This window comes from Anastrepha obliqua, chromosome 1 (assembly GCF_027943255.1).
Source record: "Anastrepha obliqua isolate idAnaObli1 chromosome 1, idAnaObli1_1.0, whole genome shotgun sequence".
Classification (NCBI taxonomy): Eukaryota; Metazoa; Arthropoda; class Insecta; order Diptera; family Tephritidae; genus Anastrepha; species Anastrepha obliqua.
The window spans coordinates 101,595,160-101,878,847 of record NC_072892.1 but is presented as its reverse complement, the minus strand read 5'-3'; the positions used below and the strand labels follow the sequence as shown (position 1 = coordinate 101,878,847).

General features: G+C 36.6%; 9 protein-coding genes across 10 annotated transcripts; 5 read left to right on the top strand and 4 right to left on the bottom strand.

The window, feature by feature from the left end:
* Positions 1 to 97,701: 97,701 nt before the first annotated feature.
* On the bottom strand, positions 97,702 to 98,894 carry LOC129236283 (uncharacterized). The gene is made up of 2 exons (XM_054870580.1): positions 98,075 to 98,894; positions 97,702 to 98,015 (listed from the first exon to the last, which is right to left on the bottom strand). The coding sequence occupies exons 1-2, from the start codon at positions 98,679 to 98,681 to the stop codon at positions 97,702 to 97,704; spliced, it is 921 nt and encodes a 306-aa protein (XP_054726555.1). The 5' UTR covers positions 98,682 to 98,894.
* A 16,424-nt stretch (positions 98,895 to 115,318) lies between these two features.
* LOC129253392 (glutamyl aminopeptidase) lies at positions 115,319 to 148,854 on the top strand. The gene is made up of 11 exons (XM_054891750.1): positions 115,319 to 115,403; positions 142,800 to 143,721; positions 143,841 to 143,988; positions 144,087 to 144,525; positions 145,014 to 145,111; positions 145,171 to 145,460; positions 145,524 to 145,667; positions 147,231 to 147,316; positions 147,382 to 147,787; positions 147,863 to 148,141; positions 148,211 to 148,854. Exons 2-11 carry the CDS (start codon positions 142,901 to 142,903, stop codon positions 148,572 to 148,574), a joined length of 3,075 nt encoding a protein of 1,024 aa, XP_054747725.1. The 5' UTR covers positions 115,319 to 115,403; positions 142,800 to 142,900; the 3' UTR covers positions 148,575 to 148,854.
* Positions 148,855 to 152,822: 3,968 nt separating this feature from the next.
* On the top strand, positions 152,823 to 154,267 carry LOC129253395 (uncharacterized). The gene is made up of 2 exons (XM_054891753.1): positions 152,823 to 153,253; positions 153,367 to 154,267. Exons 1-2 carry the CDS (start codon positions 153,233 to 153,235, stop codon positions 153,823 to 153,825), a joined length of 480 nt encoding a protein of 159 aa, XP_054747728.1. The 5' UTR covers positions 152,823 to 153,232; the 3' UTR covers positions 153,826 to 154,267.
* Positions 154,266 to 155,926, bottom strand: LOC129253393 (E3 ubiquitin-protein ligase RING1). Of its 2 annotated transcripts, none has more exons than XM_054891751.1 (3): positions 154,776 to 155,926; positions 154,536 to 154,717; positions 154,266 to 154,474 (listed from the first exon to the last, which is right to left on the bottom strand). In XM_054891751.1, exons 1-3 carry the CDS (start codon positions 155,791 to 155,793, stop codon positions 154,430 to 154,432), a joined length of 1,245 nt encoding a protein of 414 aa, XP_054747726.1. In that variant the 5' UTR covers positions 155,794 to 155,926; the 3' UTR covers positions 154,266 to 154,429. The 2 variants fall into 2 exon arrangements, with proteins under 2 accessions (XP_054747726.1, XP_054747727.1); XM_054891752.1 differs by having other exon boundaries at positions 154,267 to 154,474; positions 154,545 to 154,717; positions 154,776 to 155,925.
* A 2,209-nt stretch (positions 155,927 to 158,135) lies between these two features.
* On the top strand, positions 158,136 to 231,119 carry LOC129253391 (aminopeptidase N). Its single transcript, XM_054891749.1, has 9 exons — positions 158,136 to 158,732; positions 219,127 to 220,073; positions 224,799 to 224,954; positions 225,559 to 225,852; positions 225,931 to 226,353; positions 226,433 to 227,111; positions 229,583 to 229,797; positions 229,867 to 230,175; positions 230,253 to 231,119. Exons 2-9 carry the CDS (start codon positions 219,319 to 219,321, stop codon positions 230,512 to 230,514), a joined length of 3,093 nt encoding a protein of 1,030 aa, XP_054747724.1. The 5' UTR covers positions 158,136 to 158,732; positions 219,127 to 219,318; the 3' UTR covers positions 230,515 to 231,119.
* Positions 231,120 to 243,081: 11,962 nt separating this feature from the next.
* LOC129253389 (eukaryotic translation initiation factor 2D) lies at positions 243,082 to 245,032 on the top strand. The gene has a single exon (XM_054891747.1). The coding sequence runs from the start codon at positions 243,121 to 243,123 to the stop codon at positions 244,882 to 244,884; it is 1,764 nt and encodes a 587-aa protein (XP_054747722.1). The 5' UTR covers positions 243,082 to 243,120; the 3' UTR covers positions 244,885 to 245,032.
* LOC129253390 (phosphoglycerate mutase 2-like) lies at positions 245,017 to 246,148 on the bottom strand. The gene is made up of 2 exons (XM_054891748.1): positions 245,436 to 246,148; positions 245,017 to 245,382 (listed from the first exon to the last, which is right to left on the bottom strand). Exons 1-2 carry the CDS (start codon positions 246,034 to 246,036, stop codon positions 245,216 to 245,218), a joined length of 768 nt encoding a protein of 255 aa, XP_054747723.1. The 5' UTR covers positions 246,037 to 246,148; the 3' UTR covers positions 245,017 to 245,215.
* A 1,601-nt stretch (positions 246,149 to 247,749) lies between these two features.
* On the bottom strand, positions 247,750 to 248,971 carry LOC129235431 (phosphoglycerate mutase 2-like). The gene is made up of 2 exons (XM_054869263.1): positions 248,086 to 248,971; positions 247,750 to 248,026 (listed from the first exon to the last, which is right to left on the bottom strand). Exons 1-2 carry the CDS (start codon positions 248,840 to 248,842, stop codon positions 247,860 to 247,862), a joined length of 924 nt encoding a protein of 307 aa, XP_054725238.1. The 5' UTR covers positions 248,843 to 248,971; the 3' UTR covers positions 247,750 to 247,859.
* Positions 248,972 to 250,457: 1,486 nt separating this feature from the next.
* Positions 250,458 to 251,580, top strand: LOC129253518 (uncharacterized). The gene is made up of 3 exons (XM_054891933.1): positions 250,458 to 250,680; positions 250,734 to 251,022; positions 251,086 to 251,580. The coding sequence occupies exons 1-3, from the start codon at positions 250,571 to 250,573 to the stop codon at positions 251,569 to 251,571; spliced, it is 885 nt and encodes a 294-aa protein (XP_054747908.1). The 5' UTR covers positions 250,458 to 250,570; the 3' UTR covers positions 251,572 to 251,580.
* Positions 251,581 to 283,688: the final 32,108 nt, after the last annotated feature.

The window sequence follows — 283,688 nt, the reverse complement described above, 5'->3', positions numbered from 1 at the left end:
TATAGTTATTTTATCAATTGTTGGTTATGAACTCGGCTTGACCTTGATTATGACTGTTGTGAAGAGTTTGAACGTGATTTCTTCATACAATGTTTTGACCTTGGAACAACACTTTAAATTTGTTGAACCAAAGAACTTTTCTAGTATATAGAGCTTCATTTTGAGGTTTGGCCGTAGGCACATGAATTGTTCATGGGTGCATTATGTATTATATTATGAGAGTAAGAGTTGCTGCATCAAAATGCACCATGTACAGAATGCAAAGAAGTCGCCAACATCAAACTATTAAGAGGCTCTCAGCGAATTTGAAAGAACCGGCAGATTTGCTGAAGTATTAAGAGATATTACAAGGGTTTGTTTACAAAGGAGGGCAAATACTGAGATTGCCTTGGTGACTTACGAAAAAATCAAGCAATCAATGCTCATATTACTTCTTTGCCGTCTGAACAACGACTGATTTGACGAGTTTAAGAATAAGTGGGAAATTACCGGACACAATTCTGCTGCGTTATGACGCAGTAACCAAAGTTAACTTTCACAATTTTGCTTTAGATGGTCAAATTTTGTAATCTACATATCGGTCTTGCAAAAAATATGGATAGTTACTCTTGTTCGAGGACTCAGCTGTCACACGTCTCATTTTACAATTTTACGTTCACGGCATTGCAACTTTTTGATCAAATGCGGCACTAAACGCTCACTATAGGCGCCAATTGGGCACACCAAGCGAAGCGAAGTCCTTCTCCATCTGATCTTTTCAACGCGTTAAGGTCTTCTTTTTCCTCTGCTACCACCAGCTGGTACCGCATCGAATACTTTCAGACCCGGAGTATTTGTATCCATTCGGACGACATGACCCAACCAACGTAGCTGCTGAATCTTTATTCGTTGCGCTATGTCTATGTCGTCGTAAAGCTCATACAGCTCATCGTTCCATCTCCTGCGATATTCGCCGTCACCAACGTGCCAAAGTCCAAAAATCTTCCCCAGAATCTTTCTCTCAACCACTCCAAGGGACGCCTCACTGGTTGTTGAGAGCCTTTTAGAGTGGTAATTTTGTTCGTCGAGAGAGGACTTTACTACTCATTTGCCTACTTAGTCCAAAGTAGCTTTTGTTGGCAAGAGAGATTCTATGTTGGATTTCCAGGCTGACATTATTATCGGTGTTAATGCTGGTTCCTATGTAAGCGTGCAATTACCCATAACAAATCGTGAAGGCTGAGATGAAGCTCCGTACGATCAGATTAACATCTTTCGGCGTAGTTTGCAGCAGTCTTCTTTTGCACGAGTCTCTTAAGCAGAGTACTGCCAGAAACCTCGCAGAATACTATCTCAGCTGATCTCCTATGAACTCCATAGTTTAAATCAACGCATATATTTGGCAACCCTACTCAGTATGACGCATAAGTTTAAAATGTACCAATGTGTGTTTGTCAATGCTCTTTGTCGTATAAACTTATAAATCATTTTTTGTGTATTACTGCATTTAGTGAATTACTGAAGCGCAACAATAACGACAAGCATTTCCATTTTCCAGAAAATACGTGCCGAGCCAACCAAGTTTTCAAGAGATACGAGTACGGGTTGAATACAGCTACACCAACGGAAACGGATACCGAAACGAGAAAAACAACAGCGGCAGTCGCATGTGAGATAACAACGAAATAGGATTCCGGCTAAACGAAATGGAATCAAAAAAATAACTGAAAAAAATCAAATAGAAGTAAATAAAATGATAAAGTTGTAAAAAGCGAAAAACGTGTGCTCAATTACAAAAAGAGGAGAAAATTTACGAAACTACTTAGCAGTCGACAACAACAAAAATAGAATGTAGCAGAGGCGGTGTAGTAAAGCTTCCTCTCGCTTCGCATACACGTACAACTTAGGGTGGTGGTCCCTCGCCCCTCAAATTCGTTCTTAGTCATGGCACTTTCCAGTTAACCAACTATCTCTTTCACACGCGCACACGATGCGTATCTCACTTCTCTTGCCAACTGTTCCGCTCTCGCTTACGTACGCCATACATTCATACGTACATGCATCCTAGCACTCGGGATTGGCGCTCGCGGACAATTTTGCTCTCCATTTGCACAAATTGTTTAAATTGAGGAAAATTTATATGCGCTTTGTACAGGCAATTTAATATCGTATCCAATTTGCGGTTTATGCGCATCGTCGGGCAATCTCGATAGCGCTTAACACCACCCTCTTTGTCCTCGGGTAATATTGCCCTGTTGGGGACAAAGACTGTGAAGCAAATAAAGTACCTACATATACACGGAGACTGGTAGCTATAATGTGATGGAGCGGATGTGGTGGCAAAAGTTTTACTGCATTGGCTCAGGGACGGGGAAATGCCAACTGCATGTGACGTCTACTCTGCTTAATGAACTACGACGATGTGCGATGGCAGTGAAGCTGAACGAGCTCCATTTGTAAGTTATAGAATGCAGTTTGCCTGCAACAACATAACATAAGCAATGCCATCATCAGTAAAGCGGTAGCATGGCACACTCCAATTACCCCTCTTTAGCTTGTTGAGTATTCTTCCTCTTTACTTTTAGCAATTTCCATTGCGCTGGTTGCTGCGATTTACTGCAAAGTTTTTGTTACATTTTTATTTTGTTTTGGAGGTGCCACCTCTTTTGTTTTGACATCTGAGTATACTCCTAACTGCTAAGTAATACATATTTATAAGTACACACCTAAATACATACAATTTTATCTATGTACAGGCACATTGCTATTGGGTGGCACTTTGAAATATTTCGCTCTCTGTGCCACCCTGTGGGTGATTTTAAGCACTCGCTGCTCGCACATATGCACATAGTGTCTGCTCCACTCTTTGCTCCTTCTTGTTGAATCTTCTCTCAACAGTTTGTTTGCTCCGCATAACTGTCTTCAACACTGCAGACATTTTTCTATAATTAACCACTAAATGGGTGCAATGGAACGTGCATGCAAGTGTGCGCGTACGATGAGGGAGTTGTTATTGTGAATGCGTCATGTAGGGACGACTTTGGGAGGCTTGGAGGTGGTTTGTCTGCTCAGCTCTCGTTTGGCAGCATTATTAATGGGTAGCTTGTTATGCCTTTTCACTTTAATTAGTTTTTAAGCGCATATTCCTTGTTCACAACACCATTTGTCGCACTTTATTTAATTGGTGTATTGATGAATGGACGGATGCCAACAATGGTGAGCACTGAGAAAAATTAGTGAGAGCGTTCAAATGAACAGTGAGGTAGTGAGTAAATTAAATGAGATGAAATATGAAAGTTCAGCATTTCAGGTGTTTAAAGGAGGATACTTATTATTCTACTGAAGTAGTACACATTCTGCAACACATGCATTTCTCAACCAGCTTATGAAATAATTAAATAAGCAAACGCGTCTTTACTCAGAAATCGAAGTTAGCTAAACCATACTGTTCCACTAAGAGCCATTACTCTACTACTATACTACTTCAATAGAGACGCCAGTGTTGATAATATAAGAGTCACATGCTTAGCATGACCTTATTTGCCTATGGAATTAGTCTTGTGAAATAAAAAATTGACGTTAGTCCATGAAGGAGGTACAATATATACAGTGAGAATTTTCAAAAAATCGATTTTTTTTTCTTAATGTACTTACATATATTTAAGAAAACACACAGAAAATTTAATATCGTTCCGGTGAACATTTTCGAAGTTACACGCAAAATCGAAAAGGCGTTTCAGAGTGCTTGAAAGTGCTTTTCAAACTTTAAAGGCGTTTTTCTCAAAATGCTGTTTTCAAAGTCGGTGACCAACATTACTTGAAAACGGCTAAACTGATTAGTCTCAAATTTTAACACGAGCTTCTTAAATATATTTTTTAGTAATTAATCGATGATTTTTTCTCACCGATAAATATTTTTTTTATAAACAATTTAAGGCCGTAATTTTTGTCAGAACCCGATTTTTTTTTTTTGAGAAACGGCCACTTTGTGGAAAAAATGTCTTTTGCTTATATCTTCGATTAGTTATTAGATTTAACATTACTTTAACGAAACCTGCTTGGCATTTTAATTTCAGAGGATCCAGCTCAGAGATATAGTGGTCACCGCCAAACGTCTTTTTGAAACTAGCTCGCGGAGATCAGCTGTATTTTGCTGTAAAAGATAACATAATATGTACACAAATCTTTGGATAAATAAATTTAAAAGTTTTCGCAGAAAAAATTCTGGAACATTCGTTTTTTTCGGCCTTCTAACGGTATATAACCCCTTAATCAGCTCTTCAGGTGGCAAACTAGTTGATTCTATGTAGAAGAAGCATACCCGGAGTATACAAAGAAAACAGTACTTTTTAGACCCGTTTCGATCCATTCAATGTACTACGTTCCATCGTCCATCACATTCAACATGTCTAGCGCGTAACGGTCTATACATTTTCCACAGAATATTTTTCCCGAATGCTCCCCCAGATCTCTAGTCAGATTCTGTCATCCTCCATGCTTTGCCATACAATAGAATGATTATTAAGAGCACTGCGACCTCTAATGTGGTCTATCGACCGCGAGCTTTTAATTAGAGGCTTCTATTGAATATGAACTCTATCACCAAGAGATTTAGAGTCATACCCTGTGGCTGGGCAAGGCTTCGTCTTGCAAAAGCAGCACATTCACAAAAGATGTGCACTGGTGTCTTATCGCCCAGCTCGCAAAAACGGCAAACGCTTGTAACTGTTAATCCTAGTTTCTTGGAATAATAACGAAGACCAAAATGTCTCGTATAGAATCGAGCGTGAGCTCGTAATTTCTCTTTAGGTTTAGGAGCCTACTTGATTAGTAATTGATGCTCTTCTAGAAAGAAGGATAAAATATGTATTTTGTCTGCATCTCCTGGACTTTCTAACTGGTATCGTATGAGTGTCGGGTCCTTCTTTATGTAGGCTTTAGTAAGACCGAAAAAAGGGTGTTAAATTTATTGTATGTTGCAGCCAAGTCAAGTAAAGTTTAGCCGTACATCACTAAATTACGCGCCAATTAATAGAGTCGAAACTCAAAGATTATTATAGAAAAAAATTTGTCTATTTACAGAGACTTTTTCAGGAATATAAATAATATTAAGTGGAATTGTTTATTCTACCAAGATAGAGTGTCAATGAAGACGATCAGCTCTCAGGCCAATTAATTCAGGCAACAACCGTCGGTATAAAAAATCTTAAAATATTTATTATGGAAGATGCATTCATAAAAAATAAACAGTTCGCAGCAATAGTTCGAATATCATCTGCGACTATATTTAACATCCTTCAACTCATGCTCGTCTGGTATCAGCGCAAGATGGGTGTCGAGACTGCAAATACAAAGTGCAGCTCAAAAGCAAAATCGCGTCTAATATTTACACGTCGTTTTGAATCTGGTAGCGAGAACAGGGATGCCCTTATAAAGTCTGGGTCGAATGCAGTGGCACAAAAAAATACAGCAGAACCTCCTGGAATTTCCAAATGTGGCAAACGGTTTTTATTACATTTTAAAAGTGATTTTATGATTTTATTATTAAAAATAAATAATTAATGAATATTAATTTCTGGCATAAATAAATTTTACAAATCGCTCGAGAAGAGGATTAGGCTTCAGGAAGAATATAGCGAAAAAAATGATTTCTTAAAGGAAAAAATTGTTTAGAACAGCTTACGGTGATTGCCGCTCCTCATAGGGGTACAAAGGGGGACACCCATTGTGATACCACTAGTTTGGACTCAAGTTGCCCCTCTAATTCCCAATGTGATGAAACCACTTGGCCTTTCGGATAAACGATAAAATACTGTGGATTGCGAGAGAGAAAGGCGAACGAAGTGAATAGGAAAAATAATTTCACATTTCATTTCACACTATTTTCGCCGCCTGCCGCGAATTTTTTCACCTCTCCTCGTATGTTGACAAAAGTTTAGCTATAATAATTACAATAATATAATTTTCATATTCCCGTTATATTTTTTAAGTGTACAATAGAGATATGTAGGTGGAGTGTATCTTTTTTTTGTATGGCGGAACGTATGTACGTGCGTGTGTGATAGTACTAAATGATGCGCATACGCACCGTATAACCACAAATTATTTAAATAGCTTGTCTCCTCATTATACATTATTTAAGTGTACGCAAAGGAGTAAACACAAATACAGCGCACGATGTACTTGTATGTGTATTAGGGTGGCTCTTATTTCTTTCTTTGCAAAGGTTTATATAATAATTTAATAATTAATATTCTTGTGTGCTAACGCAGCGCTAGCATCGGAGGCTTCCAGCTTATTTTAATTTATATTAACTTAGCCAATCACAGCTCCATTTGTGAGAAATAAATTTATTAAGATGTAATGTGCACGCTTAATTTTATAAATTTGTTGAGCATAATTTTTCCAATTCGCCATTTGTTCGTATTTGGATTTGGCATCCGTGCTCTTTTTGCACATAATACATGGCCTAAAAATCGCGGGCCTAACCAAAGGAACACGTTTTTTTGTCAAAATTGGATTTATTCATCAACATAGTTTCCATCACGATTAACGCAATCATACCAGCGCCGCTCTAACATTTCAACACCACTTTTGTAGAACGATTTACCTTTTGTCGCAAAATAAGCCTCAGTTTAAGCGATAACCTCTTTGTCCGAGAGAAATTTCTTACCAGCGAGCTTTTTTTAAACCTCCGAGCATCCAATAGTGGCTGGGAGCCGAAACTGGCGAATATGGTGGATGTGGGAGCAATTCGAAGTTCATTTCATAAAGTTTTACTATTGTTTTGCCATCACCAATAGTGGACAAATGCGACACCTTCGTTGAAAAGAGCCAACTGCTTGTATCTGTAAAACAGCTCATGACATAAACGTCAAAATTGTTCTAATGACCGTTCAATATGTTGTTTATAAGCCATCAAAAGCATTTGCGTCTCAGTTTTGTTGATTTTTTTTTGCTGTGATCGAATTCAAACGTAATAGTGTGATTGGCGTACCAATTTTTTTTCGGGCTCGCCGGAATCCGATTCCTTCTTCGGCGGCGGTACGTAGGAACGAACTTTTTAAGTGGGGGGGGGGGTGCTTTTTAAGTGGCGGGTCCCAAACCCAGCGCACAACCAGCTATGCTGGAATGTTTCGCCTTCTCACGTTAGCTCACTCCCAGAAGCTAACCAGAGGATACGTGGGCTAATCCCGGATGTTGTGAGCTGCTTGAACCATATGCAGAAGAATCGTCCTGGCCACTCCCGTGAATGACGATCAGTAACTTTCCCTACTTGCACATGGAACCATCCTCCACTCTTCAGTCCATGTGTTATACCTGAGAAAGTTGCTGCCTCAGTCTAATACTGAAAATCTACTTCCTCTATATCGCATAGAATTTAAGTGGTGCTACCTTAAATTGAATGATGCGCATTGCTCTCATTTGAGATGTTTACGAGGTCAAATCGGCCACTTTTGAATTGAAAATGGATTTAAGAGAAATGTTTTGTTTGTAGAAATACACACAGAGGCTTATGACTGGCTGCTGAAAGGCGACCGCTATTAGAAAAATAAAAGTTTGAGTATTTATTGTTTTGGTAAGAGGTTTTCTTTGAATTCATTTATAAGTAAATTTCTGCGCTATTTGGGATTCCAGGATTGTTTGCCCGCAATTTTGAGTCAATAGAGAAGAAAGAGTATTCTCTGGTGTCCTTCCTAGACAAAGAGAGCGCTTTCAGCAACATCTTACCGGAGGCCATAACAAGCGTGATCACTGATTTAGGTATCGCCGAGGGACTTGTGAAATTTATAGAACAGTTGTTACTAGGCAGGCTCGTAATTTCGACGTTTTGCCTCTCGACTGCGTATCGTCGTCATTCGTCAGGAGGGGTACCCCTCAAGGCGGTGTACTTTCTCCTCTGCTGTGGAATCTGTCAATGAATCGATTGTTAAAGAGGAGAGGAGGATACATAATCATGTTCACAGGAAACACAATCTTCTTACCTAGCCATTAACAGGAGGGTTCACGCAAGAATACTAGATGAATACCTCTTAATACAAGAGACTTTTGTAAATCAGTAGAGCTGCATGTAAATACATCTTTTACCACAACATTCCCAACGAGATTGGGACAATGTCCCGTTATGGACAATAGAAGTGGAATCAGTATCTATACTGATGGTTCCAAGATTACTACAAGAGGAATTTCATATCCACCAACCTAAGTACTGTACCTGTCGCAGATTTTAGAATTATTGAACTCATATGGCAGCCGCCATAATCGAATGAGTTTTTTCTGAGCAACCACTCGGAAAGTCTCAGGTTCGGAACTCACTATAAGGATGAAACAGCGAATGTTTTTTTTCTAAATATAAGTGGTCGCCCCTCAGCAGGCCCATCTAATCGCATAAAGTCATCCTCCGTTCGTAGGCGGCATGACCGAGCATTATTTTTTTTTAAGCGACTGTGCCTCAATATATATAAGTTGGTACAGAATTAATCATCCAAATTTTGTTATAAAAAAAGTTTCTACTAAATAAAAGAGTTATTTTTAGTCATGGACATCTTTATTTTGGCCTTTCTGAGCTTCTTGTATGTTTGTATACTGCAGATGTCTGTGTCAAATATGATTCCCGCGCGACGCAATTTGAAAAAATTATAAATCTTCCTATAAGGTGATTAATTTTGCGCCACCTTGTATATGTCACGAATTGAAATTAATGTATTTAAAAACTTTGCTTTCTTATTAATGAAAATAACGGTTAGAAGTAATTGCTAGTTTATTTCTTTGGCTCTTGAAAATGTTGGGCGACTTCGTCCTTCAAACTCTACAACCGGTCGCTCTTTGAAATTAATCCTGGTCCAACTAATTCACCGATGTTGCTTGTCCATCTCATCCACCGATATATATCAATCCTCTAATGTCTACCCATGCCCACCAATCCACCCATATTGCGGTTCATTTCATCCACGGATATCCACCCATTCCACCAATATTGCTGGTTCACCGATGTTGCTTGTCCACCCATAATGCGCCCATGTTGCTGGCCCATCTAATCCACCGATGTCCACCAATCCACCCATATTGCTGTTTCATCTCATCCACCGATATCCAGCAATTCCACCGATGTTGCTGGTCGACTGATATCCACCCATGTTGCATCGCCCAGGAGCTAAAGATCGACCATAAAACAATATTAAACCATTTGCGCATTTTATTTATGCGTATATGCAAAAATGGATTTCTTTTCCCCAAACTAATATTATTTATTTGAAAAATAATATATAAAAAACAATAAAAAAAAAATAATATAAAAATAGTAGTTTTCTTCAACTTACACTACCCACAGGCAAATTATTTACATGCTCAGTAATTACATATATTTGATATTTTTTCGCAACCTCCAGCAGACATTTCGACATTAGCAATTACGCATCACTCATAGCCGCCACTTTACTCACTTCACCCACTTCACGTCACGCGGCAGTGAAATTAATTATTCACGCAAATGAGCTTAAAATCTGTTCAACCATTTTCGTTCATTAAATCGCATTTTCTGCGGTCAACAACGTAATTTATTGCTAATTAAATTATTTTAATTTGTGTTCATTTTATTTTTTACTCTCCTCTTTCACTTGGTCACATTTTGAAATATGTACGAAGTCCTGCACAGTTGAGCATTCCATCACTGCTTTTTTCAAGACCAACATCATCAACTATGTATATATGTATGTATGTATGCATGTATGTATATGTTTTCTCTCATTTGCTATGCGTATTAATTATGCGAGCAAATGCATTTAAATATATGCAAATAAGTTAGACTGTGTATGTCATAGGCAAGAAGCCTGTGGGGGTTCGGGTGGTGGTCAGTCACTCGCAGTTTACTGCGCATTTTACGCTGCCGCGACGCGTTAATTTGTTTCCTAATTAAACTAATGAGCGACTAAAGTCAATGTGCAATTATTCGCAGTTGAATTCATTTGTCGCGCCAAACCTGCCTTGAGCTTCACACGCCTACATATACACACAAATATGCGATTATATTATATGTATTTACACAGGAATTTTAATAAGCTTTTTAAATTATGTACGCCTCTATGTATATACGAGTGTGTACGAAGTTTTGTATTTCAATATATGCAGGCGTATGTGTGGTTGTGTGCCCACAGACAATAAATCTCCCACGTAATTACTGAACACAAATCAAACTCGTAGAGAGATTAGAGTGATGGAAAGTCCTTTGCCGCTAACGAAAGGTAAATTGAATTAGATACTCCTAATATGTAAGTGCAGTACAGCAATTTATAATCTAGTAAAAAAGCGGTTAGGGCTAAGAACGAGCCTGCAATTCAATTGAAAAAAAAATTTATTAATGATTACATGAAAGACTTTTCTCCTAAAGGCAGTTACAAAAATTTTTCAATAAAAAATCAACAGTATGTTTCATAACAAGCCAGTTTAGGGTAGATGGATTTGTAGAATTTCATTATCAAGGAGGAAGTCATAAGGCTTCAACACTACAAGAAGATCGACGAATGCTTATAGAATTAAAGAAGCAACCAAATAAATCGACGTCAAGCATAGTTAAAACGCTTAACTTAAAAATAAGCATAAGACTGTGAAAGAAGAGCATACGCAAATAGACTAAGAAATTATAGGGCAGTTACAACTCCAGTTAGTTACCGAAAAAATCGAATAAAAGGTTCTGAATTTCTCATATCTAAAGGGTACTTCAGAATAAAGCTGGAAGATGAAGCTACTCATCTGGGTCCAATTACTGCAGATATTCCACAAGGAAGCGTCCAAGGCCGACAAACATTTTATACACATTGTTTACCGCTGAACTTCCACTCTCAAGCCAGACTGACACAGCTTCATATACCGACGCCATTGTCCTTATGTCGTCGGGTGTTGGCGGCGTGCTAACAACACAATTTATACAAGAAAATATCTGAAATATAGAGATATGGCAAATTTAAGTAAGTCCTACCAAATCTACACAAGTCACGTTCACGCTAAAAGAGGGAAACTTGTCCTGCAGCCACCTTATTCAACCGGGAATTTCCACAAGCTGATGCGTTAAATACCTGGGTATACACTTGGACACACGTCTCATGTGGCAAAAACACTTACTGGCTAAACGCAAACAAGTGGGCTATTAATCTAACATCGATATACTTGTTAATAGGCCCTGGATCAGTAGTGTCATTGGAGAGCAAGCTCCGTCTGTACAAAGTCATCATTAAGCCCATATGGCTAAGATGAATACGGACATTATTGAAATATTTCAAATAAAATCATTGAAGATAAAGATATGAAAAATGCTATAATAATAATATAATCTCAAAATACCTACGGTAAAAGGTGAAATAAAAAGATACAGCGAAAATTTTGCTAACAGGCTATTAATCCACAGAAACAATCTTCATCTTCTTAATTGGCGCGATAACCGCTAACGCCATTTTGGTCGAGTTTCACAAGCGCGTCAGTCGTCTCTTTCTCGTGCTAACCGGCACCAATTGGACACACCAAGTGAAGCCAAGTCCTTCTCCACCTAATCTTTCCAACGCAGAGGAGGCCTTCCTCTTCCTCTACTACCACCAGCTGGTACTGTATCAAATACTTTCACAGCCGGAGCGTTTGTATCCATTCGGACGACATGACCCAGCCAACGTAGCCGATGGATCTTTATTCGCTGCACTATGTCTATGGAACCCTGTCAGGAACCTCGTTTGGTGTAAAACGGCTCGGAGGGGTCCCTCCCAATTCTAATGGCGCTGCTGGTATTGAGCAACGTCATCTTGCATAGCCGTATTAGTTTCGCGGGGTTACCAAATTCAGACATCACGAATAGTCAACTCCTTTTCGTGCTGTCGAATGCAGCTTTAAAATCGACGAAAAGGTGGTGTGTGTCGATTCTGCTTTTATGGGTATTTTCCAAGACTTGGCGTATTGTGAATATCTGGCCGATTGTGGACTTTCCTGGTCTAAAGCCACACTCATAAGGCCCAATCAGTTGGTTGACGGTGGGCTTCAGCCTTTCACACAATACGCTCGCTAGAACCTTGTAGGCGATATTTAGAAGATTAATCGCACCATAATTGGTACAGATTGCAGGATCACCCTTCCGATGGATTGGGTAGAGCGCACTTTAATTCCTATCCTCAGGCCATATTTTGCTTAGAAGCTTATGCATGCACCTAACCAGCTTCTCGCCTCCTTGTTTGAATAGCTCAGTCGGCAGTCCGTCGGCGCCCGCGGCTTTGTTGTTCTTTGGCAGTTTTATCGCTGTTGTCACTTTGTCATGGTCAGGTACCGGAACGACAGTCCCGTCAGCAACGATTGGGGTATCGGGATCCTCACATTCTCTGCCAGAAGCACCGCTGTCACTATTTAACAGGTTCGAGAAGTGTTCCCTCCTAATTTAAGTATGCTCTGGAAGTCGGTCACCAGATCGTCGTTGTTGTTCTTACAGGAAAACGCTTTCTGGCAGAAATTTCGGGCGCCCCAACAATCTCCCGAGAGATATTATTCAGCACAGCACCTCTAACCCACGTCTCAGAAGAGGTAGACCTATATAAAGAACCTTATAAGCCATCGGGAAAGCAAAATATTATTTAAAAATACAAAACAAAAATATGTATAAATATATAAAAAATTAGGTTAGGTTAGGTAGTGCGTCTATTGCGTAGATTATCCGAGAGAAAGATTCTGATGAATCTTGGCGTTGGGAAGATCAGGTGGAGAAGTACTTGAATTCACTTGACGTGTTCAACTGGTGCCAGTCAGCACGAGAAAGAAACAACTGGCGAGCGTTTTTAAACTCGGCCGAAATCGCTCAAGCGGTCATCACGCTGCGCAAATGATGCCAGTAATGACGTGGTGAACGGAGGACGTTACCGTAACATGATAACACACTTTTTAGGGCCTGAATTAGATGAAATAGGTTTGGACAAGATGTGGCTTCAGCAAGATGGTAACGCTTGCCTCATCGGGCAATGGAAACAACGAAAACAGTGCGTACTAAATACCCGGGACGCATTATCTCAAACCATTACACTTCTTTCTTCAGAGCTACGGGAAATATTGTATAACTCAAATGTCGTCTATGCTAATAAGTCCAAAACGGTTCTTGAGTTGAAGAACGAAATCATACGCACCTTAAAAGCAGTCAAAAAGCCATGGACATTTTAGAAATATGCGGCCTGTGTTGCCAGAGGAGTCATGGTAGGCATCTTTTTGTATTTTAGCTTAACTACAGGGTCCGGCACTCAAAGTGTAACTATTTTAAAAAGCTATCACTTTAGTTTGGGAAATTACTTTTATTTAATTCAAAGTAAAAAATGTATAAAAATAATATAAAATTAAGAATCAATTTACTTTTGCTCGACATTATCACCTTTTGCCTAGATTATGGTCTTGAGATGGTCCAGAAACGAATTGCGAGCTGCCCGAATGTGACTTGCAGATGTTTTGGCCCACTCGCGGACATTGGTTTTTTCAGCGCCTCGAGATTGGTGAATCTTTTACTTCGGTCCTTACTCTCCAAAATGGCCCAAAGAGAATAATCCATCGGATTCGCAACAGGTGAAGTTGAGAGCCATTGTGTGGAAGTTATGAAGCTCAGAATGTTGATTTAAGCCATTCTTGGTTCACTCGCGCTATGTGAGACGGTGCCGAGTGCTGTTGAAACGTCCATGGCCTGCCACCGAAATATTTGTCTACCCGCGGCTTCAGAGCAACCTCCAGAATACTTTCCCGATAATATTTCGCATTTACCTTGACGCTAGGCTCGATGAAAACGATTGGAGAGCGCTCATCTGCGGTTATACGAGTAGTGGCCCAAACCATTACCAGTGACGGGTGATATCTCCTGGTGGCCCCTATCGTGTTGTTTTTCTCGCCAGAAAACACAATGTTCGGAAATTTACCGCTTTCGGCCAAGCGAATCAACTCCCTCACTCTCTCAAGTCTGACTTGTTGCTGTTTTGGTGTGAGATCATGCGCCTTTTGGATCTTGTAAGGCTTGACTTTGAGATCATTTTTAAGTATGCGGCGGATACTACGGTCAGATATTTTCAGTGCTTTCGCCATTTGATTGACACTTTGTCGGGGATTTCGCTCAAGTCGCTTTTTCATTTTTTGAACCATTTCACTTGACGTTTCAGTCTTTTGATGACCACCTCCATAATGTTTCGCGATGCTACCAGTATCAGTGCAACGAGTAAATGGCGCTATAAACAAAAGCTTTATTTACTTTAAGGTGATCGTGCTCAGGAACAATCGCTGGTTATAATTTTCCAGTCAAATATAATGCAATCACACTATTACGGTGGAAATCCATTTATTCTCGGCAAAGTCTTCCGCGCGCTTGTAAACAATATCCAGTGCATCAGCTGCGCGACCGGTCTGAAGTTGGTTACCCGTAGAATTTCAAGACTTTCATATTTTTTGCATTCGAATAATAGCTTAAACTGTAAACAATTCTAAATTTCTCAAAATTTTTAAGAACTTTATTTTTTGCCAATGTTGTGTGCTAACGATTCGACGGATATTGTGTATCATACGAGCCATAAACTAAAAAGTATGATGGAATATATATAAATCTAACATTTTGCTTGTATTACATTTGTAAAAGAAAAGCGATGAGCTTATTGGATCACCCTGTGTAACATATACTTACTTAAAATTCGCATGTAGTATTTAGGCCTAAACAAAATATGAACTCGGAAATAAATGAAGCCAAACCTAAAGCGTTTTCCCCAACTTCTTTGGACTAGGCCAGACACAATATTGGTCAAATATATAAAATCGGCGATTACGGTTTTGAAGTAATGAAGGAGTTTTAGTACATAACTCGGAGTAACCACTAGTCATGATAACAAAATTTCTGCTGAAATTGCTAAGAGACTCTTTATGGCGAACTGCTGCTTCTCTTGGCGCAATTACGTACCGCGTTTTATACAGCAGAACGAAGATTTCACTGTACCGGTTAATTATTATTCTCACTTTGAGCTAAGATAGTGAAACCTGGTCACTCAGAAATGCGGATAAACAAAAGCTGTTGATCTTTGAAAGGGGAGTTCTGCGAATATGTGATGAAGGCAAATGGTCAACAGACGGAGATGGGCAGGTCGCATATTACGATCTCATACCGATTGCCCACCCCAAGTAATACTCTTTGGAAAGTGTTACAGACAGAGACGAAGGGGCCGCCCGCCAATCAGATGGATTGACGGCATAGTGGAAGGCGCAGGTTTTCCCGAATTTCGAGCGTGGGCTTGTGCTCCAGCAGGCGAATACCCGACCAGGACTGTCCAGCCAACAATGATGATGAACCTTAGCAGGTTGGTACCTAAATGGCATTTAGAATATTTTTTTTTCTTTTCCCAGAAATACTGGGTGGTACGTCTAGTGGTTCTTTGGCGTATATAGTTATACAATCATATATATTTTTTTTTTGTAAATAGACCTATAAAATTAACCGGTAGAATTCAGAGTTTTGTAAACAGATGTCGCTTGCGTATTCTCAAAGTATGCGTTGAGTGATCGCAGCAACGATGAGTTATATAAAAAGTTCATCATGCAGTCAATGGCCACCTATAAAAATTACGAAAGGTGGATAGGCCACACACTGCGAAAATATGTAACGGAACTCTGTCGAAACGCTCTTGATTGGAAACCACAAGGAAGTGGCAAGGGAGCCGACCGACGACAAGATAGAGAAGATCGCTACAAAAAGAAGACGATGAATGCGGGAAATCGTGGAGCGTACTAAAATTGCTAGCCAAAAACATGTCGAGGTGATAATGTGTTACTGAGGCCCTATGTTGCAATGGGAGATAAGTGAAATGATGATGGCGGTGATAGTTTAATTCCATCCTGAAATACTTTTATGAAGCAGTTATGATAGAAGAAATGTACTCGGCGTCTTTCCATGCATGGCCTCGTGTATATATATATATCATATAGTTCCTAGATGAAACATAGGGCCTCGTTGGTTTCTGTAATCCGTTATTTTAAGATGCGTAGGCGATTGGACTTCTGCATCCGACCCTGGCTGGCTTGGCGTAGGGATTTCCACCTCGCTTGTGGAAAGGTTATTCCGCGCCGTGTGACCGCTTAAAAATATTTTTAAACTTTTACGAAACTCGATAAGTTAATATCGAAGACAAAGCTTTCAGCCTAACTATTGGAATGCTGAAATAATACATTTAGCTAAAAAATTCGACCTTCATCAAAAACAAAAGTCTTCGCTTTAAATTATACAAATTCGACTACATAACCACAAAACACTTATAAACACGTACCATTTTGATAGTACCCCAGAGAGTGTTGGCTCTGACCATTAACACGAAACTCAATTTTGAAAGCAAAGCCATTTTCCAGTAAACATTCACTTTTAATTAGAAAATCCGAACGTCACTTTCTCACTCAAACGTTTTCGCTTGCAAATGTGTCTTTAATTTTTAATCAAAGTCTATTTGCATTGGACTGGTTGTAGGTGTTTGTGAGCGGAAAGGATAGCTGCGAGTTGTTATGTAAAATCTATAAAATGGCTGGGTGTAGTAGCAGCCGCTGCTGTGGAGCAAACATTTAAAATGCGACGCTAATTCCACCTTCAATTTGGGGGCTAATTAAAAATTCTATCGCGTTTCAGTGCAAGGCGAGGGTATCGGAGGCGGTGACGGTTGGCTCAAATGATTCTCAGCTATCAGCCAACACCAACCATTGACACGTCACAACACGAGTTGCCGGCCACTTTACACGTAATTAGAAAATTTCACTGTTAACTACGCCCCGCCGTGCGACACCATCATTTCGGTTGCGCTTCATTTGCGCGAATAGACGAATGTGATTTGCGACGAAATGAAAACAAAAACGTGCTAATTGCAATTAATAATGCAGGACATTGAGTGGCGCCCGTTGCCTGGAGCCTACGTATTTTAAATGAACAATGAGTGGTGGGAATGAAGGCACAGTGGGAATACTAATTTCGCATACAGACTTTGAATGCATGGTTGTGAAATAAATATAAACTACTTTTTTCGCAGGCTTTTTTTTAATTTTTTTTTTTTTTTTGTCTTTGTACAGCTTCCTTTTGCAAAGTTCGAGATGTAATTTCACATTATCGCCTTAAAAGTATCGCTCAGATTAATTATTGTTTAGTTCACTTTTGCCATCAACAGCTCGATGACTCGATTACATGCCGCCTGTCCACGTAGCTGCCTCATAGCCAATTCGTTGCTGCTAGCAAAAGCAGAATAATCCGACGTCGGAAATAAACAGCTAGCTAAAGTGTTAATTGCCATAAATGGTTGTCATTGTAACCGTAAACGACAGCAGATATTTGCATCATTGCGCGCCGCACCGCACCGCACCGCATACTCCTACACACGCACACACTAACGTCCATTAAGTGCGAGCAAGCAAAGGAAATGTCCAGCGTCTGGCTAATGGGAATGGCTGACACAGTGGCAAGTGTGTTATGTGTGTGTGTGTAAGGGAGAAAGAGAGAGAGAGAGAGAAGAATCTAGTGAGAGAAAGAGCGAGCTGATATGTACAAAGGAGCGCGGAGCACAACTAAATCCCCAGCTCATCGGCAAGAAACAAAAACAAGCACTACAGAACAATAAAACAACAAAACTTAACACACCGCCAACAAACAAAACTCACATTCAGAACACACATACATCACATACATACTTGTGCAATTGAGCTACTGCTGAATTATGCATTTACATATCCCCCGTCTACTTGCCAACAATCAACAGCCGATAGCCAGCAGCCCCGCCAGCTACGCACTCAAACTCTCAACTCATGCACAATCGAGTATACTCATCATATGGCACTCCACACTCTCAGCAGTCATTTCCCCACTTTCCCAGCACAAATAGCATCCCACTTCATCGCTACAGCGTCTGCGCACTCTACGATAGTGCAGCATCTGGACTAACTCAATTCCCACTCAAATTTTGTACCACGGCACGCCTTAGCTGTGCAGCCAATCGTGACGCTTCACTTTCCTTTTTGCCGTTATTCACTCAAATTGCAATGTTCTCGCAAAGCGCAATACTTCAGCACTCACTTTTTGTTGATGTGCGGCGCATTTTCCAATATGGCCGCATCAACGGCATCCAGGACTCTCACAATGGATATCCCATTTATTTTTGTCGCAATTTTGTGGCCGCGCAGGTTGATCGCATCCTTTTTTCGTCGCTTTCTATTTTTAGTTTTATTTTTGTATTTCGTTATTTCGCTGATAGCACCCGCTGGCATTAAAACAACAACACATATTGAGTGTCGACTAGCGCATTTAGTTGTCACTAGTCGCAGCTACCGCTTCATTATCTAGTTATGCGACTTACTAAATGACTTAACGCCCGTCGCCAAGCAGCTGTTTGCCAGAGTGTACATTTAGGCAGAGCGGCGCTGATCCACTATTCCTTCACGTCCTTGTGTGCATTTTTTAGTTATTATACCAACGTCAATGGAAGTGGTACTCTCATAACCTAGCACCAGTCTGGAGCAAATCTCTTACCTAAGTGCCTAGGCGTGTGTGTGTGTGTCTCCCGCCCTCGCTTACTCATGTTTTTAAATGTCCTCTGGGGCACTTACTTCGTTACCAAAGCTCTTATTTCTCCCCACCTCCCACTGCTTGTGCGACAATGTTCCCTCTTTGATTCTTCTTTTCTTATTTCTTTCCGCACTCGACATTTTTTTTCTCAGTTTTTGTCATTTTGTGGTTATGTTGGCAGTCGTTTTCATAACTGCAAATTGCTTTGGATATTAAGCGCTCGGATGAGTAAAGGAGGACTCAGAGGAGAATGGAGAGTGTTTTGTAGTAACGCAGCTGCTGCTTTTGGCATTTAGTTTCTTTTTATGCAAAAGTCATTTCACCGGTCACATTGTAAATTGTTCGGATTATTTGAACCTATTTAGAAAGCAGAGTAGAAAGTGTAGAAAAACACTCCGGAAATTGGAGTTGAAAATGGAATTGGCTGAAACGTCTGCGAATTTAGTTTTATCATTTAGCATCGAATTATTAGAAACTTGCTAGAAGGCAAATAAAGCACATCAATTATTTTTATTTTTTGTTATGCGCAAATGGTTTAAAACTGTCGAATCTGGTCGATCTCTAGCTCCTCGGCGGGGCTACGACTGCTAACATGACGGCCAGCTACGATTATTTCTGTGATTTTATCGACATTCTCGACGACGTGCCTGCCTGTGTGAGGTGCATCTTTAACATCAAAAATGCCTTCACAGAATCGACGAAGCCGAAATAATTAATCACTAATCGAAACCAGGGCGGCCAAATCCCTGCCCCAGGGGGCCGCCTGGACAATGAGTCTCGACATCTTTGCTCTTCTCACCTCCGTTGCACTTCTAATAATCGAATTTTCGAAATTTGATATTAGTGAGTGTGTATGTAAGTCTGTATGTCTCCCTCGAACACTCATGTGCTGGGCGAGAAGATGCGGAACTTTGGTACAGTAATGGTCAAGAGGTGCCTGGCGGGGTGGTATAAAACGCTATGGGAGGCGTCCCTGAACAACAAAACCAACATGTGGTCGAGAAATACAAGAAATTTAGGCCGGGATATCAGTCGAAACGTCGTTAGGAGTAGTGGTTATAAGCCCCAGTAGTCGAAATGCTTCTATAAAACAATCGAAGTGGTCAGTCTCAAGAGGTACCGCAGTCGAACCAGACTAGGACCTAGAAAGCGTGAGCAGCTTGACGACCATAAATACAGCTGTAGTAGAGCAGATGCTGACTTCTCCAAAAGCTAATCTTTCAGATACTGCTACCGAAGACAGAAACAAATCAAAGAAGAAGCCGAGTAAGAAAGGACAGAAAGTCATTGCCCATTACAAGGCGGCAATTAAAATCAAAATGAGACTTGGAACCAAGATCTCCCTTACGCTTTCCGAGCGGGAGGATCTGAGATGGGCCAACGAAATAATAAAAGTAGGTAGAGAGCACTTCTCTGGGGAAGAGAGGTTCGTGACCACAAACCTATCAGAGAAAAAGAGGCTAAGCTCTGCTGAGGAAGAAAAACCGGCTGCTAAGTGTCCGCAAATTCTGCTGATCAGCCGAGCAGCTCGAAAAGGGTGACGAAAGTCAGTGAGGTTTCCAAACGACACCTGATCGAGGCGTTAATTGTCCGTAGTCGTCCAAATGGATGCATGACGACGAATCAGTGGACCTTAGCACAATAAACTCGCCCAAAACATTTGAATATGTTGACAGAAAAATTTTCAGAATCAGTTTAAAATTACTAATTTTTTTATTTTACAATTAAAATATCGGACTATAAAATACTGGGTTGTCCATATTCGACGGACCCATGTGTTTTTGTTTGAAATCAAAGAAGAGCACAATTTTTTTGATGTTGACGATAATAATCATTTTATTTGGTTCAAGTAGATTTGTTGACATCACTTTTTGAATATGATATCTTTCAAATGGCTGCCTTGAGCCTGTACGGCGTATTGTGCCCGTTTTGCAGCATTTTCCATAGTTTTAGCTAACATTTAGCTATTTCCTCACGGATGTGGTTCTTGAGCTCTTCTATGGTCTTTGGCTTATTAATATAAACCTTTGATTTTAAATATCCCCACAAGAAGAAACCAGGTGGCGTTAAATCGGGCGTACGCGGTGGCCAGTCAAAATCGCGATTTTTCGACATCATCCGACGAGGAAATAATTTCTTCAAAAAATCGATTGTGGTGCGAACTGTATGTGGTGAAACGCCGTCTTGTTGAAACCGCAACTGCCTCACACGCTTTCGACGAATAATTGGCATCACAAAAGGGGTTATCATATCGCGATAACGCTTCTGATTGACGGTAACAGTTTGACCATCTTCAATTTCGAAGAAAAACGGCCCAACAATCGTTTTCGCACTAACGCCGCACCAAACAGTGACTTTTTCGTCGTAAAAAGGTACGCACCTCTTGAATTTCGTGAGGATTTTCAGTGGCTTACTACGGCAATTTTGTTTGTTTACCGTCCCATTCAATAAGAAATGAGCCTCATCGGACATGATGATTTTGTTCTTCTTCTTTTGACTTCTTTTGTTGAATGTAAATTTCAACAATTTGGGAGCGCTCGCGTGGCGTGTACTGTTCCATGGTAAACATCTGCTGGGACTGACGCTTCCAACGCGGTATGTCATTAAGCGATCTGACGTCTCTGTCAAAAGATACAGGGTTGCCAGATGGGTCCGTCGAATATGGGAAACCCTGTATGTCCATCGGCTAGTGAGAGGAGTCAAATCTAAATTGCGTCATTTTGTTTACAACAAAGATATTTGTTATGAGTTTTTTGTTTAACGCAGCTCGCCTAATAAAGAAGAAAAAAAATTAAAATAAAAAAAAAAAAAACAATACAAATTTTATGTTATAATGGTTCTCACCCGACCAATATTTTTCGTGTGCATTGTTTTTTGTGTGACTATTACATAGTTGTAAGTCAAGCCTATAGCCACATCAGCTGTTACTCTCTATTACTTATTGACTTCAAAATAAATTTAAAATTACACAATAATAATAATAACAATAACACTGCGTGACAAAAACAAATGTGTGATAGACGTACAGGGTGTGCGTTGGCAGACTTAGGAATTAAAAGCTAAATGAAAAAAGACGAAAAAAGATAATTTCAATAACTATTAAAAAAAGGATTGAGGATTTTTTTAAATTAAATATTGACCATTACGTGGGCTACACTCTTGGAATCTGGCCTGCTTACTCCATGGCACAGGCTGGAGAACTAATGTCGTAATGTCATTAACCTCGTGAACGATATTCTCTTTTAGTGCTGAGATGGTCGCTGGGTTTGTTTTATATACTCTACTTGTAATCGTTAGGCTTATGTGCTAGCTCGATTTGAATTTGCAAAGGTGAAGGCTTAGATCCTTCCTCACTATTTGATGTACAATAGATTTTGCAAGTCGCAGTGCAGCCGCTCTCTTGCACACGGACTGATGCGGATTATCTTGTAGCGACGAGTTCAATATCTCCATTTATATGTCACCGAACTTCTTACCTGGAACCGTAACACCCATGAATAAATAAAATCTTCACTTGGGGCATCACGTAAAAGTCGAATACTGTAACGTGAATAAAATCTACGACGAGCAATTGCATACGAATCATTGCATGGTAAACAGATTTCAAAGGTGAGATCTTTAACAGACCTTTATTCGACAGAATCAGCTTGCGTCACTTGAAGTGTGCTCTAAAAAAACTGACTTTATGTTGCGACCGCCATAACGGAATAGGTTGGGGCGTGATTACCATTCGGAATTCACAGAGAGAACGTAGGTTCGAATCTCAGCGAAATACCAAAATTAAGAAAAAGTTTTTTCCAATAGCGGTCGCCCCTCGGCAGGCAATGGCAACCCTCCGAGTGTGTTTCTGCCATTAAAAAGCTCTTCATAAAAATATCTGCCATTCGGAGTTGGCTTGAAACTGTAGGTATCTCCATTTGTGGAAGAACATCAAGACGCACGCCGCAAATAGGAGGAGGAGCTCGGCCAAACACCCAAAAAGGGTGTACGCCACAAATATACGGAAAAAATCAACACAGTCTTCTTTCATGTTGCTTCGTTGTCGTCAGAACAACGACTGATTGGGGGAGTGTGTGAATATGTGTAAAATGATCGTGCAGAATTGTGCTACCGAATCCGAAGTGATTTGGGAGCCAAATTTCACCTCACAATTAGCAAATCTGGTACTCTATCATACTTGGAATTAGTGGCCTTAAAATACTCCTCGATTGAAAATGCACATTGTTCTCCTATCAGCTGTGAGTTCAAAACCAAATAGCCCGCACGAATAACGAAGCTAACCGCAGGGAGAAATTTTAAATTTTAGAACTAGTTCTAAAACCAGGCCCCCTGTACTTTTTTCAGTTTTGTAAGTGTCATGGGCTTAGTCAAGTATAAAATAACTGCATATTCCAAGTTTTTAACTTATAGAATTTTAATGTACCTCAGAGAAAGCCGAACAAGAGATAGGTTAGGTTTTGGTTAGCAGTCGGCTTAGAGTAGCCAAACTCACTTAGGCCATGTAGGTCCGTTGTGATAACATTGTGTAACACGGGATAGTTCCGCAAGAGAGTAAAAATGATATTCTCCCAACAACTTGGTTCTACTGCTAGCTAAGGCTGGACAGTTACAAAGGAAGTGTTCTACTGTTTCTTCCTCGTCTCTACAACTTCTGCAGCATTCATGCGAAAATATTCTTAGCCTAGAAGAGTGCCTATCTAACAGTCAATGACCGGTGGCACAAGCCACGACCTTCGAGATGTTCTCTTGTCAAGCAACTCTCCTGATCTTCTCCTATCTACAGGGTGGCTGATGAAAGCCGCTACCAAAAAAACATTGAATAACTTTTTTTCTTTTTAAGTTATCTGTTAAATTTTTGTTTTAATTTGCAGATTGATCTTTAAAATTTATTAAAGTGGATAACTGGGGCACGCAAACAAGAATTTGGATAGTTCGCCGCTATCACGCACTGGAGTCCGTAGTTTTGGTACAGAGAGAGTACAGGCGAATGTTTGGCGGCGATCCCCCGAGCAGATGGACCATAATGAGACTGGTGAATAATTTTGCTGAACAAGGAATAGTCGCAAGAAGGCCTTATCATCGAAACCCACCAGTTCGGACGGAGGAAACGATCGCTACTGTAGCTGCAGCTATACAAAGCAATCCAAGGGTTTCAACAAGAAGCTTATCTGCTCAACTTGGTGTCAGCCGACAGTCTTTGCAAACAATAATGCACAAAGATTTAGACTTATTTCCCTACAAAATTCAAATGGTTAACAAACTGAATGCAGCAGACTTGCCGATTCGCTTGGAATTTTGCCAGAAGATCCTGGAAATGGTGGAAGAAGACCAAAACATGTTAAACTGCCTTTTTATGTCTGATGAGGCCCATTTCGATTTAAACGGCAATGTGAACAAACAAAATTGTCGAATATGGAGTACTTCTAATCCACAGATACTCCACGAGACGGAATTGCATCCTCTTCGCGTGACAGTGTGGTGTGCGGTTTCTTCACGCTGTATTGTCGGGCCTTATTTTTTTGAAGAAAATGGTCACACCGTTACGGTTACTGGAGACCGTTATTTGAAAATGCTGAAAGAATTTTTCTATCCAGAACTACGCCGAAAGAGAATTCCTTTCAACTCTGTGTGGTTTCAACAAGATGGGGCAACGTCTCACATAGCCCAGACTGTTATGACAGAGTTGCGACGAAAATTTCCCAATAAACTGATTTCAAGAAACTCCGAATTTCGTTGGCCCCAGGTCGCCTGACCTTACTGCACCTGACTTTTTCTTGTGGGGTTTATGTAAACAAGAAGTTTATAAAACAAAGCCAACAAATTTGGATGAACTAAAACAATCCATTCGGGCAACAATTGCGGCTATTCCTGTCGCAACTCTCAAAGCAGCAATGAACAACTTTTTACTAAGATGCCGCACTTGTGTCAACGAGCATGGGGGGCATTTAAATTCAATTATTTTTAAAACTAGTTAAGCTACATTTAATAAAATTTAATGACCTTCAACTTGAAAAAAAAATAAATGAATTCCATACACTAAAAAAAAAGTTATTTATTTAGTTTAGGTTTGTATAGGTAAATATAAAAGTATATGAGAATAAACTATTTTCAATTCAATTCTTCAATTCTGCACGACAGGGGCAATTAAAAGTATTCCTACGGCAGCACTTGAAAGAATACTCACCGATTGATATTGCGGCAGAAGGTCTAGCAGCTAGATCTGCCGCAAGACTTAATACAACGGGTGAATTTACCGGTAAAATATTCGGACATAGCTCAATAAGTATGAGTTATCGGACCAATACGGACTATATGACTCGTAAATACAATTGGGTGAAGAGATTCCGAACAACAATAGAAGAAGAGCGGTGGAAAAGAGGTATGAAACCTAGCCCCAAAACGCTTAATATATTTACTGACGAATCGAAAATGATGGACGGAGTTGGTGCAGGGATTCATTGCGCAGAGCTGAACATCAGGCGGCCAATTAAGGTCCCTGACCATTGTAGTATTTTTCAAGCAAAAGTCTTTGCGGTAGGAAAGGCTGCAGAATAGCATTAGCAAAGACATCGAGCAACTCCAACATAAATGTATACGTTGATAGTCAAGCGGCAATAAAGGCAATAAACTCATATGAAATTTCATCAAAAATGTTCTTAGGACCAGGGTAGCCATAGAGAGACTACCCTCGAACAAGAAAACGACATACTGAGACCTTTAAATACGATGTACAATGACATCGCTGCGGACAAGAAAACACGGATAGGCAGGAGATGGAATAATCTAGCCACTTGTAAAACCGCGAAAATCATGTGTACACAGAATGCAGATAAATACGCCAGATTCGCGCTAGCCCTGGCTAGAAAGAAAAGCAGAACTATCGTAGGTATAACATACTAGCAGGCCACAATTTGTTAGCGGTACATGCATACAAGATGGGAATTACAAACAATGAAGTAGAAGAGAGGGAAACTCTAGAACACCTTCTATGTTCTTGCCTGAATTAGCTAGAACCCGCATGAAATGCTTAGGAGCTCTACAATATGAGAGGTTAGAATGTTTCTTGGGGTTAGAGCTTAAGAACTTACTTAGATTTATTGTTTTTCAAAATATTCTCCATGAAGATCTATACACTTTTGCATGCGTTTGAACCAATTGTCGAAGCACTTTTGCCACTCTGAATGAGGTACCTCCAAAACATGCATTCTGAATGCCGCAACCGCTTCTTCAGGTGTCGAAAAACGTTGACCTCTCAGTTTGTTTTTTACGTACGGGAATAAAAAGAAGTCATTCGGTGCCAAGTCAGGACTATACGGCGGATGACCCATTAATTCGATGTTTTGGGTGCTCAAAAATGCAGTTGTTTGAGCCGATGTGTGAAAGCTCGCATTGTCCTGGTGAAGAGTGATCCGTCTTCGACGATTGGTTTTCCTAATTTCTTGGAAGACAACTGGCAAACAAATGGTTGTGTACCACTCAGAATTTACTGTTCTGCGTTGTTCTAGTGGTACGGTTGCGACATGTCCAGTTTTTCCGAAAAAACAGGCGACCACTTGCTTGGAAGTGCTTCGTGCGCGAACAACTTTTGTTGGATTTGGCTCATCTTGAAACACCCATACAGTCGACTGCTGTTTACTTTCGGGCTCATACGCATAAATCCATGATTCATCACCTGTCACGATGTCATAGACGTGTTTCGAAGCCCCGCGATCGTATTTTTTGAGCATTTCCTTCGACCAGACGACACGAGCCTTTTTTTGAGCGATTGACAAATTGTGTGGGATCCAACGCGAACAAATTTTTTTGACAGTCAAATGTGTATGCAATATTGAATGTATGCTGGTCCCACTAATGCCTAAGATTGTCTCAATCTCACGATAGGTCACATGACGATCTTGCAATATCAGTTCGCGCACAGCATCAATGATTTTCGGAACAACAACTGATTTTGGACGACCTTCATGAAATTCGCCTTGGAGTGAACTACGACCATCGATAAACACTGGTCCTTGATGGAGCTTCATCGCCAAAAAATGAATTATGTTCATCCATGCAATGTTGCTGAGTTAATCCACGTCGAAAGTTGTAAAAAATAATCGCACGAAAATGTTCACGATTTAATTCCATTTTTGGACCGAGATGAATCTTTTAAGTTACTGTAAATAACACAAATAGCGCTGGTATTTCAAAACGTTCTGAGTACGTAAAAGCCAAAAAGTGTCAAACTTTGCGATACAGCTGCCAGTTGCCAGATTGCAACACCAGGGTTGCCAAATCCTGCCAAATAAAAGGCACCCCTCGTATATAGCGGCAGTCGCTCTTGTTTGGAAGCTATACAATATCGGAGCAGTCCTAATCCCTTAATTGCATCAATTCATCAGCACCTGCACCTTCTTCGCCAATGACACATAATTGACTTTTACTGGGTTAAATCACATATCGGTATTGAAGGAAACGAGCGCGCAGATGAGCAGGCAAAAGAAGCTGCAAATCAAGGGGTCGATTTAGTATACACTTCATTTTTCTAAGCAGGAGTATGCTGACGATACCACTGGCTCTATTACAAAGACTTTGTTTCCAATTCTTCAAGATACTGAATTGTACCGGCAACTCTTTGGGATATAATTCGAACTAACACAGCTCTTTACTGGCCATGGTTTCAATAAGGCATATTTAAAGCGATTCAAAATCATTGACGACGACTGGTGCCCGTGTGACTAACTCGCTGTGTAAAGTATGCAACATAGTATGCAACAGAGACACGATTCATTCTGTGCACAATAAGATATCCCAGTATGTAATATTAAACAAATTTCAAAGTATTCTAGTTTGATAACATCATTTAATGATTTTGTCAAAAAATTATTGATAATTAAAAAAACTTCAATACTTCAAACATTCGTACCTCATGTCTGAATCATAATAGTAATATAGTAGAATAACTATCTAACTGCTTGTATCCAATCGCAGGCATTTTATTTCAGTTGGCTTTGTTAAACTATAAAATATGTAATTAAAAAATATTTGTAATCTGTCTGAATGTCATACTGCATATATGTATGTATGAAAATACTTACACCAAAACACAAATGTAAACTAATTAGAATAATTAACTACACGAAACGCAGTAAGCACGTAGAGATAAAGGGGGGAAAAAACTATTTTTATGTTTAATTATCCCTTTATGCACAGCATATTTTACCTTCATTCAATTAAAACTAATAAAAAACTTAAATTTTTAACGAAATAACTTGCATTGCGTAAAAAATTTACCTACGCGTAAAGATTATTTTTTAAATAATATAAAAAAGCCAATAAACCACTACGTAATTACCAGTTTTAAGTCAATAACTACACTGGAAATCTTACACACTAGAGAAAGATGGTTACCACTTTTTTTGACTTCACACTTTCTATTAAAAAATATCCAAAGCAACTTATAAGAAATAGCTTTTCTTACTCTAATCCACTTTTAAACGTGAAACTGGTGAATAAATGGTTAATATGAGTAATAAGGCATTAATTCTGCTGACTGTATAAATGAATATTTTAATCCTTAAAAAGGCTAGGTTATCTCATTTACTCCGCAAGCCACTTACCGCGACACACTTACTTCTCGCTCAAACATTCAGAACGGGGAACACGCGACTTGAGAAAATATGTATGTGCAGACATATAATCCCCATTTTTCTTATTATAATCCTTTTGGCCTCGCATTTTTCATATTTAAAAAAATATTAAAGTAATTCAAATTCAAAACGTTGAAAGTGTTGAAAAATAAGTCTTAACTCACGAACAATTTAAACGTAAATTAAGCACACATAATAGTTTTAAATGCTTCAAATGAGCAATCTGCAATACAAATTCACTTATACCAAACATTTGCACACTTTTTAAGTTATCACACATCTACATATGTATGTATATATGTTTGTAAATACAATTACTTGAATCATTTTTCTGTGCCGTTATACTTTTGTATCTCAATGGCTCACTGCCAATAATTGGCAACAGATCAAAGAACATGGAATAATTCCCTTAATTTAATAGTTTGGAAATTTTAATTAATTTATTTTTAAGCTGTTTGTGGAGCAAACGCAAATTAGTTAAGCGGAACGATTGACGCACTTTCATACAACAACCCACCTATACACACACGCACACGCTTGCGCATAAAAGTATACTTGGCTTAAATACCTGACAAGCAGCAGTACTAATTGGCCGAGCAGCTCTCGCATGAGAGCGGAAGCGTAAGAAGAAATTTGCAAAATTTCGAGGCATTGAAATTCGGTGCGCCACCCACGGCGTAGCTTACACGTAGGAGCTGTAGTGGAGCATATCAAAACCGTATGTTTTCTCGTGAGCAGAGCTAGCAAGGCGAGATGAAGTCACACACACACACTCAATTACTTTGTATGTAAATGTCGACACATTAATCTCTTCGGGTCGTCAGCGGAGGCCACACAAATAAAGACAGCTGAGAAATATGCAGTAATGAAAAACCGACTTGAGTAACAACAAAAAACAACGAAAACAATGAAATTTCAATGGCAACAACTACAATGCAATTTCGGTGGCGATACAATTTTAGCGCTCCAATATTGTTGTTGTTTGTTTTGTAATTTTTATTCCGCGCGTAATTTAATTTCAAATTTATATCCCTACGAGTCGACTAGTTGTTTTTCTGTTGTTTCTGTTGGTTTTTTTTTTGTTGAATATACATATCTACTGGCGCATTTGGACGATTAATTCAGCAATCAAAGTCAACGCAAAATTGCAAAATGTGTTAAATATGTTTTAATGGCATTTGTTATTAAGAGGAATAACGCGAATCGGTATGAGATATAGTCATAAATGTTAATACATACTCGTGCATATGTATGTATGTGTGTAACTGCATACATTTTAAAGCAAAGTGCACACGGTACAAAGTGTTGCGTAGCATATAGGTTGCGGTTGAGTTGAGTGTCTTGCTGGATATGAAACAAAATTTAGGAAAATTTGCTGTACAGCTTCACTATATTTTATTTTTCATTATAAAAATTAGCGATATAAAAGCTTTAGTGACGATAGATGAAATTTTAATTTAATTTATTTAATCAATATCATACAACAAGCAAGCTTCGCACACCAAATATTAAAATATTGATTGTCAAAGTGGTAGTATCTATTCATGGTGAAAAAATTTTTAGAGGTGTACTACCTAGCAGACCATTACTTTTATTCAATTCTTCAATTCAAAGAAAAGAATGTGTAAAAATAATACAAAATTAAGAATCAATTTGCTCGATATGACCACCTTTCGACTTGACTATGGCCTTAGACGGCCCAGAAACGAATCACAAGCTCAATGTGACTTGCAGGTATTTTGGCCCACTCGCGGGCAATGGCTTTTATCAGCGATACTGGTGAATCTTTTAGTTCGGATTTTGCTCTCCAAAATGGCCCAAAGAAAACAATCCATCGGATTCGCGTCCGGTGAATTTCAGAGCCATTGTGTGAACGTTATGCAGTTCGGAACGTTATTTTTTAGCCATTCTTCGTTCCCTCGAGTTTTGTGAGACGGTGGTGAGTTCTGTTGAAACGCCCATGTACTCCCACCGAAATGTTTGTCTGCCCACGACTTCAAAGCATTATCTAGAATACTTTCCCGACAATATTTCGCATTTACCTTGACGCCAGGTTCGATGTAAACGATTGGAGATCTGCGGTTACAGCGGCCCGAACCATAGGGAGTTTTGAAAAATTTTCTCGTCAGAAAACACAATATTCGAAAATTTAGCACTTTCGTCCAGCGAATCAACTCCTTCGCGCTCTCCAGTCTGACTTGTTGCTGCTTTAGTGTGAGATCATGCGTCTTTTGGATCTTGTAGTGCTCGTACATCAGCTGCGCGAGCGGTCTGAAATTAATTAACTTTCGAGTGCCAAACCCTGTAGTAAACTTAATGTTCTCTACTACAACGTCCCTAGATAGCAGAATTTAGTTTCTGCCTTAAAAATATTTTGTATAAAATTTGATGATTTATTAAAAGTAAATTGCATAATGCTGCTTCACAAGCTCATTAACTGTAGTGAACCCAATTATTTTCCCGAACGAATTCAATTCACTAGATCGTCCCGATAACTTAACCTAGTACAAAATACAGTTGTCTTGTATCTGAACGTCAGTTCTTCGTTTTTGCTGTTCGTCTATGGAATGCTCTGCCACAAGAGATCAAAATCATTCGAAGTGCATTGCGCTTTAAAAATGAGCCCAAACTTTATTTTGCCCACTAGATTGCTAATATGCACGTACATATACATATTTTTCTACTACTTCCTTGTTCTTCTCCTCCTACATCTTATTTTTACAGCCTACTATTTCCCCTTGTCAAATCTTTTTCACTAAAACACCTCTATTTTTAATGTTATTTTTGGTATTTTAAAATTAAACTCAAACACTGTAAAACAACGTATGGTTGTGTGCTTGATTAATAAATAAATAAATATTCATAGAATCGGTATCCTTTTGTTTAGATCCTCTTTGATTTACACCAACATAGAATTAGCTGTACAGCATGTTGTATAGTGTGTATCCAGCGTAAGAGACGCTGCGAGTGGCCTTTTGATTCACATTTCTGTGTCTTATTTTGCTTTTGTTTTGTCAAGAAAATTAAAACAAATCTTAGCCAATTTATCTTCACTCAAGCGTGCACATTTTTTCGTTTTTAATTTGCAGTGAAACCATTGAAAATGTTTTTGAATCTTTTTATAATGAGACCTTTGGGCTTTACGACAGCATCGGATTATTTGTAAAATATTTTCGAAATGTCATATTTATTTTATCGTTAAAGTAAACTTTGTATGAGAAAAATTTGGGCTGTATGAAAATAAAAATTAGATGAAATTAATTAAATCAAAGAATATTAATTTACACCAACAAGCAAAACCACGAAATTCAGTCTAAAGCAGTGGTGGATCCGAAAAAAAATTCATTCTACCCTTTCGACAAAAAAATGTGTAGGATGCGAAGTAAATAGCGTTAGTAACAGGACCAAAGTGGCACTACTAACATGAGAAATATATGGAAATGTTATACTTCATAGCGTTAAATAAAAAAAATCCAAAAAATGGTGACATTCAAATATGTAGAAAAAAAGCGTTTACAATTTTTAACAAAGTAATAAAAATTCAAAAGTCTTCCCTACATTTGTATTATATTTATTCCTAAAGGTATCCATTTAACGAAATACAAGACTCTGCGAGTACAAAAATTCGTTTAATTTGATGATTAAATTGTGATATTTTTGGTACTTTTTTAATAATTAAAATAGGTGTCCACCTTGGGCGAATATTTTCAGGAATAACAAAAATTTGATAATTTTAGAAAGTAACTGATTCTCAAAATACATAAATTCAATTAAATTTGATAGTCCTTTTGGAATTTCTGCTTTAAAATATGTCAGATTTTTAATGAACTTTAATCTCCTTAGCCAGTATGTGAATCCTAATGAGCACAGGCGGAGCTATGATGTCACAACCAATTTGCGTACTAAAAGTGCTAATATAATATTTATCCACAAGTGCGCAAACAAAAGGGAATGCCAATTACATGTACTGCCCCCAAACTGCCGCAAATAGCTTAAATGATTAGATTCTTGTTTGACCACTGTAAAATAGACAAAATGAAACCTACCGACAAAGTAAAAGCGTTGGACGTCCTAACACAGTATATTTTGGTAGGTTATCCTCTTCTCTTCAAACCCGTTACGGACACGTCAGTTTCCTGTAACTACGCCTCAGTTGGGCCCCCTTTTCCGCTTTCGTTGTCCGGTTGTAACTCGAATTATACCGCGGATGATGCATTTACTGGCGCTTACAAAAATAACTGTATATTATTGTCATAAAAAGGATGCCTCTTCGCTTAAGACGCCTGCAATTGGAGGATTTCCTCTTACTATGCTCGCTAAGTTCTGTCTCGCATTCGCCGTTTCGTTAAATAAATAACTTCAGCAAAGTTGATTTTGCCTTCAATTCCCTGGTAACAGCTCAATTTCTCCCCTTTTTCAAATCTTTGGCGACTACTAAGTTTAGAAAATTTTAATTAACTTTAAGTTTAGAAAATCTTAAATTAATCTTTAATTAAAATAGTTACAAATTAATAGCCACTTGTCTGCAATTTTCTTAAACTACGAAATTCTAAGTTTATAATGGGCTCCAAATGCCTCCACTATTAAATTAATATCTTACCAGCACCACCACAAGCACTAATTTACCCCACGTAAAAGCATTCACCTGCATACCAAACCCCACCTCCTCACATTTCCCCAACAAAATCTTTATTAGGTACGTAATTTTAAGATTTTAAGTGCATACGTACCTATACCAAAATTTACTGCCACAGAAACCATTTCACGCTTCTCCAGCAGCTGAGCTATGCACACACACATTGAAATAAATTTATGGAAAATAGACTCTCAGATAGTAAAGTATATACCTACATGCAACAGCAACGAAAAGGCCGATAAAGATGAATACACTTTCGACTACTGATTGACGCCCGTAAAAGAAAACCAAGAAAAACAAACAAATAAAATGTCGCGGACATAAAATCAAAACCACAAACAACACTCAACCTGCAGGCGTCAATCCGAACTTCTCGAAGGCGGGAGAAGGCGAATTCACTCCATAAACAAATAAATAAACAGACTCGATTTTTTATGAACCATGAAATTAATTTATGATTATAAGAATTTGAATTTTTAAAATACCATTTATAGCTGAGAGAACAACAGCAGCAGGCAAAGGCTGGCAGCTAAGAGCGTGAGCAGAGACACCTATTGAAGAAGAATGGAAGTTCTCTGAGCTGTTGCAATTGTTGTCGTCAGCAGCTGTGCTTGAAGAAAGGGTGTTGATGTGGCCGAGATATGAGTTGATTGTTGTTAGCTGCAGCCTTTATTGGCTTTCTTCATTCATAGGACTTGGTTTATTCTTCCGATTTCTTGTTGTTTCTTATGCATCATTTTTGTTTTGTCACATTGTAAATTTTTTGTATTCATTTAAGTTCGCGGCCTCACATCATAAAACTGTTTGCACGAACAGCTCTGTTTAAGTTAATTTTTTTTTTTGTGCGTGGTGACGAGTCCGCCGAGTGCATTGCCTGCCATTGTTTGCCCCAGTGTGTTGATGACATTTATGGTATTGCTAAGCGTCCATAAAGTAGCCCCTGTGCTGTTAAATGCGTCGATAGGAAATGTGAAAACTTATTTTGTGAATTTTACTTTTAAAGAATTACTTTGATTCTAAAGTTTTGCCGCCTAATTGCGGAAGTTGTTGTCAGACTTTTGTTTTCCCCCTTCATGCAGGTGTTCTTTATATTGTGTGTGTATCCACATATTTTTTTTTTCAGTCATTAATTTTTATGTAACAAAACCTATTTGCTTAAAATTTGATTTAGCTTTTATGTTTAGGTTGTCTTAGAAAATGTCTACTGCAGCCCGTTGTGTCAATTCTTTCATAGTAAAATCAAGTGGTGCAGAAATGTACGGTATTTGAGGACAACTTGAAAGTCAAACTAATCAGCTTTCATTTGGAATGAAATTTCACGAATTTTTTACACAACATAAACTTATTACAAATCTATAAAATCATTCAAAAAAATTCTCCTTAGCTACCTTCTCGAACCGGGTCCGGAAACGATTGCATGCCCGAATCAAGTGCTCCTTATTCATATTGATCATAACGGTATAAAATGCAGTTTCACGCTCAACTACGCCGCATAAGTAGTAATCCAGGGGATTAAGGTCTGGAGAGTTAGGCGGCCATAAGTTCGGGGTTATGTGGTCATGAAAAATGTTCAGCCTTCCAAGCTTGTGTCGCTATCGCTTCGTGTGAAGAAACAGAGTCTTGGTGAAAAATCTATGGGCTGTCACCAGGTACGCTATCAATCCAGGGTTTTACTACTGTCTCGAGAACCTCAATATATGCAGCAGAATGCACTCGAAATCCTGGAGTTAAGAAGTGTGGTGGCGTGGCTTGTTCTTTGTTGCTCACAACACCAAACACCATAACTGTGGCTAGATACTTAGAGTGCATGTCAACAGGAAACTCTGTATGACTGGAACATAGTCATCTGTCATTTATGCAGTTGGCCTTTTGGGCTTGGTCATAATTTATTTTTATACTCGTACTTTTTGTGTAATTTTGTGTAATATTGATACTATTTTTGTGTACTGTAATAATTTACTGGCGATTTGAAGGTGTATATGTGAGGTCCCGATCGCAGTAGTTGGCATTCGTTTGAAGCGTAAATATTATTTTTTATATAACGTCAAAAATGTATACGTTCGCCCCGAGAAATGAGCATTTGCGAGAAGTAATGCTTCATTATTACCTTTTAACCCTTCGTTAGGCACGTGGATTTTTGTAACGTGGTTAGGCACGTGGTCTACAATCGTAGACCATTTTAATATTATGACTAATATTAATATTATGACTTCATTTGTGTTTCTTAATAATACTTCACAAGTATATTCTGTGATTTAATGTGAGGAATATAAACTAATATTTTTCCTAAAATATTTGTATATTTTCTGTAAATTCAATAAAAACATTTTAACATTTATTGCAATTCATAAAAGTTTTTTCTTATAACTAATGGACGAATTTACAAAAGAGCTCTTATTATTCGTAAAACTTAAAATAAAAATATGTAAAATTCACTTCTTTAAATAAAAAAATAAAAGTTCAGTACAAAACTTACATGTTGTGGTATCTGAAAACTTCTTATATTTCCTCACTGAGACATTCCGTGCAGCTTTCCCTCATATGATTTTTGCAAGCAAATCTGCCGCATTTAGTATACGACTTTCGGGATGATTTGTTCATATTGCGAGGGGTTGTGGTGCAATTCTTGGGATGCCAAGAAGGTTGTGGGCTCGCTGCCTCATTTCCCTGGGTAGTCGAGGATTCTTTGATCTAACTTCAATTTGTGGTCGAATGAGCTCCCAAGCGCATTTTTCAAGAAAATCACTCCGTTTTATATTATTTTGGGGATTATTTGCTTTATATACACAAAGAGCGTTTATACCATAGATATTTAGTAAATTTTAAAATATTACCATTGGCCAACGACATGTATTCCTTGCAACATTATATTTCTGACATAATTGGTCTACAAGATCTACACCAATTTTTGTGTGATTATAATCGGTTCACATAATTGATTTTTTTTCATAATTTGTTTGCTTATCTATTGCGTTATTATGGTGCATAGATGATATCAGGATCACTGACCGGTTTTTTTCGGGCAGTACGACACTAGTGTACAATTTTCTTGGAAACCAAAAATACTTGACTTTTCTTTACGATTCTTCCTGGGAAGGAATTCTTTGGGAACTTCGCGTTTATTTTTTCTCACAGTTCCCCATTATTTAAGCTTTTTCTTTAGCAAATTATTAACCAACGATAAGCTGCTGAACCAATTGTCACCAATAATATTGCGATTAGTTCCTGCGACTGGATCTACCAATCGAAGAGTTATCTCTTCCGCACTATTGCTAAGTTTGTATGGTCCGTCCGGCTGAGTTCCCACATAAGTTTCCAAATTAAAAGTGTAAGACGTTTTTGCATCCACCATCGCGAAAGTTTTAATGCCAAACTTGGCCGGCTTACTAGGAATGTATTGCTTCAACGCGCAACGTCCTCTAAATGCTAATAGTTGTTCATCCACAGTGAGAAACTCACTACCAATAAAATTAATTTGAAAGTTGACCAGGAATACTTCAAAAAGTTCTCTTATAGGCGCCAATTTATCAATTGCTCTTCTCTTCTGTCTTGTATTGATGTCATCAAATCGCAGGCATCTTATCAGAAATCGAAACCGTTTCTCGCTCATCGCTAGGTAGCACGATTCAACCCCGTTTCCTTGGGAATTGTCCCAAATTTTATAAAAATTTTTCTCGAGCTTCTAAGAACGCCAATCAAAAACAAAATGCCAATGAAAGCGCGAATTTCGGTGTAATCGGTTTCGCTTGCATCTTGATTAATTCTATCTTCTTCAAAGTTAACCCGTACTTTTTGAATATACAAATTTGTGGAAACGGTTATTATTCTTATAACCGAATCATTCACAAATAAATTTAGGCACTCAATTTCTGTTTCTAAATTGCGCGCACTACCCTTTGTACCCGGCAAAATTTTGATTATATTGTGCGAACGAATACAAACTTGCAAATTGAGTCTGGGTTTCTTCCACTTAGTGACATTGTCTTTTCCTAAATAGAAATTTTGGGGATGAGATGCACCAGAATCGTCTGAAAGAATTTCATCATCGCTTGATCCTTCTAGTTCCGATTCGGTCTCGTGGTCACTCTCTTCAGCAGCATTCACATTGATATCCGTATCTTCGTCAACCTCCGTCTCGTTTTCTTCATCCATAGCACTTTCTTCACTACTTGATAGTTCGGAGAGCCATCTTTCCCATACTTCAGGATTTTTGCTGCTTTCCAATCGTCTTTTTTTGGAATCAGACATAATATTATCTGAAACTAATTAAATTAGCACACTTTTGTAAAAAAAATATAAGCAAAACTTACCTGAACTTAATTCAAATATTTAATATATCAAGTATTATTGCCGCAAGAAAAAGTAACGTCGTTAGTCACGTGGTCTACATATGTAGACCAGCACTGTTCAGACCTTGATAAAATTTACAACTGCACGTCAAACCCGTACTGAATGCACTAATTGGATAGAGAGATTAATTATAAACAGCTATTAAAAAGCTTAGGTAATTTAAAAGACAAATTTAAGGAGTTGCACGACTTTGAAAAGAAGTGGTCTACGAATGTAGACCACGTGCCTAATGAAGGGTTAAAGAAAAGTGCAGATGAATCGTGTCGTATATAGATCAACATTTACGTTAATCACGCTCCATCAAATACGAGTACAACATGTAAAGAGTGGTTTCGACGCTTCAAAAGTGGCAATTTCGACGTGAGTGATAAAGATCGCGACGAAGGGGCACCGAAAAGATTCGAAGATACTCAACTACAAGAATTATTGGATGAAGACGCGTGTCGAGCCCTTGATGATATGTCTAAAGAGTTGGATGTTGACAGATCAACCATCGATAAACGTTTGCACACAATGGGAATGGTTCAGAAAGCAGGTAACTGGGTGCCACATCAATTAAAGGAGAGGGATATTGGAAGACGTTGGGTGACGTGTGAGATGCTTCTTTAACGGTAGAAAAGAATAGGTTTTCTGCATCGCATCGTCACTGGCGATGAAAGATTCATCTATTATGATACTCGTAACCCTAAGCGTCGAAAATGTTGGAGCGTGCCAGGGGAACCAGGTCCATCGACACCGCAATTAGGTTATGTTGTGCATCTGGTGGGATCAGAAGGGTGTCATGTATTACGAACCCCTTAAACCATCTGAAACCATCACTAGCGATCGTTACCGACTGCAGTAAATGCAATTGATTCCAGCTCTCAAAGAAAGCCGGCCGGAATGCGACGCTAGACATGACAAACTAATTTTGTTGCATGACAACGACATGCCACACGTTGCTAAATCCATCCAGAAATATTTAGAAGGACTGAATTGGGAAGTCTTGCACCATCCGCCCGCCATATTCCCCAGACGTTGCATCTTCGAATTACCATCTGCTCCGATCAATGCAGTCAGCCCTTATTAAAGAGCGATTCACTTCTTACGAGAGCTTCGCAAAGGGGCTCAATAAATGGATCAAGTCAAAAGAACTCGAATTTTTCGTCAGAGGAATCCGTATGCTGCCTGAGAGATGGAATAAAACTGTAGCTTCCAATAGCGCGTACTTCACATGATATCATGTATTATGTAATTATTTAAATACTTCGTAACTTTGGCTAAGAAAGGACGAAAAATTATTCCCATACCCAATACATAAAAAACCCAAAACATCTCCGGCGCTTCAGGGTGTTTAACTTTATTTTGAAGGCGCTTTAATCCGATATTTCGTTATTCTCACATTTGCTCCGCCATACACTGTCTTCTACGCATAATGTAGGATTTTTTCCGAACATCTTCATGAACAACTCGACGAATAAGACCTTCAGAAACATTAAGCTCGCTCGCAAGGGCCGTCATTGATTTTGAAGGGTTCTCCTCAATGATCCCGTCTTGTTGAATAAATTCTGCAGATCGGACAGTGTCAGAACTTTCCTCGTGCTTTTTGCCTATTGCAACAGATTTTGTTTCGTTGCATGATGCTTCCAAGCCACGGGAAACTTTATAACCATTAATGAATTTGAAACGTAATAGTGTGATTGCATTATATTTGGCTGCAAAATCACAGCCAGCGATTGTTCGTGAGCTCGAGCTCCTTAAAGTGAATAAAGTTTCGGTTTATCGCACCATTACTCGATACAATGATACTTCTAGCATCGCGAAACGTCATAGAGGTGGTCATCAAAAGACTGCAACGTCAAAAAGAGCGAAATCCCTGACGAAGTCCCAATGAAATGGCGAAGGAACTGAAAATATCTGACCATAGTTTCCACTACATACTGAAATGATCTCAAAGTCAAGCCTTACAAGATCCAAAGGACACATGATCTTATACCAAATCAGCGACAAATTAGACTTGAGAGAGCGAAGGAGTTGATTCGCTTGGCCGAAAGCGCTAAATTTCCGAACATTGTGTTTTTTGACGAGAGAATTTTTCAAGTTGAGCAATTCGTAAATTCCCAAAACGATAGGGTTTATTTGAACGACCGTTCATACGAGAATTTGATTCATCGATTGGCCACCAGGAGGCAGCACTCGCCACAAGTAATAGTTTGGACCGCTGTTACCGCAGATGGCCGCTCTCCAATCGTTTTCATCGAGCCTGGCGTCAAGGTAAATTCGAAATATTATCGAGAAAGTATTCTGGATTTTGCTTTGAGGCCGTGGGCACAAACATTTCGGTGGGAGACCATGGGCGTTTCAGCAGGAGTCGTAACCGTCTCTCAAAGCTCGAGTGAACAAAGAATGGCTAAAAAACAACGTTATTATTCGCTTTTAGCTACCAACCTCGAGACGCTGAAAAAAGCCATTGTCCGCGAGTGGGCGAAAATACCTACAAGTCACATTCGGACAGCTTGTGATTCGTTTCTAGACCGTCTCAAGGCCATAGTCAAGGCAAAATGAAGTCATATCGAGCAAAAGTAAATAGATTCTTAATTTTGGATTATTTTCACACATTTTTTACTTTGAATTGAATAAATGTAATATAATTTCCGAACTAAATTTATGGCTTGTTTAATTGGTTCAAAAGTTCGAACATTTCGAACAAATATTTGCGTAGTTGAGCGACGAACGAGTTTCAAGCGAGTGTCGAGCTACTCGCCCTGTTCGATACTGGTATATCTGGAGTTCTAATCGGAACGATCAAGTTAAGACAAAAGCCATTGGTTGTAAGCTATTTTGTTTTTTTTTTTTTTTGATAGCCATGGAATTGCCCACTTCGGACTCCTTCTGCCAGGTCCAACATAAAGCAGAAATAATTAAAAATCCATGAATGAAGAGATTCAACCATTGACCATATATTCACAATACGCTAAACCCGCGAAAAGAGACTAGATTCATTCCACTTCTTTGCCATTTTAAAAGCCACCTTCGATAGCACGGCAAGGAATTGCCTCTATGCGACGATGTTTGAATTTGTGCTACGACCAGCTCCGCCAGGATTGGTAAGGACTTCTTCGAGCCATTACTAAAAAACGAAGTTCCTGACAAGGCGACTATCACGCCACGCCATACGAGCTACAGAACTGAAGTAAGCGGGCAGAATCTTTTACAACATCATCGCTCTTAGCAAGGACGCAATTAGTTCCGCCTCTTGCAGTCTGGATAGGGAAGCGAGGCGAGTGAAGATGGAGATGAACGAAGGCGAAATGAAGTATCTTTAGTAATCACATAAAACATTTGCGTTTTAGCATGGCCGTCACTGGCCTCAACAAGGCAATTACAAATTTGGAAACTTGTTAACCAGCCTCAACATCAAAATTGAAATTCAGCGGAGAATCGCCTTTGCCAACAAGTGTAAATTTCGACTGAGTAGGTAATTGAATAATGAAACTTCCTCCTCTCAGCAGACTAAAACTTTTCCGTATAGGAACCTCATTAAGGTCTTGCTATTATATTGCGCAGAAGCATGGATAACATCTGATACAACAGCCCTTGGAGTGTTTGGGAGAAAAATTCTGCATAGGATTTATGGACCTTTGCACGATGGCCGATGAGCTTGTGCAGCGAATTAAGATCCAGCAGTTCCGCTTGCTAGGCTCTGAAACTATTCGATACGATGCCTGAGAGTGGTAGCGGCGAAACGAGAAGACCTCCGCAGCATGGAAAAAATCAGCTGGGGAAGGACTTAGCTGCACTCGGCATTTCGGCTTGAGCTCGGCCAACATTTCTGAGGTAGATACTGCGCGAATAAAGAACAAAAAAGTATTTTTTCTAGTTCATACTGTAAAACTTGTGTGGCACCATTTTCCAAATTTGTCAACCTAAAAATTCCATTTCCAATTTAAGCCTCAGAAATATCAGATAAAGTATACAACTGTAATGGAGCGCAGCTAATATTATAGAATGGTGAATTACCATTTGCTGCTACAACAAAACACAAAACTTGAATTGCAATCATCAAAATCAAAAAAATTGCAATCGCACAAAAAGCCGTATCTGAATTTTATTTATTAATGCATGGCATATTGCGCAATATTCCACTTTACTCACATACATACATAGAAGCATCAGTGCATACATACATATTGACATATACAGCAGGTGGCCAATGAATTACGACCGAAGACAAAATACTGTATGTAAGAAAATTGAGCAGGTTAAATATTTTTGGTTAGTTTCTTATAAAAATATTGGCTGCTTTAACTAAGACCGGATTAACTTAAGATTCAGCATCTACGCAAAATGAAAAAATACATTTTTCAAATTCTTAAATTATGCAAAATTTACAATAATAAAATTCCAAGATGTCAACTTGAATTGTTGATAGAATTCCGATTATGTAGTTTTATAGTTCAGTAAATTTTAGTACATTGGAGTGCAACTTTGAAGCCTCTAAGAGCTCGCTTTGATTTTTAATAGATTTTTTTGCGAACGGTCTTGGGGATTTCATTTCATGTTATTAATCAATATGGTGGCGACGGTAGAACCTCTGAACAGCTAGAACAGCTGGTATATTGCTTGTTGGATAATGACAAAAGAATCGATAAGATTTACCTTATCTTCCTTTGGAAACTTTGAGTCCCCTGACCTGACGGAATATATACAGCAATGATTAAGAAAGGAGGAGACAAGCCGATTGAGCCCCTCAAAAGGATCTTCACAGCCTGCCTTACATTTGGTCATATATCATCCCAATGGCGATGCATACGAGTAGTATATATTCCGAAACCAGGAAAATATGACTATTCCCTAGCAAAAAGTTTTAGACCAATCAGTTTGACATCGTCCGTGTTGAAAAGTCTAGAACGAGTGGTGGAGAAACATATTCGAGCGGGGGTATTGCCGAGAAGTTCACTTAGTGGAAATCAACACGATCTTGTTAGCAAGATTGAGACCGAGTTAGAAGCTGACGAGTACACAATGGGCGTGTTCGTGGACATTGAGGCTTTTACCTCAATGCCACTTTTGGCTCAATATGTTCATCTGCCTCACGACATGAAGTTAACCAAACCATTGTAAAGTGGATATATTCCATGCTCTCTGAGAGGCTGTTAACCTCTGGTGAGAACAGTGACGAATTAATCACTGTTAGGGCCAAGCAAGGATGACCCCAAGTGGGTTTTTTTCCCGCCTGTTGTGGTGCTTGGTCGTATACTCTCTACTAGCGGGGATGCAGGAACTCGGTTTTCATGTCCGAGCATATGTGGACAATGTCTGTGCGCTAACATCGGATAAATCCTTTAGGAGGCTTTGCACGAAAGTGCAGAGGATTCTGGACAAAATCGATGACTGGTGCATGAGCCAAGGTCTTTCCGTTAATCCGAACAAAACAACCATAGTCTTGTTTACGAGAAAACGGAAATTGGATGGACTCAGTCTTTCAACACTGAAAGATGTGACACTTGGTCTTTTAAACGAAGTTAAATATCTAGGAGTAATCTTATATAAGAAACTGACTTGGGAGACACATGTTTCACTGAAGGTGAATCGTGCATTGCAGATTATTCAGCAATGCCGTAGAGCCTTTGGTAAAACCTGGGGTCTGAAACCTGCTGTGGTCCTATGGATATGCACAGCACTTAATCAATCAATTCACTTACGTCTCTGTGGTCTGGTGGCGACGCAGTATAGGTAAGTCCACAGAAGTGTATGTTTATGCATTACGAGTGCCATGAGTATAACCTCTGGCGATACCCTAAATGATATGCTTAATTTGCTCCCCTTGGATCTTAAGATACAACAGGAAGCAATAAAATCAATGTGTAGACTCCATAAATATGCTTTCTGGCACGAAGGCGGAACTTCGGGACACAGAGAAATCTTTAAGTTGCTATCTGAGCAGTATCCACTGTTTTTGGCACCTAAAGACGACCTGACACCCATAGTTTCATTTGGAAGGAAATTTGATATCAGAGCAATACAGAATGCATTCAGGGAGATTTGACGGATATTTTCTTTACCGATGGGTCCAAGAATGAAGTAGGGTCTGGAGCCGAACGGTACTTAAACGATAGTAATAAGTATCACTATGCTAGGGGGGAAATGGTAGCCGAATGAATAATCGAGAGGAGATGGAGCGGGAAACAGATTGGAGTTTTCAGTGACAGCCAGGCTGCACTAAATGCCCTAGAGAAGGCGAAGCAAACCTCAAAGATTGTTCAAGAATGTAAGAAGAAGATACTAGTAAAAAATGCATTTTGTTGTTGTGTTTTCTGTTAGGTGAAACCATCTTGCCAGCTCGATGTCCATCATTCATTCCATCTTCTGGGAGGCCGTCCTTGTGGCCTTTTACCATTTGGTTTAGCTTTCATAACTACTATGGATATTCTGCCAGAGTGCATCCTCTCAACCTGTTTTCGCCATTCTTTTCTTCTTTTTCTGGTGAATTTGTTGATATCCCTGATTTCATATACCTCACGGATCTGGGCATTCGTTTTTCTACAGGGTCCGCCATCTTTTATGTCGGTATGAAAACAGTGAATAACTTTGAAAAAAAAACCAACTGATTTGTATAAGTGAGGTATTTTTATTTGGTTTGGTTATTTACAATTTATTAAAACTACCACCTTTATTAGCAATCCCAAACTGCGATCTTTTTTCTGCGTTTGTCATCACCTTGTCAAGAAAGCGAACCATGGTTGAAATTGTACTGAATTGACGTATCGAAAACATGTTGTTGAAGTCGATCGGTTGGTAAATGACAAAGTCATTCAGCGTTTACATACCGACATAAAAGATGGCGCACCCTGTACAGGGTCCGGCACTCGAAGTATTATATAACCAATTAAAACGGCCACAAATTTAATTTGGAAAATTACTTTTATTCATTTCAAAGTAAAAAATGTATGAAAATAATCCAAAATTAAGAATCAATTTACTTTAGCTCGATATGACTATGCCTTTTGCCTTGACTATGGCCTGGAGACCGTCCTGAAACGAATCGCAAGCTGTCCGAATGTGACTTGTAGGTATTTTGGCCCACTCGCGGACAATGGTTTTTTCAGCGCCTTCAGACTGGTGAATCTTTTAGTTCGGATTTTCCTCTTCAAAATGGCCCAAAGAGAATAATTCATCGGATTTGCGTCTGGTGAATTTCAAAGCCAATGTGCGTTGTTTTTTAGCCATTCTTGGCTCACTCGAGTTTTGAGAGACGGTGCTGAGGCCTGTTGAAACGTCCATGGTCTGCCGTCGAAATGTTTGTCTGCAACCTCCAGAATACTTTCCCGATAATATTTCGAATTTGCCTTGACGCCAGGCTCGATGAAAACGATTGGAGAGCGCCCATCTGCGGTTACAGCTGCCCAAACCATATGCGGTTACCTGTAGCAGGTGCTGCCTCCTTGTGGCCAATCGATGACTCAAATTCTCGTTTGAACGGTCGATGAAATAAATCCTATCGTTTTGGGAGTTTCTGAATTGATCAATTTGAAAAATTGTATCGTCGGAAAACAAAATCTTCGGAAATTAACTGCTTTCGGCCAAGCGAATCAACTTCTTCACTCTCTCAAGTCTGACTTGTTGGTGTTTTGGTGTGAGATCATGCGCCATTTGTATCTTGTAAGGCTTCACTTTGAGATCAGTGTTCAGTATGCGGCGGATGCTACGGTCAGATATTTTTAGTTCTTTCGCGATTTCATTGGCACTTCGTCGGAGATTTCGCTCAAGTCGCTTCCATTTCACGTGACGTTGCAGTCTTTTGATGACAACCTCCATGACGTTTCGCGATGCTACCAGTATCTGTGCAACGAGTAATGGTGTGATAAACAAAAACTTAATTTACTTTAAGGAGCTCGAGCTCAGCTCGAGCTCAGCTCAGCTCGCTGGTTGTGATTTTCCAGCCAAATGTAATGCAATCGCACTATTACGTTTGAAATCCATTACTGGCTTTCCTTTTTCGCGTTTAGTCTCGGTTTAGTTCTCGGCTTCCTCGCGCTGGTGAACAATACTCTGGACTGTCATTTAGCACTGGACAGACTGCTGATATTAGCTGCGCGAGCGATATGAAATTGGTTACACTTTGAGTGCCGGACCCTGTATATTTGCCATCCGCTTTTTAAAACTCGAACAGAAGTCGTTGAAGATTATCCTCGGTTTCTGATAAAATTACCACATCGTCAGCATAGCACATTGTTTTAATATTTTTGCTGTCCCATCTATATCGAGGAGCTGCTTCTCGTACTCTCTCTCTAAACAATTTTGCGCTTAGACTGTCACCTTCTTGAATAGGTATTGGATCTGCACTATTAATGTCTGGCTTAAGCTCTTTTTTTCGTCGATGTGCACACTTCTAGCATCTACACAAAATAAGATAGTTGTTTTTTTTTTTCAATCTAATGTTCGCGCACCGCACCACAAACGATAAATATAAGCCCTGCCGCTGGCTGAAAATCAAAATATTTTAATGCTCGCCAACATGCCCATTGACGGTCAACTCGCAGCGGAGCGCGAGCATGTTCGTGTGTAGCCTACTTTGGTAATCCACGTGGCTTACAACCATGTGGCGGTATTAGTGTGATGGAATGTCATTGGCTTAGGTCTGCCTCTTGGGCAGTAGCATACAGGCAATGAGCCTGCCATAAGCTATTAGCGATGAGCCTAGCCATAAAACTCAAATAAATACTTCAATCATATCACCCACGAAGGGGAGAACAATGAGGTGGCACCTATAGTGGTACCTTTTAAAGAAAATAAAATACCTTTTTGACATGATAACGTCTTATAATTCGATTTAGCCGGCTGCACGCACGAAAAAATGTGTCGTTATCTTGTTCATGCGTGGTTATCTTGCTCATGCGGTGTTATCTTGCTCATGCGTCGTTATCTTGCTCATACGGCGTTACCTTGTTTGAACTGCAAGCGAGAGCGCGGAACGAACGACAAAGAGGTACAATCGAACCTCGCGTGCGGCAACGTTCAACATCTGGCTCTCTCCTACTTGAGTGAGCGTATATTATATATGTAGGTATGTATATGCGTATATTTGTATTTGCATATCCTCCTTCCTGTGTGCATGGTAATGAACCATTTCTCTGTTAAGAATAGGACGATGATAGGAAAAGTAGGAAATGAAAGGGGGTGTTTCGAGTGTAATGTGTCTTGAAAAAGGCAAATCGATGATGTTGCCTCTTAGTGTTGTTGACTTGTTAACGTCTTATGCACAATCGAAATTGAACATATCTTTCATGAATTTGATATATGTTTCGTCATTTTTCACGTTTGTGTAAATGTAACTTGAGCTATTCCATTGCAATTCCATTTACCTCCTCCTCTATATCCATACAAAATATCTATCAAACAAATAAAATTAAAATTTTCTTTTGAAAAATGCAACCATTCCATCAGTATTTTCTTATGACGTTGTCACGTTAAACTATCGTCAGTAAACCGGCTTTACAGACAACCCCTTTTTTTTTTTTTGAATTGTTTAAAGAACTTTTTATGCGTGACAAATTGTGTTTACTGTAAGAGAATTTCTTTAAGACAGGCAGACAAGCACTTTTTGCTTTATTTGAGGTTATGTAACAAGATAAGGTGCTCCGTTTTCAAAAACGTTATGGTTTCTTCAGTATTATCTGTTATTTTTTTATGTTTTTTTTTTTTCTATGAATACACCTTTACTGCTTTAATTCGTTTTCAGTAAATTCAAAGACTTTTTAGAATTTGTAAAAAGGTTTTGCATGTTAAGGAAAGTTGAGAGAAGGACATCCAATATTCTTGCATAACCTCAAAAGGAGCAAAAACTTGGTTTGCATATTCAAAGCATTAAATTGCATAAGCATCAACAAATTTTCACAAATAGTACTGAGATCTTCTCAGCGTACGCTTTAAATGTAAGAGTTAAATACAATTTTTTTTTTCAACTTACAATTTGGGTAGCTTGAAGTTGAAAAAATAAGCAATGGCTATGAAAAACCACTAAATTTATTGCGAAAAGCAAAGACTTGGCAACACTATACAACTATATTAATGTGGCGTCACTCACTCTCTAGTGAGCGTAATCTTGTTGCTATTATTCTTACATATTAACCATAGTGAAAAGATTTGCGGAAGTGTGCCCTTTAGCAGACAGTCATTCGGCTCTGAGCGAGTTTGACAGAATCAGCTGATGGGCTGACGCTACTTGGGACCTGTTTTACAAAATGTAGTTTGTTTTAGTGATATATGTAAAGACTCAATGCAATCTCATTCAATGTTGTTTCTTTGCTACGAGTGTGTGAAAGCATGTGAAATGGTCGAGGAGAGTTGGGCTGCCGAATCTCGCAAGTGATGTGGCAACCAAAGTTTCCCTGACATTTTTTCCCCCCAATGGAAATAGCATACATGGTAATCTATCATCCGTCTAATAAAGTTACTTTCTCTCTCTCTCTCTCGCTAGGCTCTCTTGCACCTGTATTCGTTCTCTACTCCCTCTGAGCTAATCAACACTATGCTCGGAATACAAATGTGGTGCCCATCTCATACTGTTATTCCGCTCTCAATGAATTTGACAAAATTCTTATGTGTGTGCCGTCACACTGAAGTGATTTGACTGATTTCTTCTTATTCTTGCGTTGCTTTTCGCTTTTTCGCTTTTCATATTTCTGCACCAGTAAGACGTTACACAAAAATTATTCTTCTCTGATCGGCGCCATTTTGTATTATTTGTTCTTCAATATTTTTATAACAAATTCTAAAGGAAAAATGAAAGTTTTAACCTGCTCAATTTTGTTACATACAGTATTTTGTCTTCCGTCGTGATTCAGTGGCCACCTGCTATGCATATACATATGTACATATATATGTATGTGAACCAGGCAATGGCGCAAGCGAATGTACGACACATTCATCATCCAGAAAAAACTCCATAAGCGTTGACTATTTTTTTCCGGTTGGCATTCCTTACACTCGCAACTACATTTTATTTGATTCCACTGCAAAACAACAAGAATAATACCAGTAAAAACAAATTCAAATGGCCAAATCAAATCAAATGATGATGGATTGACATCACATCGGAAATGCACACATCAGCAGCTTCGCGTAAAATCCGAAATTACCATCGATGTTATTGTTGTCATTGCTTTGTTGTTTACATTCTTGTCTGCCGGGGTTTCGAATACTTCGATCGCGTTAAAATATTTTTCGTTTCACTTTTGTACTCTCTTCCCTGCTCCCTATTTTGTAACCGCTACCCCGAAGGTGAGGTCAAACGTAGCAAGAAAATGCTTTCCGAATTGTGATAAATTATTGCAAGAGCAGTTACAATTTGCAGATAAAGCACTTTTGGAAAGTAGCTTTTTACTTGCAAAAAGTGCCTTGCAAATTCCCGGAGTACTTTTTCATATTAAGTTTAATATGTGTGGGCGGACATTCATTATTCTTGGTAAGTTATCTATTTTCCTAAAGAGGAAAATTAGAGAATTAATTTATTCCAAAAAAATATCTCCCTGTACCACTGATACAATGTTTGAGTATATTTCTTACCACCGATTTAAAGGTCTTAGGATTTCGTATGCCGTTTTATCCTAAGAATTAAAGAAGAAATACATTAAGATATGATTTCTGGGACGATTGCCCGTACTTTGTTGGCGAAACATTGTTCTTTTGAAAAAAATTTAATTTTATTATTATACATAATGTAATTAAATAATATCTGGGTATTAACACCATGCAGATAAGGCGAAGTTAGGTAGCGGAGGCTATGAGTATCACTTTGCACAGAATTTGACGAAGCTCACTTGGGTTATTTGACCCAGTGATTGGAGGAGAGCTGCTGTCTCAGTAGCAAAACTCATAAAATGACTGCTTAACTTCGCAGCGGAATTTCTCATAAGTCGAATACGAGCTGCTGCTGCTTTAGATTACGCTCCTGAGAATTTTTCAATCGCAGTCGAAGCAAAAGCAAAAAGCGATCGCTAAAAGGCTGTGAAGTACTTCGGTAGTCGGCAGCTTCCACCATTTTTAGCATCACTTAAAATTTTTCAATATTTTTGACTGCTTTTGCTGCTGCAAACAGTAAAAACAATTAGAGCAGAAAGTGAAAATGTCGAATAGAATGGAAAAAATTACCACAAACCCGTCAACAGCAACTGCAGTTGCCGAAGAAAAAATGATACTGCTGCTTCAACTTCGGATAACGCCAAATGCTGCAGTCAGTCAAACGGCAAACTGTGAAAGCTACCGACTGCCGAAGTACTTCGCAGTCTTTCAAAAATCCCTTTTAGCTTTTGCCTCCGAACAAAAACTGACTGGACTAGTAGGTCCCCGACTGATAAATTATTAGAAGCATACGTTTAAGGAGCTGCAAAATTAGTGAAAAATATTGGACGTTTTTAAACGCTGATTTAACCAAACGATGATAGCTTACAAGGTTTGGTCATCCGAAGAAAAATTGTGAGAGTATTTTCGGCTGCCACGTCATTAGGGACTCGGCAGCAGAATTCTGCTCGCTCATTTCGCACGTATTCACCCACTAGTCCAATCAAACACTGCTCAGACGACAATGAAGCAACATGAGTGAGTACTGCGATGATTTTTTTGTATATCACTAACCGATCTCAACTTTGGTGTAAATAAACCGCTGTCAGATCCCTAGTTACGTCAACAATTCAGGTGCTTCTGTCAAAATCGGTGAGAGCTGGTTAACAGTCTGATGTTGGCCACACCTCTGCATTTCGTGCATCGAGGACTTAACCCACTATTGTCCACGGCGGAATTCCTCAGGGATGGTGCCTGTAATCAGGTAATCCGCTAAGCCATCTCGTTTAGAACTACCTAAGCTCAAGCAATACTTTATAAGTATATATGTAGTTTCTCCGTCCATATGTTATTCCCTCCCTTCGATAAAAATCAATCTAAATCGATACATACAAGAAGTTACTGTGATATATACCCTTTTTTTAGGTCGAACGACGAATAATTTTGTCCCTTTCTGTTAACTCTGTCTTCACTGGCGGCTTCAAAATGGAATCGGGAATCGGAGCAGGGGTTTTCCATAAGTCAGCCAATTTATCTATTTCCTTAAAATTGCCGAATACTCCTATTGTTTTTTAGTCAAAAGTCTTAGCGAGCCTGTAGGTATACACAAATGCTTAGGGAGCGAGGGAGATACTAACATTTTTTCTGATTCTGCGGTCAAGGTTCTGACCAGGCCATGGTGCAGATCCGAACTAGTCAACTCGTATAATGAAGAAATCTAATCTCATGGGTGTGCAGGTAACATCTCTCAGATCTGGGTTCCAGGAAATAGAAACATACTATACATAGAGGGAAATAAAATTGCTGATGAGCTTGCTGGGAAGTACTCCGGCATTGAATTGATCTCAAAAGTATCCTACCCAGATATCGGCACCCTCTTCACTGTTGCTAAAGAGGAATTGCCCAATTTATTTCTCAGAAAAACGAAGAAGAGATAGATGTGTTTACTGGTCAGTGGACGGTCGGCACACGCAGAAAAGTTAAGTTTACCATTTAATCGTCGTTGAAGAAGCTATGAGGACCTTTTAGTGAAAGAGACTGTTGAGCATTTTATCTCTCAACGTCCGGGTTTGACAGGTAGACGATTAAGGCCGCTGTGTGCTCCTTTCTTCGACACCCAGGGGCAGTACGCCAACCTAAATCCCATCAACCTTCTGTGTTACATCAGCAGCTCTGGCTGGCTGTAGATATCTGCCCATTGGAGGTTCCATAATGGTATCAAAACGACACTTTAGTGCTACCTGGGGAGTGCCAGAGTGGTACTTCAACCATCTCACCTAAATACCTAGTTCGTCTACACGCAGTATACCCTACGAAACCATCTCGTTCAGGCATCTCCTAAACTACAAACCTACCGTCGCTATAGCGCCACTTTTGTTGTTATGAATCAAGAATGAATCACTTCTTCTTGACAATTTAGAGTGAAACACGCTAAAGTGGTCAGTTAGACGACTTCTTTAAATTAGTGAAAAATCGTTGGAATGATTCGTAGTGCCTACCTTCTCGTTCAGCTTAAAACCGTCTTTAGAAATAACCATATACCTTGCGTCCAGGTCCATGAAGATGGATGGGCAGATTCCTCTCTCAGATTCTTATGGAAAATTTAGCTTTATGACTTTGGAATTGATTTGCTGAAAGGCTGAAAAGGTATTTTCCTAACTATTTACTTTTTGCACATTAACACAGAAAAGGCAAATTTTTTAACGGCAAACCGTTTTGAAAAAGCACTTTCCTTGCAATGTCTGTCCACACCTTAACGCACCGCCATATTTCGCACTCTTCACTCCATCAACCCACGATTATTCACGTGCATTGTCATTAATACTCTCCACGCGTATGTACAAACCTCCAGCTATACAGTCACTGTGATTCGCACACATTTATGCGCTGTGCAACTTTGCTGTTGTTTTTTTTTACATTTTTCAACAATTTGTTGTTGGCAAAACACTTATAAAAAATTCATTTCGCAATCTAAGCTCGTGTGAGCGCTTCTAAATATTTTATATGGCCACTGCTATTGCTTGCCTTTGACTCCCCAATCTAGCAAGCGATTGTGCAGCTTTTTGTTTGTATGTATGTATTTAACAGATTTTTGCCTTACATTTTTTCATAGCATTTTCCGCTTTTCATTTGAGCTTCAAATGCTGTTAGTTTTATGTGCGCAACATTGCAGCGAATGACTTGCGATATTTTTTTTTTTTTTTTTTGTTTCCTTTTTCATCAACGTATTTTCTTTTTCAACATTCTCATTTTTGTCGATTTTACTATTATTTACTTTGGATATTTTGTTGTTAGTGGTTTGTACTCTCTCGTCCTCTTCCGTTCAACGCCAATTTCAACTTCCTCTAACCCTTCCTCACCGATTTAAATGGTTGGCATTTGTGGTTGTGTGGCTGGATTTGTTGGTTGGTTGGTGGTTTAACTATGACTGGTATTGGCAAGTGTGGAGGCACTTAAAGGGATTTTCATGCTTTTAAGGCGCATGCATATGCATGGATGGTAGGTATGTAAATGTGTGCGAGAATATGTTGTACTCTACATAGCTTATGTTGGCATTTGGCTCGATCTGAATTTAAAGTGGGACGTGTGCATAAGTATGATATTTAAAGTGGTTAATGTTTACGTTGTTTACATTTTTCATTTCATTCAAAGTGAAGCTCGAATGGATTTTGATGAATTGTTCATTAAGAAACATTGGGGCGCGTATGTTATAATCGCTCCCAATATTGAGTAGTTAGTCGATTCACCTGGTCTGACAGTCTGAATTGCTTAGAAACGAATTTATGTGAATATTTTTTCTAACCCGTTGTCGTAGATTCTCTGGTAACGGAGAAGCAGGAACTAGGATTACATGTCCAAGCATATCCGGCGATGTTTGTGAGCTAACATCGGATAAATCCCTAAGAAGGCTTTGTATAAAAGTGCAGAGAATTCTGGAAGGAGAAATGATGACTGGTCTTGTTCAGGAGAAAGTCTTGAAAGTGTGACCCTCAGGCTTGCTGACGAAGTTAAATATCTAGGAGTAATCTTGAATAACACAGAGAAATCTTTAATTTGGTATCTGAGCAGTATCCACTGCTGGCACCTAAAGACGACCTGATATCCACAGTTTCATTTGGAAGGAAATTTGATGTCAGATTTCCATTGCGTGAGCAATGGAGCAATCCAGAGTGCATGCAGGGAGGTTTGACGGATATTTTCTTTACCGATGGGTCCTAGAATGAAGTAGGGTCTGGAGCCGGATGGTACTTAAACGATTGTAATAAGTATCACTATGCTATGGGGGAAATGGCAACTGTTTTCTAAACGGCTGTCCTGACAGTCAGGCTGCACTGAAGGCTCTGGAAAACGCGAAGCAAACCTCAAAGATTGTTCAAGAATGTAAGAAGAAGCTCAATTCTGTCGCAAGACAAAACAGGCTTGTACTTATATGGGTTCCAGGACACTCTGGTGTTCAAGGAAACGAAATTGCCGCTGAATTTTCCAACCGTGGATCAGCGGTTCCCCCACAAGGGCCAGGGTCAATAATCGGAATCAGTTCTGCAGAAATCACGAATTGGATCAGCGATTATGTAGGCAATCTACATCCGCAGAACGGTCTAGAACGTCCGAACAGAAAACTGCCAAACTTGAATAAGAAACTGACTTGGAAGACACAAGTTTCGCTGAAGATGGATCCCGCTTTAAAGATGTTTCAACAACGCGTAGAGCCTTTGGTAAAATCCAGGTTCTAAAATCTCCTGGCAACTGTTTTCCAAATGAAAATTTTTGCTAATCTGAAAGTAGCAGAATAGATAACTGAGAGGAGATGGAGCGAGAAATAGATTGGAGTGTTTAGTGACAGGCAGACTGAACTGAAAGCCCTGGACAACTTAAAACGAAAGCAAGAAGTAGCTTAATTCTGTTTCAAGGGAATAAACTTGTACTTATATGGGTTCCAGGACACTCCGGTGTTCAAGGAAATGAAATTGCCGATGAATTGGCCAAATATGGATCCGCGGTTACCCCACAGAGGCCTGAGACAATCAGGGGTAATGAATTGGTACAGCGATTATGTATGCAATTGACATAAAGAGCGGTGGTCCAGTCTAGAACGCTGCGGAACAGCAAAGTATTATGCGACAAGCCCGAACAGCACTGAGCATTTTCTCTGTGAGTGTCCTGCGTTGGCTAGAGCAAGGTTACGAATTTTGGGTTCCGATGTCATGAGAATGAGTACAATATTCGTTCTCTTAAACTGGAGGATATTTTCAGATTTTCCAAAGACTCTGGAAAATTCTCACAGGACTAGCTAACTCTGTCCCTGTCTCTATTCTATCCTATTTCTTCCTCTCTGTCACCTCTCCCTTTTCCTCCTTGACTATCAACTCGTTTACTTTGCAGAGTTTTAAATACGAGTACAATGGGCTTTTTAGCCTGCGTGTTTTAGGAGTTACCTTTCTCTCGGTGCTTCTTCAAATGTCTTTTTCAAATTTCAATCCGCTGAAATATTTCTATATGATCATACCTATACACACACAACGTAATAGAGGCTGATAGAAACTTCCATTAGCAGGGGTCAAGTTTTACAAATAATTAATTAATTCTGGCGCGCGCTATTAATACACAACATCATTTACGTATTTGTTAAAAAATCTCATATCTGAGCTCATGAAAATTGTGGATCTCTAAAATTATGTCACGAAAGTATACAGGAATCGCCTTCCTATATTAACCCTTCTACAGTGATTGAGTCTAAAAGATCAAATCTTCAAGAAACAAGTAGGAGGGCTAAATTTGGTCCGGACCGAACTTTATATACCCACGCACCTTTTAATAAAATTTGATTTGTGCTAACTTGTAGCATCAGATGGATGGACGGAAATGTATTTTTAACATATAATCGACATACAGGACGATGTGTGACGATCTCCAAATGCCGTTCTTCTGTGGTCGCTAATTTGTGCAAGAGTGTCATGACCCAAAAAAAATTGTTTTATAAAGTATACAGAAATTACCAGCCGCTGCCTCACCACTGCTAGATATTTAGTCGTGTGCTTCCTCCTATCTGTGGTGTGCGTCTTCTTGATCCTCAGGAAATGGATGGATGTCGCCTTCGCACGGCAGATAGTTTTTTATTTCGCACTTTTTTTTCATGGCAGAAAGCCAGTCGAAGATTTTCCTTTGCCTGCCGAGGGCCGACTCCTATTAGAAAAAATCTTTTCTATAATTTGATGTTTATTATTTGGGTTTCGAACCCGGGCCTTATCAAATGGTGGTTATGTACCAATTGTGCTACGATGGCCAGTTATAGTGAGAAAGACTTCCCATTTTTCTAACATTTAAGGAATTGGTATGAAGAAGCTTAATGTCGAAGTATTGAAGGACGATCGAATTTCGTCTTTAGTTTCGGCCAAGTTCGGCCAAAAAAGTTCAGTTCGGCTTGGGTGAAAATTGGTAGAAAATCGGTTCGGTTCCATATGAACTCAAAAAGGCCGATTTTGGCCGAGTTTCTTTCTCGTCCTAACCGGCGCCAGTTGGAAACTCTGGGAAAAGAGATGTATGGTCTTTTTTAAGGTATCATCAGTGTTGGCTATGTCATTGCTTTTTGTCAAATGCGTTTCTGGTAATGGCCTTCTGCCTATGGCATAACTACACTGAATAATATTCAATATCAGCCCAAAACAGGTTGATTTTTTAGCGAATTTGAAGAGAGCTGATTCCATATCGTTTTCTCCTTATTTAGTACTTGTCGTCTAATTTGTGCGTAAGACTCCTGGAAGGGTTATATGCTTGGGCTCACTTAATATTAGCAAAAAGAATCCCTCCAGATTAGTGCAGCTGAATAATTTCACAGTGAAAAAGCATATCTTCAATAGGTCAAAGCTTTCCGTTTTTTCGAAAATTTACCAACAATTAATGATTCAAGCGATGTAGCCCATTCTTCAATGCAGCCAAGTGCAAATAAACGGTAATTCTGAGTCTTTGTTCGTAGGCCGCCAAAAAACTTACTCTTACGAAATACTCACACATACAAGCATACATACATGCAAACATACATTTTCGGTTTCGATTGCATACATACGCGCACCCACTCAATTCCCAGAGGATTTCGCAACACACACAAAGTAAGTGCCATATGTGTGTATATACAAAAATACATATATTCATTACCTTGCAAAAAATGCGACTTGTCCGGGATCAGTCGCAAAGGAAGATGCGACTACTACCACTTTTAATCTCTTTATAGAGAACGAACTGTTCATTTTATTTGAGTTGCCCTATGAAGAGATTAATTGTACCCAAAGGGGTATGAAGTGAGCCTAGTCGGGATCGAAATTCGGAATTTCCTCAGTCATCTGTTGGCAAGGCAATAGTCAGTGGGTCACAGCATTGATATACCACACTTGAGGTGGGGAGTTCAAATTTACTCACAGGCAAAAGCAAAAGGTATTTATTATTTCTTTCGTTCTAAATGCTTTTTAAATTTTAATAATTTAGTTAATTTTTTTTTTGTCAATTCAAATATTATATTACTAGTAACGCCATCCGAAAAATTCACATGCTCGAGAACAGACTCGAACCAGAGCCTTCAGAATCTCAAGCTGTAGTCTTCCGATGTTGAAGTGATTCGAAATCGTCGAACTAATACCCAATTGCACCCAATGGAGACTAGTCGCGGAAGACTCTTTTTAACTATTAGTCGCAGGAGTTAGTTGCAGGGAAATGTGTGCATGTGAGCGTATGAGTGTGTGAGCCCAACGCACAATTATTCTCCTCCTAATTAATGCAATTCGTATAATCAACATTTACAATTTGTTACAAATTAATTATTCATTTGGTTGTTATTGTGATGCCGCCACCATCACAATCACAATCACAATCACAATCACCATCACTGAAAACGTTCTTTCGCTGCCATCATCAGCGTTATCGCCTTTGCTGCAATCGCCGCTACTTTTCCATTCGTGGCGCAACCACAAATTCATCTTAGTTCTTTCTTTCCTTCTATTTTAAGATGAATTCTCACCCAACAATTGCCATGCAGTAGCAACCACAACAGCAACAACAACAAAATACATCTGTACATGTGCGCGCATAAGTATGCTGACGATGTTGCCAGCAATATTGCTGTTGCGCCTCATCACAACCGTGAGGCGTGCTTGATGTGGCTGAGTGCCCTCGCGTCTGTGATGTTGTCATGTCATTAGGTCTTTGCTCGTGCACAATTTCTTCATAAAGGGCGAATAGTTATATGTTTGCTTGGGTGTGGGCATTTAAAAGTATGTTGCATGTTCATATGTACATGCAAGTATGTATGTATGTGGCATTCTGTGTTGGAGGGCGTGTGGCACTTTCGTTTTCGGCTCCTTTGCCGCTTGATGTAGTGAAGCGTGAACTAATTGAGATTTGTAGCGGTGATATTTGTTGAGCGATCAGATTTAAGCAGCAGCAAGTGGAGTTTAGTGGGAAAATGGGTGAGATATCTGGAATGACTGAAAAGAAAAACAAAGCAGAAAATAAGACTTTAACTTTTACAAGATCATACGTGTGTATATGAATGTGGGACTCATAGGAATAGTTCGTAAAAATAAAATTTTTTTATGGTTTCACAATTAATCGACTATCGAAGAGATGCCAGTCTGGCTGTAAGTTTCTTCCTAATGAAGCGGCGGCTGTCTTCTGCCTGCAATTCGATCTCCAAAAGTCTTTGAGGCTTCCTAATCTCTGTAGAATATTTCAAGCTGAGATCTATGCGGTAACCACAGCTGCAGAATTTGCGTTAGCAATTTCTCCCCTGGGAACTCGCACAAACATCTTCATCGATAGCCAAGCTGCTGTTAAAGCAATAATGGCTCTAATGACTAGCTCGGAATGCGTGCAACGCCGTAGACCCAAAATGGACGAGCTCTACGAGAATAGATAGGTCACAATTTACTGGATACAAGGACGCAAGCGAATAGAGGGAAAAGACAGACTTGACGAGCTTGCTAAGGCAGGCACCCACGTAGAATGAGTACGTCCAACATCCCCGGAGTGGTCTCTTGAGTTTTGGGAATAGCCAGAAGTCACACGGAGCCAAATCAGGCGAATACGGTGGTTGCTGAACGATATGCGTGGAATTTTCGGCGAAATGGTCACGAAGAACGAGAGCAGTGTGATACGGTCCATTATCGTGATGCAAAAACCAAGAGTTGTTGGGCTCATAATTCTGGTCTTTTTAGACGAATTGCTTCACGTAAACGACGCATAACGCTCAAATAATATTCCTTATTAACAGTTTGGCCAGGTGGAAGGAATTCATAGTGCACCACACCACGAAAATCGAAAGAAAAAATTAAATCATGACCTTTATTTTTCAATGACTTTGACGTGCTCTTTTCGGTCTGGCCTCGCCTTTAGTACGATATTCGCATGATTGGTCGGTTGTTTCGTAGGCCCAAATGGTCTTTCAAAATGGTTTCCACAGATCCTTCTGATATTCCGATCATATCAGTAAGGTCTTTAACAGTCAACAGACGATTTTTGAGCATTAACTCCTTCACTTTATTGACGTGTTGGTCATCTGTTGACGTCGATGGTCGTCCGGAGAGCTCCGAGTCATCAACACGTTCTCGACCCTCTTTGAAGTCTTTGTACCACTTATAAACATTTTTCTGCGACATGATCGAATCACCAAATGCCTTCTGCAACATGCTAAACGTTTCCGCAGCCGAAACTTCATTCCGCAAACAAAATTTGATGGCACTTCTCTGCTCAATCAAATCAGACATTGTAAAAATCGAAAAATGCACTCTTGGTCGTTTGGTAAACACAAGCGTAAATATATTACTGATAATAACATTCACATGAACATTGGCCCAGATGTTATTAACAGTGCTGCCAACTCATAAAAAAAATAACTAGAGCGAAATTTTAATCCCGCGAAGTTTGACAAATAAATTCACCTTACTTTTTGCCCACAGTAAAATATTGGTTGGAGAACTGACGGGACATTGTCTCACCCCATATCACGCAGCTAAAATGGGATTTATCCAGAACAACGCAGCTAAAGTGTAACTTATGCGAACAAGAAAGGAGCACATTAGAACACCTCCTTTACCACTGCCCTGCTCTAAGCAGAACCCGTTACAACTGTCTGGGATCGGTATACTTTTCATCTCTGCAGGATATTGCTGACAAAAATTACAACTGTTTATCGCCAGGTCTTGGCGTATTGCGAACTATGTTTAACAAGACTCCAACAACATTGGTAGCACTACGAACCCCTATGCTATGTGAGATCTAACCAACCTAAAAATATATCTAGACTACTCTCGCGTAGCTGTAAATACAGAATTTACAAAACAATAATAAGACCAGTTTTGACATATGGCTATGAGTCATGGGTAATGTCAATCAAGGGTAAACAAAATCTCCAAACTTTCCAAAGTGCTACGGATTTTCAAAGGGGTAGATGTCGTTAAGTTCGTCAAATCGCAATGACTCCAATGGTTGGGTCATGTTATGCGCATCAGTAGGGATCGTCCCCAAAAGTCCTTCTTAAATTACAATGCGCGGGCTACCAGATTTTGAGAAAAGCCTAGGGAATGCCGGTTCGACGACGTCATCGAAGATATCAAGAATATCACCCGCGCTTAATGCAAGCGGAATATTCCTCTCACTTACCTTTAAGGGAAGAGTGGGCAGGGTGCAGTATGTGGAGGTATATATTTGGCGCGTACACTTCTGTTAGGTGTTTGGCCGAGCTCCTCCTCCTATTTGTGGTGTGCGTCTTGGTGTTGTTTCACAAATGGAGGGACCTACAGTTTCAAGCCGATTCCGAACGGCAGATATTTTTATGAGGAGCTTTTTCATGGCAGAAATACACTCGGAGGTTTGCCATTGCCTGCCGAGGGGCGACCGCTATTAGAAAAATGTTTTTTTTTTATTAATTTTGCTTTCACCGAGATTCGAACCAACGACCTCTTAGTGAATTCCGAATGGTGATCACGCACCAACCCATTCGGCTACGGCGGCCGCCGTATGTGGAGGTAGAGTCTGGTAAACTTGTTCACGGATGGTTCGAAGTTAGATGGAAGGATTGGCGGAGGAATATTCTACTAGGAGCTTCCCATCGTACTCAAATTCAGGTTACGGGACCACTCCAGTGTATTCCAAGCAGAGGCAACGACAATCAAGGAAGCAGCTGATCGGCTGCTCACTTATGTAATAACACTGAAGTAAATATCTACTCCGACAGCCAAATGGCAAACAGGATCCTGTGCTCGATAATGGTACACGCGAATGCCTGACCTTGATTCGGTTCGATTCAACCGTCGTATAACGTCGCTATCTTTCTCTCAGTGAGTTTGACAAAATCAGCTGATTTGCTGACGTAATAACGAATGAATACTAATTATTTTATTGTTGTATTGTTTTTCCTTTTTATTTTTATTCAAGAGCGAATTTTTTTCTACAAAACAGAAAGGGTCATTTGGTCAACCAACTGACTATTTGGAGCCCTAGTAAGTATTGCGAAACTTTTGTACAGCATCATTGTGATCTTCCCACAAACCACATTCTTACTCTTCGTGCTTTTACTTGCGCAACACCCTGTTTTCAACGCATTCAATTTAATTTTTAATTAATTTATCACCAATTTCCAAAGCTGCCACTTGTGATACGCCCGCTCAGCATCGCAGAGGTCGCCTCCTTTTCACGCGCCTCATTGACGCGTTGTCAAATTGCTTTCACATCATCTCATCTGATTGTATTGTCTCATCAAAATCTTGACAATTTCCTACTTAAAAATAGACTCATAAATTTTCACAATTACCACAAAACCATCTAATTTATAGATATACACTTGTTTGTATATATTTATGTATATACAAACATTACTGTTGCTACTGCTGCTGTTGTGTAGTTGGCTGGCATTATGATGTTGTTGATGATGTTGATTTTCTTAGCATCTATTTTGACATTTTACAATAAAAGGGACTCGTAAGCTGAAAGGAAGTAGAATTTCAAATGAGACTTTAATGGTGTAATGAAATTTTATGAGTTGGCCCTTAAGCACCAAATAACATAAACATAAATTAATGGATGAGGCAAGTGGTGCTTGGCGATCGAGTTGATGTCTAAATGGCTCCATTCAATACACATAGGCAGTGATACAGGTGCGTTGAGTTTCGAATGTATACAATCCATAGAATTTACATACCATTTACTAGTATTAAATAGTTTCCAATTATGGTGTTTACTTTTACACAGTCCCAAACGAAAGATATTCCGGAAGCTAACTCAAAAATTGCAACGCACTCGGTAGTGTAATTGACACTTTGGCGAAGTTAGGAAAGGCCAAGTGTATCCACATACGAGAGTCATTTGAAAAATCAGAGAGACTTATACGTATCGAGATTATGTTTAGTTAGTAGCATCTCTTGGAAGAACACACACCTTCAGCCAGATCGGTGTATTTCTTTGTGTTTGGCATTCGCTTGAATCGAGGAAATCGAGAGGCTTTCCTCTTCTACCACGACAACGCAACAGCTCACGCCTCAGCAGCTGTGGTCGCAAAACTCGCTTCACATTCCCCCTATTCTCCAGACTTGGCTCCTTCGGATCTCTCAGGCCACTATTTGTTCGCGAATTTGAAGAAATGACTGCCGGGAAAAGGATTTCATTGAAACGAGGAAGTGATTGCAGAAACGAATGACTATTTTGCAGACTTGGGTAAATCGTTTTATTCGAAAAGGATCAGTAAACAACACAGCGTTGGACGAAGTACACTAGCCTAAAAAGAGATGATTTCAAAAAAATAAAAAAATACCAGTCTAACGGTTAGACGCGATAGAAGTGAAACCTTCCGTAAAACAAACTGAGAGAGAATAAGACGAAAGCAGCATTAGGAGCGGGATAATTATAGGTTGATTATAATATTGCTATAAAGTTCATATATTATTTTCTTCATTTTATTATTATTCATCCTCAATGTTTTCAATTTCAACAAATGATACGAGTGGCTTATGATAGCTAAAATATGATACAAATGCTTTGGTTTCGATGTTGTCAACGTGTCTTTGAAATACCGCGTCAATGGTTGCTTTTGATCGTGTTGTCGATTCAGTGCGATTGTTACACATTTTTAAATTGAATGTTGTATTGAGAACGTCAATTAAAGGAACCGCTGTGTCCAATGCAAAATTTTCGTTAAAATCGCCACTTAAAATCATTGGAACTTTATTGTAATCTTTTCTAAGTATCCGCGATACTTCTGGTGTATACTTTATTAAATTTTCGTGAATGAATTAAGTGATGCTATTTCTTTGATTTTTTTTCTGTCGATACTCACGACACTTTTCTGTATTATTTTTCGGCATAATTGCGGTAAATATTTAAAAATGAAAACTATTTTTCTAATAGCGCTCACCCCTCAGCAGGCAATGGCAAAACACCGAGTGTATTTCTGCCATGAAAAAAAGCTCCTCATAAACATATCATAAAATAAAATAAAATAACTGTATAAAAAAATTTTTTTTCTTGTGATTCGAACCAAGAATTTTGGATCGGAAGCTCACATTGCTAGCCGCTCGGCTATGGCGCCATGCTGTCGGCGCTGGCCTAAAAGTTATTTAGTTCGTCGCTAGGTTTATATGTAATATTCGTAGCCAAGAGTGTCGCTTTTTTCGTTTCACTTTTTCTCAAATCACTCCCAACGATTCTAAAGAAGTTTTCACTTCAAAAAAAAGTTTACCCCAAACAATTAAGTAGCTTTTATGGTACTTAAATGTGAATATTGGCTAATTTCAGGACTACATCTTATTCTACTTAATTACAGCGATAACCGATGCCCATTGGAAACATCAAGTGAAGCCAAGTCCTCAACCTGATCATTCCAACACAGTGGAGGCCTTCTTCTTTGTCTACTGCAACGAGCTGGTACTGAACCGAATACTTTTAGAGTCGGAGGATATTTAATCGCTGCACTGCTGTGTCTATGTCGTCGTAAAGCTTATACAGCTCCATGTTCCATCGGATGCGATACTCGCCGTCGCTAAAGTGCGAAAATCCCAAAATCTTTTCCAATACATGATTTTCACACGATAGTAAGTCACTCTGTCTGATGATTGTGTGGTACCCAATGGCTCAGAGAAGTCCTTCCCAACTCTGACTAAACTGCCGGTGTTTCTGAACGTCATTTTACACAGCCGCATTATTTTTGCAAACAACATCAAGACTAATGCCAAAAATAGGAGGAGGAGCTCGAACAAACATCCAAAGGGTGTAATCGCCTTGTCGTGCTGCCGAAAGCGGATTTGAAAGTTAACTTAATTCATGTCCATGATAACTGGGGTACACTACTTGCCCAAATATTTATTTGTATATTTGTTTATAATATATAAGAAATATAAGGATACGTGCAGACTATTGGATACTGCTAATAAGGATGTAGCAGTCAGTCTCTTTGTTAGCATCTTGGAAATTGGTCTATAGTAGGCAAAATCATTTTTGTTGTCACATTTAAAAGTAGGAGTTAATGTGTGCATCAATACATGATAATTCTTTAAAAGTGAAGAGGCAACTCCATCAACATCGTACACTTCATACAGTATCACTACTCCTTGCGCTGCCAAAAACTATTGAAAGGCGATTCAAGCTTGTATGTTTTGTAGCACCCAGACCTTAATTTGATAACCCAGTTATGCAAATAAAAATAGAGCAGCTTAGTTGATAAAGTTCTTCAAGGTAATTCCATATTTCATTTCAATTCGTTCACAGCACGATTTGTGGCTTGCATTCGACTATAACCGCCAACAGAGTCCGATTGCTCTTCCAAAACTCGCAGCACAGTCAGCGAATTGTCTACCAAAATGTACCCTATGACATCGATGTAGAGCGAGTTCGGAAGTATAGTCTCGGTGTACTAGCCTGGGTTTTTAATTAGCAGACAAATTTTTATACAATATATATATTTCAATATTTATTTTTAATTGACTTTGACAATTATTTCCTTCTTATAAACATCGCTATGATCACCAATTGGTAGACGATTTTGTGGCACACTCATAACGACAGCAAATAAATGAAGTGTCCTTCCTGTTCGTGCGACAATTGCACAACTGCAATTAGCAAATGAAAAACTTACAGTAAACATTGCCAAAATGTAATTAGAAAAAATTGACATTTTACACAAATTTGCACAAAAATGCAGCGGCACATTAAAAAGTCATATAAAAATTATTTCTGAGTAAAATTTAATTTGTCCGCCTACAGACGGAAATACACCTCACATACATACAGACGAGTAGATTCTAAATATATTTGCTATACTCGTATGTGCATATATGAACCCTGTAGGACAGGAAGAAGCTGGTTAGTTTTTTCGAACTACTTGCAATTGGGAAAATAGTTTTCTATTAAAAAATAAGGCAGGATATCTAAACATCGAAAAATAGTCCATTCATCAGTTTTAAAATATTTAATCTTTTAATGCGCAAGACGGCACGAAATTAATCATCAATTTTGTTTTTCGATAACATTTTTACCAAATGTAAAAAAATGATTTTAAGTGATGGTAATTATTTACCAAATAAAAACAAAAAATATATTGAGTGGTGGAAATCTTTATTTTGACTTTTACGCGCTCCATTGCTTGTCTGTTCACAAGTGCCAATAAAGTATGTCAGTTAATAATAATTATGAATAAAAGTTTAACTAAGCCCTGGCACTTAAAAATGGCAGCTTAATAAAATTTTGAATTTCCGATTTTCCAGCAACTGCTTCCTACTTCACATTCAAAATACATTTTTTTTGTACGGAAACTACTATATTCTGCAAACTGGTCTGTTTTTTTAGCTATCCAAAAAGGTAGAGGCTTTTTTATTTTAAGTTTGAGAACTTAAAATGATAATATAAAACAGAACTATTGTGGAAAAACACATGACTCTCGTACAAAATCCAAAGCACGAATTACCTGTTAGGATGCCCTCGACCAAACATTTCACGCATCACTGCAGCCCTTACAGGTCATTGGAAGGTAGGGAATCATACAGCCAGAATCAACCTCGCTTTCAATCCCATCTGGAAGAGCTGTCCAGCGGAAGGGATGAAGGAAAGTCTTTTCCACGGCTTTAAGTGAAACAACGTGCCGAGATTGATTCCGTCGTTTCAAAGACGGTGATTTCAATGTTGATGACCGTCCGCGTGAAGGAAGGCCAAAAGCCTTCGAAGACGCTGAATTGGAGGCATTGCTCAATGAGGATCCGTTTCAAACGCAAAAAGAGCTTGCTTCAGTATTAGGAGTTACCCGGCAATCAATTTCCAAGTGATTGCATGCTTTGGGAATGATTCAGAAACAAGGGACTTGGGTTCCTTATGATTTAAAACCAAGGGATGTTGAACGTCATTTTTTCGCCTGTGAACAACTACTGACGAAAAGGAAGGGTTTTCTTCATCGCTCGTGACGGGTGATGATAAATGGATTCATTAGTCAAAGAAAGTCATGTGGACTGCCCGGCCATGCTTCTACGTCTTCGCCTCGGCGGAATATTCACGCTGCGAAGGTTATGCTATGTATTTGGTGGGATCAAGTTGGTGCTATTTATTATGAACTGTTAAATTCAAGCGAAACCATCACTGGGAATCAGTATAGACTTCAATTGATGCGATTGAGCCGAGCCCTGCACGAGAAGCGGCCGCAATACGCGGAGAGGCATGAAAACGTGATTCTACAACATAACAACGCTCGGCCTCATCTTGCCAAATCCGTTTCAACCTACACGGAAACACTGAAATGGGAAATCCTACACCACCCCCCATATTCCCCAGATATTCCGTCGATCGATTATCACCTGTTCCGATCGAGGGCACATGGTCTAGCTGACCAGCAGTTCCATTCATTGAAGACATCAAAAAATGGCTTGATCCGTGGATAGCCCCAAAAGATGAACAGTTTTACCGCGACGGTATACGAGATCTACCAGAAAGATGGAAAAAAGTAGTAGCCAGCGATGGACAATACTTTCAATAATTCACTTGTAACCATTTTTTCAGAATAAAGTTGTATTTTCATCAAAAAAAACAGCGAGAACTTAGTTGCGCTCCTAATAATTCAGTTTTTTTTTATTTGAAGAATAGCTTTTAAAAGTAAAGCATGATTAACCCTTTCACGATAGAAAAATTAACACTTTCACGACCAGTAATGCAAATTCAAGGTGGCACAAATTTAATCTCTCTATCGGAAGAGACGTCCAAATGACCCAGCAATAAATTTTACGATTTTTTTGTTTTAGAAGATTGCGCAATGCTGCGCAGGTCCCATCTTTGAAAGAAATTCATAATAACTATCAAATTCGCCACTTACGTTACAGTCAATATTTTTAACTCAATGAGTTAAAAAACAAGAGTTATCCGCACAATACCCATTTTAGTGGCCACGCAAAATTACACTTTATAAAAAAAACCGAATCTGTTTTTTTTTTTTTTAATTAACAACGAAGCAGTGATGTCATATCCTAAATTTCAGCTTTAAATTTTTCCGAGATATACGAAAAAATCCATAGATAAGGGCAGCGTACCTATTTTTATGATCATATGAGCCCGGCAAACACTCTTTTCGCATTTTTACCGATGGCTCCAGGACCGAGCATGGCTCCGGCTCTGGGGTCTACGTGGAATCCAGCGGGGGGGTCTATGTGGAATCAAGCGGAGGTGTATGCAGTTCAAGAAGCGATGAACTTTGTTGTGGAAAAGCGATGAAGAGGCAGATCAATATGTGTCTGCAGCGACAGCCAAGCTGCACTTATGGCCTTAGACAGATCTCCAACCACATCAGGGGTAGTCAAGTCGGTAGACATAATAGCCTGATGCTAACATGGGTCCTGGGACTCGTGGGTATCGCGGGTAACGAGACCTCTGACTCCTTAGCTAAGATGGGCTCTAAGGCCAACTTCTTTGGCCCAGAGCCCGTTTTGCCACTCCCTTCTACGGCCACGGTTAGCAAATGGGTAACTACCACCCACGAGCGAGCTTTGCAGGCTGAGAGAGGCTGCAGATGGACTAAACTGATGTTACCTGTCATGTCCGATCGACTGTCGCAAGCCCTTCTGTCATTAAGCAGAGGGGAGTGCAGACGGCTGGTTGGACTGATGACGGGCCACTTTCTGTGGGCAAAGCACATGGAAAGGTTGGGCATCTCAGACAGTGTACTCTGCCCAGCTTGTGAAGAGGAGGATGAGACGGCGGACCACTTCCTGTGTGTCTGCCCCGCCTTCGCTCGAATCAGGTTTGAGGTCTTAGGCACTGATGTGATAAGAAGCGACCATCTTGGCTCCTTGGTACCACAAGATCTACTCAGATTTCTTCGGAGATCGGGTACATTTAAAGAAAATTAAAAGGGAATCCAAGTGTAGTGCAATGGACTTAATTAAAGTCTGAGTGCTGTACTTGCCAGTTGTCTCGACAAAAAAAAAAACAAGGTATATACTCCTTTAAAAAATGCTTTACAGTTATGCTCCTTGTGCCTTCTCTCCCAAAAATTTCAAGCAGAACGCTGTGAAAAATCGGTATTACTCGCAAAATGGATGAAAAATAATTTGAAAAAGAATGAGAAGAAACCGTAATATGTAATTGAATTTTGTATTTACGCTTCAGTCGGCCTGTTTTTAAAATTACCAATCCCCTTTGTTATGTTATTTTATTTTCCACGAAATGGTACACCATCGAGGGTATTTCTGGCATGAAAAATTTTCTGACAAAAAGAATCCGCCATTCAAGCGTGGCATGAAACTGAAGATTCTTTCATTTGAAGTGCCACAGCATAAATTGGAGGTCAAATGCCTACTAAAAAATATATGCGCCAATTATATGCATACATATGTACATATGTATGTACATTATTACCAATGTTAATGGCCTATCCGTTATTCTGGTAAAAGTTTTCCTGCTGCGATTACGCCTTTAAAGCACATTTTCAACAGGTCACTGCAATCTATATAAACTTTTCTAAGGCTTTTCTAAGGGTATCTCTTCTAATATTAATAGCTTAACTTGAGGCGTTCGGCTTGCACTCTCAATTTCTTAAGTGGTTAAATTACTATCTTAATAATAGACACTCTGTCGTTCGACTCGAAGATGTATCGTATTATTCTTTTGTTGCTTCATCTGGTGTCCCCCAATGTAGTGAATAGGTCCGTTACTATTTGTCCTCTTCATTAACGATATTTCTTTCTGTTTTTCCATGTATCATTTTCTGCTATACGCGGAAGTTCATCTACTCTCCAGCGTGGGTAATCGTTTGTTCCTTAATATTAGTAAATGTCGCTATGATTCGTATGCGAAGCCGCTAAAGACAATTAGTGAATTAAAATACCTGGGTATTTATTTTGACTCCAAGCTCAACGTCCCCATCCACATAAACTATATTATTTCCAAATAGTTCGCAATATTAGCCTTTATTCGTTGAAATAATTCTTCATTCTCTGATTCCTATACTCTCTGGGTCTTGTAGTGAACGAGGACAAAACGAAGTACCTCCTGTCATCACACAAACAGTCGGCGTACTCGCGTGTTGGCACACACTTCATTGTGGACAGTAACAGAGACTTCGTTTATCTAGGAATCAGCTTTCACACCAACAACAATGTCAGCTTTGAAATCCAACGGCGAGTTTCTCTTGCCAACAAGTGCTACTTTGGACTAAGTAGGCAGCTGAGTAGTAAAGTCCTCTCTCGACGAACAAAACTAACAATGTTCTACAAGGTTCTCACCATGCTCGTCCTAACGTATGGTGCAAAAGCTTGTACGACGACAATATCTGATGAAGCGTCGCTTGAAGTGTTCGAGAGAAAGATTCTGCGTAAGATTTTTGAAACTTTACACGCTAGCAACTGCGAGTGTCGTATCCGATGGAACAATGAGCTGTATGAGCATTGCGACGAAATCGACATATCACAGCGAATAAAGATCCAGCGGCCTCGTTGGTTGGGTCATGTCGTCCGAATGGATACAAACGCTCCGGCTCTGAAAGTATCCGATACGATACCAGCTGGTGGTCTCCTCTGCGTTGGAAAGATGAGGTGGAGAAAGACTTGGCATCACTTGGTGTTTCCAACTGCACGAGAAAGAAACGACTGGCGCGCGCTTTGTTAAACTCGCCAAAATCGCCTAAGCGGCTATCGCGCCAATTAAGAAGAAAAATACTCTCGTTCTTGGTTCGGTCCATGTTAGAATATACGGTATTCGTTTGGAGACCGTTTCATGCAGTCTATATTAATAGGTTAGAGTCTGTTCAGAGAGCTTTTGTGCGCTAAGCTTTGCGCTCGATGAAATTTGTTGATCCCATTCCGTCCCATCGCTCTCGTGGCATATTAATAAATCTCATGTCCTTTATCTATCTCATCGTCTGGAAGCATCCTGTTTGTTGATTTATAATAAATAAATATATTCATGTAAACTCTTCCATTATTGTTTTTATTTAAATTGAAAAGAATACGAAAATTACGTATGCAGTACTACTTGACCTCAACTTTATATTAACACCTTTTCCTACAGGATCTAACATAATATATATGTAATTTTTCATCATACATACACACAGACATATATGCAACGCACTTATACGCGATCGTAATTCAGTCAACACCTCGTAAAAATTACGCAAATATAAATCTTAATGAAGTCAAAAATTATGCATCTGTACATACGTGCAGCTCTATGCAGAACTGAGTGCATCACAAAAACAACAACGACCTCAAATAATTGTTTCAAATTGTGAAATGTTGCAGACAAGCATTGCAATCCGATTGCAATTGACAATTGCCCGCTTGCCACTATTGCCACATGTTTGCCATTGTTGAACACATGTGAGGCGAACACTTGGAGCTGCGTGCGTACTTCCAGAGACATGTATGTACGTACATATATATCTACATATATATGTGTGTATGTATGCATGGGTATATGTATGTAATCACATATAATTATGCATTTGCCGTAAACTTGAGGTAAATATTCGCGCTTGAATTTAATTGTAATTTGCTGGTAATGGCTGCGCGACAGCAGCAACATTGTGCTTTTAACTGTACATAGGCCTGCATGTGCATGTGTATGTTTGTAATGCCACATTTGCCGCATAATATTTTTACGACATTTCTTCTTAAAATTAATGATGACTTCGAATTTGTCACACTGCCACAACAAATAAACGACCGACAAGTAAATTGACGATACAAAAAGTTGTAGGCAGATGCTCCCTCCTAGAATTAGTGCTGCAGGCGTCATCGGGGCGAGTGAATTGTAGGCAATCGTATATGAGTATAATTATATTTAAATACATACATACACGCGTACACACACATTGAAAAATAGACATATGTATGCAGAAACGCATAGCAGAAATAAATTAGAATCCTCATCTTATTTGAAGTGAATGTGGGGTGTAAGGCGTTGGGTAAATATGAAATGTGTCACACTAAATCATCGAAGAGCATAAGCATACATTTCACTGTATTTTACTTTCTATCAGCAATGGAACTCTACAAAATTGTTTCATATGTAATCGAGACTAATTAAATCTGTAATACAAATTGTCTGAAATTGGTTGGTGTTGGTTGGTGTTGGCCAGATGCTAGCCCTCATTGGCGGTGGTGCTTGCACATGAACGCTTACACATACACTCACACATTCCAGAACACACTTTCAAGTAGCAGCGTGCGAGTGTAGAAATGAAGAATCACTTCAATGATTACTCCCTCAGAAATTTTGTCCCACTTACTTAACTAGCCTGACTGGCGCAAGAGATTCCGCGGTATTTGTAGGCTCGGCGAGTGTGTGTGGGTGTGGCCGGATTTTATTTATGAACGCAAACATTCGTACTTAGTAAATATGTCATTGTAAACATTTGCTGAGATGTGGTTGAAAATGCGGTCACCTTAAAGTGAGAAACTATGGCAAAGGAAATGCGGTTGGCTGGAGAAGAATTTATATTGATTTTTAAATTAAATTTTTTTATATATTTACTAGCAACCTACACCTGGTTTCACACAGATTTTTCATAAAAGCATTATAAGTAAAAATAAATTCTAATTAAAGAATTAAAATCATTATACCGCTCTAGTTATTCGCTTAGAATTCTACAGCTATAGAAGAGGAAGTGCTGACAAACTATACTAAAACTGACAATACTAAAGCTGTTTGCTTTAAACGTTGTAATTTTAGCCTATTACGGCGGCCGCCGTAGCTGAATGAGTTGGTGCGTGTCTACCATTCGTTAGTACACAGATTCGAGACCCCGGATATGAAACATCAAATTATTATTATTCTAATAGTGGTTGCTCTTCAGACAAGGCAATGATGACACATCTTCGAGTGTAGGTCCCTCCATTTGTGGAACAACTTCAAGCCGTACATCCCAAATAGGAGAAGAAGCTCGGCCAAACACTTAACAGAAGTGCACGCGCCGATTTTGGCTTGAAACTCACTCTTTGCTGGAGTTAAGGAGTTAGGGGTAGTCAGAGGCCCAAAAAAATGATGATTTTCAATAATTATTTTTTGATAGTCAATTGCTTTATTTCACAAAAAGAAAAACATAGCATTAATACATCATGTTCCGACTTGACTTAAGCAAAATTAAAAAAAAAAGTAATAATTGTAAAAGTTGTCACCGTTTGTGTGGAGCCCGTTTCTCAAAAATTCCCTTGCGGCGATCATCACAAGTCCTTGGAGATTCATCTAAAATCAATTGGACAAGATTAATAGATAATCTTGTACCTGATCGAAGCTTATTTTTTCAAAATTAACAATATTTCAGATTTTCGAGAAAAATATTTTTCAGATTTTCGAGAAAAAAAACCCAGTTTATTGTTAAAAAAAATGCAAATTTTGAATAAAAAAATCCTTCGATCAGGCACGAGTTTTTATGTTTTTCAAAAGCAGTATAAATTTTATTGAAATCTACTAAGCGGTTTTTAAGTTACAGTCATCACCAGTTCATTTAAAGTTTTGCTATCGAGCTTTAAAGCGCCCTAGCGCCATTTGTTAATTATTGAATAACTCGAAAAGTTGGCTGCTTAACCAACCAGCAGAGTAGTAGTAATCAGCCAATCAGAGATCTGAAAGGTGATTTACTAGCATTCAACGATGGCCAGATCCGCAGATGGAAAGAACAATTTGAAGCAATTAGCAACACTACTCTTAGCAGGAATGAGCAGCAAAATAACAGCATCCTGCTTTAGTCTAGCGGAGATCAATGATGCAATTAAGAAACTTATGCTCAACAAAATCGCGGGCAAAGACGGCATACAGCCAGAACTATTGATTGCCAGACGGCAAATTTCAGGGGCAATTCTTCATCCTCACATCACCGCCACCTGGGACCATGAAGAGCTGTGTCCGTCTTCAACAAAAAACATCATCATGAAGCTGTCCAAGAAAAGAGATTTGGATAACTGTCGAGGAATAACTCTGCTTCACGCTATCTACAATATTGTAAGCACGATCATGCAAACCACACTCCAATATGTCGAACGCTCCTTATGAGAAGAGCAAGAAGGATTTCGCCTTCATCGAAGCTGTGTGGACTAAGCCAACACTCTTCGCAGCATAGTTGAACAATCAGTTGAGTAGCGCTCCCCGCTTTGTTGACTTTAAAAAGGCATCCGACACAATCAAATCAGACGCAATATGGCTGGCGTTGAGTGGACAGGGAGCTCTTGCCCAGAACCATGTACGATGAAAGAGTCTTGTCGAGGCCTTGTGTTTCCGAGCCGAGTGAACAAGGAAAAAAACATGTAGATACATACGAATGTGCATTTAAAATTTTTACTCAAGTATACCACGTTCAACTTCACTAAAACATTACACAAATTTTTCCTCAGAGCACCAAGATACATTAACTCGGCAGTGCCCTCCCGCCCGCCATCCATTCCTGATATAGAACACGTTCGCTCTAAGTACTCCAACAAGAGCTTAAATTAACTTTTGAATATGCAGATAATGCATCAGGTATTCGTCTACTATCACTTTTTCTCTCAGGTGACTTGAAATGGAGTCCATCGAAGTGATTCTTCAAAACTTCATTTACGTACATTTTGTATTTTCTTTAAAGAATTCTCAACTCGGTGCGTTTTTTTTTTTGTTTTTTTTTTTGCATTTGCAAATACTTTTTATTAAACCCTTGAATAATAAATGTATTTGTGATGGCGCTGTGCCGGCTCCTTTGACTTTGATCTCCTCAAAGAGGCGACAATAAATTGCTCAATTATGAAATATTAACTTTCCAAAAAGGGAAAGTTAATTATTCATTTACGCATATAGCCGCACATGGATGTCTACATACATACGAGTGCGTATGTAATGCCATTGTAATACTGGCGGCCTCCATGACTATCTTAAATGATGGAGTGAACAACTGTCGAAATGCCTGTGGTCGTGCTCGCGGTTAATGAGGAAAGCCGCTAATTAGAATGCTGAGCAAATGTAAAGCAAGCAGACTGCGTTCAATAGTGCAGCATGAAGAAGGGGAAAGAACTCCAGAAAGAACCCCAGCACGCGCATCATCACCAGTGCCATCAATAGGCGGCACTGAGGCATATCAACAGGATCTCCAGGGATGTCAGCGCGGCAATCGCACGGTCTGACAATCCATTCAATCTGGCAGTCGTACTAAGTAATCTCCCAGGAAAATTAATAATTTTTCAAAGTCTAAAAATATCGAACGCGCTAGAACCTCGATTTGGCTGGCGAAGGGATGAACATACATTCATACCTACCTACTCGTATGTGTGCTCACACCAGGAAATATATGAATGTATGTGTGAAACAATTTGTATAGGTACTGGCACAACATATTTTCAGCGCGAATGAGTTCAAACACTGTCGTCCAGATGCACCAATTTTATGGTGGCTACCCAGCAGCTTAGGATGCGATTGGTCTTTCCTTCCTGTGCATTCGTCTTTGTACATACAGTGGCAGACATAAAAGTCCGGACAACTCATAAAATTATGGTGTTTGCTACTTTTATTCCTTAATTCCAAGTGAAATACAATTAAAAACGTCTTGACTCATCTTATGTCGGATTTAAGTTGTTTTCAACTTTGCGCCCTATACCAAAGTCTCACCGTGAGGAGATGATCAACTAACATCTAAGGTGGTCATCTCACTGGTTAATGGCGTCGGGCAATGACATCTTTGACTTGTGTTCCAAAGTGAACGTTTATTTCGCAGGCCTTTCTAGCTTTTTGACTACGAGGAATCTCCAACTTTCCTTCACTAAATCCATGGTGACTCTCTTTTCCACCTGGACGAAGGAGGTCAAACTCCAGCTAAAGGTGAATACTAACCCTTAACGCCAAAATGTTGCGCTTCACTTTTGATAGTTTGCTCCCCTTTTCAGCGCACAAAACGGCAATTACCACTGAAGAAGAGCTTCAACTGCTTCGCGAGATCCGCGTAAATTTGGCCCAACTAGGTTCTGGATGTTGTAGCAGGTTAAACTCTTACTTATCAAAAATCGGCGCCGACATACCCAACATACATATGTTCGGCATGTGAAGGCACCTTAAACCCATTCACCTAGCACCCTTTCCCTCTGGACCCATCCTCCCGAAAGGGCACGTTTCCTGGGTGTATGGTTAGGTGAGTTGGATGTCGAATACAATCGGTGGCTACACCGCACTGGCAAGGTTTAGTAAACTGCTACAACAAAAATAACATGTACAAATGAAGTTGGTGACGTGAATACATAGTCCATTCCTCCCAAATGGCAACCTAACCTTCACATGATACAAACGAGACTCTAGCGACCGAGTTAAGGCGGGATAACTATTCCATAAGCGACATGGAAATTTCTATGCTTAGAGGAAAACCGGGAAACTCGGCTCGGACACAGAAGGCCAATCTCCTACTCATCTTAAATTAACAAATTACAGATGCCAGAGGCCCTTTGTTCCACCTAGAAACTACGTGGAAATATGTACGTATATATATAAAATCTCGCCTAATCGACAGTAATTTTTCAAAGTATATTTTCCGATTTCTCAAAATATTTGGGGTCGCTCTCAGCCAAAATATATGAACTAAATATTTTTCTTAGACATCAAGTGGAGCTTCCGTAAGGCTAGTCATCGACATCGCGGCTAAATAGACTGATATCCCATTGCCTGCACACTTCTACCTGGTGAGTTAGGATCATTTTTTTTTTTTTTTTAGATCATTAGTAAGAAATTTCCGTTACTGGCTAATGTAAAAGCTTGATAGCTTCTCAGATGTCGCCAATACGCCGATGGTTAGAAAGCCTTTGCTACCTTGCATGTCTGGCTGAGCTGACTCGAGGCCAATACATTTAAGAGCAGACAACAGATTCAGTCATGGATTCACCAGTCAGTCAACTGATAGCAATCTCAGCATTGAAAGTACTGAAGTGGTTCGGAGGCTTAAAGTTAAGTTTGTTGGAAAGCAATTCGCAAGAGACTGCTCAAACGTTCCCGTTCATTACTCCTTAGAGAGGATGTGCGTAGACAAAGATGATCTTTGGCTCAACGTCAATGTACACTGGCCCGTTGAAGAGAGGATGAACTGGATGTTTTCAACAATTTTAGCTCGCGCCTCTTTTTTTGACACGGAAGCTTTGCCTATAAAATCTACGGATGCAGCACTTAGCTTTAGATCAGTTTTTGTTACTAACTTCAGCTGTTTAATCGACATAGTGTGCTCCTACAAGTTCCAAACTAGCGAGACTCGGCACCACACTTCCTAACGAGAATACTGAAAATGGTATTGGTTTACCCAAACATGTATAAGTACAAACATATACATGACTTCTGCAGAAACTGTCTAAACGAAGAAGAGAAAAAGACAATATCGTAGCTTCTGTGCCATTGGTCTGCTCTATGCACCAGGCTCTCCACTTTAAGTAGAAAATTGTTTAATGATTTATAAGATCTGAACACTGCGAAGCATCTCCGAACTTCGGTGGTGGAATCAGCAGTAATACCTATAACAATGTCAGCTTTGGAATCCCACGGAAAATCTCTCTTGCCAACAAGTGCTACTTTGGACTAAGTAGGCAATTGGATTAGTAAAGACCTCTCTCGACGAACAAAAATAACATTCTATAAGGCACTCACCACGACCGTCCTAACGTATGGCGCAGAAGCTTGGGCGATATCAATATATGATGAGGCGTCACTTGAAGAAAGATGCACTGCGGAAATAAAAGACCTTATAAATTTTTTTAAAAACACATTGGTTTTAGGGCTTCTCAATGGGCTATGCACCTGAATGTATCTCATAGTAGACAGCCGGTACAATCTAACCTAACCTAGAATGAACCATAAAGCCAAAAAATAAAAAATCTTAAACGGAAAGCCCCATCTTTTACTAGTGCTCTCCTCGCAGCAGTATAAGGAGCTGATGCCTTGTGAATTCTCTCGGATTATCTCGATAGTTCTTTTGATTTTCCTGGATTAGCTTTGATTGCTTCACCTATTCAAAAAACACTAAGAATCACCATCGATTGAAACAGATTGGGCGCTATTCGCTAAATCTTACAACTTCTCACTCATTACCTGGCGCCTCAGTAGAATTAATGGCTAAGGACTAGCCTCGTCCAAGGTAGTAGTCACTGGGCTGTCTCTACTCACAATTGAGGTATTCACAACTTTTCCATTGCGATGAAGGCATTGTTTTTACTGGTATGCCTATGACCTTGAATTATGTTTGTTGCTGTAGAAACATTCTCTACGACATTGAATATTTATAATCCCTCAAGCACTTGCCACTCCACAATTTTATAATCCTCACAATGTCAGTATGAAATTAGTTGTCTAAATGACAAAATTGTCATATTTCCTGTAAACTTCTATACTTCTTATCCGGATTTTTATAGCCACCACTGCATACGAAACTACACGAAAGTATTTTTGTAGTATGTGCATGGATTTGTGTGCTGCTTTTACAATTTATTACCACTCAATTTGACGTTTTGACATAACAACTTGTTGTTCGTTGCTCTTACACTTCATTCTTTTTCTTTTTGGTTGCGCTATTACTGCGGCTAGTTTCTTGTTGTTGTTCTCTGCTCTATTGCTATTGGGCTGATTGACTTTTTTTTCTTGTCGGCAGCCGATTTTCCTTTGACATTCGAAACTCATTGCCGACGGCTAATTAGATTATTTGTCAATTTGTGTGTTGGTGCTTTGGGGATATTTTGACGCTGCTTTAGCAGTTTTTTCTGGGTTCTCACTTACGGCCTCCTGTCACCCAGTGCTACAAAAGTAGGTGGGCCCATTCTCACACCAATGAACTGAGTGAGAGCTGACTTTGCTGAAATATCTGACATTTTCCTATTAACTCGAAACGCACCGTATGACCTGTGCAAAGTATTCAGTGGGAAATCGGAAATAGTTTTATTAGTGTTGTGCATTTTTTTGTTTATTATTATTATTTTTTTTTTTTTGGTTATATTAGTTTCGTTCTAGTTTGTATTTTGGGGGCCGACTACGAGTTAATTAGGTTTTCAATCACTGCCTGTTATATGGAAATGTTTTGATTTGCTCTTCTAGTCCATTTATAAGGCTTATATGATATATAAAATCGAGGTGCATTGTAGGTTGCTCAGAGTGGGAAGAGGAATCGATTTATTCATATTTATTTATTTATTTAATCAAAAGTTATTTTGAAGTAGAAGTTTTGAACTTTTTAATCAGAATCCTCAGAAAAATTGAAGGTGTTAGGTGTTTGGCCGAGCTCCTCCCCCTAGTTGTAATGTACGACATGATGTTTTCCCCCATAAGGGCAATGCATTTTTATGCGGAGCTTTTTCAGTCAGAAGTTTCCAGGCTTCTCCGCTTCGCATTGCTTTCATAACACAAATAAGAATCCGTTGGCTTAAGATCTGGATCAAAGAAGATCGTCCTACCGCAGCACATGTATGTACATACCTTATCCGCCCGAAGGCTGACCATTCACAAATGTAATGGAACGCAATTTCGTCATCTGCTAGCCATATTTCACTTAAAACTTAAGGTATGAGATAATAAATCCCGTGATTAGGCCAGCAATAGTCTGCAAATCATGTTGGCCCAACATCAGCAGAAGTTTAGTCTGAGGTGAGGCATTAGGAAACGTTTCAGATTTCATTTAGTTTTGTTTTCACGACAAGAACATCTAGCTTTTGTTTATATATTGCACCACGGTACGTTTTACACGTCAAGTCAGTCAAATGCGTTGCCGCAACGGACCCAATATTGCCCAAAATTACTAGGCATTTACTTTACAAGCAACAAATACATAGTGCAGAGTAAACACTGTTCGCAAATAGCCCTCGTGCATGCAAGAACAAGTATTTTCTTCGTAAACTTTCAATTGCTTCAAAGGAAATTTACAGGCCATTGACTTCAATTTAAGTTAAAAACAAACAATTTGATTATATTTTTTTAATTTTTTCTCATTTTTTTATATATATTTATTTCCTTTTTATTTTTTACTTTCTATTTTTTTAATTTTTTATATTCTTTTACTTTTTATTTTTTATTATCTATTTTTTTAATTTTTTTTTATATTTTTTATTTAATTTTAACTTTTTTATTAAGTGAGCAACTAAGTTGTTTGGTAATAGATGACGTCAGCAGTGTGTGCTAGTCGATTCTAACATAACATAAACGTCATAAACCAAGCTTAGACATATGGTAAACAAATTACTCCGACACATTAGTTATTTTGTTTTTTTTTATCATATATAGGGTGTTTTTTTAGAGGTTAGGTTTTCAAGATGAAATAAAACGTATATAATTTAATGTTATGGCCAAGAATTTAGCTTGCCATTATGTTTTGAAAATGATTTCGGGCAAGTGGCCGCCGCGGCTGGCTCGAATAAATTCCAGCCGAGAGGCCCAATTTTCGACCACTTTTTGCAGCAATTGGGGCCGTATGTCAGCAATAACGCGCCGAATATTCTCTTCCAAGACGTCAATCGTCTCGGGCTTATCTGTGTAAACAAGCGACTTCACATAGCCCCACAAGAAATAGTCCAGCGGTGTTATATCGCACGATCTTGGAGACCACGCCACACCAAAAGTTTCCTTCAATAAATCGGTTGTTGCGTTGGCTGTATGGCATGTAGCGCCGTCTTGTTGGAACCAAAGGTCGTCCACATCAACATCGCCCAATTTAGGCACGAAAAAGTCATTAATCATGGCTCTATAGCGCTCTCCATTGACTTTAACATTATGGCCGGCTTCATTTTTAAAGAAATATGGACCAATGATTCCCTCTGCCCATAGAGCACACCAAACAGTTACTTTTTGAGGATGTAACGGCGTCTCAGCAATTGCTTGTGGATTATGTTCACTCCAAATGCGACAATTTTGCTTATTGACATATCCATTCAACCAAAAGTGAGCTTCATCGCTGAACAAAATTTTCTTCGATGCGTTGCGCGAACCGAACCATTATTTTCGTAATAAATTTGCACGATTTGCAAACGTTGTTCAGGTGTAAGTCTATTCATTATGAAATGGCAAACCAAACTGAGCATAAATCAAGTGACAGCTGTCAAAAAGACCATCTACGAAAAAAGTAGTGCCAACTTGAAAACCTAACCTCTAAAAAAAACACCCTTTACTTTTGGTTTTGTGAAAATATCTGATTTTGCGCCGAATAATCGTCATTTGCGGGAAGTGTTGATTTTCCTCTTTCATTCAAAAAAAAACGGCGGCTGAAACGTATCGAGAGCTACAAAATGTTTATGGAGACGTTGCTGGTCTCGTCACTTCAAAGACGGTGATTTTAATGTTGACGGCCGTTCGGGTTAAGGAAGGCCAAAAACCTTCGAAGACGCTGAATTGGAGGCATTGCTCAATGAGGATCCGTGTCAAACGAAAGAAGAGCTTGCTTCAGTATTAGGAGTTACCCGCCAATCCATTTCCAAGCGATTGCATGCTTTGGGAATGATTCAGAAACAGGGGACTTGGGTTCCTTATGAGTTAAAACCAAATGATGTTGAACGTCGTTTTTTCGCCTGTGAACAACTACTCCAACGGCAAAAAGGAAGGGTTTTCTTCATCGCTCGTGACGGGTGATGAAAAATGGATTCATTACAGTAATCCAAAGAAAAGAAAGTCATGGGGACTGCCCGGTCATGCTTCTATATACGTCGTCGCCTCGGCGGTATATTCACGCTGCGAAGGTTAAGCTATGTATTTGGTGGCACCAAGTGGGTGTTTTTTATTATGAACTGTTAAAACCAAGCGAAACCATCACTGGGGATCGGTATAGATTTCAGTTGATGCGATTGAGCCGAGCACTCCACGAGAAGTGGCCGCAATACGCGGAGAGGCATGAAAAAGTGATTCTACAGCATGACAACGCTCGGTCTCATGTTGCCAAACCCGTTTAAACCTACACGGAAACATTGAAATGGGAAATCCTACTCCACCCGCCATATTCCCCAGATATTACGCCTCTCGATTATCACCTGTTCCGATCGTCGGCACATGGTCTAGCTGACCAGCAGTTCCATTCATATGAAGACATCAAAAATGGCTTGATCCATGGATAGCCCCAAAAGATGAACAGTTTTACCGCGACCGTATACGAGATCTACCAGAAAGATGGAAAAAAGTAGTAGCCAGCTTTGGGCAATACTTTCAATGATTCACTTGTATCCATTTTTTCAGAATAAAGTTGTATTTTCATGAAAAAAAACAGCGAGAACTTAGTTGTACAATATTATTGTCTTTTATTTCATTTTATTTTAATTTCTTCTGCTTTATTTCGTTTTATATTGTTTGTCTTTAATTTATTTAATTCGGTTTTATTTTATTTGGCATTCTCTTATTTTATTCTGTTTTATTACATTAAATATTTTTATTTATTTTCATATTATTATTTTCATTTCATTTTTCTTCATCTTTTATTTTTTTTCATACTCTTATTGTATTTTATTTCATAATTTTTGTTTTTTTCATTTTAGTTTTTTTTTATTAATTTTTTTCATACTTACATTTCAATAAATTTTTCCTTCATTTATTTAATTACAATTTTTTACTTTATATTATTTTCTCTTTGTTTTTATTTTAATGTATGAATTAAATTTAATTAAATTTTTTATTTTATATTATTTTAAATTGAAAAATTTATTTACGAATAGCGTACTTGCAAGTATTTTCTTAACAAACTTTCAGTTGTTGGAAATGAAAATTACATAGCCATGATTTTATTTTAACTTAAGAAAAAAAATTATTTATTTATTTTTTATATTATTTTACTTTTTATAATTTTTTTAGTTTATATTATTTTTTTATTTCATTTTATTTTATTTTCTTCTGTTTTATTTTATTTTATTGTGTCTTATTTCATTAAATATTTTTATTCTCAATTTCTTCTCTTTTTTATTTTAATTGATTGCATTTTATTTTATTGAATTTTTTACTGATTTTTTATTGTATTTTACTATATTACATTTTTTATGTTGTTTTTTTGTTTGTTTTTCATTTGAGTTTTCAATTTTTTTTTTAATTTTGCCTCAATTTTTTTAATTAAGTTTTTACTTTACATTATTTTCTTTTTGTTTTTATCTTAATGCAAGATTTTTATTTTTTACATTGTTTTATTTTAAATTGAAGAGTTTTTTGCGAGTATCTACTTGAAAGTATTTTCTTAGCAAACTTTCGATTGTTTCAAATTTACAGAGCCAAGACTTTATTTGAACTTAAAAGCGAACATTTTTATTTATTGAAATTTTTTTTATTTTCTATAATTAATTTTTTTATTTTAATTAGGTTTTATTTTCATTTTATTTAATTTTTAATTGTGCTCTATTTGGTTCAATTTTATTTATTTAGTTATTTTTACTTTTCTTTATTATTATTATTAAATTAATTTTACTTAATTTATTTCAGATAATTTATTTCTTTATATTACTTTCTTTGTGTTTTTATTTTATTTATGACTTCTTTTTCAATCAAACACGAACAATTTTATTTAATGTTTTTTTTGCATTATTTTATTTTTAATTATAATAATTATTATTATTATTTGCAAGAGCGGCAGCCGGGGGCGCAAAGTGTTTAATTCAATTTTATTTTATTCGAAATTATTTTATTTTGTTTTATCATTTATTGTTATCATTTAATCTTATTGCAAGAACTTTTTTATTTTTTTTTTACATTTTTTATTTTTCATATGATTTTATTATTATAACATCAATTTTTTTATTATATGTTTTTTAAGAAATGTTTTACTTATATTTTTTGTTAATTTACTTAATATTTTTCTTATTTCCTTTTTATTTTATTTGCTTGTACTGCATTTAATTGTAATGCATTACATTTTATTGAATATTATTTATTGTACTTTGTTTAATGGTGTAGCATTTGGTTCTTACGCATTTACCGAAGTTCTTTTACGATCTAAGTTATGACTGCGACGCCTGCATCTCGTATAGTCAAAATTTACCAACAGATGGCACCCAAGTCGTCATCAGAGACATGGCATCAAAGAATGTTAATGGATTAACATTCTGTGGCAAAATTAGATAATTTCGAACAACAGGTTGAGGTATTTGCTTAAAATCTCTCTATTCTTGTTTATTCGAAAAAACTTCGAACATTCGGAAGAACGAACGAACTTCGATTTCATAAATCAATAAAATATAAATCAATGTCCCAGCCGAAAGCCTCTGCTGCCAGCGCTGCGTCAGCTTGAGTTTACTGATAATTTTATTATCATGTAAGCTTTTAAAAATAAAAGAATAAATAAAATAAAATGTATGTAAATCAATCTTCTCTGGAGCGACTTGGCATTAAATTTTCAACTAATATCTATTCTAATTTAAATTCTTCGCCATGTGAGACACTCTGTAAACTACTCGCGGCATTACTACTCTACACGATTGCTCGCAGGGAACTAATGACTCGAGGAGGAGATTCGGCACTAGCCCGATACAATTTACTCTGAAATTTTATACTCGGCGCTCTGCATCGATAGCAAGGAGCAAAAATGCATTCCACATTCAGGCAATTTGTTATTTGTTACCCTGGCAGCGAAAGTGAAATCTGAGACATGCGCTGTTGAAGTCGTACACACACACGTTTAAACCCATCTAATCATTTATTTGTATTGACGCCTCTCTGAAAGCAGTCGGGATGGCTGCAAAAGTAGGATATGAAATTTCAGTTCAGTGGAGTGCTCAAATAAGATGGGTTGGTAATGCAACAAACAATAGAAATTTCCATTCGCACAAATACATATATAATTACAATGATGCTTGACGCCCATTTTAAGAAGGGCGTCTAAAATATTCTCAGCTCTCGCTTTGAAGTTCAAAAATAAACAAAATCTGTTCTGATTCCCATTCGAAAGTATTCGAAATGTACACCCCTGCACCAAGATGAACACTTATATTATAAAACTAAGCGAACTCGCATTATTCAAACTCTCTTTAAGGCCATTCAAAGAACGTATCCTCAAAATTCGAAGAGTTGTACGAGTTTAAGATGAACAAGTTACAGAGGAAATGCGCTGCTGGAGCATAGTAGTGGTCCTGCAAGTGTTCTAAATTAATTGTTACTTTGGTTGTAGCAGTTCACTAGGATCAGAGCAAAGCTGAGCGAGCAATAGAACTTTTGCTGAAAGGTTATATGAAAAAATTTCAGTCCAATCAGTGCAAAATTCAGGGAGTTCCAAACATTTTTCCGTGGAGATTTCACAGTTTTGTTGTTTTGCGACCGAGTTTCATGATTTTTATATATTTGGAAAGGCTAACGCTTCCGCAATAATGTGCCAAAATTTCAAGCCAATCTGAGCAAAGCTGAGCGAGTTATAGCGCTTTTACTGGAAGGTAATGTGTCAAAGTTTCAGGCCAATCAGAGCAAAATTAAAGGAGTTACAGACATTTTTCCGAGGAGATTTGACAGTTTTGTTGCTTCATTCGATTTACATGACTTGTACATAGTTGGAAACCCTAATGCTTGTGCAAGAACCTCCCGAAATTGCAGGCTATTCGGGGCAAAATCTGTACGTATCTTCACCAATGAAATAAAAATAAATACATGAACTTTTTAAATTCTCTCACTTATCGAATTGTATAAAAAAAATGTTTGGTCGATTGGAAGCCGTTTTGGTCGGTTTTTAAGATGGATTTGGTCGGAAAAGAAATTCTTGAGTGGCAACCATGTCAGGCAGCGAGGCATTCGGCTACGTCGGCCGATGCATACGTATTCATTACACTTGAATTATTTTCTGTGTATTGGATTCAGAAGTGCCTAAAAGTATACCACGGAGAGTGTCAATATGTCAGTTTGTTGATTTGCCTCAGAATTTAAGAACAACCGATCGACCGATTATTTCTGTGGCAAGAGGGTTTGAGTGCGATTTTAGTCGTGTGTTGTGTGATGTGGCATATTTTCGTATTTCTTTAGTTTTTTTTTTTGAAATTTAACTAATAAAAAGGAAAATATAAGAAGTGTTACTCATCTTGGATAAAAATTTTTTAAATTAAATTTTTCAAATTTGCTTGATTATAAATCACTGGCCAACTTGAATCCGTTTATTAGCTTGGTAAGTATGTTTTTCCCAAATAATGAGCATGCCGTTTTGTGATTAGAATGCCTATGAATTATAAATAAATATAATAATGCCTTTTAAATTTCAAGAATTCACTTATTTCTTAGGCAATCCCACTAGTTAGATTCCTTAATTGAAAATACCAGTTATTTCCTTCTTTATTGCTCTTTTTGGCAAACCTGTTACATCACCTTGCTCAGCAGCAACTCAGCATCAGAGAAAGTTCAACTGACGTAATAAAATTCGCGAGCAACACTCGCCATGTTCAAAAGCAATTCGTTCAAATACGATTCAAATTGGATCTAATAAGATGTTTGCACGGTGAACTTAATTCGCGATTTTTAGAACATGAGTTGCACATTCTCAGTTTTAGATGTTCTCTGTTCAGCATTAGCCGCACTAATTCTAGTCACAAGAAATTGAAAAGTTATGGAAGTTGCGTTGAATAATTCATCAACGATTTGAGAATTTTTATTTTTGCGACCACATTAACAAGCAAAATTTTGAGTCGGGATATTTTCGAGTGGTTGTACATAGAGTAGCCGCTGCATACCAAGCTTGGGACTATTTGTTGAAGGCAGAGCTTCGGAGACATGCTAACAATTGTTCTCTTTGATAACACATTGAATAATTAGATTTGTATGTATGTATGTATGTACGAGGTGTATTCAAAATTTAAGATGAATTTTCAAATTTCGCGGGTTACGTACATTCGACTATCGATTATCATTACTTTTCATGTTGGTACGCTTGGCTGGAAGATATGTTCACGGTTTTAGTAATATAGCATATTTAGTTTGCTTATGAAAGGTATAAATAAGACAAGAGTTTTGCATGTTCGGCGATTTTCTGCTATCGAAAGAAATGGATCAAAGAAGGTGCGTCAATTTTTCTGTACAAAATAGAATTAAGTACTCAAAAACACTTGAAATGTTAACAGTGGCGTACGGTGAGAGTACTGTGAGTCAAAAAATTCTTTACAAGTGGTACAAGCTTTTCACAGAAGGTCGAGCACATCGAAATGTTGAGAAAGTTAAAAAAATTGTTATGGAGTATCGTCAAATCACAGTTAGAGAAGTTTTTGAGGATGTCGGCATACGGATTGCATCATTCCATGCAATTTTTTCGGAAATTTTGGGCATGGAGCATATGGCAGCGAAGTTCGTTCCGAAATTGCTGAATTTTTACCAACAATAACGTCGCATGAGTATCGCTCAGGAATTGTTGAATGACGTAAATGATGATTCAGATTGGGTCATAACTGGTGACAAATCATGGGTGTATGGTTATGACATCAAAACCAAAGTCCAATCGTCCCAAAGGCTGAGTCCAGGGGAGCCAAGACCAAACAAAACACGCCAAGTTCGATGAAATGTCAAGGTGTTGCATACTATTTTCTTCGATTACCATGACGTAGTGCATCAGAAGTTCTTACCACAAGGCCGTATGGTAAATAAATAGTATTACCTTGAAATTATGCGCCGTTTGCGTGAAGCAATACGAAAAAAAGGCCCGGAGTTGTGGGGAAAAAATGCATGGCTTTTGCATCATGATAATGTACCTGCTCACTTATCTTTGCTTGTGAGAGATTATTTGGTCAAAAGCAACACCGTTAGCATGCCTCAGCCACCGTATTCATCAGATTTGGCTCCCTGCGACTTTTTGCTGTTCCCAAGATTGGCATACCAAAAAGTGCATATCAGAACTGTTCCGAGGATTGGAAAAAACGCTGGTGTATTATATCTGAGGGGTACTACTTTGAAGCAGATAAAATAGAAATTGATGAATAAATAAATATTTTTTGAGAAAAATGAAAATTCACCTTATTTTTTGAACACACCTCATACATCACTCATTACACAGGTCTGCGAAATCTCGCTTTTTTACAGTTTCTAAAACCACTATGGGTGCTTCCTGAAGGTTCTTTTATGCTGAAAACGAATATGACCTTGAAAATGCTCCTGCACGTCAGGATTTTTGGCAATTTGAGGTTAAATAGTCAAAAAATGCAGATTTTGGCCATTTTTTTAATTTTTTTTTTAGCAAGGTAAAGTTTTTTTTTTTAATTTTCCACAACGGCAGCGCAAAGTACTACCCTTTAGCTTAATATTTTACGATTAATATAAAAAAAGTTATTATATTTTGAATTGGAGACTTTTAGATATGCAAATTCAACCTTTCTAACTCTCTAACGCCCCTATAAAGGGCGAATTCAAAATAGTATACCTTTTTTTATATTAATCGCAAAAATATTTTTAAAAATGGATTTTAAAGCTGAAGAGTAATACTTTGCGATGCCGTTATGGAAAATTAAAAAAAAACTTTACCTTTGCCAAACTTGCCAAAAATCCTGACACGCTGGAGTATTTTCAAGGTCATATTCGTTTTCAGTACAAAAAAACCTTCAAGAAACACCCATAGCCGTTTTAGAAACTGTACCTCGCAGGTCTGTGTTATTATACTCGGCAAACTCTCTTGCCTGGGTTGGCTACCATTGCAAAGTAGTCAGTAAAGAAAAGATGGATAGACAAGGGAAGGCCTGGACGAATAGAATTCCTGGACCATTGAGATTAATACAAAGATAAATTAGTCAGTATCTTGTTGTGGTTGTAGCAGTTCTTTAAGCCCTGTCATTATAGCGTAGCCACTAGTCATCATCGTCTATCATATCTAACGGGTTCGGTCCAAATGAATAGGGGTACTAGGTGAGTGGGTTAAGGGGCATGTGAATAGTTGGTTAGTGCCTTGAGGGGTAACTTAATAGATAAGGGTTTAACCTACTGCAATATACTTAAGGGAATTGTATCCAGACAACGCGGTTCTCACCAGACAGCTGAAGCTCTTCGTCTGCGACGGGTGGCTGTTGTACCCTGACGATGGCATTCGCAGGTAGGGAGTTTAGGAAGGCGATAAAAGACTCCCGATGAACGCCGTTTAATGCTTGCCTATATACTGTCCAGCAGAGATTGCTGACTAAACATGGAGATGTAGGAGAGACATCAGTAGGCATCCCTTGGCTGCCCTGATGACAATATTCAGATGATTTTGGAGCTTCCCCAACTGCAATCACTAGCACCAGGCGACCAAATAGGCGACGCATAATCCAGAACCGATATACCGATTAGCGATTGAGAACCTTGTTGCGGTTTTGGACCTCAGTGGCAATCGCCGTTGCATGCGCGGAGTAGGAGAGCAATTGAAGGTGATCCTCAGTAGTTTAGTGTTGTTTACAGTAGGTAGTAGTGTATTGTCGACTTTCAGCTTTAATTGCAAATGAACCTTTTTTGCCTTTGTTAAAACACTCCTAGAGATTCCTCGCAGTAAAAAGGCCAGAAATACTGCAGATACATATATAAGCCATCGCTATAATTGTTGGACGCCATCATCGAACAATCGTCAACGTACTACATATATGAGAATAGTGAAACTCCCTGTGGTGGCTCAGAAGCTTCGATGTGTAGAAGTTGAAAAGCAAGGGTGACAGGCCATCCTCCTCTGTTTTGAGCTTTGATCTCAAAAATTACAGGCGATTGTCTACTACTTTGCGGGCCACTTCTTCAGTCCTTGCGGGGGGTGGGTAGACTGTTGAATATAAAGGGTGGTTAAATTTCAAGGGCCGATGTTGAATGTGAACCACACCTAAACGTCAACGACACCGTTGGACTTCTTTCTTTGGGGTTATTTGAAAGAAAAGGTGTACGTCGATAAGCCAGCAACAATTCAAGAGCTAAAGGATGAGATAATTCGGCACATTAACGGCATAGAACCTTAAGTATGCCTCAGCGTCATCGAAAATTTGGACCATTAGCTGGAGGGGTGCCGCCGAGGCCGCGGCGGCCATTTGGCCGATGACACACTTGACCACCCTTTATTAATTGGTGGCGTGGAATGGCTAACAGTATCGAAAGTCTTCGATAGGTACAGCGCTTTTAGCACAGGCCTACCGCTGGGGCGGTTTATGGCGTTCAGGGTTGTGGTAGTACCGTACACTTTACGGAAACATTGCTGGTTAGATTCGTAAAGAACGAGTGTAGTATCTTCTTTAACTCTATCTCTAACTCTAAGAGAATATTGTGAGAAATCGGCAGGCAAGCACCAATGCATTAATATTTGTTTAAACCGATCCGAAGATTTTCTAAATGGACTGAGAACGGAAGTATTAGTTTGGGGAAAAATAAATCAATTATTTTCTCGGTAAATGGCTGTAGTGTTCGATATCTCGTTAAGTGTCGATTAAATAATTTAAAGTTTATGCTCGTTGTCAAGGTGATATATCACACTAAAAAAATGTGTATGCTATTTTTCGTTTGGTCCATTCAGTTAGGAGTTACAGAGTGTTAACAATGAAAGAACGCAAAGAGAAAATTCGGTACATTTTGCACTATTTCTTGGATAAAGGCGAGAATGCAAGCCAGGCCGTTGAAATTGTGAATAGTGTTTATGGTTTCCCCGATTGCGCGCCATTTTGGTTTCGTCGATTTCGTTAAGGCATTTTTGATGTTAAAGAAAATGTCGATAAAATCGCAGAAATAATCGAACTTGACCGGCATGTTAGTAGTCGTAGCATCGCCCAGGAGCTAAATATCGACCATAAAACAGTTTTGAACCATTTGCGCAAAAATTTACGCAAAAATAATGAATTTCTTCTTCCCCAGACTATTTTTGAAATGTCAACACAACAATGACTTCGTACTGGCTCATAGGAAGACATGAGTCAATTTAATTCAATCCACTGCTGTCCAACGGATAAAAATTATGTAGGCGATTGTACGATTTGTTATCTGCATATTTATTTTTATCTACATTATTTATTTATAGGTAATTTGTGATTAAATTTACATACCCCCTCTTCAAAAAGTTCGCAGAAATCAATTGGTTTGAATTTTTTTTTCAATAAAGTGAAAGAAAAGTTGATTAAAAGCCTCAAATTAACCATCAGAGGGCTAGCAAAGAATTTGAACATTGCTTATGTATCCGTTCAAGGCGTTGTGGTTAATGATTTGGGGTTGTGCTGTGTTGTTCCAAAATTCGTCCCAAAAGTCATGAATTTCACGAAAAAAGGCACCTCGTTGATAGCGCCATAGACATAACTTCTAAGGCCGAATCGTACCTAAAAATCGTCGAATGCATGGAAAGGAGGCGTGGATTTATGAGTACGAAACGCAATTCAGACCAACAAAAACGTAATTTTCAGTAAAAAAAAAGAATGCGATGCTCAAGGTTTCTACTGATTTCAACTGTATTGTACACCACGAATTTTTGCCGGAAGGTCTGCGAGCCTTGAAGACGATTATTTGGGCGTTATGAAGGTTTTACGTGAAGCCATTCGCCAAAAAAAGAACGGATTTGTGGGAAAACAGGAAAAAAGGATTTGTGCACCTCAATAACGTATCGTCGCACAGTATCATCATCATCCGCGAATTTTTGACCAAAAACGAATCGAATACCATCCAACAGCCATCGAATTCACTTGATATCTATATGGCTCCCTGCGACTTTTTTCTGTTTGATCGAGTCAAAAAACTTCTATGTGAAAGACGTTTTAACAGTTGAACGGATGTTCCGGAGAAAAAACTCGTATTTTGAGTTTTCGGAATTTATCTCACTTTTTTTTAATATTATTTATATAAGATAGTAAATTTATTTTAAAATAATTAAGGTATTCTATTATCCATAAATTAGTTTTGACCAGGGTTGCGTGCTAATTGATTCTTAAATGGATATTAAGTTGACAAAACTCAGTAAACATTTTATGACATAGCTTATAAAAAATACCCTAAAGTTTATATCAGTTTCACTACAGTTAGTAACGCTTTAGCTACCATTTGCTGCAAATTATTTACTGCTACAGGTACGAGTATTATTTGAGTTATCTAGATACACACCGATAAAATCGTCAATTGAAGTCGTAAAATGCAATAAAATGACTCGCAATAAAAAAATACCGGTATATACATATATTCGTGCATTAAAAATGCCACATTTTGAAATTAATGAAATTGGACTAGTATTCACAGTGACCAATATCCAGACCTTAGCAAAAGTTATGAATTAGTTCGAAAGGTTCACTCCAACGAACTAGTCTACTACTTGCTATACAAATTTTCTAGCAACTGAGCGAATTATACTGCCAGTAGTACAAAATGTTACGTAAGTATAAAAATTAGGATATACTTCTTTTTAACTACAAAAAACATAAAAATAGTTGGCCTTCAAATTAAAATTCATATTTAATTTATTCTTAAAGTGCTGACAGCTAAAAATTTTGCCATAGTATTTGGCTTAGCCACGACGGCTTTCTGTGTTTCCACCATCGTCTTGGCCGTACAGAAGGCTCAACTAAATGATGAACTACAAGATGCTTTGGATAAATTGGATTTATTATCCACAACCGCGGCGACACCTACTACACAACTAACTACAGAATCTGAAAATTCAACAAACACGGCTAATACAACAACTACTTCCATTCCCACCCCGCCAACAGCTAGCTCAACATCTAGCCCAGCCTCAACAGTAACAGCACCAACCCCATCTGTTGCTACAGATTCCACTCAAACGACACGCACAACACTACCCGTTGTTGTGCCAACAATAACTGTTACGTCTACCGCAGCAACACCTGTGACATCAAATCCAAACTATCCAACATTGCCAACAGGACTGCCAGATCCGGAAAATGTGAGTGAGAAATAAATGGAAGAATGAAATGTTGTATGCATGTGTGGAGCTTATGTCTTTAAATGAAAGATTGAAATGCGTAAAGTAATCTTTAATTTTGAAAAAGTGTTCTCAAATGTGAAACCCGTATGCTATTTGAGTAATTGAATGAATGTCTTTATAAATTGCATAACGATTTTTTTTTTTTTGTTTTTGAGATCGAAGATCTGCTCGTGGGGAATTTATGCCATTCAAATTGATTATGCAATAATACAATATAAATAATCCATGTCGCTAATAAGGTATACGAGATCATTAGGAGTTCTATAATGCGGAATAGGTAGGCATTAACTGTAAGCTGACTGCACGAAACTCTTATCACTAATTTTCTTTCTTTTTATATAGGACTATTAAGTCAGTACTATAAAATGATTCCATCAATGGATATTTAATTTATCCCTAATTAACAAATTATTTTATTGTAAAAGAATTAAAAATGTTGAAATCAAGCATTTTTAATATACTATTGGAGGCAAGAAAAATATTCAGTAGAGAATATGAATTGAACAGAATGATTCTCAATCACACTTGACTGTAAATTTGGGTGAACATCAGCAGTCATGTATAAGTGTGTAATTCAGTACCAGTGCTAATACACCCCCGATACAGCAAACAGTTTTGACTATTTACTTATTCGTTTTATAATGTCAAATATTTTTGGTTTTTATAAAAATATAGTTCGTTCTACAGCAAAGGCCACAATAATTGAAGTTTCAAACTTTAAACAAGATTTAGAAAAATTCAACCAATATTTTTTTTTAAATATATTACATTAAAATATATTAATTTTTTATAAAAAAATAAATAAATTATAAAAATATTTTTATAAATAAATTTATAATTCATAAACATATATTTATAAAAAACATTTATAACAAAATATATAAATTATAAAAATATTTTTATAAAAGAAATATATTAATCTTTTATAAATATATTAATTTTTTATAAAAAAATATTTTTTATTTATATTTTGTATAAAAAAATCGCGGCCGCCGTAGCCGACTGGGTTGGTGCGTGACTACCATTCGGAAATCACAGAGAGAACGCAGGTTCGAATCTCGGTGAAACACCAAAAATTAAGAAAAACATTTTTCTAATAGCGGTCGCCCCTCGGAAAGCAATGGCAAACCTCCGAGTGTATTTCTGCCATGAAAAAGCTCCTCATAAAGTTATCTGCCGTTCGGAGTCGGCTTAAAACTGTAGGTCCTTCCATTTGTGGAGCAACATCAAGATGCGCACCACAAATAGGAGGAGGAGCTCGGCCAAACACCCAAAAAGGAGGTACGCGCCAATTATATATATATGTATATATTAGGCCGGGTCGATTTGTGGGGAGGCAAAAAAATCGCCCATTGCTCTGTGAAAACCATATTCTAGGGATCAAAATAAGAAACTTTGCCGAAGGAACCATACCTCTGAAACGAATTCCGATGTCCCCCAATTTGGGTCGAACTTTTTAGTTTCTTTTCTCATGTAAAGGCCAAAAATGGTGATATTTTGAAATGATTGTATGGGGAACCCCCCAGGAGAGTTCCAGGGGGTGTGCCACTGGCATGGATCGGCCGTCCAAAGTTAGTGGGGGTCGGTCATACATTTGGACTCGATTGGAGCACTCTAAATGGAGCACCCACTTTGGATTTTTCGTTCGACCAAAATTGGGGAACATCAGAATTCGTTTTAGAGGTATGGTTCCTTCGGCAAAGTTTCTTATTTTGATCCCTAGAATACGAGTTTCACAGAGCAATGACCGATTTTTAAATCGACCCGCCCTAATATATACATATATAAATATTTTTTATTTATATTTTTTTATATAAAAATATTTTTATTATTCACTATATTTTTGTATAAAAATGTAAATTAAAAATGTTTTTTATAAAAATACAGTCTATAGTAAAAGCCATCATAATTAAAGTATCAAACTTTGTACAAGATTTAGGAAAACTCCACCAATTTTCATAAAAATTTCAAAATGATTAACCAGACTTTTTTTAATTTGGGTACGCAGTTTTAAAGTCAGCTGCTTTTAAGTAAAGCAAGTTTGAAAATTTGCGTTCATTTTTTATATATTTTTCCCCCCGACGGTTTTGCTAATTTTCTCCATACCATATAAGGTATGCACGACATTTTTTTATTATGTATTTGTCTTTAGAAATTTTGAAGAAAATCTGTAGAATTTTATAAATCTCGTGCAAAGTTTGAAATTTGGATTATTATGGTCTTTGCTATGGAATGAACAATATTTTTATAAAAATTATTAAAAAATTTTGTACAAATTATGTTTCTAAATAAAAATTAATATAATAAATATTATATTTCAATAAAAAAATAACTGAAATTAAAAAATAAATAAGTAAATAATCAAAACTTGTTAATAATATGATAATTTTCGATGTTTTTATAAAACTGTATAATTAGTCAATAAAATATCTTTTTATATAATTTAAAACACTATGAATATAAAATGCAGCTTTGCATATTTTTGTGCAATAATAAAATTATTTTATTTTTTTTATTCCAAATAATTTATATGAATTCAATTTAGTTAAAGTTACTTAAGCCAATTGAACTTACTTGAATTTAATTCTATAATAATTCATTTTCTTTATGTCAAGGAATCTATGCATTTTTATAGTTAGATATGGGTATTATTTTAATTTGTTTAATTTAGTTTCATTTTATTTTAGTTCATTCCATTTTATTTCAGTTTGTTGTTTTTTTTTTTACTTTATTTTAATTTAATTTATTTCTTTTTGTTTTATTTCAATCTAATTTATTTTGTTATATTTTATATTACGTATGCAGTTTAATTTAAACTGAAATATTTTTATGTGCTATTTCACTTTATTTAATTTTATGTTACTTAATTTAGTTTCATTTGTATTTAAATTATTTCGTTTGATTTCATTTTAATTTTTTTAGTTTTATTATTTTAATTCTTTTATATATTCATGACTGATTTTCTTTTAATTCAATTTATTTTACTTTTATCTAAATTATTTTATTTCACTTTATTTTACTTGATTTAATCTTATTTGTATTCAAATTATTTTTTTTAGTCTCAAGGCATACCACTGCTGCGACGCCAGTTTCGATGATGCTTTGCTTTAAGCATCCCAAACCTCCTCATCCGCAAAAAAATATTATTTTGTTTTATTTTAATTTATTTTTTCAGTTTTATTAATTTAATTCATTTAAATATTTGTGAGTCATTTTATTTTATTTTAATTAATTTTTTTCGATTTATTCATTTAATTCGTTTAATATTTATGACTTATTTTCCTTTATTTTGTTTTATTTTTATTAAAATTATTTTATTTTATATTAATTTATTTTATTTAGTTTTGATTTGCTTCATTTAATTTGTTTTTAATTTATTTAACTTTGTTTTATTTTTTACTTTATATAGTTCAATTATTCAATTTAATTCAATTGAGTTAATTTCATTTTATTTTATTCTGACTTTTTAAATTTTTTTTTTATTAAATTTTATTGATATATGAATCATTTAATTTAATTTTAAGTTATTTTATTTTTTATTATTTTATTTTATTCAATTTTGTTTCATTTTATTTTAATTTAATTTAATTTTCAATTTTAATTCAAATCATTTTTTTATTTAGTTAGTTTTTTTTAAATTATTTCACGTTATGCAATTTTATTTTAGTTAATTTAGTTGCATTTGTATTTAAATTAAATTGTTTTATTTTATTTTAGTGTCATTAGTTTTTTTATAAGTTTATATATTATTATTTAATTTAATTATGACTGATTTCTTTTTATTTATTTATTTTTTTTTTTCATTTTAGTTTATTCTACAATATTAAATTTTGTTTTTTTATTTTATTTTAGTTAAATTAGTTGAATTTATTTATATGTGTATATTGTGACATATTTTCACTTACTCCGCTTTATTTTGATTTATTTAATTTATTTTTATTTTATATTGTTCTCTTTGATTTTTTTATATTATTATAAACTAGTTCAATTTAATTCTATTTGTTTTTAAATTATTTAATACAACTCGTTATTTGATTTGATTTTATTTAAATTTTCTTTTACATAGTTAATTTAAGTTGAAATTGGATAATTTTTTTATTTGTCGTTTTTGTTATTTCAATTTATTTCATTTTATTGGAATTATTTATGTAACTTCTGATTTTATCCATTGCGAGAATTAAGCAGATCGTATTGTTCAAAATAAAATAAAAGAAATTAGACGATAACGGTATTCTAGAAAACCGCATGCTCAGAGAAATGTTTTAGAGAAGTGGGTGGTATATATGTATGTAGTTATAAGTATCTAGTGATAAAATGTGACCCGATCCTTTCAAGCGTTTATAATTTCCACAGAGTTCATTAACGATTAAATTTAATATTACATATTGTACAATACGCTGGAAAGGTAGATGAAAAATAGGTACTAAAATTTCGAGATGATCTACGAACTGCAATAACCTTATTAGCTTGCGGATGCAATAAACTAAATGGAGAGATGCAAGAGACATTTAATATGTATAAAATGTATGACTCAAGAATGTACTAGATATAAGAGCAAGTGAAGGAATTTGAAGTATTGCGAATATGCCCCTTCTTAAAATTAAAGAGAACGTGATGAAGTTACGTAATAATTACGGCAAATTGCAAACGTGTTACTCTGACGTGATATTTAAAAGAGTTAAGAAAGAGTGTAGAAATTTTAACATATTTAATTACCGATAAAATAATAGAGAAAAACAAAAACTACGTAAAGAATTTTATTTACCAAGTTTAAACTTTTTCTCTGGGGTTGGTCCTTTGAAGACGTAAGATCTTGATGATCATTCAGTTTTGTTTTTTTCCAATACTTACCCACTTAAAAGAAATGTGCTCAAACGCCTGCTACAGCCAACTGTTTGGCGTGAAGGTCCTGTCCTTCGAATGGAGTAACTCTCGAGAGTTATGACAATCGAGGTTTTTCATACCTATGCACCTATTTTTGAGTAGTTTAAGGGTTTTTAAGGTGGCCTAGAATGCGTTGAAGATGAGTTCAATTCCCTCAACGTCAAAATTCGAAGTGTGTAATCATAACTATTTTTCCTATACTCTACTACACCTTTATTGAGTTCCTGATGATTAAATTATTAGTTAATATTACTACCTACAAATTTTTGCTGAAGAATAATGTTAAAGCGAACCCAAGATATTGTCCCAACTTATTGTAGATTTTTTGTGGAGAGATTTCTTACGAAGTACAGCATCCCAACATTAAGCTCTCGGCCAAATCTTCGACCGTGATGATTCCTTAGGCGAAATCTGGGTTAAAAAATAGGATTTGAGTTTATTGAAGCTATGAGTGAGGAAATGGCACGTATGCACATCGACCTGACAGAAGACGGCTTCCAGCACTGTTTCCAACAAAGAAGGTTCACTTTGAGCTCAGTAAGGATAGAGATGGGTTGTATGCTGAAGGTAATAATAAGTAAATATGTATGAAATTAAATGCTTTACAGTGCCAGTTTCGTTACATAATAGCGATACCTCATATAATTAAAATCCAAGCAGAGTAAAAAACTGAGCACTTTCTTATACATATATATGCCATTAACGTTTTCATTACGTTAATTATGTTATGTTATGTTATGTTTTGTTATGTTATGTTATGTTATGTTATGTTATGTTATGTTTTGTTATGTTATGTTATGTTATGTTATGTTATGTTATGTTATGTTATGTTATGTTATGTTATGTTATGTTATGTTATGTTATGTTATGTTATGTTATGTTATGTTATGTTATGTTATGTTATGTTATGTTATGTTATGTTATGTTATGTTATGTTATGTTATGTTATGTTATGTTATGTTATGTTATGTTATGTTATGTTATGTTATGTTATGTTATGTTATGTTATGTTATGTTATGTTATGTTATGTTATGTTATGTTATGTTATGTTATGTTATGTTATTTTACGATTATAATTAAAAATCAAGCAGAGTGAAAAACTGTAACTAACGTTTTCGTTATGTACATATTTTATGTTACATTAAGTTATTATTAATTATTAATTGCTGTAATTACGCTTTGTTATGTTACGAGTATAATTAAAAACTAAGCAGAGTGAAAAACTGTAATTAATATTTTCGTTATGTTAAATATTTCATGCTACGTTAATTTACGTGCTACTATCTTATTTTATGTTACGTTATGTTGTGTTATGTTATGTTATGTTATATTAGGTTATGTTGTGTTATGTTAAGTTTTATTATGTTAACAAATTATATTCCACTTTTAGTTAAGTTTTTTTTTAATAAACTTCACTATAAAATAATAAATAAGATCTAGTCGAAAGCTGCATGGCATAAATATTCTCTATAATTTTTATGATTCATATCTGCAATAGGCACCAAAGCCATGAATTTCGACACAAAGCGCCATCGGCGGCCAATATGGTGAGAATATCATGTCGTAATTAAGGCCCGTCTACATACATATACATATACATGCATATTAGGGGTGTCCTTATTTTGGGAAAGTTACTAGATCATCGTTCACCAGGTCTAATTTTTTTCCTTTTGGTGTAAAAAAAATAACTGCAAAGTTTGAAGCCGATCGGGCTTCATTTGATGGACCCGGAAATCGCTTATATCTGAAAGATCCACTAATAGGTGTAAAAAAGACGATTTTTTCACTTTTTTACTTTATTCTGTATTTTTTTGCTCATGGTTGTTGCTTTTTTTTTACATTTTCTAGTAAGTGTGTTAAATAAACTCACTAAAGTTCCAATCGATGTTCCAGGCGAGCGCGATGAATAGTTGAACGGTTGATAGCTAACTCTTCAGCCCGTATTCCAAATGCTTCAGCAGCTGCAATGAGGATATGCACGGCCATACCATCCGAAACTTTAGCATTATCAAGTGCAGCAGCCAATCTTGCTGTGATGAATTCTTTTCGGCCTCTTTTTTTGGCGGATGTTGCGTTACCAGCTACTTTCTCTGGTTCCCAGTCATCGTCAATCGGTTCATTTTCTTCATCAATCGTTTCACAAAATGGCATTTCAGCATCTTCATCATCACAATTCACGACATCTGAAAAAATTCACAATCAAATATGATTTTTGAAATTATGACATATTGCAATAAATTACCTGAAGGTCTAGCCATCTCTTCCTCGTGTTTTCTTTTACGCGCTTCTTCTTTTTCTTGTCGTTCTTGCGTACGTTTTTCTCGCCCATATAACTTCATATCGACACCAACCATGCAGCCTGGACGACCTTTTTGTCTTTGCAATTTTAAAAATTCTCTGTCCTCTTCAATTCGAATTTTTTCCAACGCATCACCGATGGCAATATCAAACAAATCATCAAGATTTTGAGTAAATTGTTCGGCAACTTGCTTTTGTGCATTTGACCTTTTATCTGGGACAGTTCTTTGTATGTTTTTCCATTGGTCGTAAACTTTCATCAGCTTTTTCACACACTTATCATCATTAATAATTGGAATGCGAGCTTGTTGCCAAAATATTACAGCTGCACTTATGGTCAATTTTGCACTGTCTTTTGCAGTAAGTCCAACAAATCGCATATTATGGAACATCACTTGTAACACTTGTTTGATGCACGGAAGTTTGGCGCCCGTGATCTGATGCGCAGTGTTGCCGATCAAATCAATGTTATTCAAATTTTTCACAGATCTTCTACTTGAATGACTTGAGGTCGATGGTTTATCCGACATGGTGATATTTTTTTTTGCCATATGTTCCAAATAAACTTCGCAGAAAGCACTTGATGTGTGATGCAGCACTTATACGACACAGGGATAAACTTTTTGTCAAAATATCAAAGTCGCTTTGAAGCCGCTGCGCATAATATCATTTATGGGAGAGAAGACTCGCGCGGCCACCTACCGGCGTGGCGCCGAGTCGCACACGACCCTTGCGCAGGGTTGCCTGACATGCAGGACGATTTAGTGGAAAAGGGAAAAATACGTATATATTTGAAAAAAACAAAAAACGATACGAAATCGACTATATTTTCATTTGACATGCTGTAAATTTAAATGAAAAATGTTCCTGTTAGGTGGTTTTTTTGTAAAATATATTTGAAATGAAATGTAATAATATTTATTCAATGTAATTTAATAAAAAAAAGCAACAACCATGAGCAAAAAAATACAGAATAAAGTAAAATAGTGAAAAAATCGTCTTTTTTACACCTATTAGTGGATCTTTCAGATATAAGCGATTTCCGGGTCCATCAAATGAAGCCCGATCGGCTTCAAACTTTGCAGTTATTTTTTTTATACCAAAAGGAAAAAAATTAGACCCGGTGAACGATGATCTAGTAACTTTCCCAAAATAAGGACACCCCTAATGCATATTTCTTTGAGAGCAGTAAATGCATTCGAAATTAAAAAAAAAAACTAGATATACAACTTTATGCTCTATTACCCAATTGAAGATATACAATTTAACACCACTCAAGGTCCATTCTTTTCACTTATCAATTTACAATGCTTTTAAAATTTGTTCACTGCTATTAACAGTCTGTCTAACCATAGTTATATCGACTATAGGTAAGATATCCTAAATACGTACATACATACAAGTATATCTGATAAATTTGGCATGAACTTGACAATTATTACCAGCCTTATTGATGGTTGCAGTAAAGCACTTGAGATAAACTCACCCAAAATGTGTACACATACTCGTATGCCATTGTACCATGTAGATATAAAACTAATAAAATACCGTTGCTTTTATGAAGGAGATAGTTAGTGTCGGTCTCTATAAAGATACGTATTTGATATAAATTTATATACAATACATATGTATGTACAAGCAAATTTGAACGGAAATATTGATATGAAAAAATGATTCAATAAAATGTTTAACGTGCAATTTTGGTAATTTTGTTTGGTTATCAAGCAATTGGACAATTAGCATGTAAAGCCAATTAGTTGCTTTGTAGCGCTTCAACTGAAAGTTTAAAATCACTCAGCTTGTCAAGATGTTTGCGCGAATTTCGGGTAATGCATACGCCTCTTAACCAATATTATACAATTATTTAGTCAAGAATGTGTTACAGAATTTCTGACAGCGCGTAGAGTTGCCATTGCACTCTGTTTAGCAACAACTATTTTGACTGTTGCTTTGGTCATCGTAGCAATTGATGATAGTCAGAGAGCGATACAGCTGCAGGAAGCCCAAGAGAAGTTGGATATTTTAGAATCATTTATTCAATCTTTAACGGAGAATACAACCACTGCAATACCAACTACATTGACACCAACGACAACAACGAACAGCGGCTGATTAATTATTTAAAAATTAACTAATAAATAATATTTAAATAAAATACCAGTGCTTGTAGATGATTGTATACAGAGTGTTTTGTTAAAGACTACAAAAACTTCAAATCTCGAGTCATGACAAAAGATACCTTACAGTTAGGGTCCAACTCATACACCCAAAGGAAGCGTGTCTAAAAAAGAGGTTGTCTGTAAAGTCGGTTTACTGACGATAGTTTAACGTGACAACGTCATAAGAAAATACTGATGGAATGGTTCCATTTTTTAAAAGAAAATTTTAATTTTATTTGTTTGATAGATATTTTGTATACATAGATATAGATAAGGAGGTAAATGGAATCGCAATGGAATTGATCAAATTACATTTACACAAACGTGAACAATTACGAAACATTTATCAAATTCATGAAAGATATGTTCAATTTCGATTGTGCATAAGACGTTAATAAGTCAACAACACTAAGAGGCACCATCATCGATTTGCCTTTTTCAAGACACATTACACTCGAAACACTCCCTTTCATTTCCTACTTTTCCTATCGTCGTCCTATATATGGCATAGGACATAAGTATGTATATTAGATTATGAAAATTGCACCAAAGTATATGTATGTATGCAAGTTTATATACATATATTAGTATACAACATCTCTTATAATATAAGGTATGTGGTAAATATTACCATACATTTTTCTTTTATATATATATTATATAATAATAAATTAATAATAAAAGCATTAAAACAACAGCTATTATTAACAACTAGTCGTCACTAATTATAAATTCGGTAAGGATGATGATGATACAATTGGTTTTATTTTAAATTCTTCAAGTAAATCAAATTAATAATCCTCATAGAGAAATGGTTCATTACCATGCACACAGGAAGAAGGCATATGCAAATACAAATATGAGAATTTATATACATATGCGCATCATGATGGAAAGAATAATGAGGTGGCGCCTATCGTGGTCCCGTTACTTTGCGCTCAGCGAATTTGACAACTAAGTACGTGATTTTAGCTCCAGTATGGCCAGATTACCATTTTCGTAACTTGATTTATAATTTTGTTTTTGTTATTTTTATTATTTTGTGTCTCGGAGTTTTAGTTCTTTCTTCATGACATTTTTCTAGTTGTTCTAATTAAAATGTCATGTTTATAATTTTGTAAAATATACATTTTTTAATAATTATTTAAATAATTCACTCAGTTTTATTTAGCTTTACTTTTTTTTAACATCTGGTGGCATTGCCCGCGATTGCAGGTGTTGTTGGTGTTCTTCTGCTTTCGGCAGTCAAATCTCTCTCTCGCTACTGCAGTGTTGCCTAGCTTTGGATATAAAAACGTACTAAAATGCCCATTCAAAGAAAATAACCCAACAAATTTTTATTGAATCACTTAAAGAACTTTGTATGCGTGACAAATTGTGTTTAAAATGTGCGTTTTCTTAAATAAATGTGTTATGCTTATGTATAATATAATTTATGAGTTTTTTTTTAAGCGAGACTCTTTTGTTAAGGGAACGACTTTTTTGCTATATTTGAAGTTATGTAACTAGATAAGGACTCTTTTTGTAAAATTGTCAGTATGGTTTCTTTAGTATTTTCTGTATAGTATAGTATAGTATAACTCTTAATGTCCTATGTCTCACTAAGTATTGATGACCGGAAGAAACGATTACACCTCTATGGTTTTAATTCGCATTCAATAAATTCAAAGGCTTTTTAAAATGTGTAAAAAGGTTTTCAATCTTAAGAAGAGTTGAAAGAGGGGCATTTAATATTTTTGCATAACCTTAAATGGAGCCAAAAATTAAATTCACACTTTCAAAATACCAAATTTTATAAAAACCAACTAATTTTCATTAGCACTAAAGTCTTCTCAGAGTGACCTTTTTTAACCTTTTTTTGTTTAATAATATAGTTTGTTTTTTAACCTAAAGTTTCGGTAGCTTTAAATTAAAAAAAAGAAACAAACACGGAACTTCAAAATTTTCGCATTTTCGGTATAAAAAAGCACTAAATTTATTGCGAAGAGCAAATGGTTGGCAATACTGAACAACTCAGCAAACGTGACGTCACGTACGCTCTGATGGGCGCAATCTTCTTTCTATCATTCTTGTATGCGCATATACATATATACGCTCACTCAAGTAGGAGAGAGCCAGATGTGGAACGTTGCCGAACGCGGGGACCGATTGTGCCTCTTTGTCGTTCGTTTCGCGCTCTCGCTTGCAGTTCAAACAAGGTAACGACGCATGAGCAAAATATCGACGCATGAGCAAGATAACGACGAATGAGCAAGATAACGACGCATTTTTTGGTGCGTGCAGCCGGCTACATCGAATTATAAGACGTTATCACGTCAAAAAATACTATATTTTTATATCGAAGGTTTAAATATAGATTCATTCGAAAGCTAATAAAATTATATACTAGATAGGGTCCAAATTGTTTTTATTCTTATCAGACACTTAAAATGAGCGAACAAAGAAAACCAAATTTACAAGAATACACTGGTTATTGCTTAAGTGCCTGGAACTATTTTGACCAATAGTCAGCTATCTAATCATAATCAATACCAAATTTCAAACTTTATGTTTGCTATTTAAAGAGCTATAGTTTTTTGAACTTGAACTTGCTTTGCAAAGTTCCTTAGAGTTTGTGATTTTTATCAGCGAGCCAATCAAGTTAGCTTTGAAAATAAATGCTTTGTCATTTCAAAGCTCGCAAAAAATTGTTAGTCTCGTTATACTTTCAAACAAGTTAACTCTTTGTGGCTTTAGGATTACAATTGTTTCTGTTTTAATTCCTAGACAAGAGTTTAGAATTCTAAAGTAAAAATGATTAGTAGCCCAGGCCACCATATTGCAGATATTTATTCTGAAAAAGGAGGGTTTGATAGAAGTTCCAATGTTACTCTGCACGATTATCAACGACGGTTTCCAAACAGATGTACGCCTAATACAAGTACGAGTGTGTCCCTCTATATTCTGCACCTTTGCAACACTACCTGTGATAAATTGTAATTTTCATGGAAATGTTTAGTATTTTTTAGCATAAACTTACACATAATGTTTTGACTTACGAGCTTTATTTATTCTTTTGTCAGTGAGTTGAAAAATTCATCTCGCCCAAAAGATGGAATTAACTCGTGAACATTTTCGTGCGATTTTCGACGTGGGTTATCGAGCCAGGACTGCATTGATGAATTTGTTTCGACTTTTGGCATTGAAGCACCACACCTAGTTTCTGTGAAACGGTGGTACAACGAGCTCCAAACTGGCCGTTGATCCTTGCATGATGAATTTCGTGAAAGCCGTCCAAAAACGGATAATTTGACAATTGCCCAAAAAAGAACTAGTGCCGATTGGTTGCTTCGTGCCGGTTGGGGCACAGAAAGGTTGAAGAAATTCAGACGCTGTGGCTCAAAGCACGTCCATGACACCTCAACGAATCGACAAATCTTAGATCTACGCATATTATAAATATAATACGGAAATAACTCAGCAATCGACAGAATTAGTGTTCCAAGATGAGCTTAATCCAATAAAAGTTGTTTGCGAAAGAGGCACCTCAAATCAAATGGTCGCCTGTTGATTCGGAAAATCTTGTTATATCTTAATTGTTTCACAAAACAGTAAATTCTGAATGCTACACAACCATTTCTTTGCCAGAAGTTTTCAGAGAATTAAGGAAAACCAACCGCCGCAGACGAATCAACCTTCACCAAGGCAATGCGAGCTCTGACGTATCGAGTTCTAACGAGTTTTTGGGCATTCAAAAGATCGAATTAATGGGCCAGCCTCCTTACTACCCTGATTTGGAACTTTCTGATTTATTTTTGTTTCCAAACATCAAAAATATTATAAAATGCTCGTTTTAAAGGTATCCACTTCTGAAAGGCAAAAGTGCTTTGAAAATTGATTCAACGAATGCAAAAGTGTGTTGACTTCTAAGTAGAATATCTTGAAAAACAATAAAGTCATTTTCGTTACTAGCAAAATATAGTAAAAGCCAGCCCTCACACATTTATGTATGCAAGCCTATCTAAGCAAAAATACCTAAACGAACGATCACCCCAAGAGCAGCAGGCATTTTTGCAAACACTAAGCGTGGGACAAATTTTCAATCCCCAAATCTGACACACAACAACCGCAAAGTGAGCAGGTAGTAGATAGCAGAACACCCTGTATTCATATATATTTATGTATGTATGTCTAACTTATTTTCGCTTTTATTGCCGAGCATGAACTTGTTTAAGGGTATAAATAACTGTAGTAGTAGAATAATTGGATAAAAAGTTTTATTACCAAAGTACTTAAACTAACAACTAATACTAAATTATCGACACGAACACAGATACGAGGTATAGTTAATATATTAAATAATAAGACTGCCGCTGCTATAGAAGAAGGCCAGCCAGCAGCCGTCCAGCATAAAGCTTTGCCTTTTGAAAGCAGTACCTCTCATTTTCGTACGCCTTAACCCTGAAGTATCGTTAATTTTTTGTTACGAATGAATCGTTGCTGTTCACTTTTCAGGGAAATTTATTGTACAGCTTTCCCACGTAAATTCGATTCGAGTGCAAATATTTAGCAAGGATATATGCAGTTCAATTAGAAAATTGTGCTTACGTGTTTTCCCACGTAAATTCGATTCGAGTGCAAATATTTAGCAAGGATATATGCAGTTCAATTAGAAAATTGTGTCAAATTGAGCCAATAATAAGGCTTCCGAACATCAGGAAGGGGGAAAATATATTTCCACTGAAACATTGAGTTCTATTGAAAATGAACTGAACTTCGTTCGTGAAGATTACTGCCTTCAAGTTTTTGTTGAACTCAAGAGTTGTGGGTTTAAAGACTTGGTTTTTTGTGACATGTGCATGGAATGCGAAAAAACTGCATTCCATTCTGTACTATATTACATCTTTCTTTTTCAGACTGATCCTAACCAATTCCAAGGAGTTGAAGTCATCTAATTTTAAAAGCTTTACTAAAAAGACTTCCGTTGAGTTTGATGACCGCTCCTATGACCGTAGTTTGATACCATATATACGTCGCAGCCGACTAGCAAAAGCGATATTTTTCACTGTTAAACTAAGAAAGACTCAAGCAAGCTGTACGCAGATTAGAGAAAAATTTCCGTGCCATATAAAGGGTGGTTAAGTTTCAAGGGCCGGTGTTGATTTTGAATAAAATACAATTTTTTTAGAAAATTATTGTCATTTCTCTTTATTATGATAATATTGGTATGACTCAATTACGTGTGGAACAAAATATTGGCCAAATAGCCGCCCCGGCCTCGGCGGCACTCCTCCATCCGATGGTCCAAATTTTCGTTGACGCTGAGGCATAATTGAGGTTCTCTGCCGTTAATGTGCCGAATTATCTCATCTTTTAGGTGTTGAATTGTTGCTGGCTTATCGACGTACATCTTTTCTTTCAAATAATCTCTAAGAAAGAAGTCCAACGGTGTCGTTGACATTTAGGTGTGGTTCACATTCAACATCGGCCCTTGAAATTTAACCACCCTTTAGAATACGTCAACAAGATGGGCCGGCAAAAGCGATTTAATTTATTAAAAAATTATTGCAACGATCCAATACAGTGACATGGATGAATTGAGTATTTTAGGTCGTTAGTTGGGATTCCCATGATGATATTATTGGCTTCTTCGATGAATGAGATAAGACATCATCATCAAGTGTATGGACGGGAAATTCCAATATATATATTAGGGTGGGTCGATTTAAAAATCGCTCATTACTCTGTGAAAATCGTATTCTAGGGATCAAAATAAGAAACTTTGCCGAAGGAGCCATACCTCTAAAACGAATTCTGATGTCCCCCAAATACTACATTTACACATATTTTTGTAAAAGTGATTCTTAATGCCAAGATTATCATGAGAATGCAAACAAATGAACAAAGCGGTAGTTAAGAATCACAATCAAGATACAAAATCAGCTACTCTAGCTGATAGTAAATGAATTCCAAGGCCATGAAAAGTTTCTCATGATAACGTATCGAATTAGGGGAAATTTGTTGACCGAAGAAATTATCCGAAATGCTCTCATTGCAGCAGGACCATTTTGAAACTGAGTATCGCTCCATGAGTAAAATTTGCCAATTGACTCACATGGCCAACGACCTATACCCGTACGTAGTATCATGACACTACAATTAGGGAGCAGCTTGACTTAATCTTTTGTCAATGATTTATTTTTCATACTATTCGTTTTATTATTGTTGGATATTGGAATTCACACGGAGAACGCCCATTGCTCTGTGAAAATCATATTCTAGGGATCAAAATAAGAAACTTTGCCGAAGGAACCATACCTCTAAAACGAATTCCGATGTCCCCCAATTTGGGTCGAACTTTTTAGTTTCTTTTCTATAACTCACTTAAATTAATCTTTTCATTTACATATGTTCTGACTAAATAAATTTCTTAAGAGAAAAAATAGATATTATTATAAATAAATAATAATTATTATTATACAATAAATAAATAAAAATAAAGAAGAAACATAGCCATTTAACTGATTTTTTCATGTAAAGGCCAAAAATGGTGATATTTTTAAATTGGGGGACAACAGAATTCGTTTTAGAGGTATGGTTCCTTCGGCAAAGTTTCTTATTTTGATCCCTAGAATACGATTTTCACAGAGTAATGAGCGATTTTTAAATCGACCCGCCCTTATATATACATAATATATATATGACAATCTGAATAGTGGACTCTACCCATAATTTTAGTTATCTCTGCATAAGACTTTTGCTCCTTTGTATGGAGATGCAGGATCCTTCCACGATCACTCGAGAACTCTTTTCAAGGCATTTTGTTTATAAAAATTGAATATTTTGTCCAGCTCAAGCAAAAGGCGCCATTTAAATTGCAGAGGGTGCATATTTTCTGGGTATTTCCATACGAGGTTGCATTTAGCTTTAGTAAACTACATCTTGCTTTGAAAATGCTATGCTTTCTTCAAACTTCAGGCCGATCTCCATTCCCATGTCGTTCAGATGCTTAAGCCAAAACACATTTTTACTTAAGATGCTTTGTCTTAGTTTGTGTGGGAGTCTGTTGCAATTGTTTTGCAGAATAAATGTGGCTATCTTCTAAATTAGTTTCTAGTGTTATTGCATAATTGGGAGTGAACTCGGGTAGTTTGAGGATTCTTTTAATGAAGTAAGGTTGAAGTTTATTTATGATACTTCATCGAATAAGGCATACCCCTAAACTTGCGCTACGTAGGTTTGTATGGCTCTGAATACCGCTTGGAACAGCTTGCATTTTGATTTTAATGAAATGAATAATAATATTGATTATAAATAGAGCATTTACTGAAATTAACTAAATTTTATTTCCATCCCCACCCAGATTACTTATCGCCTACCAACTGAAATTCGACCTATTAAATATCGTATTTATTGGTATCCAAATTTCGAAACGAACACCTGCGAAGGGTATGTGACCGTACAAATTGAAGTTGATGTCCAAACCAATCTGATTGTTATGCACGCCAAGGATCTGGAGATAGGAAGTATTAGTATTCTAAATGTTATGGCCTACCTTCGTATTCGTGTAAAATCAAAATATTTGAGTGCTGATCGTGAACTACTGATTATCGAATTGGAGGAGCTATTGAGTACGGCCACACCATATGTGGTTAGTATGGATTTTACATGTCAATTGGATGGACTAAATGGAATGTACTCAAGTGTATACAACGACGAGGAGAACGCACAAAGGTGAGTTTTATATTTATACAAAAATATGCAAAACCCAATATTATTTATAAGAAAATCTTCATATTGTGTGTTCTTGACTGAACTATTATGATTTCCTTTGAAATTCCGATACATCGCAATAAGTCTAAAGATCCTGTAGTATTTTTAAAAAACTCCGCTACATCGCAACACAATTAGGGACAGAAGTCAAACAAGCCTTGGAAAGCAATTTCGTAGTGGATATCAAATAAGTTCATACAACTTTTGTCGTGCATTTTGCAGACTGAAGCTTAACGATCCGGACGCTCACTCTAGCATTGGCGTGTCAAGCGCGTGCGGGTTCGTTGAAAAAATGATGTTTATTATTCCTATCAAAAACTTGTGCTTCCGAAATCAAAATTAGAAAGTTATAACTACCATCAGGGAGTAGCAGTGTCTAATATGTACTGCAAAGTAAACGAAAAAAAGCTATCCAAGGAAGGACGAAAAAGAAGCAAAATTTACTGATGATACAATGCGCTTAAGGGGTTATACGCAGTTATGAAGCAAATAAAAGACGGGTTGTCAAGGATTTATCCTGAAGAAACTTCAGAATATTTTAATTTGAAAATGGCGGTTATAAAAGCATCTTCCAAGAACGTAACAAAATTTTTTATTTATGAAAATATTGATTATAGAGCGCGCTGCAGGCGATTTCTGGAACCTCCTTTAAAAAAAGACGATTTACGGTGTACATCGTAACTCAGGATTGGATTATCTGAAATCAAAAAACCAAACAAATTTTGTTAATATATTAGATTATCTAGTAATTAATCGTTCGGCTAATCAAAATAGTGAATTTTCACAAAATGACAGCTTTTAAAAGAAATGATTTCGATTTTTACGTTAAAATTTGGCCGTAAATTGATTATAAAATGGAAAATAAGTATCACATTTACAAAAGGAACGATTAATTACTAGAAAATGTATCTTTAAAGATTGAGTTAAAACGGTTGACCGATCAAACAAGCCGTTTTCGAGATATCGTGTACACCGACTTGAAAAATGCCGTTTTGAAAAAAACACGTTTAAAGTTTCAATACCTACCTTAAAACGTGCCGAGGCATCTCTACATATTTAGGTATAACTCCGAAAGTATTGCTTAGATCTACTTCTACTTTCGTGCGTATACTTTTGAATATATGTACATTACAAAAATGCAATAAAAAAAATCGATTTTTTTGAAAGTCATAACTGCGTATAACCCCTTAATACTAGAGATGTGAAAAATATTAGTCCCGCGAGGAATGCGGAAAATACTAGTGCCAAATAGGGACGGGTACCCATTTCGTTAAATTTCATTTGATTCACATTTTTTTAGTTCTAATTTTCTATTCTAAAATTAAAGTTTCTCAAATACGTTTTGTCTGATACCCATATTGTAATACCTTTTTTTCTATTTTGTCGGAAAATGTACCTTTTAGGACCAGGCAGGCAGTGGCAAAAACCTCCTAGTGTGCGAGTATTTCTGCCTATGAAAAAGTTCTTCATAAAAAACCATCTGCCTTTCGCAGGTGGCTTAAAAGTGTAGATTCCTCCATCTGTGGAAAAACACCCGCTCGGCCGAATAAGCAATAAAATGCTTAAGAGCCAATTATAAATGTATAAGTATATGTATATTAGGGCGGGTCGATTTAAAAATCGCTCATTGCTCTATGAAAATCGTATTCTAGGGATCAAAATAAGAAACGTTGCCGAAGGAACCATACCTCTAAAACGAATTCTGATGTCTTCCAATTTCAAAATATCACAATTTTTGGCCTTTACATGAAAAAATCAGCTAAATGGCTATGTTTTTTCTTTATTTTTATTTATTTATAATAATATTTATTATTTATTTATAATACAATAATATCTATTTTTTCTCTTAAGAAATTTATTTAGTCAGAACATATCTAAATGAAAAAATTAATCTAAGTGAGTTATAGAAAAGAAACTAAAAAGTTCGACCCAAATTGAGGGACATCAGAATTCGTTTTAGAGGTATGGTTCCTTCGGCAAAGTTTCTTATTTTGATCCCTAGAATATGATTTTCACAGAGCAATGGGCGATTTTTTTGCCTCCCCACAAATCGACCCGGCCTAATGTATATATAGATACAATATGTATTATGAGGGATGATGCTCGTATTTTATATTGAAATAATTTTGAACTTTATTAATGCATGCACAATTTTTAAAATCTTGCAATACTTTTAGTTGAACTTCAGAATTAAAAAAATTAAAAAATGAATACCAATTATATGAAATATTATACTCTCTTTTCGAGATATCTGGAATTCAGATGTAATTCCATCCGACTGGTAGCACGCGATAACTTGTCGGATAGCAACAACTGGAGGGGTATTGCACTGTTGCCGGCAATGGGAAAAATATTTAATCAAATCATTTTAAACCGCATTTTTTAGCCAACAAATAGTATCTGCGACAAGCTGGTTTCCGGCAAAAGTGCTGCTGCATTGATAACGGCAACACTATGCGAGGGGTAAACACCACCCTATATATATTATTCGTTGACTTTGAAAAAGCATTTCTATCAAAAGAGAATGCATATGGAAGCCTTAGAGAGGATAGGTATTTCGAGAAAAATAAATAAATTTAATTATTAATAGCTGCAATGGTGCGACTTGTAGATTTCTTCGCTTGGGAAAGAGCTGAAGCTTTTGTCTCCACTACTGGGTGTGTCTTGTACCCTCTTTTATTTATTGGTGTATTGCATTACTATTTCCAAAATTTGCTAGGCCTTGAAATATATGCCTCTCCAGCAACACCAGAACTTGCACAGGGCTTAACATTTTTAACACGTGCGTTAAGTCCGTGCTGATGTACGGATCCAAAACTTGACTTGTGACATCGACCACGAACGCAAAGCGACAAGCGTTTATTAACAGGTGTCTGGGTAATATATTTAAGGTATGGTAGCCAAGAGTAATAACAAACGAAGAGCTCTGGCGAATAAAAGCACCAACAATGGAATAAAGAAGAGAAAATATGGATGGATAGGGCACACTCTGCGAAAGCCTTACGATGAAATATCGCATGCCGCATTGATTTGGAACCCGCAAGGAACGGGAAAGGACTATTTGCAATAAAGAAATAATTAAATGAACTGAGACCTATGGCTAGAAATAGAAATGTTTGACTCCTTAGCTCCTAAAGGTGTATGGAATAACTAATAATAATGACAAGTCCAATGCAAAATTAACTCCCTACACTTGTGTGTGCTTACCAACCATATGGGCTCACCTCTGAGCTTTGCATGATAGTCCGATGGACCTAAAATCGCGGAGGTGTTAATCTGGGTGACACTGCCTTCAATTAGCCTCCTAGACTAGATAAATGCACTTTAGCCCCTTAACGTTCTATATATAAATAAACATTACTAAAGAGAGATAATTATTTATTTATATACCGAAAGTAGTGAGTTCTTACAGCACACGAATACAGAGAATATTAAATTTTTTTTATTAATTTGATTTAAGTAAGTAATACGAAAAAGGCTGTGATTCATCAGCGTTGAAATCTGAAGCTCATACAAAGTTATTACAAATCATAAACAACTGTTAATTCGTTTAGTCATTACGTAGTTGGTCTCATGAGTTGCATCTACTAAAAACCTATTTCTATGCAGATTAGTGACCGATGGTTTATATAAAGCCAAATAGTTTAAAAGAACAAAGCAAATTATTTTTCCGGAAACAATTACAAAAAATCAAAATGGTTAGAATTAGAACTTCGTCTATCGCTTAAGGGTAGCAACCTTAACAGCTTCTGTCTGACGTCATATGGCAGAAAATCATTTGGTAGTGGTATTTTATAAGTTAATATTTAGTTTGAACCCATTCATTCGATTAAAGTGATAATTATGAGATGTACGTGGTTGTTCAATAAGTTTTACGTTGCTACTAGCCAGTTTTTCTTTTTTTGTTATGTTGGTATACTCTTCATGTGAACGTACTTATGTGAAGGCTTAAAAGCAAAGGAAACTTATGAACGAATGTTGAAAGTGTATATAAAGACTCTTCGCAAGCAATTAGTACAGTAGAACGTTGAATTGCTAAATTTAAACGTTGTCGTACAAGCCTTAAAGGCGATCCACGTCAAGGACTTCCAAAAAGAGCTACAACACCAGAAATCGTAGAAAAAAATACGTTATATCGTATGGGAAAATTGTCGAGTGACTGAAATAGATTTAGTAGAAGCCCTAGGCATCTCATTGGGCAATGTAAGCAATATTTTTACTGAAGTATTGGGATTCAGAAAGCTGTGTGCCTATTGGGTATGCCAAGATACTAAAGAGTGGTGTGAACTTCGATTTTCGGCTCCGAAAAGAGTTCGAGTTTAGAAATCGGCCAAGAAAGTTTTAGCATCAGATTTTTGGGATGCGAAAAGAATTTCATTTGTAGATTACTCGACAATGCTGTTGAAAGTTTATCTGCTTTGATACATGATGCAGCTCTTGCCTCTACACCTAAAAAAAATAGCAACGATAGTCGACATACCTCTGTGCATGTTTCTGCACAAATCAGAGCCTTAATTCAACAAAAGAGACGATTACGAAAGAAATGGCAAACTAGTAGAAATCAAAGAGATAAAACAGTTCTAAATAAAGCCACTAGTGAACTCAAACACAAATTGAAAGACTTTAGAAATAAATCGATCTCAAGCTATATTCAAAACCTTAATGACAATAATAATGATGATTATAAAATATGGAGGGCAACGAAGTACCTAAAACACCCAAAGAAGAGAAGTGTACCTATTAAAGATTGCAATGATAGATGGTGCAGAACAGATAAGAGCAAAGCTGATGCTTTTGCAAAGCATCTAGAAAAAACTTTCACAGCCTTTAACAGCAGTAACAATAACGACTCTGACGTTCTTCAATTCTTCCCGTGCCAACTATCGTTGCCAATTAAGCATATTACACCTGCAGAAATTCATACCGAAATAGAAAACTTAAGTAAAAATAAATCACCAGGCTATGATAAAATTGATTCTAAAGTGGCAAAGTGTTTACCAAAAAAAGGCATTATGCTGCTGACACATATTTACAACGCTATATTAAGATTAAACCATTTTCCTACACAATGGAAATGCGCGGAAATTGTTATGATTCCCAAGCCAAATAAGCCTGAAAATGAAGTAACGTCTTACAGACCAATAAGTTTACTGACACTTTTCTCTAAAATATTTGAGAGAATATTTTTACGGAGAATATCGCCAACTTTAAAACCACATAATATAATACCTGAATATCAATTTGGTTTTCGCCGACACCATGGAACTCCCGAACAATACCACCGAGTGGTTAACTTCATTGTTGATTCTTTCGAGAGAAAAGAGTATTGTTCAGCTGTCTTTTTGGATATCCAACAAGCACTCGACAAAGTTTGGCATCATGGTCTTTTATACAAATTGAAAAAAATCTTCCCCTCACAGATATATTTAATTCTAAAATCGTATCTTACTGAAAGATCATTTTACGTGAAAGTGAAAGATGAAACATCTAGCTTTGCATACATCAAAGCTGGGGTACCTCAAGGAAGCGTACTCGGTCCAGTTCTTTATACTATTTTCACATCAGATATGCCAGTAACTGAAAATATACTTATTGCAACATATGCTGATGATACCGCTTTTCTTACATCAAGTTATTCTCCAACCGAATCTACCTCACTAGTACAAATTGCATTGAATTACTTGCAGGTCTGGTTAGACTGCTGGAAGATTAAAGTTAATACCAACAAATCTGTACATGTTTTATTTACACTACGGTAAAATGACTGTCCTGACTTGCAGATCAATGGAAACATTATTCCTAAATGTAACAGTGTAAAATATTTAGGCTTACACCTAGACAAGCGATTAACATGGAAGTGTCATATACAAGCTAAAGCTAACCAATTAAAAATTAAAACAAGAACACTTTATTGGTTACTTGGACCTAAGTCACCACTTTACCTTGAAACCAAATTATTATTATACAAAGCCTTATTGAAGCCAGTATGGACAACTTTGGGGAACAGCCTCTAATTCAAATATAGAAATCTTACAAAGATATCAGTCGAAAACCCTTAGATTGATAACGAGTGCACCCTGGTTCATTACCAATAAAGCCATTCATTCAGACTTACATATTCCTTTCATAAAAACTGAGATTAAAAGATTCAGTACAGCATATTTGCAAAGGATCAGCTATCATGAAAACCCGCTTGCAATAACTCTCTTAATGAAACCAATGAAATAATTAGACTGAAAAGACAACATGTTCTAGATCTCCCATTTCGTACCTAATCACTATTTATTAATATGTTTACAACATATTCATATAACGTTATCACATGTATAGCCTTAACTTTATATATATATATGTAATATATTACATATAAGTATATTATTATTGTTTTCACTGGAGATCAATAATACATGTCAAATAACCACAATGTTATATAATTTGCTTATTGTTCTTAGAATAGATTGCAAATAAAAGTATTATAAAAAAAAAGATTACTTGCAAACTGGTGAAACAATTAATTCAGAATTTTATTGTAAACTTTTAGACCAGCTGCATGAAAAAATTTAAATTCGTATTGCAAACCATAAAGCACTGTTTTTCTTATCGAACCGCAAAACTTATTGTCCCAAATGATAGATCAGCATTCAAGGTCATTTCGAAAGCATAAAACGCCTATGTTACACCATATAAAGGCATCATCGGGAAATCCATGTGTGCAAATATTTTCACAAAATACAATACAATACAGGAACAAATTTTCCCACCCTGGTTGTTTTGGTTTTCTTGTAGTGAAATTTATGGGAACGATTTACTCACATGGAATTCACGTTAAGGCTGATTAGCTCTTCTTTACTCTACTCCTCCGACCCTTACTTAAGCTAAACAGTGTCAAAAATCTGCATTCCTACACGTATTTGTGACTTTCATAATTCAACCCCCTTTGAGAACTGCAGCAAAGAGAGCCCAAAGCTTAAGCGCAATTAAAGCACGATCACAGCTTCACTCTCAACCAACTCACATGCTCTCTGCAATAAATGCACTCCCAGCTTACTTAACTTCTTCTTCCAATATTCCATGCTCCCAAAATAAAGACAACAACAACAGCCAATAACCATTCAAGCTTAAAATGTCAAAGACCAGGTTGCAAATACAGTGGCTTGCAGCGGTAAGTTTGGCAAGTCAGCGTTGGCTGAGCACAGCAGCTGATAGACTTGCGCAGACGTGCGATTAGAATTCCTTCATCGCGGCTCAGTTAGTTGACTACGTGCATTTGAACGAGTTGGTTGCGAAGTGCGCACGAGTAGGACGGAGAAGTGAATGATTACCTAGTAACTACACGTATTAAAAACGACAAATAGTGACTATGTAAATATTATACGCGTATATAACTCGTAGATATGTAATGAAAACAATAGCAATAATAAGCGAATGAGAGACCACGGACAAGCACTATAAAATGAGGTGTCACTGATCGTCAATGATGAATTGCTGTCTATTTGCCATAACTACACAGTTGAGTGCAAACGCACCTTCTAACGCGCGCTCTTACATACTGATACATACAAACATATATCCGAATTAGAAATCGGTGACTATTGCAAATTTATATGTGCGTGTGTTATTGGCGGCTTTAAGAAAATTACAAGCAACCGTACCAAACCAAACCGAAAAAATCGTTTATTTTGAGAAGTGAAATGTTGGCACTAAATGCGAAACTGAAACGGATCGCAAATGTTTTGTTGTTACTTGTGTATATTTCTTGAATTTTTATTTGTTGGGGAAAGGTTTTTACCGCTGCTTGTGCGCGTGTGTGTGTGTCTGGGAAACCTGAATTACGAGCTCAATAGAAAGGAAAAGAAAGCAAAAAAAACAACAATCATAAAAAACGTTTTATTGTTACACCAGCAACTGTGAAATATTAGCTGATGCTGTATACAAAAAAATAATAAAAATAATAAAAACAATAATAGTGACTCGTATTAAAAAATTGTAGCAAATGAAGCTTAGCAAGTGAAGAGTATGTAGGCAAAGAGTGCAATCGGATTAGTGTGAAATTAGTTCATGACTTCAACAACAAAACCACCAACAAGTCGTACCAGCAACAGCCCAGTTCTATTCATCAACACTTGTTCTACTATTGAATAAATTATTATTGTTGGTTTTATTATTATAGTATATACTACAAACAGACATATGAAGATACGTATTACTTATACGAGTAAAGTTCTTGCACAAAATGAGTATGTGAAAAATTGTGATTGCTGTGTACGAAGAGGTTGTGCCGAAAACGCCCACAAATTACAATTACAAATTTTTGAGTCATCCACTTGGCTTCTGAATACTTACTGCTTAATATAGAAACAAACAGATATGGACAACTAAATAGAGCCAAAATGATATTTCAAGTTTCTCAAAATATTTTATTATTATCTTTTAGTTACTTGTTTCCCTTTGCAAAGATTTGCAAATCTTTTGCGCAATATGCAAAGTAATTAGAACAATTTTATACATACGAGTAGTGGTTATTAAATAACTAGACTGTTACTGCAAAACATTTTATTTGGATTTCATACATGTATAAGAAATAACTTTTAACTGCATCCTGTAACTCTTGTGGTTTCATCCTGTTTAAAATAAAGATCGTCTATGAGTCTTCAATCAGTAAAATCCGCCAAATACTCGATTAATGAATGCCAAATTCTTGAAACTGTCGAGATATCGATGTTGAAGATTGTTCAGCAACACTTTGCGCTACAGCAGGAATATTCTTAACAGATCTTCCAATTTTAGTCCGCCAGTTCTTTTTCAATCGTCGATAGCATCAGTTTCTGGAAATTTTTCCAACAACCTTTGAATTGTCGACTCATTCAGATGATTATTTTTACCAAAAAAATTATAAATTTTCCTATTTTTCTTAAAGGTTAGCCATTTTCATAAAAAGTTTCAATAATTTTAACGCGTTGTTCTATCGTGTAAAATTGTACATCTGTCTGCTTGCAAAAGTCAAAGGAATTATTCAGTACTGACATCTGTGCGTCACTTTTGAAATACCTTTGAATGTAGATGTAAAGGGTGATTTTTTGAGAGCTATAGGAAAGTTTTTCAAAAAAACACACGTAAAATTCAGAAAAATGCAGGAATTTTTTATTTAAATCAATAGTACAGACCATATAATTTAATGTTTGAAGATTATTTCATGCAAATGTTGACCGCGACTGCGCTTCAAATGGTCCAACCGATTAGTCCAATTTTGGCACACTCTTTCCAATGTTTCGGCCGGTGTCTCACATATATATGCTTTAATGTTGTCTTCCAATGCGTTAATTGAAGCAGAAAGCACAAAGAATAATCTAAAGGCGTTATATCGCACGATCTGGGTGGCCAATTGACAGGTCCCGAACGTGAAATAAAATGTGCGCCGAACTCGCCTCTCAACAAGTCCATTGTTATGCGTGCTGTGTGGCATGTGGCACCGTCTTGCTGAAACCACATGTCATGCAAGTCAAGCTCTTGCATTTTGGGCAAAAAAAAGTTGGATATCATTTCACGGTAGCGCTCACCATTCACAGTTACGTTACGATTCTTTGAAGAAGTACAGTCCAATGATACCTTCAGCCCATAAACCGCACCAAACTGTAACCTTTTCTGGATACATTGGTAACTCTTGCAATTCTTCTGGCTGATCTCCATTGATCCAAAAATGAGCTTCGTCGCTGAACACAATTTTTCGATAAGAAAGTGGATCTTAAACTTTCTTAACAGTACACGCATTTTTATACTAAAATTCAATGATTTGCAAGCGTTGTTCGTTTGTAAGACGATTCATGGATAAATTATAGACCAAACTCAAGATGTTTGACAGTGAAACAAAACACGAAACGTGCGTCAGCTGTTTAAACCAATTGTTTAAAAAGATAATAGCTAAAAAATCACCCATATATCTGTATTATATTTATATTATAAATTCATATGTATATTAACTTATCACTTTTAATCTATTCCTTTACTCTCATAACTCCACGCGAACCGTCCGTTGTTTCAAACAATATATGATTCTTGAAATTCCAACTGCTAGCTGACATGGGTGTGAGCATAACTTTGTCCTTGCCTGCTTCAACGGGCTCTTTATTTCTATTCAGGCTATTCGTCCTTTTGCTGCGAATTTTACTATATAAAACAGGTAGAAGTGGTACAGCATAAGATCCGGGTGAATGAGACGGATCATTTAATGCTGGAATGCTGTACTCGAAGAAAAGACTGTAAATAATATGAAATGAGCCAGCATATTATCTTTTTCTACTTATGTTGCAACACTTTACATATAATATTTTCGATGAAATAAATAACACTCAAAATCAAGCGAAGTATATGGATCTCCTTGTTTTACTGCACCCTACAAGTTCTGCGACTCGTCTCCAGAAACTCCAAGCCTCTTGCTCCTCGAATGCAGGAAAGCGAAAACACCTCGGTTCAGTAAAGGGAGAGCGCATACATGAGTTGCAATCCACTGCTAAGAGAATGTTGTCTAGATGAAGTATGGCGGATAGTAGAAGCCATCGATCCGTTTTCGGACTTCTTCATAAGAGTGAAAATGCCGATCAGCTAGAGCATGAACCGTTGATCGAAACAAATGATAGTCGGAAGCAGCAACCCCTGAATAGTTCCCAAGTGAGTCTTCACCGCCTTTGCAGCATGAAGCCGAGCGTTATCATGCTGGAGGATAATTTTATTTTGTCTACCATAATACTAGGGTCATATTTTCTCTACTTATTTACCGCGGCACACTCAATATACTTAGTCCTGCCATAAGTTCTGTTACAAGTTAAGTCCGTTATAGATATGAAATTAGAATACTTTTTTAATGAAGTTAGTTTTATTTAATCATGTGAAGATTTAAAAATTAAATTTAAAATTTTCATTCGAAATGATTAGCATTGCCTTTTACGCAAGCCTTCAAACGAGTAGGCCATGCAGCTATTACAGCCCACATGGTTTCCATGGATATTGACGTCGCTGCTCGAACTGTAAGGTCTTCGACAGGTCATGTTCTCCAATTATGACCACAAACTGTAGTCCAACGGATTCAGATATAGACTTCCAGACGAACAATCTTCCGCGGCTATGCTCCGAGGAACACTGCCATGTGGTTTTTGCCTTGTGTGCTGGAGCGGCATCTTGCTGGAAGATCCAGATCCAACGCTCTCCATTAAAGAGAATACTGCTCAACTGCTTCGCCACGCCTTCTAAGACACTCTCCTGGTATACTTTTGCCCCGGTCTAAATCAATTTTTCGCAGAAATGAAGAGATGTAATACATTTTTAGGACGTTGACCGCGTACCACCGAAGAGGCTGCTTGCATCTGTCGAGTCTAATTTTCTTCAAGCGCGTTGTCAAAAGATGATCAATTGAGCGACAGAAGGCTTTCATGTGGACATCATATCTATTTAGCCTTGATATGCATCTGGTCGATTCATTAATTTCTCTGAATATAATTTTCAGCTTTCTAAGAATTTCCGCGAATTCTTTCTCAAACGGCTTTTATGGCCGCACTGGTTCGAACCACGCAAGGACCTCCACTTCTTTTTCTGTCTGTCACTTCAGACGTTTGGGAAAAGCGATTCAGGAAACTAGATTCTCGAAATATCAATTCGTGAATCTCACTTGCACTTTTACCACACTGATGTAATGCAATCACTGCAGTGCGATTTTCTTTAGCTCCCCACTCCATTGTTAACCAGCGAAATTTGCCACGAAGCTGAGTATAATTTGTGAGTAGACAATACGTACGAACAACAGCGAAAATAACGGAACTTTTTTGTGCAAATTTGTTCTCGCCGAATGCATTGTAAAATTTGTCACAGAATTTATGGCAAGACTAAGTTCATATGTCCGGCATGTGAAGATACCCGCGTGACACTAACCGCATCTTCGTTTGTCCGCATAAGCCTATTCCCCTAACACACGGATTCCTTTGCTCGGACTCCGTAGAAAAATTACGTTTCCTGGCCTATATTTTGATGAGATTGATAATGATTGAAGGTTTCTATGCTTTAAAACAGCAACAACAGTATCTGTTTTTAATTTAATTTGTGTATTTCGTACAATATAGTAACTTATTTGATTTTTAACTTCTTGTACGCTCTTAGTATTCTCATGTAAGCTCCTGAATATTCTGCGCTTCTGTAGGAAAAAATTATCCAAAAACAGTGATTCACACAAAGATAGAACCCAATCTTTAGCCGTAGAACAAAGTTGCTAAGTAATGCACAACACTGTACAATGGATATCTAAGTATATTTCACACTCTTCCTCTACAATCAGCGCTACGCATAAACAAATAATGCATATGACTTACCTACATCAACAGCAAATACTCGTAGACGAACACGACCAACCAATCAAGCCAACAAACGGGATTTACATACATATCTACGTACATATTTATTTACAAGAAAATTTGCATTCAATTATTAAACTTACAAATGAATCAAAATGTAGCCTTGCAAGTAGATGAGAAAACAACAACAAATCTAAAGTGTAATGAAACTGTTTGCTGAGGCCGTAGAAAAGCGGTCGGTCGCACTTCGCTAACTTATCACTTTCTTTCGGAAACGTGTGCAGGTGATGGCCGGTGAGGTGATGAGGCCGGTGAGCATGATGATGGTGAACCCCAAGTGAGCTGGTCACTCGTAATGGCCACTGTAAAACTGGTTTCCCTCACATCGGTTGCAGCCTATGAGACGCTTTTGTGTTCATTTTTCATCAACAGCAACGTGCGCCGTCACCGATCAACAAACTAGCTTACTTACATACATATATATGTATATAGGTATATATGGATATGTGCATGTATATACATATGTATGTTCTTACAAATGTATAGAGCTCATATTGTATGCAGTTTGTGTACGCTGCGGTATTCAAAATCTGGGACATAATAATTTTAAACAAAAAATACGTATCAGCTAATACATATACCCAAAAACTAGAAAATAAAATTGTAGGGAATAATATCGTCTTCTATGTGGGTTAAACAAAAAGTGACACAATTTCGTTGGAAATCGTTTAATGTTTACAGTTTTTTGGAAGCTTCTTTGTAAAGCAATCTTAGTTTCTAAAGAAATGAAAGCGTCGTCAATTGAGTTCAGTTCAAAACGATTTATACCCAAACACAAATGTAAAGAAGTTATGTTTTTAAGGTCGCATCAATAGGCCAAGCAATTTCTCACCTTTTCTATCTTCTCACTATGTACATAAATATACGCATGTATTTGATGCCTTATTGGTGTATTTAACAGTTGGTTGATTAGAGTGTTTTCAAGTGATTACTGATTGTCTACAGTAATTGTTGTTGTTGTTGTTGTAGCAGCATAAACATTCCCAAACATACATATGTATAAGGTTGGCCAAAAAGTCTTGCGGTATTTCCGTAAGCTTGTCTTTGCAAGCGCGTAGTTCTAGTTGTATTCGTCGCATCGGTTCACGCTAGAGCTTTTTGGAAAGCTCTTTTCACGTGCTAACACGTGTTTGATTAATTGTTGTTTGCTTTTAGTCGTTCGTGAGTTATAGCGTCGCAAACATGGAGCAAAATAAAGAGAAAATACGGCATATTTTACATTACTACTACGATAAAGGCAAAAATGCATCTCATGCTGCCAATAAAATTTGTACAGTTTATGGACCCGATACAGTTTCCATTTCCACCGCACACCGATGGTTTCAACGTTTTCGTTCTGGTGCAGAGGTGATCGAAGATGCGTCACGGTCCCGAAGGCCTGTCGTCGAAAATTGCGATAAAATCGCTGAATTGATCGAAAGAGACCGGCATAGTAGCAGCCGTAGCATCGGCCAAGAGCTGGGCATGAGTCATCAAACCGTTATGAACCATTTGAAGAAGCTTGGATTCAAAAAGAAGCTCGATGTATGGGTGCCACACGACTTGACGCAAAAAAACATTTTTGCCCGTATGGATGCATGCGAATCGCATCTAAATCGCAACAAAATCGACCCGTTTTTGAAGCGTATTGTGACTGGCGATGAAAAGTGGGTCACTTACGAATACGTGAAGTGCAAACGGTCGTGGTCGAAAAGCGGTGAAGCTGCCCAGACGGTGGCCAAGCCTGGATTGACGGCCAGGAAGGTTCTTCTGTGTGTTTGGTGGGATTGGCAGGGAATCATACACTATGAGCTGCTCCCCTATGGCCAAACGCTCAATTCGGACCTGTACTGTCAACAACTGGACCGCTTGAATGTAGCACTCATGCAGAAGAGGCCATCTTTGATCAACAGAGGCCGAATTGTCTTCCATCAGGACAACGCCAGGCCACACACATCTTTGGTGACGCGCCAGAAGCTCCGGGAGCTCGGATGGGAGGTTCTTTTGCATCCACCGTATAGTCCGGATCTCGCACCAAGTGATTACCACCTATTTCTGTCCATGGCGAACGAGCTTGGTAGTCGGAAGTTGTCCTCGAGAGAGTCCTGTGAAAATTGGCTCTCCGAGTTTTTTGACAATAGGGAAGCGAGCTTCTATAAGAGGGGCATTATGAAGTTGGCATCTCGTTGGGAACTCGTCATCGAACAAAACGGCGCATATTTGACTTAAATCGCATTATTATAACCAATTTTATGAACAATTGAAAATTCAATAAAAATACCGCAAGACTTTTTTGACAACCTTATATATGGGGAATACTGCTGAAGTGACAGTCCTTGGCCGGATATACATAAATATGGGTCATTCCGGTAACCTAGAACCGACTGTCGTGGGAACGACTGCTTAATTTTCTGCCTTATAATACGTTCACATATGCATTAATCACCTATAAATCCACCAAATTAATCTACCCGTTCACATATGGCAGATTACCTGCAAAATTTACAATCAGCTGTCAATACTGCTTTGAGAGGTTTTTCTTCATAGAAATTATTTTGGTGGAATATTTCGGTGTTTTTGGTTTCTTTAATTATTATTAACGATATGAAAAAAATACAAGGAGAAAGAATAGCTAATTTAATTGCGCAATTAATTGGCTGCTAATAATAAACAGTTGGAGGAAATCCGTATGCGACGTTTACTGAGGTTGCAAGAAATGATGGCAGCAATTCGCATGGGATAGATATTCAATATTACATTTTACAATAAGTAATAAGAGGACAAAACGTTTATGGACACACGTTTTTTTCTGTAAAATGAATCCCTAATTAATAATATTTAACAAAAATTTTATTAGAATTATGTTTACAGACCTGCTTTTCTTTTCCGGCATGAATATGTGAACGTATTATTACTTTACTTTACGATAGGCTAAGCCGATAGCTCTGGAATTTAGCGCGTTTATTTTATATTCCTTAATTTTAATTATATCTATAAATAAATAAATAAAAATAATAAAACGATAGGTAAGCGATTTTTTTTTCAGCGAGCGCTGGGTTAGCACACGAGCGTGCAAAGTTGCGAGATTCTGCTGGCAACTGGTAGATCAAGGGCGCTCAAGGAAGCTTCTAGGGCTAACAAAGTCGCAGCTCTCAAACTTTGCGGGGGTCCTTTCTGGACATTGTCTATATGCTTCAAGGCCTTTCTGCAGCAGCTGTTTCGGGTGAGTTAGCTCAGCATCTTCTCCTCAGCTGTCTTGTTCACGCCAGACACATTTGAAAAATTTCATTAGTAGTATAAGACGGTTAACGCAACCGTAAATAGTTATCGTTTGGTTTCCTTCTCTATAACAATCAACCACTCATCAATCCTCACCACTATCCTTTCTCACTTTCACTTTCACTTTCTGCCTTTTACTGTCACAATGGTACCACAATATATATTTTTTATATATTCGCTTGACCAACCCATCTTACCTAACCTAATCTAACCTAGTGAGATTGTTCCACAGAAAGGTCAATCGGTAACTACTTATACACAAATTCATTGGAATGCCCAGAAAAAGGTCACTAATTTCCTCTAAACTGGCATTTCGGCCAATGTGATCTGCAATTTCTACATACCGGTTATCATGCAACCTAAGACATCAAAAAAGTGGTCGCTTACGCGATGTTTACAGGTTGGTCCATATGTGGTTGCCTCAGCTGGCATCGGAGTAGCGGATCCGGTTAAGGCTATTTTCCAAATCCTGTTTGCAATATTTGATTCATTTCATTCTACAAGATGTAATACTATCTTTCTGTGAAGATTTTCACTGTCAAAATAACCTAGGAAAAAAATAAAATCACTGCATATATTACCTAATAAAAACACTATGTATATAGGGCACATCATATTGTGCCATGCCTCTAATCATTCAATGTGAGTGTTTTCCGGGCATCTTTCTCTGCGTTCATCGGTCGAATAGTAACCAAAGTGAGCACATTGTTTTCTTATCGCTGTGCTTTTATTCAGCCGTTTTATTTAAATATAACTGCCAATAACCCTCAAGATCCTCAAATCTTTATACCTAGCTATTAGTTCCTGTTTCCAGCTCACTTTATACTGTTAAGGTTGAGACGGCAACGATGCAACATGAGCGTATATTGTGTTGAGTTTTTTTGTATATTACCAACACAATCGCAGTTTTTTCGTAAAGATACCGCTGTCATTACCCCCGTTACGTCAGCCAATCAGCTTTCAAATTCGCTGAGAGCCGGTTAACGAGGTAATCTTAAGCTTATTCCAGAAAAAACTGTGCTTTCGATACGGTTTTATAAGAGGGAAAGATGGGTTACACGAGTTGGGAAAAGTGATTAGCGACTAGAGGGCTCTATTCACAGGTATGACGTATGTTGAGTGCATCAGTGTATGACAACGCTGGCATTAGAAGAAATACTATGAGACTCCAGATATAAACTTTAATTTTTTCCACTATGTAATTGGCGACATTTTTTCACTTCATCTCTTAATTTCTTCGTATCTATTTTCACTTAAAATCTCAACAATAAAAAAACCCCATATAGAATACAAATGGGAAACAATCACTTCTCTAGAGCAAATCTGAAATTCTTAGAAATTTCAGCCGCGCGAGCTCGTTAAATTTAGAGAAGGGAAAAATCATTATTTTCCAATTTTGTTTTTGAATAACTTTTTTCACTGCATAGAAAAACGTGATTTTGAGTGATGAAAATCTTTATTTTGATTTTCCCCCGCTCCATTCCTTGTCGATTTGTAGACTGCAGCTGTCTAGTTCACTAGTATCAAATATGACTGACGTACGACGCTAATAAAAAATTATAAAGCTTCCGAAAGGAGATTAATTTTGCGCCACCTTGTGCAATATCCAGCATAAATTGTGCCAGTTTTCTCAAGTTCACCACGTAGCTTTGCCAATTAATTAATTAATTAGTGTTTGTACTGGTACTGGAATTCTGTAAGATTTCTTAAGTTAAGGTTTCTAAGAGAATACACCAGATTCGCTTCAATACTGCTATACATAATTTTTGAGTCATCTTTGAAAGCTAGTGATCCCATATCGTCAACCCATGTTAGAAAAAATATTTTTTCTAACCCCCTTTATCATTCAAAGTTAAGTCAAGATCCGCAGCGTGGCGAGCATTTGCATTTTCTTTATGAGAAAATTTTTATAAATGCTGAAAATATAATTTGCATTTTCTACGCCACATGCAGCGTAGGTATTTTAGTAGTAAAAGCCTACAGCTTATTAGCTAGATAAGTATATCTTACCTAATATTCATGGTAAATACAACACACATACACATACTTACATACCCGTATATGGCATTGATGGCATACGTCGGAAAGAATAGAAGATGTTTTCTTGAGTAAATATTTATATTTTTGTTAGTAAAGTTTATTAATTCATTTAAATTAATTATTTATTGTTATTCGCAATATAAAAATTCCCACGTGATTACGCTTATGATGACTTTTACTCAGCTGTGGCGGGCGTAGTCAGTTGTTTTGTGTGTTACTACCATTCAGTTGGTTCCAAGTTCGTTGCATAATCGGCAAACAGTGACAAACCACTGGAGCGCATCTAAGTGCACTGCAAGTGGAAAAATGGATCTGTTACGATTGCAAAAAATTGAGGAAAACTTTGTAATAAGCTTTACTAGGAATGGTAAAAAAAAATCAGCTTTCTAAAAACGCGTTTACTCTAAATCAACTGATTTTTTTATGTCGCTCATCACCCTTTTTAATCTTTTTGTGGAATGCGGTGCTACTCGTTTTTTTTCTCTTTGGACCGAAACTCGATCTTTCGGATCTGCAACTGTACTAGTCCAGTCATTTAAGCTTAAATTAGGTAAGAATCTCGGAATTCGAGATACCCTGCTGTAAGTCTGTAAAAACTTGTATATTGACACTCTAAAAGTTGTCTCAAAACCTACATATGGTAGGGTGTACGCAACTATTAAATTTCAAGGTGAAAGGTCACAAAAATCGGGTTTTTGCACTTATTTTGTAAATATCTCATTTCCCATGGGTTGTTTGCTATTTGTATTTATTATCAATATTGTAGAATACAAAATTTGTATACGGTGAACCGTTTTCGAGATAGAGGGCGGAGAGCGCGCGGTCACAGGATCACTTCAGGTCAACCGGTGCCTCCGGTCGAAAACACGCCGTATATAGTTGATGAATTATCGACAAATCAATAATTATAACTATTTATCAATTTTTATTAACTATCATATTATAAAGGGTTTTTCAATTGGCACGGGTCGATTTTGGCGCCCTGTGGCAGCCATTTTGTTTTGGTGACATCTGTCAAATCTTTTGTTTATTATTCAGTTGTTTATACCAAATCATCATGGCAAGTTGCACGATTGAACAGCACGTTCAAATGATTAAACTTTATTATCAAAATGCGTGTTCATTAACGCAAACGTTGCGCGCATTGCGCCCATTTTTCGGTAGACGTGGTGGCCATTCCAATTTCTTATGGCCCATATTGAACCATTTGGACCTAGACGACATGTGGTTCCAGCAGGACGGCGCTACGTGCCACACAGCAAACGCCATTTTATTCCATTTCAACATCTACCCACCCTTATTGAAAAACCCTTTATTTTATCATTTTCTTTATGTATTAAATCTATATCTATTCAATAATACTGATAACCGTTTTGCATATTCGCGGAATATAACGGAACTATTTATATTTGGCGGCCGCCGTAGCCGAATGGGTTGGTGCGTGATTACCATTCGGAATTCACAGAGAGGTCGTTGGTTCGAATCTCGGTGAAAGCAAAATTAATAAAAACATTTTTCTAATAGCGGTCGCCCCTCGGCAGGCAACGGCAAACCTCCGAGTGCATTTCTGCCATGAAAAAGCTCCTCATAAAAATATCTGCCGTTCGGAGTCGGCTTGAAACTGTAGGTTCCTCCATTTGTGGAACAACATCAAGACGCACCCCACAAATAGGAGGAGGAGCTCGGCCAAACACTAACAGAAGTGTACGCGCCAATTATTTATTTTTTTTTTTTTTATTTATATTTTCTTTGATATATTGTGCATTCAACAAGTGATTTTAATCGTTGATAGAAGCACGTGTTGTTAAAAAATAAAATGGAATCCTCGAACACGTATAAGAGGCATATTTTGTATTTTTTTATAAAAGTGGTAAAAATGCAACAACTGCCGCTGCAGAAATAAACACTGTTCACGGAGAGAATACCGTGAGTGTAAAGATTGTACAAAAGTGGTTTTCAATTCCGAAGTGGTAACTGCTACGTGGAGGATGCCCCGCGCGCTGGTCGTCCTGAAGTCTTTAACTCCGACGCCTTGCTCGAACTCGTGAAAGCTGAGCTAAATTTGACAGTCGATATGATAGCTCAGAGGTTAAATGCATCGCATGGAACAGGCACATGGTTCAGTTGGGAAAGTTTTCAAAGCTGGGAAAATGGGTTCCGCAGAGACTTTCCATCGCCAACCTTGAGCAGAGAGTGAATGTGTGTTCTCAGCTACTGCAACGGCTTGAAAATGAAAGTTTTTTGAACCGTATCGTTACTGGTGATGAAAAATGGGTCCTTTACAATAATTCTGTTCGCAAACGCCAATGGTTAGATAAAGATGAAATACCAGAACCGAACCCTAGAGATGACCTTCACCCCAAGAAGATTCTCCTGTCTATTTAGTGGGATATGGCCGGTATTGTTTATTATGAACTTCTGGAACCAAACCAGTTGATAACTGGTGATTATTATTCTCATCAGCTATCAAACCTGAATGAGGCACTTAACAAAAATGAGTAACACGAACTACTCCTCAAAAGAAGCTATAAAAAGGAATATCGAAGCGTATTTTGGCTCCAAGGAAAAAAAAATGTTTGAGCAGGGAATTAAAAGAAGACATTGGGAAGACATTGTTACACAGTAATTTTGTGAAAGTTCAAGTGGTGCAAATATTCGTCAGCAACAGTGTTGCCAAAAAATACATGAACTATTGAATTGGAAATTCAAATTCCAAATTTAACTTAAAAACAAACTTCCAGGTGCCTTCATGGGCCGGTTATCTTTTAATCCGCTTTAGTTTTTTCTACGCTATTGGGAAGAGAAATATTTGTCCACTTTTAAATGAAAAGGGACGGTGAGAAGCCGAAAAGTTAACAGAATGGAGGTAGTGGAAAGCAGAGGTGTTTTTTTTTATTATTTTACTTTGAACTAATTGAACTATCAGCTTTAATCTCTAGTGAAATTGGTTTAGTAATCTTTTAAATATTGCCGCATGAAAAAGTCAATCGAGGTTTTCAAGCGAGGAAGGATGCCAATCGAAGAGCTCAGAGCATATGGTATCCGCCGGGCGGCTTCGGCGGCCGCAGTCATGGTTTAAAAATTCGAATAATTGATCTTTCAGATGCACTTTTGAAAAGAAGGAAATACATAGGGGTTTGAGTGTCATTTATGCTCCTTAGAACATATTCCACGGTCATCTTTGTATGTTTAAGGTTAGGACACTTCAGAAGTAACAACGTTTCGAGTGTTCCAACGAATTTTTCAATTTGTGTAGCAAAAACAATTATGCATTTTTCAACCTGATCGTTACTGAAACTAAGTTTCTAAGTTCATTGTAGGCCCGAGTCAAAGTATTCACATTCTTCATTTAATAATCGTAATCACATCAACCTTATCATATCAAAACCGTACGCCACTCTTGGATTTTTGCGTTAAAATACTTTCAATTGCTCAGATTATTATACTTTGAAACTACCATAAAAATTTTCCAAACTTGAATACACTATTTGGAGATCTCATCACAAATTTGCTATTGACAGGATAGAGCGTATAAAAAGTTCTTCCTGAAAGATGCCCTCTTATTGTCCTTGAATTGTTTGACTCCATCTCTACCCATGAATCCCGTCTCTTTTTAATTAACCTAAGTGGACTATCCTCTCTCTATCTTTTGTATTTGGCAGGCTACTCAGTTCCTTATTCCAACCAGGACTTTTCGTTCATATTATCCTTTTTACACTAAGAGCTTTGGTACGAATTGTGCCATGTACGCTCCTGTAGCGCATTCACTTCGAGAACTAAATGAGATTTTAATTCATTAGGCTTGCTTTTTCTTTATCAACGTTTTTTTTTAATTTATTAAAGTCCAATCTATCTATTAAGCTTATTTTAGCACTTCCCACAAAATGCTTCAACATAGATTATCGTTTTATCGTAAGAAAATTTTGTAGTTTACTCACCTGAAATAAATAAAAAAAGAACAAAAGAAAAAAAAACCTAAGATTTTCAAAGTATTGAATCAGCTTGAAAGATGATATTTTTGAAACTCAGAGGCACCTTACTACTATACATAGTCTTTTAAAAAGAAAACAGTGAGAGTATACGGAAGAGTATGACACTGCGGATATAGACGGGGAATATGAACGTGAAGTGTATTTCTTTTGCGACAGTGCGGTCCTTCACAAAATTGAGGGGCCTACAGAAAGCTGGTTTCAAAATACTTAACTATTCTTCCTAAAGTCCAAACAAGCCTCTTCTGAATATAATTCATTATGAAATTATGAAAATAGCCAAAAGTATTAGCCTCAAAAGAGAATACGTATATCGAAAAGAAAAAAATAACTTGATATTGGATTTCATATGCCTTCCACTTCACTGAGTGAAGTTTTGACTTTCTATTGAATTATGTATGCGAACCCAGACTACGCTTTGGAGAAGTTTTAGTAAGAAAACTGAAAATTATACCCATTTTCTCAATTTTGTTTTTACTTAGAAGTGATTTCATGCAATATTTAAAATGGTGATATGATTGCATTTTTGTATTTATTAGAGAGACTCTGAATACTGTGGCGTAGAAGTGCAACGTTGCATAGACGGCTATCTCCAGTTCTAGAAAGTTATAACCTTTTTCATCACTTTAAACTTAAATAAATAGTGACTTAAAGCAAGCAAAGGTATTTAACCAGCCAAAGTAAAAAACATGTGATCGTATCATAAAATGTCAACTTTTTTAGATTTTTCTCATTAAGCAAAAAAATAATTTACAATATTTCAAATAACGCAAAAAATGAAAAAAAACACAGCGCTAAGCAAAGCCCTTGAAAAATATCTGATTGAAAAGTGAGAGAAGTTACGCAAAAATTGAGCAAATCCACAAATTACAATGTTGCAAGCGATTTTAAGGAATATTGTAATAGGTTTTCCCCTTGAAGCAGGGCCGTAGAAAGCATATCCGGGGCCGGGGGAAAATTGCAAATGCGGACCCTTTCCAATTATGTTTAATTCATATAAATGCGTATAATCTCGAGTCCGGGCCCCTCTGAAAACTCCGGGTCCGGGGGAAAAGAGACTCCAGCCTAGAGTCCGGATTGGAACCCAAATACAAAAGCAAACATTTAAAGCGCCACTGAAAGGAAAAAGTGGCAAAACAAGTCCTAATTGAGCATTTGGGAGAACATTAGAAATCTCTAAATGCTTACAACATAAAAATCCGATTCCCTGAATGGAAAGGCCATAAGCAGCTGCATATATTCCATAGGTTGCCAAAAGAAACGAATAAGTAAATAATTTATGCAACGAATATTTTATGTTCTGAGAGTGATTTTTTTTTCAGTTTTCCTGGCCATGTTTTTGATTCTTTGTTTCGTTTTTTTGTTTGTTTTGCAAGCCATGTAATTTGACATATCTCGGGTAATTAAGTGAATTAAAAAAAAAATACCAAATCACCAATTTCGCACTCGTAAAAAAACATTTTTCTCTTGCAAATACACTTCTTGACAAACTGTGCTTACATAAGTACATTATTTCTGCCATTTTATCAGTGTTAGCGACCCATAAAATTAAACTTACTAGCCAAGCCAACCTATGCTCATTCCTAATTGACTTTCTAATTAACTTGCAGATAATAAAAAATAATAAAAGTTTAAGCGGGCAAAATTGCTGCATGCATTTCCCCATAGTTTCAGCTTTGACTTGAGCTCTAACTGAAGCTCTGTGAAAACTTCGACGAAAAAACCATGCAAACGTTGAAACGTAAATTGCTGTTTGTTGCTGTACTCGTATTTGGCAGCATGAAAAGGCAAATACAGTGAAATGACGATAACTCTTAATCCATGAGACCATCAAAATATTACGAGTAATCGCAATTTTCGAGTTAGGAGAATTATATATGTATATAATTGGCGCGTACACCCTTTTTGGGTGTTTGGCCGAGCCCCTCCTCCTATTTGTGGTGTACGTCTTGATGTTGTTCCACAAATGGAGGGACCTACAGTTTTAAGCCGACTCCGAACGGCAGATATTTTTATGAGGAGCTTTTTCATGGCAGAAATACACTCGGAGGTTTGCCATTGCCTGCCAAAAGGCGACCGCTATTAGAAAAATCTTTTCCTTAATTTTGGTGTTTCACCGAGATTCGAACCGACGTTCTCTATATGAATTCCGAATGGTAGTCACGCATCAACCCATTCGGCTACGGCGGAGAATTCTCTCCTTCTTCTTCTTAATTGGCGCGATAACCGCTTACGCGATTTTGGCCGAGATTAACAAAGCGCGCCAGTCGTTTCTTTCTCGTGCTAACCGGCGCCAATTGGACACACCAAGTGAAGCCAAGTCCTTCTCCACCTGATCTTTCCAACGCAGAGGAGGCCTTCCTCTTCCTCTGCTACCACCAGCTGGTACCGCATCGAATACTTTCAAAGCCGGAGCGTTTGTATCGATTCGGACGACATGACCCAGCCAACGAAGCCGTTGGATCTTTATTCGCTGCGCTATGTCTATGTCGTCGTAAAGCTCATACAGCTCATCGTTCCATCGTCTACGATATTCGCCGTTGCCAACGTGCAAAGGTCCAAAAATCTTACGCAGAATCTTTCTCTCGAACACTCCAAGCGTCGCTTCATCGGATGTTGTCATCGTCCACGCTTGTGCGCCATACGTTAGGACGGACATGATGAGAGTCTTGTAGAGTGTTAGTTTTATTCGACGAGAGAGGACTTTACTGCTCAATTGCCTACTTAGTCCAAAGTAGCACTTGTTGGCAAGAGAGATTCTACGTTGGATTTCAAGGCTGACATTGTTATCGGTGTTAATGCTGGTTCCTAAATACACGAAGTCTTTTACAACCTCAAAATTATAGCTGTCAACAGTGACGTGGGTGCCGATACGCGAGTGCGCCGACTGTTTGTTTGAAGACAGGAGGTACTTCGTTTTGACCTCGTTCACCACCAAACCCATTCGATTTGCCTCTTTATCCAGTTTGGAGAAGGCAGAACTAACAGCGCGGTTGATTAGCGGTTGAGCGATTAAGTTCAGCGGCTCGTACGATGCTCTCCAACATCAGGTTAAAGAAGTCATACGACAACGAGTCACCCTGTCTGAAACCTCGTTTGGTATCAAACGGCTCGGAGAGGTCCTTCCCAATTCTGACGGCGCTGCTGGTGTTGAGCAACGTCATCTTACATAGCCGTATTAGTTTTGCGGGGATACCAAATTCAGACATAGCGGCATACAGGTAACTCCTTTCCGTACTGTCGAATGCAGCTTTGAAGTCGACGAAAAGATGGTGTGTGTCGATTCTCCTTTCATGGGTCTTTTCCAAGATTTGGCGTATTGTGAATTGGTCGATGGCAGTCCGTCGGCGCTCGCGGCTTTGTTGTTCTTTAGCCGTGATATTGCTATTCTCACCTCGTCATGGTCGGGTAACGGAACGACAATTCCGTCGTCAACGATGGGGGTATCGGGATCTTCACATTCTCTATGACATGCGCAGCTGTCACCGTTTAACAGGTTCGAGAAGTGTTCCCTCCATAACTTAAGATTGCTCTGTACGTCAGTCACCAGATCGCCGTCTTTGTTCTTACAGGACAACGCCCCGGTCTTAAAACCTTCTGTAAGCCGCCGAACTTTCTGGTAAAATTTTCGGGCGTTGTTCCTATTGGCCAGCATCTCAAACTCCTCGCACTCACGTATTTCGGCCTCTCGTTTCTTCTTTCAGATAATACGTCTCTCTTCCTTTTTGAGCTCTCTGTAGCGATCCCACATGGCTCGCGTTGCGCCCGATCGCAGCGTGGCTCTATAGGCGGCATCCTTTCTTTCAGCGGCAGCATAACATTCCTCGTCGTACCAATTGTTTATTCGGGCTCGCCGGAATCCGATTTCTTCTTCGGCGGCGGTACGTAAAGAACGAGAAATGTTGCTCCATTGCTCGCGCATGCCGGTTTGTTGGGCAGTGCTCTCCGAGAGCAGGAGTGAGAGTCGAGTGGCGAATCTTCTGGCTGTCTGTCGGCGGAGAATTAGGAGCTATAAAAAGAGAGTAAAATCAAAAGAAAAAAAATATTACTTATTCAGACTATTTATTTTTATTACTTTTATTGAAAGGATAAATTTTAATATACATAAATACAAGGTGGCGCAAATTTATTCATCCAATTTTGTTTTTCAATAACTTTTTTACTAAATAAAAAAGGTTATTTTGAGTGCTGGAAATTTTTATTTTGATCTTGACGCATTCCATTGTTTGTCCGATTGTATATTGCAGCTGTTTAGTTCACAAGTGTGAAATATGATTCATACGAGACGTCATTTGCAAAAATAATAAATATTCTGATAGGGTCCGCCACCTTTAACATTTCACTCATTAGGAGTTATAAGGCACTATTAACTGGATCTTCGAGCTATAAACCAAAAAAAAACAAAAAAACAACTAAAGGCAAGAGTAACGGTTAATACGATTTGCGATTATTTACTACTTCGATGATTACGAGTTATAGATCAATATGATTAATAGATATGAACTACAGAGCCCTTTTGAGTTTTATCGAAATCGTGCGGCTGTGAAAAAAATACGATTTATAGAGGGGACAAAATTGCATGCAAGTAGGTTTTGTACGAGTTATCCACCGAACCGAATTATCGCGAATTTCAAATAATCGAGCTTGCGTGTTATCTGGTTACCCACTGTATATGTACTTATACATACGTATGTATGTATACATGTGCACCTACATATCTCAATCCAGTATTTGCCAATTTAGCGGTGAATAATTGTGGCAAGTAGACAATAATGCATTGAATATTAATGAGCGTTTTGCAAAATCATTCATCCACAAAAAGAGTGTACAAAAATGTTTGCATACATACGCCAGTATTTATATGTATGTGCATATTTGCATAAATAAATACACGAAAATTTATTTAAATGCTATAAATGTGATGTTTTGTACTTTATTTGCTGGGGTTTCTTTGTTGCAGTGAAAAACAAAAAAAGTATATATATTTTGCTGTGCGCTGAACTCTCAAAAATTTAAATGTAAATTTTTTACTAATTTTGCTAATTTTATTAAGAGCAGGCAGTTTCAAGTACACGAAATAAAAATTAAAATTATTTACCCAAAAGCAATAAAAAATGCAATTAAAAAATGCTAATCTGTTTGAGGTTAGTGGAGCGTAGAGAATATGCGTAATATTTGCGCCGAAAAGATTCACTTTTATTTCACTTTAGTGAAAAATGTAATGCACACATTTATACATACACGTTTACATACATATGTATGTCTATTCATTCATATTAACACACACAGATATTTTTATTTTTTGATAGGAAAAGCTTTACATACATACTCGTACATAAACGAGCGTGTGGACATTCTCAATTTTTCCGCACCTATTAAATGCCATCTACAACAAGTAAACTAAACTCACATTAACTATGTACAAACATACACATATATGATATTTGTGCGTACCTACACAGTCTTTGACCCACTTGTTACTCTGTGGGCTATAAAATGACATGTAATATACAATTTTTTGTAGTTTTAAACTTGAATTAATTTTCAGCCTAGTCACAACCGGACAAAAACTGGCGTCTGATATTTTCGTGGTCAAATTTTTGTACAACCGGCTTTCTATTTTGTATCGGTTTCAATGGCCCAGTAGAGCAATGCACTAGTCCCGAGCTGTTGCGCTTCTAGTGAATTCTCAACAATGACAAGTTATCTTTTCTTCACCTTTCTATAAAAGCAACTGATGAATTTTAAACAGCAATTTTCTAGAAAATTCCAATTGCCGTCAGACGTGTCTTTCTTTCGTTAACTCCTAGCCACTGTGACATATTTTACGCGGCATTATAGTCAGGAGCGTAGGAATTCACAAAATATTTTTTAAGTATTAGTTTCGACTCTTCGGATGGGCAAACAACTTTTTTAGTGTTATATTATTATACATCGAGTCGCAAAATTAATCACCCTATCGGAAAATGTATAATGTACCTCAATCATATTTGTCCCTCGTGTACTAAACAGCTATAGTATACAAAGAGACAAGTAATGAAGCGCGTCGGATGAAAGCATGCCTGCCGATTGGAAGTTAAGTGTGCTCTGTCCAATCCAGGAGTTATCTGAATGCCGCGATATCTGAATTTGGTATCCCCACAAAACTAATACGACTTTGCAAGATGACATTGCTCAACACCAGCAGCGCTGTCAGAATTGGGAAGGACCTCTCCGAGCCGTTTGATACCAAACGAGGTTTCAAACAGGGTGACTCGCTGTCGTGTGACTTCTTTAACCTGATGTTGGAGAGCATCGTACGAGCCGCTGAACTTAATCGCTCAGGCACAATTTTTTATAAGAGCGTACAATTGTTGGCGTATGTTGATGATATCGATATCATCGGCCTTCACAACCGCGCTGTTAGTTCTGCCTTCTCCAAACTGGATAAAGAGGCAAAGCGAATGGGTCTGGTGGTGAACGAGGATAAAACGAAGTACCTCCTGTCTTCAAACAAACAGTCGGCGCACTCGCGTATCGGCACCCACGTCAGTTATAATTTCGAGGTTGTAAAAGACTTCGTTTATTTAGGAACCAGCATTAACACCTTTAATAATGTCAGCCTTGAAATCCAACGTAGAATTTCTCTTGCCAACAAGTGCTACTTTGGACTAAGTAGGCAATTGAGTAGTAAAGTCCTATCTCGACGAACAAAAATAACACTCTACAAGACTCTCATCATGCCCGTCCTAACGTATGGCGCAGAAGCGTGGACGATGACAACATCCGATGAAGCGACGCTTGGAGTGTTTGAGAGAAAGCTTCTGCGCAAGATTTTTGGACCTTTACACCTTGACAAAGGCGAATATCGCAGACGATGGAACTATGAGCTGTATGAGCTTTACGACGACATAGACATAGCGCAGCGAATAAAGATCCAGCGGCTACGCTGGCTAGGTCATGTCGTCCGAATGGATACAAACGCTCCGGCTCTGAAAGTATTCGATGCGGTACCAGCTGGTGGTACCTTTTCGTTGGAAAGATCAGGTGGAGAAGAACTTGACTTCACTTGGTGTGTCCGATTGGCGCCGGTTAGCACGAGCTTGGCGTACTTTGTTAACTTCGGTCAAAATCGCGTAAGCGGTTATCGCGCCAAATAAGAAGAAGAAGCAAATATTAGGTGTAACAATACCTACAGCAACGAGCTACTGTGAAATTGTGGTAAAATTGGTATTAAAATTTATACTTCATTGGAAGAGGTATGTTGCAAGGAATATTTATTGCCTGAAAGTGTTTTAACTGGTTTAAGGATTTCTCAAATGACTGCGAAGGCTTTGAAGCTAATGCAAACGCTTTAACGTCCAAATTCAAATCAATCATGGCTTTTTCTTTCGAATCTCATTGGATTGTACACCTACACTTCCTAAAGGAGTAATAATAAAACCAACCGAATTTTGGAAATCATGTGTTTTATATCAAGGCAATGCATTGGCCCATTCCGCAATATTGAGTTTAACAAGAAAAGAGCGATACAAAGACCAGAGAAGGCCAAATAAGGCAGTAAGGATCGTATTCATGTTGTTAAATTTTAACTCTGCTTGTATTATACTAAATGAAAAATATTTCAAGAGCAGGATTAAAGTCCATGCACAGCACTTACAGTGAGTTTAATAACACAGAGACTTATTGACAAATCTTTTTCAATTTGCTTGCTTTATTTAATTTTAATAATATTTGCATGGGCACTTACTGTGCCCAAAAATACCTATGCTGTGCGCGAATGATTGAGCAAGATCGTCATGTCATACTTTGGGCAATCCTTGCACATTATTATGACGATCATTTATAAGGGTTTGCATGATAAACTTGTGGTATTATAGGTGTGTTTGCGTTAAGTCCCACAGAGTTTATAAAACTTCCTAGAATCGTAGTTAGGCAAAGTGCTTCGAAAAATGATTCATGCGAATGCAAAAATGTATTGATCATCATGGGAAATATTTTGAAAAATATAAAACCATTTTAAAGCACCAAGGTATATTTTTCCATTATTAGCTCAGAAATATAAATAGCAACCCTCGTAATGAGCATAAAGAGGTGGGCCGCATGCCTGATCTCTTCAAGGCCGGCCGCATTCGGCGGTCAGGAGCTTACGAAGGTGTTAAGAAACTCCCGATGAATGTCGTTTAAGTTCTGTCTGTAAATTGTCCGATCCAGTGGTTGTAGTCGTGATTGGAAGGGGCTCAGCCTATAACAAGTGAGCAGCTTACTATACTTTTTAACCGGAAGCATGGAAACCTTATCGTGGATGTATTGCAGGGAAGACATTAGGAGGCATCCCGCCGCTGTTTTGATGGCAATATTCTGACAAGTCCAAAGTTTTCTCCACTGCGAATTACTAGCGCCAAGCGACCAGAAGGGCACAGCGTAATACAGAAGCGATCGGCCCATTGCTAAAATTGGGCTAATAACATTTCTTTGTGTGTGCCCCAAGTGCTGACGGATAGCGATTTGCGGCCTTCTTTTGGGCCTTAGTGTTAATTGCGGTTGTGTGCGCCGAGAAGGAGAGCAAACTGTCGAAGCTGGCCCCAACAATTTCATCCTTTAACTGCAATTTAATTTCTTTCGTCCCGGTGGTAAAGAGGGCCGCCGTGGGTTTATGGGGGGAAAAGCTGGAGATTCCTCGCATTGGAAAAGCGAGAAAGGCTGGCGAGATAATCTCTTCACTTTAGAACACAAGCTGTATGAATCATTGCCAGACGCCATTATCAGCCCTATCTAGTACGCTCAACCTAACTCCTAGTCTACGAGTAGCAGTCTTGGTCATTGGTTTCTACTTAACCGGACGGGTTGCGATTTCAAATGAAAATACGATTTGAAACCAGAAGCTTTAAACTTATAATATAATATATATGTATGTATGTGTATGAAATACCTATCTTCTCTATCTGTATGTCTGTAGTCTCATAGACTTTGCTTCATGCATACATATAAGCACATCCATATATACATAACACTCAATTGTGCATAATTATACTGCATTTCGCATGCAATTTGCAATGCAATTTGTTATTACTTCATCGCACTTTATTGCTCCACTTAATGCTCTGTTTTTATATGATCAGCAAATCAAGGAACTATGATAATTTTAATTGCATTAGACACATATCTCTTTGTTATTTCGCACAAAGACAAAAAGTCTTTGCGTGTCTATTGATTTCAGCAAATAGCGCACGTTCACTGGCATAAACTGACTTCATTTGGCAATAGCAGAAAAATTTAGATGCAAATAGACACACGAATATGTACTATACAAATGCAAATGTGTGAATGTGCGCATGTGTGTATGCGCTTTGGCAAGAGTGACTGTGATTTCGTTGGGAAGAGATTAGTATTAGCATTTAAATTAAATTTTGTGAATGATTATTTCAGCAATAGCTTCCATACGGTTTTACAATCACGTATACACGCATACATGTAAGTATGTATGTGTATGACTGCATAAAACAGGCATTTTTAATTTCTTGACCAGTTTCAAGTCAAGTTCAAACATTTGAACATTAAAGCCTGTTCAATAGTTTTGAATCGTTTGTACGAATTTCGTAAGAGCATGAAGATTTTATTTATCGCCAGTATTTATGATAACATTTACATACGTACATATGTACATGTGTACGTGTGCGCTTTTATATTCGATTTGCATTTTCTTAAACGGCGTAAAATTGCTGTTATGTTGCAATCAATTTACTCATTTCGTTCGATTACCTCAATCAAATTCCAATTTTGTACACACTTTAAAGAATTTGTGCAAAATAAAGTGCAATGTTTTTAAGCGATTTCACAAAATCAAAATAAAACAAGTTAGGAAGTTTTTATGTGTGTTCCAAAGTAAACTGGATTTTCGAAATGGAGTATTTTCTGTTGGTGGTATCTTCAGCCATCTTGAACACATATTATTTAGCGACCTGCAGTATAAAATTAAAAAACTGAAATTCATGACTGGATGCGAAGTTTCTGCGCACACAGTGATATTAGTTGATTGAAAAGCAAAAATAAAAGACTCTGAATGTAAGTAAAAATTGTTTTTATGCGATATATATAATAACCTCGAATTTCCATATACTTATTCCATTGGTCAATACCTCCTTTACTCGACGAAAAACGCTTTCTACTAAGAAAAGTTTAAATTTTCTGAAGATGAAGTTTTATTTTACCAAGTTATCAGAAAAAATAGATTGACAACTATGAAACAAAAACGAAAGACCCACTATGGTCCAACCATACAGGAAACATTTTCTGATATTACGAGATAAAAGGTGATCACCTTAGAATTATCGGATTTTAAATTGAAATAAAACAACAATAATTCCTTATTTTTGTGTAGAACCATTCATGACATTTATTTTTTAACGTAATCCTTTCAAATGTTGACTGCAACTGCGCCGTAATTCGCCCATGCGTAAACACCAATTTAGTAAAGCTGGCTTCCAATGCCTCAATCGAAGCTGATTTATCCACAAATCATTTAGACTATACATATACTATCCCACAAATAAAAGTCCAAAAGACGACGCAGTAAGCCAGAAGAATCGTAGTATGCATCGGAGGTAGCCGTTGATAATAGTTTGAAGAAGTTTTGTAATTGCGTCCGTATCTTTCTAAGTGGTACAACCATATAGCATCAAAGATTTAAAGCTCGTTCTGAATATCCTCTGTTTGGCACTGATGCGTATGCTCTTCTTTTCACTTGGGGACGCGAGAATGTCGAATGGAGACTTCGCTTTACATATTTTTTGCTCATCATCTACTTATATATCAGAGTTTCTCTAAATGCGTCGACAATGCTCCTAAGTAGCAAAACTTCTGCACTCACTCGAATTGTTGCCCGTGAACATCCAGTGACTCCGAGGTGTTACTGTTCAGATACAAAGTTTTAGTTTTAGCGAAACGAAGTTGCTGATGCCAGGTAGTTGTCGTAGCCTTAAGATCAGAAAGGTTGGGTGACAGAAAGTGGATGTCAACGACGCAGGCCAGGTATTGGAGCTTGGTGTTGTCAAGTTTCCATTGAATGCTACGTTGAACTCCAACAAGAAAGTTAGATGTCATGATATCTTCGATAACCAGGAGAGAAATATAAAAGAACTCTATAAGCGATAGTCATGTTTTTGCCGAAAGTGCGCCAAGATTTATTTCATCGCACAGAAACGAAGCGAAACAGCAAACGCAGATAAGAACTCTCCACTTCATTGTTCACCAAATTTGTCGAGTAATGAATGAGTCAGTCGGATTACCTGGCTGTCAGACAGTAAAATCCAACAACTTATTTACATCTTTTACTATATATTTCCAATTCATTACTTTTTCAAGTATTCCTTTTCAAAACTGTTACTGCAGTGGCGGCATCTATATGTATGTATGTATGTAAGTATTTCGCTACGAGATTATTTTTTTTTGCTTTTTGTGGATTTGTACTAAATTCAATGTTGTTGTTTTGATTGTTGTTGCTATTCTTGCTAGATTTTTTTCACTTTCAACTTGTTGCAAGCAGCTCCTACTTTTTCTACAAGGAGTGTTCTCTTGTTGTTGTTGTTGCTTTTAATTACCGCTGCAGCTTCTGCTGTTGGTATTTTTGTTGTGCTGTTAACCTGATTCCAGTCCATTGTTTCACGGGCTGTATAGCAAGTAGCGCTATCTTGTTGGAACCAAATGGTTCGGACGACATGACCCAGCCAGCGTAGCCGTTGGATCTTTATTCGCTGCTTCTATGTCGTTGTAAAGCTCATGCAGCCCATCGTTCCATCACCTGATTCTATGATGAAAAACAAAATTGAACGAGTAACTTCGGCTGCCACGCCACCAGGTACTCTACACCCGAATTCTGTCAAGAAATTATTTTTACAATGGAATTCTGTCCGCTCATTTCACACGTGGAAACTACGTGTGTATGACAACAGGAACCTCAATAGGATTGGAACATAGCCAATTATCATTTCTGCGGTTGGTCTTCTGGTCTTGATCAAAACTTTATCAAAGCGTCTCAGGCATTTCAAAGTGTTTAATTTTGTTTAGGAGTTTTAATTGAATAACTCGTTGTTCTCGTGTTTGCTCCGATATAAATTGTCTTCTGCGCAGTCGGAGATCTTCGTGGACAACTCGACAGATAAGACCCTCAGAAACCTTAAGCTCCCTCTCATTGATTTTGAATGGTCGTCGTGAATAATTGCTTGCACTTGTGGAATAAATTCTGTAGGTCGGACAGTGTCCGAAAGTTCTTCATGTGATATACGTTTTAAAACAGATTCTGCATCGCTGCCTGATGCTTCTAATTGACGGCGAATCTTATGAACGAATGAACGGGCGCACTTAAGAAAAATAGTGTTTTCTAATGGTGCTCACACTCACCAACGTAAACGTACGCCCGTATACGCTGGCACGACAAGACACCGATCTACGATACTACGGAACGGAATGGTGGTGAGAATTGATTTACATGGGTCTCTCATTAGTTTCATCGTGCCAGCTGATAAGGGCGTTCGTTTACGTTGATGAGTGTGAGCACCATAAATCGGTGTGATTCGCATATACATGTAAGGACTATAACCGCTCTCTTTGTATATATATATAATTGGTGCTTACACCCTTTTCCGGTGTTTGGCCGAGCTTCTCCTCCGATTTGTGGTGTGCTGCTTAATATTGTTCCACAAATAGAGAGACCTGAAATATTTTTTATGCGGAGCTTTTTCATGGTTGAAATACACTCGGAGATTTACCATTGCCTCCCGAAGGGCGACCACTATTAGAAAAAACTGTTTCCAATATTTTGGTATTTCATGCACAGTGATTCGAACTTACGTATTCCGAATGGTAGTTACGCACCAGTCCACTCAACTACGGTGGCCGCAGAAGGGAAGTTATTTAGATTTCCAGGTTTACAATTACTTCTATTGGTTGGCCTTCACAGTAATGGACGGATTTAATAACCCAGCTCCCCAACTTAAATTTTTTGAATAAGTAAAAATACGTTTACCTTCCTTTTAACATAAAATAAAATTATTAAATTTAACAAAATTAAAATATTTTAGTGAAATCTCACATCTAAGTTTAAATCACAATGTACTAAAATTCAGTGCCAACATTTTGAAAATTAAAACAAAATTAATTATCGAAATATTTTGCTAAAAAAGTAAAGAGAAAATATAATATGTACCCGCAATCAAAAGTACCGCCGGTTCGGCCGCGCTCCAGTTTATCAACAGACGACCATCATTACCGCGTACGAGACTGTGATTCACGGCATTGCCGCAAAAAACCGAATAACGCATTCATAACGCTTGTTGGTTTTTGCTTGGTGTTACTCGTTTTGTGCGCATTCCTACTGGGTGCGCTCATTTATGTCGGCCGAACTATTGTGAACGAGCCCGCGCTTATGAGAACTGCGGCAACAACAGCAAAATCCAGCGAATATTTGGCAAACGATCAATTGTTTTCACCAGCGGATCTATCAATTTTAAGGATTAGAACAACAACAGACTTTTCTACTTCTTTGGCGACACATTCCACTAGCGATTCCAAAATGACATCGTCTGCATTAGCCATTGAACCTGCCATAGTTGCTGCCTCAAAAGTACTGCAAAAATTGAGTTTTCGTTTACCGAAGGAAATCCGGCCAAAACAGTACAATTTGCGTTTGACACCAGATTTAATCAATAAAACTTATCAGGGCAGTATTAAAATGAAGTTGGAAGTGCTTAGCCCAATATCCTACATACCGGTGCATGCGAAAAAATTAAATGTGATTACGGAAGAGGTGGTACAGTTGAGTGAGGGTGGAGCGCCTTTAGCTAAACTCACGCCAACATTGACCTTTGCACATCCGGAACTGGAGTATTGGGTTACAGAATTTAAAGATCCTTTGGAAATTGGTAACTACTCGCTGCAACTAACATTCAACGGGTCGCTCACCGACCGTATAGTGGGCTTCTACGCATCCTCGTATTTGGATAGCAAAACAAATGAAAGAAGGTGTGGTAAAGCAAAAGCAAATCAACTGAAAATTGTATATAATATTTCATTGCGCTCCTTTTTTTATAATATACCTAAGTTGAATTTTTGATTTAGTAAATGCATCTTTTTCGTTGCAGATGGATTGCCACAACTAAATTTGAACCGACTTATGCGCGCACAGCCTTCCCTTGTTTCGACGAGCCGGCACTAAAAGCCACATTTATTATTACTGTCGCGCGTCCAACTGATGGCGGCTATCATGCGCTTTCAAATATGCCTATTCAGGTAAGTTTTCCTCTTCAGCTAAGGTTGATTGTAGTTATACTCGTATATGTATGCTGACAAGTTACACGTACAAACACATTTTGATATTCAAATTTCAGAGCGAAGTCGTAAATGGCAATATTACCGAAGTAACTTTCGCAGAAAGTGTACCCATGAGCACATATCTGGCCTGCGTAATTGTATCCGATTTTACTTCTCAATCGAAAACTGTAAATGGCACAGCGACAGGCACTGACGATTTTGAAATGCGTGTCTTTGCAACATCCAATCAGATCGAAAAGGTCACTTATGCCTTGGAAACCGGTGTTGGCATCACTGAATATTACATTGAGTATTTCAATGTCTCATATCCATTGCCAAAATTGGACATGGCTGCAATACCAGACTTTGTGTCGGGCGCTATGGAACATTGGGGTTTGGTGACATATCGTGAAACAGCGCTACTTTATGATCCCACAATCAGTTCGAGTACTAACAAACAGCGTGTTGCCACCGTGGTGGCGCACGAATTGGCGCATATGTGGTTCGGAAATCTGGGTAAGACTATTATTTTTAGTGCTACAAGATTTTCTAAATATGCTCATATATGAAACTAAAACACTATTACGTACATGTGTTTCGGTAATTAAACAATTAAATAACTGAAATGCGTTTAACGTGTGAACGCTCCGCGCTCTTTTTGTATGATCCGTCAAACAGAATCTTTTTTTCTAATAAATTACTGGTCGAACAAGTCTGTACTATGTCCATAGCACATGAAATATTTCGTGTATTCGTAATAACTTTAGATACATTTTCATACAATTGACCAGTAAAAATGTTATTACTTGTTTATTGTTTCCAAAGATTTGCTTCACATTCCGTTAGATAATTGTTTACCATTAAAAATTGTTACAAAAGTGTACAGTTAGAAGCATGAGCGGCATTTTAATTGTAGTGACCTTGATTCAAGTAAACTGGTTAAAATATTAATTAATTCTGTAATACAAGTTCTTTAATACTCCTTTTTTTTGCCCTTCTTGCAGTCACAATGAAATGGTGGAATGATTTGTGGCTAAATGAAGGCTTCGCCTCCTACATTGAATACAAAGGAGTAAATAAGATGCATCCAGAATGGGATATGGTAAATATATTAATATCAAATATTAATTTAGCTCGCTATTTTATATTCCCACTTATTAGCTCGATCAATTTATTGTCGCTGATTTGCATGGTGTACTCGATTATGATTCCTCTTTGGCCTCACATCCTATTGTGCAAACGGTTGAAAGTCCGGCGCAAATTACAGAGCTTTTCGATACAATTACATACTCGAAAGGCGCTGCCGTTATACGTATGCTAGAAGATCTAGTTGGGGAGGAAACATTCCGTAATGCCACCACGAATTATCTTGAAAAATACTACTACGGCAATGCAGAAACGGATGATTACTTTACAGAAATTGAAGCATTGGTATCTGATTCCGACATAAAGTAAGTGAGACCCTATTCGTTTATGAATTTAGTTGTCTAATAAATTGTTAAATATTTCTGCAGATTAATTATGCAAACATGGACTGAACAGATGGGTTTGCCTGTTGTGGAAGTGCAAAAGGATGGCAACACTTATACGCTTACGCAAAAGAGATTTTTGTCAAATCCAGAATCCTATAATGCTACGTTTGAGGAGTCGAAATTCAAGTAATTAATTGAGTTGGTTTAAAAACAGTATATATACATACATACGAAACTTCTTATACAGGAGAAACGCAGAATAATTTAATTTAGATCCAACAAAAAATGCCTTTAAGATGGTTAATTGGCGGCCGCCATAGCAAAATTATAGAAAAACTGTTTTTTTTTTTTTTTTTTTTTTAATACAATACATTGCTTACATATACAAAATTTTCGAAATAAGTAACAAGTTTTCATATAAAAATGTGTACCTGTTACACGTACACAAGAAAAAGTAGGCTCTACAACGTGAGAAAAAACTCTAGACGCTTTTTGAAATTTCAATGTACAGGGTTTGATTGAAAAGTAATGAACTTTATTTTTTTAAGCATTCAAAATAGGACCGTTGAGTGTCAATACACCGCTGGTAGCGGTCTTTCCACTGCACGAAACATTTTTTAAACTCATCCGCCGGAATCGCGTTCAATTCGGCTGTCACAGTTTTTTGGATCGCCTCGATGGAGTCGAAACGCCTCCCCTTCAGCTTTCTTTTCAGACGCGGAAACAAGAAGAAGTCCGGAGAGGACAGGTCTGTAGCGAGGGTGGGGAAGCACCGGAACCCCCATCTTGGCCAATGCAGAGGTGCAGAGGAAGGCGGTGTGCGCTGGCGCATTGTCGTGATGAAGGGTCCAATTGTTGACGAGGTCGGGCCGAACCCGGGCGACGCGGTTTTTCAGCCGAAGGAGCACTTCTTTGTAAAATGCCGCGTTTACAGTGCTTCCTGGAGGTACAAACTCCTTGTGGGCGATGCCTTGAGAGTCGAAAAAGATGATCAGCATGGTTTTGACCTTCTTCGACACCCCCCGGCCTTCCTTGCCACCGTTTTACCTGGGCACTGGACTGAGATTGGTCGCCGTAAGCCTCCTTGAGTAGCCCAATGGTTTCGGTACTCGTTTTGTTCAGCTTTACACAAAATTTGATCGAGTAACGTTGCTCCAACGATCGCTGCATTTTCGCCACTGCAAAATCCTAACACACTTTTAAAACAGCTTTCACGCGCGGAGCGATGTTGACTGCACCGCTGTTGCCAGCGAACAGAGACCGGTTTCTAGTGAAAGGGGCACGTCCAACAACCATTTTCTCACACCAGCCGATTCGGTTGATCGCTTGGCAGTGCTCCGCGCGGGAAGGCTCATTACTTTTCAATCAATCCCTGTATGCATGTACGCAAGAGTGCATGCATGTTGTAGTGCATCGTGGCAGGTACATATGTACAAGGTGGCTCAAAATTAATCACCTTAGCGGAGGATGTACAATTTTTGCGCATGGAGTCATACGTCAATCATATTTTGCACTTGTGAACTAGACAGCAGCAGTATGGAAACATACAATCAATGGCGCGCCTAAAAGTCACAATAAAGATTTCCATTACTCTAAATAATTTTTTGTTTTAGTAAAAGCAAAACTGATGATTAATTTTGCGCCACTTTGTAAAATATATAAAAAACTTTCCAACAAAGTAAACAAGTTAGAATATGTTGTTTTTGTATCTCACATATATAATCGTTTTTTTTTTTCCTTTTTTCGTAGCTACCATTGGTCTATCCCAATCACATATTTTACAAGCGATAATTCTTCGGTTGAGCGTACAATCTTCAATTACAACGATAACGAAGGTATATTTGCCTGCATACACTTTACTTTTGCCCTCTAACACAAATATTTCCTTTAAACAATACAGTTAAAATAACGCTAAGCGCAGCTGTCGATTGGATTAAGTTTAATAAGAATCAAGTGGGCTATTACCGTGTAAATTATGCACCTGAACAATGGCTGGAACTGACGAATGCCCTAATTAATGCACGCGGCCAGTTTAGCAATGCCGACCGTGCCCATCTCATTAATGATGTATTCGCTTTAGCCGCTGCCTCACAGCTGGATTACAGTATTGCACTTAACTTTTCGACGTACTTGGAAAAAGAATTAGACTATGTGCCATGGTCTGTGGCCAGTTCGAGTCTAGGAAATTTGAGAAATCTGCTCTACTACACCGATTCATTCCGCGATTTTGTAGTTTTCGTACGAAAACTGTTAGTGAATGCTTATCAAAGTGTCACCTGGGAAGTGAGCGCGGATCATTTGGATAAGTAAATGTTTCTCAAAATAAATACATATTTAACAAATTTTTAGTTGTTTATTAAGTATAAACTATTTCTTTTCAGCTTATTGCGTATTAAGATACTTAATTTGGCTGGTAATTTTGGTTATGAGCCAATGTTAACGGAAGCATCTACTCGTTTCACTGCTTGGCTGAATAATTCCACCGATAGACCCGATCCTGATATTCGTTCGGCTGTGTATTACTATGGCATGCAAACTGCAGGCGATGAAAAGTCGTGGGATCAAGTGTGGGAGTTATTCATTAATGAGACTGATGCTCAAGAGAAAGTAAAATTGATGGAGGCCTTGTCGGCGGTGAACTCTCCATGGATTTTGCAGCGGTAAGTAGATCATGTAAAAATTAGCATATTTTAATATTTAATAACATATTTGCTTATGTAAATTTAAAGTTACATTAACTTGGCATGGAACGAAAGCTATGTACGCGGTCAAGATTACTTCACCTGCCTCTCATACATATCAACTAATCCCATTGGTCAAAGTTTGGTGTGGGACTATGTGCGTGAGAATTGGCTACGTCTAGTTGAACGCTTTGGCATTAACGAACGTTATCTGGGTCGCTTAATTCCAACGATTACTCGCCGATTTGTCACACAAACAAAATTGGAAGAAATGGAAGCATTCTTTGCGAAATATCCTGAAGCAGGAGCTGGCACAACAGCACGCAAACAAGCACTGGAAACAGTCAAATTTAATATTAATTGGTTACAGCAGAATAAGGAGAAAATAGCGGAATGGCTAGCGACACAATAAGACACAATACACGGTTGACAATAGTGGGACGACGGAAACTCCAGTGGTTAGCACATAAATAAACGAATTTATTAATATCGTATTCCACCCATAGTCATGATTTCGTGAATTTATTAAAGCTTTTGTTTACTTTTTACCTATAAATAGTATTGCGAGTAGTATTGTAAATTTATATAACTACTTAAATCGGAGTGTAAAATTTGTTAACTTTTATTGAAGTGCGAAAATTGGAAACGAAGACAATAAAAAAAGGTTGTTTATAAAAGTAAGTGAATCTAAAGCTACATTTCTTTTAGAAAGCACATATTTCTAAGATAAGACTTTAGCAAGCACATATGTTGTTGTTGTAAAACATACACATTTCCCATAAATGTTTGGGAAATGCTACTGGAGTACCAGTCCTTGACTAGATAGAGGTCAAGTGAAGTAGAACCGACTTTTATGGGAACGATTTCGCAAGTACGTACTCGTATGGTTCGCGACACATTTTTTTTTATAGCGCGCTCTTCTACCGCTCAGTTTAAAGAAAAACCAAAACAAAAACAAGAGGTTGTTTGTTTGTTAACGGTAATAGTAGCCTCGCCAGTGTCGGGCATATTACCGGTCGTCTTCGTCTAGCTCATCTAGGGGTAGGCCCAGGAAACATGCTGTTTCGACGGGACGGGTCCAGAGAGAGAGGGGTGTTAGATGAGTCGGTTTTAGGGGGCATGTGAAAAGGTGGTTAGTGTTGTTGTTGTTGTTGTAGCAGTATCTTCGTCCTGTCAGTGTAGTGTAATTACCGGTCGTCTTCGTCTAGCTCATCTAACGGTAGGCCCAGGAAACTGGCTGTTTCGACGGGTTGGGTCCAGAGGGAGAGAGGTGTTAGATGAGTGGGTTTGTTGGGGCATGTGAAAAGGTGGTTAGTGTCGTGCGGGGTGCCTTCACATGCTGGACATATGTTTAGTATGTCGGGGTCGATTCTGGATAGGTAGGAGTTTAACCTGCTACAGTATCCAGAACGTAATTGTGCCAAGATTACGCGGGACTCTCGGGGAAGCTGGAGCTCTTCGTCTGCGATGGGTGGTGGTTGGACTCCGATAACGGCATTCGGGGGACGGGAGCTTAAGAAGGTGGTAAGGGTCTCCCGATGGATGTCGTTAATTGCCTGTCTGTATACTGTCTGATCCTGGAGTGGTCTGTCCGTTTTGTCCAGGATCTCGTCCACGTAGTTGAGGAAATGTCTCCTGATGTGTCTGGGAGGTGGCTCGGGCTCGAGCAGGTGTCTGCATGGGTGAGGCCTACGGTGACACCCTAGCAGAAACTGCTTGCCGAGCATTTTGTTGTGCTCCTTAACAGGGAGCATGTTAGCTTCGTCGTGTAAGTGTTGAATAGGGGACATCAGGAGACATCCTGTTGCGGTCCTAATGGCAGTATTCTCGGTCCACCTCTTCAGCCCTGGCGGGAGTGTCGACTGATAAATATCATCTAGTAGCGTGGAATGGCTGACTGTGTCGAAAGCCTTCTTCAGGTCCAACTCTCCCAGGACAGTCCTCTTGCAGGGGCGGTTTTGGTTAAGCCCGCGGTTTCTCTGGGCGCTTATTGCGGTGAGTGCCGTGGTGGTGCTATGCACTCGTCGGAAGCCGTGCTGATGTGGCGCTGGGGCCAGGTGTTTCGTGAAGAGTGGGAGTAGGAGGGATTCAAGTGTATTCACTACTGGGGAAAGGAGAGTTATCGGACGATAAGATTCCCCTTCGTTGGCGCGTTTCCCAGGTTTCAGTAGTGGGGCCACTCTCTCTGCTTTCCGCCTGGCAGGGATGATGAGAGTGGCCAAGGACAGATTGAAGATCCTTGTGAGAAATCCTACTCCCAATAGTCCCAGGTGCTTCAGCATCAGCGCGTTTAGTCCGTTAGGGCCAATGGCTTTAGATGTTTTTGATTTGTTGGTGGCCCCCTGAACCTTATCACCCGAGAAAGTAAGTGTCGCACTGTCGTTCGACAGTTTGTGCAGCCTTCTGGTAGCACGAGGCTTGGATCTGTCGGCCGGAGGATGCAGTATTAAAAAACGGGACCTTCGGGTCCGACGAAGTACAACCGTTGAAGGTAATGGCCCCCTTGTTGTTGTGCTTCGTCGGGCTCGACAGAGGTGAGGTTACAGGTCTTCAAGTGCTCAACCCATTTAGTCCGCTTGTGTTGGTCTACCAGTTGCCGGATCTCCAAATTCATATCCCTTATGCGGGGATCCCGGGATCGGCCTGGCGTAGGGGGTCACGCTCGTTTTCCAAGCTGGCTGCTTCGGCTGGGAAATGAGGACGGATGTCCTTGAAGCTTCCAGCTGGGATGAAGCGAGCCGCAGCAGCTGTGAGCATCTTGCGGAATGCGCGTTCGTCTGCGCGCACATCGGTAGGGATGGGAAGAGCGACGAAGGTGTCCTCGGTGAATTCCGTGAAGCCGGCCCAATTAGCCTTTTAAAAGTTAAAATAGGACCGGTGGTTCGCGGAAACAAAGTCAGTAGGTCTCTCAATCGAGACGATAATAGGCAAGTGGTCTGATGCAAGCGATAGCATAGGTCGCCACATTATGCTATTTATAAGACCCGCGCTAGCTATTGTTAGCTCAGGCGAGCTGCTGCAGATGCCCACTGGTGGGGTCTTCGTCGTTCACAGTGCTGAATGTCGAATCGTCTATTTTCTCCGCCAATTGCTGTCCCCTACGATCGTTTGGCAGGCTTGAATGCCAAAGATCGTGATGCGCATTGAAGTCACCTACAACCAATCGGTTTTCACCTCTGATGAGCGCACCTATATCAGGGTGATATCCTGCCAGGCAACAGGTGACAGGGGTATACAAACGGTAAAAATTTCGAGCTTGGAATCGCCTGTCCGGACAGCTATGCCGGCAGTGCTGTCCCTGCGGTCGATCCCTTCATCAATGAGACGATACTACACTGTGTGGTGGACTAGGCCACCAACATTGTCTCGCTTGCGATCATGTCTGTGCACGTTATAGCCATCTCTGGTGATCAGAGAGGACCTAGCGTGCAGTTTGGTTTCCTTGACCGCAGCTATTTTGATACTGTGCCCGCTCATGAAGTCAACTGTCTCGTCGACCTTGTCCGTGAGTCCATTACAGTTGAATTGCAGAAGCTTAAAGCTTCTGGGTGAGGTCGTTGTAACTCGGGGGGTGAGAGACGCGTGGCGTTGCCTACGTTGGGCCTGCTGTGCAATCCTCTGTTGTTGGTGCGGCCTGATGATGATGAGCGGCCGCACCACGGGGGGCGGTTGCGGGTGCAGAGCTCTGCAGCAGGGGGCAAAGTAGTCAGTTGTCCACTCACGGGTGGTGCGCAGGCCGGAACATCTCCGAAAATGACACCAGCCATTGCAAGAATTGCACTTGACTGATGCCAGATTCCGAGCTATTACGGCCTGACACACGAAACAGACTGTGCGGGGGACCAAGAGCTGCTGGTTTGTCCCCGCACTGGGGTTGGAGCAGGAGGGAAGGGGATGGGTTAAGCCGGGGGAGTTGTGTTGCTCCGATAGGCTCCTCACCGTAGAGGTATTGGTTGTGGTGGCGGTTGGTAGTGCCGGCCTATCAGGGAGGATAGTAGACTTGGAGGCATTGGACGCCTGCTGGCGAAAGCAACACGAGGCCACATACAATGTGGACCACTCCCTATGAGTCTTAAGGCCTGAACAGGTCTTAAGATGGCTCCACCCATTGCACTTGTAATACCCCATGAGTTTTAAAAAAAGGGTTATAAGGGGGAGGCAGAGGGGGTATTCTACTTTCTAAAAGTGAAAACCTCACATATTTCAAAACCGCATAAAAACAGAATCTACTGTACTTTACTAAAAATCTATAATATAGAATTAAACTGGAATATTTTGTATTTCTATTCATTTTTATCTTCTAAAAATCTGGCAGCACTTCTGCTTGTTGAAATAACCAAAATAGGAGAATTCTTGGTCAATTTTACAAATTTTGAAATCAAATAACTTAAAAACTATAACCCCTCGCCAAGGGAAGTTTTCACTTTTAGAAAGTAGTCCCCCTTATAAGCCTTTTTTTAAACTCATGGGGTATTACATGGACATTTTTCCCTCTGACGTAACCAGGAATATAAATTCAACTCTTGAGCCGTGTAAAATCGGAATTAGCAAATATGTCCCGTTGACATAAAAAAAAGACCCCATACTACGCGTTTACTATGAAAGTAAAACCTAAAAGTGATTGCGAGTAATATGAAGATTTCTTTGATATAATATAATTAATTACTACATAAATATTTTTGGTTTCATTAGTTTACAGTTTAATATCACTATTTACTGTCAACGATTGTTTACATTTGATACTAGATGTAAGTTAGTTGTCAAAATTGAGAAGTGTGGGTGTATTCCCATCAATTGCGATTGGCAAAACACAGTCATAGATAAGGCACAGTTGTTTTTCTTTTTCCATTTTGGGAGCACATTAAATTAACATAGGATAAACATTTAATATCAGTCAACATAAATAAAAAGTAGCAAATATTCAAGTGCAGCAATTCGAGGGATATTTGTTGTTACTGGGATATCAACAAGTCGATAGAGCCGCATTCGAGAAACGTCAAGGGAGCTCATTTTCTCACGTCGTATTCAAAATAGATAGTTCCTGCCAGATTCTAACCATTTCCCTTTAAAATGGCAACTGGGACATGCAAGGTTAGTGCTAGCCTGTTTATATGATAGTATAAATAAAGGTCTACCCCTACCAATTGGGTTCACGTCATCACTCAAAAAAACTTGCTATATTACAATAACATTTTTTCCCATAGGCCGCTATGCGGTTGTTGACATGCTTTTGCGGGTGCTCAGAAATGTCGGAGGAGGAGGTACGCCGTATTTATCGTCTAAACGCTCAAGATACTCTGAATGACACAAGAGCTGCACAGATTTTTCGACGTTTTTTGGAGCAAGATCGTTGTGGAGAGAAAGGGGAAATCGAAAATTATTTGGATATCTATGAAATGTGTAGTGAATATTTAAAAGAGGATTGTTTAACATTTGATCAGTTAAATGCGCTCTACGAGATGGAGCTGAAATATTACTTAGAGAAAAAACTAAATCTGTACATAATGTTACTGGAGGAAAAGCAAAGGGAAAATATTCATATGCATGAAATCGAACGTGATTTAAAACGTATTCAGGCAGATTATCGCTGCGAAATCGAAGCTAGCGAGGAGTATAGAAATTACAAGCATGCAATATTAAAGAAACTGAAGCAGTTGACGTGAGGATTAAGTGCGGGGCAGGGGAAGAAAAGACAACGCAAGCGATAACAATGAAACTACTGCCTCAAGGGATTGCGTTCTTAAATATGTATAAAATGTATTAGTTTGCCTCAAGTTAATGTTCCAAAGATACATCACAAAGCTTTGCTTTAGCAAATCGGTCACGTTGGAGATTTGCTTACTTTCACTATTTCCATCCAACACTGTACTCTAATATGTAATACATTTACATACAATGTAATATATTCTCCCACGCCTGATTTACTTCTGAAGATTATAAGTAGTGTTGTTTATCGTACCATGTGCTTAATAATGCACTTAGTGATAGAAAATAAATTTTCGCTTTTTTTATTATTTTACGTTATGTAAATTATTTTATTTCATTTTACATAATTAGATTTATATATTCAATATATGAAGCTTATACACTACTAAGCAAATTTTATGCGTGCGTTTTTTATTAAAGTATAGCCGATATTAATTATTTTAATAAAGTATAGCCGTCAAAATTAAAAACATTTTAACCCGGGAAACTATAAATTTGTATGCTCTTACGCTTTTTGCAATAACTTAGTTTACGAAAGAAATTGGAAATCCATCAAATTTCTTAAGATTTTTTCCACGAATAATACATCTCCATCGGTTTGTTTACCTGAAATGTTATACAAAATTAATATTTGTGCACTGTTTTAGCGTTTGAATTTAATAACTACTTTCGATACCTTCCAGAACTTGTCATTTACTTGATGTAGCGTCTGATTACCATTTAATATGACCAGTTGCTGGGGTTGGGGTGCTATATAAATGCAAAAATTCAGCATACGATATGTTTCTGGAAGTTCTGCTCCCAAATCCAATGTCAAACGCATAGCTAGATATTTGCTCAAATGATCCACTGCAAAATTTAATTTCTCAATAAGGCCAAACTAGATTATGCGCATATATAAAAATACCTGTAGCATTCGCAGTTGTTTTAATATAGCGTATACAGTTTTCTTTCAAAGCTTTCATCAATTGATTATCGCCTGCCATTTCCGTCGGATGCGGTTTAAATACCAACTCTATTTCATCATTTATTCCGAGCTCACCGGTACCCTCGCCCTCAGTATCGATATTGGAATCCCCTTCTGTGCGACAATCCATCTGTGAGTCAGATTCAGATTCTTCAGAACGTTCCGATGTCAGTACTGACATGGCGCGTTTAGGTTTCGAGCTGCTCGAGTTCGATGGTACTGGTGATGGGGTGCTACGCATGGACGGTGGATTTGAGCCACCATCATCGTGTTGCATTCGACTAGTGCTAGCAGTGCTACCCGACACTGATGCTGCCGCCGCTGAGGTGCTGGAATGTGTTGAAAGTGCAGCGGCCGCAGGCTGTGGCACATTTCCACTTTCGCGATTATCACTATCATTACCATTTGTAGCGCCTTCATTATTCGAGTTGTTCGCATTAGCTGAATTGTGATTCCCATTGCCACCGCCATTGCGACCACCACAACCTTTGGCACGGAACCGTTGTGGCCGATTTTGAGATTGTAATTTAATGCCCTCATTTATGGAATTTACTAGTGCTTGTTGTGACTGGGTTTGATTAAATTTGGCCATAACCTTCTCCTGAATGGCTTCGTACTCTTCGCGACTAGGATATATTTTCGATATTAGAAGGTCGAAATTTGGGTCAGGCCGCAGTGAACGCTTTGAAACAAGTTTCTTACGACAGGTTGGGCATTCCTTGTTACCTGAACGCAGTGCGGTAATAATACAATCCGAACAGAACCTATGTAGGCATTCCTTTGTAGTCATTGTCTTTTTCAGCATATCCAAACAAATCGGGCACATCAATTCGCTGTGAAGGCTTCGCGGTGAAACTGCGATCTCAGTATTGTCAGTAATGATTTCTTGCGGATTACGTTGCAGTTCGTACAACGATAAATCCCAAGTCTTATTTTGTGCAGGCTCTAGTGAAGTCATGACTTTGCTAATATCTCAATCACTAAAAAATTTTATTTTATGAGAAGACCACAGTCATACTGCGGAAAAAACACAAAAATATATATGCACTTTCAACTTTTACCAAGCACAACAAAGCAGAAATAATATATTTTCGAAGTTGATCAACGGTACTGCCATATTTCTAATAGAAGTCGAGTGTTTTCGAAATTCATATTCATTATTGATGATTTTGAAATTAAAAAGTATTTAATCAAACACTTTTTATTTCTAATATGATGAAAAAGATACATTTTTAGCATGTATATGATATATATGTATATATATATATATGATATAAATATGAGGTTTTCCATGAAACAAGTGGTTAATCTTCGAAAAAACAAATAAAAGAACCAGTATGGCAACTTTATATAATAATAAGAGCCAGGGTTGTTTACATTGTATTTGTTGATTACCAAGTGAACATTTACAGATAAATAGGTTTTATTTTTTAAGGGTAGTTTTAAGTTTAAAATGAAGTGAACGTGATTTTAATATATTTATTTTAGCCTAATTTGATATTTAGCTGTCAGAAATTTCGCACAATCTAAATAAATGAAAATCATGTTAAAAAGCTTAAACAAAAGTTAGAAATATATTTCGCAAACAAAATATCGCATAGTTTTGCAAATTTAGATGATGTAATTATGATGGATGGAAGGGCGAACACTTGTTTGCCCGATACCGCTTTGATAAACAAACAATTCTTTATATAATAGAAATTTTTATTTATATTGAGCCTCCTTTATAAAACATTTTGAAAATGTAAGAGGTTTCCATACTTTTTGTTTATTCTTATCGGTGATGATACAATGATGATAAATACAATTTGTCAATTTTTAGTGATGTGATTTGCTTTCTCATGTAAGACCTGCTTCAATTTAAAATGCACAAAACGTATTTGTCAATATTTATTTTAAAAGTGAAATTCTTAAAATCGTACCATCATAAGTCTTAAAATAAATTATTTCTGGCGAAACAAGCAGCATATTCCCTTCGATATTAAATTTATTTCCAAACGTTGAAATGCCAGAGAAAATTAATGCAATTTTGCAATTGCAGATTTTTTGGGGGCTAAAAAATGGAGAACTTGCCAATAACTTATTTTTTTCGTATGAATTCTTCTTGGTACTCATATTTCTCAGAGCTTTCCTCATTCTTCATGGATGACTCAGAAGAGTCTCATTTCAGCTAATGATGTATATTATTAAAGGAAATATAACTTATGACTATAAATATGAGTCTTTTAAGGGTTTTAACATTTCAAGTAATTGGCCGCTATCTATCCTTTTTTGAAAACTTTTGCACTTGCGGTGCGCCGCTCAATTGTTTTACCACTAAATTTATTCATATTTGCTACCTAACCCCTAAAAGAATGGTACCTGCTTTGTTGGAGTCCAAAATGCATCTGTCGTCAAAAGGTCAATTTCTGCTTACTAATATTGCAGAACATTAACATATTTCACCAGACAAATAGCAATAGAAGTTGCTGTCTCTGCATATTGCTTATTCTTTCCAGCTGTACTTCGCGCTTGACCGGATTTTCGATATGTTGCTTGGTTGTTGTTGTTTTAACACCATAAACATTCCCTATAAATATTGCGCGGTCTCTCCTCTTAGTTGGTTGAAGGTATCAAGGATGACAGATTACCGGGCTTGGCCATCCACTATGGTGAAAAACAAAATTGTGAGAGTAATTTTATATGGGACTCGACAGCAGAATTCTGCACGCTCATTTCACACGTATTCACTCCTCCAATAAGTCGTTGCTCAGACAACAACGAAGCAACATGACTGAAAATTGTGTTGATATTTTTCGTATATCACCAACACAGTCTCAGTTTTTTCGTAAACAAGCCGCTGTCATGACACATGTGACGTCAGGCAATCAGTCAGTCAATGTTTTGATCCTGGCCACACCTCTATAAAGTTTTTCACCTTAGCCTTTGTTGCGCCCGTCATAGCTTTTTAGTGATCCCAATGAGCACTGTATGAAGAACATAATAAGTTTTCCCTTTTTATTTTTTAATTTTGGTTTATATACTGGAAATGTATTGTATTTTATTGTGCAACATTAAAAATATACTGTTATATGAAAGTTTCTTCCAATATATGTGTATATAAATTCAACAAACATTTCTGGAGTTTAATATTTATTACTTGACAATTGGCAACCACGAAAAGCAGCAACATTTAATGCTGCTCGTTGTTGTCGGTTTGTCGTCACAACAACAGCAGCACAAGCAACAGCAATTGCAATCAAACCGACAGTGGCAGCGATAAGCAGTGATGCTTGCTCTCGGTCGATAAAGTTGTTCGTGTTCGTGCTAGCTGTGCGAGATCAAAAGTGGCGGTTATCGCATGGACTCAGTTTCAGTACTCAGCTTGTTGTTTACGTTTTCATATCGTATTCGGACGCACCAGTATTTTCGTATGGAAAACTAACCGTTTGCCGGTTGTTCGTCATAGTGTGTTGAGTTGTGCTTTTGCTCGTTTTATGTTATGTGGGCTTTTGCACCCGCATGCATTCGAAGTAGAATAAAATCGCGCATAGTTGCAATGTGCTAAAAATACGCAAACAATATTTTGCATTTCATGTTCCGTAACGTATTTCCAGTGTGTAAATTTGGAATCAAATAAAAAAATATTACTTAAAACAGAATAATTACAACAAAGTAAAGAAAACTGAAAGTAAAATAAGTGAAAAAATACCGTTGTTCTGTGAAATATTTGTGCGTTTATTCCTTTTGTTTTATTTACTGATCAACGTGTTTTAAGTACCACGTGCATTTTCTGTTCGTTTTTTGAACTAACGGGTTATATTAATTCATAAAAAGAGCCGAAACTGGTTTGGCTGACAAGCAAGGAGTAAAGTGTTTAATTAAAGTTTTGGTAGATTAATTGACGCTGTAATATTGGTAAATACTGCATTAAAGGTTGTTTAATTAAAGTGTATTTTAAGACTTAATTTAAAAAGTTCCACGTTGATATCGGATTTAATGTTGAGAAAAATATAGAAAAAAATATAATACATATTCATATGATATGTACATATATAAGTACATTTGCACGTATGTACATGCGTATATATATAATTTTAATGCTAATGTTTTCTACATTCTTTGCTTGCAATGTAAGTGATAATAGTAAATAATAGAATAGAATAAAAAATAATAGAGAGTAAAAGAAAATGTTTTAGTACTATATATTGAAGAAAGTGATGTGCATACACTTGCAGTCGAATATATATATATATATATATATAAATAATTGGCGCGTACACCGTTTTTGGGTGTTTGGCTGAGCTCCTCCTCCTATTTGTGGTGTGCATCTTGATGTTGTTCCACAAATGGAGAGACCTACCAATTCAAGCGGACTCCGAACGGCAGATATTTTTATGAGGAGCTTTTTCATGGCAGAAATACACTCGGAGGTTTACCATTTCCTGCCGAGGGGCGACCGCTACTAGAAAAATGTTTTTCTTAATTTTGGCGTTTCACCGAGACTCGAACCTACGTTCTCTCTGTGAATTCTGAATGGTAGTCACGCACCAACCCATTCGGCTACGGCGGCCAAAAATACAATAGCTATTCAATATTTTGCAGAGGCTCATTTATATACTTATGTATATGTATCCCATAACGGCTTGTATGTTTTCCAGCAGTCAATTTACCAAATTATGGAATTTTCCTGCTGCTACGCCATACTTATTCGAGAATCTATTCCAACTCAGATAAATTCGTTGGTATCGTGATATGCCAAGATTCTTGATGCCGATCTAAAATAATAATAATAATAAGAGAATTTTGGTGTCTGGTGCAATAAAACCGGAAATGATAGTTTAATACTTAAGAGCTACAGGAAAGTTTTTCAAAAAAACACACGTAAAATTCAGAAAAATGCAAAATGCACACATTTTTATTTAAATCGATAGTACAGTCCATATAATTTAATGTTTGAAGATTATTTCATGCAAACGTTGACCGCGACTGCGCTTCAAATGGTCCATCCGCTTAGTCCAATTTTGGCATACTCTTTCCAATGTTTCGGTCGGTATTTCACATATAAATACTTTAATGTTGTCTTCCAATGCGTTAATTGAAGCAGGCTTGTCTGAATAGACATGAGCTTTAACATAGCCCCACAAAAAATAATCTAAAGGCGTTATATCGCACGATCTGAGTGGCCAATTGACAAGTCCCGAACGTGAAATAAAATGTTCACCGAACTCACCTCTCATCAAGTCCATTGTTACGCGTGCTGTGTGGCATGTGGCACCGTCTTGCTGAAACCACATTTCATGCAAGTCAAGCTCTTGCATTATGGGCAAAAAAAAGTTGGATATAACGGTAGCGCTCACCATTCACAGTTACGTTACGATTCGCAGCATCTTTGAAGAAGTACGGTCCAGCCCATAAACCGCACCAAACTGTGACCTTTTTTGGATACATTGGTAGCTCTTGCAATTCTTCTGGCTGATCTTCTCTCCAAAATCGACAATTCTGCTTATTTACGTACCCATTGATCCAAAAATGAGCTTCGTCGCTGATCACAATTTTTCGATAAAAAAAGTGGATCTTCGGCCAACTTTCCAAGAGCCCATTCACCAAAAATTCTGCGTTCCGGTAGGCCGTTCGGCTTCAATTCTTGCACCAGCTGTATTTTGAAAGGCTTCACACCTAAGTCCTTTCGCAAAATTTTCCACGTTGTTGAGTAACAGAGGCCCAATTGCTGCGAACGGCGACGAATCGATAATTGATGGTCATCATTAACACTGGCCGATACAGCTGCGATATTTTCTTCAGTTCGCACTCTACGTAAGCGTGTTGGTGGTTTGATGTCCAATAATGTAAATTTGGTTCTAAATTTAGTCACAATAGCTCGAATAGCCGCTTCAGTGGGTCGATTAAACTGACCATAAAATGAAAGAAGCGCGCGATAAACTTTCTTAACAGAACACGCATTTTTATAATAAAATTCAATGATTTGCAAGTGATTCATGGTTAAATTATAGACCAAACTGAAGATGCTTGACAGTGAAACAAAACTCGAAACGTGCGTCAGCTGTTTAAACCAACTGTTTAAAAAGATAATAGCTAAAAAATCAACCGTTATTATTAAATTAATGTACTTGAACTCTGAGCGTTTCCAAAAAGGGCTGATCGAAACAGATTAAAACAGCCTTTGGGTGAGGTATTAACCAAACAAAAAATGAGGTATTAGATCCAAGCAAAACTCCACTGTAGAGATGTGAAAATTTTTAAACGTGAATTCAAATGTGAAACCAAAGCACGTGGCATAAGTAGCAACAGTAGAACAATGTACTTGTTTTTAATTTTTTGTCTTTAAAATGTCAAAATATATAAACATTGATTAGGAGAAATTTAAAGAAAATTTGACAATTTGGATATCAAATAAATAGAGAGAATCAAATAGGCTGCTACCTGTTCAGTGTGCCCTGCTACAAACCCAGCTTTCTTGTTTCCTCTTGACAAATCGGCTCTCTTAGAAAGGCACTGGGCAAAGGTAGCTCTAGAAATTTTGAGTAAAAGGGGAGGAAAAGTAAAATTTGTAGAAAAAACATTTCATTTCAAAATGGTCTGCTTTCGAGCAACAACTCCTCTTGAGCGAGTATCCGTATGTCAAGGTCCAGTATGACGTGGAATACATCCTGACATACCACTTAAGTGAGAACATGATGGAGTAATTGAGGCAATCGGAGATCGATACATTAATGGAGCTTTATATATATTATAGAATATATGATGAATCCATTTACTCTATGAAATAATTCTTAATACCCCTTTTTTTGTTTAGATAACATTCATATTGGCGAAACTTCGCGATCGGTTTTAAATTTATAATTTAATTCGCAAAATATAATCTTACATTAAGTGAAACAAGTTTGTTTTAATATTAGTCTTGGCAATTTCTGCTAATAACTTCTATTTGTACCATTACTTACATTCAAATATTAATTAAAATTTATTTTTTAAACTGTTCGTAATTAGTTTTTGCTACCATATTTACCAAAAAGGATTTAATTATTTCCACTTTCTTCACCTTCTTGAGCACAACTTTTTGCAAGGGAGTGTCCAAAATCTAATACCACAAGTGAGCAAATCTTTAATAATTGAATCATGCTACAAACCAATTTTATTATTCATTGAAATGAAAATTCAAAACAATTATTTTATTTTATTTGAAAAAAAATCAAATTTCATATATTTCATTTAATAAGATGAACTCACAATGTATGTGAAAAAGTGGCGAGCAAAACCAAATTAATTTTGGTTAACACTTACCGTAAAACTGCTTCACAGAACTCATTACAGTAAAACCTCGATGTAACGATATTGAAGGATTTGAACAAATACTTGGTTACTTCCATAGTTTCGTTATTTTAATATGTAGAATATCAAAATATCAATACGCCAAAAAATTAAGATTAAAAAAATTCGATATAAAAATAGTTTCATTTTATTTAGTTTTTATTTCTAGATCAATCAAAGAAAAACATACACTGATATTCAATTATCAATTATAGAAGTATAGTCACATAGGCAAATTGACTTGCGCTTCACCGGATAACTCATTTTATGGAATACTTACTCTCAGTGCTGGAACATTTGTATCCATTTGGACGACGTGACCTAGACAGTGGAGACGCTGGATCTTCTTTATTCACTTCACTATGTCTATATTACCGTAAAACTCATACATTTCATCAGGGCCAGAAAGCTTTCTAGAAGATTTCTTTCGAACTCTCTTAGGGCCTTCAGATGGGATGTTTTTATCGTCTGCGCTATATAATAGGACGGAATAGGAAGAGAGATTTTCCGTTGGTTCCAAATAAACAAAGTATCTATTACTTTGAAATTATAATTGTCAACATTGACTTGGGTGGCGAGGCGGGAGTGCACTGATAAATTGTTTGAGGACAAGAGGTACTTAGTCTTGCTTAAATCGTGAACTGCACTAGTTACCGTAAATTTCACTATGATTATGACTTTGCACTAAAAGCTTGTGTCTAATACATATATATAAATCCTGCTTTGCTCGAACATGTAAATTTTTTTACTTCAAATTTATTTTGTATGTGCATATTGTGTATGTACAAATAAAATAGTACTAAATCATCTATCCGACAGACAGCAACATCCGGTCATAAGTCAAATTCAATTTAAATTAAACCTTTAACTTCATACAATTATTTCGTAATTTATTTTAAAATTCTATGGTAGCGAAAAAATTTAAGAAATGAGCTTTGCAAAAGCAGTAGTAGTGATAAGAAATTTTTATAAAAACAATATTATAATTTATTACGTACTTATCAAGAAGTGTAATCTTATAAGGACTAATCTATGTACTCTCGGCGGGAAAATACAAATCCCACGAGCTTGTCGATCAGTTAATAGGCGGCAAAGTATTTATAAGCAATGAATTTTGTTATGTGCGATTTATTGTGTATATCATTCTCCAGTACGAAGATCCACCAGATCGTAACTAGTAGGGTTCTAGAGAATTTAAAACGATGTTTACTTCGCGTTTATTCTGCTTTTCATAGAAAATCCGGATGAAGGGTGGCCTCGATATCACTTTTTTAATAACGTCAAATACCATAAATTATCTCTAGTTCCTTAGGCAACTTCTTTTGTTCGGCATAATTGATGTTGCCGGGGATCTTCATAAAATGACATTCATTATCAATGCAGCTTTGATCCGTTCAAGTCAGTCATCATTAATTGTGATGAAAACTATAACCATTTTTTATTTATCTACGAGTATTATACTTTCTCTGTGACAACTTTATTAGAACATTTTATTTGGGTACGGTTTAGTTAATTACTCAACGCTTTCGGGTTGATGTACCCAAATAGGTCGCCGGGTCTAAACTTTAATATAAACCCAAATTTAAAAATTTCCGCACAAAATTTTACTAATAAATTTGTTTGCAAATTTCGGAAATAAACATTGTGGTATACATTAATTACTCTTATCCTTTAAGCCTTAAATTAGCCACTTATTCAATAAATGTTTATGTTTACACCCACTTGATATACTCGTACAAGGTGAAGTCCAAAATAAACAAGACTGAGCTAAAATAGAAAAGATAGAAGCTTTGTTCTGATAACTTCGAGTTTATTTATTCATAATAGTCTCCTCTGGCCTCAATACTCTGTTTTGCGCGATCTAAAAGAGTGTTTCAGATAATTTTCCTTTCATGGCCAAATGCAATTTTCCGAATAGGTAGGAGTCACAGGCATATCATATTGATGGTTAAAATGCGATTTCTAGACAAAAAATCAGTCACAAGAGTGGATCGATGAGATGGTTCATTATCATGTAATAAGCGCTAGCTTTCTCCTTCGGGGTATTCAGGGCGAATTCGACGAATGCGATGCAACAAACGTTTCAAAACGCCAAGATAGAAAATTGCCTTGACAGTTTGGCCCATTGCCACGAACTTCTTGTGGACAATTCCCTTGAAATCGTAAAAATAAATGAGCATAGACTTAATTTTTGACTTCTCCAAACGCAATTTTTTGGGTAGTGGCTCATCTGGGGCCTTCCATTCGGCCATTGGACGCTTAGTTTCACGTTCATGTTGGGAATACCACGTTTTATCAACAGTTACACTGTTATAAAGGAAGTTCTTGTCTTTTCTCGTCTCTTTAATGAGATCTTTCGAATGCTGAATTCTGAGCAATTTTTGGTCCTCAGTTAACTTGTGCGGAATGAAACGTGCACAGACCTTTCGTAAGCCCAAGTGATCAGCTAAAATGCGATAAATTAATATTTTAGAGATATTCAACTTCGATTTCATGAATTTTAACGATGATTTCGACTCATTTTTGATCAATTTACGAACAATTTCGATGAAGTTTTCGTTGATAACTGATTTGGACGGCCGTATGTTCATTGTCATTCATGTCCTCACAACCATCTCTGAAACGTGTAAACCACTCATTAACTCTGGCACGAGATAGAAAATCATCGCCATAAACTTTTTTCATCAATTCAAATGTTTCAGTAAACTTTTTACCGATTTTAAATCAAAATTTGATATCTCTTTGTTCGAAACTCATTTTTATACCGATGAAACAAACATACTGGCACTTTCAACGCAATAACTTCGCTTTCACTGAACCGAATGTCACCAAACTTTCGCTGGAAGGCAGCTAGGGATGTAACTTCCAACGCACTAACTCATTAAAAAGATGGCGCCATCAAAAATATTTGCATGACGCCAGTCTTGTTTATTTTGGACTTCACCTTGAATTACACTATTGATTTTTCTTTCTTTTATTGTTTTAATTTAAACTAATTAATCGTAATTTATTAAACAAATTCGCTATGAAAATGACAGTCGGTTCTACGTTACCGGAACGGCCCGGACTTATATCTGGCCAAGGACTGTCCCTCCAGCAGCATTCTCCGTACATGTATGGGGAAATGCTACAGCAACAACAACAAAAATGGAGCGATCAAAAATGATAATGATATTGGACAGTGGCATTATTTTTTTATTTATATGGTGGGGAATTTCTTATAATAAATTATGTCAGATGAAAAATAATTTAATCATCTATTTAACTTTATTTTTTTTATAAATCAATGTTTTAATATAAAAAACACATAGTGAAAATTATGATTAAAAAATCGCGCGATTTTGCCTGAGGCATTTTGTTGTTTGCTTTTTCCTTACCAAGCAATATTTCAACCTAAAAATTTTAACAATTTTAACATTTTTCCAGGCAAATCAAACATGTACATATACAAACGTTCATTGGGAAAATTTGGAATATAAAATCGCGCGAAGGCTTTTTCCAATGAGTGGAATTGCCACGTCCCCTCCTCCTCCGCCCTTCACTCCAAAAATCATTGGTAATTAACTAAACATTCCCCTTTTATTATTCAATTGCAAGATTCTGACAGTTAGAAATAAATTGGTTGAAAAACTCAAAATAAAGCGAAATTTGTGTATCTCTCTTTTGCGAAAGTTCTTTAACCCCTTGAGCGAAAATGACGTCAAGATTTTCTGTACTAAATTTGGCTTCGCCCGTCTTACATTTTAATGTTTGTTTCATCTTAATTTCATTGCTACTTTTACGGTTTTATGTTTCAATTTTCATTTAATATTATCGTTACTTTATAAACCTGATTTATTACAAATGAAATAGTGTCTACTTATATATATATATATTAAATATAAACAACAACATTTTAATTTTATTTTCTGATAACTCGACGCATAGAATTGCGCTAAACTTAATTGTCTGCACGCGTACTATTCTTTGAAGTTTAATCGTAAGCCAAGGGGTTAATGACTTTCTTAAATAAATGTCACATTAGTTTGGTTTCCCATTTGATGCACAGGCAATAGTCTGACAAGTCACTCATGCTATCATACAAACGAACTTTCACTCTTTCTTTCTATGCGATTAATTTATAATTATGAAGTCATTTTCTGTCAACATCGATAACTAACCATGCATGACGAAACCATGCGTGTGAAAAGCCATGTAGATTGTTTCGCAATCTAATTATGATGCCATATTCTCCCTGTTTTGATAATTTGCTATGACTTGACAATCAATTTGTTTTACCTTCTACCAATAAATTGAATATTATTATTATTAATACATAAAGGTGTGAAGCTAATTTTACAAATTTTAAAGTCTATTTACACATATCAGTGCCGTGCCAGTTCAGCATCAGTGTCAATCCGTATCAAACAATGACACCAATTCATACACATGCGTGGTATGTCCTGAGCTTCCAACGAAGTATGAAGTTATTCTAATGAAATAATGTCCGCTTGTTATCTTACAAATTTACAAATCTCGAAACGGCTAATTGTAATGGTAAAAATTGTCACTGCACCGGGCTTATGTGAACATGTCCATTTCAGATTTAGGCAATGATATTTCATTTTTCACTGACGCGGCACTTATAGTGTAAATGGAATTGATATGCAATATTTAACAGCAGGTGTTAGGTTCAAGTTTCGATCTTTCAGCTATGGGTTAACCAAACCAAAAAATAAGATCGTTTTGTTCCCACGACAGTCTGTTCCACGTTACCAGAATAGTCACCTCAGCAGAACCTCCAACCATTTATGGGGAATGCTTATACTGTTACAACAACACTAATAAGATGACTTTCTTTAGGTTATAGTTTTAAAGTTTCAAAAAATGTTTTTTATTAAAAAAATAAAGTTTTAGTTTAAGTTGTCGACCAGTTGTTTCCCATAAACAGGGTTTGATTGAAAAGTAATGAGCCTTCCCGCGCGGAGCGTCTGCCAAGCGATCAACCGAATCGGCTGGTGGGGGAAAATGATCGTTGGACCTTCTCCTTCCACTAGAAAACGGTCCCAGTTCGCTGGCAACAGCAGTGCAGTCTACATCGCTCCGCGCGTGAAAGCTGTTTTAAAAGTGTGTTAGGATTATTCAGTGGCGAAAATGCAGCTTATCATCTTTTTCTACTCTCGAGGCATCGTCCACAAGGAGTTTGTACCGCCAGGAAGCACTGTAAACGCGGCATTTTACAAAGAAGTGATCCTTCGGCTGAAAAACCGCGTCGCCCGGGTTCGGCCTGACCTCGTCAACAATTGGACCCTTCATCACGACAATGCGGTGGCGCAAATCGCCTTCCTCTGCACCTCTGCATTGGCCAAGATGGGGGTTCCGGTGCTTCCCCACCTTCGCTACAGCCCAGACCTGTCCTCTCCGGACTTCTTCTTGTTCCCGCGCCTGAAAAGAAAGCTGAAGGGGAGGCGTTTCGACTCCATCGAGGCGATCCAAAAAACTGTGACAGCCAAATTGAACGCGATTCCGGCGGATGAGTTTAAAAAATGTTTCCTGCAGTTGAAGGACCGCTACTAGCGGTGTATTGACGCTCAAGGGCCCTATTTTGAAGAATATTAGTTGTATAAGCCAAATGGTTTAATAAAACTGCTTAAAAAAATAATCCTCATTACTTTTCAATCAAACCCTGTATACCCTAGTTGGTGAAGTAAATGAGTATTGCTCAATAAGTAGATCCCGGGAAATTTTGGAAAACTTCAAGGTACACCTAATTTAAAAAGAAAAAAAATTTTTTAAACGAATTGTTTTGTTTTGCCGATTTTCAATAGTTTATGAATTTTTGTTTTATTATTATTTTCTTTTATTCTAAGTAAAATTTATTTAACGAATTAAAAATTTTTTAATATTGTTTTCACTTAATTCTCTTTTTACACGAATTGTTTGGGAAAGTATCTATCGTGAATTAAATGTATAGGTATACTTTTATTGCCCATTCAATTTTATATAATCAAGTGCAAGTGTGCAGCGGCTCAAAAGTCGTGTTGATTTTTGACAATTTTGCTTACGATGTTGAGAATTTTCCTTCATATAAAACGTTTGCTCGAAAGTCTTTAATTTGGAAGAAAATGTCAGACACCTCAGCAAAACAAGAATGTAAAAAATTAATGCAACTTCAAATTTGCACTTCGCTATTCTAATATTGATAGGTTGAAGATTTTGAAGACAATTTTTTTTTTAATTTGTTAAATTTTTGTGAGTTTTGCACAAAGTTTAGAACTTTGAGTTATATGGGTTTTTTGTAGAATGCACTATTAAAACAAAAAAACTAACTGAACAAAAAAATTTTTTAACCTCCGTAATTCGTCGCGCTCCTAGTATTTTGAACACAGATTAACCTACGCAACGGCCTGCTTCTGGCAGGCCTATTACTGCAGGACTAGAACGCATCGGTTATGTTGCGTATGACATGCCATTAACAGTGCTAGGTAAACTCTAAGATTATTTGTATGCTGCTTTCTTCCTTTTTGGAAAACTTTTACTATCGATGGCTTATAACATGACCCGTGACTACTAGGGTAGTCAATTCATTTTTTTTTTTTGCTTTTTTGGTTGGGCACTTCACTATTCAGAGCGAAATCACTTATAACACTATGCTTCTTCATATTGTGTTATGGAATATCATCTATTTTTCATATTTAAGCATGCAGAAATTTGTAATGCACGAATATGATTACACACAACATGTTTCAAGTTCAAGTTGTTTTTAAGTTCAAATTAAATGAATATTATGTTATGAATGAGCTTTTATTATCTGTTTATTGACATACATACACAAATGGTAGAGGGTCTACTTTGTATTTATGAATGATAAGTGACACAGGTTGATTGTAAAGTATGAAAGCAAAAGTAAAAGAATTGTGAATTTCTAAATGAAATCAGCATGGGCCGAACTTATTATGAGTTTTAATTGTTTAATCACTATTTTGAGATTTTAAAATTTGCAGCCAATTACAGGATTAACAAATTATAAATAAATCTCTGGGTTTTAATAATAATTTTTTTCGTTTTAAATTGCTCATCAATAACACCGGCACACAAAAAAAAAAAAATTGTCTGTACACCGGGCGCCACCTATCTACGGGCATGTTTGTCGACCCGCTGAATACGAATTTCAAGTCAGTTTGGGCCGTCCAGCCTTCAATTTCGAGTGAATTGCAAACAAATCCAAAAAATAGCGAAAATTCAATGTTTTGGCAAAACAAAAATTTTGAGATCTAAGGAAAGCATAATTTTTTATGTATTTTGATCCGTTACATACTAATTTCGATCGTACTTATTTTTATCGGAATAGAGAAGAGGAGTTCCGGAAGTTTTTCACAAAGGACGATGAGAACTCGGTGGTGTTCTGTTCCAATGTTAAAAGCTTGGTTGATGAATTAAAACCTAATATCTATAAAGACGATGAGTGGAGACTCTTTATAGATTCATCAACTAGAAGTCTCAAAGCTGTCTTGCTTCACATTGGAAACATATTAGCGCCAATTCCAATAGCCCATTCGACGAAGCTTAAGGAGACCTATGAAAATTTGGAAATTGTATTGGACAAGATAAAGTATTCAGAACACCAATGGCAAATTTGCGGGGATCTCAAAATCGCAACACTTCTTTTAGGCCAACAATCACGATTCACAAAATATCCTTGCTATCTATGTTTGTGGGATAGCAGAGACAGAAAGAATCACTATGTGAAAAAAGAATGGCCTACGAAAGTGCAATTAAATGTCGGTACTCAAAATGTTATACGAACACCATTAATTCAGCCTTCAAGCTATCTGCTACCGCCACTTCACATCAAATTAGGTCTCATGAAACAATATGTCAAAGCTCTGGACAAGGATGGTGATTGTTTTCAGTACTTGAGAGAAAAGTTTCCGGCGATAAGTGATTCCAAATTAAAAAAGGGAGTTTTTAATGGACCCCAAATTAGAACTCTATTTCAGGATGTTAATTTTATAGGTAAAATGAATGATACGGAGAGAGCAGCTTGGGTAAGTTTAAAAATTGTGTGTCATAACTTTTTAGGAAATAATAAAAGTGAAAAGTACAGGGGAATAGTCGAAGAATTAGTGACAAATTACAAAAACTTAGGATGCTTAATGAATCTAAAATTACACTTCCTAGATTCTCACATCCAGTACTTTCCTGAGAATCTTAGGGAGTACAGTGAAGAACAGGGAGAACGCTTTCATCAAGACATAAGTGAAATGGAGACTAGGTATCAAGGAAATTGAAATATCAACATGATGGCAGACTATTGCTGGACACTCAAAAGAGATATACCAAAAGATAATAACAAATGAAAGAGAAATCCACTCCGTAGATCATTTGAAAATAAAAGAGTTCGATACCACCGAACAACAGTTTGAAAGTTAGGAAAATCGTTCTTCTAATTCTTTTTATACGTCATTTTCATAGATTTTACAATTTTTTTGCGTTTTCAGATTTTAATCTTGTATTTTTTTTAATAACCATTACAATAAAATTAATTAAATGTGTTTAAAAGATTTTTTTCAATTTTTTCAGCAGCAATTTTCTGCTATTTTATCCATTTTTTGCTATTTTATTCGAATTTTCGCTAATTTTTTGGTTTTTTTTGCAATTTGCTCGTAATTGAAGGCTGGACGGCCTAAACTGACTAGAAATTCGTATTCAGCGGGTCGAAAAACATGGCCGTAGATAGGTGGCACCCGGTGTACAGGCAACTTTTTTTTTTGTGTGCCAGTGTAATGATTACACAGGCCAACAACCAAAAAACTTTTTCGATAATTTTAACTAATTACTTAGTAATTTGGTGTCCTGATTACGAAAAAAATTATTAAAAAGTTATATCACCCATCAATTTTTCACAGTTTACAATTAAGTAAAAATAAAGTTTATGTACCAAAATGTATCGGTTATATTTCACAGTCCTGCGAGGTACAGTTTCTAAAACGGCTATGGGTGTTTCTTGAAGGTTTTTTTATGCTGAAAACGAATATGACCTTGAAAATACTCCAGCACGTCAGGATTTTTGGCAATTTGAGGTTAAATAGTCAAAAAATGCAGATTTCGGCCATTTAAAAAATTTTTTTTTGAGCAAGGTAAAGTTTTTTTTTTAATTTTCCACAACGGCATCGCAAAGTACTACTCTTCAGCTTTAAAATCCATTTTTAAAAATATTTTTACGATTAATATAAAAAAAGTTATACTATTTTGAATTCGCCCTTTACAGGGGCGTTAAAGAGTTAGAAAGGTTGAATTTGCATATCTAAAAGTCTCCAATTCAAAATAGAATAACTTTTTTTATATTAATCGTAAAAATATTTTTAAAAAAAGGACCTTAAAGCTAAAGAGTAGTACTTTGCGATGCCGTTGTGGAAAGTTAAAAAAAAACTTTACTTTGCTCAAAAAAAAAAATTTTAAATGGCCGAAATCTGCATTTTTTGACTATTTAACCTCAAATTGCCAAAAATCCTGACATGCTGGAGCATTTTCAAGGTCATATTCGTTTTCAGCATAAAAAAGCCTTCAGGAAACACCCATAGCCGTTTTAGAAGCTGTAAAAAAGCGAGATTTTGCAGGCCTGTGTTATTTTTCCAGTTTAATTTTTTTTTGTGATTAAAAATACAACTCTATGTTTTGAGCGTTATTTTTTCTCTTATAAATAAAAATTTGTTTTTGAGCCAAATTATCTCCCTGGGAATTTCATTACAATAAATTTATTGCCTGGTTGATTGTCTTGCATTTCACGCGGTCGTGATGAAATCACATATGATCAATGCCATCGGAAATAGGTCAAAAAAAGTTTTAACATATATAACTAGGGATCGCCATCCATTGACAGTAAGCGCATTTCCTACTGCATTTTTATAATCTTCAGTGCTTTATCTTACACCAAAAATATTTTCAGTTGATCAGACCGGACGAAAATGCACTGGCTGGTTTTTTTACTTGACTATATTGTACGAACCAGCCAACTCGTATTTTTTGACTAACTTTTTTTATTCTGCACTCAGTGGTTTCAAAATTCAATACATTTATACGGTTTTCGAGCGAAATCGAAGTTATTTTCGTAAATTGTAGGTTTTCTATTTACTTTCACTCTGTGAAAAGTCATGATATCGAACTGTGACAGCTGTTAAAATAAGACACTCAAATTTGACAGACCCCGTGTCATATATGTATGTATTTACTTATATGTATGTATGTATTATATATGCTTACGAGAATCAACGGCGAATGTTTCATAATTCCTTGGAGTTGTTAAAAAGCATTTTGAACGCCATTTTCCTACTCATCGTTCTTTGCGCCTCACTAAATTTATCAATTACGGAACGAAGCATTTTTTCTCATTATTTGTGAGCTTTTGTTTCGTTTTTAGCAAACTTGACTTGGTTGGCAAATTTTGAATGGAATTGCGTCATTTTGAATTCACTTGTCTGTAACAAATTGAAGCGGGCGTGGTAGATATAAATACTTCTATAAATTCATAAGTACATATACGAGGATCGTTTGAAAAGTCCGTTCAAAGACATGCATAGAGATTGCACTACTGGACCGTATATCCAAGGTATGCGCTGTATTTGGCATGCTGGATAAGGTGTGGAGAGCGTCTCACATCTCCAGGCATACCAAACTCAAGATTTTCAATGCCAACGTGAAATCCGTAGTGTTGTATGGGTGTGAAACTTGGAATATATCGGCATGTCTACTACAGTCGCTGCAAGCCTTTCTTAATCGTTGCCTACGCAAGATTATGCGCATATATTGGCCTCAGGTTATTAGTAACGCTGATCTCTGGATCGTGACCAAGCAAACACCAGTCCACATAGAAATTCAACGCCGTAAATGGAAATGGATCGGTCACACGTTGAAAAAGCCCCACGATGACATAACAAGAACAGCACTGGATTGGAACCCCCAAGGCAGCCGCAGACGTGGGAGACCAGCCAATACGTGGAGGCGTCAGGTCGACGCAGAAGCAAAAAAAGCAGGCCATGAGTGGAACGAAATTAAATGTTTAGCCTTAGGTAAAATTAATTATAATTTGTTTATTGAGGCCCTAAGCTCCATCTAGGAGCCTCGGGAAAATATAGTATATATATCTACCAGCCAGATTGGTATATTTCTTTGTGTTTGGCATTCGTTTGAATCGAGGAAGTCGAGTGATTTTCCTTTTCTATCATGACAACGCACCAGCTCACGCCTTAGCAGTTGTGGTCGTACAATTTATGGAAATATGGTTCCAACTCGTTTCATATCCCCTCGATTCTCCGGACTTGGCTCCCTCGGATGACCCTTGCTGCATAAATTGAAAAAATGGCTAAAGGGAAAAAGATTTCATTCGAACGAGGATAAATCCTATTATTCTGCAGGGATCAACAAACTACAGATCAGCAACCTAGAAAAGGAGACTATGTGGAAAAATAAAAAAGCCTTACTCCAAACAATTAACGGGACAGATACCTTTAAAATTTCGAAAAAAATTTTTTTTTTTTATAAAATGTTAATATAATCCTTTAAGAATGTCAAAAAAATTTTAGAACGTAAATTTAAGTATTTCTTATATTATAGATCGTCAACCGCACAGTGCGGCCGATTCCCAAAAAGCTGGCCAAAAGTCGGAAAAAAAGTTTCTAGATAGAGTTTTTTTGTCTTTGGGTCGGCTACAGTAATGCCTTGAGTAGTGAAAACCGTTCATAGCAACGTCCTGTACCCTAAGTATCCTCTGTATTTTCAGTCGCAACGTGGCCTTCGTTTGAGCATCGCATTACTGTCGATGAATAGTGAAAGTTGTACACATTTGAAAGATTTTGTAATGGAGTAAATTGAACAAAACCAAATGGAATCATCTTCGGAAGGTTAGTAAAATACGAGAAATCTTTAGTACATATCAATACCTCGACACAAAATTTTTAGCGGCAGCAATACGTAGATACATTTTTTGCAATTTTTTTTATAAAATTTGAGTTTTCAAACTGTATAGTAATACAACGCCGTCATATGCTGCTTTGAAACCTATTAAAGGTTACTCAAAAAAGTAATGGTTACTGAATAAAACAAGATTCAGCTGCTACCACTTGCTACCTTGCGACCCCGAAAACATATAAATTTACATGCATCTTGATTATGTTCTAGAATATACGTTATTTCACGTGAGGGGGTGGTCAATAGGGGTGGAAGGGGGTGGATTTTCAAAATTTTAAGATCAAATTCGTAATCAGCGACCCCGACAACCCCCGAGTAAGAAATTTTGAATCAATTACTTAATTTTTTGAGTTTTGGCCAGCTTTTCGGGAATCGGCCGCACTGTGAACCGTGACGACTCTATTCTTTGCGTTCGAGCGCTGGGAGAGGTATAGTTATGTATTCAAACTTTAGACGCATTTTTCTCAAAACTATATTTTTCGAATTGGCGTACACGATAACTCGAACAGTTATTGACCGATCTCCCTGAATTTTGCACATATCTTTTTTATGATGTTACATTCTATGTGAATTTACGATTAGAAAATGTTTCAAAAAAATAATTTTGTGGATGCTAAAATAGTAGGAAAATTCGCAATTCATTTTTTTAAGCATTTTATTCCGCTATTTTTTTCCATTTTTGTTTAATCAATAAAGAAATTATGACATTAATAAACAAAAAAAATTTTGGTTTCAGGTCACTGACGCCGATTGAGAAGCCCCGCCGCGACCTTCCTGGAAGAATTGAGTGTACATCCGCCATTTTAAATGATTAAAATAAAAAAAATGTTATATTATTTTAATCTATAAATAAACTGCATGCTAATTTTGAAAAAAATATATTCACTTCTTCATTTTAAATAATTTTAATGAAAATCAGGGAAAATATGGCCGTTTACAGGTACCTGTCCCCTTAAGTAATTTTTATTTTTGCACCGACTTTTCAAACGACTCTCGTATACACAATATAAAATTACCAGTATGACGAGATAATTTACTTTAAGACAGTCAGAAGTCTTTCCGCCAGTTATTTTGTCGGTGGGTGCAGTAACTCAAGCGAAAATAAAAATATATCAACAAAATTTATTAGGCATAATTAAAACGAGTGTAAGTATTAGGTAAAGTGGTGGAGTGGTCTTGAGTCACGGTGACTCTTCATCAGTTAGAAGTTTGGGAAATCATGTCTCCAACGACAATCTAGATATTGTTTTAAGACAGAATCAAAAAAAAAGAAACAAAAGTAAGATCAACCAAAAAAATTCAAAATATTAGAGAGCTCAGTTTTAAAAACATTAAGGGGAAAAATCGTGATGCTATCTTCTCCGCGCATCTTTCAAGTTATAAGTTACTACACGTACGTACAATTTAAGAGATATCGAATGTACATATGTTTGTATGTTGTGATCTAAAGGCGGCAAATTTTTTATATGTACGCCTGTATATAAATATATGTATGTATATCGATAAGTGTCATTTATTGCTTCCAGATGTTTGACAGACCTTAAAACATCGGCTAAAAAATGCACGAAATTTATGTGACTGAAACTCTTAGCGAATACCATAAATATTAAAAGGAGTAATTAATTAATTTTTTGTCTGTTTTGAGTCTGAATATTTAAGCTTAATTGCCTTGAGGGTAATAATTTTATCGTTTTTTGCACAATTAATTATTTGCCGCAGCTCAAAACAATTTCAATGATGATTAGTAATACAAGTTTATTGAAAAGAAAAAAGGATGTGAATTTTTAAATGATATTAGGTTTTTGTTTTTAGTCAATATAAGGCCTGTTCTTTTCGTCAAGCGTTAGTAAGTGGCTAGAATAGAGCTGCATAAAATTACATTTGTTTGTAGAGTAGTGAGTTATACCAGTTGTATGAGGTATAACCATGCTCGCTAGAGGCGAATCTTGCTCGATAACTTTGTTGCTACTTTCACATGGAAATTTTTCGTCAAGTGAGACTAGCACAGATATAGGGAGCAGAGAAGTGGCGAATTGAAGAGGCCTATAATATCCTTCAACTTCAATACACATTTTTTAATGATTATTCACCTCTATATGGATTTTCCGAAAGCTCTACAATACTGTCGAGCAACTGCAAACTTGAATTGCTAACTTTTCGAAAAGATCTTATTATTATTTGATCCTTTTATTCCTTTCCAATAAATTGTTTCCACTGGTCCCGATTTTGCGCCAATGATTTTATTTCGTTCCATTTTCGTTCATTCGTCTTTTCCATCTCCATCTCTATCATGCGTCTCTATGTGTTTAACGATCTTCCTCTGCGGCGGCTGACCTGCGAGTTCCACTCAACTGCATTTCTGGTGATGTCGTTGTTTGATCTGGGTAAGGAGTGGCCAAGCCAGTTCCACTTACGTTTAGTGATTTCAATTCCAATAGGTTTTTGCTTTGTGGCTTGCCAGAGCGCAGTATTTTGAATTGTACTTGGTCATAATACGTGCATGATTTTGCGCAAACAGCGATTTAAAAAGCTTTGAGGTGCTTGCGTATCTTTTTGCAACAAGTTCCAGGTTTCGCTGGCCTCAAATATTCGTAGTTTGGTATTTCTACTTATCTGTTGAGAGCGCCATTATTGGGGGCTTGGTTTACTGAATGCTGTTTATGCTTTCCTTATTCGTTCTTTAATATCTGCACTGGATCCTCCGTTCGCCACGATAACACTGCCGAGGTAAGATCATATGAAATACATATAAAGCGCTCATCAATCTGAGATACATATCTATCCCATCAGCCATTTAACGAGTAGTTAAACTTGGATCTTCACGAACGATGTACTTATACTCGTGTGTACATATTATTTATGCGTCCTTTTATCTTCAGTGCTTGCACGTCCACGCCTAAACTTTAAAACGAATCAATGCATATTGGAAGTAAAGAAACATTCAGCTTTCACCATCTTAAATGAATTTTCGCGAGTGATAAACCTAAAAACAAGAAATTCATCACTCCACGGTATTCGGTTCTTTCCATTGTACGTTAACTAAAAATGACATATAAACAAAGAATGAATTGGCATATTGAAATAAAATTGTACGTGGGCTTAATGAATTTTGGTTAATAATTTTCGTTGTCAATACTTTTCAACCAGCCTGTAGACAAATCTCGGCTATAAAATGATCGTCAGAAACATGTATACATACATATAAATGCTCCATTATATTAGAACAATAAACCTCTATACAGTTTGTGTCATAAATCTTTTCATATGAAAAAATTCGCAAGGAAAAAGGTTTGAAGTGGCTTTCGAAAGTAATTTAGAAAAAAGTAAAGTAATTTATAAAAAAAAACCAAATAAAAAAGATGTTATAATATATTTACACTGATATTTTGTGCGACCGCTTGCAGCATCTAATATCGATTGTAACTTCCTAGGCATTAATGAAATTATTTTTTTTCGGGCATATTTTTATTGAAGTTTTTCCCCATTTGCAGAACATCTTTTTTTCACTCATTTTTTCAAATACGACCAGAAATTTTCAATTGTGTTAATATATAGGCTTTGAGGAGTATCTAGCACTTTTGAGCAATTACGGTGTGTTCAAAAAATAAGGTGAATTTTCAAATTTCGCGGGCTACGTATATTCGACTTTCGATTATTATTTTTTTTTATGTTGGTAGACTCGTCTCGAAGATATGTTCACGGTTTTAGCAATATAGCATGTTTACTTTGTTTTTGAGAGGCATAAATAAGAGAAGTATTTTGTGTGTTCGGTGATTTTCTATTGAAAAAAAAAAAATGGATCAAAGAAATTGCATCAAATTTTGTGTAATAAATGGAACTAAGCGCTCAGAAATACTTGAAATAATGACAGTGGCATACGGTGAGAGTACTTTGAGTCAAAAAAATGTTCACAAGTGGTACAAGCCTTTCACAGAAGGTCAAGAAGATGTGAATGACGACGAATGACGATGTTGAGAAAGTGAAGAAAATTATGGAGAGTCGTCGAATCACAATTAGAGAAGTTGCTGAGGATGTCGGCATATCGGTTGGCTCATGCCATGCAATCTTTTCGAAAATTTTGGGCATGAAGCATGTGGCAGCGAAGTGCGTTCCAAAATTGCTGAATTTTGACCACGAACAACATCGCATGAGCATCGATCAGGAATTGTTTAATGATGTCAGCGATGGTCCAGATTTGCTTAAAAGGGTCATAACTGGTGCCGTATCATGGGTATATGGTTATGAAATCGAAACCAAAGCCCAATCGTCCCAATGGAAGAGTACAGGAGAGCCAAGATGAGAAAAGGACGCCAAGTTCGATCAAATGTCAAGGTTTTGCTCTCTGTTTTCTTCGATTACCATGGCGTAGTGCATCAAGAGTTCTTACCACAAGATTGTACGATACATAAGGAGTATTACCTTTGCGTGAAGCAATACGAAAAAAACGCACGGAATTTTGGCAAAAATTCATTGCTTTTGCATCATGATAATGCACCTGCTCGCTCACACAAAAAAAAAACACTGTTATCATGCCTCAGCCACTGTATTCACCAGATTTGGCCCGCTGCTACTTTTTTCTGTTTCCCAGATAGAAGAGACTCATGAAAGGACGGCGTTTTGCGACGATTGAGGAGATAAAACCCGAATCGCTGATAGAGCTCAAGGACATACCAAAATGTGCATATCAGAACTGCGTCGAGGATTGGAAAAACGCTGGCATGAGTGTATTATATCTGAGGACTACTTTGAAGGAGGTGAAATGGAAATTGATGAATAAATAAATATTTTTTGAGAAAAATGAAAATTCACCTTATTTTTTGAACACACCTCGTATATAGCATCCAAGACCTGCATATGTAAGACTTGTGCTTGGCACCATTAACTTGGTATAATTTCAATAACAATTTATTTGGATTTTCTGGATCAGTGAACCCAAATTTTTGCACACTTCGTTTCAAATTGTTGCGTAAAATGTCTAAATAGTTTGCTTTGTCATGTTGTCTTCAATAGTTTTAATTTCATTAATACCTTTCCTACAAATACAACCCCACACCATAACACTTAACTTCCCAAACTTCACTGTGGAGATAATGTTTTTTAGAGCTGTTAGCTGCGTTTTCTAAACTCTGTTGAGCCCACCGAGGTTATATAGCCTTATTTTTGCCTCATCACAAAAAGGGGGAAAAATCCTAATATTCCACTGAGCGCGAAACGTGAGTTAGAGCAAAAGAAAGTAGTTTGTGAACGATAGGATGCGATAATAATGAATTTTTTCTTACACTTACACTTGACGAATATTTGAGTTTTTATAGAACACTTCGGGCTGTTTCATGACCAACTTTCACACCGTGGTGGTCTTCCAAATTTGCGACTAGCATTCTAAGGCTGCACTGTGATTTTTCGTCAATTTATTTCATCCTTGGTATGAGCTTTTTTGCTCTCCCACTAGGGGGTTTTAACTATAACCGATTTCTACATGATTTATAGTGCGGATTTACCATTAGAAATGCGTAATATTGTTATTAAATTGTACTTGGAAAACAAGTCTTTGCGCGAAATCGGCAAAAAAATTGGCAAATCGCATTTTTCTGTGCAAAGTGTTACCGCTAATTACGTTAGTACTGGTAAATTGGAAGCTAATCACCACCAAGCCGGAAGGCGAAAAATATTCACTCCACGTGAGGAACGCAAAAAAGTAGCATCAGTCGCGCAAAATCCAAAAGTAACCTCGACGATACTATGCCGAAATATTCAAGAGTCTTTGCATAGAGAAGTAAGCCCGCAAAAAGTCTGCAATTGTCTGCATAACGCTAGTTATCATAGCAGCGTGGTACGCCGCGAACCCTACATTTAAGATATTAACAGAAAGAAGAGATTCGAGTTCGCAAAACGCTATATAAATGAACCAGATCCTTTTTGGTGGATTCTTTCATATTCAGTGATGGGTCGAAATTTAATGTTTTCTTATTCCTACCATTAAGCATGGAGGAAGAGATGTAATGGCTTAGGGGTGCATAGCTGCATCTGGAGTGGGAAAAATGATTTTTATTGATGATAAAATGGATAAACATCTGTATTTAAACATTTTGAAGAATAATCGTTTTTTAACAAGACACTCATCTTAAACTCAACTCTCAACTTAAAACTTCACTTAATCAACGGATCTGAACCCAATTGAGCATGTCCGGGAGCTCTTAGAAAGGAGAATCAGAAAGCACAAAATAGCATCAAAGGCGTCTTAAAGACAGCTTTAAGAGCTGAGTGGGAGAAAATTACAACTAATGAAACCAAAGTATTGGTCAAAAGTATGCATCGACCTTTGGAAGCAATTATTAAAGCTAAAGATGGCCCACCAAAGTATTGAGTACTCGTTTTTTTCGAATATACGAAAAATAATTTTGCATAGAGTTGTGCCTTATTTCGTTATTACCTTGAGTTATCTAATTCCATAAATGAATTTGGAAGTTTTTGTTCCTTAAATACTTAATAAAAATTTTATTTTTTACGAATATATTAAAATTTTGTTCTTTTGTATAAATCGTGTTAAATATCCGGTGTATCTTTTACTTACTGTGAGTGTACGAATAAATTGTGTGGCCACTGTATATGTGAATATACTATATATATAATATTTTATGAAATTATCTGCATACTATATATATATATATTTTTATCTGTCTAAGCTAAGCGTGTGCCAGTGGCGCTCAATAGTTCACTGAAATAAATATACTACTATCAATATACTGGAATATGCACTCATATTTAATATTACACATATAATATTTTTTATTCAAATTACTATGTAGACATGGAATTATATTTTGTTTGTCGATTTGTTCGGATATACGTTTTAGAGCTCTAAAATGAGTCATAAATAACTGATTTTACGATTCACCAGCCGCTGACAGGCATGCAATTAGTTTAAGAGTATTTACACACACGTAGTACTAATTTGTAAATATGTACTTACCTAACTTTTGGCGGTATTTTGTAGAAACAAACACAAGTGTGCTAACAAGGAAAGGAACTCTTTTTTTTTTGTTTTTTTTTTTAATATCTTTATTTTTACGAATATTTTCGTATGCTAATTAGTATTGAAACATGTAACATACATACATGTTACAATCCCATATGTGCACACATATACTCAAGTACTTACATATTTACAAAGTACGCTAATTGCAAGCGCTCTGCCATACACACATGTATGCATTTAGGTACATATCTGTGTATTTATAGGAGCGTCTCAAATAAATGGTAACAGACTTCTGAGCGATGGATTTCGATTTGGTACAAATTGTTCGTGGTTATTTTTGGTTTTGTCACCGAAGCAATTGAGCTAATACATTTTAAATGTTCTGAGCTCAAGTTCAAATAGCAATACCACCGAAAATATTGAATTGAAGTTTAAGCTTCGAAGTTTTTATTTCGATTAAATTACGGGAAATAAAATAAGTTTAGGTTAATGTTAAATAAAATAAGTTTAGGTTAACACTTTGGTTTTTTTTTCAATAAATTGCAGATGAGCGACTCATACTGAGTGATTCAAGTATGCATTTATATTGGGCATTGCCATAAATTTCCCTGAAAATTGGGTTATTTGCAGGCTTGAGTAAAATAAGAAGTAAACTGAAAAAAATCTTGAAAAAAACTAATAATTTTGAGATTACTTCAATGTTGAAAATTTTAACCTGTAAACCATTATGATAGAATATATTTTTGAAAACAATATTTTTTTAAATACATTTTTTTTAATATATATATTTTTTTTAAATATATATATATTTTTTTAATTTGTTAAGATTTAAAGAAAACATTTTTTTTTCATTTCCCAAAAAACAGCCTCCCTCTGATTATTGTCTTATGTTTTTCATTAATAACTGAGACTATGCTCAGTAAACCCTGAAAATTTCATACTGGGGTTCCCATAACTTTTCGAGTTATATTCAAATACGTGCAGTGAACCAGGGAAAAATCAGTGCAAAATACTGTACTAGCGAAATGCTAGGCAACGTATTCTCCCGCTTGCCAATCAATCGAAGCGTCTCTACGTACATTACCGCACTGCACTTTTCGCTTATTACATTAAATTACATGTCTTCAACATTAAGAAATTAAATGAGAATTAATATTTGTATAAAGTGACAGAAAAATTTTAATAGCTCAACTTCGCACCAGGCAAACATTTTATGAAATTTAGTATTTTGTTTGATTTGTTTAGCAGCTTTATGAATAAACTAGGATCGCCCGTACGCCGAAATTTCGACGTTATAAAGGGTGTTTTCTTTAGAGGTTAGGTTTTCAAGATGAAATAAAACGTATATAATTTAATGTTATGGCTAAGAATTTAGCTTTATTATAAAGATAAGAGTTTGCCATTATGTTTTAAAAATGATTTCGGGCAAGTGGCCGCCGCGGCTGGCTCGAATAAATTCCAGCCGAGAGGCCCAATTTTCGACCACTTTTTGCAGCAATTGGGGCCGTATGTCAGCAATAACGCGCCGAATATTCTCTTCCAAGACGTCAATCGTCTCGGGCTTATCTGCGTAGACAAGCGACTTCACATAGCCCCACAAGAAATAGTCCAGCGGTGTTATATCGCACGATCTTGGAGGCCACGCCACAGGTCCACGGCGCGAGATAATGCGCTCACCAAAAGTTTCCTTCAATAAATCGATTGTTGCGTTGGCTGTATGGCATGTAGCGCCGTCTTGTTGGAACCAAAGATCGTCCACATCCACATCGTCCAATTCAGGCACGAAAAAGTTATTAATCATGGCTCTATAGCGCTCTCCATTGACTGTAACATTATGGCCGGCTTCATTTTTAAAGAAATATGGACCAATGATTCCCTCTGCCCATAGAGCACACCAAACAGTGACTTTTTGAGGATGTAACGGCGTCTCAGCAATGGCTTGTGGATTATGTTCACTCCAAATGCGACAATTTTGCTTATTGACATACCCATTCAACCAAAAGTGAGCTTCATCGCTGAACAAAATTTTCTTCGATGCGTCGCGCGAACCGAACCATTATTTTCGTAATAAATTTGCACGATTTGCAAACGTTGTTCAGGTGTAAGTCTATTCATTATGAAATGGCAAACCAAACTGAGCATAAATCAAGTGACAGCTGTCAAAAAGACCATCTACGAAAAAAGTAGTGCCAACTTGAAAACCTAACCTCTAAAAAAACACCCTTTATAAATACGGAGAGCAAAATTTAGTCATTCCTTTTTTTAGTATTTATAGTCACAGAAAAAAGTTGAAACATATATAAATGGAAAGCTTATGTTTAAACTTTTTATATACATGACATATCTGAATAGATGTAGTAAAATTAAATGTGGAAACATGCATGATAACATGATATATCATAATACAGGTAAAATAGTGTGATTAATTTTATCTGCACCCATTCACTTACGAGTATGTATTTATTTTAATACATTGTGCAAAGCGTCTCCACATATGCTATCCATTGGTATATATTTCAAGTTTTTTCTCTGACTATAAATACTAAAAAAAGGTACGACAAAATTTTGCTCTCCGTATTAATATATAGATTATGTATGTACGCTGGCAAAATATTTTGCCGTTCCTCCTACCCTCTCTTCGAAACTTGTTTTACTCCGTGGGAAGGTTCAGTATAGTTAGCAAGGTAATTTTTAAAGCAACCCAACAATTCTCAATTGGATTTGAACTCGGACTCTGTGCTGTCCACTTTGTGATTTCAAATGATAGAATTCTGATGCATGGCTTTACGATTTTCGTCGTGCGTTTGGGGCGTCATTATAATTTTGGAATATGATTTCGCCAAGTTACTCGGCCATAATTTCAATTGCCATGGAAAGATAATCAACAAAAATATGCGAATAATCATCTTTGCGCATTATCTCATCTATTTTAACAGGTAGTTTAACTCCATTTGTGGTAATACACCCCCAAATCCTTGAAGAACCGTCAATTTGTTTCCGGTAGGTTATATGTGGAATGAATTTGAAGGATCTCGTTTCCTTTGGCAAATAGCATGATCGCTTATAAGATTGAAACCGATTTTTTTTGTCTCATCGAACGAAATTACCTAAAAAGGAGTAAAAAATTTTGATTGAAGGGGTTATATAAAGTTAGAAATTTCAAAAAATCGATTTTTTTTTTAAATTTTATTTTCTTAATGTACATATATTTAAGAATACGCGCAGGAAATTTAATAACGTTCCGGTGAATATTTTCGAAGTTACACGCAAATTTGAAAATGCGTTTCAGATTACTTGAAGGTACAAAGCCGGAGTTTTAAACGTGTTTTTCTCAAAATGGTGTTGTTGTTGTTGTTGTTTTGGCAGTAACTACGCCCTGTCAAAGTAGTGCCATCACCGGTCGTCTTCGTTTAGCTCATCTAACGGTAGGCCCAGGAAACTAGCTGTTTCGACGGGTTGGGTCCAGAGGGGTGTTAGATGAGTGGGTTTGATAGGACATGTGAAAAGATTGTTAGTGTCGTACGGGGTGCCTTCACATGCTGGACATATGTTTAGTATGTCGGGGTCCCATTCCCATGGCAGCCGGTTCTACGTTACCGGAATGACTCGGGTTTTCCCCGACCAAGGGCTGCCGCCCCAGTAAACTAGCCCTGTCTAATGTACCGTATCCTTCAAAATGGTGTTTTCGAAGTCGGCTTAGTAATGTTGGTCACTAGAAAACGGCTGAACCGATTAGTCTCAAATTTTAACACGAGCTTCTTAAATATATTTTTTAGTAACCAATTGAAGATTTTTTCCTCACCGATGAATATTTTTTTATAAACAATTTAAGGCCGGAATTTTTGATCAAAACTCGATTTTTTTTTTGAGAAACCGCCATTTTGTCAAAAAAATTTATTTTTCTTATTTCCTCGATTAATTACTAGATTTAACATTACTTTAACGAAATCTGTTTGGTTTTTGAATTTCAAAGGACACAGTTCAGAGATGTAGTGGTCACGGCAAAACGTCTTTTTCGAGAGAAGCTCCCGGAGATCAACTGTAGCTCCTTTCCAAATAAATATTTTTACTAATACAGTTAAAAGATAACATAATATGTGTACAAATTTTTAGATCAATAAATTTAAAAGTTTTCTCAGAAAAAATTCTGGAAAATTCGCTTTTTTCGGCCTTCTAACTGTATATAACCCCTTAAGGGGTAACACCACTGTACACGCGTAAAATAAACACGATTTTTAAAGAATTTTTTTGTAGAGAAGGAAAGGGGAAACAATCACTCTGATTTGGGAAGTTATTACTTATATACTAAAATACAAAACTGCAAAGTTTGATCGAAAAATTTTACAAAATGGCGGCATTGGAGACATTTTTGAAATGTGGTTTCTCTTGAAGGAGCTCCGCGGCACGCAGCACAGAGGGTGCAAATTTTAATCTGGAACAAAGAAACATTTTTTTTCTTAATCTAGATAAGAATAGCTAGAGAAACACGTAGGGGATTTAAAAAATATTTATTTTTGTGGAATTAGCAAGCATTTGAAGGAAAAAACTCTATTTTGGACTAAAAAAACGGCACTTAAATAATTATAACAATCGTTTAAATTAATCTATCGAAAATCCCCTACGCTCTTCTCTTAAGAAGGTTATTATACAGACGTAGTGAAAAACCTGATTAAAAATATTTAAAATTGTTTGAGTTATGCTGCGTGCCAATTTCAAAAACGTGTTTTGAGAAAAACGCGTTTAAAGTTTGGAAATTTGGAGAAGTCGTTAGGTAGCAGTCACTAACGCTTGGTTAAAAGCTTAAAATATTTATGAAATAAACTTCGGTAACGTATAAAACTTTTTGTTCTGTATTTTAAAAGGTTCAAAGAATTTTTTAAGCTTATAAAAAAAAATCAATTTTTTGAAATTTCTACAGTGGTGTTACCCCTTAAGTAAAAATAATACAAAAAAACTGTAATTTGTCGAGCTCCAATCGCACTTTTTCAAAAATTCACGCCGTTTTTTCAGATTTTTTGAATTTTTGGCTTCTTCTGCTTCAAAAAGTTTTCAACCCAATGACTTTTAATGCGCTTTGAAATATCCATTTACTAATGGGGTTTGTTAGAAGAGCAGCAACTCTTTAATGGTTTTATCAGTAACGAATATTCGCCCAAGAGTTCGTGCTTCAACTGGCATAATCTTTCATGGCCTACTTACCTTTGAGATGAAAGTTTGAGCTTATTTAGTCGAATTAATCTTACTAATAAATCTGATTATAGATATTTGTTCAATCTGCAATAACTTTGTAATTTCTCGACTTATTGTGATTTCGTTTTTACGAGGAACACATTTTTTTAATAGCTTTTACTGTAACTAAATAATGTGGTTTATGGTAGCGCCTAGCACGTTTTCAAACAATGACTAAAATAAATTATTTCCCGTTACAACAGCGATAGAAAAATAAAAAAAAAAACAGTTTTTATGGTGGTGTAATATTGAGCCCATGCGGTGCAAGGTATTTATCTCCTTAGAAAAAGTGGATACACTATTTGCATATTCTAGAAGATGGCAATAAATAATTTTTTTTTGCTTATTTTAAGACAATCGCTATAACAGGCCGACCTGTATATCATTAAACACTAATGACTAATTTTTTCTCCATACTATAATACTTGTCTATAAGTATCTATATAAGCCCGGTGTTAGGGATTCATCTTACATACTTTTCAATCTCTCCTTATAAATTAATAGGTAAGCGTCATTATTGACAAGAGTGAAGCATTTATTAAGTTCCGTTAAGAAATACATATCTTATTTTACATACATAATTAGGTGTAGAGCAACTGATCTCTCTCTCTCTCCCTCTCATTATGTTACAATATGTGTACAATATGGATGTATAGTAGGCCGGGTCGATTTGTGCGGAGGCAAAAAAATCGCCCATTGCTCTGTGAAAATCATATTCTAGGGATCAAAATAAGAAACTTTGCCGAAAGACCCATACCTCTAAAACAAATTCTGATGTCCCCCAATTTGGGTCGAACTTTTTAGTTTCTTTTCTCATGTAAAGGCCAAAAATGGTGATATTTTGAAATGATTGTATGGGGAGCCCCCCAGGGGAGTTCCAGGGGGTGTGCCACCGGCATGGGTGGATCGGCCGTCCAAAGTTAGTGGGGGTCGGTCATACATTTGGACTCGATTGGAGTACTCTAAATGGGTCAAAGTGGAATTTTTCGTTCGACCCAAATTGGGGGACATCAGAATTCGCTTTAGAGGTATGGTTGCTTCGGCAAAGTTTCTTATTTTGATCCCTAGAATATGATTTTCACAAAGCAAAGAGCGATATTTAAATTGACCCGCCCTAATGTATAATATACTATATATTATAATATATTACAACAGTAATATTTTTGTTTTTTTGTTTCTTATTAACGATTCTTATTCATTTTCTAGAATCGTTGTACAATTACACCTAGTATATAAGTATATATATCAACTTGCATTTGATAACGCAAGTGGTTTTAATTGTAATATGATTTTAATTTCTCCCACTTTACAGCCAGAAGAAAAAATATACAAATTTGTAAAAATGGTAGATACTTTTTTTAATACATTTTTGTGTTAGCTTTTGTTATTTTTATAAGGGGAGAGAAGTGCAATAATTCCAATCATTTAATCAACATTTATTGAAGATGAAACGCGCCGATCGGCATAAAGTTGTAATGTTTTTATTTTCTTTCAGTGACTAGTATACGTATAATGATTGATTTTGCATTCGATTGTGCTTTAAGTCCATATTTCCCTGTCTAAACATTTGTTCCTTTAAAACATAGTGAGTTTTTTAAGAGCTTGAGAACTTAAAATGATAATAAAAACCAGAAATATTGTTGGAATCATTTTTTTTATTATAATCTGATAGTTAATTTCATGCCATTTATTTTTTAAATATATAACAATATCTGGCATATGAGTTACTATTCGATCATTAAAATTTTTGACTACTTTTCCCGATACATTGTATTTGGTCGTATGACGTCAATGGTGGCTTGAATATTGCAATAAATCTATAGTTAAGCGCGCCGTCTTGCGGGAACCAAATGACGTCGTTGTTAAGCTAATTAATTTTTGGAAACACAAATTCAGTCAGCATGGCTCGATAGCGCTCGCCATTCATCGTAACGGCGTACTCTTTGAACTTTGCGAATAGATTTTTTTTTCAAAGATAATTTCCACAACTTGGAACTGCATTAAACGATTCAGAATGACTTGCCAAACTTTACCAAACAGAAATACTAACACAGTTTGCCATTCTCAACTGTCAAATCTTAGTTAGCGATATGGAAAGTTCTCAAAGAGCTAAACACAAAAAACCGATATGTAGCGTACGAAGTTGTTACAAGTAATATATTTTTGTAAGCAATTTCATACGTTACGAATCATATTCGCCATACATTCACTCGTAGAAAGATTTTTTTTATAAGCTTGTTGCTTGGCAAAGTATTCATGTGGAGTTAAGTCCGCCATATGGACTACTTCACCTACTTTTCCAAAGAAAATCCTTCCAAAAGGACTAAGACGTATAAAAACGAAACAATAAAGGTAAATATATGCATTTCCTTATCTTGCTTGCCTTCAATATTCGTATACAGCGAAACCTCGATATAACGAGTAGTGTAATTCCTTTAGAAGTAAACTTAACTTAGTTTCATAAGAACTTTGAGATATTTTTTTCAGCTTTCAAATCAGCTTATGTTTACAGTCTCGTGCAAAATAAATAAGGGCACACTATTTTTATTATTTTTTATACACGTTTTTAAATTAAAATATTACAAATATTTTCCCAACATTATGTATGCAAGGTGGCGCAAAAATAATCACTCTAGCGGAAGATTTATAATTTTTCAAATGGCGTCGTAAGCAAATCATATCACACACTTGAGGGTTAGACAGCTGCAGTAAACAAACCATAATTAAAATCCTTTAGGGACACCATAGACAACTCACTCACAACACACTCACTTGTTTTTTTGTGGTTCTTAAACAAAATTAATTTATTAAACCCAAATTTCCAAACTCATAAATATATTGCATACAATTTTGTTTATTGAGTACTAAAATATGTGTAGATGTGTAAATTAATGTATCCAGAAATACCCAATTTGTATTTGATTACGAGTTTACACTTTGTATAAGCACCTTTTTAGCACCAAATGCGATTCGAAAACAAACACAAAATTTGCCGTAGAGAATATAATGCGATTTACTCAAAATTTTATATATACTCGTAACTGCCTCAATGGAAATGAAGAAAAGATTTATTTTGATAAATATCTGTCTGATTTGCTAATACCTACTTAGATGTACATATTTGCTTAACCATACACATGTTGCTATTTAGCACGTGTTAAGTTGAGTTATTTACAACCAACATTTTTGGAGCTAGACCAAGTATCTGCCATCCAGTCGGCGGTCTGTTTGCCACAATTGCGAGAGAAACGCACAATACTGAACCGAAATTCAATTAGAACTCATATGCGAATTAAAATAACAAATTTATGACCATTACTGTTACGCTGCTAAGGCAAGAAATTCGTATAAGAAATAAAATTAAATAAAAAGATCACAGGCGTGGCGGTGTCAACGAATTCGTGAAAGGAAATATATGAATATGTGCGGTATATATATATGTGTTGGCGTGGGAAGTGTTCAGATGTGCATATAGCATTTTGGGTTGTCAGAGATGTATCGAATAATATTTTGCGAATACGAATAAAATTTAAATATTTAACTTAGGTAACGTCCAAAATACAATTCTCTAAGCTGTACTTGCTATACTGAAACGGCTATGAGAAAAGCCTATCGCCTACAATTAAATTCATTTTTGAACCAATTGAGTTCTAATTAGAGCTCTGTTTGAATTTCGTTCGTTACTCAACTGTTCAATTGTTTGTTCGAAATTTTCGAATTTCAGAACAAATTGAGCAGCTAAACAAGAAATGGTTAATTTTATTTGTGAGTAGTTGCTTTTTAACTTACTCGTGCATGCTTTTTTTTATACAGTCTGGTGATCTTCGTTGCAACATTTCGCCCAGTTAAACGGAACCAAACAGCGAAAAGAGTTTTTATTTATTTATTTACTTATTCATTTATAGCGTCGAAACCTTTCGCTTAAACTGTATATATGGAGTACTTTTGTATTGTGTCTTAAATTCTATGCTATAGGTTGGTTATTTTAAGGAATTTGGTTATTAAAGATATTGAATCGGAGGTTGGGGAAGATAGATGCGTCATTGGATTTGAGTTGCTGAAGGTTTGTCTTCTGCGGGCGGTGTATAATGGGCAATGAAGGAGGATATGGGGTATGGTACATCTTATACATACATCTTATCTTATATATATGGGTTGGTGTTGGTCATGAAATGTCCATGTGTAGTCTTTGAATGCACTAGACGAAGACACCAGCACTTTATGACGTCTAGTCGGGTCACCCTATTTTTATTATTTTTTTATAAAGTCCGTTATGTGGGCTTTTGTATGGTTTACCTGTTGGTACCAGTCATTAGGTGAGTTCAATGTACGGTGCTGTTTGTCATCTAAATGTTTTTTTTATAATATATGTTTTTTAATGTCGGTTAAATTGAAGTTATCTGGCATATGTAAGTAACAGCGAAAAGATGATTTCCCACAATTTTTTGGTTAGTCCAAATTTTCAAAGTTTTAAATATCATGTTTATAATGTATAAGGCATTTCTGCAAGTTATGCACTGTTTGCAAAGAAGATTTGTTTACATTTTTTACTGACAGCTGATTTTGTCGACAGACGATAGCGGCAAAATTAAAAATAAATCAATTGTCGACGAATTTCCTTGTTGCTTCGGTTGTATGCAATCGCATATACTTTAGCATGTTTTTTCGCTGAAAGATTCAATTCTGTGTGTACTTTGTACGGGTACTCGTTGCTCATACGCCCGGGCTGTTCGCAAATGAGCTAACAAAATCAAGAGCTCGAGTTTTAATACCTGTGTTAAATAATTCAAGATAAAATGTAGGGGAGGATATTTTGTAGTAATAAATACTTTTAGTTTTTCTCTCATTGATAGTAGAAGCAACTACAAATATAACAAGTGAGGAAGTACGAAATTCGATCCAGGCGGAACTTTATATATATTACAAGTATATATATAAATAATTATAAAAAAATATAATAAAAAACTTTAATTTTTGGAATTCAACAAACTCATAAAATAAGAGTTATGGCTTGTAACATCAAACGCAAGGACGGACGTTTAGTCTTAACATGTCAAAAACGGGAGTGGTTATTATACGATCTCAATAATATTTTTGTCGTATCTAAATGAGGTGGCAAGCAATACGTACACCATATTTGGGCGAATTTTTTTAGGTGCCCATTTTCCATAATTTTTCTTTCATATATTTTTGTAATTTATTTATATTTTTATCACTTTTAGAGAACTTGAGTAAATTTGAGTCATTTATAACAAAAAAAAACTTTTTTAAATTTTAATTTTTTTCGATTTATCGTGCGTAGGATGCACAGACATTTCCCATAATTTTGAGCATTTTGAAACCTATACCGCTCTTTGGTGATCTTTCGATTATATAAATAAACTATTGGTATTTTCTTTTCTCGCACTAATGTCGCCTTTATTGCGCCCTTTGCTAGAGCTGTAAAAATTTCGTGTTATTTTTTTCAAACTCTGGCTATACGAATTAAAAATAAAATTAAATAAAAAATAAATAAGTAGTCAAAACTTTTCAATATGTGGCAATGCTATTATTGTGAACACAGCTGTACATATATACAGTGAGGTATTAATAGTTGATTATGAAATAGATTAAAAAGCAGAACAAAATCCTTATTTTGCTTAGGCTTTTTTGAATGTATTGTATATATTTTGCATATCTGATTTTTATTGATAAAATAACCTATTGAACTTTTGTACCATTTGCTATAACGGCAATAAATTCTATTATCTCACGGATATACTTCCATAAATATGTATGTGTGTATTTAATTAAATTTTATTTAGTCTTTGTTGCGATTTATGCATAAATTATAGTTGTAAGTGGTAGAAACCTTGACACCTAGAATATAAAAATTTTACCGACGAAAAGGGCTGAATGGAGGTTGGTTATTTTAGTTATAGTCCGCACTTGCATTTACATACGCATATGTATGTGTGTGAAGAAACTAGGTGCTACTTGTTTTAACCCTGTAGTGAAAAGTCAAACTACTCAGCAATCATTCTAGTTCATAAATTGGTATTTGATGGAAAAAGTCATACTAGTTCGATAGTGAATAGAATTGTACCAGTTGCAAAATGGCCAAATAGATTTGTATGCAAAACAAATATTTTTCGATTAATTCTTAATTTTACAAATTTAAATGTTAAGGGAGTCATTCATCTTCAAAGAATCCTAAAAATTCTGCAAACCATTACTTCACATATTTTCCATGCAATCTATCGAAAAACAAAGTATTGGATAACAAAGTATTTAAATAAAAGATAGTAATTAAATAATTGAATAACCGCATTTAAATTCAAATTTGATGAAATGAGTAATTTTTAAAAATTAAATCATGGTAAGGTAAACCACTTCAGCTATAAAGCAAACTGGTAGCGCAGGGAAATACAAAGATTTCGTTACTTCAATTTCTGTCTGCAAATGAATAGTTTATGTATAATATTTGTGTATGCATGTTAAGTAGGAAGGCACAAAGACAAAAAAAAAATTACCATTGCGTTCATAAAAAATACAATTTTCGCTTTAATTTCGCTTAAAAAGTATTTATAAAAAAATATTAATTTGATGTTTTTTTTACTTTTAAGCATTTTTAATTTTTTCAAGGTTTCCTGCGTCCTTTTAAAAAATAGCAATTTTTTAATAAATCATAAGGTATCCTTTTTTGGACATTTGTTTTTAAATAAAAAAATAAATAAACTTACGGGAAAGTTAATTTTTCCGATGGGAATTAAATGTTAATTACCGAAACATTAGTGGTAAATATTAAATTAAGCAAATGTAGTCTCATTTTTTTATTTTAGCACAAATTTAACGAGTAGCATTTGGAAAAAGATTTTTTTTGTAACGATTCTAATATTTTGTATACGTTTAATGTTTAATTATATGAACAATTCACACCTTAGCCATAAAAAAAAAGTATCTTGTGAATCAGTGCGATGACAGTATTCCGAGAAGAGTACTGAGTGAAACTGTGAATGAAATCAGTATGTACTTGCAATTAACACAGAAGATCATAAAATTCGGCACTTTTTTATGTTGTCCGTTTTTGGTGGACTACCATGAATTGGTGCTTACAAATCTAAATATTTTATTAATGCGATTTGTATGTATTTGCAATCGCGATTTTATGATTTAGGAGTTGACGGTTTTACTACTAAATTCATATATAAATTTTGGCAAAACTAGGCTTTTGGGATTTCAAAACTGAAAGAAGAACTGGACTGAGCAGAAGAAAAGAGAACTGCACCATAAAGCTAAAGAGGCATGTGGATTGCATGTGCGTAGCAAATACATATAATATTATAAATCTTTAAAAATAAAAAATGTATATAATGAAAATAAGTTCTTTGAATTCCACTACCCGTCTTTTATCCCCAAATCCCCAACTGTATTCCATAGACTGTCCACCACACATTGGAGAAGATAGACAGCTTGACAACAGCATTTCTTTTCTTCGAATATTATCAGAAATTTATGATGAACAAACTTTTTCTCCTGCTTTATTGGAGCAGTAACTCTCTTCGAGCTCAACAAAGCGCGAGTGCACTTGCTATTAGACACCAATTAGAAATCCCAAGTGAAGCTCAGCAAGGACGATGGATTACCACGATGGAGAGAATGTGAATTCGATAATATCAGCTGATTTTCGTGACGTCACATGAGTGCAATTGGTGATCCGTGCGACCAGATTACCATTTTCGTAACTTGATGTAGAATTTTGTTCTTTTCTCAGTGAGTCGAAAAATTCATCTCGGACAAAATGTGGAATTAACTTGTGAAAATTTTCGTCCAATGATTTATTGCGATATTCAATGTGGATTATCGAGAGAGGAGTGCATTGATCAACATACTTCGACTATTGACGTTGAAGTACCACACTTAACCATGTGAAACGCTGGTATAACGAGTTCCAACATAGCCGTGAATGCGTGCAAGATGAATTTCGCGAAAGTCGTACAAAAACGGTTGCTGTGTCAGTAACAATCGATGCTGGGCGTCAAGATCATCGTGTGACATACCGCGAGATAGAGGCATACTTCGTCGAGAAGATTTGTTCTCGTTGGACACGGACTCGTATCCATTGGTGAAAGAAAGAGATTCAGCTGCTTTTGAAGAGGTGTCATCGCAGCAGGTGATGAGTCTTGGATCTATGCATATGAGCCAGAAACAAAACAATCGCCCTTATGTGCTCCAAGACGAACTTAATCCAAACAAATTGTTCACGGAAGAAACACTTCAAAGCAATAGTTACCTTGTAGTTAATTTTGAGTGGTACACAACCATTTGCTTGCAGAAAATTTTCGGAGAATTAAAAAAAACCAACCGCCGAAAACGAATCATCCTTCACTAAGGCAATACAGGCTCTCACGAATCAGCTCACACAAGAGAGTTTCTGAACATTCAAAGGATCGAATTAATAGGATATCCGCCTTACAGTCCTGATACTAAAGGCACCTAATGATTTATTTTTTATCAACCTTTTTTCAACGCCAAAGGAATCTGTTGGAGCCTTAAAGCAGCCCGTTTTGGAAGTATCCATTTCTGAATTGGGTTAAGCGAATGCAAAAGTGTATTGGCTTCCACGGAAGCCATTTACGCTGCTGGGATCACCATCCTCAACAATTTTCCTAAAAAATACATAGAGAGTTCGTCTGATAATTTGGAAATGTGTTCAAAATTGTGTATCGAATAAAGCGAATATATTTAATAAAGAAACAACTAAATCATGCAGGTGTTGTTTCAATTTGTAAAAAGCTCATACATACACACATATCCTTACACACATATATCTTTAACATTCAGAAATGTTTTGGATTTAAGCGCCCCACTCTTCTTTTGAGAATTTCTGAATCCGCCGGTGTGCATCAGTATTCATGTAAATAAGTATGCACATACATTTGTATGGAGATGCATGTGTATATACTTAAGCATGTAAACGTCTGCACGCACTAAACGTGGATATATTCGTAATTCGAAACGTGCGGCATCCACTTTAACGAGTACATCTCCCAATAAATATTTGTTACATACATACATACGTACACATGTATGTACAAAGTTTTAATACAAACTGTCAACGTAGTGAACCAAATGAAGCGATGCGATATGGCATTCCCCATGGCGTTATGATGTGATGCGTGTGCCAATGTCACGAAATTGGTGGGAACTTTTCAATCAATCGAGGGTGTTGAGGAATTTAGCTGCCCATTAGTCGGATTATTCACACGTATTCGTTTTATAACAATAAACGATAATGGCGATGATGTGATGTGTGCTAATAATCAGGCAGCTACATACAAGCTTGCATACTTAGATTCTTTCGTACCGTATGTAGCTTTATACAAGTGGTGACATTGCTTAGATGTTCATACTTATACATGTATATGTATGTATGTACAGACATGTACATATATAAACCTACAATACATTTCCAAGAGCCAAATGCCATATGAAATGCGTGTCTAAAGTGCTGACCTATGGCTAAAAGCTGTCTGCTGTTCACTGCAGCTATTACAATCTAAACAAAAACAAATATATGTGTATATATGCATGTGCATACTTGTGTGAATGACTACATATACATACATATGTACATATGTTTTGTAATATTGTCGGCGAGAATTGCAAATAAAAATTCAATGTATGTACATACATATATACATAAACATACATATGTAACCTTACACATGCACATACATATGTACATACATTTACAATTTCATTTCACATTCTGCTTAAAATTCTCAATGAAATATTAATGAATGAGACAACGCGCTGCTAGATTTTCATCGAATGCACATATTGGCATGTATGTATGTGCATATGTACAGATATGGATTGCCAGATGTACAGATATGTTCTATGCATAAATATTGTATTTTTAATTTCATACATTCATACATTTATGGCGTCAATTTGTCGAATTTGTACACATACATAAATATATCTAAGATTAAATTTTCTAATGCCCCTATTCATACATACAGACATACGTAAATATGTATGTACATAAAGGGTGGGATATTTTTGAATCGGCTATAAAAAAAACTAATCATAATTTTTTCAAACTTTTTTTTTATTTTGAAAATTGAACATTGTCATTTATGAATGAAAAATAATATCGCGTAAATGACTGCCACGACTGGCTTTACAGTAGGCCATTCGATCAACCCAATTTTTAAGCACATTTTCAATTGCTTGGGCTCCAATTTCATGAATGGCAACTTCGATTTCGTGTTTTAAAGCATCAATCGTCTCTGGATGGTTCGCATAGCATTTGTCCTTAACGGCTCTCCACAAAAAATAGTCCAACGGGCTTAAATCACAGCTCCGAGGCGGCCAATTGATATCGGAATTCAAAAACGGTAGCCAAAAGTTCGAGTGTAACTTTGGCAGCTTGACAAGTTGCACCGTCCTGTTGAAACCAAATGTCGTCCATGTCATCCTCTTCAATTTTTGGAAACAACTCGTTGAGCATGTCACGGTAACACGCTCGCCATTTACTGTAACCGCGGCTCCTCGCTCATTTTCGAAAAAAATGGCCCGATGATGCCGCCAGACCAAAAACCGCACCAAACAGTGACTCGTTGTGGATGCATTTGCTTCTCTACAGTAACGTGTGGATTTTCTGAGCCCCAAATCCGACAATTTCGCTTATTGACGTAGCCACCGATGTGAAAATCAGAAAAGAAGAAGAAGACTCACCACTTTAAAAAAAGGTTTTCAATATTTCCCAATTTTGCTCAAGCGTATAGCGTCCCATTTCGTAAATGTCAAACCTTTAAGTAAATTATGAACACATTTGACATGTCATTTGTGTTACCATTCTCAAAAAAATAGGTGGTTCAAAAAGCAAATGCTATATGGCCCACCCTGTATAAGGAGGTTTAAAATAGATAACTCCATTCTACCTGAGCTCGAAAATATATGCGTGTATGTATGTATATATATATATGTAGAATGTCTTATTTTATTTTAGAAAGTATAGAAATAATTATTAAATTTTTCTATTTAACCTAGATAAATTTAATATTAGTACTTTATTCATAAAATCATAAATAGTTAATAATTTTATACGAACTCTACCATACCTGTTCGACTCGATTCGAAAAGTAAAACGGTACACATTCCGACTTCTTTTCGTGGTGGTCCTTGATTCGACAATCAAAATACATTTACCTATATATGCACTGATATGTGTATTTGTTATTTATTGCATATATATATGTATTTTCACAACTTTTCATAAAAAACATGAATTCTACATCTCTAGCGTATTCTTAGAATTTTTGTAAATACTTATGAATGAATATAACTGCGAACAAATGTTATGAACCTAAAATGTATGTTCGAATATTATGTATGTATTTGTGATGCATGGCAATATGACATTTTTCGCCTGTGCTAAACGGAATCTAGAACATTTAGTTTCTATTTTGATCATTTGAGCTTCGCTAATACAAGGTGGCGCAAAATTAATCATCCAATATAATTTCGAATAATTCACTTACTAAAAAAAAATAAAAAGTATTGAATACAATTATTTTTATATGGGAAAGATTTATTAAACTATTTATCTCAATGAAGATTAAACAGAAAATTTTGCTGAAATTGTAACATGTTTAGGTGAAATTTGCAAATTACTCTTCATTTCGACTACTTATAAGCAAAACTTTTCGCCGACCAATTTCGAAAAATTTAATACTCAAAGTAGTGGGCGGTTGTGAAAATAGAAACGTGGAACGGTGTGTCCGGGCCTAGTTGTAAAGGCTGAATTGAGCTGTATATCCTTTTATTTATAGACTAACATAAAAACTCGCACCAAAATGATTGGAAAAGAGTAATTTTTACGTATGAATCAAAAGTTAACTTTGATCAGTCTGATGGCAACGTGAAAGACGATCTATTGGGGTCCTCTTTATAACAATCATTGATCTGATATTCCAAGACGAATCTGCGACATGTCGTGGGTAGTGATCATTCGTTTTTATTTTTTATTTACTTTATTTTATCCCACTCCTCTAAAGAAGTTACTTTCAATATATGTAGGTACTTCACAATATAGATATCGATTCACTTCATCAATATTACGATTAATCTTTTTAGAGTTGCCCTTGCATTGCTACCAGAAGTCATACTTATCTATTCCGTCCATTGAGATTCTTAATCGGATTGGAGTAAATTTTTTCGAAGTTTCTTCGCAGAAGTTACAAGAGAAGTAAACACGAAAATGTAATTAAGTATAAATTGAAATTTACATGGCCTACTTTGAATAATAGTTATAGGCTTGCCATATAGTAAATACTAAAAAAAAATCCATACCAAATACCAAACTCGGACAGAGCAGTACACAACTACTACTACTGGACCAGACAGTTTTTTGACAGGTGTTAAACGGCATTTATTGGGAGTCTCTTACCGCCTTCCTAAACTCCCGACCCCCAAATATTATAATCGAAGTCCAGCAACCACCCTTCGCGGTCGAAGAGCTTCAGCTGCCTCGTGATGGCGCGGGTCTCACGACACATTTACGTTTAGTATACTGTAGTAGGTTAAACTCCTTCCTATCCAGAATCGCCCCCGACATACTGAAAATACTCATATGGTATGTTCAGCACCTATAAGTGCCCCTACTAACCACCTATTCACATGTTCTCTTAAATCCACTCACCTAACACTCTTCTCCCCTTGAACGACCCAACAGATAAACAATAACCTAATTCTTGTAAATACAGGATCGAGGAATCACTAGCCATATGGCTTATTAATATCATATAAGGGACAGGAACTGTGTGGTTGCATTCAATCATGTCTATTCACAGCCGTTTGTTAAACTCCTAGCCTAAATAAGCTAGTCTAAGCACCCTACGGATACTGACCTTTGTCTATAAGCGTGACGTTGGACTGAGTGATAAGTCGTCACTCAATGAGTAAAATTCAAAACCCACACATTTTTCAACATAATGCTAACTAATTTTTCGCTATCAAAATAAAATTTAAATGCCTTATAATACGTTCACATGTGCATTAATTACCAATAAATCCACCAAATTAATCTACCCGTTTACATATGGCAGATTACCTGCAAAATTGACAGCTGTCAATACTGTTGTGAAAGGTTTCTCTTCATAGAAATTATTTTGGTGGAATATATCGGTGTTTTTGGTTTCTTTAATTATTATTAACGATATGAAAAAAATACAAGGAGAACGAATAGCTAATTTAATTGCGCAATTAATTGGCTGCTAATAATAAACAGTTGGAGGAAAACCGTATGTGACGTTTACTGAGGTTGCAAAAAATTATGGCAGCAATGTACATGGGATATTCAATATTACATTTTAAAATAAGTAATAAGAGGACAAAACGTTTATGGACACACGCTTTTTTCTGTAACATGAATCCATAATTAGTATTATTTAACTGTTTTCTTTGCCATTTTCCATTTCATTTAGTTTTTATTTTGATGTTTCTCCTTACATTTGTAATAATTATCTATAACACAGAAAACACAGGGTTGTATGTCAAAAAATATCGTTATTATCTAGGATTATTTTTTAATCTCAGATTTTGGGAGACAAAATTTTGTATGGGAAATCTCGCTTTTTAATTACGGATTGGGAGTTAAGCACGGAAAAGTAAATCATCTACTTATATTTGAACGTATTATTAGAATAATTTTTAGCAATCACTTTCGATCAAACTACTGAACGGATTTAGGCAAAGAATAAAATTTTATACTACTCCATTTTCGTTTTTGCGCTACCATTTAAAAATTAGCGGCAACGAGCCTAATATATAATATAAATATGTGTTTATGTTTTCATGCTTTTTCATGCAAATGTATTTTATACCATTGGTCTCAGCGTGCAAACAATTAATATATGTACATATGTATATATATTTTCATAACTACTTAAAACTGTGTCGATAAATTTTGTACGTAAAGCGCTTTCACTTCTCAACTACAGTAAGTTTTGCCATATGCCGTAAGCGAATGTGTAGCTGATCACTTCCGTTTTCACTGAAAATCACAATGATATTGATTTCAATGTGTAAGGGCACATTTCACATACAACATTAGTGAAATTTGATTCATAGCCGCGGGTGGATTGTTGTATCAGCAAAGGATTTGATTGTACACAACTGGTGTGCATTTGGGATGCCAATCCCGGGTTAACGGTGCCTTTAAAATACCGAAAATCGCATGATAAGTTGTTATGAGTACCGGAAAAATTAATTAATGTTTTTAAATAAAAGTGTAGAAAGTCTCAGTATAAAATCGTATTGAAAGAGAATTCTCGCGAATCCAAGTCACAAAATTTTCATTTTTTTTTTGATGTGCGCACGTGTTTTACTCAAAGACACTATTAAATAAATCTATATACATACATATATACATATATGTACTCGTATATATAAATGAATGTCTTAGAGCTTCAACTGTGTATGCCCTGAAGCAAATTAGTTTAAATTGACATAATATCATAATTACATCATCATGCCAGGAACGCTTAAAGCATATGGTATGTACGAAAAGTTGCCGATAGATGGTGATGTGCCCTGATCAGTTTTTTATTAACGATAAATTTTACAGATTCACTTCTGATTTGCAATGTTATATTGCTATTTATACTGTCAAGAATACCTATGATACCTACTGCTATGCCATTTAAATTTAAGCGCCTACAGTTTCCCATTCGACTCGCATTCGCAATGGCCATCAACAAAGCGCAAGGACAATCCCTGCAATCAGTGCAAGTTTATGAATTGAAATCTAGAAAATCGCTGCCTCTCACATGGCCAACTTTATGTTGCGTGTTCACGAGCTTGGAATCCATCAGACTTATTTATTTTTGTACCAGATAGCTTAACGAAAAGTTAAGAGACGCTTGAATAATAAAGTGATTTTGTAATAAAATATTAAAGATTCGTTGAGTAGCCCGTGCAATACCAAAAAATGCATCAAATTTAATAATTAATTTGACTGAGCAGTGATTTTACATCTGCCAATGACAGAAAATTAAAACAAAATTTTACATTTTTTTATGCAGGTACTACATATAGTACGTCTTAGCAACGCTGAGCGCCAGGTCGCTAATGTTAAACAAGAATAAGAGAAAATTTATAGTTTACATAAATGAGACTTTTTGGTCATACACAATAATATTATAATAACAAAAACAAACAATTAAATACCTATGCATAGAATGTTCCAATTTGCACAATGTTTTTTTCTGATCTTTCCTCGAAGAATTTTTCGATTGCATAAACTCATACAAGAGGCGCCTAAGTATTATAAACCAAATGTATTAAAATATTAATATATATCATAAAGTAAGTTTAGAACTTGGAATAAATAAAAAAACGCAACCGATTGGATTACCGTTGTTTGCCAAAAATGAAATGTTTACCATTATAATGCATTAATCAGATTTTTCAATTATTTCCTATTGCTATAAACTTTTGCTGTTTTACATTGATAAGTCACTATTCTGTCGCGTATACTTTGACTTAACGCCAAGCAGCGCACGCCGGGTATTTGTTAGTTTTATCATAAAATTTTGTTTAAGTGTATTTAAAATCATTAGAAGATATGTTAAATTGCTCTAGTTGCAGTACTGAAATTAGAAAGCTATTGCAGGGATCCCGGAAGTCCATGAAAACTATCCCGAAGTACCGGGATCAACAATCATCGCTGATATTGATATGTCCTTTCAGATAATAACGATTTGCTGCCACTGTTCAACTATTGGAACATATAATGACAATGTTTTTCAGGATTGTAGAGGAGCTGATCATCAGTAGGCATATTACATATAATTGGCGCGTACACCCTTTTTGGGTGTTTGGCCGAGCTCCTCCTCCTATTTGTAATGTGCGTCTTGATGTTGTTCCACAAATGGAGGGACCTACAGCTTCAAGCCGACTCCGAACGGCAGATATTTTTTATGAGGAGCTTTTTCATGGCAGAAATACACTCGGAAGTTTTGCCATTGCCTGCCGACCTATACAACTAGAAAAACTGAAAACAGTCGATTCCGTTGTTTGCCAGATGTTTTCGGGGAATAAAAGAAATCCAATTGCGGAAGTCGAGTCACCTTTCACCAAGAAAATTCGAGTTCTTACAACCCTGATTTGTCACTTAATGATTTCTCTTTTTTCGCGAACATCAAAAATAAAATCGAGGCCAACATTTTTAACACCTAAAGAAGCTGTTGAAGCTTTTATACAACACTTCTGAGTTGCAAATAACTTAAAAAAAAATTGGTTCCAGCGAATGCAGAAATTATTGAATTCCACGGAGAATATTTTGAAAAAGGATAAAGCCATTTTCCTTGTTACTTTATTTTATGTTTTATTTATTGGCCGCAAAATACAAAAGGAAATACTCGTATTCCGCTTCGAACAGCGATCACTGCCAAAATAATGTTTGATTTGAAAGGAAATCAGACGATTTTTCATAATTTTTCCTTTAGCAAATTTATACAATACTAGTAGCGATTGAGGTTTTCCTTCAATTTATCTCGAGCATTTTTTATCAGCAATATTTATCAGAAACACTATTATTGTTAAAATGAGCTCAAAGGTTTGATATATTGCAGTATTTTACAATTTGGTGCATTATGGATTATTTCACAGAAGTAATATGCCTACGGCGGCCGCCGTGGCCGAATGGGTTGGTGCGTGACTACCATTTGGAATTCAGAGAGTGAACGTCAGTTCGAATCTCGGTGAAAGATCAAAAAATTAAGAAAACGTTTTTTCTAATAGCGGTCGCCCCTCGGCAGGCAATGGCAAACCTCCGAGTGTTTTTCTGCCATGAAAAAGCTCCTCATAAAAAATATCTGCCGTTCGGAGTTGGCTTGAAACTGTAGGTCCCTCCATTTGTGAAACAATATCAAGACGCACGCCACAAATAGAAGAAGGAGCTCGGCCAAACACCCAAAAATGATGTAAGCGTCAATTATATATATTAGGCCGGGTCGATTTGTGGGGAGGCAAAAAAATCGCCCATTGCTCTGTGAAAATCATATTCTAGGGATCAAAATAAGAAACTTTGCCGAAGGAATCATACCTCTAAAACGAATTCTGATGTCCCCCAATTTGGGTCGAACTTTTTAGTTTCTTTTCTATAACTCACTTAAATTAATTTTTTCATTTACATATGTTCTGACTAAATAAATTTCTTAAGAGAAAAAATAGATATTATTATAAATAAATAATAAATATTATTATATTATATATTATAATAATTAAATAAATAAAAATAAAGAAAAAACATAGCCCTTTAGCTGATTTTTTCATGTAAAGGCCAAAAATGGTGATATTTTGAAATTGGGGGGCATCAGAATTCGTTTTAGAGGTATGGTTTCTTCGGCAAAGTTTCTTATTTTGATCCCTAGAATACGATTTTCACAGAGCAATGAGCGATTTTTAAATTGACCCGCCCTAATATACATATGTGCCATTTGCTTTGAGGTGCTCCTTCCGCGAAAAGCTTTTGTTCAACTAAGCTTTTTTTGGAATACCCGTACTGTCGCCGACTCGCTAATACCCAAGGATACCCCTGTCTCGCGATATGTCAAATGACATTCTTGCGTTATCAATTGGGGACAGCATCGATTGTTCCTGGCACAATAACTGTTTTTGGATGGCCTGGAATCGCGGCCACGTTGGTTACTCGTTGTAACTGCGTTTCACGGTGACAAAGTGTGCTGCTTCAATATCAAAAGTCGAAGTAAGTTAATCAATGCACCCCTGTCTCGATAATCTATGTAGAAAATTGTAATAAGTCATCGTACGAAAATTTTCACGAGAAAATTCCAATTTTGGAGGAAATTAATATTTCAACTCACTGAAAAAAGAACAAATAAAGCTCGTAAGTGAAAACGTACATGTGAGTCTATGCTAAAAGATAAAAAGCTCCTCGGTAAAAATATCGAATTATCGCACAGTCTCAAAATATAAAAGGCAGCCCTCGTACATCGTTTCGGAACCAATCTGTCGAAAAAGCACGCTGGGACTACCGTTAAATGAGTTAGACCATGACGACCGGTGACGACTCCGCACTGGCAGGGCCTAGTACACTGTTACAACAACAACATTGAAAATTTACTTTCAAAATAGGAGGTGCAGGAATGGGAGTTACACAAACTGTGTGTTTAATGAAAAGTCGTTTGTGGCGAGGCGCATTTTCATTCAGCGGTTTTGTTAACAAACAAAACTACAGCGAGCGAAGATTAGAAACCCCACAGAGAGTCACGATTTAGATTTTGGAGTTGTGGCTTTATTGGATAATTTTTTTCCCCGAAAAAACTACAGGAAGCTTAATTTCGCTAAGAGAGCCTCTATTACCGATTTTTTATGGACTGAAGTTGAAGACGTGACCTTAGACGATTTTTGGTATAGCACACGATAACACACTCAAAAATTCCATATTTTGCCTACTAAATTTGATAACCTTGTAATCAGACATACTGATTATGTTGGTTGGCATCCTAAGAGCTGAGGTTCGACATCATTATATTTTTTTGGGTGCCGTTAAAGGTCGTTGTTGTGTTGACAATCCAGAAACTATTCAGGCACTTATGTAAATACGATATTGTTTGCGCAACTAAAAGACCCTTTAAAACGAAGAGGAAGCATAAACACTCGTATGTATGCATATTCTTACGTACACACATAAATCGACATACAGAGGGACGTCATTAAATGTATTAAAAAAAATTCAGTTCTTGCAATCTGAAATGAATATCGTCACGAGCTTTAGCCCTTCAAAGCATATTGTTCGCCATGCAGGTATGTACATACATACATATGTACAATGTAAAAAAGGAACAGTTTATATGCCACAACAAGATTTTAAAGCAAGTCTTCTTTGCTGTTTTTTTTTTCACATGGAAGAATGTGGAAATTTAATACGTGTATTTTGTTTTTTAAGAAAAACAACCAGGACATGAATGAACTATACATCCTTTTTTAGTTGGGTCACGAACGGGTGGGCCGATAGAGTTATAAATAAATGCTATAAACAATTATAAAAAACCGCAAAACTGTGGCCGATCAATACATGGCACACAGTGGGATGGATAAGCATTCTAGAGACACAAAACTTGTCTCTTACGTTTTAATTAATCACAGCAAGAACACCTCTGTTTATATGTGCAGGTATTTTATTATCGGTCAAAGTAAGTTGTGAGCTTTTGCTATTTTTTTGACGTTGCCACGTTTTTTTTACTTCAAAAATAGTTTGCCTTTCAAAAATTTAATGTTGTTAAGAGTTTATTATTATTATTATTTGCTTAAGCGTCCATTATGTGGCGCATAGTGCCTAAATTAACGATTTCCACATATTTCTATCGCTTGCATTTTGCCTCAATTGAGTCCACGTGAGATCGATGCGAGTTATTTCGTCATGCAGGCAGTGTCGTCAGGATTCTCTTGGTCTTCCCATGCGTCTATACCCTTGTGGATTCAATTCTAAGGCCATCGTTGGTATTTCTTGCACTGGTTTTCTGGGGTGTGTCCAATCCATGCCTACTTCCTCTTACGGATTTCGACGTCGCTTGCAACTTGATTGCGCCTTCTGTGCAATTCAGCGTTCGCTATGCAATTTTCGGCCCACCAAGCGCGTATTATTGTGCGGAGGCACCGATTTACAAACGTTTGCACTGATGTTGGCTAGGATTCGCATCCATACAATTAAACCGGATTTAAAAAAGCGTATTTTCGTTTTCTCCGTAAGCTGTTTGGTAGGTAGGTAGGTGAAATGGTTGCAGTACCAGTCTGGCACTCCTCAAGTAGCACTAAAGCGCCGATTTGATACCATTATAAGACGTCCAACAGGCAGATATCTACAGCCAGCCAGACCTGTTGATATAATTGAGAAGATAGATGGGATTTAGGTTGGCGCACTGCCCCAGGCTGTTGAAAGGTCCCCACAGCTTCTGCAATGCGAGTTAAATGGTAACCCTAGTTTTTCCGCGTTTGTGCTGATCGTCCAATGACCGGCAAGCACAGCTACGAGTTTGGCAATTGAATGGCGAGGAGTCCAAATGACTTTTTGAATCCTTCGTATATCGTATTCGGGCCAAAGGGTTTTCGAAATAGCACATGAAGAAATGGAGCTCCTTCTTTACTGCGCTTTCCTCAGAAATAAATTGTGCAGTTCCCCTTAAACAATTTTCAGGGGGATGGCGATGACCGGGTAGGAGGTATCTGAGGCCAAGCTCACCTGGCAAGCGCACCAGCAATTTCATTTACCTCTATGTTCCTATGCCGTGGAACCCAGATCAGAGAAATGTTACTTGAGTACCCAAGAGATTCGATCGAAGATCGGAGAAATACGGTGTTAACTGCCCGAAAATGCTACCATGTCCCTTGACCTTTAACCTGATTGCACTTTGAGCTGCGATGGAAATGACGAAAAAATCGATGGGAAGTAAGTGCAAAAGGACATTCAGGGCAGCACTGGGTCAAGTTTTGCATGCGCCGGCGATGCCAATGCATGCAGTCCTTTGCACCCTCCCCAGTTTAGTGTTATTATAGCCCTTCCAAAGAACTCCCCACCAAACCAGGCATCCATACGTTAAAATTGGCAAAACCACTGCGTTGTACGTCCACAGCACGACCTGTGGCTTGAGTCCCCATTTTTTACCGAACATAGATTTGCAGGAGTGGAAGGCTATACTGGTCTTCTTTATTTAAATGTGTAGCTTCCAATGGACTTTGGAGTCAAGTATCACTCCAAGATACCTAACTTCCGATGAGAGCGGGAGAACGTGGTTGTTTAATTTGGGAAGTCGAAAGGGTGGAGGTTTATATTTTCTGGGAAATAGCACCAACTCCATTTTGTCAGAGTTGACTCGGAGGCAACAAGTAGCAGCCCAGCGACTGAGTACAGCCAGTGACTTTTCCAAAATCTCAGCCATGACTCAGAGAAACTGTCCCAATATCATCAGAACCAACCTTATTTAGCATTATCAGAACTTCGTCAATAGCAACTAGCCAAAGTAGGGGCGAAAGGACACCACTCCGCGGCGTCCCCCTGTGAACGAATCTAGTGACTTTAGCCCCTCTTACGACCGCATTAACTTCCCTGCAGCCAAGCAGGGACGAGATGCAGAGACAGATGGGTCTTTCCACCTCTAGTCTATCTAACGCAGTGACAATTGACTCCGCCCTGATGTTATTAAAAGCACGTTCTATATCTATCAAGGCCGCCAAAGTGAATGGTTTGCCTTCCAGAGATTTTTCCACAGTCCCTACGACCTCGTGTAAGGCTGCTTGCACGGATTTCCCTTTTAGGTAAGAGTGTTGCACTGGAGATAATTTGGATTCGATATGCACTCGGATATGATAATCAATAAATCTTTCAAACAATTTTAGGATAAATGAGGTAAGACTTAAAGGCCTTAAGTCCTTGGCCGATTCTTGGCCCCTCCTTCCTGCCTTCGGTATGAAAACAACCCTCGGCTTCTTCCAGTTGGCGGGGGCCTGATTAAGAGCGATACACGCCCAGTAGATTTCTTCTTGTTTTCTGAAGCAAGCAAGATATCGTCAGAACCAGGAGATTTAAAAGAAGAAAAACTATTTATTGCCCACGTAATTCAACTGACAGAATAGATTGCAGGAAAACAATTAGTAATCCTACCTGGCGACTCGTGTCGACAATATCACGTGGGGTAGTACAATTTTTCGGAAAGTGATTATTCACCAGGATAGTCAAAGATACTTCTGCAGATTCAACCCACTCCCCGTCCTCCCTTTTTACAAGAGTTCTGCGGAAGTGGTCTCTCGAAAGGGAATACATAGTATAAGTAACCAACGTTTAGCCCTGGCGTTACTCATCCACTGTACTATATTCTGAAAGATCGCGAATGTCAAATCGACCATAACTTTCTTAATGTATAAATTTATATATATAACACTTTCGAACTTTATAAGTATTCACCGTTATTTATCTACGTACTTGCAAAAAAAATTGAAGTTCGAATGCTAAGTACAAGCGATAACTAGACAATTAATAAAATTTCGAGCTAAATATCAAGCCAGTTAATTGGGCCAATTAACCTAGTGTACGAAACATACTATATGGATGACGTCTAAAACGACATTCAATGGGATGTATCCAATTAAGCGCTGGGTCAGAGTCGTGACACTGACGTTGATTAAAAACATACATACGAATGTGCAAATATAAAAAATATATAAATGTGGTAATGCTTGTTGAGCTTCTTTTTATACAATAATCCATTCATAATTTTTGCCACTACCCAGCAGTTGAAAAACCAAATTAGTCCGACAAATACTAGTTTACAACTATAATTTCCTGACTGAAATCGATCTAGTCCGAAAACGAACAGTTTTGCAATACAAAACGATTTTTTCAGGGCTGTTTTACTTGACTACAGCCTTTTAACTCAATTTTACTTGGGTATGTTGTAAACTGTTAAAATTATGTATTAAATATGAAATTGAAACATCGTGGCTTAGCTAACATAAACATTTATTATTATTGGAAAAGATAAAAAACAAATATATACATATGTATTAGGGCGGGTCGATTTAAAAATCGCTCATTGCTCTGTGAAAATCGTATTCTAGGGATCAAAATAAGAAACTTTGCCGTAGGACCATACCTCTAAAACGAATTCTGATGTCCCCCAATTTGGGTCGAACGAAAAATCCCACTTTGATCCATTTAGAGTGCTCCAATCGAGTCCAAATGTATGACCGACCCCCACTAACTTTGGACGGCCGATCCACCCATGCCAGTGGCACACCCCCTGGAACTCCCCTGGGGGGTTCCCCCCACAAACAATCATTTCAAAATATCACCATTTTTGGCCTTTACATGAAAAAATAAACTAAAACGTTCGACCCAAATTGGGGGACATCAGAACTCGTTTTAGAGGTATCCCTAGAATATGATTTTCCCAGAGCAATGGGCGATTTTTTTGCCTCCCCACAAATCGACCCGGCCTAATATAATATGTATATATATATTTATTGTACTCAAAATCTATTGCTTTTGATAACATGTAATGAAAAATGCTTTTATTTAAACTTTGGAATCTTATCAATTTTGAAATATTTTTGTACTTATTTTTCCTTTCTATCTTAGGCGGCCGCCGTGGCCGAATGTGTTGGTGCGTGACTACCATTCGGAATTCAGAGAGTGAACGTCGGTTCGAATCTCGGTGAAAGATCGAAAATTAAGAAAAACATTTTTCTAATAGCGGTCGCTCCTCGGCAGGCCATGGCAAACCTCCGAGTGTATTTCTGCCCTGGAAAAGCTCCTCATAAAAATATCTGCCGTTCGGAGTCGGCATGAAACTGTAGGTCCCTCCATTTGTGGAACAACATCAAGACGCACACCACAAATAGGAGGAGGAGCTCGGCCAAACACCCAAAAAGGGTGTACGCGCCAATTATATATATATCTTAGAAATCTAAGACTACTAAATAAAACTGTGTAATATTTGAAATTATACTTAATAAAAGGGTCTTTATTGTGTACACATAAATCGATGTTATTTTTTAAACTCTCTCCAATTATACTGAAATTAATGGTTTCCTATTTTCAACTAATATGAGACTTGAACTAGTATGAACTAGTATATTTCTGATCGAAATCTTCTCAATTACATCATGTATATTAGGATATCGTTTGTACAAAATTTCAGTTGTTTGTTTATAAAAAAGGCAATTGCCTGACTAGTTGGGTCTACGACTCTTACTAAATAGTTATGAGGTAATTCACAATTAGTACATTTGACTACAGGGTGGCAAATAGTACTCACACGTACTTAGATGTGTGTGCATGGAAATATAAATTAAAAAACACACAAGTGATAAATGTATGTACATATGTACATACATATATATAATTTATTTATAATACCTACTTCACACTTTCATGCGTAATACATATACAATATGTCTAATCGAAGCATGATCGCCATAACTTAGAAACTATTCGACCAAGTCGATTCGAACAAACTTTATTGTATGGGTTTATAATATCTATTATATGCAATATATTTAATAAAATGTATAGCCATTACTATAAGCCATAATGGCTTCACATCTTCAATTGGCGCGTGCACTCTTTTTTGTGTGTTTGACCTAGCGCCTCCGCCTATTTGCGGCGTCTTGCTGTTATTACACAAATGGAGGGACCTACAGTTTCAAGCTGACTTCGAACGGCAGATATTTTTTATGCGGAGGTTTTGCATTTGCCTACCGAGGGGCGACCGCTATTAGAAAAAACTTTTTCTTCATTTTGGTCTTTCACCAAGATTCGAACATACGTTCTCTCTGAATTCTGTTTACCTATATCATTCGTACGCTTTCTAAATTTCCCACAAAACTAACAAATTGCACTACGCTTATTGCGAAAAGGATACGCCTATTTAGCAGTATTTAATTTTTTTTTATAACGGCACTCCAAGTTTGAATTTTGGTGATCAAACTTTTATTATACAGACTGGGCATGAAACACCGAATAATATCGTTCGCCCCGCGGCAGGCATTGGCAGGTTGTTTACTATTTTTTATTACAGTTAGTAGCATCTCTTGGAAGAACACGAACCAAGTTTCAGGCAGATTGGTGTATTTTTTTGTGTTTTGCATTTCTTTGAATCTCCAGACTTTGTTCCCTCAGATCGGATTGTTCCACAATTTGAAGAAATGGTTGGCGGGAAAAAGATTTTAGACAAACGATGAGGAGATTGCAGAAACAATAGCTATTTTTCAGTCAACTCCTATGATTTTAAAGAGATCAACCAACTACGAGTATAATGGAACAGCGTTAGACGAAGTGTAGAAGCCTAAAAGAAGATTATGTCGAATAATAAAAGAGCTTTACCCTAAACAACTAAATAGTTGTGCGACGTATCGACGCCCATATATATAGACATATATACATATGCATATTGAAATGTTTTATATGTACAATAATTAATGACACAGCAATGAAAAGTAGCCCTTAAAGAGTTAATGAAAATCACAAAATATTACCTTCTTGGGATAACGTTTGAGATACCCCCAGCCTATTCAAATTAAAAAAAAAAATAAACGAAATTTTACACATCCATTAATAAACCGGCCTCGGTAGTCTAGCGAAAGTGCATCAGAGTTTGTGGGTTCGAATCCCAAGTAAAGCACGGTCCTCGCACTTTTCCAAATTTACCTACTTAAAAAAAATTCTCATTCCTCAAACCCAAAAACTTATCCTTTCCTTCCTTACTGCCGCACAATAGTCAGCGCATTATTTGCATTGTGGCTGCTAAAACAAGCAAAAACAGAAACAGTTACACATTGCATCAGAGGCGCCTGCAAGAGGAAGCTTGCAACCGCGGTAAAAGCGTAGACACACCTAATTTCGCGAAGTCCTCAACCATTTGTGCAATCCTTCTGCCAGAAAAATGTGAAATACAGTTGGCGCTCCAAGCAGCAAGAAGGCGTTGTTTCTAAGCAATGACAGGTAGGCATTTCCACCACTTAGGCATGGTAGCGGCAGGCTAATCACCTACCCTGCCAGAAATCAAAAAGATTAACGAAACCAACGCAAGACTAGTCTTGTCGAGACCCTATGCTCCCGACAAGAGTGAACAAGCGAAAAAAAAAATAATAAACCTCATACATAAGGTGGCACAAAATTAACCATTCAATTTTGTTTTTCAATAACTATAAAATAAATAATAATAAAAAAGATTTTTAATGATAAAAACCTTTATCTTGACTTTTACGCGCCCCATTGGTTGTCCATTTGTATACTTCAGTTGTCTAGTTCACAAATGTCAAATATAATTGACGTATGACGTCATTTGCAAAAATTATAAACCTTCCGATACATTTTGCGCCCCCTTGTACCAAAGATTTTAAATTTTATGTTTGTAACTTGTAATTTTTACTTAAATAAAATAATAATAATAATTTAAATAATAAAAACTGACACAACCACTAATGGCGTTAAAAACCATTTCGAGCTACTCGTATCCTGGGCTATTAGCAGTGCCATAATTGCATCCAAGTCCATTGTGACACATTTGTTTCTGGTGTATTAAAAGTTACCTGAGAAGGTCACAAAAACGCTTCAATCTAAACACTAACAACATCCAAGAGTGAATCGTGTCGAAGTTACAAGTTTACTATGCATAAATGTATGCGTGGATACATGATTTTGTAAAATGAAAAGGTGGAATTTAAAAAATTCAATTAAATTTCAAAAATTAATAGTATCCGGGCCCGCTCAAAAGCGATTTAAAAAAAATCACTCCGCCCTAAAGTATGTACATAAATTGAATAAACTCAATTATATTGATAAGAAAGCAAATTGTGAGCAATATTCACAATAAATAAATAAGTAAAAAAAAATAGCAATGATAATTGGTGCCTCTCTGAATATCATAGATATACAGTAGGTTCTGTTTTTATGCGGTAGATACGTTCCGCAAGAAACAGCATAAAAAAAGCTAAATACTAGTTCCATAGTAAAACTATAGATACGTTTCAAAAGTGCTAAAACCGCATAAATCTGAAATAATTAAATAAAATCGCATAAACAAAATATTGTATTTTTGAAAATTATATCTTTATTTAAGAAACGTCAGAATCGAAAAATAAATTTAAGTCAGAAATAAAATCAGACAATACCCACATGTTGCGCGTTCGTTTAGGATTTGGCGTAAAATCACTTTCGTCACTTGAGGAAATGTACACGACTGATCTAAATAGTTATGCAGGCGGTTCCATACTTGTAGGGTTAGCATTTTTGATGTAATCTGTGATGAGTTTTTGCTTAGCTGGCCTAGAATCTTGTTTATATGTACAATTCCCGATAGGTCGACATGCATTTTGTAATTTTAAAAAAAACCGCACTATTTCAAAACCGCATAAAAAAAAGCCGCATAAAAACAGAACCTACTGTATATACAAAGTATTTAACTACATATACATACATTTATATATACGTATCGTAATTAAAATCTACTATTATGTGTAGCTTTAAAATGATCTCGTGTTTCGAAGCTTTGATAAAACCATATAATTATAAGTTTCAAAAGGCTAATTTCACTCATCACTAGCACTCACACACTGAATTATGGCAACGCTGCAGTCAAACCTACTAGTTTTAAACTACTTTATTACCGACTTTTGCTTTGCAGCTAATGTAGTTTATCTTTTAGCCTTTTTCACTGCTAGCAACTGGGCGATGCAATGCGAAATGTGAATAGTCAGCATATAATATATCAGTATCACAACAGTTAACTAGTTCGTTACCAGTGTTAATGAATATGTAGTTCGTAATGAACAAAACAACAGATGAACCACTTCATCGTCGACATTACTCATATATTCGTCCTTATTGTGTGCATCCTTAAAGTTTGGAGCATTTTTATTTTATGTTATGCAATTGAAAAAAAATTTTGCACACACCTTTAATTCGTAATTTCGTGCAATTCTAGTCACTCTCTCCATAACATACCAGTTTGCAATGCAGGGATTGTATGCCACATACAATACATGGCATATGAATTTTTATATTGTAAGGGAGTGATAGTAGTTTGTGCTTTTAATTTCACAAAATCAAAATGTTCCGTAATTACTACGAGAATCATTTGAGTAAACCAGATGTGAACACATTTATTTTGCTATCAGTGATTGTAATTAGTTGCAATCGTAATTCATGTTTAATATTTTTTGTGTTTGAATACTGCTGTAATAAAATAAAATTTTTTAATCAAATGCCATTCGGATGAATATCATTTTTAGAGACTGAGAAAATTGGTATCCAGTGCTTTGCGATTACTGGTTACAAAATACTATTATCAAGTGGGCTTGTCTGTCTACTGCTAAAATGATTTTTTCTATCGTTGAAGTTGTCAAGTCAGATTTAGGCTTCACAACGGGGGCAACGCTCCCTCGACTTTCCAGGCATGTTGAGCCCATTTTTTTAAACCATGCAAAATAAATGGCAACCTTAATGAACTGCTTCTATTCTTATGCCAAGATTTTAACTTTCATTTCAACATATTTCATATACTGAACTAGCTTTTTACCATCAAGAAACGATACCATCGTCAATCATTTGTTGAGGCTAAACTTACTTATTATTCAGCTGATGAAGTTTTTCTGTAGCTGAACAGTTTTACACGTTGACGCTGAAAAAAAGTAACCTTTCTTGGCTCGACGGCAAAGTTGTGCAGTTGGCCGAGTTGTGCAGTATTGCCAACCATTCGCTCTTCGTAATAAATTTAGTGCTTTTTTATACCCAAAATGCGAAAATTTTTAAGTTTGGTTTTTGTATCTTTTTTTATTTAAAGCTATCGAAACTGTAAGTTAAAAAGAAAAATCTCTAAGAATAAACAAAAGAAGGTTAAAAAAAGCCACTCTGAGAAGATTTTAGTGCTAATGAAAATTTGTTGATTCTTATAAATTTTGATATTTTGAAAGTGCTAATTTAATTTTTTGCTCCCTTTGGGGTTACCCAAAAATATTAGTATTTATTATTCTATATTATATTATATTAATTATTATTATTCTCTCAACTCTTCTTAACATTGAAAACCTTTTTACACATTTTAAAAAGCGTTTGAATTTACTGAATGCGAATTAAAACCGTAGTGGTGTAATCGTTTCTTTCGGTCCTCAATCCTTAGTGGGACATAGGGCATCAAGAGGTGTATTCATTGTAAAAATAAGCAATAAAATACTGCTGAAGAAACTATAATGGCATTTTTACAAAAATAGTACCTTATCTGGTTACATAACCTCAAATACAGCAAAAAAGTCGTTCTCTTAACACAAGAGTTTCTTTTGACAAAAAACTCGTAAATTAAATTGTACATAACCATAACGCATTTATGAAAAAACACACGCACATTTTAAAGACAATTTGTCACGCATACAAAGTTCTTTAAGTAATTCAATAAAAATTTGGTATTTTATTTTCTTCAAATGGGCATTTTAGTGCGTTTTTATATCCAAGGCTAGGCAACACTGCAGTAGCGAGAGAGAGATTTGACTGCTGAAAGGAGAAGAACACCAACAATAACCGAAATCGGGGGCAATGCGAGAAGATGTTAAAAAAAAGTAAAGCTAAATAAAACTGAGTGAATTATTGAACCAATTAAAAGATGTTACAGCCCAACTACATACATATGTTTAGCCCTTCCACAATAAACCAGACTTTAGCTTTATTTCTTAGCTTTCTGCAGTTTACTAGACAAAAACCGTATTTATTTAAAAAAAAAAAAAATTTTCTAACCTCTTTTATATGCATGGAAGACGCAAATTTTCTTCTTTTGATTTTAAACATACTTGTTAATTACAATTAGTTCGGATTGTCGGATTTTTATTTAATGAATAATTATTTACAATTTCTATTTCAAATGCACCCAACACTTTTCTTGCGAGCACCGATTTCCTTCACAACTTTTTTCTTTGCCAACAAGCGATTTGCTGTTTTATTCACAAGTTGGTAAGTGGTTGGCGAATCAAAAAGGAAATTATGAGCCAAATTTAAAGCAAGATTTCTTTTTTCAATGCTAGCAATTCTACCATATGCTTGACCTTAGACTATTTAGACTATTGCTATTTTTTTTTTTTCACAAATACTAATTCTTAATTGACTAACGCGGATTTTTTCGGTTCGTAGGCATCAATCATCAAGAATAATGCAATATATTCTTATTTTTATTTGTTCTCACTCTTTTCTACTTAAATTTATCATTTTTATTTTAAAAATCATTTTATTTAAAAAATCATTTTCAAGGAACATTTAGAAATCATTTTCAAGGAACATTTTTTTGGGATCAGGTGTAAAAAAATTAATAAATGAATAAATAAAAAAATTTCGTTGTTACGAAATCTATTAAAAAACAAAACAATCGTGCGGGTTACCTTCACGTACCGTACATATATTGAATATGCCGCGATCGATTCTGGATGAGTAAGAGTTTAACCTGAACGTAATTGATCCAAAAAATCGGTCTCACGAAACAGCTGAAGCTCTTCAACTACAATGAGTGCTGGTTGGACTCCGATAACAGGATTCATCAGGGGTCGGAAGTTTAGGCAGATGGTAAGAGGCTCCCGATGAATGTTATTGAATGTCTATCTGTATACTTCATTCCCAAGACAATCGCAATGACTCTAGGGGTTGCCACCCCAATAAACTAGCCCTGTGCAGTGTGCTGAACACCACTCACCACTCCTTCAACTTCCTGCTCTCCACATATGCTTTTTTTACCTGCTTTTACAATACCCAACCACGCTTTCGCGTTCTTCAGTACTCACATGAATCCCACTCTTTTCATCAAATTGGAAAGTGGTTCATCCATTCTTCGCACTTCTTAATCTTACAGTTTTTTGTTGTGTTGTTGTTATAACAGCATAAAATTTCCCCTAAAAATCAGGGTCGTTCCGGTAACTTAGTATATCTTGGAACCTCTTGAAAGCCACTGAACTTTCGGGAAATGCAACGGCATTATACCAGTTAACGAAATAGTAAGCCCATGTATCAGTGTCATACTAGATAATAAACAAGTTCTTAATGGACAAAAGAAGCATACCATATCATTGACTTCATTTATATGTATCTGTCTAATCCGCATTCTGTGCGTTCTTAACGTTTGAAGCGTTCCTATTGATAGTATTTAAAGCATATTTGTTTTGCATACAACTCTTATTGGTAATTTCCGTACTGGTGTTGTACCATTTGGTTTTTTACTGCAGGGTAAATGGTAGCTGTGTAGGATACTTTACATTTGTCATAAACAAAATACAGAGAATCTAGTTTCTCTCAATTTCTTCTTAGTACTTGTAAAGGGTAAATGTCAAATGACTAATTTAATGACCGATTTTGTTCATACTCCGAATGCATTCTTCGATACGCCACTTCTCTGCTTTCTATGCTTGGACTCTGCTCGTTGATGAAAGATTTGAATGTGAAAGCAAACCTTTTATTTTTCTACCTTTTTGAAAAAAAAAATCCAAATAAGCATTAGGCTTTTGTTTGCAGTCAAATACCAAACTTTAAAATGTGACTTTTATTTTTACCGGCAAAAATAAAGGTCTTGGCTGAATGACAGAAAACGCCTACAGTCCAATTAAAGTAAATTTGGTAACAATAGATTCGTCTTGACTTGAAGATCTCATAAATATGAATCGGTATTGGCTCAATAGGTGAAACAAAAACTAGCTGCGAACTGATTTCCGTATATCTTAAGCGTACCTTGACCATTTGAAATTTTTTGTTTATAACGTTAACATAAAACTATTTAAATCAAAAGATTTGTCCAGAGCACAGAAAATAAGAATGTACAAAGTACTGATACGACCCGTCCTTACATATGGTGCAGAAATATGGACGCTGAAAACAAATGACATTCATCAGCTGATGTGCTTCGAAAGACGTATCATAAGGAAAATATATGGTCCGGTTGCAACAATAGATGGCAGCTACCGCATTCGCTACAATAATGAAATCGAAGAAATCGTTCAAGGACAAAATATAATACGTTTTATCAAAGCCCAACGAATTAGATGGATTGGGCACGTACTGCGCATGCCGAAAGAGCGAAATGCTAGGAAAGCTTTTATTTTAACACCAATTGGAGGAAGAAAAAGAGGACGCCCACGAAAGCGATGGTTAGATGACGTCGAATCAGATCTTAAGCAAATGAACGTACACAACTGGAGAGATGTAGCCATGGATAGAATAAAGTGGAGAAAAATTGTTGATGAAGCTATGGTCCACCACGGACTGTGAGGCTAAGAAGAAGAAGAATTTCCAGGTTAAAAATAATGGACCTACATAAGTCTTACAAAACCTCAACTACCAGTAAATGTGCCAACTCGTAGGAGCTCCGCATTGCGTAATACATTTTCAGCCGCCGTAGCCGAATGGGTCCATTCGGAATTCAAAGAAAACATAGGTTCGAATCTCGGTGAAACACCAAAATTAAGAAAACCTTTTTTCTAATAGCGGTCACCCCTCGGCAGGCAATAAAAAGCCTTCGAGTGTATTTCTGCCATGAAAAAGCTCCTCATAAAATCTACCGTTCGGAGTCGGCTTAAACTGTAGCCATTTGCGGAACAACATCAACATGCACGCCCCAAATAGGAGGGGGATCTCGGCCAAACACCCAAAAAGGGCGCCAATTATATATTTACATATCTGAAATCATCTGCATATGAAGAAATCTGTCGCTTAAATGTCAGTAATAAATAATTTCTAGACGGTACCTGTTTGTTATGTCATCTTTGATCTTTATCAAATAATCAGATACATCATTTTACACGCTTTAAAATTATTGAAGTTTATAATGAAAACTGTCGCGAAATTCGTAATTTTTTTGGAGGAAATTATCGTCCGAAAGAGTCGACAATTGAAAGCTTGGTGAAAAAATTTCAAGAAACTGATTCTGTCGAGGATATAAAAAGGACTGGTAGACCAACAACTGGATCGATATCTCGACTTTCTCAACAATTAGTCGTTCATGAATCGACTGTTTCACAGATTTTATCTGTAGACGTACTCATAGTAGACATTCGGGCATGGTGGATATTTCATTTTCTACACACCATATAATTGTTAACAGCAGTGTTTTCAATAAAAAATTGTGAAACCTGAAAGAAGCTAAATTTTTACCTGTTTTATCTGAAAACTACATCTAGGCGCGTCTTTTGAAAGACCCTTCCGTTAATGCAATAAATTACAAATTATTAAATCTTGACCTTGTAAAAAATCTTTATATTAATTGAAATTTTTTAATTAAATTGTGTTTCTTGCAGTTATACCAATTTTTTTTCATCCTCGCCGCTCTTCGGAAGGTTCTCTAACAATGGCTAATGGACGATATACAAGTTAAATTTTAACCAGAAAGCTACAACCAGTTTACGGTGTCTATCTGTAGATACTGCTGGAAGCTTCATAAATATAATTTACCCAAAAATTAGTTTAGTTTATCCAAAAACAGCGATAGAATGGTAGCCAGGGAAATGGATGTGTTTGAGAATTTCGAAGTGGACAATCCTTCCAGAAGGCGTAGGCCGCCCCCCACATTGATGAACCGTGTCTATACCATCACAACACCTACACTCATTCTAACTGTTGCCGGTCTTGTGACCATTGTGCTTGCGACCTGTCTCACCATTTACAATATTGCAAGTTGTGATAACGAAGATTTTGAAGGAATATCGGATGATAATGTCATTTGTACAACAGCAAGGAAACATTTTGTGAAACCGGTGATAAAAGAAGTAAAAAATTCACTGCCCCTTAATGATGAACGCAACGTACGCTTACCACGTTCGATGAAGCCGCAAAAATACAATATTTCCCTGATGCCACACCTGCTCAATAATAATTTCACATTCGAAGGGGAGGTACGCATTCAAGTTATTGTACTGGAAGACTGCTATAACATTACCATGCATGCCTCAAATTTGAATATTAGCAAAAATGATGTGTCAGTACATCAAATTGGCACATCGACAGCGACGGAGGCTATGCAGCCAGCATTGGCAGAATACGCTAACTACACACCGGAAATTGGCGACGTTGACCTGAGGATACGAAAACAATACATGCTTGAATCCAAGCAGTTTTTCATCATCGAACTGTACGACAAATTAAATAAGGGCGGCGTGTACGAGATAAATATCCGGTTCAGCGGTCTAATAGAGGACTATTTGCAGGGATTTTATCGCAGCTCATATCAAGTGGGCAACGAAAAGCGGTAAGTCAGCTTTGTTGCCAATTACTAAATAAGAGTATGTAAGGCAAATTCACGTCACACTTGTAGATATTTTTCAGTGCAAAATCAAAATGTGAAACATAAGCAAATTTTACGTACATATGCACTGTAATAGGGAGGTTCATGTCTTTTTTAGGAAGTCAGTTTGTTTTACGCTCGCAAAGCTGGAAAAGTAGTCGATCAATCGATTTTGAAGTTTTGGCACAAGGTTTCATTCCGTGGTACTCGTATTCTGATAAAGTAAAAAAAGGGTCGCTAAGTATGCAGAAATGTTGTACCTTCTTTTAGGAGGTACGTTCATGGAGGCATAGTAAATTGACAATTTTGAAGTCGTTTTCCCGATTTTTTATTTTTTTGCGTTACGACGTTGTTTCAGCAAACGAGCGATATTGCAAAATTTATACCAAGTGAAAGCAGATTTAATGCTGTCAGATTTTTTAATAGAGCTGCCACATCTTTGAAATTTTAAATAAATTAAAAACGTAAGTTAATTAAAATATTACAATGTGTATAACAAATGGAAGTCATTTAAGTGCATTGAACCCACAAATATTTGAAATAGGTTTGCCGCCTACATAAAAATTGAAAATTAACTAAAAATTTATTATTAAACTATATTCCACAATTGGTACTGCACAAGAGCTTTAGAGTAAGAGAAAGCTTTAATATTTTCTTTTTAACTGGGTTGCTACCTATCTGAAATAAAATATTTTAACTTGAACCACTTTTGGTTTCTGCTTCCTCATTAAAACCAAATTTACAAATAGATTTCAAAGTTATAAAATAGATTGCAAACGAAATATCTTGAAAGAGGTATTAAATTTAGTGTGTTGACTATTTTTTCTAATTACAAAATTATGCATTGTTGCTAAATGCAAGTTACAATTCAACTGCAAAAATTTAAAAATTAAAATTAATTGAAACTTGATAAGTTGTCATTGAAGATGGTCCTGATCTACACGGTTGAAAGTAGAATCATTAGCCGCAAGACCTCGTAGTCAGTAAATTTGAAACCAGTAGGATAGGCCTTCGTTAATTTAACTGTAGTTATTTTTGTCAAAAAGCGCATGCCAAGATAATTTAAATTGAAATTCAAAGATAACCCAATTATTCTGGGAATTCCTTTTCCGGATATAACAAAAAAAAAACCAAAATTAAGCCAAACTGTTGGTCATTTCAACGGCTTGTGTTGAAAGCGTAAAAGCAAAATGAAAAACAAAAAACGCTTTAAATCGCCAACCTGGGAAAACTGAGAAATTAATTTTCATATACAAGCCAGAAAAACTGTGTTTTATCAATTCCCCAGCCAACTCCCGAGCAGTGCTAATATTCGCAGTTTTTTCTTCCACCCCTGCGTATAGCAACTGACATTCAACTGACTTTATGTTTTTTGTCTATACCGAGGCATATTAAACAAACAATGAAATATCCTTAAAACAGGGCACACAGCGGCGGTTTACTGATGGGTCCAAAATGGGAGACGGGGAATTGTCGGGCCACATTTCAAAAAAGGAATTGCCACTTCCATTTTCCAGGCGGAGGTCCACGCCTTAGAGCTGTGTGGCAGAGAATGTCTACGGAGAGTCATGTGCGGTGCCAATATTAACATTTTTTCTGACAGTCAAGCAGCTCTAAAATCGCTGGATAGCTTCTCATTCCAATCAAGGTTGGTCTGGGAATGTTTTAAAATCCTCAACACCCCAGCACCAAGAAACTCTGTTACCTTGATGTGGGTTCCCGGACATGAGGTGCACGAAGGGAATGAAATTGCGGACACTTTAGCGAAAAAGTAGGCAAACCCTCCCTTCATAGGTCCTGAAGCCTTCCGAGGGGTAAATAACAGCTTCAAAAGTGCCTTTCTACGTGAGCAGAAACCACGAGGCGTAATCGACTACTGGAGAGCCGAATCGGGTATGCGGCAGTCGAAAAGACTCATAGATCCAGAACGGATAAAGGCAGAAGCAATCCTTAACTGAAGCAGAAAGGGCATAAAACTTTACACTGAACTACTAACAGGACACTGTAAACTTAATTATCACATGAAAAAGATAGGTGCGATAGAAAACGATTCTTGTAGAATCTGCAAAGAGGCACAAGAAACAGCAGAACATGTTCTATGCGACTGCTCAGAAGTGGCACGACGCACACTAAATTACTGGGAAATGGGTCTATATGGTAGAACCAAACCTCCTGGTAGAAATTAAGCCTACATCAGTTTTAGGATTTATTAACAGCTAGGCTACATGGCTGCACAATGGATCTCTTCAAGTCACAGTGCACAAACAGCCAATCAATAATAATAAAAAAATTAGGTTAGGTTAGGTGCTTAGTGGTACCAGATGGAGCTTGACCCATACATTTCATCTATCATTGTTTGTAATTCCCATCTTGTATGCGTGTGCCGCTAACAAATTGTGGCCTGTCAGTATACCTACGATAGTTCTGCTTTCCTCTCTAGACAGGGCTAGTACGAATGTGGCGTATTTATCTGCATTCTGTGTACACATGATTTTCGTGGTTTTACAAGTGGCTATTCCATCTCCTGCCTATCCGTGTTTTCATGTCCGCAGCGATATCATTGTATACCGTATTTAAAGGTTTCAGTGAGTCGCTTTCTTGTTCGAATTGTATATAATACGAGGGGTGCCTTTTATATTTCGGGATTTGGCAACCCTGGTGTTGCAATCTGGCAACTGACAGCTGTATCGCAAAGTTTGACATATTTTGGCTTTTACTTACTCAGAACGTTTTGAAATACCAGCGCTATTTGTGTTGTTTACAGTAACTTAAAAGATTCATCTCGGTCCAAAAATGGAATTAAATCGTGAACATTTTCGTGCGATAATTTTTTACAACTTTCAACGTGGACATTGCATGGATGAACTTAATTCATTTTTTGGCGATGAAGATCCATCAAGGATCAGTGTTTATCGATGGTATGGTGAATTCAATCGTGGTCGTAGCTCACTCCAAGACGAATTTCGTGAAGGTCGTCCAAAATCAGTTGTTGTTCCGAAAACCATTGATGCTGTGCGCGAACTGATATTGCAAGATCGTCATGTGACCTATCGTGAGATTGAGACAATCTTAGGCATTAGTGGGACCAGCATACATGCAGTATTGCATAAAAATTTGACTGTCAAAAAAATTTGTTCGCGTTGGATCCCATACAATTTGTCAATCGCTCAAAGAAAGGCTCGTGTCGATTGGTCGCAGGAAATGCTCAAAAAATACGATCGCGGAGCTTCGAAACACGTCTATGACATCGTGACAGGTGATGAATCATGAATTTACGCGTATGAGCCCGAAAGTAAGCAGCAGTCGACTATATGGGTGTTTCAAGATGAGCCAAATCCAACAAAAGTTGTTCGCGCACGAAGCACTTCCAAGCAAATGGTCGCCTGTTTTTTCAGAAAAACTGGACATGTCGCAACCGTACCACTAAAACAACACAGAACAGTAAATTCTGAGTGGTACACAACCATTTGTTTTCCAGTTGTCTTCCAAGAAATTAGGAAAACCAATCGCCAAAGACGGATCACTCTTCACCAGGACAATGCGAGCTCTCACACATCGGCTCAAACAACTGCATTTTTGAGCACCCAAAACATCGAATTAATGGGTCATCCGTCGTATAGTCCTGATTTGGCACCGAATGATTTCTTTTTATTCCCGTACGTAAAAAACAAACTGAGAGATCAACGTTTTTCGACACCTGAAGAAGCGGTTGCGGCATTCAGAATGCATGTTTTGGAGGTACCTCATCCAGAGTGGCAAAAGTGCTTCGACAATTGGTTCAAACGCATGCAAAAGTGTATAGATCTTAATGGAGAATATTTTGAAAAACAATAAAGTAATATTCGATGATTAAAATTTGTTTTTGTTCTCTAATCCCGACATATAAAAGGCATCCCTCGTATAAACAGCGCTTTTGGCAATCTCATCTACAATTTAGTTTCCTGCAATGCCCTTATGTCCGGGTACCCAGTAGATGTGTAACCGTCTGTCTGCGGCTAGTCTCTCTAAGTCTCTAAGTCTAGGTCTAAGTCTCTCAGGTCCTAAGAAATATATATAAAATTATTTACCTCTTGTTTAACAATACAAAAAAACATATGAAAGGCTACAGATTGACTTTAAACTATTCATAAAAATTAACTTAGCAAGGAGAATAAGAGATTTTTAAATATTTGAAATAGTTTTGGATGATTTCCGTTATAGTTTTTGCCATAATATCTCAGAATTTCATATAAAATAAGAACTATAACCTTTGAGAAGATATAAAATTTAAAAAAATTACTAATATAAATATTTGCTAAAATACGTGTTATCTTGTTTACCATCTATCAGAAAAGTACTATGAGACCCATGGGATTAACATTTCTTGCGATTGTGTACTGTTTTTGCTTCCTAACATGAAAAAGGCTCGATGGCAAGAGATATTGATCCAATAAAGACATATTTTGTTGAGTTCAAGAAAAAGTGTTTTTCGAAAAGCATAACAATAAAAATACTTTTTAGTTATGACACTTATCACCATGGCGCATATACTTATAAGTACATATTTATCACGGAAATAAAAGGAAGAACAAAAAGGACTGAATTGAGCAATCAATTGGACTTTGAAATCGCCTTAAAATATAGTATTTACATTCCCAACGAAAACGCATAAAAGTCGAATTTCTTATGGTTTATAATGTTTTTTTCCAGTTGGTTAGCTTCAACACAATTTCAGGCCACCGATGCTAGAAGAGCGTTTCCTTGCTTCGATGAGCCATCTTTAAAAGCGAATTTCACGATAAGAATAGCTCGACCACGCAACATGACCGCAGTGTCTAATATGCCCATTGTGTCCACAAAAAATCAGTAAGTAATTCATTTCTAATATATCCAGTACAAACATTAGCATGGCCCAAAAAAAATAGCCACCGATTGTATTTATTTTGGGTTTTAATTCAAATTTACCCGGGCCGCCAAAGCTTTGAAAATTACTATCGAATTTGGATAGGAATAAATGCGCTTTTCTGTAAATTTGGTATAAATGTAAACGGATCGTTATTATTTAGACTATTCTTATAATTGCCTTTCCCTGTTCTTAAAAAATATTAAAAATTACCAAAAATAAAAAAAATGCTGTCGGTTTTTAATTTCGGTACCATGTTTTGGTCATTTAGAGACAACTTAAAGGAGATTAAATAATATTGATCTTTAAACATTTTATATAAAATTTACGAAAAAGTGTTTTTTCTATCCGAATTCGATGGTAATTTGCAAAGCGTCCCAGGTAAATATTAAAGAAAAAAACATTTAGGTGGTTATTATTTTTTTTTTTTTTGTTTTGCCATATAACAAATTTAGTAGGCATCATTTCTTTGGGCCATCCCAACATATTTACATACATACATATGTTGCGTTAGGCAATAATGTTATTTTTAACGATTTTATTATGCATCTTCCAAAACACTTCTAGCGAAAAATTTAATGATTATGTCTGGGATCAATTTGCCGAAACCTTACCCATGTCCACTTACTTGGTCGCATATGCCATCTCGGACTTTGGTCACATCTCCGAAGAGAATTTCTCGGTGTGGGCACGAAAGGATGCCTTACAATCAGCTAGATATGCGCTCAGTGTTGGACCAAAAATTTTAAGATTTCTAGAAGAATACTTTGATTTGGCTTTTCCGCTACCAAAAATTGATATGATAGCGCTACCCGATTTCCAAGCCGGTGCCATGGAGAATTGGGGGTTAATAACCTACAGGTGGGCAACAATTTATAACTTATTCTCTCATTTTCTCGCTGTCTTCAATTAACTTAGTGTATTCTTTCACCTCTAAAGAGAGTCGATTATGCTTTTTGAAGAGGGTATTTCAGCTACAATCAATAAGCATCGCATTGCCAGTGTCGTTGGTCACGAACTGGCACATCAGTGGTTTGGCAATTTGGTGACACCCAGTTGGTGGTCTGATATTTGGCTAAATGAGGGGTTTGCCAGCTATATGGAATACATAACCGTTGATGCGATTTATCCGGAATGGAAGAACCAAGATCAATTTGTGGTCAATGAATTGCAGAATGTATTCCAATTGGATGCGCTTTCATCATCGCATAAAATTTCAGTTGAGGTCTTCAATCCAAATGAAATTACAGAGATTTTCGATCGCATTTCTTATGGCAAAGGCTCGACTATCATTCGTATGATGAGTCATTTCTTAACTTCAAAAGTATTTCGTCTTGGACTAAGCAAGTATCTGAAGGAAATGTACGTTGTTTTGAAAGTATTTATTTATGTTCTTGTATATTAGAAAAACTTTACAGCGTTTCTTTTATTCTACATAAAGGGCTTACAATGCCGCCGAACAGGATGACCTTTGGCGTTTCTTAACAAATGCAGCAATTGAAGCTGGCTTGCTAGATCAGAACACTACCGTTAAAGAGATAATGGATACCTGGACTCTACAAACAGGTTTCCCTGTACTGACCATTACCCGGTCTCCAAATACACATATCATTCATATGGAACAGCAGCGTTTTGTATTCTCAAATCAGTCGGATTTAAATTATGCAGATGATGATAAAAATCCACTCTGGTGGATACCCATTACATATACGACTTCAAAAGAGTTGGATTTCCAAAATACAAGACCGATTACGTGGGTGCCACGCACTAGAATTTATAAAATTGAAGATCGTAATGTCTCCACTGCGGATTGGTTTATCTTTAATATCCAAGAAACTGGATATTATCGCGTCAATTACGATATTGATAACTGGAAAGCTATTACGGCACATCTAATGGATCCGAAAAAATATCAAGAAATTGGCCCAACGAATCGTGCACAGTTGATAGATGATGTGATGAATTTGGCGCGTAGTGCATATCTAAGCTATGAAACAGCCCTGAATATGACACTATATCTCAAACATGAACTGGATCATGTGCCCTGGAAGGCGGCTGTTGGTGCATTCAATTTTATTGACTCAATGTTGGTAAATCAGGGAGATTATGATCTTCTCAAGGTGAGTTGCTTTAATTAATTATCAAAGTGAAGTTCAAGGGGAAGTACAATGGACTTCCTCAGCCAAAAATATGGCGCGACGGTACTGATTGTCTCAAGGTATCTTGAGCAGTTGATGGATAGCACATGGATGTTATAATGATAAGGGACATGACGTAGGTACTTACGGATAGTTCATAAATATAAACAGGTTTAGGAGTTTTGATCTAGAATCAGAAATTCTTTTAAGCTGTCGCATCACTGCAGTATCTTTCACGCATGTAAGGCGACAGAGATAACCCTATAAAATAGCACCCGTACCCGCTTACCTACCTACCTTTATATTGGCATGACATGTTGACAATTATGGCTTTCCTTTCGTATATCATTATTTAGAGACTGTTGTAGACAGTGAAGGGACTGCTGGAAGGTTGGATATAACTAAATATGTAAAACCTAGCACGGTTTCATGACAGCGGTATAAAAGATAATGTAGACGCTGAAAGGTTAGGACAACATTAAGCGTTATAAGCAACTTTCATTTGGGAACTATATTTTTACCTAATGCATTCGTAAACCAGAAGTGTTTTCATTTTATTAGACTTCAATAAGAATCTTACGGAAATTCCTCACTATCTCTATTTTCTTGCATCCTTAACCCTTCCACCTACATGTCTACCTATAGATGTAATATATTGAAGTGACATTTTTCTCAGATTTATTTATTTGAGCGTATGAATACATGTTTTTTACAGACTTCAATACAAAACTAAATTTAAGAGCAATAAAGCTTAAAAGTAACACCAAAAAATTCCCGCAGAATGGAAAAATTCATTTTTAGAAATTGATAATATGAATTATTTAAAATAAATTTTACTTAGGCATATCTTGATTTGGACGTTCTCTCAATCAAGGTACTTGCAAAGGGTGTTTTTTTTAGAGGTTAGGTTTTCAAGATGAAATAAAACGTATATAATTTAATGTTATGGCCAAGAATTTAGGTTTATTATAAAGATAAGGGTTTGCCATTATGTTTTAAAAATGATTTCGGGCAAATGGCCGCCGGGGCTGGCTCGAATAAATTCCAGCCGAGAGGCCCAATTTTCGACCACTTTTTGCAGCAATTGGGGCCGTATGTCAGCAATAACGCGCCGAATATTCTCTTCCAAGACGTCAATCGTCTCGGGCTTATCTGCGTAGACAAGCGACTTCACATAGCCCCACAAGAAATAGTCCAGCGGTGTTATATCGCACGATCTTGGAGGCCACGCCACAGGTCCACGGCGCGAGATAATGCGTTCACCAAAAGTTTCCTTCAATAAATCGATTGTTGCGTTGGCTGTATGGCATGTAGCGCCGTCTTGTTGGAACCAAAGGTCGTCCACATCAACATCGTCCAATTCATGGCTCTATAGCGCTCTCCATTGACTGTAACATTATGGCCGGCTTCATTTTTAAAGAAATATGGACCAATGATTCCCTCTGCCCATAGAGCACACCAAACAGTGACTTTTTGAGGATGTAACGGCGTCTCAGCAATGGCTTGTGGATTATGTTCACTCCAAATGCGACAATTTTGCTTATTGACATACCCATTCAACCAAAAGTGAGCTTCATCGCTGAACAAAAACCATTATTTTCGAACCGCGCCAACCGAACCATTATTTTCGTAATAAATTTGCACGATTTGCAAACGTTGTTCAGGTGTAAGTCTATTCATTATGAAATGGCAAACCAAACTGAGCATAAATCAAGTGACAGCTGTCAAAAAGACCATCTACGAAAAAAGTAGTGCCAACTTGAAAACCTAACCCCTAAAAAAACACCCTTTACATTAGGGATAATAATTTAAACATCTAAATTTACGAAATACGAAAATTTTAAATTTTAAACGCATTGTTACATAAGCGTACCTCGACAGGGCTGCTTTCTGCATACTTTCATATTTAAAAACCAGTTTTGAGTGTTTTTCCGTTTTATTCAATCTTTCCAATCTGTTATATGTGCATACATTTGTATATTGTCACTAAAATTGTCGAGCTTGCTTCCGTGGCCATTCTGAACTACGATGGAGAGATTTCTGAAGACGTGGCCACCAACATCAAACAGTTAACCGGCTCTCAGCAATTTTGAAGGAATCATCTGATTAGAAGTTTGATGTTGGCCACACCTCTGCATTTTGCACATCGCCAAGATTGGTAATCTATCTTCCTCGATTCTGTACTGAGCACTTGAGCAAAGAGCGCGCTTGGTCGTAATATCGCTATTTCGGTTCCTCTTCAGTTTCCCAGCCTAGTTTTAGTTCTTCGTATTTATTCAGCATTATGCTGAGTTATGCTCAATATCTTCCTCGCCTGAAGTGCAATTTACACCCTGGCGGTTTTGGTAACATAGAACCGACTGTCCCGACTGTCGTGGGCACGCTTTACTCTTGCTTCTGCGTTTTCGCCTTAAGCTAGCCACATCTTTATCTTTTTTATCTTTATCTTTTAGAACTATTTTTCCAACCTGATTGAGAATGTCTACAAAGAGGTTTTCCTGGAAAACTTCTCAGACGATACCGACGAAGGTGGAGATATGATGAAATTATTTAAACGTCTTGAAATTTTAAGCATAGCTTGTCATCTGGGTCACCGCCATTGCATTTTGGAAAGCGTACGTCAATTTCATAATTGGATGGAAGTGCCAAACCCGGACACTAACAATCCGTAAGCGACAATTGAAATCAAATTTTTGTAATTAATTCATACTTTGTAATATTTAATTTTTGACTTCAGTATTCCACCAAATTTGCGTGGCGTCGTTTATTGTGTGGCAATTCAATATGGCAGTGAGTATGAGTGGGATTTTGCTTTTCATCGTTTTCGCAATACGACCGTCTCAACTGAGGAAGAATTGTTGCTCAACTCACTCGGTTGCAGCCTCCAGCCATGGATATTAGCACGCTACTTGCGACGGTCACTTTCTGGTGACGACATCCGCAAACAAGACGTATACAGGGTGTTTGCTGCAGTATCAGGGAATGTAGTGGGCCAACAGATCGCATTCGATTTCATCCGCAACAATTGGGAGGAGATCAAGACATAGTAAATTAGAATGCCAATATATAAATATATATGCATATACTTCTTGTTTGAAAACAATAACTCCTTATTCAAAATAGCTTGGGCGCCACCATATCCGACATGACTACGATTTTGAGTTTCTGTACAAAGCGTATGAATTCGAAATTTTTCCTCACCGAATTGAAGTCTTTTGTTAAAAATGAAGTCAAAGATAATAGTCGGTCCGTTCAACAAGTTATCGAGCAGGTGCGTGTTAATATTGATTGGATGTCACGCAACTACCAGGACATCATAGCATGGCTACAACGCGAAGCAGCGAGAAGGCAACAACAAAATGGTAATTCTAAAGCAGCTCAGTAACTGATCAACAAAGCTTCTTTTGATAGAATTTTTTTTTTTTTTCATTTTTGTAAAGTAATACATATTGTATTTCACATTTGCATGTGCAAAGTAATTTAATTTTATTGGGATGATGTGAAGATTTCCAAGTATTCTAAGTCAGTTTTTTTTTACACAACGTTCGTGTCAACCAATTAAGCCAGCCAAATGTAAACAAACGCATTCAGTTCTACTATATAGATGCATACAAATATATAGATATAAGTGAAAAATACATATCTACATGCATACATGCACACCTACAATATGAAACAAATAAATTTTGTCACACTTACATTACATACACGCATACTTAAATACATATATAATATTTTATATGAATAGTGTTAACAAATATTCTAAGCATCAAATTATAACTGTTATACTTTAGGTGTATTTTTATTTAAATTATAATGTGAATGTGTAAAGTGTAAAGTGTAAAGTGTGTACTTAATATAAATCGAAAATCTAGCTTTGTTTCCCTATTTAATTGGAAAAATATGTGGTATTAATAAAGTATAGTAAAACATCGATTTAACGTCACAGAAGAGAACGAACAAATATACTTTGTTATACATATACATATACATATATACATATCTACATCGTTTTATTATATTTAATGATCGCCGAAACTTTGATGTAGTAAAATCTGAAGAAATTAAAAAAAAAATTATTACTAATTTCTTTTTCAATAGCCAAATTGAAATTAAAGCATTCTAAACTTATTTAGAAAATTCTAAATTTATTTAGAAAATTTAGAAGATAAAAAGGCTAGAGCTCCACATCGCACCCTCACGTTGTTAGCTTTCAGCACTTGATTCAGCTGATATGTATGTAACGGGTGATCATTAAGAGGATTTTTTTTCATTTGCGTTTTTTTACAGATCGCGCGCGAGTTGTGGCAAACTGTCATCGTGGATTTGTTGAACAGCGTTTGGCATTTCATCATGGAAAGACTCACACCGCAACAACGTCTACAAATAGTTCAACTGTATTATGAAAATCAGCGTTCTGTGACAAATGTTTTTCGTGCGCTTAGACCGCATTATGGTCAACATAATCGGCCTGCCTTAAACACTATTCGACATACCATCAACAAATTTGAATCCGAATATTCATTGGTGGATAATTCTCGACCGAATAGACCACGTCCAGCAAGAAGCATTGAGAATATAGCGGCAGTAGCAGAGAGTGTACGTGAAAACCGCGATGAATCGATTCGGCACCGTTCTCAGCAACTTGGACTGTCGTATGGAAAAACTTGGTCAATTTTACGGAAGGATCTTCATTTAAAAGCATACAAAATACAGCTCGTACAAGAACTAAAGCCAAATGACCTTCCTGCACGTCACCGTTTTGCTGATTGGGCTCTTGAAAAGATTGAAGAAGATCCGCTGTTTTCGAGCAAAATTTTGTTCAGCGATGAGGCGCATCTCTGGCTCAATGGTTACGTCAATAAGCAAAATTGCCGTATTTGGGATGAAGAGCAACCAGAACAGGTTCAAGAGCTACCTTTACATCCAGAGAAAACAACGGTCTGGTGTGGTTTATGGGCTGGTGGAATCATCGGTCCATATTTTTTCAAAAATGATGATGGCCGCAACGTAACTGTGAATGGTGCTCGCTACCGTACCATGATATCGGACTTTTTGCTACCTGAAATTGAATCTAATGATCTCTACGACATTTGGTTTCAACAAGACGGAGCCACTTGCCATACAGCTCGTGAAACAATGACTTTATTGAGAAGTCATTTCGGAGAGCAGCTGATTTCACGTTTAGGACCTGTGAGTTGGCCACCAAGATCTTGTGATATCACACCTTTGGACTTTTTTCTTTGGGGATTCGTGAAGTCCAAGGTCTATGCTTATAAACCAGCTACGATTGAAGCTCTGGAAGCCAACATTACGCGTGTTATTCACGACATACCAGTCGAAATGCTCGAACGTGTGATTGAAAATTGGACCTTCAGAATGGACCACCTTAAGCGTAGTGGTGGCCAACATTTGAATGAAGTCATATTCAAAAAGTAAATGTCAAAGAATGTCCTTTCAAATGATAAATAAAGGTTTTGAACATAATTTACATTTTTGTTTTTTTTTTTTTAACTATTGAAAAAAGCACCTCATGATTGATCACCCGTTACAATATATTATAACATGGTAGGTACGTAGGTTAGATGACAAGACTACCCCAGGTATACTACAAGTAGCACTGAGGTGCGGTTTTGATACCATAATGTGGACCACTACCTGCGAAAAAAATGTAGGAAAGAGCCATCCAGCGGTGTTGATGTAGTGGAGGAGGGAAAAGAGATCTAAGCTGCAGAATTTCTTCAAGCCATCCCCAAAGGGCACGCTAAGGAATCTCAAGCGCCTAGCCGCCAGAGCCGGATATTTGTATGGAATTCCAAGATTATCCGCATGAGTACCGATCACCCAGTAACCAATGAACACAGCAATGAGTTTGGAAATTGAATGGCGGGGGATTCCCATCACTTTGAGCGTTCTGTTTGTATCGTATTGAGGCCTTAATGTTTTCAAAATAGCACACGATGAGACCATCCATCTGTTTGCGCTTTTTCTAGAAAGAAATTGTGTAGTTTTCCTTTAACAACGGTCAAGTTGGATGTCTGAGAAGGGGACAACTGAAAGCGGTTCTGTCCACCCCTTCCTGGCAATCTGATCGCCAATTTCATTTCCCTCTATATTCCTGTGCTCAGGAACCCAATTAAGGGAGATGTTTCTTGCACGTTCGAGAAGTTCCTCGAACTCCTTACAGGAGTTTACCAGAAGAGAGCTGCAATACGGCGACGACAGGGCATTGATCGCAGCTTGATTATCGGAAAAAATTTGAATGTCTCCCTCCCAACAGCGATCTCTAAGCATTTTGCATGCTTGCAGTATCGCAAAGACCTCTGCTTGAAAAACGCTGCTCGTTTACGGCAGTTTAAAGGAGACGGAAATATTGCCTGATTTAGAGAAATCCTCCGCTCCCACTCCAGATTCCATCTTGGATTCGTCAGTGAAAACAGAGGTACCTATATCCGTGCCGACTCTCTCCTCTTTCCAATGTTGCCTGCTCGGAAAGATAGCCCCAGCACAATCCTCAAAACCCAGTTTGCGGATGGAGAGACCAGTGCGAAGTACAGAGAAGGAAGGGATCTCCCCTTCAAGATGCTACTATGTCCTACAGGAAGTTGCCTCCAGAGGCCAATCTCCTTCAACCTAATAGCGCTCTGAGCAGCAGTGGATTTAGCTTGCAGAGCCACAGGAAGAATGACGTCGAGGGCAGCAGTGGGACATGTTCTACAAGCACCAGTGACGCCCATACATGCAGTTCTCCCCACTCTCTCTAGTTTAGTGGTGTTTTAGCCATTCTGAAGAGCTACCCACCAAACTAGGCAACCATATGTCAAAATTGGCAGAACCACTAAGTTGTACATCCAAAGGCTTGAGACCCTATTTTTTGCCGAACATAGATTTACAGGCGTGGAAGGGTAAATTGGCGTTCTTAACTCGATGTTCTATGTGCAGCTGCCAGTGGAGCTTGATGTCAAGTATTATTGATACGTGACTTCCGATGAGAGTGTAAGACACTGGTTGTTTAGTCTTGGAAGCTTAAAAGGTGTAGGCTTGTATTTCCTGGTGAATAGCACAACTTCGTTTTGTCAGAGTTGATTTTGAGACCGCAACTGGCAGCCCAACTGCTGAGTGCAGCCAGTGCACCTTCCAAAATTTCAGCCATTATAGCATAATACCTGTAGTTGCAACTTACTGAGTGTACATTTTGTCCAGTCGTCAATTCCATTTTATATATTACTTTCACTGTTATCAGCTATGAACTTTTCTTTTATTCCGCAGATAACCGGCAGTTAATGGTCAGATCAAATTTATCAGAAGTTACCTGACAGATATTCGCTAGCCAGACATTTAGACATTTTTGTCAGTTGATGCTTTCCATTTCAATTCAACCGGGCTATTCGGGACATGTTCTTCGATTTCGATGTAACTGAAATATGTTGCTCTCTGGTCAAAATAATGAGACACGTATTTTTTTGTTCGCCCGAAAAATTTTTTTTCAAGAGTTATCGGCAATTTTGTTTTTCGGCTCAAACTCGATTTTTTTTAATTATATAAGAAAAATTTTTTTTTAAATGCCCATAACTTAGTCAAATATGAACCGATTTTAATAATTCTGGTTTCAAAATGATCGTAATTACTTACACGAGGGACTTCACGTAGAAACAATTGCAAAAACGTAGTTGAAAATTTTTTATTTAGCAAAAAAGAAAAAAATTGAAATTTTTTCCAAATTCAATATTTCAAAAAGTGTATTTTTTTTTTTTTATAACTTTTTCCAGATCAAGAGAACACCTTAAACTTCAATTAAGCTGAATGCCCAGTAGCTAAAATGAGTTGTTTTTGAGTAATGACATTTTAAGTAAAAAACCTGTTTCGCAATTTTTGTGTTTTGCAAAATAAAAAATTTTCAAATACTTTTTTGCAACTATTTCTACATGAAATCGCTCGTGTTAGTAATTACGATCATTTTGAACCCAAAATTATTAAAATCGGTTCATTTTTGACTAAGTTATGAGCATTTAAAAAAAAATGTCTTATATAATTCAAAAAAATCGAGTTTGAGCCGAAAAACAAAATTGCCGATAACTCTTGAAAAAAATTTTTTTCGGGCGAACAAAAAAATACTTGTCTCATTATTTTGACCAGAGAGCAACATATTTCAGTTACATCGAAATCGAAGAACATGTCCCGAATAGCCCGGTTGAATTGAAATGGAAAGCATCAGTTACGAATTATATTGATTAAAAGCACAAATCATGAACAAGACAATGTCCAGGTTCATTCCAACTTAGTTTTCTAACCGCTAATATAAGTCATGTTCGATGGCACAAAAATTTTTAATATTTATTCCTAATTTTCGCAAATAGGCATTCATTAGGTCTGTTCATGAAGAAAATAGTTTGTAACAATTGTTACAAATTATCAAGTTTTGGTGTTCATGTATCCAAAAATCTTGCAAAGTAGGGGAAAGTGAGATAGCAAAATGACATACCATTTTGAGAGGAAGTTGCAAGTTTTTGCTGGATAAATGTTTACTTGTAAGAATTTGCAAGTAAGAAAAACAGCTGATCGCAAAGTAAAAATAAACACGAACTAAAATTTGAGAATGGCAATTGCTAATGGGATGTTCTTCATCTGACAGCGATGATGAAATGGAAGAAATTATTGTGGACAAAATGAAATCATGTTATTCCGAAGTTCGTTATTTTGCATTTTATTTGCTTTATTTTTATTTTTATTAAACACGAGGTAGCTCAAGTAAAAAATTTTAAATTTTTGTGATTTTGCCTGTCAACAATTTAATCAGCCGTAATACTTGCAAATTGTTATTGGTTTTGCGTTCATGTATTTCTTTGATATTTTTCTCTTTGAAAGAGAATTCTCGAGAATTAAATTACTAGCAAGTTACGTGATAATTTTTACATGAACAGACCTATTAACGCCAAAAAAAATATCCATCACTCAAAAATCGAGAGAACAAAGTGACAATTCGTTGCAAGAGGACCTCGTTTTGTGCTATAGAAATTTTAAACCACAAAAATTATTCAATACGAAAGCATCTGAACATTTTTTGTGGAACTTTTGTACTTGTGCCGGTTTGAAATTTGCAGTTTGCAGTCAGAAACGATAAAATGGAAAATGTATCAACAAAAAACGATATATATGTAGTCAAGTATACTTATAATACGTTCACATATATGTAAGTAGATCATATACTTTTTCGTACTTAACTCCCATACCGTAATTATAAAGCGAGATTTCCCATACAAAATTTCTCTCCCATAATCTGAGATTATAAAATAATCTTAGATAATAAGCATACTTTTTGACATACAATGTTTATTATGTAATAGATCATTATTTTCACGAGTGTCAAAGTGGAAACTAAATAAAATGGATGCCAGCAAACAAAACAGGTTTGTAGACATAAATCCAGTAGAATGTTTGTTAGGTATTATTAATTATGCATTCATCTAACAGAAAAAAGCGTGGGTCCATAAACGTGTGTCCTCTTATTACGTATTATAAAATGTAATATCGAATTTCGAATGCGTATTGCTGCCAACTTTTTGTTATTAGCAGCCAATTGCGCAATTAAATTAGCTATTCGTTCTCCTTGTATATTCTTCATATCGTTACTAATAATTAAACAAACCAAGAGCACCGAAATATTCCACCAAAATAATTTCTATGAAGAAAAACCTTTCACAACAGTATTGACAGCTGATTGTCAATTTTGCAGGTAATCTGCCTTGTATGAACGGGTAGATTAATTTTGTGGATTTGTAATTGTAATGTGGATGGTAATTAATACGTAAACGCCATTATTCGAACATTAACCCCAAACGTACAAAAAATGCCTATCCATCATCGGTACCCACCAACCACATTACCCCATACACACGACTCCGTATTGGGCACCCATAATTACTAGCGTACACCTATTGCAGGGTAATACATCCAGCACCTGGCCCTTCTGCCAAGCCACAGTCAGTGTGCATCATCTACTGGTATCCTGCCCAGAACTTGCTTCTCAAAGGCATCACCACTTCAGCAACACAGATCCTCTTCTACTTTAAAAGATGCCACTGAAGAAAACATTAAAAAAATTTACAAATTTCTGAAGGACACCGACCTAGGTACTCCATCGTATCTGATCCAACACACATCACCAGCCAGCCGAAAGCCTCTGCTGCTAGTGCTGCGTTTGCTTGAATTTACTTATAATTTTATTATCATGTAAGCTTTTAAAAAAAAAAAAAATAAATAAAATAAAAATAAAATTCATATGTGAACGTACTTTTAGATATGTATATGGTAATTTTTTTGGACAACATAAAAAAATTGTATACAAGCTCAGCTCCTACAGGCAGTGTTGCCATTTTGATGATTTTGGAGCTAGATTTAGCTCTTTTTTTTTAAATTGCTCCAAAAATTTGGATTTAGCTCCTAGCTCTTTTTTTAGCTCTTTTTAAAATGAAATAGTTCTTTTTAGCTACAAATATTTTAAATATTTAAACAAAATAATTTACTACTCTTTGTACTTAAATTAATTCGACGTGTTTTTTTTGTTGCCGTGTGGTAACTCCTGTAGCCATGAACGATTTCTATGTTCTATAATCGATTAGTTTCAAAAGTATCATACCTAATACTATTGGCGCATTTTCACTTAAAAACGCGCAATGGAGAGGTAAGCCTTTTTTTTATTTTTCTAATTAATAATACTTTAAGATCACTTTTTACTTATGCAGATTTATAAGCAAAAGACTGCCGCCAATGAGGGTTCTGACGATGAATGTTTGGCAAAGCAAATAAGGTAAAATTTTAGTTATTTTGTTTAATATAAAAATAACCTCTTTAATGCTTATAGGAAGTACGAGCAAAAACCGCGATCTACATGGCTTCAAGACAAAAGATTCAGGAAGTGGTTGATCGAGACTGGAAAAGGTTTGCAATGTAAGTACTGCCACTGCAGCTTGAAATCCAAATTACACGGCCTTATTCGTCACGCTGCCACAAGCAAGCACATAAATGCAGCTTCGCCATTTATGTCGGGCTCTCAGCCGACAGTTTCATTTATAAAAAAGCAAGAAATGGAAGTACACAGAGCGGAATTGGCCAATGCGTTATTCATCGGAGTACACACTTCAATTAGAGTGGTTGACCACCTAACCATTTTGCAAAGCGGTATATTTTCGGATAGCAAAGCTGCACCCAATTTGAAGCTACGAAGATCAAAGTGTAGCGCTATACTTAAAAATGTGCTAAGTCCCTATTTTAAAAGTTTGCTAATGGCTGATCTCAAAGATAATAAATTTAGTCTAATTATCGACGAAGCAACAGACATAACTACAAAAAAATATGTGGGCATTGTAGTCAGATACTACAGTAACTCATCGAAAGTTTTCGTTAATACTTTTTTAAAACTCGCGGAGTTGGAAAAGTGCACGGCGGATGGCATTGTGTTAGCCATTTCCAATACATTAAAGGAATTTAATTTAAGTTTTGAAAACATGGTGGGTGTAGGAACAGATAATGCTAGCGTTATGGTTGGGGTTAATAACGGAGTCATTACTCGACTGAAGGAATTCAATGCCAATATCAAACTCGTTCCTTGCATTTGTCACTCAATACAACTAGCTGTTTGTGCGGCTTCGAAATGTATGCCAAATGAAATCGAATTTATAATTTCCGAAACCTACAACTGGTTTTCAAAATCTTCGCTGCGACAAGCACAATACGAGTCTCTATACTCTGCCATTAACGATGGTATGTGTCCATTAAAAATTACTCGAGCGTGTGAAACACGGTGGCTGTCAATCAAACCAGCAGTCAAAAGAATTGTAGATCAGTGGTTGGAACTTAAAACTCATTTTGGCATAGCCGCTTTGAATGAATCATGTCACAAAGCCCAACTTCTTTCAAAAATGTACACTGATGAAAATTTGGCATATTTCCAGTTTTTAAAACCAATTTTAAGTGAAGTGCAAAAAGTGAACAAACTTTTTGAAAGTAACATAGCTGACCCTATGAAATTGTTTTCCGAAGTTGTATATTTAATTTCAAGCTTGTGCATCAGTATAGTGTCACCTTCTGAAGATTTCAACGCTTTAACGTCTGAATTAGATAATTTTTTTACTCCTATTCCTTACTTTCATTATAATTTTGAACAATTTATTCGACAAAAAAAAGAAGAAAACACCATAAATGAGAGCACAGAAAACGAAATTCGTAATATTTGTCGAAAATTTATAATGAAATTAATTGAACAGTTGAGGCAACGTTTGCCACATAACATAAATACTTTACAAAAAATTGATTTTTTTCCACTGAAAATACTCTAAAAACAAAAAAAGCCTCAAATTTTTGATTACTTTGAAAACGAAAAAAATAATTTCAATATAGATGAAATTACATGCTTGGAAATGCAGTGGCGCAACATACATTTATATGATTGGAAAAATGTGAACAATACTTTAGATTTTTGGATCAAGGTTAAGGAATATAAAAATTCTGTAAATGATAATCCGTTTAATGAACTGGCAAATTTTGTATTTTCTCTTCTTGTGCTACCACTTAGCAACGCTGAAGTTGAAAGAACTTTTTCGATGATGAATTGCATTAAAAATAAACAACGCAATAAAATTAATTTGGTTATGTTAAACACTTTGTTAACAACAAGATGTGGGCTTAAGATACTTAATAAGTGTTGCCATGATTTTGTCATAAAAGATGATCTCTTAAAGTTGATGAGAAATGATATATACGACTGCAACAATAATGATGATATTGTAGAAGATTTTTGTGGTGATGAAGAATTTGATATATTTTGATATATTTAAATTGATATGTTATATCGTTACACTTTATTTAAAAAAAAGTAAGAAATGTATTTTTTTCATTGTTTTCCATACATAAATGTGTTCCTAATGAATTCTTTAAAGTACAAGATTTATTTAATGTGATGTTTAATAGACTATTTTTTTTTTTGTTTCTGCTTTTGCAAATAAATGAATATATGAACTTTTTCATATATTGTTATTACTGAATTGTTTAAAAATAATTTTAATTTTTGTAAAAAAATAAAATATGTGAATATATAAATGTGAAATGTAATAAAAGTCACTGAAAAATTTTTAGCTCTTTATTAGCTCCAAAAAAAAATTTTTGGCTCTTTTTAGCTCTTTTTTTTGACAAATTTAGCTCCAACAGCAAATTTTTTCTGGCAACACTGCATACAGGTTTTTGTAAGTGACAGTAAATTTTCCGTTCGTTACCTTTTTTTCTCTTTCCTCTCTTTGAAAGAGAATTTTCGCTGATGCCCTTAATTTGAATGCCCTTTACGCAAGAAACTTGCAAGGACAGAGCGCACTTCTGGCGTTTAAATTTGACAGGCTGTTGCAAATTCGTGTTGGGAAATTGCAAGCAGAAAAAAGAGCTAGTTGTTACATATTTAAAGTTATGAATTTACAAAGACATTAAAATCAGTGACGTAGAAGTAAGCAAATGTAATTTATTGAAACTTTATTTAACGATTTAAAAAAAAAGGTACATGCTCAAAAAATGTGTTCGCGACAGCGCAATGGAATCAATGGCGGCAGATACCACACTGGCATGTTGCAAATTCCTGTTCACGTGACAATACTTTCAGAGCCGGAGCGTTTGTCTCCAGTCGGACGGCATGACCCCGCCAACGAAGCCGCTGGATCTTTATTTGCTACGCTATGCCTATGTCGACATACTTTTCAGTTGATATTAATTTCGTATTAAATAAAATTAATAATAAAGCAAATAAAGTGCAAAATAATTATCATTACATGATTTTTTTTATCCAGAAAAATTTTTCCCATTTCATCTTCGCTGTCAGATGGAGAACATTCCATTAGCAATTGTATTGTTGTGGCAATCACAGCTACCTTCATATCATAGCTACCTTCATGATATAGCCCCTGGTCCCCATCCAGCATGCTTGACTGCGCTTTGTATGTGTTAGTGCAGTCGGGTGGCGTCGTGACACACGTATTTGTTGTCGGCTACACGTACGATGCTTGATGAAAATCAAAAATTTTTGATATTTTCGTTTGACGCTTACTTTTTTGATCGTGTCGGAGTCTGATGGACAAAACAGCAGGGTTGTATTTAGCATTGAGGTTAGTATTTAGTGTGCGGTTGCCCAATAGTATATTACTCGTAAACACCTACATATACTAAAAATAAGCACAATCCGTATGAAATATGTACATAAATAAGCAAAAAATTTAAAAATTTATGTGTAAATGAAATTATTTAAAACTGATATACATAAGTAATTTAATAATAATAAAGTTATGAACCCGAAAAACATAAGTTATAATTAAAAACATGACTTATTGCGATTTTTTAATATAACACAGAAAGTGGGCAACAAAAAAATTCTCAAACAACGAACAGAATAAGTTAAAGCAGATTACCTTTAATTTTTGTAAAATATCCCAAACTCAAATTTAATTCCCTTACTTAGGCTTTTCATCCACACTTTTTTATCTCTTTTCTTCTTTTTTTTAACAAATCTGCAATAGTTGCAAGTAATAAAAATTCATCATCCGATGACGACATATTTACTTCTAAATACAACTGTGGATTGATCGCTTTTTGTTTTGAACGTTACCGAGCAAACGACAAGCACCCGACACGCACACATATAAAGTGCTTGACAAGCAATGCTGGACCGTCGCCAGAGGCTAATAGTATATTGCCAAATTAGTTAGTAACCAAAAAGTATAAGAATAAAATACAAAAGATACCTTCAATACTTTCGATTAGTATTTCGAAAACTGCAGCCACGGTTTGTTTGTTTTGTTGGTTTGTTAACAGTAATAGGTGGCTGGAGGCTGCGGTTAAGAAGTACATACCTCTATATCATTAGCCAGTTCCTGTTTAATATCAGTCTTCAAATAAACTTTATAAATTTAATCTGAAATATATTTACTTACAATCTTCATTTTAATCATCATTTTTATTTAAATTATAATTTTGACTCAATTCGCAAATATTAATTCGTGTTAATTTTTATGTTCGGTCAGGTGTTTTTCTCACTTGCAAGTTCTTACAAGTAAAAATTTATCAAGTGAAACTTTTCAACTTCCCCTCAAAACGAAATATAAAATTGCTCTCTTCCTTTCCCCTTCTTTGCAAGGTTTTTGGATACATGAGCACCAAAACTTGATAATTTGTAACAATTGTTACTAACTATTTGCTTCATGAGCAGACCTAGTGATAATTAAACTGTCAAAAGTTTAATGTTTTCCCAACATCGACAAATATTTTAATGCTTTTATGAGCATGTTTTGAATTGAAATTATTTCACTGCCCGGTCTTTTAAATTATTCGCAATATTTCAGTTTTTATATATTAGCTTCGTGAAATAGGCCCTTATTGATGTAAACTTTATTGTTATTTATTTTGGGCAATAAATGAAATGAAAAAAACTTTATTAAAAAAGGGGTTATTTATTTTTATTATTTTACTCCGGTACTAGCAGTTCGCAAAAAAATTAAATAAAGTTGTTAATTAAACTGTCAAAAGTTTAATGTTTTGCCAACATCGACAAATATTTAATGCTTTTATGAGCATGTTTTCAATTGAAATTATTTCACTGCCGCGGTCTTTAAAATTATTCGCAATATTTCAGTTTTTATATATTAGCTTCGTGAAATAGGCCCTTATTGATGTAAACTTTATTATTATTTATTTTGGGCAATAAATGAAATGAAAAAACTTAACTAAACTTAAAAAAGGGGTTATTTATTTTTATTATTTTACTCCGGTACTAGCAGTTCGCAAAAAAATTAAATAAAGTTGTTAAAACAAATTAACATTAAAAACTATAAGGAGTAAAATTTGAAATGACTTGATTAAATTACTGAAATCATGGTTTTCATAATCGATACATTTTTTATCCATGTTATCGATAAATAATTTTTGGAGTAGTGACCCGTCATGTTTATTATGATTCTTGGAGATGTTTCTTAAACCATATAAATTGCGGAGTAATGCCCCTTTAAAGGGGTCTGAATCAAGACGTTTACGGCAGCGCATTGAAACAGCATTTCCCGATTCAACGCCGGAGCAGCTTAGCGTACTTATTCCATCTAAGAGTGCTGTGACTCAACTGAAACTAACAACACATGGCGGCACGCAAACTAACGTCTTCTGTGTGGACAAGTTGCCCATGTTCTTCGAAGTGGAATCTGGCGACTTAGCACCAACTGTATACGCCTTATGGTTAGTGCCTACACTGCTGCCCTATTTTACAACATTCCGTGAGGTGTTGCCGAAACTTTCCAATGGTGCGAATCTTATGCTGCCTGGTGTAGTGCCAAAAGGTACCGGAATGAACATGTACGGCCGATATCGGCAAGGTCAATTAATGGCTGTGAACTTGGTCTCGAATCAGGCTGCAGTAGCTGTCGGATATTTACCACGGTCTTCAGATGATTTGTATATGTGTGGTCGGCAGGGTGTAGCTGTGAATATGCTCCACATATTTGGTGATAAATTATGGGGTCATGAACCAACATTAGTACAGCAAGTACCTTTAAAAAAGGCTTCACCATTAACTACTGATGACTTCCCGGAACTTGGTGTTAAAGAGGATAAACTTAAAAAAAAATTAAATGAAATTCCAACGTTAGCGGATATTGTGGCAACGTCGCAAGTACCAGACTTACAAAATACGGAGGCAACATATCCTGAACTAGAGAGCCTGGAAATTTCTAAAAATGATGATATTGCGGAGGATACAAAGAAATGTGAGGCTGATTGTGAAGAAGCGACTGTAGAAAAACACGAAACGACTCCAGAGACAATGTTGAAAAACGCTTTCCTAGCGGCGTTGAAAAATCATGGCAAAACACTGCAACTGCCGCTTCTAACAAGCAATTTTTATCGTTTGTATGTTGTGCCTGAAGCACCTGAACCCATTGACTTGAAGAAAACAAAATACAAGAAGCTTTCGAATTTCCTTAATGAAATGATTGACCAGGGTTTCATAGTCGTGCGCGAAGAGTCGAAGGGCGTTGATAAAATAACTGCCATAGATCTGGATCACCCAGAACTGGTTAATTTTATAACAGATTTTAAACCGCCAAAGCAAACAGCAGAAGGAGAACTGCAAGATCAGCCTCTATTTCGTTCCGAGTTGACGGCAACTTATATAGTTACCGATGCGACGGCTCCTTTCTTTGCTAAAATGAATTACAAGCGAGGCGAAGGTATACCAACTGCACAAATCAAGAAAATTGTTCGCGAGTATATAAGCAAGCATAATCTTCCCAAAGCTGGTGCTGACAATATAATACAATTAGATGAGACGCTGGAAAAGATATGCGATGCTAAGACTTCCTCCGTTAACCAGATATGTATCGCAATTACCAACAAAATGGAATACAGCTTCCAAATGTGTGAGCTTAAGAATGTTGCCTCAAACAAGCCTCTCATACAAATGTCCCTCGCAACACGCTCTGGTAACAAGAAGGTAACTCTTATCAGCAACATCGAGTGCTATGGCATTATTGTACCAGAATTCATAAAACTATGTAAACAAGGCGCTGCGGCTAGTACCACCGTAGTAAAACTGCCCCATCAAAAGGCCGAGCAGCTACAAATACAAGGCAACCAGGTTCGCTTTGTTTTCAATTTATTGACGGAAACTTATAAAGTGCCACCTAAATGTATACTAGGACTAGAACTGGCCAAAGATGGAAAGAAGCACAAGAAAAAGTAGAATAATCCCTCACGAATTGCTGTAAAACAAGGGACCTAAACCGATAAAATGAATATTGTAAATCAGGATTTGTTTTTTAGTTCAAGGTACACAGTACGAGAGAAAAACTTACGACGGAATAAAGAACTTAACTGATGTTTAACAATAATTTATTTGCGTTTTATAATTTAAAACAGTAATTTGCCACAATAATAATATTCGTAATAATACGAACAACAATAATTTTTCATGTGGTTAACAGTAGTATTTACTGAAATTTTGTATGCCCCGAATTTCATTTAACTAATGTCTTATGTTGCTTATGAGTACAAGGGATGAGTCGTAAGTGTATTTACTTGGCTTTGCCTTGGGCCGCAACAGCTTCGATGGCTTTCCGTACAGTTTCCTCGTCTCCAAGGAATTTCATAGAAACCACTGGTTTGAAGTTCTCATCCAATTCATAGACGAATGGAATACCAGTCGGCAAATTTAGCGCCATAATCTGATCCTCAGAGAGATCTACATGAAAACAAGTGTTATTTTATTTCCACTAATTATTCGATATTACTTACTGTCCAAATGCTTAACAATGCCTCTCAAACTATTGCCATGAGCAGCAATAATGATTTGCTTGCCTTCCTTTAGTTGTGGAATAATAACGTCATTCCAGTACGGCAGTGTGCGTTGAATGGTCAATTTAAGTGATTCAAATTTGGGGAACTCCTCCTGCGAAGGGCCATTGGCGTAGCGAGGATCCTTTACTATGACATCATAGTAAGGGTGGTCGGGTTCCATTGGTGGTGGTGGAGTGTCAAAGCTGCGGCGCCATATTTTGACTTGCTCCTCACCATACTTGGCGGCGGTCTCGGCTTTGTTCAAACCAGTCAATCCTCCATAGTGACGCTCATTTAAACGCCATGACTTGCATACTGGGATATCCGATTGCCCACTTTCTTTAAGAATAGTTTCCAAAGTGATGATTGCTCGACAGAGCACTGATGTATGTGCAATATCGAACTTTAAACCAGCCTCTTTTACGGCTTTTCCAGCAGCCTGGGCTTCAGCTTTTCCCTTATCACTTAAAGCTGAATCAAACCATCCGCAAAATTGATTTTTTTGGTTCCATTCCGACTCTCCATGGCGAACCATAACAATTCTGTATTTTCCAGACATTTTTTATTGAATGGTTAAGTCCAACCGGAACTGTCTCAAATTTAATGAAAATAATTCCAAACGGAGTGTTATGCCGAAGTGAAAATTCTATTTGACCTATAAATGACAGTTACAAGGTCATGTGGGAGAAATGACAGCGAAATCTGATATACAACAGTGCCGCCGATACAATTGCAGAGTTGCATCATGAATGATATAATTTATATTCTATTCGCCTTGGAGTTGCATTTGGCTTACATTTTTCCCAATACTTACGTTTTTAAAGTTTTTTGTATAAATTCTAACAAAATATTTATTACTACAATTAAAAATATGACTTCACGGATTTAAATATTTCTTTAACATTGAAATTTAAATAATGTGGATGAAAATCAAAAACAAAAAAATTATAACAATTTTATGATTCTTTCTTCAAGCAAAATATTTCTGTCTCTGCTTAACTAACTGTAAAAAAAGCAGGTAGTTCATTTCGAAAAGCAATACAAATTCCAAATTCTAATATTGTATATGTATATTCTTTTTGAAAGTTGTATGTGGGTTTTATTCCATTTTTTTTTTTTTTTTGCAATAAATTTTGAATGTTTCCCTATTCGCCTCTTTAAATCTCCCCACAGGTATTTAATTGGGTTTAGGCCGGGTTACTGGCTTGGCCAATCCATAACTTTAACATTATTTTCCAAAAAAATTCAAATACTAAAATAAATTTGCTTATTTCAACAGAGGAACTTTACGAGTTATTCTGCCCAGTAGGTTCTTGTTGTACAATCGGCACCCTACAGTTCTCTCTGATACTACGTTGTTGATTTCAGCTGCAATGACCCTTGATGACTTCAAAAGATCCCTCTTGTTAGGAGTCTCAATTAAATTTTCAGAAGTGCAAACCGTTCTGTGCATTTTTTGCGCTGAAGGCATTTGCAACAAAAGTTCTAAAAGAAATTCATATTAACTATTAGTTATTAAATGAACTAATGAATTCGCTACTTACGTTACATTCGATATTTGTCACTTAATAGTTCAAATGGAATAGTTAACCGCTAAGTACCTACATATTTTATAGGCTACGCCAAAATTATAAATAGTAGCGCGACACGCGGTCAAGTTTGACTTTTTTTTATAAATATATAGTTTATACCTCACTAAAAAATATAACTGAAAGATTTAAACCTTGTAAATTATTTAACATTTAATACATAAAAAAACCAAATAATTTTTAACAATATTTTTGTTGACGGTGTTTCCTTCCATTTAAAAAATTATTTTGCAGATCCGTTATATGGAAGAAATTGCATAACATCGTCAATAAAAAAATAATTAAAATTCAACTCAAAATTTAAACCAATTTATTTTAACGAATAAGTTGGTGCGTGACTACCATTTGGAGTACGTAGGTTCGAATCTCCGTGAAGCAGTAAAATGAAGAAAAAATGTGTTCTATTAGCGGTTGCCCCTCGGCAGACAATGGCAAACCTTTGAGTGTATTTCTGCCATGAAAAAGCTTCTCATAAAAAACATCAACCATTCGGAGTCGGCTTAAAACTGTAGGTCCCCTCATTTGTGGAACAACATCAAGACGCACGCCACAAATATATATACTACATATACATATATATATATATATATATATATATAAAATATATACAAACGCATACCCGCATACTATGTTCGTGAGGCAAGGACATTGCTTCACGATGAACATTGCTTTATATACTCATATATAGTTATAAATTATTGTATTTGTTCGTGTTTTGATTATCAAAGCGTTATATATTTCTATTCGGAAATTTATGATTTTTATTAATTATAAGATTTTTTAACGTTAGTATTTATTTGGCTTTCCCTTGAGCAGCAACTGCCTCCATTGCTTTCCGTACAGTCTCCTCATCACCTAGAAATTTCATGGAAACGGTTGGCTTAAGGCACTCATCCAATTCGTATACAAAAGGTATTCCGGTTGGTAGGTTCAGTGCCATAATTTGATCTTCGGATAAATCTGCAATTAAATAAATTTAATTTTGGCTATTGCGCAATAAATTATCGCAGTACACTTACTGTCCAGATGCTTGACTATACCACGCAGACTATTGCCATGCGCTGAAATTAGAATTAATTTTCCTTCTTTTATTTGCGGCACAATCGTCTCATTCCAGTAAGGCAATGTTCGCTCAATTGTCAGCTTAAGCGATTCAAAAGATGGAAACTCTTCTTTTGAAGGACCATCTGCATAACGTGGGTCGTTGACGATATTGTCGTAGTATGGATGATCTTTTTCCATAGGGGGAGGAGGAGTTGCAAAACTTCTACGCCATATCTTTACCTGCTCCTCACCATATTTAGCAGCAGTTTCCGCCTTATTCAAACCAGTGAGACCACCGTAATGACGTTCATTCAAACGCCATGTTTTACAAATTGGCGTATCTGTTTGTCCGATTTCCTTTAAGATTATATCTAATGTAATTATAGCCCGGCAAAGCACGGAAGTATGACAAATGTCAAATTTGAAGCCACACTCTTTTATGGCTTTTGAAGCTGATTTAGCCTCCTTCATTCCTTTATCACTTAGAGCAGAGTCATACCAACCGCAAAATTGATTTTTCTTATTCCATTCTGATTCACCATGACGAATCATTACAATTTTATATTTTCCAGTCTTTGCGCTTGGCTCGTGTGACTGTCGCACATTTGTCGGCTTTTTTGCAGGATATGAACGGTTCCATGGTGTGTAGGCATATGAGAATCCTTCAGAAGCGCTAAATTGTCGCGTAAATAGACTTCGAAATTTATTAAGGGAGACTAACCGCATTGCCATATTACACAACAGCCTCTTAAAGCGGAATTCAGCGAAACAGCTGATTTGGCTATTTGGTCGTTGCAAGATCGAATTGATTGCAAGAATGAAAGCAAAAATTTAAAATTTTGAATTTTAAATGCAAACGAATCGTATACACTATTGAAATACAAATGGAAAGGTACTACAATTTTTTTAATATATTAATAATCTTCCTCCTTTTGATTGTTGTTTTTGTATCAATATTAACATTCCCCATACGCATACATTATCCATATATGAATCCGGGCGGTGGGAACATCTTGATATTCGCAATACAGTTGTCAGGTCATATTATTAATAATGTCACTAAATTTGTGTATGTTTTTCGCTGTCTTTGTTATTTTGGCAGTTTTTTTGAGACCTTTCGACTCTTTGATGATGTCAAGCCAAGCCATTTTGTTCTACCATTCCTCTTCGTCCTTCGATTTTTCTTTGCATAAGCAGTTGGAAATAATCGTATACTGGGATCGCCCATACGTCGAAATTTCGACGTTATTCGACGTTATATAAATACGGAGAGCAAAATTTAGTCATACCTTTTTTTAGTACTTATAGTCATAGAAAAAAGTTGAAACATACATATATAAATGGATAGCTTATGTTGAAACTTTTTACATGATATATGTGAATAGATGTAGTAAAATTAAAAGTGAAAAATATCCCATTTTAACTGTATTAAGCGATCCTATATTTGTGTATTACAAATATCATATTTTTTTTATTCATGAATTGGAAACATTTAATGCCATGTATTACGGAAAAAAAATTATTTTTTTTTTTAAACCATAATAAAAAACAATCATTAATTAATCCATTCCCATCATAATTTCTGTATAAAATTTCTAATAGTATTGATTCACAATATATATGTATGTTAGTTTCCAGTTGTTTCATCAACTTTTATATCATGATACATATATATATATATTATCATGATACATATTATAACATGATATATCATAATATAGGTAAAATAGTGTGATTAATTTTACCTGCACTTATTCACTTATGTATCTAATTTAATACATTGTGCAAAACGTCTCAAAATATCCTATACATTGGTAAATGTTTCAACTTTTTTCTCTGACTATAAATACTAAAAAAAGGTACGACAAAATTGTGCTCTCCGTATTAATATATAGATATGACCTGTTGTAATATGTCCGAGCGACTTTTCTTTTTTATGTCTGTTTGTTCCTTTGATATGTTGTCCATCCAGCTTATTCTCATTATTTTTCTGTGGCACCACATTTTAAAGGCTTCTAGTCGGATTGTGCTTGTATGTACTTACATTCGGGGAATGCTGCTGGAGTGACAGTCCTTGGCCGGATATAAATCCGGGTCGTTTCGGTAACGTAGAACCGACTGTCGTGGAAACGTATTTAGTAGTATCTGCTCCTGCTGTTTACAACAACAAATTTGAACATTCCGCAGAATGCAATAATAATAGTTAATGAAATTTTATTTTATTTTTTTTTTTTATTATTGTTATTCGCTGAGAGCCGGTTGACGGTCTGATATTGGCCACTCCTATTAAAATATTTCCCCATGATCTTCTTATCTATAGCAGATATTTGGCAGCCCTATGTGTCGTCCGTCTGTTTAGTATACACAATAAAATAAACAGATTGTAATTTCAGATAAATAAGAATTTTATTATTCTTACATATATGTTCTTTGTTTGTGATTTGGATAAAGGGAAATATAATGGAATCCGCGGCAAGTGTCCAGGTGGTTTGCAACTGGAGTCTTATAGGTGGATGTGAACTTTCACAGAGCGTTAAAACCAGAATCACACATGAGGATATTTTTATAAAGTAAGAAAAAGTAGTCCATATTAGACCTAAGTTAATCCACAAATCTTTTACAGGCCTGAATTGGAAGAGATAATAGGCAAACAAAATGCGATTCTCTTGAAAAAAACACCTAACAGTGATCCATGTGAACTGCACCTACGTTTGCCATCGTCAATCTATAAAATTGAATCTGTAACCACGGTGTGCACCGCTTCAAAACTAGAACTTTTTCTCGGACCATTGAAAGAATATACAGAAACTTTGTATGGCGTACCAGCAGATGATGATGATAATGGTGAAGTGTTCTCATATCGGTACGACATAGAAGTGCAAAAATCGGGAGTTACTGAGTGCTCATTTAAGGTAAAGCGATTTTTTTGTATTAGTAGTATACTATTATATTTAGTGGTAATATTATTTCCATAGTTATTGACTTCATGTGACGAAATCTGCATATTTGGTATCTTATTACAAATCGCACCTAATCCTAATGGCATAACGACGGGAGCCGACATTAATTTCCATAATGTACAAAAAATGCTTAGTAACACGGGACAAAATATATCACCAAGTGCGGAAAAATGTATGCTAGTCATGCAAGCAGCCAATCAAATGAAACGTTTTTCTGGAACTGGGCAATCATCTTTATCGTTTTTTGATCAAATGAAGCAAACGCTCGCCGATAGGATTCATTCTGCTACTGTCAAAGAGGATTATTCTAATAAAAACACTGAAAATATGGCAGAAGAATCACCTCGTCCAGAACTGGAGATTGCTCTTAAGACTCATATAGACCATAAGTTTTCAGAATTAGAGCGTAAGATTACAGCACATTTGGAGTTAGTGGTATCGCAACAAAATGATAAACTAGATAAAATAATGCAAATACTCGAAAATAGAAACATTGTTTAGTAAATAGAATTATTTCAAATATTTAATTTAATTTTTTTGGTGGTTTGCACATATACTTCTATGCAATTAATTCATTATTACGGCGGCCGCCGGAGCCGTGTGCGTGACTACAATTCAGAAAGGTCCAAATTCTAAGCTCAATATGGTTACGAAACACCAGATGATAGTTTTGGTTTAGTAGCGGTCGCCCCCCGGTAAGCAAAGTCAAACCTAGGAGTGTTACTGCCACGAAACAGCTACTCGATAAAAATCATCTCCCGTTCGGAGGTGGCATAAAACTGTGTACCCCTCTATTTGTAGAACACCAATACACAAATCACAAATTGGAGGAGTTCAGTCAACAATCCAACAAGGGATGTACGCATAAAAGCATAAACTTGATATTATGAGTAAACATTTTTTTTACATCAAGTGTTTATATTATCACGTTTGTCCCATTCCAGTTCCTTAATTGTCTTCGTTGCAGGCTGGAGCTCGTAGATTACATATGTTAAAGCAGTTGTTTCGTTTGATTCTTCATCTGTTTCGGGATCCATAAGAGTTTCATTTTTGTTTTCTGCATTCTGAAGCGTTTGAAATTCTAACTTGAATTCTTTATGGAATACTTTGTTGTACCAGTGTTTTTTCAGGGGTTTCTGTGTACTTTCTTGATACATTCTATACATTGTCGCTAGATCCATGCCGGCCGGTAAGTAAAGCTTGTCAAAACCATCCTTACCCTCAGTGGTGAAGGTTTTTATGTGCTCTCGTATTTCATCCAGACGTTGAGCTAATTGTGGCGTACGCATTTTTCCTCTTCCATGCGTGGCGTCTGTTCGTGGCATACAAATTTCTTCATCGTAGCAATGATCATAAAAATAATAAATACGTCGCGGCGATATATCTAAAGTGGCAAAAAAGAACTTGCTGCAAACATATTCCAATTCACCTTTTAATTCAAATCTATATTTGAATGTATATCCACGACGAGTGTCTTCGGACGAAGTTGCACGTCGTCGCTTTGGCAGTATACGTGATGTATATTTCCAGTAGAAATAGTTTTTTTGTTCATCGGTTAACTTCCAAAACGTATTGTGTATGGCTTGTCGCTTTTCTGGAGATATTTGCAAGGGACAACGGAGATGGCATGTGGTACCACATCCTGGGCGCACTTGCCTCTTATTCACCACCTTTCCAGTTATGCTTACATATTCTTGTCCGGACTGCCTCAGACGTTTCCGTACATTTTGCTTCCATTTCTCTGGCGCTTTCGAACGCTTTGCCACAGTATTTTCGTGCAGATTTACAGTTGCTGTAAGTAATTTATCATCTTTAGTTTTACACTCAGATGCTTTCACTATTGTTGATTCCACTTTTTCCATACTTTTGGGAATGTATTCTGTTATTTTTATGAGCTTAATGCAGTGAGATATAGAGCTCGAAAACAATCGATGGCATTATCGATTCCTTTCTTATGAACCATACCGATGGTTTTTTACTTTCACAATATATCGAAGTTTCCAATCGCATTTATATTCTTACAGCCGTGTTGCTGTTGCTGTTGTTGTAGCAAAATAGAAATTCCCCATACATATACGGGGAATGCTGCTGAGTTGACAATATGAACTATAATCATTTGTATTTATGGAAGAGATAGATAAATTGTAAACGTTTTAATTGTGTGAATTTATTGACGTTTTCTAGTCAATAAATAATTCTTGTGTTCCTAAAATACATTTTTTTTTTTATATGCTTTCTTAAATGTATAAATATCTGTTTCTCATTATATATTATCATTTTCAAAAGTTTGGAAGTTTCCTTAAATAAATTTAAGATTTTGTCGTAGTATCTATAGATTGGATTTAAATTTTTTGGTCACTCTAGGTGAATTCGCCTTGGCAGCTGTATTCGTTTATTTTTGTGTATCAAAGCGTCCCATGATTCAATTATTAAAGGTTTGCTCAGCTATTCGAATAGTGAGGTATTCGAATAGTGAGGTATTCGAATAGCATTATTCGAATAAACGAATAAAAAATTCGAAAAAATATTATTCGAATTACGAATACCTCTCGAATAAAAGAACACCTCACTATTCGAATACCTTATTATTCGAATACCTTACTATTCGAATACCACCTCACCATTATTTCGATCCGTTATCGTATAATACGATGCGGACATAGAAAATGTGAAATCATATTTCTCCATACAATTTATATGGGAAATTGAATATTGCGATTCGGGCCACCCTAATATTAATATCAAGGCGTCTAAACACAAGAATTGTTACGAGGGAAAACCAAATATTTTTTTAGAAACGCTTTGATGTTTTTATGCACATTTAGTTATGCACATACATATAAGTATGTATACCTGTCGATGTTTTATCAAGAACAATACCAAAGAAATCTTATCATATTAGCTAATTGAAACATGAAGCGGTCAAATCAAAAAATCACAATGTTCAAAAATCGAGTAAAACTGATTAGCACCATGAGAAGGGCCAATGTAATTTTTATATTTTTAAAAGCATTTTCTCCCTGATATAAATGAATATATAGTGAGGTATTCGAATATGTACTGAGGTATTCGAATAGTAAGGTATTCGAATAATGAACTATTCGAATTATTTGAAACGAATAGTATTATTTGTTTTATTCGAATAATGTTTATTCGAATATTATTCGAAAATAATCCCACTCCTAGTAATTACATATTATAAAATGAACTCTTGTTAGTAAGTTATATATTTTTAAAACAATCTAGTGAGCACTTTCGCAGCCTATATTTGAAAGGCATCGGCCTCAGATTGTCAAAATGTCCATCTTTCACGCTCATTGCCCCCTCTATGATAACCTGATTTAAGCGGTATGTCCGGATGTACTCCATATCGTGGTCCATATTGGTCCTGGACGTACCGTGCATGTTCTTGCTCATAAGCACATCCTTCTGAAAGCGAAATCTTTTCCTACATATTTTATTTTTCCTCCACTTTTACTCTAAATGTGTAGAGTTAGCAACCCAGTGTCTTGCTAAGGGAGCCGATTTGTCAAGAGGAAACGAAAAAGCTGCTTACTGAGCAAACCTCTTATTATTGAATCATGAAAGCGTCCTGTTTCTTTGTTGTTGTCTAGTTTGTTTGTATTTGTTTTGAAATTTAGATATTCAAACACCAAATTGCAAAAACAAGATATATATAGATGTCGCTGTTGCTTTACCGAAGTCACCTTCTACGAATTCGCCTAAAGTATAGACAATATTGCCAGATAATTTGATAATTAACTATCTTTTATTAGGCGGAATGAATACAGAAGGTGGCGTCTTCACAGAATAGTTACTTTGTTATGCACGACTATGATAAGTCTGACGTCAGGCTCATTTCCAATACAAAACAAACAAAAGGAGAAGAAATTACATGTTTGTGAAAATTCAGCGAATGGCTACGCAATCTTGTGATTTGCGATATTTAAACTAATAAAACCTTTAAAACGAAGTGGCGTGTGTTAAATTGTGAAAGTCCAAATTAATATAAAACCTCCAAATGGAGTTTTTTGTGCGTTGTTGAGCGGAATATGACGTGGCAAGAAAGTGTGCATATAATTTCTTGTGTTTGGTAGTTTCTAACGCTTTCGCCTACTCTTCCTCTTCACAAACAAATAATTCCCCTTCCTTTTGTTTGTTTATTCATCCAGACTGAAGACACAGCGAGCTCGGAAGGCACAACCTTGTATTCTAACATTCTTGGTCTTGTATGATGTTCACATTGCTCTAGGAACCCGAATTTAAAGGTTTATGTTTATGGGCAATTGTCAAGCGTTCACACAGGAGTGCTTAAGAAACTCATAGTTTAATTTATCTTTTGCTTGTTTGTGCTCCCTTTTCGCCATTCTGATTATATATGTATACATATATATGTGTACATAAAGCCTCTTCTATTTGCCATTTCCCCGGTCACTATCTCTATGCTCGATTAACTTTGGCGAAATATTTGCATGCGAAAGCAACAACAAAGTTATCGAGATTCGCCGCTAGCGAGTATGGCTATAGCCAAGGTGGATTTATTAAGGTGACAGCATTCACCCAGCTGAATTTTTCGCCGTAGGTATGGCTTACGTCAAAATGATATGCTTTTTTTGTATGTATTGGTATGTTTACATTCGTATGTTTACATTTGCTTGCTGATTTTGACGTGATGCTTGGACCAAACGCAACAACAAATACATGTAGGGTTTTACTTATATGTGTTTGCTGTCACCTGTAATAAATTCGCCTTGGCTATAGCTCATTACGCAGCACTGCCTTACCAGCACATGCAATTTAAGGCAGTTCTCTGCCCGCGTTTCCGAAATTTGTTCATATGGTTTATCTAATCGCCACTTATAGTGTTCACACTCACCAACATAAACGTACACCCGTATCAGCTGACACGATGAAAGTAATGACAGCGCCATGTACTTGTAGGTCGTTGCTTTATCGTATCAGTTGATACGGGCGATACACTGTGAAAAGAAAAGCAATACAAACATGCTTTTATATTTATCTACTGCTTTAAGTGTATCTAACAATCTTTTTATTTTATTTTGTGTGAATGCGAAACTGGCATTAGCAAATGCGTGCACGTGCGCACAAGTGAATTGCGGAGAGGGAATTTGAGAAGATCGGAATTGCTCAATTCACATTTTGGCTGCTGCGGTATGCGAACATGTTGTTTGAGATGTTCATGGGTTAAGTAAAAGAGTCCCGTTGTACCGAATTAAGCTATCTACAATATTTATTATCGTCTCCGCAGAGTGGGCTCACCTTCTTTATCAATTAGCAAAAACCCAAGAAATGAAGTCTTCTAATAATATTTTAATAACACTTACTAAATTCTACACATTAAAATAGATTTATCCTAATTGCGCGCTTTTTTGTGATTACAATGTTTTGCGTTCTTTCGCTGTCTGAAACTCGAACAATCTTATCGCTTTCAATAATGATGACAAAACTCTAGTGTTTGTTGTTATTTGACTATTCGAGCCATTCAACTTGATAATTTGGAATGAAGGGCCAATCCAAGTTGAAAATCACATAGTAGTCCGTTACTTTAACGCGCACCACAATCTTTGCCACTCCCTCCCACTGATCGAGAGAAATATATTTGACAGATACTTTGATATTTTGCCTGAATGACGACATCCCCACCAGATATTGCAGACCATAATTGCAACCCAATGGCAGCTGGTTCCACGTACCGGAATGATTCGTACCTTCGCTCTGCGTAGCAGGGCTGCACCAAACACTTCTTCTTAGGGCTGCCATCGAGCCCCAAATTTGTTTCTGCTGTGTTGGCCAAAATAGCTCCATCCGAACTCAATTCGGTTAGATGTCATGAGTGATATCTTACGCCTTCAACAGCTGTTGATCCACCACACTCTCTATTCCATGTGTTAGATTAGAGTACCTCGGTACCTGAAATTACTTAACTGTAATTCTTGCAGTGGCTGGAGCGGCATTCACAGGAGGACTAACGCAGACAACTCTATTTGTCCACGTTCCAAAACGTAATTCTCCTTCGAGGGATGCTTTAAGCTTTTCAATTTAAGTGCAGTGGACTCTCGAGAAAGGTTGTCAATATAGACGATTTCATGAACCGGCACTGAGTATTGATAGCTTGGAAACAAAACTATGCTAGGGGCTTCGACGATTGTCGGTTCTACATTATTGGAACTTCCAAGGAATGCCACTCCAGCCGCCTTCACCAAATACTTATAGGGAATGTTTATGCTGTTACAACAACATCAACAGCACCTTAGAATGTAAAGGTCTAGAATGTTAATATCTATTTATCTTACTGTCACCTACTGCTCTGAGATGAATGCGCTTATCAGGCATGAAAGCCGATTGGTAGCATCCCATCGTATAACACGGCGATCTATGCTATATTTTCCATTTCCTCGATCGATAGACTAGTTGAACTCATTTTCGCGAATAACCGCTTCTAAAATTACTTTGCTGATTTGGTCGGTTTCGCAGAATTCACTGAATACACCTTCGATGCGCGCGCAGGTGGATGCCCAAGGCGATCACTGTTGTTGTCGATCGCTTTAAGGACGTAGTCTGGCGAAATACTCATTTTTTATAGATATTTTTTAGGAATTTTTTTTTTTAAGAAAATAAAATGCGATCGTTTTGATTTTATGGTATGTGATTACTGACATCAAATAGTATACAAAAACAATTTTTTTTGACAAAAAAAAAACATACCTTTTTTTAAAAGTCCACCATTTTGTTATTTTTCAAAAAATAAAAACACCAGTCTAACGGTTAGACGCGATAGAAGTGAAACCTTCCGTAAAACAAACTGAGAGAGAATAAGACGAAAGCAGCATTAGGAGCAAGATAATTATAGGTTTATTATAATATTGCTATAAAGTTCATATTTTATTTTCTTCATTTTATTATTATTCATCCTCAATGTTTTCAATTTCAAGAAATGATACGAGTGGTTTATGATAGCTAAAATATGATACAAATGCTTTGATTCGATGTTGTCAACATATCTTTGAAATACCGCGTCAATTGTTGTTTTTGATCGTGTTGTCGATTCAGTGCGATTGTTACACATTTTTAAATTGAATGTTGTATTGAGAAAGTCAATTAAAGGAACCGCTGTGTCCAATGCAAAATTTACGTTAAAATCGCCACTTAAAATCATTGGAACTTTATCGTAATCTTTTCTAAGTATCCGCGATACTTCTGGTGTATACTTTATTAAATTTTCGTGAATGAATTCCGTGATGCTATTTATTGATTTTTTTTTCTCTCGATATTCACGACACTTTTCTGCATTATTTTTCGGCATAATTGCGGTAAATATTTAAAAATGAAAATATTTACGAATATAAAAATACACACGCGGTTGCTATTATGAGCGTCCCCAGCAAAACCTGCGTGACGGAAACTCTAACACAATTACATTTTTTTGAATGTTACAAACACATATGCACGCAGGTTTTGCTGGGGCGTGACCGAAACTCTAACACAATTACACATATGCACTCGTATTTGTTTGAAAATCGACTTTTGTTTTTGGTTCTCCGTCACCTTTGGAAAATGTGTAAACAGTAAGCAAACTTTATTCATATATTTTTCCTCATTTTTGCATCAGTAAAATTAAACAAACGCCGTAGCCGAATGGGTTGGTGCGTGACTACTATTCAGAATTCACAGAGAGAACGTCAGTTCGAATCTCGGTGAAAACACCAAAATTAAGGAAAACTATTTTTCTAATAGCGCTCACCCCTCAGCAGGCAATGGCAAAACACCGAGTGTATTTCTGCCATGAAAAAAAGCTCCTCATAAACATATCATAAAATAAAATAAAATAACTGTATAAAAAAATTGTTTTTCTTGTTTTTCGAACCAAGGATTTTGGATCGGAAGCTCACATTGCTAGCCGCTCGGCTATCGCGCCATGCTGTCGGCGCTGGCCTTAAAGTTATTTAGTTCTTCGCTACGTGTATATGTAATATTCGTAGCCAAGAGTGTCGCTTTTTTCGTTTCACTTTTTCTCAAATCACTCCCAACGATTCTAAAGAAGTTTTCACTTCAAAAATTTCCCCATTGTCACACCTGCCAGAATGACAATCCTACAGAATAATAATCAGTTCAACTTTTTCGTTTCAGATGTCCTGAAGAGCCAAAATCCTGTTGACAAGCCACCTATATTTTTTTTAAGACGCTTATTTGGTGCCACCCTACTACAAAAAAATATGTAAAAACAAAAATTGTTTTTGTATACTATTTGATGTCAATAATCACATACTATAAAATCAAAGCACCGCATTTTATTTTCTTAAAACTCCTAAAAATATCTATAAAAAATGAGTATTTGACCAAACTACGTCCTTAAGTATCAGGTCAGTCCATAAGATCGTGCGTTTTTTAAAGATGGTTTTAAAATTAATAAAAAAGATGTTTAAAGTATTTATTAATCAATAATATATTTTCCTTCATTTGTTACAATGTCATCCCAACGTTTTGGCAAATTTTTAATTCCCTGTTCAACAAATTTTTTGTCCTTGGTTCTGGCAAAATCGGACCGTATTTTCCTAATAACTCAACAATACTCAAAAAGTCTCCTTTGGAGCTTGGATCACTGCTATCTGGGTTTTCTCTGTGGCCACGAAAGGCTAAATTACATGTTGAAAGTGTCAGAGTAACATCAAGGGGCCTAGAAAGTACTTGTCGCCAAAAGGATTTTTCTTTTTTGATTATAGACTCTTGCTCTTCATCGAGTGTTCCATGTAGTCACCACTGTTGATACGTAAGACAGGAATCCAGATGAATTTTTGATGCCTCGTGTCTTTGTATGCCATCTACAATATGTTTCCAGTCGTCATCGCCCTCAATCCAAACATTTTATGTATTCTTAGATGCCCGATTTGCGAATAACCAACACGGTTAACAATACGCACTCTGAAGTATTAAAGAATAGGAAAGCCATGTACGTTCAAGCTTGACGCCAGACTTGGAAACAATATAGTAATGTTTTTCTATAAAAGATTTTTATTTTTTCTTCAGTTTCCTTCTTTCTCTTTCGTTTTTCGCTCCCACTTAAATATTTTCTGGAACTAGACATTTTAATATTTAACTTTCACAATAAACTTTACTTTGCCACTATTTTCATATTCAATAAAATAACAAAATCAAACATACAAATCACCAATCGTTAAAATACTCGCTCAAAGCATACGCAGTCAGTGAAGCCCTTATAAAAAATATCAAATCTGGGATTCCCCTAACATAGTGTGGCCAACTCACCCCCGTAGTAGCGAGACGAAAAAAAAACTAAATGGGGAATTCCCCGATTATTAATGCTCACCCGCGCTGCCAACGTTCCGCTCCAAAATATGTAGAAACCAATGGATGAATTTTAAAATGAATAAGAACCTGCAATGATCGGTATTTTGACGGTCGTAAGTAAGTAAAATTACTTGGCACGCGTGCTTTTCTAAAAATTAATAAAAACATCTTTTTGTTAAGTTCGGTTGAAATGCTTAACGGTTTATTGATTGGATTTTAAGCAGAATTAAAATAATATACTTTTCACATAAAATAAATTACTCATGTACAATATAAAAAAAATTCTTCAGCTCGCGGCCTGTTGGCCCGGGGCCCTCTTGGGTCGGGGGCCCGTGGCATTTTGCCACCCATGCCACCCTATTGTTACGCCACACACTGGGGATTTAGCGGAAGAAAGTCAAATTTGCAACATACCACCTACGCAATGTTTAATGGTATTTCTAAATTCCAGAATAGAACCAACAATAAAATCAAAAAGAATCACTAAACTCCGACTTACAGTTTTTTTTTTATAGATATGACAAAATTATAATTTTTTTATATTATTGAACTGACTAAGAAAAAACTTCAAAGCCCAAGGTGGTTTTTTTTCCTTTTGCTTGAGCCGACTTCCAATTTTTTATTTTTCATTTAGGGTACGAAGAAGGAAGAACAAAGGCTGTAAAGCATTTGATTATCTATTTATAATTAATTTTACGAAAAAAAAAATAAAAATCACATTCCTTCATATTCTTGGATCTGCAAGTTGAGCTACATTTACCTACGGTCAGAAACTAATATCAACGTGTTGCTTAATAGCGTCTCTTTCAGTTTTAATCAATTGCAGGTGCCACCAGGCGCCACTGATTATTTTTTGGCAATGATAATAACTAAACGCTTTCTAGTGTGTGCGTAATGATAACGAAACACTTTTAATTTTGTTTTGACATTTTGAGGGTAATTCAGAATTATGAACTTACATGTATCCTGTGCGTAAATATTTGCTGGCTTATATTAATAAAAAAAAAATTAAAATTTATGAATTTTAAAAAACATTGTTTTTTCAAATTTAAAAAAAAAATAGTTTTTAAACATGTTCTTTTCATACACAAATATATACAACTTCGTTAGTAGTAAAAATGTAAATATTTTTTGGGATGTATACTTTTTTCCGGATCTCTGTACAAAAATCCCCAGTGTGCGCCACTGTACTCAAGGTGAAGTAATCCAAAATATTCTTGGTGGGTTAACCCACTTTCATACCAATCTGGGATTCTATCTTATTATTCTATGTGGGAGCTGTCGCTGATTGCTCGTGGTACCAGAAACTTCATCAACGTTGTTAAGAGGTTGGCTCAATAAAATCTATATATATAAAAATAAATAAATAATTGGCGCGTACACTTCTGTTAGGTGTTTGGCCGAGCTCCTCTTCCTAGGGGTTGCACGTGCTCAACTAATTTTTTGAAGTTTTATATCCGCCACTGGGCATCTAAAACAGAACCTAGTGTCTGCCGTACAATATATTGCGAACCAAGTACAAAAACAAAGCCTAACTTTTTTTTGTGTATTTGAGGAGACAGCAAGTCAAGATTTGAAGCAGAAAACAACTATCACTCTCAAAAAGTTATCATTTAGGAATATGCATACTTCAATAGTTAGATTCCCATTGATTGGCTCAGTAGCTTTGACTTCCCTGCAGGGTGCTTGCTGAATGGAATACTACTGTTGATCGTTATGCAATAGCATATTCAGCTACCGGGTTAGTTATACTCGTATGTTATTGAACTTAGGCGTTGCATACATATTTACGTACAAAAATATGAAAATATGAATTTATATGCCAAAAATTTTCTTTGATATCGATAGAAATTCTAATAGCTACTACGACATACATACATACTCGTATACTTAAATCATACCAGCGACTTGAAATGTCGCACGGTAATCTGGCTTTTTATGCTATACACTGAAGGACATAGATTTTTGTGCTCTATGTTATCGACTAGCGAATTCAATTGCAGCATCCGCATAACGATTTTTTGTAATATTCAGAATAAATCTACGTATGTAAAGGGTGTTTTTTTTAGAGGTTAGGTTTTCAAGTTGGCACTACTTTTTTCGTAGATGGTCTTTTTGACAGCTGTCACTTGATTTATGCTCAGTTTGGTTTGCCATTTCATAATGAATAGACTTACACCTGAACAACGTTTGCAAATCGTGCAAATTTATTACGAAAATAATGGTTCGGTTCGCGCGACGCATCGAAGAAAATTTTGTTCAGTGATGAAGCTCACTTTTGGTTGAATGGGTATGTCAATAAGCAAAATTGTCGCATTTGGAGTGAACATAATCCACAAGCCATTGCTGAGACGCCGTTACATCCTCAAAAAGTCACTGTTGGGCAGAGGGAATCATTGGTCCATATTTCTTTAAAAATGAAGCCGGCCATAATGTTACAGTCAATGGAGAGCGCTATAGAGCCATGATTAATGACTTTTTCGTGCCTGAATTGGACGATGTTGATGTGGACGACCTTTGGTTCCAACAAGACGGCGCTACATGCCATACAGCCAACACAACAATCGATTTATTGAAGGAAACTTTTGGTGAGCGCATTATCTCGCGCCGTGGACCTGTGGCGTGGCCTCCAAGATCGTGCGATATAACACCGCTGGACTATTTCTTGTGGGGCTATGTGAAGTCGCTTGTCTACGCAGATAAGCCCGAGACGATTGACGTCTTGGAAGAGAATATTCGGCGCGTTATTGCTGACATACGGCCCCAATTGCGGCAAAAAGTGGTCGAAAATTGGGTCTCTCGGCTGGAATTTATTCGAGCCAGCCGCGGCTGCCACTTGCCCGAAATCATTTTTAAAACATAATGGCAAACCCTTATCTTTATAATAAAGCTAAATTCTTGGCCATAACATTAAATTATATACGTTTTATTTCATCTTGAAAACCTAACCTCTAAAAAACACCCTTTACATTCATTTTATATTTAGTAATATTGGTTGGCAACTAAGTAATTACGAATTTTTTTTAGAAAATCAAAGACATATTTTTCATGGAACTAGATAAATAACTTTATTCTGTAATGTATTGCCCATTTTGATCAATGACCTTTTGCCATCTTTCAGGCAGCCGCATAATCCCCCGTTCATAAAACTTCTGGTTTTTATTAGCAAAAAACTGAATCAGGTACAATTTGACATCATCATTATTATTGAAATCGAAAGAAAAAGTAATCAGATGGTGCAAGGTCAGGACTATGTGGTAGATGTGGCAAAACATCCCAATCAAGCTCTAATAATTTTTGTTGAGTGGCCAAAGATGTGGTTGGCCTTGCATTGACATTATGGAATACAATACCTTTTCGATTTGTCAATTCGGGCCGCTTTTCTTCAACTGCATTGCTTAATTTCGTTAGTTGTTTAATGTAGACTCAGAATTGATGTTGTTGTTGTTGTAACAGTAATACAAGCCCCGCCAGTGTAGGGTATATACTGTTCACTAGACAGTGCTAGTTTACTGTGGCGGCAGCCCTTGGTCGGGTAAAACTCGATTCATTCCGGTAACGTAGAACCGGCTGCCATGGGACTGTATCGGGAATTGATCGTTCGGTTGGGTGGTAAGAGTTGAAAGTAGACAATTCCTTGGTAATCCCACCAAACTGATAACAAAACCTTCTTTTGATGAATATCAGCCTTTGATGTTGTTTGAGTTGGTTCACCTGGCCTGCTCCACGATCTTTTCCGCTTGATATTGTTGTAAACAAGCCATTCCATCGCCAGTTATCAGTCGTTTTAAAAATAGATAATTTTCATTACGTTTCTTTAGTAAATCGCAGCTGTTAATGTGTTGCGTTAAATGCGTTTCTTTCAGTTCGTGAGGAAACCATTTATCGAGTTTTTGAACATAGCCAAGTTGTTTTAAGTGATTTTCAATGCATGCATGTGATACGTGAAGCTTCTCTGCAATCTCACGAGTTGTACTGTGACGATCCGAATCGATTATTGCTTTGATTAGGGAGTTATCAACTTCATCTGGTCGTCCAGAGCGTGTTTCATCTTTGTGTGAAAAATCACCAGAACGAATTTTGACACTGCCGTTCTCTTAAGGCTTCGTCACCATAAACAGCACATAACTTTTTATGAGCTTGCGATGTGGTTTTCCTTTTGCGTAAATAAAAAAAGAAAATATGACGAAAATGTTCCTTTTGATTTTCCCTTTTTCAACGAACGCCAAACTAACGAAACCACGCAACCGATAAAAAAACTGGTTTTACTGATTGAGAACTGAATTGCCAACTATCAAATAAAAAAATGTGTTTTACATTTGTACAACGTCTGCAAACCTAAAAATTCAACTGAAGCCATCTATGGTTGAAATCCGCAATTACTTAGTTGCCAACCCAATATATTGCTCATCCATACGCGCAACTTGATACGCAAATTGATATTCTACTGCGATTCATTTGAAGCGTAGCCGCAATTTTAATATAATAAAGTCTAAGGTTGAAGTCATTCAAACATGGCGTGGATTTTTGACAATTTTTTTCGATGTTGTGAATTTTCTTTAACATAAAACACATGTTTCATCTGTTTGGAATATATTTGTGAAAGTAGTCAAATACCGGTGCCAACGTAAGTTATAGACTCATCTCTAACTTCTTTTAACTTAATTTGTGTGCGAAAACTTATACACTTAACACTTCTGTTATATTTGTTGCCGCTATTGTGGCCGCCGTAGCCGAATGGGTCCATCTGCCGTTCGGAGTCGGCTTGAAATTGTAGGTCCAGCCATTTGTGGAACAACATCCAGACGCACGCCACAAACAGGAGGAGGAGCTCGACCAAACACTCAAAAAGGGTGTGCGCGCCAATTATATATAATATATATATCTTGCGGGCTGCGGTCGACGAATGCATTGGGACGCGATTACCGTTCGGAAGTGCACAGCTTCGAATATCCGTGCATGAAACATTAAATGATAGAAAAAGTTTTTCTAATAGCGGTCGCCTCTCGGCAGACAGCGGCAAACCTCCGAGTGTATTTCTGCCATGAAAAAGGTCCTAATGAAAAACCATCGCCGTTCAGAGTTTTTTAACATTTATGTGAAAGTAGTCAAATCCCGGAATGCTGTTTGATATTACAACGTAGATGCCCACAACTAATCTCTTTTTATCTCCATCGCTGCAATCTTTGTGTTCCTCTATTCTTGGATCCATACGATATGTTAATATCTTCAACAATGGTCAATTAACAACTATCCTTTGACTTTGTTGTTCTACAGTTCATTATCTGTTGTGTTTGGCCTATTGGAAACCACTTTGTTTTCAAAATTTTTTCTCCCTTTTTGGGGAGTATTTCTGCAACAAACATTGCATTTTGCAAGCAAGACCTTCTTCAGCAACTACTTTGCTGAAGAGAATCAGGTACCGCTAAATTATTGTTCACGCGTAATTTCATAAAGATGTCAATGACAATATTAATAATTATCCGAAATTTCACTTAAGTGCATCCTTAGAATTTATTTAGGATGAGCTTCTCTTTTAATCTGTGACGTCTTTCATGGCACAAACACCATTGACTGCCAAGTGGCGATCGCTGGTTTTTAATATCTTCCGCTTCAATAAGCATCTAGACTTTTCTAAATCTACATATGCACAAGTGTATACGAAACACATAAGTATATTCCAGTTTGATTTGATCATCCTTTATAGGTACACGTCAGAATAGCGGAAAAATACAAGATTAAGTAGTATTCCGCAAAAACAAAAAAATAAAACTAAAATATGACATACTATAACCAGCACGCGGTTATTAATTTCGTTATCGCTATGGTATTCGGAACTTAAAGTCTGAATAATGAGGAAGCGAAAACCTCCAAAGAGAGGTAGTTAAAAATATAAAAGAAGAAATAAATAATTATTGATAAACATAGATATTCGCAACATAGTTGAAGAGCACACTTCGCTTCGTGATATAATCGCCTGTACACTTTTAATGTGATGGAATATGTTTCTTTCTGCTTCAAAAAATCTTCAATATGTTTTTTTGTTTTTTTTTTGAAAATATATAATAAACAGTTTTGCATCTCTGAAGGTATTTGCGAAGGGGGTCAATGTCGTTCTTTGATCTAAGCCTTTGCTAAGTATATTTTTACGAGAATTATCACATTTCTGCAAATCCAAATCGTTAGCAGTTATCTCCAATGCTGCTGCATATATTAAAGTACAAATATATGGTATATTTTTTCATCTTAAATATCTTCGAAAGCTGTTCTTATACATAGTTTCCCGCTGCTGCTAAACCATTGCGGTTTTGACCCAGTGGCGCTTTAATTTATTAGCGCTTTTGGCGAATGAGCTTGTTTTTTCTTAGTTAAATTAATGATTTTTTTATAAAAAATTTTATTGTGATTATGCGTAACACAATTAAGATAGTCTGATTTATGCAGGTTGCAGGTTTTAAGGTAGTTTGGTTTAGGGTGTTTTTTTTATTCTATTTAAATATTATTTTTAATAAAATGCCTTTTGACTTTGTCCAAATTTCAAATTGTATGACATTTAGTGCTTGTAAAGAATTTCTGATATTTGTTATGTGTACCTACCTTTACTGCATATTATGAATTTCATCCGGTTTATCAAAGTCTTACCACCTTAATCCTACAGGTGCTAAGTTAAACTACCCGTACCCTACTATCTGCCATTCCTCGATGACTGCACATATGTACTTTATGTACTTCCACCAGGTAAGAGATATTCGCCATCCAAGCTCCACTGTATTTATTTCTTACGAAAACATCAGGAAAATCGTTCATTTCTTACGAAAAACAGATCTTATTAAAATAATTTCAACTTTGGTATACTTCTGTTTTATCTGCTGAAAGAACTCGTACTCGTACATATTTTCTGTGGGCAATGTATTTGCATTGCATTTCTTTTTTTAGTTAGATATTAATTTGGGGGGAAAACAATTTTTTGTAAAATTTAGGTGGAAATGTTTTAAAACTGTTTTATAGTCGATCTTTAAGGGGGTAGTATGGTTAATTCGGTGTAAAACAAGCATATTTTTCGAAATTTTTTTTGTCGACACAGTTGATTTATTCAAAATTTTAAAATTACTTCATTATAAAGTCATATTTAAAGAATATTGTGTGAAATTTTCATAGATGTTTATGAAGAAATGAGTTGGTGGCAGTGAATCTTCGCGGACGTTTCATAAAAAAGTTGTCCCTCAGAACTCATTACTGGATCAACTAAAATCAAAAAACCAAATTGATTTCATCAGCTAATAAAGTTTCGCAGGTAACATTTTTTTTTTTTTTTTTTTTAATTTTTTAAAGCGCTTTGAAGTCAAAACACCGATTTTTCATAAAAAAAACTTGAAAACTTTGTTGTTTTAAAATATGACAAAATTTAAAAAAAAAATAAACCCGACGTCATTACCTCGTGAATAAAGTAAAGAAACAAAAAAACCAAATTTGAAAAGAATCGGTGCAGTAGATATGAATCTGCAGTGGACACCGACCGTAAAAAAGGCAAGTGTGAGAAAAACGCGTTTAAAGATTTTCGGCAGCGTGAAATCCGGTTGGAGAGGTAGATACTTAATCCTTTGTGTCTTTGTCAATTTTACTCTAATGCACTTCAAACTTTCACACAATAATCTTAAGATGTTATAGAATAATTTAAAAAAAAAAAAAAAAAAAATGAAAAAAAAAAAATACCATACTACCCCCTTAACTCCTGGGCGATGCTACGGCTACTAACATGTCGGTCAACTTCGATTATTTCTGTGATTTTATCGACATTATCGAAAATGCCTGAACGGAATCGACGAACCAAAATTGCACGTAATGACCTGCGACAGTATCGGCACCTTAAATACCATTCACAATTTCAGCGGACTGTTTTGCATTCTCGCTTTTATCAAATATAACCTGTAAAATGAACCGAATTTTCTCTTTGTTGACTTCCATTGATAACACCCTGTAACTCACAACTGAATAGAACAAACAAAAAATAACAAACGTGAAATGTCACCTTGACAACGAGCATAAACCTTAAATTATTTGATCGATATTTTACGAGACATCGATCACTGTAGCTATCTACTAAGAAAATAATAGAATTCACTTTCCCCCAACCTACAGGGTCCGACACTCGAAGTGTAACCAAGTGTAACCGCTCGCGCTTTCTGTGAGTTAACGAAAAGATAGTCCAGAGTATTGTTTATAAGTATGCGGAAGCATTTTTCCGAGAGTAAACGCGAGAAAAGAAAATCAGTAATGGGTTTCAAACGTATCAGCGATTGTTCGTGAGCTCGAGCAAATTAAAGTGAATAAAGTTTTTGTTATCGCACCACTACTCGTTACAATGATACTGGTAGCATCGTGAAACGTCATGGAGGAGGTCATCAAAAGACTGCAACTGCAACGTCACGTGAAATGGTTCAAAAAGTGAAGAAGCGACTTGAGCGATATCCCCGACGAAGTGCCAATCAAGTGGCGAAAGAACTGAAAATATCTGACCGTAGCATCTGCCGCATACTGAAAAATGATCTCACAACCAAGCCTAACAAGATCCGAAAGGCACATGATCCCACACCAAAGCAGGAACCAGTCAGACTCATGAATAAAATTTATAAGGATTATTACCGTCAGCTGTGAAGATGTTTGAATAACTAGCTAAGGTGTATAGAGTGGGCACAGCAGCACACACAGTTTTCTGATGCCAACCCTATTGAACATCTTTGGGTAATTGTTAAGCGGCAATTGCGATGCGAACGGACTAACATGTACTAATCACACCACTCTCGACAAAAAATGTCCCATATTCATACGCGAGAAAGAAATCCAAACAATTAAGATCACCTCACAAGTCGACAACAAAACTGCACGAGCTATTTACAAAGAACGACATCCACACAACAACTATACATTTGCACAAGTCACCAGTCAACATACTTCTAAACAAACAACACTCAACTCACAATCAGAACATCAAAACTCACCACACTTTAATCACCCACTCGCAGTACAGCCAACAAAACCACCAACAAAGCCAACCACACCAACTACCAATTCTCTCACTGAAAATAGCATGGAAAGACAAATCATGCAATATTCAGATGTAATGAGCGAATCAGAGACAGATGACAGCTTAGAATCCACATCTACATCAAAGCAGAAGATAAAAATCCTACCAAAAAATACATCGAAACGACTACAATCACAGATAAAAAAACTTAACAAAAAAAAGTAACCCAACTAACACCACAACTAGCCAAAACATTAATTATCCTAATATTCCTAAAAACAGAACTATATATACTTATACATACTTATTCTTAACTTACTTACACCTTATATAAATACTTATTAAATCTTAATTTAGTTAATTCAAAACAAAAACACGAACACTTATCTATTCTACTGATATATGACGCCCTCACTAAAAATCATACAATGGAATATACGAGGATACCAAAATAACTACAACGAACTACAAATATTACTAACACAAATCAGACCACAAGTAATTACCCTGCAAGAGACACACATCCAAAACTCGATACCAATACCAACGCCTATTAATTATAATATATACACATCCACAAACCCATGCAACTCATTTGGAGGATCTGCTATTCTTATACATAAATCCATACAGCATAAAATAATAAACCACACTACTAACACTTTTGATATAGTTAGTATACAAATACAGTCCGTACTCAAATTTACAATTAGTTCCATCTACCTTTCACCAAACAAAAACTTCAATACCAAAAACCTTCAAGATATATTTGACAGCTTGCAACAACCAATTTTAATTACCGGTGACTTTAATAGTTGGCATCCAAACTGGGGATCCCCCAAAAGCAACAGCAGAGGTAATAAGCTCTTTAAATTCGTTAGTCAATCAAGACTAATTCTTTTGAACGATGGCTCACCAACCCACTTTACAACACACCATACATACACTCATGTGGATTTAACCATAGCTTCACCTTCCATAGCCCTGCAGAGTAATTGGCAAGTAGAATCCTGCCTTTTTGGCAGCGACCACTTCCCAATAACCACAACCATCTTTAACAACCAATCAAACACCACAATAAATATCAGACCCAGGTTTAACCTTAATAAAGCTAATTGGGAAAAATTCAGCACCCTAGCGAATATACTATGTCAAGCTAAACCACACAGCAATAATACAAATAAAGAAGCGGCCACGCTACACAAAATCATACTCCAAAGCGCAAATGAAGCAATCCCTCAAACGAATTACAATACGAAAAAATGTACACCTTGGTGGAACAAAGAACTCGAAAGATTGAAGAAAGATAGAAATCGCTTTTGGAATAAAGTAAAAAGACACATAACAACTGAAAACATAATTAACTACAAAAGAGCAAATGCTCTATTTAAAAGGGAACTTAAATTATCCAAAAACAAGGCAATGCATAAGTTTACAAGCCACATTCACCCCCATACACCCACTGGACAGTTATGGCACACTATACGTCGATTATGCGGCTTAAAACCATATCTTCCGATACACAGTATAGCCCTACAAGATCCAATCCAAACTACCACAACCAATAAACTTACAATAGCCAACTCATTTGGAAAATACTGGTCAAATGAAGCCAGCGACACCAACTTTACACGATCATTTTTAGACCACAAATACTCCTCCTTAACACCAATTAACAGCTTAACCCCAAGCAAAACTGCGCTCCAAATAGAAAGCGATATAACTCCAATAGAACTCTCTATAGCTTTGTCAAAACTTAAGGGTCGCACCCCAGGTACTGATAGAATTTCTTACCCCATGATAAAAAACTTACCGGCGGCCATGAAAACCCGTTTACTTTGTCTTTATAACAACATTTTAAACAATCAAATTCCTCAAATGTTCAAAAGCAGTCTCGTCCTCCCTATACATAAACCAAACCGAGATAAATCCTCCATCAAATCCTACCGTCCAATATCCTTGAATCCGGTCTGCGCAAAATTATTAGATAAAGTAGTAGCTAATCGGCTATGGTGGTTTGTTTCCTGCAACAAACTACTACATAGCCAGCAAATTGGATTCAGAAAGGGTAAATCAGTGTCTGATTATCTAGTATATCTAGACCATCAGATCACGTCCTCCCTATCCCAAAAAAAGCATTTGTCAATCATCTCACTCGACTTTACTAAAGCATTTGACAAAATCGGAGTACACACCATTCTAGACCAGCTCTTAGAATGGAAAATAGGTCCTAAAATATTAAACTATATCAAAAATTTTATGACAAACAGAAAAATTAAAGTAAGAATAGATTCTCACTTCTCCGAAACATATCCACTACAGAATGGGATACCCCAAGGATCCCCAATTTCAGTCATACTATTTCTTATAGCATACCACAAACTCAGCAACATTTTATCATTACACAAAGAAATAGACTTTCTGGCTTACGCAGACGATTTCACTCTCATAAAAAAAATGAATAAACATGAAAATACAAACATAAATCTCAACGACATTCACAACGATATTTTGAACTGGTGCAATTACTCAGGTGCAAGCCTCTCAACAGAAAAAAGTAAACACATACACATATGCAGGAAAAAACACTGTCATCCAAATATCACATGCAACAACTTTACAATAAACAACGCCGAAAACTTAAAAATATTAGGTATCGAATTTAATAAAAGATATAGATGGGAAGCCCACATTTCAAAACTTGTCAACTCATTAAATAAACGTTTGAACATAATAAAATGCCTTTCGAGCCCAAAACTGAATGCTAACACTAGTTCAATCATTGCCGCTACCAAATCTTTAATTGTATCAAAAATTTACTATGGATTATACCTTTTTGGCTATACACCTAAGTCCAATATCAACAAACTCAACTCATTACTAAACTCGGCTATACGAACCGCCTTAGGCGCATACCGTACTACACCGATTCGCAACATGACGTTCGAAACAGGCATACCTCCGTTAACACAAATGAGGGAGTTTGCCACAACAAAACTTTGCAAAAACCTAATCGTTAATGACCAGTCAACACTTTCAAAACTTACACACAAAATAATAATTTCTAAACGAAAACACAAAATTCAATCAACACTCAAACGCATAATAGAAAAATCACTGGAATTAGATATTCCCATCAATTATAAACCTAAGACCATCACCCGATTTCCTGGATGGCAACTACCTTTCAATGCCATAGATACATCACTCCACCATTGGAAAAAAGAAAATACGCCTTCAACAATATTCCAAAAACTCTTCTCAGAATTAACCAACAAACTTATAAAAAAAAAGTTCAAACTAATCTTCACAGACGGTTCAAAGAGCGCAAACCAAACAAGCTTCAGCGTTATATACAATGACAGAATATTAATTAGCAAGGTTTTACCTTATTACAGCACAAATTTTGCTGCAGAAACGATAGCCATATTTGAAGCAGTACAATATGCTAGCAAAACACCTGGAAAATTTGCAATTTGTTCCGATTCCTTAGCCTCATTAGAAATGATAAAAAATATAAACAATAATAATTATTACACAGACTACATAAGAAACTGCTTACTAAAATTCAAAAATAAAATCGAACTCATATGGATACCAGGACACGCTAAAATCAAGGGCAACGAATTAGCAGATTTAGCAGCAAAAGAAGCACAAAACCGCCCCCTAACTATGTCTCTGAACCTCCTACACACAGATATTAAAAAACATATAACAAAAATATTCAAAAATACACAACACTCCACATACGAACAAACAACAAGTTGGTACAAATTTGTTAACCCAAAGAAGCAAGCGATCAATGAACACACATTTACACATAATACTAACATAACTAGAAGGGAAATAACAAAAATAATTAGACTACGACTTGGGCACACACGACTAACACACGAATATTTAATAAAAAAAGACCTAAATATCTGCAAATACTGCAATACCTCAGCTCCAAACATCAAACACATCCTAGACGACTGCACACATTTTACAAACCACAGAAAATCACTAAACAACACAAAACCTACTGATCTACTTTTAAACAATTCTACAGAGAACATTATTAAACTTATAAACTATTTAAAATATTGTAATATCTTAAATGAAATTTAGCTAACACCCTACATACACATATATACACACCCAGTATATTAGCTTAAGGCCGCAGTAGCCATAGCTATAAGTTTTTTTGTATTTTATAGTTAACTATAAATACAATTGTCAATAAAAAAAAAAAAAAATTGTTAAGCAGAAACCTAAAGGAAAACAGCAGTGGTATACCTTGTGCAGAAATTAACCGAAAGTATGATATGACTCGAAGATGTGCAGACAACAGCTTATAGTGGTGACTATACATTGTATTGGACATATTTATTGCGTTTAATAAATATTATAAGCTCATACAACGCACTTTGTTAGAATCGAATTGGTTAAATATTTCCTAAGTTATGGCTGTCACGCTTCTATTAGCCGTACTGTGGAACATAAACACCTGAAGTGTTTAATTATATAAATGGCATCAGGTCAATCAATACATTCTGTTCAAAAAGTACCCGGAATCCGAAATAACCAGTTATGTTTTAAAATTTATTAATTGTTTTTTGGAAAAAATTAAATAAAAAAGAATATTTCACTCATTTCTATTTCTTTTATAATTATCCGTTTCAATGGCTTATTTTAGAGAATTGCATAATATCACGCATGATTGGAAATGATTGTTTAATTGCTAAAATTAAGTTAAACCAGTTCTTAGTTCTTACCAGTTCCAGATTACAAAAAAATTATAAATTTTATACATGCACATATACATATGTTTGTATACATAAATATATTTTTGAATTTACATAAAAATAAGCCAGAGAAGCCAGACTCAAGTTCACTTAACTTTTACGGACGATTGCAGTTCACAGCTTGACGTATGACGATCTGCGGTGGTTCCCAATGGTAGGAGAGTTAAAAAATTCACAAAAAGTAATACGAATTAAGTGATAAGATGGAACTGACAAAAGTTTGAAAGTGGCTGGTTGTTAAGCTGGAATGTTTATTGGCCAGATACTAATAGTATACCATACGAATATTATTTTTATTATTATGAAAGTCTATTGTCTCAACGCCTCGAGCTCGCTGTTAGTGCCAGCGAGACTTGTACAGTAACCTCGCTTTTGGCCAATTCTTCAGCTATCTTTGCAGCTGTGTCATCTGGTATTTTGATCCCAGTGTTAACGTCCATTGAATTCGAATATAGTTTGGTTATGAAAACGTGGCCTGGAAGCTATGCGTTCTTATAATTTCAAAATATGCAACAAATTTTTTATTGCGAACCGATTAATTGATTATTCAAAAATGACTGGGCTCGAAACCCACTGTGAATGATGTAAAAAGTTGTTGGAAAGTAATTTCTCCATGAAAAATCTCCTCTAACCAGTTTCGAAGCTATATTGCTGTTCACAATATACACATCGTGAAAAACACAATATTATCATCGACTACAAAAACCTGAAATTTCAGTAAAATGTGCAAGGCAGTCCACCCATCGTTTGGAATTTGAACTATTTTGATTTTTTATATTGACAGCTAAAATAACATCCGTGATGCTTCAGAATTTTGTTTTTCATGCTTAGACATTGTATAAAATGGGTACCTTTCCGATTGAACAAATTTAGGAAATATTAAAATCGAATATCGAATACTCAATCAAAAAGTTGATGATAATTGACCGTCTAGAAGCTACGATTTGGCTTCATTCATGCGTTTTTTATTTACAGACGAATTAAACTAAATTCTAAGCCTTTGAGGAGTCATCCTATAATACAGACAGAAAACCTGCTATAAATACAGGGTGGCTGATGAAAGCCGCTACCAAAAAAAAAATTGAATAACTTTTTTTTTTTTTAAGTTATCTGTTCCATTTTTGTTTTAATTTGCAGATTGATCTTTAAAATTTATTAAAATGGATAACTGGGACACGCAAACAAGAATTTGGATAGTCCGCCGCTATCACGCACTGGAGTCCGTAGTTTTGGTACAGAGAGAGTACAGGCGGATGTTTGGCGGCGATCCCCCGAGCAGATGGACCATAATGAGACTGGTGAATAATTTTGCTGAGCAAGGAACAGTCGCAAGAAGGCCTTATCATCGAAACCCACCAGTTCGGACGGAGGAAACGATCGCTGCTGTAGCTGCAGCTATACAAAGCAATCCAAGGGTTTCAACAAGAAGCTTATCTGCTCAACTTGGTGTCAGCCGACAGTCTTTGCAAACAATAATGCACAAAGATTTAGACTTATTTCCCTACAAAATTCAAATGGTTAACAAACTGAATGCAGCAGACTTGCCGATTCGCTTGGAATTTTGCCAGAAGATCCTGCAAATGGTGGAAGAAGACCAAAACATGTTAAACTGCCTTTTCATGTCTGATGAGGCCCATTTCGATTTAAACGGCAATGTGAACAAACAAAATTGTCGAATATGGAGTACTTCTAACCCACAGATACTCCACGAGACGGAATGGCATCCTCTTCGCGTGACAGTGTGGTGTGCAGTTTCTTCAGGCTGTATTGTCGGGCCTTATTTTTTTGAAGAAAATGGTCACACCGTTACGGTTACTGGAGACCGTTATTTGAAAATGCTGAAAGAATTTTTCTATCCAGAACTACGCCGAAAGAGAATTCCTTTCAACTCTGTGTGGTTTCAACAAGATGGGGCAACGTCTCACATAGCTCAGACTGTTATGACAGAGTTGCGACGAAAATTTCCCAATAAACTGATTTCAAGAAACTCCGAATTTCGTTGGCCCCCCAGGTCGCCTGACCTTACTGCACCTGACTTTTTCTTGTGGGGTTTATGTAAACAAGAAGTTTATAAAACAAAGCCAACAAATTTGGATGAACTAAAACAATCCATTCGGGCAACAATTGCGGCTATTCCTGTCGCAACTCTCAAAGCGGCAATGAACAACTTTTTACTAAGATGACGCACTTGTGTCAACGAGCATGGGGGGCATTTAAATTCAATTATTTTTAAAACTAGTTAAGTTAGTTTAATGACCTTCAACTTGAAAAAAAAATAAATGAATTCCATACACTAAAAAAAAGTTATTTGAGTTTCTTAATGTAGCAAAATTCATCAGCCACCCTGTATATAAGCAATCATAGAATATATGGATTAAATTCTTTGCTGTCGAAAAAATTAATTTGTTTATTTTTAAGTTATCAATAAAGATATCTTTTTCAGAAATGAATTTTTTTTTTATGTAACAAAAATTAAGTATAATATTTCAATTAAAAATATGTATAATATTATTATTTTTTATAACTAAAACGCAACATTTGGCTGTGGTTGGTGCTGCCCAAGCCGCATTAGCCTTATTGAACGTTGCCTGATGAACCGAGTTTAGTCTGTGCGCTCAGAAGGCATTCAATAAAAAAAAACCAAAACAAAGAAAAAAGTTACTTAAGATGTTCAAAATAGCCACCTTCCATTTCCAAGCAGCCACGACATCTTTGTCTGAAGGATATTCCTACTCTTTCTATAATATTCTTGATTAATTCGAGTTGCAGATCTTCAAGGTCGTTTACATGACTACCAAAAACGAATGCTGCGAAATATACTCGAAGAGGAAATCTAGAAGGTTTATATCTGCGATCATAGACCTGCAGGCCATAATACATGTCCGCCCTTTTCTATCCATCTACGTGGAAACGTTCGGTGCAAAGCACATTCATTAGAGGTGTTGGCACTAGACCAACAACAATATTTTGTACGGTGTAAGAAAAGTATAGGCAAAGAAGAAAAAGAATGAATCCGCCTTGTTTCACTCTGGGCTGACAGTCACATGGACACGACGAAAGAAAAAAAATCAATCAGCCGATTTACCGATATCGCCTTTAATAGATTCGCTTTGGTTTGGTGCAAATACTCTCTAGTCTGAACGGTGACTCTCTACTGGATCAGATCTGCGTCTGCATAAGTAGTCGAAACTCACAAGGCTCTTTATATCTGATTGCCTCGTATTTGCCGCCTGAAAGTTCATACGAGCTGTACAAAGCGCATGTTGACAACATAGTATATCTTGTCCTAAATAATTTAAATGACAATAATTTATGTGTGTTAGGTGATTTCAACTTGAGTAAAATAAATTGGTGTCCTAGTGCCTCTAACTCTATTCTCATACCAAACAATGTAACTGCAAACCATGAATTATATCTTATTGATAATATTCTTAGTCTTAATTTATTTCAAATTAATAATTTTGTTAATTCTCTGAATAGAATCTTAGACCTCATATTTGTAAGTGATAACATAAACTACGAGATCAATGAATGTTTGAATTCCATAACTCCAAAAGGTAAGCATCATTTACCCTTAGTGCTCAAAATCGACTTTTATACTTTTGCTACAACTGCATCTGATGTCAGGCAATCATTCAATTATTCTTTATGCGATTTTGTTAATTTCAATGACTTATTACTTGACATTAATTGGGATAATTTATTTGCTGAACTCGACACATCCAGTAGTTTTTCTGCGTTTAAGTCCATTTTGTCTAAACTCTGTTTAGATAACATTCCGCTCAGAAAGAAAAAGCCCTATAAATTGCCCTGGTATTCTAGGTCTCTGAAAAAGCTTAAAAATCTTAAAAATAATTACTTCAAGAAGTTTAAATCTACGAAGAATCATTTGTACTTCGTTAAATATAAGCAAGCGTTAAAGGATTTCAACGATTTAAATAAATCTCTCTATAACAGCTATATTACCAATATAGAGTTAAACATTAAAGCGAATCCCAAAATCTTCTGGAAATACATAAAATCTAGAAGGAGTAGTGCCAGTGTTCCCACTGGTATGTTTTTCGATAATAGCCAAGCGCGAACCCCAACTGAAACGGCAAACTTGTTTGCTGAATTTTTTAAATCTAATTTTGCTGACGACGAACTTGATTGCCCATCCGACTTTTCTTCTGACTTAGATTATGCCCTGAACTTTGGAGGTCTTTGCCTCTCTTCTGAGGATATTAGTAATGCTTTAACTAAATTGAAATCATCCTCTCAAACTGATGCTGATGGACTTTCAGCAGTTTTGATAAAAAACTGTCCGGCTTTCGTCTATCCCCTGAAAATTATTTTCAACAAATCTTTATCGTCGGGGTGTTTCATTGACGCATGGAAACTCTCTTTCATTACGCCCTTCTTTAAGAGTGGCAATAAAAATGACGTTAGAAATTATAGACCTATCTCTAAGCTGTCGACTATCTCCAAAATTTTTGAGCATGCGGTCTATGCAAAGCTGAGTTTTGCCGTTAAATCTTTAATTTGCCCTAATCAGCATGGGTTTATTGCTAACAGATCTACAGTATCTAATCTGGCCGTTTTTAGTGAATACTGCATTGATTCTTTCTCCGCTGGCTTCCAGGTCGACTGTATTTACACCGACTTTTCGAAAGCCTTCGACAAAGTTTCTCATAGAATCTTAGTTAAAAAATTAGCTAGTCTTGGCTTTCATTCTACATTTCTGCAATGGATAAACTCTTATTTGAGCAATAGACGCTGTGTTGTAACAATCGATGGTATTTCATCTACTTCCTTTGCTGCCATCTCAGGTGTTCCGCAAGGAAGTATCTTGGGACCGCTTTTATTTGTGTTATTTATTAATGACATCAAAAGTTGTTTCACATTTGCTAAATTTTTACTTTATGCTGATGACCTTAAGATCTTCTCAGCGATCAAGACGCAAGAGGATGCCATTAAACTTCAAGCCGATATGAATAGGCTTTATTTCTGGTGCCAGAACTCACGACTTTCGCTGAACTTATCTAAGTGCTTCCAAATATCTTACTCTAAAACATCTAATATTTTGTGCACTAAGTACAGGATCTCGGCATGTGTCCTGCAGTGTGTTAGTGAGTTTAAGGACCTTGGCGTCATCTTCGATAACAAATTCTCTTTTAATAACCATATAAATTATATTACTTCTAAATCTTTTTCGATGCTGGGCTTCGTCAGACGGAACGCCACTAAGTTCTCTGATCCCTATACCATTAAGTTACTGTATACATCTTTTGTTAGATCTCACTTAGAATATGCTGCTTTTATTTGGAGACCTTGTAGTCAGCAAGCTATTAATAGAATCGAACGTGTGCAAAAAATATTTCTCAAATATGCCCTTCGGTCCCTGAATTTTATTGATCCCATGCCATCATATTCTGCTCGTCTCATGCTTATAAGTCTCAAGTCCTTAGAGATTCGTAGGACTATACTGTGTCTGTCTTTTACTCATAATATTATTACTGGAGTAATTGATTGTCCCTACTTATTGGAAAGAATTCGATTTAATGTTCCCCAGCGATCTCTTAGGAACTTCTACCCTTATTATGGGGGTAACTGTAAAACTACGTATGCCAGCAATGCTCCCATTACTCGTGCTTTACGGGAATTAAATGCCGTTCATAATGATGTTCTTCTTGATTTCTCGCTTTCAAGAACAGCACTTTTAAATCTTTTGAATTCTATATTATAGTTAGTTAGTAGCTAGTATAGTTTTTAAATACATATAATATATTTGTAGCTTAATCTAAGCAACTTTTGTATCATAGTCTGTAAGGATTGTAATTCATAGACTTAAATAAAATAAATAAATAACGTCATGCTAAAACCTTAATTGTTGTTCAAAGGAATGTCAAACAACAAAGATCAACTTGTTGAATTACATATGTTTTTGATGGCGAATAAAGTACTTAAAGAACACCCTAAAGTTTTGGTATTGAAAATTGGCGAAGTCAGTCAATAACCAGATCCTGCTCCCGTATAACGGTAGTTTTTCAAAAGAAAAACGCGAGTATATGGGTAGATTAGGTTAGGTTGTAGCGGTTGCCCACTATGGGTCCCACTTATGCTCATAGCCGATTGTGATGTCGCTTGGGGAACTTGCACTTATCTCTCCTAAAACCAGTGTAGGTAGGTAGGTGAAAGGTTGAAGTGCCAATCTGGTACTTCTCAAGTAGCACGGAAGCGCCGTTACCATTATGAAGCCTCCAACAGGCAGATATCTGCAGCCAGCCAGAGCTGTTGATATAATTGAGAAGATCGATGGGATTTAGGTTGGCGCACTGACCCAGGCTATCGAAGAAAAGATCGCCCAGTGACCTTAATCGTCTTTTTCTCTGAAAGGTCCCCACAGCTTCTGCAATGGGTGTTAAATGGTAACCCTAGTTTTTCCGCGTGTATGCCGATCGTACAGTGACCAGTAAACACAGCTACGAGTTTGGAAATTGAATGGCGAGGAGTGCAAAGGATTTTCTGAGTCCTTCGTATATTATATCGTATTGACTTCTGCAGAAGTCATGTGTTTGCACACCCATCCTATGGGCGTGTCTGCCTATTAGGCAGTGCCCTGTTATAACGAAAATCAGGGTGGTAAGACAATGCTTATTTTGTCTTAGCAGATATTTTGCGCGTTTAACATTGAGAGTCCGCCTCAGTTACTTTAGTGGCAAGAGTGGTAACGACTTAATAAATCTCGCTCACACTTTTAGCGGTATTGCTCCTCCCGTTATTTGTAAAGGTCGGACATATATATATATATCATTGAGGCCGGTTCAGAACCTCGCCCACGTATTTGTTAAGACTAAATTTCTTTCCGCCCGCCTGATATTGTAAGCTATAACTTTCATTGTTTATGAGTTTGTTTCCGGTCCGGAGCCTAATAGATTAGTAAACTAAAATTGCTTTTGGTGTTTTGGTTTTGATGATATACTTACATATATTTGCTTTTTTACATGGTTTTTTCCTTTTTACGTGATAACGTCTTATAATTCGATGTAGCCGGCTGCACGCACCAAAAAATGCGGCGTTACCTTGCTCATGCGGCGTTACCTTGCTCATGTGTCGTTATCTTGCTCATGCGGCGTTACCTTGCTTCAACTGCAAGCGAGAGCGTGGAACGAACGACAAAGAGGCACAATCGGTCCCCGCGTTCGGCAACGTTCGACATCTTGCTCTCTCCTACTTGAGTGAGCGTATATATGTATCATATGTATATGCGCATATGTATATAAATTCTCATATTTGTATTTGCATATGCCTTCTTCCTGTGTGCATGGTAATGAACCATTTCTCTATGAGGATTATTAATTTGATTTACTTGAAGAATTTAAAATAAAACCAATTGTATCATCATCACCCTTACCGAATTTATAATTAGTGGCGACTAGTTGTTAATAATAGCTGTTGTTTTAATGTTTTTATTATTAATTTATAGGATAGAATAGGAGGATGATAGGAAAAGTAGGAAATGAAAGGGAGTGTTTCGAGTGTAATGTGTCTTGAAAAAGTCAAATCAATGATGGTGCCTCTTAGTGTTGTTGACTTATTAACGTCTTATGCACAATCGAAATTGAACATCTCTTTCATGAATTTGATAAATGTTCCGTCATTTTTCACGTGTGTGTAAATGTAACTTGACCTATTCCATTGCGATTCCATTTACCTCCTTCTCTATATCCATACAAAATATCTATCAAACAAATAAAATCAAAATTTTCTTTTGAAAAAATGCAACCATTCCATCAGTATTTTCGTATGACGTTGTCACGTTAAACTATCGTCAGTAAACCGCCTTTACAGACAACCTCTTTTTTTTACAGTTATTGTGCTGACGATTGCTCACTAATGCGGCTTCCCCAAATCGGCTACCGGCATTTTCACAACTCGTCATACATATTTGTAAATTATGTAAATTTTTGGTTTTACAAGAAGTTACATTTTGTTTTGATTTTGGCATTCATATTCGTTGTTGCTGTATGTGACTTCTTCCCACTTTTCGTTTTATTTTTTGGCTTAAACATTTCTTTCGAATAACGCTTCAAATAAAGGTGGCCTGTGATTTCAGACACGCATGCAATAGCTGAACGGTGAGCATATCGTCAAGTCCAAGCCAACTCAACCAGTTATGAAAACGGCGGCAACAACAAAAACTGCACTAAATGCGCTGCGCACGTTTTGCTGGTTTCATCAAGCATGTGTGCTTACGTACATATAAATTTACATAAAAAACCCTGAAGGAAAAATGAAAGCAATGAGTGATTCCATCTGAAGTGATCCAAGTACTTTGGATATTGTCGTGAATACTTCTAAAAATTGGTTTATTTGTAGGCTAGAGCATAATAAGAAGTCAACTGAAATCATTTGGAAAAAATTGTATAATTGTATAGTTTTGAGATGTATGCAATGTTGAAAATTTTGGTATTGAGTTCTTTAAAGTGACATGAATCAGTTCTTTTTAACATTTTTCTTGGGACAAAAATTATATAATTTTTCTGATTTTGGAAAAAATGTCTTTATTGTAATTTTTTTAAAAACACTCACCCTCAATTTTTTGTATTATTTTTATTATTTATAGCTGAGACTATGCTCACTAATCCCTCCAGGGCATCCCCCTTAACTTTGCGTGCGTGAAAATTACAAAAATTTAATTATATACTTTTATGGTATTTATAGAAGCTCTTGAGCTAGACATTATGTATATGCAGATGTAAAATATCGGCACTCACATTACAAGACGCCAACAGGTTGCAAAAAATGCCTCAAATAATATTCTTAAAAAAAAGTAAAAATAACAAGAGTTTAATAAGTAGCTTAACCCTTTCAGACCCATGGAGAAAGTAGTAATGAAAATTTAAAATTTTTTAGTAAATGCATTTTTTTGATCTAAAAATTTAATTATACTATGAATATGGCCATTCACGTATTTTATAAAAATTCTCACACAAAACTATACTTATATTTAATTGGCGAGTACACCTTTTTTGGGTGTTTGGCTGAGCGCCTCCTCCGATTTGTGTTCCCGTCCGAACGGCAAATGGTTTTTTATGAGAAGCTTTGTGTGCCGTGGTCGCTGTCTGTCAATTGGTGTTTCGCGTCCGGCTTTTCGAATCTGGTCCCTTGGGGATAGTAGTCACGCATCAACCCGTTCGGCTATGACGGCCGCAACTTAGAATTAGACCGCAACTTAGGACTTGGAAAATATGGAGCTTCAATAGGACGGTGCCACTTGCAATACAGCGGATGAAACAATGTCCTTATTGCGAACGAACGAGACAACGAGGTCAAATGAACGTCGAGATCTTGAACTTGAGACCTATGGACTTTTATGCGTGACTCCATTCGCAATTCACAGAGAGAACGTCGGTTCGAATCTCGATGAAACACCAAAATTAAGAAAAACATTTTTCTAATAGCGCTCGCCCCTCGGCAGGCAATGGCAAACCTCCGAG

Excerpts from the sequence above, each read along its gene's own strand:
- LOC129253393 (XM_054891751.1), bottom strand. The coding sequence starts at position 155,793 with ATGACTTCACTAGAGCCTGCACAAAATAAGACTTGGGATTTATCGTTG. Across the intron at positions 154,718-154,775 it reads AACAACTGCGAATGCTACAG|TGGATCATTTGAGCAAATAT; the intron begins GTATTTTTATAT and ends TAAATTTTGCAG. Across the intron at positions 154,475-154,535 it reads AGTTCTGGAAGGTATCGAAA|GTAAACAAACCGATGGAGAT; the intron begins GTAGTTATTAAA and ends ATAACATTTCAG.
- LOC129253389 (XM_054891747.1), top strand. The coding sequence starts at position 243,121 with ATGTTTCTTAAACCATATAAATTGCGGAGTAATGCCCCTTTAAAGGGG.
- LOC129235431 (XM_054869263.1), bottom strand. The coding sequence starts at position 248,842 with ATGGCAATGCGGTTAGTCTCCCTTAATAAATTTCGAAGTCTATTTACG. Across the intron at positions 248,027-248,085 it reads TATAGTCAAGCATCTGGACA|ATTTATCCGAAGATCAAATT; the intron begins GTAAGTGTACTG and ends ATTTAATTGCAG.
- LOC129253390 (XM_054891748.1), bottom strand. The coding sequence starts at position 246,036 with ATGTCTGGAAAATACAGAATTGTTATGGTTCGCCATGGAGAGTCGGAA. Across the intron at positions 245,383-245,435 it reads CATTGTTAAGCATTTGGACA|ATCTCTCTGAGGATCAGATT; the intron begins GTAAGTAATATC and ends GTTTTCATGTAG.
- LOC129236283 (XM_054870580.1), bottom strand. The coding sequence starts at position 98,681 with ATGGCAAAAAAAAATATCACCATGTCGGATAAACCATCGACCTCAAGT. Across the intron at positions 98,016-98,074 it reads AGAGATGGCTAGACCTTCAG|ATGTCGTGAATTGTGATGAT; the intron begins GTAATTTATTGC and ends GAATTTTTTCAG.
- LOC129253392 (XM_054891750.1), top strand. The coding sequence starts at position 142,901 with ATGTACCCGCAATCAAAAGTACCGCCGGTTCGGCCGCGCTCCAGTTTA. Across the intron at positions 145,112-145,170 it reads TGCATCCAGAATGGGATATG|CTCGATCAATTTATTGTCGC; the intron begins GTAAATATATTA and ends CCCACTTATTAG. Across the intron at positions 148,142-148,210 it reads TCTCCATGGATTTTGCAGCG|TTACATTAACTTGGCATGGA; the intron begins GTAAGTAGATCA and ends GTAAATTTAAAG.
- LOC129253518 (XM_054891933.1), top strand. The coding sequence starts at position 250,571 with ATGGAATCCGCGGCAAGTGTCCAGGTGGTTTGCAACTGGAGTCTTATA. Across the intron at positions 250,681-250,733 it reads CATGAGGATATTTTTATAAA|GCCTGAATTGGAAGAGATAA; the intron begins GTAAGAAAAAGT and ends AATCTTTTACAG. Across the intron at positions 251,023-251,085 it reads TTACTGAGTGCTCATTTAAG|TTATTGACTTCATGTGACGA; the intron begins GTAAAGCGATTT and ends TTATTTCCATAG.
- LOC129253391 (XM_054891749.1), top strand. The coding sequence starts at position 219,319 with ATGGTAGCCAGGGAAATGGATGTGTTTGAGAATTTCGAAGTGGACAAT. Across the intron at positions 225,853-225,930 it reads TGGGGGTTAATAACCTACAG|AGAGTCGATTATGCTTTTTG; the intron begins GTGGGCAACAAT and ends TCACCTCTAAAG. Across the intron at positions 229,798-229,866 it reads AACCCGGACACTAACAATCC|TATTCCACCAAATTTGCGTG; the intron begins GTAAGCGACAAT and ends TTTTGACTTCAG.
- LOC129253395 (XM_054891753.1), top strand. The coding sequence starts at position 153,233 with ATGGCAACTGGGACATGCAAG. Across the intron at positions 153,254-153,366 it reads TGGCAACTGGGACATGCAAG|GCCGCTATGCGGTTGTTGAC; the intron begins GTTAGTGCTAGC and ends TTTTTCCCATAG.